We start from the raw sequence: 288,358 nt of genomic DNA, 5'->3' as shown, positions 1-288,358 counted from the left end.
CATTAGAGGTCCAACTTCAGCTATTAGTCACAATTCAGTGGCAGCAGAGCTCCAGAAGAGCCAAATGCAACACATCTCTGTGCCATACTGCACTGAAAAACTGATGAAATATTAATCTCTCAGGCTCCACATGCAAAACGCAACAGAAAAGAAAGTCAGAGTAAGAAAGGAGAGCACAGCAGGGGTTCTGTATATTAGCATCAACAAGCCACATTTAAAGGCTAAAGCAAAATGCAGCAACCCTAGTCCCACATGTTTGTAATTTTAAAACTCTTGTCATAGCTAAGTAATAGCACGGCCACAGCAGGATGCACCAAAATTAAAGGTAAAAGCTCTCCTAAGGGGTGAAGAGAAGAGGTAATGGTGCCAGAACTCTCATGGAAAAAGCCATTTATCTTGAGACTGAGAGAGAGATCAAGGCAGAAGGACTAGATTAATTACAAAGATTCATTTAGTACTATTATCTTTTTCCTTGGGATATCTGAAAGCCTTTGACTATTATCTGCTGTTGCAGAAATTTGCTCTGGCGTAGACATTTGGTCATTCATACATGCGCTAATTCTTACTGACACAAAAATAAGCAGTGTTCTGCAAGTGATACCAGCCTCCCCAGCTCAAAGGCTATTTTGAATGAAATACTTCATGAATTTATGAGGTCTTACCCAGTAAAAATAAGAAAAACAAATAACAATCACCAATTATGCAGTCTAGCAATTGCACCACCTTGAACATTCTAGAGCCTGGAATGTCAGCAAAAGCCTAGAAAACAGCTGCAGAAAATGTTCTTAGTTTCATTAGTTGCATTAGCAGTTTTGATAACTACTGCAAATCTATTACATAAAATTAATGGCTTTATATCATGTTATAACTTTTTCCACACACCAGCCCTGCTGACTTCTCGGCAGTAAGCACAGTGTTATCTTTGTCTACCCTGTTCAGGCCATCATCTTCCTCCTTTTCACTGCTGCAGTGCAATCCATAGGCCTGTTTCTCACATTAAGTAACATATTCAGACTATATCTATGTCATTGTTCTCAAACTGTACCCATCCTGCTGAAACTTTGTCCTTATGGCCCAGGTTACTGCAAGAGTGACCATAGCACCAGATAAGAAAGGGGCAGAATTTACCAGGGTTTTGTCTAAAAATTGGAACAGTATCACCAATGAGGTTTTCTTTCATGGATGATTTAGCTGCAGGCATTGGTATTATTGAAGCTGGACCAAAAAATATATATATTTTTTTTATCAAGCTGTAAAAATTTTAATTAAACTTATAATAAATTCATATCTCTCTATATAAAGTATGTTCCTTTTCGTTATAGCAAGTCTGTGAATTTAACATCCTTTCCAAATTTTCAATTTTACATGGTAGGATTATGTATCATCATTTATTGTTTTACTATTCTGTCCTCCCTTTCATTTTGCAAATGTTTCTTGTCAACTCTTCTTAGAAGATTGAGGAAGCAAAGGAGGGTTCAACTAGATGATCTCTGGATGTTCATTCCATCCTCAACCATTCTGTGATTCTCCCCCTAAGAAAAAGCTGTGGTGGGTTTTCTAGATGTGATAGTCAACTATGGAATCAGATGAATCAGTGTTTTAATTCCAGCTACAGTTACATGTAAGAATAGTTGGGTATTATACCCTTGCTTAAATATTCATCTCGGTTATACAAAAGTTGGTTAGTGAGTCTCATAAACAAACGTTGTGATAATATACTCATCAACTCTTACATTTATATACCAACATAACAATGCAGCAACTAGAAACAGTTCTAGCGTAGGTTTGTTGCTACTGCTCTTTCCTTCTCAAAAGATCTTTGCTTACTAGGAAATTCCTTTAGTCAGGCAGCCAGAATAGTGAAGCTTACTCAGACACAACTTTGCACAAATTACAGATTTTTAACTCACTTTGTAGTATCTAAAACTATTTACCTGGTTACATATCAAACCTGCTCACTACTAATGAAATTTAAATGTACAGAGATAATTATTAATGTGAGAGTGGAAAAAGGAAACATGAATTGCACTTGTGTCGTTGCTAAATTATGCAGTGATTTAACCAAAATCTGGAAAATAAAAATAAGTCAGTCTGGTTGAATTTTCAGTTTCACATAAGGTTTGTTCAAACAGATGAATGTTGTTTTCTTAGAAATAGATCACACCTTCACAGCTACAATAAAATTCATTGAGGAAGAGAAAAGGAGAGAGCTTTGGCTTTATTGGTGTTTGTTGTTTAGTTTTTTATTATTGATTTTATTATCTATATTTTTTTTCCTTCTTATAGCTTTGTTGTTCATTTTGTTTTTTGACAGACTAGAATTTTTAAATGTGCAAAAAATCTGTAGGGAACTGTAAGAGACAGTTAAATAACTGAGTTTCATGTCTTTTCCATTATGTGCCATCATATGTGATTCCAGGGTGTAATACGTGGAAGGTCAGTGTAGAAGCACACCACAGCTGGACAAGTAATATTTGAGGAGCATCCTGGAGTGCTCAGTTAAATTGAGGACTACAGTGAAATCCCTCTTTTTCTGTGATACCAGGCTCAGTCTTCCTGGTTTGTAATCACTTATTATGAAGCCTTGCTGCACCTCATACTGAATTGATTTTTGTGCCAAATACATAAATGAAATGGGAGCTTTCAAAAGAGTGAAAAGAGTATCAACCAGAGATCAGCAAAAATATATATATATATATAAAAACCAAACCATTACATTCCTGTTTTTCTCTAAATTGAAATTCTTTTACAAAAGGATCACCAAAGACCCTTGCCATTTGACCTCTACCCTCTCTGTCAACATTAAAACATTTCGATATTAAGCCAAAGCCTGGAGATTTTGTAGGCTTCTCATAGCCCACTAAATACAATTTTTTTACACTTAGAAATATAAGGCTCTAGACTTCTTACTGAGCTGGCAGCACAGGGATTAATGGTTTGCACAGGCTCACCCCAGGGTGCCCAGCAACTGGGACAAAGCCACCATGGCTTTTGCTTCCAGCAGAGACACGGCCATGGCTCTAGGAGACAAGGAGGTGTAAGATAGGGCAGATCCAGGAAGACGCCAACATTCTCAGCTGCAAATACAAATGACAACCCATAATGAAAGGTAAAACCAATTTTAGGAATAACGGAATAACTAAAACCAAAAATTGAGCATAATGCAGAACTTGGAACCAACAGCAACAATGCAGGATGTTCTAGGAAAACCTGTAAATGATGCCATCAAGAAGAAACAAACAACTGTTTGCCACACCATTGAGAAGAGTAGGTAAACCTACATCATTCACCATGCTACACCCAGCAAAAGGGGCATAAATTACCAGGGTTTTGTCTAAAAATTGGAACAGTATCATCAATGAAGTTTTCATTCATGGATGATTTAGCTGCAGGCATTGGTATTATTGAAGCTGGACCAAAAAATATATATTATTTTTTATCAAGCTGTAAAAATGTTAATTAAACTTATAATAAATTCATATCTCTCTATATAAAGCATGTTCCTTTTTGTTATAGCAAGACTGTGAATTTAACATCCTTTCCAAATTTTCAATTTTACATGGTAGGATTATGTATCATCATTTACTGTTTTACTATTCTGTCCTCCCTTTCATTTTGCAAATGTTTCTTGTCGATTCTTCTTTAAAGACTGAGAAAGCAAATTTCCTCTATCAGCTTGTACAAGACAGTGTCTTTCAGTGCCTGTGAAAATAAACAACGTAGTAGTGGTTGAAGGTAACTTTCAAAGATGAAAAATCATTTAAAAAAGAAGAAAGAAAAAGAGTAGCATAATTACATGCTTTTACTATTATCTGATTTTTTTCCCAAGTCCTTTGGTCTATATTTTCCTTTTTTTTTTTTTGTTGTTTCTCTCTTAAATAAGAAGTAGTCCTATAATGTGAATCTCCTATTTAAGAGAAGATTTTACTTAAGGCGAATATTTAGTGTTTTCTTCTGAAAGAAAAAAAATGAAAAAGAAATGCATAACACATTTATAGGTCTGTAAATACATACTCATTTAACTTTACTCTTTTAGTAACAATATCAACATGAGAAATTAAATAAGATATGTGCAAAATGTTTGGCTGGATGCTTTCACTTAGAGTTGAAGTGAACATCTCAGTGTTCAGCTAGAAGCCACTGATGGTTGCTGGTCCTCAGGGGTCAGTTTTGAGAGAATTGAGACTAGCACTATTTAACATATTTGTCGACAAAATTGGAGTGGGACTGAGAGCACCCTCAGCAAACTTGCTTTAGGCACCAAGCTGAATGGTGCATTTGACACACTAGAAAGAAAAGGTACCATCCAGAGACACCTTGGCAGGCTTGAGAGGTGGAAGATGCAAACCTGAAGCGCAAGTGCAACAAGGCCAAGTGCAAGGTCCTAAACTTTGGTCAGAGCAATCCCAAACATGAAGGCACAAATGGGCAGAAAATGTCTTGTATGCAGCCCTGAGGAAAAGGACTTGGGACATTGGCTGAACATGAGCCAGTAATGTACTCATATCTTAGGCTGCTTCAGAAGAATCATGGACAGAAGGTCAAGGGTGGTGATTCTATTCCCCTTCTGCAGTACTGCAGCAGCTCAGGGGCCCCCAGCACAAGGTCATGGACCTTTTGGAATGAGTCCAGAAGTGTGCCACAAGAATGATCAAAGGGACTGAGGACCTTTCATATGAAGACAGGCTGAGAGTATTGGAGTTGTTCAGCCTGTAGAAGAGAAGGATGCGAGGGGACCTCAAGTGTACCTAGAGAAGGCCTAAAAGAAATTAGAAAATGAGCATTTATCAGGGATTATAGTGACATAACAACAGGTAATTGCTTTACCCTAAAAGAGGGTATGTCTAGATTAGATATTAGGAAAATAATATTTATTATGAGAGTGGTGAGGCAAAAGCACAGGGTGCCCAGAGAAGCTGTGCATGCCCCCATCCCTAGAAGTATTCAAGGCCAGGTTGGATGATGCCCTGGGCAGCCTGCGCTGGTGGCTAGCAACCCTGCTCACAGCAGAGTTATTGGAACTGTACTTAAGTACAGTAACTTGAATAACCAGGACGCCATCTTTCAGTGGTGGGTTATCACAAGTCATCTTTTTTAGGTCAGTCAAAGCTTGTTTTCATTTGTTTTGTCTCCAGACCAAAAATGAAATATGCCCCCAGGTACCACTTGGAAATGGACATTTCTGTAAGTTGAGCACATTTTATTATATTATCAAATGTGCTTGTCTTGAAAACTTTGCATCATCAAAAGAAGCTTTCAGTCCAGAAGACATATGCAGTAACATCACCTTTAAACAAAGATACTAATGTTGCAGCTCAGGTTCTGCAGACTTAAGTAGGAGCCATAGGAAATTTCCACCATGGAAGATAGGATGATATCTCAATGGAAATCATGACCACCACATCTCCTGTCCACACATCCCAACTCCACAGACACAGAATACTAGCACTAGTCAGTACCATCTGTTTGCACAAGGACCAGCGTGTTAGGAAACAGGTATCTATAGGAAGTGGTACTCCAGTCTTCTCCAGTTATTTATTGCACAAAAATCAATATAAAATTAACAATTTTTTCACTGATACAGCTTGTACAGCTTGCTTACTTGAAACCAGGACCCTGTATGCATTTTCCAACATCTTTCCTTGTCATTATGGAATTTCAGGTATTAATAGGATAGCACTTGATTCTGCCTCATGTTGCTTTTATGTGCACATTTGTTAAAATGTGTAAATGAAGTTTAACCACTAATAATATGGACTTTATATGAAAGTGCACAGGAATGTCTGCTTTGCAGATGCTAAAACAGCAACTTGAAAAAGGTTCCAGAATGGGAGATCACATTTTATGTTAAACCATGGCTCATCTCAAGTTGTATTCAGGTAAAATCAAACTGCAAATACAATCACAAGATTTTATTACATAGAAAATGCTGCTTTTGGAACGGGAGCTCCTTGTTCATTTCAGCTCAGCTATTCTTTTTTCAATAAAGTATTGCACATAAACAGGAGATTGATTAGGTTGAACAGTTTTCTTTTCTTTTTTTTTTAACTAAGCCAGTAAATTTTTGCTTCAATTTATTATACATGAGCAAGTCTCAGGCATCCACTGAACACAAAGACTCTGTGATGGAAGGAGTAATGGTGAAATATGTGAAATATCCTGTGGGTTACATCAAGGATGCATGACCAGAAAACAGATAAATTTGTCTCTTTGATTTCCTATCTACAGAACGCAATCCTAGTTCTAATTTGTTTAGGTAATTTGCTTTTCATCCACATTCAAATCAACTTTCTCCTTTCATGTCACATAACAAAAAGGCTGATTATCTTGAAAAAAATATATATATGTGAAACAGAATGGATAGTTCATGAAGTGTTAGTACTTGTTCTTGGATGCTCAGAGGGAAGCCATGCTTTACAGCTGTCAGTAGAAAACAGGTTCCTTTAAAAGGGTGGAAAAGCAACTGTTGGTTATGTTCTCCTGAGCACTGACATTAGCCTTTTTGCTTGTTTACATCACATTTATTTAGACTGCAGCAAGCCAGGCCCAGCTGAACAGAAGTACATTTGCAAACAGACCTAAGTGGCTTGTGTTTGACCAGTGCCAAATCACACTGAGCTGCCTGGTGGGGTCTGCACCAGATGCGGAACAGCTCTGCTACCTCTTTCTCATTGCAGAGACAGTGACCTGGGCAGCTTGTGGGCACCTCGGGACTTCTTGGGCCTCCCTGGCACATGTGGAGAAAGGGCAGACGGCAGCCCAAAAGGCTGTTGGGGCAGCTGGCACAGCCAGCTCTGGAGCCCGGAGCAGTCTCAGGGAGCACGTGGGCAGAAGTGCTAATGGGAGATTGTGACCTACAGCAATTCTCGTAGCCACCGCTGTAAAGCCTGCTCCCTGTGGGGCAGCTACGGGTGGGGTGTGGGGGAATACAATGAAACAAAAGAGACTTCTGATGCTCATTTTCTAGGTAGGCAAACCGTTGTTGGCCATAGTTGGAAATAACTTTGCAGGAGGCAAAGGAGGAAAAAAAAAAAAAAAAAGGAGAAACAGCTGTAGCTTTTATTGCAGCAGTTCACAGTCCTGCTGAATGAGGTAATATTTAATGAAAGGTTAATAAGCAGCAAGGCTGGTGATATAAAAAAGAGCAGTTTATCAGCACAGCTTCCTCTTCTGTGCCTTGGCTCTACCCTGTCAATGCTTTTTTTTGTTTGTTTGTTTTCTTGCCAATCTATAACAGCTGAGATCATATTCAAAAACATTTCCAGATAAATGTTTAAAGTTTAAGCAGGTATAAATTAGGTGAGGTTTTTTTGTTTTGTTTTGTTTGTTTGGGTTTTTTTTTTGTTCTTTTTTTAATGGCAACAAAGAAAATTAAGAGATGGGGTATAAAACAACCATTGCAGGGAATGGTTCTCTCTAGAAACTGTATGCAGTGGTGTCTAAAAAGTAGATTTCCATAACACTACTTATAGGTCATCAGAGATCTTTATTATTATCAGCTGTAAGAATGAAAAACCAACACTAATTTTTTATGTCAAGATGCATTCACATAAACCTACTAGTCAAATTTTTATTCCCTATGAAAGTCATGCCTTTCCTATGAACACTTTAGATTGCTGGGAATGTTTAACTTGGAATGGGAAGCAGAAATGCTAGGGTCACAGAGAAATTAATCTACATGGCAACATATGAGAAAAATAAAACACTGCAAAACAAAATAAAATAAAATCAATATGCACAGAATGTAAAAAAAATGTTACCCAGTCAACATCAGAGAAAAGTAGTTTGTAAAAAGAATTCCTTTGAATTCAGTAATCACTCAGACTCCTAATAATGAGTGTAATGGAAATCTTATTCTGGATATATTATCAGAACTACTGCACTAGCATTACTCAAAAAGCAAAATATATTCTGTTTGCCATTCAAAATGGTACAGAAAGGTATTTAGTAACAAATAGACTAATTAACTTGCCTGATCTCTTATAGAAAAGAAATTGTTTCCAAGTTTTGCATGTTCTGTCAATTCCACAGATTTTTGTCAGTACTGAAAGGGAGAATTCCAACTTGGACCAAATAAAGTAATCTACTCTTACTGTTTTATGTGCTTGTTTGTGATTCACTACAATACCTATGTTCACTGTTTTAAATTTTTTTCCTTCCAATTTCTGCCATTGTAAGCTATAAAAATATAGCTTCAGAGGACATACAGGTTTCATCTGACTGATGTTTCAGATTTAATTTACATTAGTCAGACAAAAAAGCCAACTAGAAAAAATTATAAGACACTGAAGCTTGATGGATTTTCCTGCTAAATTATAGAGCTAAATCAAGCATGTGAAATCATCAAGGGGCAAAACCTCAGCCCAAGACCAAGGATTCAAGATCTGGTGCTCCTCACGCAATGTCTTTTTGTTCTGCTCTATTCCAGGAACTGAAACAGAAAAGCTGTCAAAAGTCTTATCTAGTTGTAACAAAATTAAAAAGCATGGAAAGATGAAAGTGTGCTGTTGGCTTTTGCTGTTTTGAAATTTGTTTCCAAACCTAAACCATTCCTATTTAGATCTACAATTCAATTTTGGTTTTAAAGGCTTTACATCAACCACACCAATCATACTGGGGCATACATTCTTGAAAAGTCACTGTGTTGCATCCAGGTTTCCAAGGATGGGATGTTAGAAAACTTCAACTCCAAGGTAGATATAATACTTTCAGAGATCACCAAGTGAGATCAGGTTTATGGCCTGTACTTAGGGGCTCCTGCTTTGGGTAAAATGCAAATGGTCTTCCAAGTTTTTTAATGGCTTTGAGAGAGAACTGATGTGCAGAAAGCAAAAAAAAAAAAAAAAAAAAAAAAAAGAGCTGTTCTCCTAAGTACCATGTACCTTTTTATCTGTAATGAAGTTTATCTTCCTTTATAACAACAAGAAGCTACAGAAAAACAGGCAAGGAAATTAGACCAAAAAATTATGTTGAACATAATTAACATTGTGACATAATCTGACAAAAGCCAGGAAATTGAAAGCTAAGGCTGACACTCTCTCTCTAGTGCTGTTTTTCCATGACATGACTTTAAGCGTGAGTTAGAGCTTTAACTTTAAATTTCCTGTCTGTTGTCAGTTTGTGTCATTTTTCTGTTGTTACCCTTTTTACTGTTGATTCACATTTCAATAAACCAGAATGTTCTAAAAATAGTTTTGAGAGAAGTCTGTATGAGTCTGAAGTTGTCCGAGTCTGGCATTTGACCTTCACTATATACATTTTTCTCAAATGAAAGTTAGCAGAAAACATTTTCTGGCATCAAACAAAGCTATTTCATTTATAAACCACATGTGATAAAAATAAATCTCTAGAAGAAAATAGCAAAACCTATATTCAGTGGATAAACCATTTTTCATACCACAGATGTTATTTATTGCATCTGTAGATCCATCTCATATTAATAATTTTACTTTGTGGTATATAGTAAAAAGAGAATAGTAACTGTCTCCATGGAATTCAGCATATGACTGTAAATGCTCTGAATGGGCCTCAGACTTACTGTGTAACAAAAATACTGCTTTTTAAGGAAGAAATATTACTGTTGCAACACTTAAGGGTGGAAAAGGAGAGGAAATGTGCTTGTAAACATCGGCAGTTTCAAAGCACTACAAATACATTTGCAATGTATTTTACTCTGTTTACAGGAGAAAAAGCAAGGCCAAATTAATTACCAACATATATCTTGCTGCTAGTAATGTACTATTCTATTCCAAAAGCTTATGTTCTTCCATCTCACTGTGGGTATTAGGTTAACAGACAGATGCTAATTTAAAAGATAAAGAATGCAGCTTTGTAATTCTACACTATAGAACCTGAACAGTCTGCATTTTTAAATTGCCTGGAATAGCCATATCTATTTTCTAACAAAAACTCATTATGACTGTAAGTTTGAGACAACTAAATTTTTATTTACTTTTTTTAAAAACAGTGTGAAGTAAAAAGGTAATAACATTAGTTGTGTAACTATAGGCATCTTGTTAGTTCTAATTTGGCCAGTGAGTAGTTAAGAAATAGTATAAAATCTATCTGTAAACTGGAAATATATATATGATGTTAACTAGACTTTATATCTGAGCTTATACTTTATTCACAGTATTCATTGGAATTACGCCAGGAATTTTCCTTTGGGGAAATAATTTTACCTGGTGGCGCAGATTCTTCTCCAGTATAAATCCCCTGATCTACTTTAACTTGATTATGACAGGTAGGAATGAGGCCCATTGTGCCTAAAGGTCAAATTTTTAGTTCCTTAGGAAAAACTGCTAAGATGAAAAGTAAAGCAATCTTAATTATAGCACTCAATAAATATGTACTTTTCCTGAATATATCAATGTAGTCTTTTAATAGTTGTTTTTAATAAACACATTCTAAATTCCTAAAAAAGTTCATATATTTTAAAAGAGTTTTTGATATAATACAGATATTAATAAATATTAAAATTGATATTTTTACAGAAGTGTATTTTTTCCTCAAAGCTACTTCATTCACACCAAACATAAATATAACTCAAAGGACACATCCACATGAGGAGTCATATAAGTTTGTCAAGGTACACATACACAGTGCATATCGATATGCATCTCTATGTATCTTCCCATTGCCCACATGAACATACATGCCATTTGAGTCCTGGCAGCTGAATTCCTGGACATTCTTGAATATTTGTGCATGTCTTCAGTAAACAAAGAAATAAACATGAAAAACTATTAAGTTGCATAGATTAGTGTTAACGGTGTAAAAGTAGAGAAGAACCGGAGAGAAGGTGCTCAGACATAGATGACAAGTTCTACCTTAGCACAATGAAGCTATACAGCTTTTCATATGAAAGTAATTTAAAATCAAATACAGTATTTTTGCCAGTTTTTTTTGCATTCCTATTTTATCTTTTGAAGTCCTACTTGTTGATTGATGCCATAGAAAGACTGACTCCATATCTTTTTTATCCCATGGCATTTACATACTACCACTCTGTGGGTGTATGGGAGTGATTAAACAAATGCTTCATTTGAAAAAAGAAGCTGCAGCATACATGAAGAATACTTCCTGCAGTCTGAAGAAGAAGTACCTTTGAATTTACATTATGGACATAACTGATTTATAAGGAAAATCTATGCCTTTTCTCCCTATAGGCTAATTTTGGATAACCTGTTCCTTTACTGTTTTTGCAAGCATTGCATATGAAGGAAAGGATTTTTGGCAATAGTTTAGAGAATTCCTCCCCCACTTATTCTTATGAACTCCATCTGGCCAGTGAAATAATGTAAGTTGAACAGTACATCAAATCCCCAAGTGATACACTTCTGAATACATTGTTTCTCACAGTGTTCTAAAGAATTATGTTTAAGTAAGGAAATTGAGGACTTAGTAGTATATTGATAATTAGCATAGCAGATGTTGTGCAACTCTTGGCTGCAATAGCATTTCTTTTAGAAAATAAAATAAGTAAATTAGGCAACAAGAAGGCATGATAGGAAGATTGATTTAGTTTGATTTTTAAAATAGTTTAGCTATATAAGTGTTCTATTTCATGCCTGAAATGAAAATATTCTGCAGTCTTTAAAACTTGCTTTTTTGTGTCTTTTTACATTTAGGCTAGAAACAAATCCGTATTTTCTTTGATTTATTGGGTAACATTGTAAGAGAGGCAAGACAGTAACCTCAGGCAAACCATATGTAGTGAGCAGGTTCCAGAGACACTTTATTGCTTTCTACCAGCGGTAGGTTAGCACTGGCAGTCTTCCTCTTGAATAGGTTACAACTGCTATCAGATACATCTGTTCAGCATTTTACTGCAAAGAGAATGTAACTCCAAAGCAATGCTAAACTTAGATTGCCCATTTCCTGAGATTACTGCTCTCAAAAAGTTCACATAAAGTTTTCTGCTCTGTAATTTTCATGTCTGACAAACAAAATTTGAAGCAATATTTTAATTTCATACATTATCCATAAACTTCTGCAGAAAATATAATTAGTATAATCACTGTCATCTGCAAGCATAGAAAATAGATTCCAGAAATAATTTATGCTGTTTTATTCTGTTGCTATTTTATTTGAATGAGGAAAGACTGCATTGCTAAGCTCTCACCTTGCATGGTGGACAATTCTATACTATTGGTTATCCTTTCTGCTTAAAAAAATACCTTGGATTTTAAATCATACATTTAAATCATACATTCTCAATGTTTTCAAGGGAGATTTTATTTCAAAACTTTCTGTTCTGTTTCTGTAGCATGAGCTTGTACAACTTTATAACACTGAATGATGAAAGTGTAATCATCATTAAGGTTGGAAAAGATCTAAGATAATCTATTCCAACCATCACCACCATGATCACTAAACCAGACAGTCCTCATGTGCTGAGATGGCAAAACAAAAACATACACATAATTAAAGCTAATCTCACTATATTTCGACTCTTAGAAGCCAATGACTTCCCATCTATGTAGATGACTACAAGAAGGGACTACTCCTGTAGTGTGATGAGCGTTGAAGTCCATGGCTTAGCATAAGGATAAAGATCAGTTTTGGAACATCTCCTTCCATGGACTTTTGCTTGTTGTCCTTCTGCAGAATCAGTGGTGTTAACGAGAAGTACTGGTTCCTGTAGTCACTGCTCAAAAAACATACGCTGAAGCCCAGCACCTAGATTTACTTTCCTAAATTGTCTTTTTGAAGCACAGGTAAATAGTTCTCTAAATTAAGTGGGTACTTACTATTATAGTACAGCTCCTAAAATCCAGATGGTCCTTCTTATAATAAATGAGTGCATAGCAAGGCAAGGCTTTCACAACCTGTGAAGTAACTTCTTTTTCAGTTATCCTGGACTCATGGGAGAGCTCAGATCTTCAAGAGGTTTCTCAAGACAAGATCAGTACTTCTGCTCATGCATTCCAATGCTCCTGTATCTTGTGTGAGCGTTGTAAGGCAGCATAAGGAAACAATGCATTGCACTATGAAAGAGTACATGGGGAGGCTACCTCCATCATTTGGGCACTCACACATGCAAGCCAGCTACAGCAAGTGATGAGCAGTGATGATGAGAAGTGAGATTTTGCCTGTACTGTTTTTGACCTTTCTGTAGCCACTGTTCCATCGTTACATCAAAAATGAGAGATAATGAACAACAACAAAAAATGAAGAAAGATCAAAGCAACAATTTTACATGTCCAAACCAACTGATCTGAATGAAGTAGGTAGAAATTTATTTCAAGCAAGGTAAGGGTGAGACATTTTTCAAGACAACACACCAGTATTAGCAGTGTTTTGAATTTCAAATATAACACTGGAAGACAAGCATCACCATTCAAAAAAGAGAAGACTTTTTCATTCCTATTTCCATCAGAGATTTAACATGGTACTTTGATTTTTTTCTATCGTGTAATTTCTCTGTACTAGTTTTCCTGGAAGGTAGGAGATACATGGCTTGGCATGAAATAAAAAAGGTACATATTATTATTGTTACTACTCTTGTATTTATTAGTCATAACATTTCATGGTGCAGTTTTTCTGATCTTCTCAGATACAAGAAGAATTATTAAAACATTATCACTATTGTGTTTGTTGTTGTTGTTCTTTTGATGCCTGTGATAACTTTCTTCTTCCTCTCTTTCCTAGGAAATATTTGTATCCAGAATTCAGCAGTCCTATTGCATCTGTTCTATGTGAAGCAAAGGTATAGCACACATTTCCTAGAGTGAATTTCTAATGAATTATTATCATTGACTGACACCTGAATAATTTTTGAGAGTTATGTGTATTTGTTTATCACTGTGACTGCATCTCATCTCTTATTCTAATACCAACCCAGTGAAAGGTGTGGCTATATTTTTTATCAGATACATTTCTTTATAAATACTAGACATTGAATTATGAAATTCAGGAGAAATTTTACCACTGTCAATGAAATGCTTAAATTTAGACAATTAGTATTGTAGCTGAACTAACATCCAGGAAGAATTTTTTGTTTTATGGTGAGCAAATATGCACAAACTCTCCAACATTATAATTACTGATGCAGTTACAAAGTCATACATGGCAACTGACACCCTCTGCTTCTTTTCATCTCAGTACAACTCAAAGCTTTTATTGAGGAAAGCACATTAAAGATGTATTTAAGTCATAAATTATTTTTATTTAAGCATATGTTTTCAAGGTATTTCTGGAGGCTTGGCTTCTTCATGCCATGGCCTCAGAATTCAATTGAGTGAGGACTTGCAAGAATTTCAAAGACATTTTTGAAGTATACAACACAGTTGTGTGTAAATCAGTGTCTATGTTCTAGTCCACAGCGACTTAAAATTATAAAGCTGGGATGAAAAACAGGCCATACAGCACCCTGACTTAATACAGTTAACATAAGTGAATGGACAGTGACACTGTCCTGCAAGTGCACATAAAATAGCAGCAGCAGGACAGAGCAACTAAGCTGAATCCTGAACCACAGGAGCCCAAAATAGTATTTATGGCTCAATTTGCCTAGGCAGAATAGTTTTATTCATTTTTATTTTTAAAGCAATTTAGTGACAATTTCAAAATAAACTAATCCGAACATCTTCTGGATGCAATACAAAAATGTACAAGTGTGGAAGAAAATATGTTAGTAGCTCCTGAGTTACTGTACATTGATTGGCACTGAGAAATAAGTAGTTAATGTACACTGGTTGGATTTATTTATTTATTTATTTGTGTGAGAAATTGGAAGAGTTTAAATCTTCTATGGAATGAGTTGCAATACTTTCCACAGCATCAGAGGATGATTTTGTAGCTGTTTTGCTAGGAAAAATGCAGACATATTACAAATTTATATTGGAAAAAAAAAAAAAAGCAAGCATTAATTTTTAGGTTTAAATGCCAGAACTGTTGTGAGTTCATCATGTTTTGATACTAGAGGAAGGAAACAATAAATTCTATCTACCATCACACACAGACGTAGTGTATGGTAGGTCAGTCTGATTTATTACAGATTCTTATTATTTTCTTCATAAACAACGATTAACTTAATATTAAGCAGAACACTTCATGAGTGGAACACATCAAGCTTTGTGAGACAAGTCTAATCTCAGCCACTGGACAAGCTGTTAATAGACATTCAAGTCTCAGTACAGTTACATTTACTTTCCCCTGCTAGGTAGAAAGGTGTTTGGTATTCTCTGCAGCTGGTGTCACTATAGTGATGCTAATGATAGTTGATCTCCTCCTCGCTCTTGCGTAACTCAAGCCCTCTATTAAAATCAGTGTTGTCAAAAAGAAAATGATACAATAAACCCAAATCTAATGTTATTCTCCTCTTCTGGCATCATCCACCTGAATGCGCAAAAATGTTCTTTATCAGATGCAATTGCTTTCATAAACACTTACATACACGCCTCCTAAATCATTGACATTTACTCAATTAAAAAAAAAAAGCTTATTGTTTGTGCAAATAAGTGTGTTTTTGTTTTTTCCTCCCTCTTTGTTAATGCCCTAGCTTATGGTCTTACAGAACATACTAGTTGATCTGACTTTGATTGGTAATTTAAACAAATCTGAAACTTCTCTTGAATTCAGGGATCATTGAGTGTCTGTTGAATATTGTCCTTCTGTTGATTCCAGCCCAGTTTCCTTACTGTTAGCCCTCACTTACATTCCTCATCCATCTTATTGCCACACTGGCATGAATCTTACTGCATCACAATCCGTATCTGACATGTCAACAATCTCGATACCGTCAAAAGGCAAATTCATCAATTTTATTATTTTTTTTGCAACAAAACAGATTTCTTCTGTTCAATTTGGTGATATACAGAAAGCTTTCAATAATGTAGTTGAAACTGATTTCCTTGATTCAGCCAAAAATATGCCAAAGTAGCAGTTTGTTAACATGGAAATCCATTACATCTAGCTGAAAAAAGTGGACTTTTGAAAAAAAAAAATTGTGATTTTTAATTTTTTATATATATATGGTTACAGTCTTTCTCAAATGAGCAAATTTTAACTTTGGACAATTTATCTATTCAATTAATCTATGATGTGTTTGGCTTCATAAGGGATAATACCATCACTGCAGAATAAGGCAAAGATGGTATTAATAGAGATCCAATTTTCTATGTGGTGGACTCCTTGCAGTGTAAAAAAGTCTTGAAATTTTCCCTGCTGTGTGCTACCCCAGGTCCAGGAGACCAGAGTATAATCATTCAAGTGCACATAAGTGCATGATGGATCACTGAGATTCACAATCAGAAACTTTCTCTGCTCCAAATTGTACTGTCACCACAAAGTGATACCTATACACCTACCTCAAATCATTGTGTTGCTATCCAAATAAATAAAATAGGCCAAATTTCTCAATCCAAATCAAGTTTAGAGATTTACAGTAACATGGTAAATTTCAAAATATGGGCTTCTTACAAGAATTCCAGCAGGATTTGGGATCACTTATTTTAAATAGCTACATATCTACTTATTATCAAACATATGACGCAAGACTTCAACAGAAACATAATTCCAGTAAGAGGCTAGTGAGCCAATTTATCCAGAAACTCAGTCTGTTTCTAGGACCCAAGGTAAGGTGCTGAACTTCGTAATTGTTTCAGCCTTCTCAAAGCCAACTCACTTTATTACAATATAAAATCTCTATTATATTGCTCCATACCATGCACTACAGATAATACTGTTAGACCACTTAACTAATCAGCATTCCGCTTATCTGCAAAATCCATCAGGACATATCTCCTAGTTGTAGAACTTGCACTCAAACATGCATACAGAGAGATCTGACAGATCCTTAGTACAGCAACATTAACATAATATAACCTTCAATATAAAAATTATGATTTGTGCAAAAATACTAAAAATTGTTATTAAAGCTCTACAGTTAATTAAGATACTTTTCTAGATACATTTCTCTCCTTCATCTAAAACATACTTCTTAGACCCTTTGTGCAGCTAACATTGCTATTACTCACAACTGTAACACTCCCAACATTGAAAAAAAAGGAAGTCATTTTATGTAATCCTCATGCACAGTATTTCAGCTCTATTTTACTGTTAATGCTCATTACATATTCAACACATGGGCAAACTATAGAGCTACAAAATAAAATTTATTTGCAAAGTTAAGAGTGCAGAAGTATGTATTTATATTATAGCAGCTGGATTTCTTTTTGTTGCTTGTTTAACTTGCTGAAATGAATAACATTTTGTAATGCAGAGAATAAAAGTTATTAATGCATCATGATGATTGATTACAGTGAAAAAAGGCAAACAAGTAGACATTTGCATGTAGGCCCGTAAATTTTCGTGACAATTTTACAAGGCTTTATTATGCAGTAGTATTAAAACAATTTGCAGTAAATCAATTTCCTGCTTTTCTCATTGGATTAAAGTTGGATGAAGCTAAATATTTCCATGATTTGCACTTACTGAAACGCTAGATCACAAGGATTTTTTTAATTTTTAAATGTATATTCTAATGCATATACCTAATATTTATCCACACTATTTATTCTACTATTGCCAAACAAATTGGCCCTCACCCTTAAACTATGATTTATCAAAACAAAAATAAAACCAAGAATCAGAAGCTTGACAATAAGCCACAAAGAGAAATGAAAATTTTCATGTTGGTTAGACAGTCCTACTCGTGTAAACTTGGTCTAGGAAGTTCCCTTAGAAACATTTCTAATAGTGGATCTCTCAAATATCCATCTCTCTTATCTCTCATAATACAGTACCACTTTGTTTAATTTTTTTATTATTATTTTTAGTTTTCGTTTTAGTTTCTTTTGCCAATGGAAGAAAATACTTTTGTTCCAATTCACATTTCTGCTTCTGAGAGAGTTAGGGCTCTTCAGCCCAGAGAAAAGAAGGCTCCAGGGAGACTTTATAGCAGCCTTACAGTACCTAAAGGGGGTCTACAGGAAAGCTGGGGAGGGACACTTTATAATGGCAGGTAGCAACAGGACATGGGGAAATGAAAGAGAGAAGATTTAGACTAATTATTACATTAAAATTCTTTATTGTGAGGGTGGTGTGGCACATGAACAAGTTTCCCAGAGAGGCTGTGAATGCCCCCTCCCTGGAAGCATTCAAGGCCAGGCTGGATGGGGCTTTGTGCAGCCTAGTCTAGTGGGAGGTATCCCTCCAATAGCAGGGGCACTGGAACTAGATCTTAGAGGTCTTTCCGTAACCAAGGCATTCTTCCACAATAATTCTATGATGAAAAACTTCTTCAAAGTGATATTTTAAATGTCCATTATCTCTATAATGAAACGGTCAAAGTTTAAGATAAGAAAGCTCTTAAGATGCACTGATAGACAACTGTAAAGGCAAAGGGACCAGCACAAACAAGGAGATGTTACAGAAGGAAAGAGCTGATCGACTCTTTCCTTCAGGTGCTCCATCAGTGGTTCAGGCCTTGACTCAGCAGTTCCCACACGATAACAAAGAGAATACTACTACTAATTATAATAAAAGGATGTAAAGTATCTATGTAACACAAAAATGTATTGTTTGAATGACATTTGGAGTCTGGGATTCCAGACAAAAATAAAAAGTTTTTAGGTTATGTTGCTTCAAGTTCAAAAGATCTTAAGTAATTTTTTGGGTTTTTTTACTTTATGTGAATTTTTTTGTTGCTTTTTCTAATCTGTGAACTAAGAGTCAAAAGACTTATAGTACGTTTTCTCTTTTCTTATCAGCCTTCATAAAGGCATTATCAGGAAGATAACGAGGACTGTCTGAAAAAAAAAAAGGTAATACAATAAGTATGTGAGAGATATCCAGCCATTTTGTAATACTGATTTTGTTAAATGATTTTGTAGCTTATATAGATAAATAGACAGATTAAACACTTAGTATTCCTGTGATAAATTATTATATTCCTATCCAGACAGACATAATTAGGAGTGCTATTCCAGCTCAGTATAAGGGAGAGAATTAATTTTTTTGTACAACTTTGTTCCATCTAGACTGTGTAGACATAACAGCAAGGTCAAGAGAAACCTTGAACTCAAAACACTAAAAATTGTACACTATTAGTGCAGTAGCAACTTTTTTATAATTATAGCATGCTTCTCAAAACAATATCAGTGTTAGAAAGAGAAAAGCAAATAACTTAAATACCAGTATACATGCTACTGCAGTATTAAGCCTTATCTTTTAATGGTTGCTGCCATTTTATTGTCAAACAGATGCAGGTGAATTTTTCTGGCAAAGAATATGTTGGTTACTTATGTGCTCAATGACAAGACTGATGTGTGAAGCTAAAAATTAGTAATGGGAAAAGACCGTAGGGCTGGACTTTGAAGTAAGGAGAATCAGATTTGTCCAGTTTTCCATTGCTTCTGATCCTAAGTAATCATTTCTATTGTGCAGAACTGGTATATACACTTCCTGTAACAGGTCTGAGACATTTTATATGAACTGCTAAGAAACAAATGGCATAAGATGATCCTTATGGTCTCAGCAGTTTGTGCAAATTTTACACATATGATAAATTACCATGAAGCACAACTTTTCTTATTTGAAAAGTTTTAAGCTCTCAAGTTTCATAGCACAGAGTAGTTGACTAGGAGATGCTGACTTTTTCACATATTGCTTTATTTCTACATTACATCTCTCTCTTTCTCAACTGAAGTCCCCCAGGAGCAGAATGATAGTATATTCTAAACTTGGAATGTGCATCAAGCACTAATGAGCCATAATAATACATATCTTGCATACTTTCTTCGGATTTATTTCTTATGCAAGCCTGTATATTTTAAAATAAGATGCTAATATGAAAAATGAATCCACATTGAAGGTAATTATGAGAGGTTTTTAAACTTTAATCCTATACAGACAGATTCAAAAGAGATTTCTCTCTGCAGTATTGTCTTTACCTAGACTGCAGGCTCTAATTTCTCATGTGCTCTTGTCATTTATGTTAATGAAATCTCTTCCTGCTCTTTTCTGCCCTGAATATATATGCAGAAGAAACTACCAAAATATCAGTAATTTTAAACTAACGGTATGGATTAGCTCATTTTAGCCAGATGATGGCTTTATTTATCCCACTTCTGAAAAGGTGAAAAACAAATCTCAGACTTCAGGGTACATTCCTTGAAGTCCTAGTTCCTTCAGTCAAATAATTACAAATCACAACAAAGAAGAAGAAAAAAAGATTTCTAAACTAATGGTAAGCTCATGATTATAATTTCAGAATGCTTGGAGCAGACAAAGGTTTGGAAATATCTCCTCAAGTTAAAATATCTGCAGGTGGCAGACGTTCAGTCACCAATCTTGACATTCTGCTGTAGCAAAAGCTGTACATTTGCAGTTTAGGTATCTCAGAGTGAAAGGAAAATAACTTCAGAGTTTTGGAGGGCAACTTGGATTCTCTTTAAAGCCCCTCTGCACATTCTTCACACTCCTTAAACTCTTCTCACACATAGAAGAGCTAGAACACAGTGAATAAATGTCTGTGAAGAATATTTATCACCACGTTAATAGAATACATTTATATCAACTGATGTATTTAGGCAAGGAAGGGAAATGAATGTGGACACATTAACTTTGTTATCACATAGTTCTATTCTCCACTGGAAAGAAAAGAACATAATTATTAAAGCCCTTTCAAATCTTGTTAGGAATTTAAAATGTCACTGTAAAGGGTAACAGGCTGACAATATTTTTGACTGGTGGATGCAGTACTGTGCATCTTTCTTGTACTTTGTAGTTTTAAGTTTCCTCTGTGTCTATGTTCAGTATAAATTCATAACTTGGAGGATATATTTACTCTGACTTGAGTAAAAAATACCTACCATTTTAATCAGATGACTACTTTGTCCATCCTTGTTGTATACAAGTGAATGCTTACAAGGCTAGCAGTAAAATAGAACAGTAGCAGATACTCTCTTTGTTTTTTGTCTGTTCTACCTGTAAAGCAGAAAATGCCTACTAAAACAGTAATATAGTTGCAGTTTTAAAGAGTAATTCAGATGTATAATGCTAAAAAAAAAGTCATAGTTCTTCCACAGGAAAACGTTTATTGTTCTCTAGATTTTTTTTTATTATTGTACTACCTATTTTTAGTACTGTAGACTAAAATATACAAAAAAAAAAAAAAAAATAGGACCAATAGGAATTTTCTGAAATTTAGTATGCATTTAAGAAACATTAACAAATACACATGCAACATTTCACTGTTGATCTGGAAATACTATTTAAGTAGTGACTAATCTAGAAGGTCTTCTTACCCTCTGTCTCATGATTGTAATTTTCTATTTTTTACTGCTTTGTTCTGTTCCTTATTTTTCCACTAAGCTTCAAGACATCTATATTATTCACAGCACCTCTGTGCAGCTAAAATTTTCAGAAAATATCAGAAATAAGAGGTGTCTTCTTGGACATATCTGTGATATGCTAATGTCTAGATCTAAAGCACCATCAAATAAATTGTATTGGTCAGGTGTCTAAAATTCCAGCATAACAGTATATATGTGAAGCAGCTGTGCAATGTTTGATGTTAGCTGTACACCAAATTTAATTAGAGATTTCTATTTCTAGAACAAAATTGATATAGACTGAGCAACTGGGAAAGATTCTTTGTCAGTCAGTCTGGCTCTGCTTATCAGCAGACGCAAAGCAAGAAAACCATCTGTGAAGGGGCTCAGAAATATGGGATCTAGCCAAAGAACAGCAGCTGGAGATCAGGAAATTACTTGCCATGGAATACAGAGGCAACACTTGAAGACATAACTTTAAGTCTCAAAACATAAGACTAATTTAAGAAAATGAGGATCTGGTCTGAATAAATAAATAAATAAATAAATGAATAAACAAACCACAAAAATGTGAAAGCTGATTTTCCTTGTGCAGATGTGAAATCTCAGTTTTGCAGAAGTGGCAGATTAAGGTTTGTCATCCTCCTACTTAACCACAAGTTCTTTGACTTCTTCCTTCCTGACTGCCAAGATAAGTTTTATGTAACAACAAAAACATATGAAGACTGGTATGGTTTATCTTTCGACAGTTCAGCTGGGATTTTCTTTATTAGGTGGATGAAGTTGGTCCCTAACATTCTAGTCTAAGTTTTAAACCTACTGCATAACCTACAAGAAAAACAAATGATTAATTTAATATGCTTTAATACCTGGGAAAGAGTATTTCTGTCTACCTAGAAATATTCCTTTTTGGTGTTGTTGTCGTTTGATTTACATATTTGCAAAGTTCTTCTCCTTTGTCAGTTATCAAAGGCAACAGAGAGTGAAAGAAGAAATGTTAAATATACATAAATAAGAGAAGATATGTATCTTGGAAAAGAAATAAATCATAACTATTTACATTTGTTTTTGTTTTTGTTTTTGTTTTTTGTTTTTTTAATCTGCCCTATGTAATGAAATTAAATCATTTGGGGATTTTTGGCACAATACCCAGAAGTAAAAGTAATACTATATGTTGAAAAGCTATGAAAGGGGAACGGTTGAGGGGGAGCAAAATTTCTTCAGAGGGAATAGCAGAGCTTAAAAACCAAAGCCAAAAAAAAAAAAATTTCAGAGCAGCAACTTCCTCTGGCTGTTTGATAAAAAGCCTGAACAGCTACACAAGGTCAAAATAGTGTGGTAGGAAGGGATTTACTTTTTCTGCACATAAAATTGGATTTTTAAGTTCAATGTCTAGATTTTTTTCATTTGCATTTGCAGTACCTCTGGCAAAGAAAGCAACCTGTTCTCTTGTGCATTTTATATTTATATGACCATGAACATACTATTAAATTACAATAAACTCGTGTTTACAAGCAGATAGTAAAATATTGAAAAAATCATGTTAATAACTGTCCAGATATCAGATTCTGTTTTAAATCCTTATATATTACAGCTTGCTGCGAAAACACAGCAGTTTAAGCACTGAGTATTAAATAGTTTGTGGAGTGCTATAAATTTCAGATGCATTTATGTTATATGGTACTGTGCAAATCATAATCTGAAAGTCAGTTTCATTTGTGTGATGTGTGCTTTAACAGAAGAAAAACAGTTCAAGCATGTGTGCTTTCCATTTTTACAAGGATTTTAAAGGATTATTTAAGTTGAAGGAAAAGCACCTTCTAATGAAATCTGAGCTACGGCTTGAAAAAAAGATCACAAGCCACAGTTGAAATGACAGAGCACTTAGTAAAATTCAAACTTTCTGTTTTATGACCAATTAAAATTTTTTCTCTAGCCTTACATTAGGGAGCAGTGAGGATGACATCAAATCTACCTTACAAGCTTCTCTGAGCAATTCTATCATGCAAATCACTTAACCTGATTCTGTATTAGTGGTTTGATTCCAATCAGCTCTCAACTACTGATTATTTTGATAGATAACTACATTAACAAGCAGGATAGCCTTGTCCCTTGGGCCACATGGAAGTGGAGCATCTTCCTAGGTTTACCCACAAATAAGGAAAAAGAAAAAAAAAAAAAGAAAAGGAGCAAATGGGAAAAGGGAAAACAAAAGAAAAGCAAACACGGTGTAACAGTGCAGATCTGTAACAGTCCTGGAGGAAACTCTCCTGAGAAAATGAACAAGTGGGCAGTGCAGATGAGGGAGTGCAAAGCACCTTGTCACAGAAATCTTAGAGGACACATTCCATTCCATTCCATTCCTCTGTGTTCTGTTCCATTCTGTTCTTGTGGTGGTACAAGCTGGAGCTGAACAGTGTTGAGAACTGCTTTTCAAGATGTTTATTCTTCACCTCCAGGCTACCAAGTCACATCAGCTGGGACAGCCTGCAAGCCCCCATAGTGAGGTGCCAACAGAAAGTCCTGAAGGCCTTAGGAGGCTGCAAAGAATTAGCAGTTCGAGAGTGCCTGCCATAATTTACATTACTGTGTTGCTACAGTTTACCAGAGCTTTATGCTGACAAACATATCCACTGTAACCCTATGCAACATTACTGTGTTTGAGCAATTGCAGTTGTATCTTGTAGTGTGCGTGCCATTAAAGGATCACTGCCATATACACATATTTACCCAATCACAGTCACTTTCATCCCAGGATAATGCCATTCTTGCACACATTTTTGCAAATAGCAATCAGAAGTTTTTCAACTGGCAATTTCAAAGAAAACGAAACCTGTTTATATTCCTCACCTTCAGTAATTTGTAAAGGGACCTATTTTCACCTAGGCTCTGAATGTTGCCTTAGTTACAGAATATGGCCAAAGAGAAGAGAACTTTAAATAAAATAACAGTTTGGAAAGCTTTAGAGAGAAGCTGGTTTATTTATTTTTTAAATTGTGTCTATGTCTCTTAAATTAGAAAGAATAACACAGCACTCACAATAAAGACCAGTCTGACTTTTAGATCTGGAATTGGACAAAGAAATACTTACTTTGTCCTGTACAAGACTTCTTCTGATTGGGAATTAACAGATAAATTCTAGTCAAATATGCTGGAGAAGTTAATACCCTCCCCATGTTATTTGCCATAGACTACCATTATCACAAAAGAGTCAGGAGAAACTACCAGTAATAATCTGAGCTAAGACAATATACATGTTTCCTCCTGCTAATTTTGCTGGGAGGCAGCAACGTCTTGAGAAAGAATACAGATCTGGGTCTTAAAACCTAAGCTACAAGAGCAAGAGTTGCCAGTGGTTGTAAATAACAGCAAATAAACGTAGTGGTTCGAGTCATTCTGCAATAGTGGATGAGTATTAAATACATTAAATACACTGTATGTTAGTCCAAACATATAGCATTAATTTAACAAAGGGCTAGTCCCCATGAGTAGGAAAGAATGCAACACCTTCAGATAACTACCTATCTAGCAGCACTTGAGAGGTAATACAAGGGTTGACCTTTTGTTGAACTCACCAGACCTTGTCAGAGGAAAGTCACAGAGAAAATGAGAAGGACAAAGGATTTCAAACTGTTTTAAAATTCTAAATGCACTTACTCTTCAGAAATTCCACTCAGATAAGTAAGATACCTTAATTTTTTATAAAGAAATCCAATTCTTAGGTACCAAGAAAAGTGAGAAAGACACAAGTAAAATAATAAAGTAAAAAAAAATAAAAGTGAATGTAGTTATTTCACCTGTTACAAACTACACTTAGTGGACTGAGGCTTCACCATTAAGTAGTACTTTGAAAAGCCCTTCTGATCACCATTTTTGTCATTGGTCACGAAGCAGCAGGAGTTTGAACTGATCCAGGGATTTCACAAAACAAATTGCCATGGGAATTACAAGTGGAATTGCATTTCACTTTGGATTCAGAGATAGCTCAGGCCTGATCCCTACTGAGGTGTGATCAAAAAAGCAACAGAAGAAAAAAATATCCCTGTAGTCAAAATGACAAGCCAGTAAATACTATTTTGATAGTACATTTTTGTTAATACTACAGCAGTTTTGATTCTTAAATTAGCTGTTTATTTAAGGCTTCCTTTTTTATCTTGTATACTTCCAGCCAGAAAAAATTACTAGTCAGAACAGCCTGCACTATTCATGGTAACATTCCTCGTCATTCCTCGTTATGCTAATAAGATTTGTTCTCAAGCAATTTTCTTTAGCCTAAGGACTAGGGCTGGTGATGGTCTTCATACTAGACTTATCACTACTCTGTATATTCTGGGGGATACACAGAGATCACCTTTTTCCCTAATGTACTTGGTACAGTCCTCTCTGAAAATCATCTAGAAAGCATAAAGCATTACTGTGTTCTCAAGCAAATGTATCACTCCAGTAATAGTATATAACACAAGTGGCTCAGGGAATCCAATTTCAATTGCTATCAGTCTCCTAATTATTTTGCATTAATTTCTTGGTGTGAAACTTCAGTACAAGTGGTCAGGAACCATAAAATTTCTGTAGTAAATAAAAGGGTTATAAGTCTCATAAGTCTCTAAAAAAAAAAGAAAAAGAAAAAGAAAAATCACGACAGATGCTAAAGCATTTGATATAGCATTATATCTGACCAAAATCCAAGCACATTTCTTGCTACTGACCAAGAAGAAATTCTATTCTTATCTGCTTCACAGTCTCAATTTAATAGTCATAATTTATTTTAGATTATTTTTATAAGGGTAATAGACATTAGAATGCAGCCACTACTTCAAACTAAGTCATAAGAAAGTCATAGTATCTCTGTATATATACTACACATATATGTACATATACATATATGGCTAAATATAGTTTATTTAGCCATAGATGGACCAGTAGGAAAATTAAACAGCACTCTTTTAAGAGCTGTACAAACTTCCCTGATAAACATATGGAAGCTAGGCAGCAATCATGCCTATGCCTAGCATCATTTCTGCTTATGCAATGAGAGCTTGTTGCAAGAGTCATCAGAATGCAAAGGAAACAGATTACCTATTTTCTGTAAGAATTTTCCTCTCTTAGGACTGCATGTGAAGCCATGCCCTTGGCCTAGAGTTTGGGTGATCTGTTGTGCTGCAGCCCCCCCAGGCCACTCTGTAACCTCAGTATAAGTCACTGTTGTGCTTTTGCTTTAGTTCAAATTGTGAATTTGAACGATCAGGTACTCCTAACAATACCTGAAACTTCTTCTGATTGAATTGTAACCTGATCTGAGAGGTATCAGAACAGTCTGGGAGTTCTGGAAGTGTATGGTTGGGAGAAAATTCCACAATTGCCTCACCTGAAGTGTGGACAGAATGGAAAGTTTTCTGACTAAAGTAGGACCCCAAGGTCCTATAAATAAGGGTCCTAAATGAAGATCCCTTTTAGATATAACAGCCCACAGTAGGCTGTGATGCTCAATCTCCCCCTGAGCTGGAACACCTCTGAGGGTAGCCTTTTTTTGAGATGCTCTTTGGAGAGTCCCGTATAGGATACCTCTCATCATCCACCAAGGGCCAGTGACTAGGAGGAGAGTAATTCACCAAGAGGGTGAAGTTCCTGACTAAGTTTAGAAATCTCCCCTCAAATATCTTGTGTGTTAAGTTTCAGGTGATCCTTGCTGTTCTCAAACCTTTAAGTCACTGTATTTGATTGCAGTAAACGCCATTGAATCATTGTGTTAAAATGGCTATTGATTGAGTGCTGATTAAGTGCTACTAAGAATCATACACTGGTAAGAATCACATTACTAAGAATCATACTGCGATCTATTGTAAAAGTATTAATAAATCCAAACTCACTGCTAAAACTAGAATTGTGTGCAATCAACCCACTGCACCTGGAAAGCCAAAATATACGTATATATTAAATTAAATCCTTTGAGAATTAAGAAAGAATTGAACCTGGCTTTCAGTATCTAAAATAACAATGAGCACAGTAGAATTATTCTATGACATTGGTTTGTGAAGAACCCAGATGGAGAGGCATATACTTATTATGCTCTGAGAATACCAGTTGATAGACATAGTCTGTAGACATGAAAAAGCTTTTTTCCTGGACCCCAGGTGCCAATATTTCCTACCAGAAAAGAACCAATGCTATTGAGGAAACTTTTCAGCGAAACTGAGATTGTGTGATGAAGAAATTGAAAGGTTTGGTCCAGGTTGTCAATTCGTCACAAATCTCTATTTCTCTTTTACCATTCATTATAAGAGGGTGTTGATCCAGCCTTGAACAAGATCTTTATCCACACTTGAATAAGAGTGATAAAATTTTAATAAACAGCAGTTCATTAAATATAAATAGGTATTATCAAATGAAATAGTAGCAAGAAACATTATTTCTCATTAGAATCACTAGTCCACAAATTCTCTAGGCTTAGATCATAGAATCACAAGATGATTTGGGTTGAAGGGAACCTTAAAGACCATCTAGTTTCAACCTTCTGCCATGGGAAGGGGCACCTTCCAGTAGATCACGTTACCTAAAGCCCTGTCCAGCCTGTCCTTGAACACTCTCAGGGGTAAGGCATTCACAACCTCTGTAGGACTAACTTATCCAGTGCCTCACCAGCCTCATACTGCAAAATTTCTAACGTCTAATCTAAAACTATCCACCCTCGATTAAAAGCCATTCCCTTTTGTCTTATCATTAAATGGCCTTGTAATGAGTTCTTCTCTGGCTTTCTTGTAGCCCTCCTTTATTTACTTCAGTCACAGTACTTTATTTATTTCAGTCATAAATCTAGCCTCATACTTGGTAACAAAACTATAGGATAAGTGTTCAGATTCATAAAACTTAACATACTCTTAAGCAAACTCCCATCTTTAAAAACAGAATAAATTTGTAACTGAATTCTAAATAAATCTCATGTTCATATTTGTGTTTTTATTTGAGATTGAAAACACTGACGAAACCATATAGAGCTCTAACTGATATTAACTACTTACCTTGGCAACAGGACTGCATATGCAGACTGCTGAAACACTGATGTACATGTCCCCGATTCATCCCATTTAAAAATAATACTGAGGGTTCTGGCAGATCTCTTGTAGCAGCTTCCAGTGTTTATTACAGTATAAAGGTGAGCAACTGCCTAAACACAGAACCCAATTGCTGACAGCTGATAGAAATAATTGTTGGAGCAAATCTTTGAATAGTGGGTCTTAGAATACAAACTGACGTGCCCGATTTCATTGACTGACAGTTTTTAGTATTTGAGTAGGTAAAGAGCTGTGAAAATTCTTCACTTCACAAGCATTTTGAAAGTGATTTCTGACACAAACTTTTGGCAGCAATTTTCAAGGGGGTCATCTAAAATGACTGATACAGTAGTTAGTGTGATGCAGGCGTAGCACATTTAACAGTCACTGAGCTTCGAATATGACATAGTATGATCCTAATTGCAGCACTGCAAGCAAGGCATAAAGGAGTGCTCATAGTGCTTGACATGTATTTTATGACTATGAAAAAAGAAAATCTTCAACTGGTAAAATTAGGATGGGCACAAAGCTCAGCTACATTTTATAGATAAGAAAATGACATTTACTGGCATGACAAAGACCAGTGAAAAGAGAAAATAAGGTAAATCCCAACTTGTGTTATTTTTTAGATACTAAGTTGTATATATTCTAAATTATTTATAATCTATATGTCATGAATGTCACAAAATTTTTACAGCATATTGCAGTTTAGGTTTTCCTACATGCTAAGAAATATGGAAGCTGAAGCAGCAAGATTTGGATTCTGGGGCTAGCTCCCATGCCAAAATTCAGTGGTGTGAGGAATTGCTTCTGCTACATGTTATTTTATTATAGCAATGGACATTATTTATACCAGGAGAGACCTTGGCTCTATGGTTTTAATTCTGTTCCACTGATGGCTTTTCACTTGAACTGCTCAATGCACATGGACCTGATGGTCCATTTTTGTGAATAATTTCACAGCTACAAAGAAGCTAATTAAATAGCTGTGTAAAATTCTTCCTGGAAATATTCTTTCTGAAGGGAATCTGGTGAGCTTTTTTATCATGTTTTGCACAGGTATGAAAAGTCCAGAATAGTAACCTTTGGTATAAAACCAACAGAAAATATTTCAGATCTGACCTTCTCTTCCCTGAAAAACATCCCAGTAAGTTTGCTGTACCATTTCTGTATTTTTGAACATTGATAACATATTTTCTGTTGTGTTATTAAATTTTTAAATGATATTTGTCCAGAACGTATTTGCAGGGTTTTTTCTTCTCTCTGTCCCTCCACTTGAATTTACTGCTCAAGCCTCTGTCTTGTATTGTCAATTTTTCTTCATCTTTAAAAAAAAGAAGCACTTTACATTTCAGATTCATGAATCCTTTGGAGGCATGATGTTTAACAGCTGGACTGATAAAGCTGAAGTCATGATGATCAGAGAAGTACAGGGTTTGTATCATTCTGTTTTATCTTAATTCTTATGATTATGTCTGTAGTTAGTTGTTTGAGGCTCAGTGAAATCATAATTGTCTTGTTTTCTTTTTCTATCAATATATTTAAAAAATGCTTTGCTTTCCATGCTGAACTTCCTCCCTGTTACTGGTTGGCCCAATTATTTCTTATATATATGGGATGTGAGTATTTCAAAACAGACTGATGTGGAAAAATAGCTACAGTCTTAATTTTTTTTTTTGCATGAACATCTCTGTTTGCTCTGCCAGTAATCTCGAGGGTGCTGCCTCAGGCTTGCTATTCTGCATGAACCACATGCAGGCGTATGTGTACATCCATGTAGTACATCTCCACAGGCTGTTCTAAGGGTCAGGAAGCAAGGCTCTGATCACATTGATAAAGTAGCAAAAGATCACAGCACCATTTGAGCGCTGATATGACTTCACTTTGCTATTAGAGGATTAAAGTCTTGCCCAGTGAGCAAGAAAATGCAACAGAGAAAGGATGAGTACGAATCGCTTCAACTGGCAAATGGCAGTAGAACAGGCAATAGAAGAGGTTTCCAGACTACTGAAAACCAGTAGCTCAACTGAGAAATGTCTGGTACTGGTGTTGATTTCTGAATAATATTCTGCCATACTTCACAGGCAGGAGCAGCCTGTCCTGCAGCAGGCAGCACAGGCAGAGGGTAAGCAGCAGCCCCTCTCTTTCCAGAAGGTGTTAGGAAATTTTGCATTGCCTCTGTGATGGAAAAGTATATCTCAATGAAGAGCTTCCCATAAAGCATGCAAACTGCCAGGGACTCTGGACCTCATGTTTCTGAAGTACCTCCTGCCTGGAGGTATGCTTCAACCAGCAAAATCTAGACCTACATGACTCACAGAATCACAGAATCACAGAATCACAGAACTGTAGGGTTTGGAAGAGACCTCTAGAGATCATCGAGTCCAATCCCCCTGCCAAAACAAGCTCCCTAGACCAAGTTGCACGGGTAGACTCATGAGATGATTTCACCTTCAGACAATATCAATTGGCATTTACTTTTAAATTTGTTTCATTTTTTTATACTTTTAGGTCCACAATCATGGTATTAATATATGCAAAACAGATTAGAGTGGGAAACTTTTTAATAAATATTTGTAATGAAGTTCTTGATTGCAAATCAAGCCTACTTGTTCAGCAATAGCAACAAGGAGTCCCAGCCATGCACCAGGCCATTGTGCAATCAAAACACAAAAAGATGTTCCTTCCCACAAATTAAATCCTAAATGAAAATACAGAGGGAGGCATCAAAACTGAATTTTAGGAAGTGGTAAGTCAAACAGCATTTACCATAATACAAACATACATCATGTGGAAGTTAAAGAAAACTCTTCTAACCATTTTAAAATTTCCGATGGAGACTTTTTTTTTTCCAGTCCAGGGTAATCCATGAGGTTAAGCTGTATTTTAATGATCTGACTTACCCAGAATATCTGAAATATCATGAGAACATGCTATGCATCCTATTAAGTCCAGGGTCCAATGTGAGTGTGGATAAGCAAATCAAATGAAAGCGGTGCCAGCTACACAGAAGCTGCATGAATGAGACTGTGTATCTGAAAAGCTCATGGGGAAGATAAATTATTTCAGGATTGATTTAATGCAAAGATACAGGTTGAATGATTATTCTCATTTTCAGTTCTGTAAAATGGGGACAACACTGACCCATGAATTTTCATGAAGTGACTGACATACAGTGAAAAGTTAAAAAAATCAACTTAAATTAATAAAAATACGCACGATTCCATCCATTCTGAAGAACTGCAGTATTTCATTTTTCAGCATTTGCTCTTAACTTTGGTTAACAGAGAAAAAATTAAATACAGAAATCAAAGCAGTTCCGGTGCCAAAAAAATTGTAAAAATTGATATCATGGGTCACAACCCGCAAATATTTGTATCAACATATTTATTGCACATATCCAAGTGAGATTTGCAATGTGGAGGGCTGCAGGATCCTTCAGAAGGCAGACTGACAGGTTGTCACTGATGTAGGAGAAAGATAAGAATTATGCTTTGAACAGAATCACAGCTGTAGCACTCAAAAACAAAGCCTGTGCCTACATGGATATACCTGTTTCCACTTTCACATCTCTCAGAAAATCCTGAAACTTCAATTTGTAACACAAATCAATAATAAAACTGTTAACATTTTCAATTATATTTTAATGTACTACAAGGGCTGCTCTGAAAGTAACACCTCCTATGTTATTATCCTATATGTATTAGTTACCTCTCCCCCCCAGCAAGGGACTTAGTGGGGCAAGGGTTCCACACTGCGACTTACATCCTACAGTCTGATGCATGATGCTATGACATGAAATACTGATAAAACCAGGACACTTATGCTGGCCCATGACATCAGATGTGGATGCTGGTGGCACGGCAGTAGAGGCTGAACCTTCCCATCCATATTCTGTTACATGTAGTTGCTATGTGACAGATGGCAGCAGAGCGGCAGTCTGACAGAATGGCATCAGACATGGGAGTGCATGTGAAGCAAAGCTGTATCGCTGAATTCTTCCATGTAGAAAAATGGCATCCAATGACATTCACTGATGCTTGTTGAACATTTGTAGAGACCAAACAGTGAATGTGAGCACAGTGAGGCAGAGGGTGGTGCATTTCAGCAGTGGTGTCAGCAGTGTGTTAAGCTATATTCCAGATGGCCATGCAGATGTTTATGAGCATAGCATGAGGCTCTTGTTCATCACTGGTGAAAATGTATAGTTAATGGTGACTATGTTGAAAAACAGTGTTGTGTAACTGAGAATTTCCTCTCTCAAGTAGTGCTATTGCACTCTTTGTATTTGCTATAATTTTTGTGAAAATAAATAGGAGGCATTGCTTTCAGAGTGACCTATGTATTTGGTTCATGCCATGCAGCTGAAAAAGAGGAGAAATCTCTTGTAGATTCTGGGAGCAGCATTGAATGGAAAGGACTACATAATGTAATGCAGATAGAAATAAAAATGTTACCAATGCAATTTGACCTAATCAAGGTCAGTCCTAGTTTCAGATACTCATTACTACAAGGAAATGCCATCTCATTTTTTCATTTATTTTCTTAACATTTGAGATAAAATGAGTTTGAGCATCAGCATCTACTGCAAAAGGAAACTATCCATAAATCTCAATATATGCACTTGAAGCATATTGTTATCAGTGCTCTTATAATATAATTGGTGGCTACTTCTTCTTAAGATGAGATTTTGGTGAGGGGTTGTTTGTTTTTTTCAGACACAAAGGAATTTCTCTTGTGAAAACACCACCTCCTTTCTGGGTTTCCAAGGTTTACATCCCCATTTCCTTCTGTGTGCACAGAGCTGAGCCCCATGCTGCCGTGCAGGGGCAGTGGCTGCCTGTGGCTAGACAGGGGCAGCAGCACAGATACTCCACGCCGTGATGGGAGTGAGCAGTGCCTGGCATGATCCCACTCATGGTGGGTGAGAACAGGTGGCAAGTGACATCTTTGGCGCTCACCTGGAATGGGTAGCTGATAAGCTGTCATTCGGATTCATGGGCAAAACCATTCAGGAAATGAATGGGAGTGAGAGCTATGTGCAAAAGTTCCCTGGTACCAGAGTTTTCTGCAGCTGCTTGCACTGACCAAATCATTTATTTCAAGTCTAGAATGTAAAATGAAGAGCTTGTCTTTCAGTAGGCAATGTATCCGTAAAACAATGGCTTTCTTTTTTTTTTTTTAATGCCTTCATGCTTTCCAATTAAAATATGGCTTTAGGCTCGCCTTAATTGATACATAATGAGAATGAGAAGTTTGTCACATTATCATCCTCTCTGGGGCCAGTCAGGCAGTGACTTATTTGATTCCTTTCCTCATTTAACTGGCAAAAGATCAGTTTGAGGGCTGTGAGACTGACTTACTCCATTAACAGCATAACCTGCCAAAAAGGAAGCAATGTCATATCACATCACTAGGTCATCAACAATTTCTTTATGGAAAACCAGATTTCCAGTCCTACCTCAGGAGAGTTTACGTACCAGATGTCTCTTTTCTTCAATAGTTGCCACAAATGTCACAGCACTTTTCTTTTTCCTCTGAAGTATTTCAGTGACTTCAAAATCATTATTTGATTATTGAATTCCTATTTTCCTCATAATTAAATTTGTCATTAAAACAGATTTATAATGGCCAGACAGCTAATTTACACCCTGTATTAGGATCGCTAGGGTAACTCAAACATTTTGTCTTCTTGGGGTTTGGGGCTTTTTTTTGCTGTTTTACTTATTGAGAAATTCCTTTCCTGCTTTGTGGAGGCAAGTAAATAGATACAAGCACAAGCATGTAATAATTATGTAGCATTTCATTCTACTATTGATCTGTGCTCAAAACTCCCACTGATATGCAGGATCAAGCACATATTTGCCAAATAGGATTTTTCCAGACTAACGCCTTAAAATTTCACAATGCTGTGTACCACCTTAATTGTGAAAGGAATGGTGAAATTTCACTCAGATTTTAAGTGCAGATTTGTTGATTAAATCCTCAACAGGACAGCCCAGGAAAGAATGATGAAAGATTTCATTGCATGGGTATACACAATACTTTCTCCCTCTCCTAACACATCTAGAAGCATTATCGAGCCATATCTACTGACATGACAACTAGTGACATTGGCCTGACTCGCTAAAACAAAGGAATATTTTACTTTCATGCCTGTTTACTTTGTCTGCCTGTCAGCCTGTCAAACAGCAGCCATCTGTGACTATAAGGAAAACTCGTCCCCTGATCAAAGCAATGAAATACAGTGAGCAGAGAGGTAGTAACAACAAAGTGATGATTATGAAGGTCCCTATAATCTAACACAACCACCTGTGAATTTTCTGGATTGAAGTGAGAGTGGGAGTAGTTCAGCAGGTGCCAGTACACTGAAAGACCAACACAGCTGAAAAAATAATTGGTCCCCTTGAGTTCATATGACTCCAATCTTCTTTTTAAGCAGTACTATCTTTTTCAGCAAGTTCCACAACAGGTACTAAGACTATGCTTCTTTTAGGTTTTTATTATATTGGTCTGTTGTGATGAGTGTGATCCCTTGTCTCTTTTCGTTAAATCCCAAAGTTGTCAGAAAAGAAAGGGCTTCTTCACCTTCCCATACATTTTTGCTGTGCACAGAACACAATTTTTGCTGAAAGAAAAGATATTTATTCCCATGTCAATGTACTGAATTACCTTTCCTGATGCACTGATATTTTTCAGTTGTGTCACTGGTTGAGATATTCAGTTAACTGAGGTTATCCCAGCCCTGTTTACATTTCCTTCTATATCATTCCTTCTTTCCTTTTCATCCTTTCCAGATGCCTTCATTGTGTCCTTTGCTTCCTTACGACCCAGGATGGCAATGAAAAACCCAATAATTACTTCAGTTAATCAAAGTTACTTTATATATGTATAAATGACAACAGCCAACAGCAAAAGAGCACATGCATCTCACTGATGTTCTCAAATCCTGTAGAAAGAGAAAGAGGCACTCACTCCAGGGTGCAGTTCTCTACTGTATAATCACTTTTAACTGCAATGCAGTTGTTTACATCACCTGAGGAGTACCTGACAAGGACACTGCAGTCCAAATTCTTCCTGCACACTGCTCTACCCCAAAAGAACAGACAAACAACCAAACAGAAAACCAAACAAGTAATGCAGACCCAAGACCAGTATTACTTTCTGCTTAGGATGAATGACTTATGCTTCTGGGACTCTATCTATGGTGACTTGAGAGATTTGATTCCTCACTTCCATCAATGGCAAATGCCACAACATGACAGCTACTTTTGATTTATGTGTTGCCTACATGACACCAGTACAGAGCATGGTATCTGTGGCCCTTGTGCCATTTTCCAAGGAGGGAGATTCTACAACTCTTCTTGGGAAACCTGTTTAATAGTTAATTCTTCCGTAGGAGACCTGAGAGTTTCTCTGCTGAGCTATAGCCATGCCACGTCCAGCATACCTAGGGATACATAGAATCTGTGCAAAGGGGGAGCACAAAAATAGCAGGAATCCAGACTGAGGAAGACCTATGCATATTAAAAATACATAGTTCAGTGAAGATTCAGCTTCATTAAATGGCACATTATACATCATTGCAGAATTAGCTATATAACTCCAAGACAGCCTACTTCACAGAGACGGTCCAACACATCTAGTTCTGAGGATAGCTGACCTTTCTCTCCATCTCTGCTTAAACACAAACTCTACAACTCCGAAGTACAACAAATAGTCAGTACTAGTGCCTTGACAATCTGTAGGATTGTGTTTCAAATCCTTAGTCTTTCTCTCAGTCTTAACCAACTCCTCATGAGTCCACAGGGCTAAGATCATCATCACCAACATTAATGAAATGAGATCTACTCAATGCCAATAATATCTGAATCAACAAATAAACTGGACTTGGCTGACAGATTCCATTATGTCCTTTATGCCTTACTTACTCCATGTTGTAATGTTTGATACTGAAGCAATAAGCAATTCTTAAGTGATATTTGAATCATATGTGCAAGCCTAACAATAACATTTTGTGTAAAGTACTGACTAATACCTCACCACAGAAAAAAGAAAAAAAAAAAAAGAAAGTAAACCCATCTGCAACATCTGTGGCCAACAATAGTCATTCTGAAAGCCATAATAGATGGAGAATAAACAAATACTAAATGATATTTTTTTCTGAGCCAAATACCCTGGAAAGGCAATATTGGCCTCTTTTCTACCAATTCTCTAAATAACAACTGTACTGCATTCCTATATCACTTCACATAGTTTCCAGTTTTCAGTTGCACAAAATGAGAAGTGTTTTCTTTGTTTTTCCTTTTCCTTTCAGAACTCAGAGTCTGTGCTGAAGAAAGCCATAGGATCAGAATTTTCAGAGACTGAATTGTCTTTGTATTTAAAAAAGTGTCCATCTTAAAGCCAAGATTAAGGTCTCAGGCAGGGCAGGATTCAAAGGATTCAGTGGCTACATATCATTCTTGGCTGGTTGTATGCTACAGATAAAATTTTATTTGCCATGAAGACAGCAGATTTGCCTGGGCAGAACACACAGCCAGAAAAAGACAAGAGCAGAAACTGAACATCCTTATTGGTTTTGTTAGTTAAAAAAGAAAATTGGATTGTTTACATCCATATGTTATTGTGCACAGTTCACATTTACAGGTTTAAAAAATCTCCATTCAAAAAAAAATCTCTTTGTATAATCTCTAAGTCAAAAATGTGATCATGGAAACTAGTGAGATAATATTTCACCCTTGTATTTCTGCTCATCCATATATATATATGCCTTTGTAACCAATATGTATCATGTCTGCACTCAGCAGTGACATGCAAAACAGAGGCTAAAAGCTCTGGAATAAGAAACAGCCTGGGTTAGCAAATGGCCCTGAAACTAGTACAAGGGGAGAGTGCTCCCAAATGCAAACTTATGCATCAGAATTGTATGCTGCACCATTAATGGCCTCGATCAGTGTTAACTGAGGCTCTGCTCTAAGGTGTGAACCTCAAATGGCAAGGCAAACAATGCCCTGAAGACTTCATAACACTGAGAGGTCAACTGGTCAGCACAGCAATAAAGGATACATAGTAAGTAACAAATACAGAGCAGTATTTGTGAAATGATTGTATTTCTTTTCCTGGATCCTTTTCTTCACCAGAAGCATCTCAAGGTAACACAAAAGCAATTGAAAGCTTTAATAATCAAAATATCACTCTGATAATCTTGAGGTAAGATCACTGTTTCCAATTATCTTCCTCAAGGTAAATATGGGGGCAAGGGGAGAGGGTTTATTTACCAGACCTGCTGTTTAATACAGTCCTGATGGAGGGAATTACCACTAGCAGAGCACCCAGCTAAGAAAACCTATGCTGTAAGTTCAGTACATCCAAAATCAAAGACTGAAGAAGAGCCAAGCTACCTGTTCAGATGAGCTGTATTGTACATTCTTCTGTGGCAATCTACTGGCTTCATAGTCCAAATTCCACTATGTACCAACATTATATTTGCTTTATACCAACAATTATGTTTGTTCCTTTTTGCATGTGTTTTCACACCAGTTTCAAGTTGCATTTGACATATTTCCCTTGTCTGAGTTTCTGAGTGATTGAGAATCATAGGTTTGTGCAGTGCCAAGTGCTGGAGAAGTTTACAGCAGCTGAAGGAGAGCTCGGTCAGTGAGCAGCACCAGATATTAGTTACACAAGGCCCAAGGATGATGCTCCCTCATTGCTGAGCATCAAAAATCCCAGTTCCTGGCATCCAGACAGAGTTTTTTATTTCTTTTCATAGAAGAAAGTCGACAGTAATTTAACCTGCAGCTAAGCTGCTTCAGGAAGTACCAAAAGCAGACAAATGGCACAGAAAAAGACTTTGAGCTGGAAGCTGAGGTGAGCTATAGAACAGAAAGAAGATACTGAAGGTCATGCTCTATGGTTATCAGTACACTTTCTGAATAGCAACACAGAAACAGAAAAATCATTCAAAATCAAGATTTCTTTAAAAGAGGAAAGAAGAATAGTAAGGCATTTTTATATCTTGGTATCACTCTAATAAATTCTAATGCAACATAAAAAATACACATTAAGATGCAATGTTACTTGGAATGTATGCATATAATTGGCTGAAATATTAGTCAAACTGAAACTAGGAAAAAACACTGTGGTTAGTATGACCAGTATTTCATACAGCATGTGCTTAATAGGTAAAATACCCAGTGATCAAATATACATGTGAATTGTGTGAATATTGTAACATTTGTGGTGAATTCTTGCATATTAGCCTTATACTGTTATTCTTTGGGGTTTTTTTTTAGTGTTTTCTCTGTGTGTGTGTGTGTGTGTGGTATTTTGTTTTGTTTTGTTTGCTAAAGATCATGCCATTTTTCATTACCAGAAATTTGAATGCTCTTATGGTTTTGATTAAAATCAGCTTAAATGAAATAAATAGGTTGCAGAATTTGGAATGTGAGGGAGGTTGAAGGACTATAGAAACTAGGCTATGAGTAAACTGGTCATCATTATTTTTTCTGCTTTGTATTCTGATAAGGTGATTGTCTGACCCCAGTGCTGAAATGTTATAATTGGTTGACAAAAAGAGGCAATAATTAAGGAGTATCTACCTCCCATTTACCCAGGAAGGGGACAAAGAATATATTCTTTTGTCATAAGAAACATGTTAATGTCATATCTTTCCAGTATCAGTAGTACCTTTTTCATTAGTATTTATACCTTTTTACAGCACTGAATTCACTAGAAACCTAGATCTTATTATTCCTGTACTGCAGCTTTTAAAGACTTACTCTCATATACATCTCAGCTCAGGTTCTTCTGCTTTATGTTTCTGTTGTCGTATTCCTTCCATCCAGTAGACACAGATGCAGTGTTTTTTAATCAGTGTGCATTGCAGCATCTGTAAAAAAAAAAAAAAGACATTAATGATGCATTTGAAAATATCTGATTAAGAATTACAGAAAACTTGCTTTTTACCAAACATACTTTCGTGAGTGAGTTATTAAAGTGAAGATATTATTAGTTGTGTGAGAAAACATTAATCTTCCTATTTCATGTGTATTCTCATCCTATTATAATTTCTAAATGATAAGGCGTAGGACTTCTGTTGCTGCCAGTAATGATTTACCTGTTTTAAACTGAAATACTATGACTGATTCATTTGTAAGATTACATAGGTGCAACATCTGTGGCCAGTTTGTCTGCACAAATGAACTGTATTTTTTTTATATTATTGTCATATTTTGCCTTCATAACCACAGTTGAATGAAAGGCAGAAAACGGCCCCAGTGTCTCCCAGCTTTGGAGCATACAAACAGATTAAGAAGGGTATCATCTGCACGTGTTACTGCAGCAGACTTCTCTTTGTTTTCAAACTCGACTCGGATTCATTCCAAAATACCCAAGTCCAAACCTAATTTCTGGCAGAACCTACAGGATCAAATATGTCTCCTTTGGCATTCACTTGCTATGAGAAAGCCTCAAAAGGACAATGAATGACAGCCAAACTGATTATCAGTTTCAGTGAGTGAAGGTCAGCAAGTGTAACATCTGCCTTGCTGGTGCTTGCCTACATATTCATGTGCAACTTTCTGCTCATCCAGAGGTCACAAAAACTCACAGAATGAACAAGATCCCAAAGGAACCCTCTGCTTCCTTAGACACGGAGACAGACTTTTCTCTTACATTTGGGCAAGAGATTTTTTGGTAAATATGACTGGCAGAAGTTGCCGGTCAAAATCACTCCTTGGATATTTTGTAAATTTGATTATACAGAGATCAGGAGAAGGATGGCCAACAAGGAATAGAAATGCTTATTCTATCTTTATGCTGATTCACTAAGCTAAGGAAAAAGCACTGATCTTTTCACAGTGCCTTTCTTATGGAACAAAAATAAAAAAATTAAAAAAAGCTGTCTCATCATGTAATCTAAATTAATATAGTTCTGATTAGCTTTGAGTATTTGTCCAACAATCCATATAGAATCACACCTTCAGAACATCAGCCATGCTGCTGAGTAATTTCCAAAATAAATCTGAAATGTTATTGAAAGTGCACTGTTCCTTCTCCCATGATCTAGAGAATGATTTTGTCACACCAGGAACAACATAAAAAAATACTTATGGAGTTCAAATTAAAATGTTTTTATCTGATATTACACTATGTGGGTGAGTCTGCAGCTAAATTTTAAAACCTGAAAAGATAACTAAGGGTTTGGAGATACCCCCCTCTACAGAGGTCAGATTCTTTGCTCAGAAAATCTGGAACTTTGGGAGCCAGTAGGCATGAAATGATTAAAAAAAGATAAAAAGAAACAACAGAATTAGACATTTTTGTACCTGTCACCTATTAGATTCATGTTTTGATCATAGTTTCAAAAACTAGTTTGTTTAATTTGGGACAATATTCCTGAAGTTATCTAAAGAGTACTTCCTTTCCTAAACTGAATTGAAAAAATTCAGTGCATCTGCCTCCAAGTAACCTCAAGTAAGTTAGTCTTCATGATACAGGAAACCAGATGTGAATTCCAACAATGCAGCAGTGGAGCTGAAGTAGCTGTGGTGGAACTGCTCACTAATGGGTGCATTTTCAATCACAGTTGCAAAACCACTGGGTACTTGCACAGCTTCCTCAGTATCATAACAGTGACAAGTATCACCATGAAAGGTGATTATTACTAAGAACAAAGACTACAGATGTCTTACTATGTATATTCTAACAGTCTTCTGTTTGTTTGTTTGTTTGTTTTTGTGTTTCCACGCTTTTTCAGTATTAATACTAACCAGTAAAACTAAGGAAAAATGCTGATCTCCAACTCAGGATATAAATGCTTAAGACTCTTGCTGTTTATTCTACAAGCCTTGAGACTAAGCCACATTTGTTAAATAAAACTGACTGTTTAACAGCTTGAAAAATTTCATATTTCAATTTGACATTTTAATTGAAAGGCATGAGTACATCTAAGTGAAATTAGAGTGTTGTAAAAAAACACCTGTGAAAGGCAAAAACAAAAGAAGGCATTAGTGTGTAAAGTAATTCTAGTAGGTAGGCTGAAAACATCAGTTTCATAGAGATGAGTGTAACTTAATTCAAGATGAGCCTGAGGCAACAACAAAAAAGGTTAAATTCTCCTCTTCAATCACATTTTACATTCTTGCACGAAGATGTTATTTCACATTCTTGTATTATATTAATTAAACACAATAGAACCAAGAGATATCAAGACCCACTATCAGTACGAGCTATGGAATGTATGGACGGAGAACAGCCCCTCTGGAAAAGACTTGGGGGTAACTAGTGGATGGGAAACAGGACATGAGCCAGCAAAGTGACCTTGCAGCCCAAATAGCCAAGTGTATTCTGGGCTGCCTAAAAAAAAAAGTGTAGCCAGCAGGGCAAGGGAGGTGATCCTGCCCCTCTACTCCACACTGATAAGGTTGGTGAGGCACTGGCGCAGGTTGTCCAGAGAGGCAGTGGATGCTCTATCCCTGGAGAAATCCAAGGTCAAGCTAGATGGGACTCTGAGCACCCTGATCTAGCTGTAGATGTCCGTGTTCATTTCAGAGGAGTTGGACTGGGTGGCCTTTAAGTGTCCCTTCAAGCTCAAATGGTTCTGTGATTTTATGACTCTAAGAGACACTGCGATAAGATCACATCTCCATCTGCTGTAGGCAGACCACAAAATTCATAGCAAGAGATATTCATTCCATGAAGTCAGCGTATGCAAAACAGAATTTGTTTTCTTTCTTACCTCATATAATTTCACTCATATACTGTACAGCTTCCAAGTGCTCTGAGTTACACTATGAACTTCATTTATTAAACACAGGTGTAGCTCTCCATTCACAATGTACTTGCCACACTTTGTATTTAAAAAAAAATTTATTTCCAAGGGAAAATATTTTTGTTCTTCATTTACAGTAAATTACTGTATGAATGGCATGACTAGCATATTCCTTTAGTCTTTATCCTTCTAATAAATTTTTATTAATTATTAAATACTATTTGTAATTAATGAACATTCTCTTTTCATTGTCCTGGATTATATATAGTGTTTATTAGAGCAAAAAAATAATGAAAACCATGATTGATAGTTATGTTTATTAGGATAAATTCTAATTAGACCTTAGATAGCACGTTCCACTGTTGTAATTGTGTATATAAACGTAGCATCAAAGAAAGACATGTAACATAAATAAACAGAAGAAAGCAATTGCAGGAGCTGCTCCAAAATATTACAAGAATATTCATTTTAGCAAGGATTAACCAGCAGGAAAAGCAACAATAGAGAGTGACCACTTCAGAGGAATCATAGAATCACCAAGGTTGGAAAAGACCTTTAAGACTGTCCAGTCCAACTGTCCACGTCATCAGTATTTCCCACTAAACCACATCCCTCAATACAACATCTAAATGTTCCTTGAACACCTCCAGGGACAGTGACTCCATTACCTCCCTGGGCACCCCATCCCAGCACCTGACCACTCTCAGAGAAAAAGTATTTCCTAAAGTCCAACCTGAATCTCCCCTGGCGCAACTTGAAGCCATTCCCTCTAATCCAATTATTAGTTACATGAAAGAAGAGGCTGAATCCCACTTTACCACAATCTCCCCTTAGGCAGCTGTAGAGAGTTATAAGGTCTCCCCTGAGCCTCCTCTTCTCCAGACTGAACAATCCCAGCTCCCTCAGCCACTCCTCATCAGGCCTGTGCTCCAGACCCCTCACCAGTTTCGTTGCCCTTTTCTGAACATGTTCCAAGGCCTCAATGTCTTTCTTGTAGTGAGGGGTCCAAAACTGAACACCATACTCAAATTGTGGTTTCACCAGGGCTGAGTGCAGAGGGATGACCACTTCCCTGCTCCTTTGGCAACACTATTTCTGATACAAGTCAGGATGCCAGTGTCCTTCTTGGTCACCAGGGCATATTGCTAGCTCTTGTTCATCCAAGTGTCAATCAATACCTCCAGCTCCATTTCCTGTACACAGTCTTCCAGCCACTCTGCAGCAAGCCTGTAGCATTGTCTTGGATTGTTGTGGCCAAAGAGCAGAACCCGGCACTTGATTTTGTTGAACTTCATCCCATTGACCTCAGCCCAGCAATCCAACCTGTCCAGATCTCTCTGTAGGACCTTTCTACCCCCAGGCAGATTAACATTTCCTGCCATCTTGGTGTCATCTTCAGACTTACTGAGGGTGCACTCAATGCCCTCATCCAGGTCACCAATAAAGGTACTGAACAGAAGAGGCCCCAGTAGTACTGGTCCCTGGGGAACACCATGCATGAGTGTTTGCTGACTGGATGTGACTCCATTCACCACCACTCTCTGGGCCTGGCCCTCCAGACAGTTCTTTACCCAGCAAAGACTGTATCTGTATCTGTCCAAGCCACAGCCTGACTGCTTCTCCAGGAGAAAACTGCACATGACCATACTGAAGGCTTTGCTGAAGTCTAGGTAAATTGTCAACAGTCTTCCCATCATCCACCAGGCAGGTCACTAGATCATAGAAGGAGATCAGGTTGGTCAAGCAGCATCTGCCTTTCATAAACCCCGGAAGGAGGAGAGAGAGAAAGGAGATGAACAAATTCTTTTAAAGTGGAGCTGAAGAAATGTCAAAAAACATGATGTAGGGACAGATGAAAGAAGCAGAAAATATACGTACTTCAGAAAAAAGCATCCAAAATCTTTGAGTACTGTTGTATTTCAATTGACACCCACACGCCTATAGCTGGTCAACTACACTTCTAATGGTTTTCATTGTTCCTACCCAAAATATTGAGGAGCTGTGGTTCTAAAGCTCTATGAGATTTATGAAAGCCAGATGGAAGATCTAACATGTGACCCATTTCATTAGCCACTAATGAGATACAAAAAGTGTAGCTTTGGCTTACTGTACTGCTTTCTGGTGTGCAAAAGCACGTGCTAGATTAGCTTGATAACTGACCTGCTATAGAGCAGAGATGATCTTAATTCCATTAACTGTGAAAATAAATTGTACGTGTGAAGTATTTCAACAGAGCTTAATCACAAGTACACGTAACACAGCTTGTAAGAGAGAGGGTCAGCTTTGTGCTAAAAGTTAATAATACATAAAATGGCTTCTACACCAAGTCTTACAGAGAAAAAAACTTTCAACAAGAGTCTTAAGAAGTAAGGATTTTAATGTTAGTGCTAGTTCATTGGAAAAAAAAAAAGACATTTTTTCTATTTTAACATAAATCATACTTTTTCAATAATGATGATAACATGTAACTTGAGTATTTTGAGCATGCAAAATGTGCTCTTGAGCAGTGGTCCAATAATAAATGAAAAACTATATGAGTTTACTTCTCTGTTAAATAAGGAAGCACTCTTTCTCACTGCCTGAGAGAAACTGAACAGCAATAGGCATTTGGCAATATTCAAATAACAGTTCATTTCCATTATGTGCAATTAAATTATTAAGTGTTTCTTTACAGAATCTGGGTCCAATCTCTTTCTATATCAGATTTAAGGCTTTATGTAACAGGTAATTTCCTTCTAAAAAAATCAAACAAAAAATATTTATTTAATTATACATTTCTAGGACTGGATATTTTATCTCAAAGTCCTTATTTTAGAATTTTATTGTATCCTTCTTTTTATAGTGTCACCATTATTTTTTGTCTTGTAAATTAATGCAAAGTATAGTTTTTTACCTGGCAGTAATGGGGAAGCTCCTGTGTTCTCAGCCTTTGAGCCAGGTATGCCTACCCATGTGATTTGCGAAGAAAAATACCAAGTCTCATTTGAGCATGTTTTTTGTTCTAATCTATTCAGAGCCTTGTTCACATGCTTAACCTTAAACATTTCAGAGGAGCTAGAAAGATATCTGGAAACTCATGACAGGTGTAGCAGATGACAAGAGACTGTGTCCTTGTATCAGTGAATGTATGTTGTGTCCTCTTCAGATCTGACTGAAAACTGTTTGGTTTCCAGGTTCATTTCACTGAATAACATTTTCAGAAATATCGTCTAATTCTGATCTTAATTTAACATGTGGGAAGAAAGACTTCTACTTTGAGCTAAATAATGTATAAGAAAAAGTGACTCTAAGCTAAATTTCCTATTAAATCTAGAAGTCTCTAGTTGAGTCATTTATGTGCAGTTCATGAGGTCAAACAATTTACTTTTTATGGTTAATTATAACTTTTGAAGGAAACTAAAAGGCCTTCATATTGTGTTTCTGCAAATAATTACTATTAACGTGATTAAATTCATGTTTAATACTTATCTAAATTAGCTCATTAGCTTGTATGGATGTTTGAAAACCTCCAAAGACTTTAAAATATTCAGCTTTCATTATATTATTGATACTGATCTCTCAGACTGTGGATACCATATTCATTACTCTCTGCATACATAGTACTATATGGAATATCACTTGTTTCAAACCAATTATTATGCAAATCCTAAGATCTGCTTTCTTGACACTCCCCAGTGACAATGAAATCTTGTTTGGCTTAAATAATCATTTGGGAGCCATTTACACTTCAACTGACTACTACAGATTGTGTATAGTGGGAACTATATTTTCTTACATCAGAAAGTAATAAGAAAAAGAAAACATCGACAAATAATTTCAGTTTTCGTGCAACTAAAATTCAGGTGTCCAGGTACTTTTTTTCCTGAAGTTTAAATTACTAGATTAAAAGGAAAAAAAGAAAAGAAAAAAGCAACACCAGATTGGTCTAGACTGCTCTTGTTAATGCTACATATTTTTCTTGTACTGGGGAGCTTATCGTGGACTCTTTTCAACAGTGCTACTCAAAAAGGTAAGCACTTCTAAAAGAAGTACATAGCTTTCTTGTTGTCATCATTCTCCTCTAAAGAAAGTTGAAGAAAACAGTAAATGAGAAATCTTTCAAAGCAATTTAATTGATAAAACAACTTATATCTTAAAGTAAACAGTAAATGCATAATTATGCATCAATATATCATATAACTTTTTCCAAAGATGTGCAATTATATACCTATATAGCATTAAAATGGTTGAAGAGATAGAAAACATTAATTTTCTCTCAGTGCGACAACATAGTTTTTTATTCAGAACTCTGAATAAAATCTGATTTTTATAATCAGTAGGACCGAAACCTCAACTGTTTATGAGATTTAGCCTGCAGACTTATAGTTGCATATTGTATTTGCTCACCCTCCTCACTATCTTTTTCTAAGAAACATTTACTTCATATAGAAATATAGTAACTAACAGACAAATTCTTAAAGTGAAAAGAACAGATAAATTGCTTCCTCCCTGCTGCCATTTGTTCTCAAAATCCAAAATATTTTCTGCAGCATAGATGTTGTAAACTGTATTTATTTAGTAGCCTGAATCATTTTGAAGATAAAATAATAAAAAGCAAACAAAAGCACGCAAAACAAGCAAACAAACCCAAACCACAACCATAGTTAAGCAAAACAGATTCTGCCATCTAGCACTCATTATCCTTCCAACCATTGTAATTCAAACACGGTCCATATAGTCATGAACAAAATCAATCAGTATATTAATCATCTATTTGATGCAAGCAATTTGTCTTCCATATCTGTAAATCTGAAAGCCAGGATCTCCCCCCTTTTCTGACATACCTCTTTCCCAAGTGGTCATCAAGCTTTCTATCCTTGCTGTGTCAGTCACGAGCACTTGACTTAATGGAGTGCCTTGCTTCTGGCAACCAGGAACAGTCTCTTCTGCTGCTCTGAAATGCTTCAATTTAGATGCAGAGGTTACTTCAAGAATTAGTGGAGTTCACACCAATAATTTCTTCTTCCCTCCCTTCAATATAGAATTTTATGAAATGTAAAGACTAGAATCTTATGGTACTTCCCTGAAAAGTATAATTTCTGTTCTCAGAAAAATATCCCCAACTATTACACCATTCATGGGACCCAAGACTTTCCCTGAGGATGGAGTCCATCTGTATTTTATTTCCAGGTTCAGTTTTCATTGTAGTCAGCTAGTCTATGATTTTTGCTTCCCTCTTTTTGCTGTCTGTACAATCGTGTATAAATTAGAAATACTGCCTATATGTTACCCTTCAAATAAATTATTCCAAGCCATTCCATTTGTATGGTTATGTAGCCAGGAAAATGCATAAATAAAAGTAATGTATTCTATAAAGGCTGTAAAGTATATTGCTCTGACTCAGGCCTGCAGTTATATTTGGATGCAAACAGAAAGACCTGTGTTTCACCCACACAATGGTCATGTTTCATAATGTCAAGCAAAAGCATTAGAACACCACATCCCAGGCTTCACATGGGAACCTTCATCTACCCTTGCCTCCAACCATCAGAGATGTTTCCCCTGAGATTCTCATGCTGCAGGGGTTCTGCAGCTCCCTGGTGTTGCCACCTTCTGTAGCTCAGCAGGGTACTGACCAGAGTTTCCCACTGTCTCACTCCTTCAGCATCTTTGCAAGAAGCAGCCTGACCCTGATCGTGTCTTGCCCAGAACCTACTCATGCCCTCACATCTAAATGCACCACACTGGTAAGGGTCTCTAGGGAACCAGATTATCACTTCATTAGTGCAACAGAACTGAGGTCTCTGCCTCCTAGTCCTGCTTTTAATCCAGCCTCTGATCTCACATCTCAACCTAGATCTCCCCATCATCTTCTATGGACAAGGATCAGGCACAAAAATAAGCATCTCACCCAGCTTTTCTACTAGAAAAGACTAACAAAGTTAGTTTAGTCTAAGCGAGTCTTAGCTAAAGTCATATCAGCTATTTTTCATTGATCTACCACAGCACTTTTTAGAGAATACTGTTTGGCTTCTTGGCTGAAGTATGTAGGTCACTCCACAAGTAATGCCTCCAATATGTTTCCCATGGAAACTATAGAAGATATAAAGAGTGCAATAATACTATTTGATAAAGCAAATTCTCAGCTACAAAACACTATTTTTCACCATAGTCATCACCATTAGCAGCACATTTTTGCCAGCAACAAAGAGAGTTGGAATGCTATGCTCCTAAAAATCTGTACCAGTGGAGGTGACCCAGGGTCACCACCTCACTGTGCTCATATCCACTATTTGATCTCCAGAAACATTTAGCAACATTCAGCAAGCATCAATGAATATCAGTGGGTGACATTTTTTCCTGCATTCCTGAGGAATTCAGTGACACACCTTTGCTCCATACACACTTCCATGTGAGATGCCATTGTGTCAGACTGTCTCTCTTCTGCCATCTGACACATGGCAACAAAATGTAATGGAATATTGGTGGGAAGGTTCAATTCCTACTCCTATGTCATCAACCTCAGCCTCTTGTGTTATGGGTCAATGTAATAAAACAGGAGATACTACTTTCAGAGCAGCCCTTGTATATCATGGTGGCTGGGAGACTTATTCTATGAGAGAGGAGAATGTTGAAAATAATATATATATAGAAATGTCATATATGACGTGAATTGAGCGTGACATAGAGACAATGACATGTATGAGTGATGCTCAGTGGCTGTTGTGAAATGCCATGTAACTACATGGAGACATAGCTTAAAATTGCACTAGAGAAACACAAAATCTTTTAATTCATTTTAGAAAATAACATACACAAAAAGTTGTGCTTATTTGAAATGAGTTTTTTTCTATATTTTATAAATATTTTAAAAATAGTTTTATGATTTTTTCAGATTTTGTGAAAAATGTGAATCTTAATTTCTTGTTCTCACTTAAAAGAAAATATTATTTGAAAAATAAAATTTCTAGACAGATTATAATTTCACTATTCAAAAACCTCCACAATTTGTACATCTTAATATTTAATAAAAATTAATCCTTTTACATAATGGCAACATAAAATTGTCTGTTTTATCTTATAGCTACTTTATAAAACATTGTATCTCAGTGGCCGAAGCAGGGCTTTAGGGAGGCATGGATTTAAGGCTGACTCCTCTAGTTAGTTTTCAATTCTATCAACGTTCACGTAAGGACCATTTGTACTGAACTGCCAGAGAACACATCAAAGAACATTTCCTGCTGTTACCAGCAAGAATATCTATCTTACCACAGTACTGGAGCCTGGAGTTCACCTACTGAATGGAAGATTTTGTTTTCACTTTTAAACCTTAATCTCTTGCTCTGCACTTCCACTGCAAAGCTGGACCTGAGCTTATCCTGCAGCAATTGATGGAAATCATTTTTTCTAACCATGTGCAATAAGCATATACTTGTTAATAGCACAAAAATACTTAAATTATTGTTCAATGTGACTATTTGTAACATTTTAATCTAGGAATATATATTTTTTAATCCATCAGAAGACAAATACCTTAAACATTAAGGGGTTGTTTATTTCATTCCAGGATTATCTTTTTTTTTTTCTTCTCCAAACCACTGTCAAGTAAGTGCTAAGAAATTAGTTGAATCGTATAATCAGGATTCATAAGAACAGCTTAACTTTGGATCAGTACAGCAGGTGTAATGTATTATTTTTAAAATGCTAACTACTTCCACCTCTACAATTAAGATTCTAGAAGGAAAGAACAAAACTCTGAAGTGTCATAGTTTATCTGTGTAGCTAGTGGCTATTTGGCTCTGATCTGGCATCCAGTAGCAGAGCCAAAATATGTGCATCTATTCATTTGCAATGCAAAATATCTTTGTAACACTATCTCACTTTAAGAAATACAATATATTATAATTGACTATCATTCAATAATGCCTTTGATAGTTTAGGTGTGCTGATTAATGAAACCTTCTATCTGAAGTAAAAATATCAAATTGTGATAATTAATCATTGACAGAAACTGTGGGAGACTGCATACACACTGCTGTGAGTACATCTTCTGGTTCTACTTTCACAGTAACAGGAATCCATGTTTTCATTTCCTCATTGTCAGGGGTAGGACATCTTCCAGCAATTCCATTTCCTTAGTATCATTCATTCATATGTGCATGTGAATAACACAAAACAAATATCATGATCTTTTCAGTAATAGATGTGCTAAACAAAACAGAAGCCCGTTCATAATGATAACTTCAGAAACAATCATTCAGTCTGCTTTTTCCTGTTCAGATCATACTACCTTGCTGTTATGTGTGTTCTTTCTGATTTTCAGATGAAATAATGGGATCTTCATCTGAGAAACAGCACCTGTTTCATTGTGGCTATACAGTCGAGAATATAAAAAATAAATATATATATATATAAAAGACTACAAGCAAACTCTGTCTAGCTGTTTATATGAAATACACACACAAGTATTTTCTTGTCCATTTGTAAGAAGGAAGTGCCACAGCCTTAGAGTGCACTTTATACGTTATCTTGCCACAAAGAGACAACCTGCTGAGATTAATTGGAAATGCATAGGAAAGCTGCCTCAGCCTCCTAGCACTACTGAGCCTGTTCTAACATTTGCCAATCAGGAGCTGCTATCATCAATCCTCCACACTTGATGGAAAGAAAAAGGAGTACACTTCAGGTGCTCACATACTGAGATATGAAAACAGAATTTGCAGAATTGTTATGTGTGTTACTAAGCTTGTAGAGTCGTTACTTGTGAATGTGTACTATTTTATGCAAGTAGAACATGCTAAACGGATATTTAGTGGGGATTTTATTATACTATCTGCATCTCCAAAGCATTTGAGAGATCAATATCTTAATATAAGATAGATTAGTAGTCTCATTGCCAGAAGTTCTATTTAGTTAAACTTTTAGGAAAATGTACTGTATTTTTGGGGTGAGAAAGGAAAAATTGTTGTCCATATTCTGGAGTAAACCAAAACAGAAATAAGAACATGAAAAAGAACTACTGGAAGGAAAGCAAAAATAGGAGCTGGTGTGAAGATATTTGGGCTAATTAAAGACAAAAAAAGATGATGATTATGATAATAATAATAATAATAATAATAATAATAATAATAATAATAATAATAATAATAATAATAATAATAATAATAATAATAATAATAATAATAATAATAATATCTGGTCAATACAAGAAACCGAAGGAAAAAAGTAGCACCGAGGTAGGTGTAAGATTGGATTCATGTGTGAAGGACAGCTGAGCAGTACTTGAACAAAGAACAAGGATGGAAAAAGTTTCTCTTTCAAGAAAAGGAGGCTAAACATTTTGAGTAAAGGACTGTGATAAAGAAACAGCACAAGCCAAAGAGAACAAAATAAGGGCTTTCTGATTTTCTCTTCCTGAACATGGGATCACAGAAGAGTTAGTAGTGGAAAAAGACTTCACTGGCACATGAAGCCAGCAGGAAAGTGGTGGAAATAGAGGGTGGCCAGAACAGGCAGATACGTAATGACTCTTTTAGTAAGAAGAAAAGGAACAGGTGATCACAACAGCACACTCCATTCAAGTACTTGGAATGAAATCCTGAAGTTATGAAATACATCCACTCTGCCCCATCTAGGATAATTTCCTGCTTTGTAGGTTCATGTGTGTTCTGGATGCATGCCAAAATCTCATGTGCAAGAGACCAATGAACATGGATATGGAGGAAGCGCTAGCATGAATAACATGCTAATACTCAGTCCTACACAACAGACCACAACCATTGCATGCACCACGGAGAGCAGCAATCTCACCTCACCTAGTTAGCAACGAGAGCTTTGGTGACACATGATCCTTTGTAAAACCATTGAAGCGCATTCATTCATTTAATAAAGTTTTATAAACAAACAAAATAAACCAAAATAAAATAAAATAAAAATAAAATAAAATACATAGAGAAGAGGAATGGAGAAGTGTAAAAAGTTGAAAACGTTTAATAAATTCTGCAATTTTCTGTGCAATATATTTTATCTTTATTACAAGTCCGGAACATGCTCTCAAAATGCATGAAGGTGCTGTAACATTTGGCTAAAGCTATCAGCAAATATTTATTAAATGCACCAGCTGACTATGCTCAAGTAAACAAATAAAGGTTTGTACAGAAAACTGTTGAATTTTTTTAGTTTATATTTTCCCCCATCTATTTTTGCAAAATGCATTTTGAAAATATAACTTACTTTAAACTCTTTTGATTAGTTCCTTTTCTACTCTGTTTCTATACCAACTATTAACAGGCACTTCTAAAGCTGCATGAATCTGAAATCATAAATGTATTATCCATTTTCAGAAAAATATGAAACATCAAGTATGCACCTGTAAGAAAGTTGCTTGATGAGAATGATGAAAAACTAATTCTGAACATATTTTTTAATATATCTGAAAAAAGCAATCAAAAATAGCCTTATTTCATACCAGTGTAATTGTTTTCACTCTAACTTTCCTGAAGAATAGATTTATAATTTCATTTTGTCATGAATGCAAAATATTCAGTGTGGTTTAGAGAGTGTTATTTTCTGAATAATCCTGCTTATGTTCTTTCTTTCTTACACAAGTTCTATCGGGCATGTTAACTGCAAGATTAACTTTAATCCACAATGTTCCGAGGAATTCAAGTTAATGATTCAAATGTTTGACTGATTACCATTCACCTGGAAAGATGAAAATCAGTGTACGTATAGTATTGGCACAAAAAAAAATAAGAAAATGATGGAAGAGATATGTTTTTGATGATCACACCTGATAAAGATCACTTCATCAGTGCTCTGGAAAGAAGAACAGGCATATGACATTTTCAAAGATTTTGATAATAACTTACATGGAAAAGCAGGAATACTCTCATCAAATAAGAGAACATTGAAGATTCTCACTTATTTTGTTTATTTGTTTGTTTTTAATCATTTTTATGACAAATACAGGTGCATTGGAAGGAAGCTGCATTCCTAAGAAGTTGTCCTGTAATCATCATACTTATCATAGTGGTCTTAAATTTTAGTCAGTATGCTTACAAACAGAAAACCCATGTTTCCCTTTAATTTACAACGGTATCTTAGCTTTACTGCAAGTAAACTGTGCATACATAAAGATGGAGATACCCACCATAAGAAAATCCAATTCAGGTGTCATCACAGTACCAATCATGCTCATACTGTGACTGAAATACATTATTAATTTTAAAATAATGTTCCTATGAATATGTAGTCATTTAAAAGCAGTTAGCCAAACATTTCATTTTCCAAATGCCTCTCAGCAGCGAAGGTTTCATTCTCTATTATAATTCTCAGTCTACTTTATTATCCCAAGACAGAGAGAACATATAATTAAATTAACTGTGACTTTGCAACTAATTTTCAGATTTAAAAAAAAGCATATGGTACCTTTCATGGGACATTTATTCTGTTCGTTTATTAAAAACTTTGACCCTGCAAGAGTTTTCTCAGTTCAATTAAAATTCTATTATAATATTAGTCCACGCATCAGTGTCCTGGATTTGTCACGTCTCAACAAAAACCAAACATAATGACTGGGTATGCCTTAGCTTTAATTTAAATAACATAGTATATAGTCTTCTTAGCGGACACATTTTCTGCTCTCATTATTTTTTAAGCAGATTTTATATGCTTATTGTTATTTTCTAAGCATGATCCTACTTTCTCCATGTCCTCTTGGGTATATACCAAAGTTTCACAAGGTCTTAAGAAAACACAGATCAAGTGTTTGGAGCTAGACACAGTGCTGGAAAACAGAAGAAAAATGGACAAATGCTCTATTATGTGTTTACATTCTCATGTGATTTGTTCCTTATTTTGCTGTTGTAACAAGCTTGAGACTCTCAAATTCTGGGTCTATCATCTGTCTCATCACTCCATGCCCCTGTGCATGAATGTCACTTATTCAGTGTCATTTTATAAGGTAGATTTGTGAAGCAGACCTCTCTTTTTTCAAGATATTGTCAGTATCGCCAAAAGAATTACTGAAAGTCACTGACCTGAGGAACTAAGAGATCCCTATCATCAGCCATAGCTGAAACAAAATTTCTCTTTTATGTTTTCAAGGAGATCTTATACATAAATATTTGGATAGTATAATATTGCATAGATTAAATGAAAAAGCGTAACATGAGGTGTCAATTTTTTATCTCAGAAGCTCCAATCTCATTGAAGAATACTTGCTTGGCCTAAACAATATGACTTAAAGAAAAATGATGTGTCCTTACAGCTGCTTTGCAAAGGGCCAGTCAGTGAAGAAAGTCTTTGAAAGAGTAAATTAAGTGCAGATGCAAAATAAATTTTCTCATACAAAATGTCTTACTAGTGAATGGATCAATGGTAGATGCTGAAAAGGAAGACACATAAAAGACAATGGAAAAAAATCTGAGGCTATACAGTAAACAATTATGATATATTAGAAATTACAGAAAATATGAAATCAGAGATCATTTGGAAGACAGGGAGAACAAAACCACATCTAGTTCTGGCAAGTGTCTCCAGCCAACTAGGAGAAATTGCCAACAGGATTTAGGCTGCAGTTGGAAATATGTTTGACAACTGTTCTGTGTGGTCTCAAAGTTAAACAGTTTCCTCTCTCTTCTAAGAAGATGCCTATCTTAGGAAGAACCATATGTATAAATCCACAAAAGTATCAATTTTAGGGTGACTTACAATTTAGGAAGATTAGGTTAAACGAAGAAAGCATCATGAATCCCATGTGCTTACAGCAAAATAATCAGCTCTCTCTTAGAGGGTTTCCAGGGAGTTTCCAGTTTCCAACAAATTATAAAAGGATGAGTTAATTTGTAAATCTAAGTAAAGAGAAATGATTTCATGTATGATATGAACAAGGACAACCATACTGTTTCTGGCTTGGTTTCCAGTTCAGAGTGTGTTGAAGGAAAGAGTTCATAGACCATTTTCAAATATGGTACATTCCTAGAGAAACATGGGAATATGAATGTAAATACTGAATAATAATCAGTAAAAATATATTCTTAAATATTCAAGAAACAAACAAGCAAACAAAACAAACCAAAAAAATATTATGTATGAATATATTATATATATGAATATATTATGAATGTAGGAAAGACTTAAAAATTCTTTATGGACTTCACCTTAAAATTGGATGTGGTATGCTGCATATAATCAATATATTTAGGTATTTTACACATTCTTAAATGATATCATTCACATCTGCATTTAGGTACAGATTTTCAAAACTATAAAAGTATCTATAAACATCCGATTTTCTGGAGTCCATTGGTGATATGATTTTTAAATCTTTTAGTGATCTTGAATATTTGTCCACCACTGCAGGATTCAGATATCATCAAAAGTGTCTGGTAGATTGATAAAGTATCTTTGAACAATCACTACTCAAACTGTTTACCAATGCATATTCATTTTTATAATTATGATCAAAATGGGTAACCTGCTAAATTATATGGAACCAAAAATGAAGATATTCAGGACAATTGTATAATTATTTCTAATTCTTAAATATCTTCACTTCTGTTTATGATTGAACGAAGGACTTCAGTACCTTCCTAACTACTAACACTTCCAGAAATGTTTTGACTATTGTTTACTACTTTCCTCAAGACATATACAAGAAATCTCCAGGCTGAAGACAACTACATTCCACATGTTTGTAGTATATGAAATCATTGTGTTGCTACCATATATAAGCTGAAATTCTGCCTTTATCTTCTGGAAGTATTTGGGCTTGTCTTTCAAAAGGGTTCACCTCTTGCTTTTGGATTCAGGAAAAGCATCAACTTGTAAATGCAATTGGCAGATTTAATACTGAGCATTTACAAAATTCTAGCTAGTTTGCAAACGCTGAATACATGTGAATCTGTACATGTAAATTAAAAAGAAAACATGATTCCCCAGTGTTAAAGAATCAGTCCACAGTTACAGTAAAGAAAAATGGCTCTCATGTGATCATGAAATGATAACACATTCCCTGTGTCACCCCTTTCAAATAGTAGCATCTGAAGAACTATTCCTGTCTCCTGCTCAAATCTCCCTGCTTGTCATGTAGTTTCAGAAGCACCCTTGATATAAGGCAAGAGACAGCCTCAAGTAATTGTTTCTTTTCCATCACACCCGCTCAAGACTGCCCCTGCAGGGAAAGCATGCAGAAAAAAGAAGTATTATTTCAACATTTGCTTCCTTGTCTAGTTATAGGATTCCAGAAGGGCAGAGTAAGAGTACAGTGAACTTTCCTTATGCATACAGAACAGATTAAGGTCTCTATAGACTGAGATTCTTTAATCAGATGGAAAGTAGAAAAAAATATTAAAAGTTGCAAATGAATGATCCACTTAAAACTTTCTGACCATTTGTCCCAGCCCTTGATTGGTAAAGGGACTGAAGTAATATGTTCTATTATATGTTCTATATATTCAGTCACCTCTAGAAAGGAGAAAGAAGGGGAAAAATGGTATGTTATCTTATCCTTCTGTATTTCAACACAAGCCCATTGCACAGTTTACACAAAACAGAGATAAAAGTCTTGAATTAAGCAGCTGTGTCATTTTTGGCTCTTCCCAGTTGCGAGAGGCTATAAGTGTTTGTTATTCATTTAGACTGTAACATCCAGTATTCAGAAACACAGTGGAACCATATTCACTGAAGACAAAATAAAGTTTGATCCACTGCAAAATGGTATAAAAGGCTTTTGATACTTGCAAAATAGCACGCTCTTTTCACAGTGACAGACTGAAGCAGTTTGGAGATTGAGTTTCCATCACAGACAGATTTCTAAGTTTCGGAAAATAATAGATGGTTAAAGAAGGTTGCAGAAATGGCTTTCTTCTGATAAATTCTTCTGAATTTCTACTTTTAATAAAGGTTTACATGCTTGCAAAGTCTACAAGACACATTGTGTTGCTAGAAATACCTCCAGAGGACTAATGCTTTCTGCATGACCTGCAGTTCTGTGACACCCCTGCACTGGAATATTATTTATCAGTTACAGTTTTTTCACTCAACTGCTGACTCAGGAAGACACATTACTGTGCCTTCCCCATCTTCATTTTTGTTTCTTAAATAACTCGCTTATGACTGGGAAAAGAAATATCAGTTCTGATAATGTGATATCACCCAAGCCATACAATGTATTTTTATACTACATTAATCCAACTCACTTCTGCTTCTCAGATTGTCTGGTAAGTTATCAGCATCCTTCATAAGACTCCTGTGTTAAGACAAAACATAATGTCTTTTTTTTTTTTTTCCCCCAGTTTGTCTGTTTTTTCTTTCTTGGACGATTTCCCAGGCTCATGTATTCTTTCTATATTGCTTCAGTTAATTACTTTTATTTGATGGCCACCCCTGCAAGCTTATTACTTATTGCCACTTGTGAACTGCTATAATGTAAGGTGTTTGTCACTTACACCAAGGTCATAGCTAGTCCTGTTATCATTTGGTTGCATTCCCCATCTAGTAATATTGATGATGGTACAGTATGAAGCATTTGCAGTTCACACTGACCCCATATGAACAACGATATGTGTTCACCTTATGATACTTCTGCTGAGTAAGCCTTTAGCTCTTAGCAGCACAATGTTGTAAATGTTAACTGTAAGTCATCATGGTAAGCAACATAAAAATTCAGCCGCTGTAGCTTTTGTGGCTTGAAAGGTGACATTGGTCATTTTTTCCTGAAGCCTTTGCTACTTACTACTAATCCTTTCTATCCTCTGCCCCTCGCGAGTGGGAGTAAAAGTAGTGTGTCTCATTCTTTAATGAAAAGTATGACACAAAATTCCTGTCCTCTAATTTAGAAGGACATTGCTCACTTTTAACCTCCGTTGATTGGTCTTTTTATTTTTCAGGAACTTGATTACAAATATTCTACTTTTTTTTTTTTTTTTTTTAAGTAATAATATTTACAGCTATATTAACAGTTTAGAGTTGGCAGTTTTGGAGATCTGTGTCCAGATGAACCTATGTGCTCCCACAAAATTTTATCCTGCTGCTGTGCTTTAGAGCAAGCCCTTACTAACTCTTTGCAGGTCCTTTTGCTACAATATTCAGAATTGCATACTGTCCCCCGTTTCCAAGGCTGGCACTCTCCAGTTGTCTGCATGCCTTGTTACTTTTATCACACATAGCCTCTTTTTCTCAGGAAGGGTTACAAGTAGACAAGATTACATATTTTTATTGTTCTTTGGTATCAGCAAGACGCTAGACTGGATAAGACAAGACTTCATCTGCGTGGCTGAACAACAACAACAAAATATGTAAAATAATAATAATAATAATAATAATAATAACCTTCAAATGTCATTGAGATAAATTATATTCTGGCCAAGCAGATACATTTTCTGGCTCTCAAGTATAACAGCTCTTTCTGTGCTTCTGTACTAGGGACTGACATGGTCAGTGGCAGTGGGCCAGACACTGGATTTTCTTATACCTCAGTTTTCCCATCAGTGAATTGGAAAGATAATGACCTTGAAATCCTGCTTTGTGTTCTTTCAGTTACTGCTTAAAAAAAAAAATAAAAAAAACAACTTCCAGATAAAGTTTTATCCTATGAGCCGTGTCCTGACTTCTCTCTTTTTCTTTCAACTGTGTAATCTTGTAACCAAGTATCCATTTTGATTTGTTTAGAGAACTGTTAGCCATATCAGTGCAGCAGTTCAAATAAATATATATACAAACCCACAGTCTTAGAACAAAAATACCAGGATACACAAGTAGAGAAATCATCCTGCGGCTTTAACTGACATGATAAGAAAAATATTGAAAACAAAAATAGATAAGTATTCAGGATTTTTAAAACTGCAATCCTATGCAAAGGCAAGTACGTTATGACTTTTACCTAAAAAATCATAGTCAAGCAGAGATTATGGTACAAAAAATACAAAGTAAATTTAAACAGGGGTCGCACAATTTATTGAAGAAGTGAAACTGAAAAGTGTTCTGGTCTAAACCATCACAGGCACATGAGAAGGAATAAATGACATTTAAGGTTATTCGGAAAATCCCAGCATACCTGAAGAATTGTAGTGAGACTTGAAGAAGTGCCAGCAGTAGTACACTTTTAAAAGTCAGTTAAAAATTCAGCTGGCAAAATGCTTTCCCCTAAATTCAATCATTATTTGATTTGATTCTTCACTTAATTTGATTGAAACCTCAAGAACAAAGTTATCTTTATTAAAAATAACATTTGCTTAATGTTTTGATCACTGCACCCAGATATTTGTGGATAATTTCCTGTGTAATGTTACAAAGACTCCATTTAATTAAGAAAGAAGGATGGATAAACAGGCTAGAAAAGAAAAATAGTAGTGAGCAAAACGGATCTGGGAAGGAATAATAACCTTGACATTCAGATTAGGGCGATATATGTAGAGAGGTTTGGGGCTCTGACTGAGGGGGACAGACCTTGATTAGTATTTACCCAAATTATTCACACCAACTGAAATATGTCTAGTTTTGATTTTATTAGCAAACAGTCTTTTGTGACAGACAGTGAAAATAGGCATATCTGTGCTATGAAAAAAATGTCATATTAGGTCAGTATTCACATTTAAAATGGCTTAGGAAAGTATATACAGTTTTCTCTTTCATTTCTTGCATTTATCTAAAAGAGGACAAAAGTCAAATTTCAGAATAATGCAGGCCATCTCAATCTGGACATTGCTCCAACTGTGGCAACACAGTAAGCAGAATACAGAAATAAAGTAATGTACGTAACAATGTAGGTGAGTTGGTGTTAATGTGGTTACTTGAGGGACCATGTATTAGTTTGACATTGGCTTAGTTATCATAATGCATTTCTTAACTTTCTCAAATTTTATTTATTTCCAATGTAAAAACGAAGACATTCACACAAAACTCCCAATGGCATGTTTGAATGAATTTTAATACATTCTTAAGGTTTTGCTGAAGCTGCACTTTTTGTAATTTGTTTTTCTATCTTGTCAATTATGCATGCATTCTATCTTACTTGACAACCAACCTTGCTTAGTTATATAGAATTATGATTTAATTTACATCTTTATTTCTTTTTTTTCCTTTTTTTTTACATATTTGATGGTGTATTTAATGAGACAAAAGTTTACAAATTTACTCCTTGTAATTTTCCTCTTACAGGATAACAAAACCGGAATATAACTGACCAGATCCTTAACCAATATAAATCAGCTCTATTGAATCAAAACCAGTTTACATCTACTACAACATCATGAGTGCATTGTGAATCCAATGCTCCTGAATGCAAGGTGATATTTAAATAGTCAAATGGCAATGTTGTGTGTATCACCTGAGTAAAATAAAAAATTCTATTAATTGTTTTTTAACTGATTGTTTTGATCTAATTTTGAAGACGAAGAAACCCCCATCAGCTAATGTGATATACAGAGTATTTCCTGTAGACATATTTGAGGCATTGTCTGGAACATGTCTCTGAAGAAAATCATCAACACTTGCAAAGAAAACTATCTCTATCAGTGTTTCCTTCCTGAAATTAAAGATAGGCAGCTTGGCAAATGCTGAGAGGTGGCTGTCAAAAAGTTTGAGAAACGGAGTTATGAACAGAGTGCCAAAACAAAAAGATCTTGGAAGACTACAGCATTCCACTGATAGGAGTGAAATCAGACCAGTCATATATCCTAGAGATATATTATATAAAGAAAATTTCATTTTAAACAGGCAATTAGCATGTACAACTATAAGCAATATAAATCTGTAATTACAGAGAAAAATGAACACATCTTACAGTTTTGAACTTGATCATCAAATTGTCACCCAAGGAGATACTGCAGAAATTATTTTTAATTCCCTTGTCCCAGTCACTTGATAAAGATTGAAAACCAAATAATGATCTGCCTGTAATACTGATTTCACCAGTTACTGTAATATGTATGCTTGTTCTTAGTGTGATAAAAAGGATCAAGGCAAATAAAATATCACATGAGCAAAAAAAGATCATTGTAAGTGGTCTAAATTTCCAGAAAAATAGAATTAAACTGTCTCTTGAAGAGCATCTGAGCACAGCTACTGGCTCTGCACTGTAATAGATTTCTGACCACAGAAATTCTTGCTGTTGTTAAACACTTCCATTCTCACCAGTTTGACAACTATGATAAATCTATTTCCTTTAATTTCTTTTCAGTTTCAAATGTAGCAGATTTTACCTGGAATCTATTATAAACACATTTTGATGTCACGTTTAGGATAAATAGATTCCCATCCAAGCAAAGAGAAGATTTTTGGAAGAAGATAACACCCATTAGTGGGGTAGACGGGGATGGGGGGACAGCGGAGGGGTAGAAAAAAGCAAAGATACTCTAGTCCATCTTCTGATTTGAAAGAAATTATAAAGTTGCATACAAGTTGAAAACAAGTTTAACTTTATATATTAGATCATCTGTAAGAAAGATGTCTTCTGACTACGGAGCAGAAAGTGTTGTAGAGAACAAAAAGGTGGTTATCCTTCAGTGAGAAAATCCATACTGTCCGTAACCATCAAATAGTAATTAAACTAGCAGACAAAAGAAAGAACATAGCAATCCTGAAACAGAAGGATTACATCAAAGAGGCCAACAAGAAGCTCTGGGATTGTCCACTGCAACAAACTTTAAAAAAAAAAGAATTATATACGTTTTCCTTTATTTAGAGGTAGTAGTCTATACCTAAGCTGTCATTCTAAAGACAGAAAAAAAAAAAATCAGGTTAGGCTGAAGAACTCTGAGCCTCCTGTAGGACAAAGTGTCTTTCCAATTGCAAACTTCAGTAGAAAATAATCAAGACATTGTCCAGGATAAATTCACCTCCAAGTCATTAGAAAATAGATAAATAAATAAATAAAATCTGATGAACCAAGAGTCATTACTTCCTGATATTATTATAAGAATAGCAGTAGTAGTTGTACTAATTAACCATATAACTTCATTTTTCTGCATAGAAAAAACTATGATACATTCTTTAAATACCACTGTATGATTCAATGTTTTATTATATATATAACCCTAGGTGAAATGCTCTAAAGACACTGAGCTATCCATGAGGATTTTTACCCCTCTCATTTTTATTAATATTAATAATAAATAAATAAATAAATATTAATATTTTTATTAAAAAAAAAACTTAAAGATTTGAAATACGTGGTAGAAGATTGTATCCATATACAATCAAGTTTAATTCACCATGCAACTTTTTAAAGTTTAGTATTGCTGACAGAAAATGTAATGGAAAGCTACATACCCCAATTCCTTGACATTACATATAAGATTTGTTTTAGGTATTATTTATTTAGGTATATTTAGATATTTAAAAATCTGTTTATTTATTTATTTATTTATTTATAGAAAAGAATTCTAGTTGTTTCCTGAAAATATACAATACCCTTTGAAACATTCATCAATAATGCTTGTTTCTGCTTAGCAAGATTGTTTTCTCTGTTGTTGTCTTTGTCTTCTCCAAACTACTGCATATATTGGTAATGTTATCAGTGCAGCTCTGTAGTGATAAAATATATATATATATATATATATATATATATATATATATATGTATACGAATCTCCACACAGAAAATTTATAAGCAGAATAGTTTCAGACTAAATGAAGATAGTTATACTCCCCTCACTCAGACCACTACTCCTATTAAGATCTCATTAGTCAGTCAATTTTCTCATCCTTCTTAGGATATTAAAGAAATGAGTGGGTCATAAAACTCTCATAACCATTCATTTGTATCAGTGTATCTTTGCAATAGTATACTTTGTGCCCTCTGATGAATTCTGATGAAGTTCAGACTTCTCTGAGCACATTGTTGAGAACTCCTTTAAAACAAGGTCATTTTGTTTGAAACTGTAACTTCGGTGACCATCAGATCAGATTACAAAATATTTCAGGTTCCTTTTGGGTAGCTATCAGTATCAAAGGAAACAGAGGTGTTTAAAAGAAGGAGAGAAGCAAAACACCTCGTCAAACCTCATCAACTTATTGCAATCCTTTATTTAAGCACAAAGCAGGCTCATAATTGCTAACCCTATGTAGTCTTAAAGATCAGATACAAGACCCTTAAATATCATAACTCGATAAGAAATCTAGCAATTCTTTTTAATATCTCCTATCCCTCTTCCCTTCTTTCTTCTCCATTTCAGGAAAATCCTATGTTTTACAGATGCAAAGTTCCACATCATGCAAGGTTAAACTGTATCCGTGTTTTTTCTTTTTCTTTTTCTTTTTTTTTTCAAATAAATCTGTGTGTATCTAATTACATGCATTGTAGTACAACACTGACACATCTAAAAGGGATGAATTCTATCAATTCTGGACAGAATCACTGACTAACACAAGTTTTTGCCTTTAATTTAGTCAGAGCCCATCTCACCCATACTAAAATCTTGATCTCAACACTAAACTTCATCAGAAGCTTCAGAGGAAAGAACAAAGAAATCATGATATGCATGCACATGGTGTATTAAGTGCACAGTGGAAAAGGAAAAACAGAGGTTCGCTGAAAGAATAAATAGTAAGATGAGTCACAGTGAGGAAAACTGTTTTGTGTTGTTTTAGAAAAGAAGTAAAATGAAGGTACATGAGCTCAAATCTTCGCCTTTTTTAGAATGGAAAGGGAAGGTCCCTTCTTGAAATATTTTCACACCTACTTGAAATTTTTCAGGGAGACAACTTACCACAAACATATGCTACAACCAAAACAGTATTTTAAGATTGCTTTTCATACATGCTAGAAATAAAACAGCACTATTATGATATTTTGAAATTGTTGGAAGGTATTCACATTGTGCTTGAATAAGTCAGGTACATTAAAATAGAAAGCAAAATGCATAATTGCCACAGGGAAAACACTAGATATCAAAAATCAGGGACTGTTTTTTTCTAACAGAAAAGAAAGCTAAGCAAACACTGGGCCTTAAGGGTCACTTTTAATAGAATGGACTTTTTGCTTATTTGTTACTCTGATTTTTTTGCATACAGCAAGGTCATCATTACCATAAGCCTCCAGGATGAAATATATTTTAAGTACTGCTCTTTATGAGAGTGTCACTATCATGTCATGGCTTAGCAAAGGGTGTTAACACCTTTCAGAGATGCTAGCACCTGTCCAGCAGAGCAAGAGTCTCCAAAACAGAAATAAGATAAGTCTCCAAAATAGAATAATTTCTTAAGTCTCCAATTAATAAGTCTCCAAATTAATAATTAATAAGTCTCCAAAACAGAATAATTTCTTTTCTGAAAGAGTGGTCAGGCACTGGAATGGCCTGCCTAGGGAGGTGGTTGAGGCACCATCCCTAGCGCTGTTCAAGAAGCGTTTAGATGAGGTGCTAAAGGACTTAATTTAGTAGTTGGGTAGAGATAGTGATAGGAGGATGGTTGGACTAGATGATCTTATAGGTCCTTTCCAACCTTATGAACTTATGAACTTATGAACTTATAAGCCCACAGAATGGGAGGAAGCATTCACCTTCCAGGATGATCCTGCATATCACAAACATCTCTTGATCTTAACCCTTGTTTCATGTCAGTGACAAAAACTAATTGCATACTCTTAATTTTAGAATTATTCATTCCAAAATTGAAGGCCTCAGCTCATTCCTCTATTACCTTAAATTTTAATTAAGTGGGTTTGAATATCATTCTTTAATAATAAGTATGCCAGAATTTGAGAGCTTTACAGAGTTAACAAAATCTGACAGCTTTCAGCAGACATAGATTATTCTGGTAGTATTGTTATATATCTAAATTGTTTGCACAGCCTCAGCAAATAAGTTAGAATTTATCCTTATTTTTTTTGCTTGAACTGAACATTTTTCTGATCAATAGCAATTTAAATGTCATCCTTCCAAGAAGAAAAATGTCAGGCTCAGTTGTCTACTTATTTCATGAGATAACTGATTCTCAGTTTTAATCTGGAAAGCAATCACATTTGTTCTTTTAGATTTAAAAATCACTCACATAGGTGAGTGAAAGTGTATGGCAGAAAGCAAGAAACAGAAAAGCCCTGAATTTAAACTGTGTTATCAGCTCAAACAGAGCAAGTCAAACCTTTAAGTCTGATATTAATCAATTTTGACACTATTTAAAACCATTATTAAATTAAGTCTTAAGAAAAGACACTGCCAACAGGTCGATAAAGTTCACTATGTTAATCATTCCCTAAGACAAATGTTTTAACTGGTGGTAAAGTTATTAAGAGGGGCAAAGCTCTCGTAGGACAAACAAGCTAGAATGGCATAAGCTCCTTAATAATATCTTCTACATAATGTACCTGTAAAAGGGAGAGTTCATAGTACTCTTCAAATTAACACTGTAATGGGAAATAGAACTGTATCTCAGAATTTTATCATATTTCTGACAGTGCAGTGAGCTAGTGAATAGAGGTCAGGGTCTCATAAATGAAAGCATTCTCCCTGGATCTGCCTCTGATGGACTCAGAAAAATCGTTTAATCACCCCTCAATAGCTTCCCAGTGGAAGAAAGTAATACCTTTTCTGTAAATATCTTTTAAGATTGCTGATAAAAGCTAGTTGTTATTAATTAGTATTACACACACACACAAGAAAAAAAAGAAAAAAAAGAAAGAGAAAGAAAATAGTTGCATTAAATTTAGAATTTCAGCACTTTTTTTACTTGCAGTAACTTACTGTTCGCAGCCCTATATATGAGGAATCTCAGAAATGCTCCAAAACAGTGATGATCACAGAGCAAAGGGGCAACACAAAAGATTCTTCAGAAGCATGAGCTTACCATCATGTCCTTGATTTCTAGCCCTGCCAGTCAGCCCCCTTAACACCAGCACCTGCCTCAATTTTCCCCGAATTTGTGGTATCAAATTTGCTTTTTCACAGTATGTGACCAGAAGTCACCCATCACAGCTACTAAAGCACCATGGAGACCTGAGAGTACAAAGATAACTAAACTGCTGATTTGGGAATTTTTTCTTTTCCCACCTCCCCTCCCCTCCCCTCTTTCCCCTTCTTCTTCCCCTTCCCCTTATCCTTACCCTTTCCCTTTCTTAAAACCACATGAACACACACTTGAGCCTGCTCATAACATGGCTGTGCACTTCTGTACCCCTCTACCTTGGAGCACCAAGAAGAGGTCTGGACCTCACTTTTCTCTTCTTCCTACCCTCACCTTCACTTCTCACCTCTTTGAAATGTCTGATTCAAAAAGACAGAGAAACCAAACACCAGCCTCAACACCCTTGAATGGGTGCGTGCAGCCTGACATGTACCACAAAAACAATACTTGGCAGTTTGGCTCAACATTCACACTGATGTGTTTGAGTGGAAAATGCAAAGTGACGTGCAAAGGTGAGAGAACAGTTAACACAGGGATGAGGGTACTACAGGAATAATGCAGATTCAGATTGACAGTGAAATTGACATAACAGGCAGGCAGACTGCTTTCTTAAAGGCATGATTCTTTCTGTTTTACAGACAGGGGAACAGAGCCACCAGAAAGCAATTATCCTTACCCAAACCTCATGGGGCAAATAAAAAAAAAAAGAAATCTCATGTTTTTGCAGTTCTTTTATTGACTGTTTGTCAAGCAGTGCTGCCTCGTGTTTGGCTTCAGTCTTATGGACTATATTACTTTATACATATATGCAGTTAGAAAATCCTAAGTCATTGACATAAAATATATAGGCACTTCTAGTGGTTCAGTAGATACACTACTGAAATTTTAGAAGTTCAACATTTTAAAGCACTTGAGTGTTTATACTGGTAAACCAGTAGAAGTGACCCGCTGTCACTGTCACCACTACTAAAACACACCACCTTCTGCATCACTATATATATATATATATCATATATCTACAGTTTGGTCTCCAGAAATGTTCAGTAAGTGTCAGTGAATGCCAATGGGTGCCATTTTTCCACATGGAAGAATTCAATGACACACCTTTTCTTCATACACACTTCCATGTCCAATGCCATTCTGTTAAGACTGTCCCTCTGCTGCTATCTGTCACACAGCAATAAAATGTAACGGGATACTGGTAAGAGGATTCAGCCTCTACTGCCATATCACCAACATTCACCTCTACTGTTATGGGCCAGCAGAATAAAGTAGGAGGCATTACTTTCAGAGTAGTCTTTATATATTAAAAAACACATTTATTTCCAGAAAAAAAGTAATGAATTTCTCAAAGAAAGATATGCTTTGCATACTGCATGTCAAGGAATCAAGAATCCATGTTCTCAATTTAACTATTTCCAAATCTATATGCAACAAAGAAAAAAATCTTCAATAAGGGCTGATGAAACATTTTTCTCCACGAAAAATAAAGTACAAAACAACACGATGTTAACACTTAAGTATCACCTTTAAGGAAAAGTTTGTATCGAACTGCCAAGTGCTGCAGTGATTTACTGGTCATTTTTCAATTTAAATTTTATTTTAAAATGTAGAAGCTAATCAATATTGCAAACATATAAATCACACAGCAAAAACTCCTAATTTTTTTTAAACAATCTATTGTTTCAGTGTCTTTTTATAACTACAGTCTGATACGCCATTCACATTCAAAACCCTTCCTCTTGAAATATCTGGTAGGAATGATTTCTTAAGGGAGGCAACAAAACTAACATCATTCAAACATTATCCAGAACACAGGCTGGCAATGTGTCCTCAATAGATTACCTGATACTTCAGAGCCACACTGGCCAGAAGCTCTGTTCTCAAGGGCTACTTTGTCTGCCCCAAAGCAGTTTATCTCAAGGAAAAGTGCTTAGCTGAGGTATTTTATATCATGCTTGCATTTTATTCGATTGCAAATCCATGACGCTTTATTTTTCTGTTCATTGTTCATTTTTCCTAAGTCCCCTGTGCTGGCAGCAACAGTGGTGATTCAGATAAAGGAACGTGCATGGCTGAAAAAAGTGTGGCTGTAAAAGCAGAAAGAGAAATAGCCTTTCTGCTTAGATTAAGTTTGGATACAGCTGGAGATGTGGAGCTAAAAAATAAGCTCTACTGAAAAAGAAGGTTATCACAACTCTCCTGAGTTTGAACACAAGGAAAACATTGAATCATAGACTGACTTGTGTTGGAAGGGAACTTAAAGGCTATAGTTTCACACCCTGCTGTGCTGCCACCCACCAGATCAGGCTGCTCAGGTCTCCATCCACACTGGCCTTGAACACCTGCAGGAATGGGGTACCCACAGCTTCTCTGGGCAGCCTGTATCTGTGCTATCCTATTTTCAGGCCACACATCCCTGCTTCCAATGCCTTCTTTTCCCTCAGTTTGATAAGCAAGTGCTTGTTCTGCCATACTGTTTTCCTGCCTCCCCTGCTTGATCTCTTACGCTGGGGGATGAAGAGCTCTTCTGCTATCAGAAAGTTGCTCTTAAAGAGCTGCCAGCTCTGCTCAGTTTTTGTGTCCCTACGGACAGTTTCCCTGGGGATCCCCTTCAGTAATTCCCTAAATTACTGGAACCCTAAAGCTGGAATTTCACCACCCTGAAGTTCAGGGTTCTGACTGCTCTTTGCCAGGCCCACATTCTTTGAGATGACGAACTCAACCAGGGAATGGTCACCACAGCCCACAATGTCTGCAGTATTTAATGAGCACATTTGCATTGGTTATCCTCAACCCCAGTTACATTTTTCCACTATTTGGTTTGTCTAATGTCTGGATCAAAAAGTCTCCTGAGTTGCTTACAGTTTGCTGTTTTATTATAATTTCTTCACAGATATATGAGATAAAACATATGCAAAATTAATTACAAGTAGGGTTCTGAAATTCAGATTTAAACTTGCGTTTTTCAGAATCTAAAGATTTAAAATTGAGCAGAAGATTAGCAGAAATTTAAGGCATACAACCTATTTTGGACATCCACAATTCTATAACTGCTTGTGAGATTTTAATTATTTATTAAAGAGAAGTTATATCCAGGACAATACCAGTACAACTTCACATGCTTTTCTCACAGTTTCATTTTAAGATCAAAATTTAACTTGGTTGAGGTGAGAGGGATAATTGCAATGGATATGTTACTACATCCAATTACCTAACATTTGGAAACTCTACCGTTGCTAAAACTGATTCTGCTTTCTTCAGGCTTAACAGCACATATTTATGAAGTGAGTCTGTAGCAAATAATGTTATTCCAGAATAAATGGAAACAAAACACATTTTCTTAAAAAGATAGAAAACCTACTAATAACCACCACCACATTCTGCATACACCTGCTTTTATTTACTTCTTTGGTAGTAAAACTCCTGGATGACCTGTCACATTTTTTTCCTCTCTCCAGTGAATGCAACTGATATTCATAGTGCAAACACTATGAAGCTGCAGCTATGTAGATACCTCCTGGAAAAATTAGGGGTCCCTGTTGAGTATGATATGTACTTCTCTAAAAATTTGGAGATATTGGAATTGGCATACTAAAAAGTAAACATGATATGAAAATGTATGATTTATTTCAGTTCACTAAACAAGCAATTACACTGACTGATTCACTAAAAGGATAGTTTCTATGAACTCATTGAAAATAACACACTTGATGCCACAATGCTTGTAATTTTTTTACTTTACAGAGAACTGATATAATGGTCAATAATACGGCAACTTTTCAAAGAATTAATTGTATAATAAAAGGAATGCTCTGTGCATTTGTCTGAAATTATAGGCTCTTTTGAATCATGTGATTAGCAGATAATTAATGTATATCACGGTACTCTGAGGTGCAGCATTCATTGCATTGTGACAAGCCATTGCAGATTATGTTCTTGCTTTGATTAAATTTGCTAAAGACTTCACCTGCTATTCCTGGTGAACAGCTTGTTTCAGTCCTCGTACTCTCCATATCCATATTATAATCAGAGAAAAAATATTTCTTAATGGAAGGATGGCTATAGCATTATATTGTTCTTATGTTTGTTATTCCTTTGAAACAGACTGAAATAACCCTCCTCAATTAATCTGGTAGGGTTCTGAATACTATTTTAATATCTCTTGTCTCAAAGTAGACAGCATGCTATTCATTGCTTTAAATAAGCTTATGCTGGCAATAAAAATCAAGAAAGAGAAACCTAAATGGTGGTGTAATGCCTGAGGGAATATTGAGTTCAGTCATGAAACAATAAAATTTCTTCCCTTTGCAAGTCTGAGATTAAAGGTTTGTGGGTTTTTGTGCAATAGTCATGAGTGATGCATACAAGTGACATTTTTTATTGTGTGAGATTCTGCTCATGCACACCTCTCTTTCTTTAAGATAATTCACACAATCAGCAAGCCAAAGGCAACAGATCACATTGTTCTTAGTGTTAAACATATAATCAATAGTCCAAAGCAATAAAATTAAATGCTTTGAGCTTTATTAAACTTGGGAGACTGCTGGTGAGTAACCAGAAAATAAAGCTACATTAAAAGTCAATTAGCATAATCATTACAGCAAAATATTTGCTTTTCATTCCATTATAATAGTGAATGATAAAACAAGGTAAGTAAGCCTGGAAGCTCACTGTTACAGTCATGTGAGTATTATATACCCATTTAACACCAATAGGAATAAAAAATTAGAATGGAAATGCAGACTGAGGCAATCTACAGGAAATCCAATAGACATCTGTTCTTATCTCTGATCTGAAGAGAACAGTGACCATCTCATTATGTCTCTTTGTTTCAGTTCTTTTGATATTACAGAGGTTCCTAGGTGATTAGAGGTTAGTATGTGCTATGCACTCATGACCCACACAAGTCACAGTCCTGAGCTTGTTGGTGTTTAAGATCTGGACAATGCTCTCAGACATACAGTCTCTGTTTTGGGATGGTGCTGTGTGGAACCAGCAGTTGGACTCAGTTGTCCTTACGGGTCCCTACCAACTCAAGATATTCTATGGTCCTAACTTATTAAGGTATGCAAGCAGTCCACTAACATATATTAATTGAAGCTACTCAGTGTTCTCAAGTAAATGAAGCACCTAAGTATTTTAATAGATTTATATGATCATAAAAATGTTGAGGTTGGAAAAGAATTCTAAGATCATCTAGCTCAACAGCAGACTGAGTCCCAAAGCATTCAGATCCTTGACAAATCTCAGGTACATCAGTTACAGTTCCGATAACTTTCTCATTATAGTCGTTTATTAAAAGATGTTAAAATCACTAAAGTGATTGAAATTAGGCTTGAACTGAATCAGCAGGTGCCAATTTTACAAACAAGAGCTGCAGCCAGAAGAAGCACATTAATGATTTTGCAAAGTCCCTACTGTGGCTGAAGCTTCGGAAAGACAGGGATTAATCTGTTTAAGTCAAGATTAAACATAAAGTCATTGTGCAAAGTATGCTTTTGTGTCTTCTTTGTGATTCTAGATTTTCAAACTGCATGGCTCTTGAAAAGATTATTTTATCCATATCCAGATACTGTGCAATGATACATAAATAACATAAATAATATTCCCCATTAGAAACTGCTGTAGAGCTCTATGGGGGGAGCCTTGAGAAAGGGTGGGTGTAGAGGATTATATAGTTTAGCCATGACTCAGATCACTTCACAGCAGCTCTGTTATAGCCAGTGCAGCATGAAGCTGTGCTTTCTCACTCTGGAGCACATCATCACTGAAAAGCAGTGAACAGTATTAGTCTCCTCACTCAAGACTAAAGCTGATTCCTTTACTTTGATCCATTAAACATCTCTCTTTAAAGAAGAAAAAGAAGTCTCAGATTGCAATTAACATGAAGAAAATTCATCTTCCAATGATCTGATAACTGTAAGGTAACCGTTCAACTACAGTGCAGTGCAGCCACTCACTATCAGTATCAGCATAGGTACCAGCTGTTGTGCTGCCACACCTTCTTCTAAATTCACTTAAACTCTGAACACTTGCCTTTTCACAAGTGCTTTTCCAACAAATTTATATTAGAATGAAGGCTTCAACCCTTTGAGATATTTTCAACACATATCAAGATTCAAGGTTTTATTGTGGTCTTTTGCTTAAAATTTAATTCAGGTACTTCCCAATTGCTTTATTCATCGGACCTTTCATCACCTCTAGTAACATTGGCAAATTATGTGAAATCAATCTGATGCTTTTAAATAGGAAGAAGGTTTAGTTTTCTGTTTGTTTTTATATTGGTATACCACAAATAAACGTTTTGAATTTCTTTTTGCTATATGCTCCAGAAAGTTCTTACCTACCACCAGAAAGAAAAAGAGAGAAAAGATGCACGTGAAATCTTCTTAAAGACTTCAGCCTAAACATGGAACATTCATTGAAAATAGTTTATAGCTACCACATATGCATGTACTTGCCATGTAAGCCAAGTGTTGCCTCAGCTATCTTTCCAAAATTCATAATTACCCAATACACCCAATAACAATATTTAATACTTCATTAGCACTCATGCACAAAGCATAGTCTATTTCCATTATTCTATTATTACTGCTATTTGTAATTAGCAGTATCACAGGAGGAGAGAAATAAATGTATGTGGAAAGGAAACTAAAATTTCTAATGTAATAAGATGAAATAGGTAAGACCTTGTTTACTGATTTCATAGTCTAGTAATTTAACTGAAAAAAACCCACCAAACCATATATGATCTCTAACTCTTAGTCTTAACTGATTATAATGATTACTTCCTACCTGTAAAATGTAGTGGAGTATTTAATTCTAAAAAAAAACAAACAAAAACCTGAACAAACAAACAAGCAAAAAAAAACCCACATTAATTTCCTCTGTTATGTGATGATCCTGGAAGTAATCAATAATTATTTTCCATTTAAAAAAATAATTCAATACCTATGAAATATCCAAGCAACAATGAAGTGCAGCTGAGACCAAGATCAAGCCCAAAATAAAGATAATTCAGAAGTATGACTGCTATACTAGCAATATACAAAGGCAATATTTACAAATACAGATATTGAATTAAAATGTTTTAATTTTCTAGATGTCAACTCTTCAGTAGGAAGTTAGAATTTCCCTCAAAAAGATCTAAAACTTTCTGGGCCCTGTATTGAATTCCTGAAATACTTCCTTCAACAAAGTTCTGAAGCTTTTTACTGACTTCCTGATAAAATCTCTCCTGCCAAACACATAGGGGCTTCCGATTATGATCAAGTGTAGCTGGGATGAGTCATTCTTAGATGTCATAAATTACCAAAATGTATAAGTGCCAACAACATAGCCCACTTACTCTTCGTTATGCTTATCTCTTGTCTACACAACTGTCTCTTAGCAAGAATTAAAAATATAATAATAATACAAGAGAGAGGAATTAGAACTACTACCCTCCTTGTATCTACTACTTCTCCAATAAGAACACAGACTGAGCTCAAAGGCCACACTCAGTTATGTTAATCTCCAGCACCCAAGGATCTATACACTTCCATAGAAGGTCCAGCACATAGAACCTGCACGTCAGCTCCTCTGCTTCTAACCATGGTCTGCACTTCATGTCCCTGTGGGAAACTTGTTCCTGAGATTCAGACTCTGTACCCCGTTTTTTAACTCTTTCACAGGAGTTGGGCAACTCAACCCAATAGCACCAGCATCTGAAATTCTAGAAAAATGACCACAGCTGAGAGCCAGTGGAATTGTGAACTGTAACCATTTTTTCATCTGCTAACCACAGCTGTCAATCAGACTGGAAGTGTCTTAGGCTTTGGAATAAAATAATTACTTGGAGGGCTAAATATAAACTGCACACAGAAATGGCATACGAGATGGTTGCAACCAGCTTGAACTGCACAAAATCATTACTTAACTGCATCTTTGTCTTATACTTCTTTTGTAAGAAAGACTGTTACTCTTAATTACTGTCTAATCCTACTTATAGATCATTCTGATCAAACTTTTGTAGTGTAAATTCTGTGTATGTGTAATTTTTTCTTTTCCTATTCAGCTCCTTTTTGAAGTCTCACTTCAGTGTTTCTTACCTTTCATTTCTCCATTCCCACTATTTCCCCCCTACCTTTTCTGGCAACTCATTACTAGATTTGCTGGCAGTTGTGTAGTACTAGATACTTGAGAAAGGCCCAGTTCTTTATTCTGTTTCTACTTTAAAATCCAGTCACACACTCGGATGTTGTTCTTCAGAGACCATCTTTCTCCATTCTTCCTTGCAGAACTGCCTGACATTCAACTTCTGTCCTCATCAGGAGGGTATTTTTTTTAACCGATATTCAGGAGGCACTTTCTGCTTTTATAAATGGGAAAGGCAGAAAGGGATGAATCCACATTTTTAAAATCTAGTTTGATCCAGGAGAGATGAAATAGCAGTAATCCCTCAGATTTTTCTTCAAATACATTACCGACCACAGATAAGCAAGGATAAAATTTATCTCCAAGTACATAAGTGAATCTAGAAGAATAACAGTACACAAAAGCCTTGTTAGGCTTTATATTACTTTTGTGAGAGCACAAATTGTTCCCACAATAGAATGAGAAATCTGTGTTTCATTAGTACACTGCACCAATACTTACATATTTACAACACATGCATTGCTCATTTTAAATATGAGCAAACTTGTGTATTTTCTAATTACTCTTGCCCTGTACAATGTAAAGCAGGTTTGTCAAACGTGTGACTACTCTTCAGAAGACAAAGCATTCAGATCTTATAAAGAAATTCTCAACACACCTCTGTGCAGTGGGATGTAGGCACTATTTGTCATTTATTTACGTATCTGTACTTGAGAAACTCCCTGAAGTTCACCATGAGACTATTCTTTTTCTCAAGCCTTACCAAACTTTCAATAGAATCTGTGTCGCTATTTAGTAACATAAATGCATGCAATTTTTTTCACAGTGAATAATAATTACAAAGAATTTGCCCCCTTCATGTTCAAGCTATACTATGTGAATATTTCCGTCGATGAAATAAGTGTTAGTTTTGACCAGGAGCTTGGATCAAGGGGACAAGTCAGCTCACTACCAATGACTTGTGATCAGGTTATCACAGGGTACTCATACTATAGATAAGCAAGTTATTTGCCTTTATTCACTATATTTTATTCCTTACAAACACAAATGCTAACACTTGCCTTCCTACATAGGAATGCATGCTTTGCTGATTACTAGAGCTAGAAAAACGTAATGCTGATATACGACAGTCACTGTCGGCTTTACTACCTCCCTAGAATGCCCCATGTCCACACAAACATCATTTTCCAAGGACAAGTTGGAAACAGACATGTGTCATCACATATGCTGACTTTGGAAACTACTACAAGAGGAAACGATTCCAAAACAGCATTGGTTGGTAAATATGTAAAACAAGGAGACTCTTAGACATCTAGAAAACACAGAAATGTGTTATACTGGTAATCTAAACCTGATAGATATTTAACCACTGCATGCTTTATCATGGTTATGTATCATTGATAGTTTTCTAGTAGAGCACAAATAAATAGCTCAACACTTCACATACAGCCTTGATAACGTTATGCAAGATATTAGGTATACATGTAAATGAGGAACATATAGGTATATATAGAGACTGTTATACTTCAAAGAACTTTGGTTAGTGTAATGTTTTATTTATTTGCTTGTCCTCCAACAAGCTATTAGCTAGTGTGATAATTGATCAAGTAATTGCATTTTAATTGTGGTAATAGAGCAGCTTTGTGATTTATTCCTCTCTGTTTTGTTTCCCTACAGAATAATCATCTTAGCTCAGATGTTAAACCACCCACCCCATTTATCTATTAAAACCATTTCACAGCCATATTTCATTAATCTCTGAAGGCACTACAATGGGCAAGGCAAATTCTGTCCTTCCTACAGTAATTTCTTAATTTTCATGGTGTTGATTATTGCTTCCACAACTTGAACTCATAGTAACCTACTATTTTTTCTAAATTTGCAGATGATGGAAATTAACAAAAATTTTATGTTATTTTGTTACATACAATTGATGTTAATCTTCCATGTCTTTAAGGTTTATCATGGAAAGAATAAGTAACAGGTGAGAGGTGTATGCTGAACTCTCAGTTCAGTAGAATTTGTCATAAGTATACTGAAAGAAAAGTAAAAACCAAAACAAAACGATGAAACAAAACTTGTTTTGAATGGTAAACATCTACAATATCTTCCTTAACAGCTTTTACTTACTAGTATATTAGCCACCTGTTTTCAAAGTAGCATAACTGAAATTTAAACTTGTTTTCAAAAAGAAGGACATGATATGTGTAAGTAGAATGATAACTGAAGAGTTAATTCATAGGAGAAGGTTATTAATTGCACTGGTACATCTCTTCTAGCAACAGAAACATTGTAGTGCTTTGGGCTATATTTGTCACCTAAGGAGCAAAATACCCAAACCAAAGTAGGAACAGCTTTTGGAGAACAAAGAGTTGGAATCCTCTTCCTACAAGGCACCAGATCTTACATTTGAGCTGTGAGGTGGTCTGAAACACAGCGCTGGAGACCTGACTTTGAACTGATGCTGTAATGTCTCCCTTGTCAGAGGCACTGAAGCACAAAAATGCTGATTCCCTGCTTCTCTCTCTGCTGCTCTCTCCAAGGCACACAGACTGCTCCATTCAGAGAATGTTTCAACTACTACTGTTGATTCTCAGAGTGCAAGGCGCATTTAAATATCATATTTCCCTACATGCTGTTTAAATTTGTCTCTTCCTGCCTACATACCTGGAAAATCGTGGGCTTGTGGCTAACGGCATTTTGCCCTGAGTTTGATATTTCAATATTTGTAAAAATGCATTTGTAGTAAGATCTTGGTAGCTCCCAACTGGAGTGTAACAACACTGCCACATTAACAGTCCCCTACATATAGAACCTTTGGGGCAATGTCCCACTGTCACCAATTGCTATTCTTTTGTGTAGGGCAGTGGGTAGTGACTGGATCTTTAACTACCTCGTGCATCACGAAGTATCACAGGATGTATTTCCAGATAGTTTTCATACATAACTTCAAAGATTTCAATAAGAACTTGAAATTTACAACTTACTACTGTGCATTGCCTAGATACGTGGTACATATATGTTGGATATTACTTACAAGGCAGTGGTAGGAGTTGAGCTCTGTGTGCCAATCTCGCATATGCCAGTGCCTACATTGTTTTCAGTTATCAGTTTTGCTGACCTTTGCCGTTACTGTCTCACGCTTGCTCTCAGTTTAGCAGTCAATACATAAACACTGTATCTGGTTTTGGTCTTTTTACTGCCTGAATTTTCAAATGGGATATCTTCCTTCAGTCTGCTGATTTCTTATATCCAACAAGGGCCATCATTAAAATATCGCAAACTGGCAGTCTCTCTATTGTTTAATGGAAAAAAACGATCCTGATCATCCATTGTACTTAACGTCTTCTAATTAAGGACAAATTGTTTAATTTTTAAGAACGCTGTTCCCTCTTTGCACCTGGAAAAGAACAAAACACAGGTAAGCAAAACGCAATGAGTATATTACCACTAAAGTAACTACAGAATAATTAAGGATTGCGATGGATAATTTCGACTGCACAGAAAGAAAAAGGAGGATGGGGGGCTGCGGGGAGGGGGGGAAGGGAAACAACCAACAAGCTGCGGGCAAATAAAGCCCCGGATTTATTTTTGAAGAAATCGGACACGCGTTTCTCACACCAGGCTGCACAAAGGCACTGCGAGAGCGGCTCGGAAAGGGGAGCTTGCATGACATCCGTTCAGCAGTCGGGCTCGCTGCCGGCTGAACGCGGCTACACGTCCCACAGTCCGGAGGTAACGAATCAATTAAGCGGGCCGGGCCCGGCCCCCGCCCCCACTCCCACTCCTCAGCCCGTGCCCGCGCGGCCGCCGCGCTTTGTAGTTCCCGGCGCCGGAGCAGTAGGACCCAGGGGCCCTCCGCAGCCACCAATAGACGCTGCTACCGGGATCTATTTGTATGCGATGCCTCCCGCTCTGCGCATTAATAGTAATACAGATAACGGGTCCGAAACAATTCTCTCCTGAAGAAGGATTTGGTTTTCCAGGCTCCTGATACCGGGAAGAAATCCGGTTTCGCCCCCCTTTTGATGTAAGCCTCTCCAGCAGCTCGAAGCGCTCCCTCTCTCCCTCCGTTCGCGATACCCACTCGCAGCCTCGCTCTGTGCAGGGAAAGTTGCCCGCCCGATGGAGCCGCGACTTCTGTGAGCGCTGCTGCCCCGAGGTGAGTCCCAGCGGCTCGGGGGCGGCATGCCGGGGCTGAGGCGACCCAACAAGTTTCCCCTCAGCTACCGAGGGCGGGTTTATCGCGAGGAAAGTTGCCGGGCTTCGCTCCGCGTCCCGTTTTATCGCCTCTCCGCGCCTGCGCTCGCTGGTTAACAAAGAAGTTTGGCCGCTGCGCGGCACTCCGCGGAAGCTCCGCTCCGCAACTTGTAGCGGAACGGGCGGCTTTGTTTGGGTCCCCGCGCCTGGGAGACGCTCCCCTCTGCCCCGACCTCGGGCATCACAGAGGTGTAAGAAAGCGTGTGTGTGTGTGTGTGTGTGGGGGGGGGGGGGGTGTGCCTCTCCGCACAATGGAGAGCTCCGGTGTCCGGCTCCGCTGCAGCCGCTGCTGCAGTGCCGCAGCCCTCGGCCCCGCGGGACAGCGCCCCCCGGGCAGCGGGGAACCGCCGCTCCTGCGCGTAGCTGCGGCCGCGGGACACCGCCCCCCCCCGGGCACCGCGGCGGAGCTCCGGCGGGTGCTTCCCGGTGCCTCGGAGCGCCGCCGCACCTGGCTGCGGAGCGGCTGGAAAAACGGCATGGGGGAGGTTAAGCTGACGCGTAACGCGATCGGCGTCCGCAGATTTTTGTTTTTGGGTTGCTCTTCGTCGTGATTTGTTAAGTATAATTAACGACGGATGACTCGGAAATGAATTTGAGCGAGCTTGGCTTGTTCTTAACTCCGGTTTCGCGTGCTCTTGTGTCACGTTTTTTGATTTAAAGCTGCTGCTGATTGTGAGCACACTGAAGAACTTTCTGTCAGGAGGCTTTTTTAATTTTTATTTTTTGGGCAGGGGATAATTAGTGACACACCTGTCTGTCACAGAGCTGTACGTAGAAGGGGCATTTCTCGCATCTGTGACCATTGTGCCATACGCTGTGGCTCACATGACAGGCTGAGAACGCTTCCCATTAAACCTAAGTTTATGCGCCTCAATAATGTAAAAAGAAGCTTTTGTTGAACGCAGTTTGTAGAAAAAAATAGGAACGTCCTGTTATAGTATGAAGAAATAAGGGTAATTGCTAAGTGTTGTCTGACTCTTTCTCAGTGGGCAGCTTTTCTACGTTCATCTGGCGTTTCTCTTTTTGCATATTTTATGCATACACCTTAGGCTGATGTAAATTCCAATAGCATTACTCTGGTGTAAATGGGCTGTAAACGTGTGGCAGCATACAAGAAAAGAAGGCGGAGAGCTAATAAAATTATTCTGTTTGTCAGACTGGATAGCTCGTTCCTCTTCAGTCCTTATGTAGTGCTACTGGACTTTTACCAATTGTATGGCATCTGTGTCCAAGCCCCTACAGTAATGGATTCTTACAAGCTTTTTAGTACCATTACTAGCAGTTGACCAGAAACTTCACTGATTTCCATGAGAATTGTCACTTAAAAAGACAAAGGATGCCATTGTGGCGGTGTGAAGCGGATTGCCTGTTGCTTATTGACTTTTTAGTCAGTGAGAGAAAAACTCAGTCCTCACCTCTTGCTTTCCTCAGTCATAGTGAGTGCAGGACCACCTGTATACTGCAGAAATGAGGAAGACTTGACCAGTTCTGCAGTGAGGTACTTGCAGATGTCTTCACTAAGGCACAAACAAGTGGCTCATTAGATGTACTCTCCCAATAGGACTTTAGAAATAATTAAATTCTGAAAATGAAAGGCTGTTTGAGTTCTGTAGCATTCTCTTGTTAATATTTCTTTATACATATATTACATAAATACAAATTACATATATACATTTAATTCCATGGTCCTCATGCTGTTATTTTCATTTTAACTGCACAAAGTAAGCAACATGATACTTTCAATATCCAGTTTCAGAGTTCCCAAAAGTAACTTCTCATGGTCTGTGTGCATGTCTGAACCTCAACCTAGGCAATAGAGGCAAGTGTGTTAGTCACAGGAGATTCAGATTATTTTTTTTTGAGAAAACAAAAAAATTCAATTTATGCAGATGAGCAACTGCCATATACTTTCTTCATGCGCTGAAATCTTAAATGGAACAGAGAGCAGAGAGCTCTGTTCCTATGTCTGAGTTGTGACATGATTGTTGTGGCATATGGTGAGGTATAAATTTAGCTGACTTGTATATTTCAACAAGCAAATGTGGAAAAACAAGGGGCAAGGGGAACAGAGGGTAGGAGAAGCAAGGGTTTTATATTCTCTTGGCCTTTTATATTAGAGGAATTCCATGGGATTTCATGCTTCTGGAGCGAAATCGGCTGTCAAGCAAAAAGTGGAAGCAATTGGGTGACTGTGGTTTTGTTTGTCCAAGTTGTGAACTTGCTCTTATGTATCTTCTCTGTCCTAAAAGATGTTCAACAATCTCCTGTTGCTTGGAGTCAGGCATGGCCTCCCAGATAGCAGGTGACAGAAGTTATTACATGTAGTCTGTTAATCACGCCGATTTTTTTTTTTTTTTTTTTTTTAAGGAAAGAGAAGAGTTTAATTGTGTAAACTTAATTTCTTTTTTCTCCGCATCAATGTCTTTCTCCAGATAGCCTCTTAAGTGGCTTCAAATGCAGAGTGAAAAACAAGTAATCCCACTTTTTCACCATAGCACATGTCCTTTTTATGTGTATATATTTCTGCATTTCCTTGTTACTTTTCCTGCTACATGTTAAGTTGCAAAACCAGGAACATGAAATATTCTGATATCTTGAGGAAAATACAGAGTCATTGCAGATCAAGACTGAAGTTTATTTGTGATATTATTTGTGAACGCTTTATTTTTACAGACAATAGTTTTGTCCTATGAAGTTACAGGTTCAACATTTTCCTCTAGGATTGGGAGGAGTTTGTAATCTAATGATTTTTGCATTTTCCCTGTGTTCCCTAATCTGTGACTCAACCAATTGGAATGGATTTGCACGCAGATTTACTTGAATCATAGGGAAAATGACCCCCTCAAGAAAAACGCAGACAATTTCAAGGGTCATTGAGGTGATAAATTACACAGTAGGAATATGAAGAGAAACACTGTGTGTTCTCCTGTGCAATTATAATTTGATAGCATTTATTAAAAAAAAAATTGTTGAAGGGAGGGAAAAAATGGAATAGGCCTTTAAATAACTGTAAGACAAGCATAAATACTTTGAGTACATAAGTTAAATGGGCAGCATCACCATAATGTGTAAGAACACTTAGATAATCCTAACCCAGCATGCTGAAGGACATAATGAAATATTTCCTCCAATCTTCAAAAGATTTTACAGATATCCTGTGTTTCACCTGTAACATTCTACCTGTCTAAGCTTCTCAGTCTATAAATCTTTCATTCCTTATCCATCTTGTAATCATCAGTCCCATCAGTTCTCTCTCAACATCAGTTTATGGTTTTCCAAACACATCAATTCTTTGTCTTAATTAACTCCTCCTCTTTTCCAAAATTCTCCAGTCATTATTCTGTCCTTGTCCATCCTGAGATCCATGTGTCAGCCTTCTTGCCTTCCCTGCTCAGCTCAGTGTAACTTCCATGGGGGAAACTTTGTTTCCAGTCCTATATTACATGTTGTTCCTTAATGTTTTCTTGATCTGTACTCTAGGATTGCCAGTTCATGAGAATTTGTCATATTTTCATGGCAAGATTATTTCCCTGTGTGTCCTTCAGCTTTCTCACCTGTCAGTAGTGAGCACATTGAGTAGATGTGTCCCTTTTTCCACTTAGACTTACCTCTTGCTCCTCAGAGTCTGTGTAAACAGATCCTTTCACCAACAAAATGAGGATGACAGAGTTAGCAGGAAACAGCGATGTGATTTAGTAGCTTCCTGGTGACTCCCAACTTACAGAAGACATTGATTTTGTTCCAATTTTTCTGTATTAAATCTGGCTTCAGACAAATACTATGTGATTGTAATGTTCAAAATCAGCTGAAGGACTAGCATTCAGAACCCAGAAAGTATTCAGTTGAGTGCTTGAGTTCCTGGCCCACAGACTTTCCTTAACATGCTCTTTTGGCTCTGTTCCTTCTTTCAGCCTGGTGCAGTAGGGATAGAAGGTGCCTTTTGCCCGTCTTCCTTAAAACTTCCTTGAGCCTTCACATAGGATAGTTTCAGTTAGTGCTGATGAAATATGGCTCCTGGGAAAACAAGAACCATGAGGCATAACCTCTGGCAAAAATATAGATTGAAACTGAGCTTCCTTACTTCTGCATGAAGCCATTCCTTCTCATTCATTCTTCTTCTCCTTCTGTAAATGTAGTAGCTGTCATGATTTATATTGCAGCTCACACTGCCTGGATCTTCACCTTGCTCACTACACAGAGTTTCCTTCACTCAAGAGAATGGCACTGAGTTCTAAAATACTTTCATCATGTTGCTGAATTGCAGTGGAGTTGATCTAAATCTTTCTTGAGGAAGTTCTACATTGTCCCTATCTTTCTGGAGAAATGTTCAGGCTGAACAGAGAAACACCTGAAGCTGTAATTTCAATGTGGCTTTTTCTATCTCTGTTTAATTTAGGATAAATTAATCTGGATAGATTTTCTAATAGACTATGGATTTCTCTCTTAGAGCCCTTGGTTGGGTAAATAAACTGTTAGGGGAAAAGGTGCACCCAAAGAATGAATTTGAAGAGTTTATCTTTGTCACTCCCCATAAAAATATGTCCATTCCACTCCTAAATTTAGTCCAAGGAAGAATTTGACTGATCTGATAAAGTAGGATGTGGTTGCCAACAATAATGACTCTTCACAGTACCAAGTTTGCTATAATGATAAATACTTTTTCAATCATAATATGCCACTTCAGATACATCTAGTATTTTTATGGGGCTGTTTGAACTTAGACATGATAGTTAAATCATTGAATTAAATGCTGTGGTTGTTAGTTTGCTTGTTTGTGGTGTTAGTGGTGATGTTATCTTTGCTATTTTCTTTACGAGGAAACTGCATAAAGGTAATAGAAAAAAACCTTAGTAAATAAAAGACACCAGCTTTAACCGTGCTGGCACTGAGTTGCCATAATCGTGCTATTTAGTCTCTTGTGAGTACTTCCTAAAAAACTAAGACTTATGTAAATTCATTAAGATTTCTATACTTACAAGATCCCAGTGTTACAAAGCACCAGAAAAACTAAATGTGAAAATTGGTGATCTTCCAAGCTATATAACCAGGAACAGATCACATAACTCCAGGAGGGCATCACTTGTGATGCTGCCTATTAAAACTATGTAAGTCTTAGCAAGTTGCAGTTATTTTTGTAACTCACCCTTATTTGAAGAACACAAAGACTTTAAAATGGGATATTATTATGAACACCTGGACGATACAATTGTAGACTCGTTTTGCTTCCTTATGAAACTCTCAAAACTTACTAAACAACAAACGTTTCCAAACTGGCAGTCTTGCATATCCAACTTAACATCTGAAAGTCAAATGCTTTTCATTCTCTCTCATTTATCATCAGTGTTAGTTGTAACTTGGATAAATTCTACAAGTTTATGCCTCAAAGCCACATGTTATGTCAAGAATTTTATTAGTGGTAAATGCACTATGGACATGACTTAATTCTTAGAACCCATGTGTGAGTTTTAATAGCTGACAAGTGGGAAAAGGATCATTTTTGCATTAAAAATGAAAGAGGAAAATTAATCAAATTATCTGCAGAAAGAACTACAGGCAGTTCTAACTGAAATATTTCAATAAAATAAAGCCAAGTTCAGTCCCCAGGTAAGCCTCTCGTGCAACTGAGCATCTTTGGCACTTCTGAATTTTTCTAAAGAAAATAATGGAAAAAATGCTATTAAAAACATTGCACACACAAACTCTAAAGAGAATTGAAATGTATCTCTCTTTCTTGTATCATGGTGTTGAAATCAAGCCTGACCACTTACACCATTGGCATGAAGCCCTGAAATATGTTTCCCATAATTTCTTTTAGTTAGAGTGTACTGTTTAGCAAGACATGCTTTTGTGCTATCTGCACCGCAGTATGAAGTGATAGGAGCACTTCCTCTGTAGGTAATAGGAGATGAATGAGAGAATGGAAAGTATGGCAGAAGGAATTACAGGACTCAAATATGTTGGATCTTGCATGGAGACCTGAAACTGCAAGCTAATTTTATCTTCATTTTCTTAAGTGCATTTTGGAGTAGTATCCCCCTGCTTATCCTCTATGTACACAAGCAAATGGTGTTACAGAAAACAGTCTATAAAACAATGTTAAGGAGAGAATCAATATATTGAACGTACAAATTTGAATAATTATAATGAGCAGGAGTAGAAAGCTTTGTTGGGGATGTTCTCTATAGAGGAGAAAACAGGATTTTCAGTTACTAGATCCTGAACGATATGTAGAGTAAGAAGAATTTCTGTACAATAAACTATTATCTCAGTTGAAAAAGTAAAAAAAAAAAATACTTTAGACAAATTATCATAGTCATCCCTTAACATTTTAGATTAAAGGAAATGCAAAACTTTTACTTGCATATTTCAGAATACATAGTTACAAGGTACAAAGTGTATTCGCACCACATGTTTTGAGATTATGGCATTTATTAATCTTAAAAGTTCTGATAACAAATACCAAGATACTAAATGAAAATGATTAAGAATGGGCACTTTCTTCCTTGCTGTAGTTAAACATCATTTACATTTATTTCAATTGCCTGGAGAGTGAGGAGAGGTGTTTTTTTTTCTTTTTATCATTGGCTTATTTAATTAAAATATTTTCAATGCTGTTTGCATTTGACTGTGTAATTTCATGTGTATTTTAATTTCTTACATTTTGCTCACAATTATGAGCAATTGTCCTGACTGTAAAGTCTTTCTAATGAATAACAATCCTCCCAAAGCCTTCAGTAGAGGATGGCTGAAGCAGATGCTCTACGTATTTTCTCTGGGGGGTTGTAACTACTCAATCTATTACTACTCCTTAATTTAATGTATGAGAGATATGTCATAATGGGTATGGATTTGTTTCAGTTAATAAAACGTTAAGTACGAAGACAATGATTCTTTTGTACATATTCCTATTGATGCCATGGCAATGAAATTATAGCACTTTATGCAACTGGTGGGAATAAACAGTACTTCAGAAGTTGAAACCAGACAAAGCTGATCTTAGTTTTACTTCATCATGGTATGCTGAATTTTGTAAAGAAAAATCTTTCACTGACCAGAAGGAGCCCAGCCACAGGTGAGATGATCTTTTTTACAACAACAGAGACCAATTTGAATCCTGCAGCTTTTATGCTCATTGCTTATCATCTCAGATGAACACAAAAGAAGATTCAGAAGGGGAGTTGTTGTACTTTACCAATAACAAAATAATCCAGACTTCTTATTGCTGACTACTATGCCACTCTACAGCACATTTCTAATCCTAGATTACGTGCAGTTTCTTATGTCAGGTGTAACCTATGGTAAAGCCAATTACTAAATATTTCTTCTAGTTTGGTAGAAGAAAGTACTGCTCTGTTATGCTGTTTATGTACGACTGACATCTTTTCTGATCTTATTCCCACTGAGCTCAGTATTTGTGTCTTAATATCCAAGGAGTTGTTACTCAGCTGTCTTTGGCCCAGGATAACCAGAAGCTTTTTATGCTTACTGGAAGATTCTGCTATGAAGTAAAGTAGAGCTTCTGTAAAAGAGAGAACTCTAAAGGTATATATGCTGAAGCACTGTGAAACTGCTTGCCTAAGGAATTAGAAACCGACATTTAATCTGTCGTTCTCTTATAATGTACTCCTCTATTGTGGTCTTGTCTAGATTTATTATGTAGCATATTGTACTTGTGAAGTTTGTTTAACTACTATGTGTCACTTACCACAGAGAAGATTCCTGTGTTTAACAACTGTCAGAAAAACCCAACCAGTAGGCAATAATGTGCTACTATGCTTAGCAGAGTATACAAGTCACTTACGTGAATGCTATCTGAATACCCTAAGAGGGGGATTGTACACTGGTATCCACATCAGTCTGCTGTTCCAGAGGTGAGGAGGGCAGGAATGCATGTGGAGTTTCATCTCTGCCATATACATCCTCATTTTCTGGTACAGCTATTCTCTGGCAGGGGAGATGTATGGCTTGGACTGAAGCCATGTCTTCTTGCAGACTTGTTTGTCTGCATGAGATACAGCTGTCCTAATGAGTTTGTTTCCTCTGTGCTGTGCTAGCTGTTCACAGGACTTGTCCTAACCAAAGTATCTGAAATACTTTCAAGAGTGAATCATCTGAATCTTTCATTACAGTGTTTGCCACATAGGAACTCTGATGTGGAGACTTCATGAATTTTCTTGGAAAAAACAGAACCCTTGCATGAGTCTCAAATATACTTTGGGAAAAAATATTGTGAATAAAAATGTTGATATCTGTTTTTTTATCAGTTATTTGTAATCTGTAAGCTCTTAATTATATGTCTTTTTCAAAAGGAGACAGTAACTTGTCAGCAAACCTTAGCAATAAGAAAATATAGATGAAATATAATATCTGTGTGAAGCTCTTCAGGAGAGAGGAAATAAACTACAAATTGCTGCTCTGTTCCAGATGGATTTCTCAATTATGCTGTCCTTTGGCATTGGGATAAAAATAAATATTACATGAAACATGATTTTTAATTAAAAATATATCTCACATTTAGCTAAGTAAAAGAAAATCATGAAATTCCCCTTTCCTATTAATGTGTGCAGAAATAAAATGGCCCTCAGGTGAGATTCTTCTTTTTTTCTGTGCCTGTCTCTGATACAGGAAAGAAAAGATTTTGTTGTTGCTATAAAATACATTGGATACATTGACTTCCATGTTTCAGTTTTGCTCTCGCATTGTGATATCAAGCCATACTTCACATAAAAGTTTAGCTATTATTGTTTGTGTCACTGAAATGTTAGTTGTAAGTTTATTTACTGAGCCTGATCTTCTCTCTAGTCGAACAGATACTGTTCTTGTGAATAATTCTGGAGAAAAGTTATGGAAATTCACCAAATTGGAAATTTCTTTTTCTTCTTGCAATGACCTAGAGAACACAATAGGTAAGGATTGTTGCTATAGGCAACTAAATCAACTTAAACGCTGCTCCACCTTGATCAATAAGTACAGCCATTGCTGGAGTGCAGGACTGAGGTTTTGTCCCTCTGCATTCAAGAGTCCTCAGCAGTAGGGAGTATTCTAGGCTTGTGACAGCAAGTTCTTTATCTGTAGCAGAGATGTGGTTTTCTTCTACAAAGCTCAGCTTCAAATAATAGTATTTTTAATTGGTATGTAGTAATCATTAAGACAAAATGACTGCAGGTCAGAAGTGAACAACATACAAATTCATTTTCAGTATCCAGTTTCAGATATATTTTTCCCAAAGACAAGTAAATAAGAACTTCATACTTTTGAAATGGAGCTAGTGATGACTCTTAAGGAGAAAATTCTTTGTAATAATAAATAAAACAATTAAAAAAACCCAAAACAACACAATAATCACTAAAAAAATCTCAAGAAATGCAAATTCAGAAATGACATTAATGGAAAGATTATTGATATAGTTTTGGTTCAAATGTACCATTTCTGTTCCCTTAGCACTAGGTTATTGATGTAGAATAGAGGTTTGCTGTGAGAATGGTGGGTGTATGTCTGTCATGGGTTTGACTAGAGAATATGATATGTATGTTTAAATTAAAAAAAAAAAAAGAGGAAAAATACCCGTACATATGTTGACTTTCTTACCCATCAGCAGTTTTCAGTGGTTTCCACGAAAATTGCTTGAATAATACATTAAAAAATTGAAAAGGTAATATGAAGGCCTATTACTTGCCTGTTTCAGTAATGGCTGGAAACACTTATTTGTGACTCTGATGTCTGCTGTTCTCCCCCTTCATTACAGCTATCAGTCCTCTGCTCTCCTTAGAATACCAAAAGCTATTACCGTATTAGAAGATCAAAAGTGTCTGTGTGCTAATACAATTCATTAATAAAGTGCATTTTAGTAATTGTTCATGTCTTCAAAAGCTGTTAATAGCTAGTTATGCATCAAATTAAACTGTACCATAGCAGTAACAGAGTAAACAGTCACCAACATCATGACTTAAACCTGTAACTAAATAAGCTAATTTTGTCTTCCGTAGGTCAATTGGAATATAATCACTAGAAAGAAATCACACAGAACACACAGGATCAAGATTCCTTAGAGAATAGGAATAGTACAAATAGAAACAAAAGATTGGAATTTTCCAGAATTTTGCTCAGGTCTCTAAAGTCTGGTGTCAGGTTTTAAATTGCAAAATGTAAAAAAATAACTGCAATAAGAAAGTAAGGGTAATAAATAGGAAAAATACTGTGCAGTACTTTGTAAATGTTTTCATATTTTTCTTTAAGTGGTATATGATTTATAGAGTGTGCCTGTGTGAATTGTACCTCCCACCAGTAGCTTCTCCACATGGAGAAAGAACAGCTTATTGCAGCTGTCAGCTAATGAAATGACTCCTGCAGTTCAAGTAGTTGCAGCTTTGGGCTGAAAACTGTGGTTCTGACCATTTTTTGGCAACATCTACCAACGTCCTGTGGCAAAGAGTTGTAGTTCTTTGTCATGATCACAACTACTGCAGTGAGCAAGGATCAGGAAGACTGGAATATCAGAAATAATTTTATACTTTAATCTGTTTTTGTTGGTTTGTTTATTTTCTGAGAAGCAGAAAGTCTACCAAATTTTTTAATTTTGCGCAAAACATGATCTTAGAGGTCAATAAAGTGTCAGTGTGTATCATTACTTTCTTAAAATGTAAAAAAAAAAAAGGAAAAAAGAGAGAGAAGCACTTACAGAAGTTAATGTAGGAGACACAGTATGGCTGCCTGGGCATAAGAATAAATATCTTCCATGTCATATTAATGCTTTTATTTGTGAAGCCTTCAGGTCAAGGATTATGTCATCTTGTATGTGTTCTGCTCCTAGGTTTCTTAAAAAACTCAGTAAGTCCAGATATCATGCAAATGTACGGATAAAGTAGCTGAAAATCGCCTATTTCATCACTGCAGTATTTATGGCTCTAACTCAGAAAAAGATGATTGCAATGCTAGCATTCATACCCGATTCCTTGGAGTGTAAATGCACCTACAGACCTTTTATTACAGTCTAACTGGAGGGCTGGTGACTAATCTCAGCATGGTTGAGCAGCAAATGTTGGAGGATAATTGGATCTGTAGGCTAAGATAGTATGAATGTGGAATGTAGGGAAGTCTGATAGGTGGTTATTTTACATTGTGTTTGAAATCAGCCATTTGTTTTTAGTTTTATGTGGACGACAATTTACCTCAGAAGTTAAAAATACAAACTTTCATTCAAATGAAAGATTGAGATAAATACTCCTGAAATAATGTTTTTGTCATCATGATCTGGTAAGCATATGCTGAAGAGTTCATTCCATAAAGCTTTTAAACCTTCAGTAAATTGTGAACATATTTACAGTATGGTTTAAAAGTGAATCTTTGAATGCTAAATTTGAAGTTGAATATCTCCTACAGAAACAGTATACTTGCTTATAGTTTTCGTTTTTCTTCTGAGTGAGAATTCAGTAGATTACTGTATAAAAAACTAGTAACAAAAAATAGCACAAGTTTCTCTGGGCCCATTCTGGCTTTCTTCATGTCATTTACAGTGCTACAAGTGGAATTTTTTGTAGCAGGGATGGCTTGAACAACTGCTGTTGCTGCAGTGAGTCTTTAAGTGTATTGTCTTGAAGTGTATTGTACCCTGGCTGTCCATTCAGTCTCCTCTTTCTAAGAAATCTTTTCTTTCACTCTTCTTTAAGTTAGAACATTTAACTGCTCAGGGTGGAATACATTTTGTTGCCTTCTTTCCAAATTCATCTTGATGAATATATATTCAATACAACCATAGTAAGATAAAACTTGTTTGAGAGGAGGGCAACACAATCCTTATGGTTGTCAGTCACACAGTTTTGATTCATCAGTCGTGCTGTTACTCATGCTAATTTTCAGAGCGGTGCAGGTCATCACACACAGAATCTAATAACTTCAAGTTGTAAAAAGCTGACATTGTCCTCTTCTTATAGGGTTCAAAAAAGTAAATTAAAAAAGCACGATGATAAGTACTCTCCTTGTAGCTGATTTTGGAATCAGCTAAGAGATTCAGGTCTTAACGATCTAAATTCCAGTAAGTAGCAGTGTAGAAAGGCACACATTAACATCCATATAAACACATTAGTTATTTATTCTGTTTATCTTGCTGAATGATTGATCAGTATGTACTTGCTGGCTAATGAGTAGCTCATTGCTTCAGATGAATCCCAACTCCTTGCTTAGTATGTCCCTCTGAATGATGCTGGTATGTGCTGGAAGAGGATTTGGAGTTGTAGAGTTCACCATATGATTTGAACATTTTTCTACTGTGACTGGAAGGAAGGAGAATGATTGGAGACTGGAATTGCTGCAGAAGAACTGGAGAAGAGATTTGGGATATGAATCTGTAGGAAGAGAGGCTTTACAGAACATGTGGTTCACTACAGTCTTGCATAGGTTCCCCCTATTACATTTTGCATAAGAAGCTTACAAATTTCAAAAGAGGAATAAAATAGAAAAGAAAGGGAAATAAAAAGTGGAGTGGGTTGGGAGGAGTATGTAGTCTCTATCAGTAGTAGTTTCTGAAAATGCCAGTAGATATCCTCGATTTACTATGAAACCAATCCATACGTCAGCCCTTGCTCTGTATTTGAGAAATGCAGCTATTAAATCCCTTCATTCCAATCAAAGAAGGTATAGGAAACAATTTTACTTCAGAAGTTGATTAAATATGTGGGACTGAATAAAATGTGAAGTGTTTAGTCTTTATCCCTGAAAGAAAGGAGAACTGGAATGTCTTTAGCTGTTATTGTTCATTATTGATATCTTAAGTGAGTAGTGAAAAATGCTTAAAGGTGATTTTTTACTTTAATAGGCATATTTAATAGCTGGCTCTGAATCCTGCTATTATAACTGCAAATAGATGGTGGAAACTTTAAGCAGTCTGATGCAGTTTAAGCATTTTTTTAAAAAGTATTTTTGCCAGCCACCAAGCCTTTTACGAGTGTTCTGACAAGTATAATAATGGATTATTAAAATTTGGGATAGAAGTACAGACTTGCACTTTTGTAATTATGGTCCATATATTTAAATTCCATGTTGTGACTGAAAATATCAGTATTTTTCCTTCTTGGCTTCAAACTGAAGTACTTCAGCTACTTTGAAGTAATAAAGTTTCTAATTGTGAACAAAAGTTAAGAGAATGAAAGAAGTAAAATGAGCTTTAGCTGGTTCTGGCCCAATTGCTGTAGCAGATATTTGGCATTTAGTCCTTCCTTTCACTCCCACTTATTACATAGTATCTGGCACCCAAGAATTTCTCATTTCTGGGAACTGAATTAACCTTTGGCTGGAGAACTCCTGTTGAAAAATGTATAATCTATAATTCAATACTGATACACAACATGGTCTTGGGAAAGGACCTAAGCAAATTTGATTGCATTGCTTAGTGTTTCACAAATCCTCTCTCACATGTGAATCAAGAGACAATTCAAAATTAATGTTAAGCTTACTTGCTTACAAAGAAAGTTGTCTTTCTAGTAAGACATAAAAAACCCCTTCCCTTTTAGGGTTATCAAGCTATCAGCAGCACTATTAGTACACTGTGTGTACTTCCAGTAGCCACCTGTACTTTGGTAAAAGTAGCATCAGCATACTTATGGCATGGTTCAGTCTAACTGATGGAAAGCAGTTTTAAGTTTCTTTTCCTATGAAATATAGGTAATGAAAATTATATTAGAAAACTATTGACTTTAGCTGCTATTTTAGATCCTAATAAAGCAAGCATATGGAGACAAATACATATTCAGAGAAATTGTAAAGTAGATGGTTTCATTCACTTACAAGCAAAATATGTCAGTGTGGGAAAAATCTGCCCAGGTGTGAACAATCTAATTTATTGCTGCCTAGTAACTTCTTCTGTATAGCTTCTTTAGTGTCCCACCCATGCTTTCCAAAAAACTTGAAAAACAGTTAAAAGCTTAGCTAGCCACAATCACACATGACAGAAATATGGAGAACTAGATGCCAAAAGACAACAGCTACAGATCCTGTTCTTCATATGGAGTTAAGATACCAGTGTGAGCAACTATGTCTTTGAGCACAATCAGAAGCAAAGTGTGATGCTACAAATGTAAGAACTAAACTAGTACCTGTTAACATGACATACAAATTGAAAATGTTGAGTAATTTTAATTCCCCCTCCCCCCCCCAAAAAAAAAAATAGGAAAAATGTTAGCTCTTTGTTTGTTACTTAGACAAAAATTTCTAATTTGTTGACTTTGGGAATATCTTTAATGCTAAATGTAAAAAAAAAAACACCAGCAAATAAAATCTTTAATTATTAAAATATATCACTGATTTCAGTATGGTAAAATGCCTGGCTTTTTTTTGTTGGTGGTTTTTTTTTTTGTACCTTTTCAGGTATTTTTTAATAACTTGTAAGTTGAAAGAGCTCACTTCCATTATATGCAAGTTAGCAGGTGCTGATCAGAGTACTGGAGTTTACATGGATGCTGTTGGAAGACATGATATTTATTATAATTAGTTCTGAAAGAAGCATAAATAAATAATTCCATTATATGTATTGGCAGAAATGAAAAAAAGACTAAATTATTCTTGTTTTAGAAGTTTAAAATGAGTTAGTGTGATAGTCGATTGCTTCTTTTGCATTCCCTCTCTTGTACCACCAGTTTTATTGATTGGTTTCAATTAATGTATGCCAACAAGTAAATTAACGTAGCACCTGAGGCAGAATTCTCTGGTGGTTCACGTACACTGACTTCTTACCATTCTGGCTGTTTTAACTCCTACTGAGCATATTGCTGGGAGCTACAATATTTTTCAGTCTGGACACGGACATTACCCATGGCTCTAATGACAGGTCATTTACAGCAAACCCATGTTTCACTGCAGAGATGTCTCTTTAAGTGACATCTTATCAATGGCAATTCAATTAGTCAACCTTAAGACTTTGAGATATATCTCACGCTGTGTCACACAACACTAGCAGATTTGCATTTTAAATGTTACCTTTTGTCATTGCTATGCTCGTTTGGTATACATAAAAAATGCATTTTCATTACAATTCTTCATTCAAAACTATGGAAAAAATTTTTTACATTAAAATCAACTGCCTTCATTTTCAACAGTGTTGTCATCTGAAAAGACTTATGGACTCGTTCTGTGAAGTTTTTTCAGTGCTGGTGCACACCATAAAACTATATCTGACATGCTATAACTGATAAGCATCAGATAATTCTTAGTGCAAGTATCTAAAATATTCAGCTACTGAGATATAAATATATTACTGTAGTGGACACAATCTGTACATACAGGCAGAAATAGGAGATTATTTTTAAGTGGAGAAGTGGCAAAGAATTTAAATCCTGGATCTGAATTTTCTGGGTAAATAACAGTGAAAATATCCTAGCAGGACACGGCCTCTTCACTCTGCATTGGCCGACTGAACACCTTATATGCTGCTTTTTATATAAAGTGGTTATTTTCTGTACTGTTGTGATATAATGCATTTCATAGAGTGTCTTTGTAATCACCGGGCAATTACATCACTCACTGATATATTGGGAATATGTCTGCCTAACTTACACCATTCAGTATGCATCAATATGAAGTAGAGGAGTTGGTGAACAAATATATGTGGTGCTATGCAAAATCCTGAGCAAGAATTTGCACTAATTAATGTAATACCTTTTAGTAAATTCTACAGATGCGCCTAAAAATCTTTTCTTTGGGAAACGTGCTGTGTTTAAAAAACATAAATACTCCTCCAAATGTCTGTGTGTTGGAGATGAGCATAAGGTTTTCGAAGCTCATGTAAATAACTTGAATACTGAGAATTTCATCTCCCTGTGTCGTCTTATATTTCCTCTGTAGCAAGTGTGAATGAGTAAATACACTGTCTCTGGGTTTTAATTTGATTCTTATCCAAATTCTTATCGTTATCAGTCTGCTGTCATACTAAAATATTTTGTGGGTACTCTGTATTTCAAAAACATTATTTTGAAATGTTCTTTTTTGAGGTTGTTCTTGTGGATGTAAGAATCATAAGATAAAGCAACTTATGCCACTACTGGTGAGAAATAAAACATGCTTGTTATTTACATGGTAAGAGTAGTGCTGTGTGAATTTTGCTAAGGCAAATCAACCTGTATATCTGAAAGTTTATGAGATGAATGTACACAGACAATTTTTGTGATAAGCAGTGGTGGTATTACAGAATAGGAACTTGATTAATATACATTTTCTTTTACTAGAATGTACAACAGCCGATTCAGAATTCCACACTAATGGACAATTTTAGTTTCAAATAATCAAGCCATCATTCTGAGATCAAATTTTAATGGAAGAAAAAGATTGCATAGTAAACCTCATTAAGAGATACTAAAATTTAAGTAGATTGAAGTTAAATAAAAATAGTAGGTGGATTAATCCTGATACACCCATACTGGCAAGAGAGAAGGAGTGAAGGAAGGAAGGAAAGAAGGAAAGATAGAAAACAAGCCAATGAATATACAAAAGATATCCAGCAGTTTGTGTAGAAACACTTTATTATTTGTATTAGCAATACATATGTGCATATCCATGTGGGCTGTGGTATTAGTAAGTATTTTCAGGGTGCATATTTGTTAGTTTCTTTGCTTGAATCAAGAGAATGCTTTTGAAGTGTATCCTTTCTTATTGTGCCTTGGTTTACATCATGTGGAGCTTTTGCAGTGCCTCAACTTGATTCCTTTCATGTGAAACTAGGATTCAGATTTGGAAGATTTAGCACACTCCAGAAGTGGAACTAATGCACTCCAGCTGCAAATGGGCATTCAGTGCAGAGAAACAGACTAGAGCTGATATGAAATAAAAACCCTTGAAAGGTGTATGATATGGATATGTTGTCAGCATCAGATACAAGGTTGCCCCTCTCCATCTGTAATGTGTCTGTTAACCTAGATATAGTTATAGATATATTTCTTACATTTTAATAATAATTTTTGTTTAATGATTTTGTGTAAAGGTAAAGACACTATTCCTACACAACTATAGCAGGCACTTCTGTAATACAGCACTGAGATGCATGTATACATATATTCAGTGAGATAGCCCAATATAACATCGTCATTAATGTATAATATTAATAAGTTGCAGAACCTTTAGGGGTTGGAGCCATAAGCAGAAGCTTATATTTGTGACCTAAGCCATCTCATGTCACTGTTGTTGACTGTTAAAAGCTTATCCTGAAGACTGAATCTTTTTACTCAAGTTACTATGCAATTCTGCTAAGCTAGTGGAAGGCTGTTGGAGCTAACAGCCCTGAAATTAATCTTAACTGAACTCAGTTCATTGTTCCAAACTATAAATTCCAATGTGAAGAATATCCCCTATTTTTAACAAGAAATTATAAAAAATTAGTGCTCGTTATGAACATGAATTACAGTTTGCAGTAGCTGTTTTGCAGGAAAAAAATAATCAGAAGAGATTTGGCAGGATTTTAAGTTTGTTATGCAGAATGATGCACAAGTTTTTAAACCCAAATACGCTTAATCTGTATTTCTTGAAAGCGTTTATTTTTGTTACTGCACTGCTCAACAGTGCTTCTCTTTTATGCATTTGATTAAAACCGAATCTCATAGGAATATTAACCCACATGACAAAATCATCATGTAATTTGGCAGAAGCATAGCACAGTTGACAGAATCTGCTTAGGGAAAGCCCCAGGAAAGAGCTAGCACTGGGAATAAATTCACCTTTGACCACGAGCAAAAGTGATGCCTTTTGGACTCAGAATGAAAGCTTTGCTGTAAAACAATCCATCTGCTCTTAGAACAACCATTCAAATAATTGCCACAAGAGCACTGAAATCTGAGCTTTTCAGAAACGTACAATAAATTATACTATTGGTTATATCCTTAAAATGAAATTACTCAGCTACTCCCATATTCTGACAAAGATGTTTGCACTCTTTGCTTGACCTGTGTAAAGGATAACATGGGAGTCCTCAGCAGTAGGAAAAATTATTTCTTACAACTTCATCTTGTTCTCCCATTTAAGTTGTAGGAGCTTCTCAATTATTGGATGTTCAATTCAGGGTAAGGCAACCATTTAAAATTGAAATATTACTGTATTTTCAAAGAAAGATGCTGCTTGCTACACAGCTCTACTTACCTACGGATGATGTACACATTTATCTTCAGTGGCAAGCAAACTTTTCTTTGCCATCTTGTTGCATTTTCTAATCAGTATTCTGGGATTTTAATGTAATGACTTCCTACGTGGTTTTTATTTTGCCTTTTTGCTGAGCCAATTATAGATATGCTTGTTCTTGGAGATGTATTTGCTGTTTTTCTCCCTCCTGTTCCCATTACTAGAAAAGTAAGGACCAGATGAAGGGGAACAAAACTGCTCTTAAAAGCAATATGAGATAAACTAGCAATAAATTAACAGGAAGAATAATATCTTTGTTCAATAAATACCCTCTTCTCTGCTGTGTAAATCTCCACATTTTCTTTGTCTAAATCATTGATCCTTGAATGCTAGGAAATCGCGTTCATCCTTTGCAGCTTTCTAGTATATATATATCACTTACAAATTTCGTCTTGTGACTTTGAATTGTTTTAATGGAGCCATGATAATTTCTCTCGTCATTTGTAATATCATGTAAAAAAGAAAACTTTTTTGGCATGAAAGCATGCCATAATCATAAAGCTGAATACCTTGGAAGGTTCTACTGAATCAACGAATCTCAAAATAATCCCTGGTTAATCTCTATCTATTCACTACCTACATGTATACATCCCAGGAGAAAGCTGGTTTTGTAACAGAGCCTCAGAACTGTCCCTGGAGTATCTATATTAAGGACACATGTGTTGTATTTCATGTTTAATTTAATCAGGGTGTTGAATAGCGCAGTTTAGGATAAAAATACTCAATATTGTTTTTCTGTTTTGCTTTGCTTTGTTTTTGAGAGACGTTTTTAGGATGTCATAATATCTCCCAATAATTCATTAATAACATACTTTTTTAGAATGTGGATTCCAAAGAAAATATATATATATATGTTTTTCTAAACAAAACAGCGCATTAACTCTGATCATGATTTGTGATTTTTTTTTACATCCATTGATCAAATTGACCACATATTTGATAATCAGTTTGCTGAAACTATGGAACTGTCAAAAGATTTTAAACAAAATAAACCAAGGAATACCCAAAACAAGCAAAGAAATGAAAGCGAAGCAGCAGGATTAGTTTGGCCAAATGGATATTTTCTGAAGTCCAATTGATGGCCATATATTTTACAGTAACTATTCCCTAATATGTTGTTTTTTCTAACACTTCAGCATTTCTATCTTCAGTCCATAACATAAATGTATTTGTTTTTCTTTGTGACCTTTACAGAAGATTTCAAAAAACTGTATTTTTTCTGAAGTTAATCTAAACAAATAAATAGCTGTGTGGATAAAATAAGTCTTCACTGTAGTAAGTGCAGCTTTTTGAATGTTTTTTTTTTTTTTGACTATACTGTTTTGTCCTATTTTTTTATTTATTTTTATTTTCTAACTAAATAGAGAATAGCTGCCTTAATGATAAGAGTAACCTTCTTGTTGTTTGAAAAATAGTATTTCTTGTTTTCCCCCCAATTTTGGCAAAGAGGATGAATTGTGATAATATTCTATAGCACCACATTGTAGCTTGGATATTATGGACAGCCAAAACCTTTATGACATCGAATAGTGCAGATGCTACTTCTAGCTGGGATAAACAAAAACTGTTTGTGTAAATTAATTTTCTCTTAATTTTGGTTGAAATTGGCTGAAAACTCAAAAACATTCTCACGGGAAGTTTGATAGGGAAACATCAGCAATTTCATAGAACTGCTCAAGAGTAAGAATGGAAATAGAGATATCAATATAGTAATTAAGAAAAATGCATTTTGTTTATTAAGATCCGCTATGATCTTTTGTACATGTATAACTTGTAGATGTTTTGGTAGGGTAGATTTATGTTGGATGTTAGGAGGAAGTTTTTCACTCAGAGGGTGGTGACGCACTGGAACAGGTTGCCCAGAGAGTTTGTGAATGCCCCATCCCTGGAGGGCAAGGCTGGATGTGGCTCTGGGCAGCCTGGTCTAGTGGTTGGTGACCATACCCATGGCAGGGGTTTGAAACTCAATATGACCTTTGAGGTCCTCTTCAACCCAGACCATTCAGCATAATTGCTGTGTCTGGAGAAAAGTAGTGAGGTTGGTGGTGCGGTTTAACTCAGCAGTTAGCTAAGCTCTCCACAGTCATTTGCTTACAGTCTCTCCCTCAGTGGCATAAGGGGAGAGAATTGAAATAAATAAAAAACAACATAGAAATTGTAGATTGGAGTAAAAGCTATTTACTAAGACAGAAGAAGAAGAGAAAAAAATAATGTTAAATATGTCACATACACAAAATTATGTATGTGAATGCAAAAATATAACAGAAGTGATGCATAAGTAGTTGCTCACCACCCCCTGATTGATACCCAGCCTGTCCTCAAGCAGTAGCTGCTCCCCCAGCCAACTGTTTATTTTTGTTTTTGATATCACATGGCATAGAATACTCTTGGGCCAATTGATAAACTGTCCTGGTTCTGTCCCCTCCCAGCAACTTCTGCCTTTTTCTCCAAAAGCCCAAAGATAGCACAGTATCAGACAATAATAATAAGAAGTGAACTCTCTCCCAGCTGCAGCCAGGATAAGTGGTGATACTGCTCTTCATGGTCATAATAGAAGTGATCATTTTGTAACTATGTTTGATGTTACATCCTGCTTGAAAACAAAAGGCAGCATCACTCACTGACTTCTGATCTTGACCTAAATTTTTACTAAATTTTCTTTACACATGTTAATATAATTGGAAATTATTACAGGTTAAATGATGAGAGAAGAGGTTCCTACAAACACTGATGTTGATTTGTGCTTCCTGATAACATTGAATTTTTAGTTTTTTCCATCATCTGTACAATATCTGCATTCTTACAGAAAAAGTTAAAAAAGACTAAAAAAAACTAAGTCTGTTTTGCATTTGTAACATGAAGTTTCATCTGCTTTGTTTCATGAAGTTTGTAAGTTGTGCCCATCGATGTAGTCTCTTGTTCTTCATATTAGATCATATTTCTTATTCAGCAACTGAAATTATTTGACTCTTGTGACAGAGTATAACTTTTACATATCTCATGGAAATAAACTCTGTAGTCTCAAACCATAAGGAAAAGAGTTCAGTGCCAGAAGTTCCCTTGGGATCTCTAATCATAGGAACTATGTCCCAGCAGAATCATAGAATAGTTTGAGTTGGAAAGGACCTTTAAGATCATCTAGTTCAAACTCCCCTGCTATAGGCAAGGACACCACCTGCTAGACCACGTTGCTCAATGCTCCATGCAGCCTGGCCTTGAATGCTTCCAGGGAGGGGGCATTCACAGCCTTTCTGGGTAACTTGCTACTGTGTCACACCATCCTCACAGTAAAGAATTTCTTCCTAATATTTAGTCTAAATCTTTCCACTTCCAGTTTAAAGCCATTTCCCCATGTCGTGTTGCTACCTGCCCTTATAAAATGTCTCTCCCCAGCTTACCTGTAGGCCCACTTTAGGTATTGGAAGGCTGTTATAAGGTCTCCCTGGAGCCTTCTCTTCTTTGGGCTGAAGAGCCCTAACTCTCAGCCTGATCACTCAGGGGAGATGCTCTAGCCCTGTGATCATCTTTGTGGCCCTTCTCTGGACCTGCTCCAACAGCTCAGTGTCCTTGTGTTGGGGGTCCCAGGGCTGGACGCCATACTCCAGGTGTGGTCTTACAAGAGAAGAGAGGAATCACCTCCCTCGACCTGCTAGTCACGTATCTCTTGATGTAATGTAGGTGAAGATCTAATTTACTACTGTCTTTGAAACTCTGTCAAAAGCTGTGATCATAAAAGGCACATTAAATTTTAAGTATACCGTGTATAAACTGGGTTAGTCTAGTCGTTGTTGAGGTGCTGCCATATAAGATTGAAGTGTTTTTGAAACCTGGAATTTCTTAAGGCTGCAAAGGTTTTTCAAAGACATCAGTACCAAGATCCAAACCTAAAACAACTCCCCCCTCCCTGCAACTAAAATCTTATATATGTAGTGGCGTTTCTTACATCTGTAGGCCCTATCTACAAATTCCTACTGAAGTCAGCTGAGAGGCTTTGTCATCTCAATGAAGCCTTCATAGTTCAGTGATCCCCTCCATAATAAAAGTTAATCATCATTATGTGGCTTTGATTAAGGAATTAATCTGCCGCGTCTTAGTTCAGCCATCCATTACAGCATATTTGTGCAAAGATATTAATTTGTCCTCACCTTCATTCACTGAAAAAATGTATTTAATGTAGAATCAGTGTGGAATAAAAGGAGGATGCTGGTCAGCAACTGGCTGAACATGAGCCAGCAGCATGCCCAGGTAGCCGAGAAGGCCAATGGCATTATGGTCTGCATCAGGAACAGTGTGGCCAGCAGGACTTGGATGTCATTGTCCATATTTACTTGCACCTGTGAGACCATACCTTGACTACTGTGCTTAGTTTGGGCCTCTCACTTCAAAAAAGGTATTGAGTTACTCACGTGTGTGCAAGGAAGAACAATGAAGTTTGTGAAGGGTTTAGGAAACATGACTTACGAGGAATGGCTGAGGAAACTGAAGCTCTTTAGTCTGGAGAAAAGGGTGCAGAGGGGAGACTTCATCACTCTATAGCTGCCTGAAAGGAGGTTGCAGTGAGGAGGAGGATGGTCTCTTCTCAGGTGACAATTGTTAATGTGCAAAGAGACAGTCTCAACTTGCAGTAGGAGAGGTTTAAACTGAATGTTAGGAAAGAAAGCTTCATGAAGACGGTGTTTAAACATAAACGTTGAACATCCACCAACCAGGGAAGGGGTGAAGTCTCCATCCCTTGAGGTACTTAGGCATTTGGACATGGCACTGAAGGACAGAGTTTAGTGATGGGACTCAGTATATCATGTTGATGGTTGGATTTAGTGATTCTGAAGGTGTTTTCCAACCTAGTTGATTCTATGATTCTATAGTTAATAGTAGAGAGATTCTTCTTAATTATGAAACTATGAGCAGTTTTCTGGGAATAGTCCTTGACATTTTCCTTCCAGTACAGAATATTTACATCACTAATAGAAATATCTGAAGCACAGTTAGAGTCAGGAGCTGTTCCTCCTGGGAACATAGGCCCTAAAGCAGCAGACTTTTTTGGAGATATGCCAAATATTTGAACACCCTAGAGCTGTAATTTTTCTTTGTCAGTTATATAGCGCTTAGATTTAGAGAATATAAGATGAAGATACAGCGAAAACAGTTCTAGTGACAGTTTAACAGCTTGAGTCATCCAAACAAACCAGTGCTGAAATTTCTTTCTCTGCAAGGTTACTTATGTTAAGTGCAGTGTGTTACTGTAATTTTAAAACAAATCTTTTCACACACACACACGTGTGCACACACAATATTAAAAGAAGCTTGTGAACTTGTGCTTCTCAGAGATTGCCAACAAGTTGATCTCTTAGCTTCCCATACTGGTGAGTCTAATGGAATGTCCTTCATACATTTGCTTTATTATAAATTAAGGGATGAAATTATAAAACTGTAGGTCTACTTTTATTTTTACTTAGCTGCTGGAAGAATTCAACATGCATATTCAAAGATGATGTATTGGCTGAATTCTGGAGGGGAAGGGTTTTGTATTTTAATAACTGGATCAAAATCCTAAATTTTTTTTTCATTGTATTGTTATGGCTGTATTTGGCAGAAAAGTACTAGCATAATCACTCTCAAAATAAATTTGTAAAACAATCTTTTGCCTCCTGATGATACTAATGAAATGTTCCCTCTGTAAGGCTGACCTGATCTTTTAGATTTGTTCTGCCATTTATTTTAGGAAGGAGTATTCAAAGTTTGTAAGGTCATGTGTTCTGCATTTGACACATCATCAGTATGGCTTTCTAGATATCTTCTTTCTCTTTTAAAGAAGTTTAGTAGTAGTAAATATTATGCCTTTCTTTCCATCCAAACATTTGAACTGAGGAAAGCAGTAAACTCCTACAGCTGCACAGACAGAAGTTTCAGGTGAAGCATGGGTATGAGGCTTGGAGACAGTATGATGAAGTTATATTGCAAAGAGACTGTCCATAATTCCAGCTTTCTTAGCTTTACCTGGCACTTCCTGTGAAAAAAAAAATGCTGTTTTCAAGTTGCTTTGAGGTGCTTTACAAAATCCACTGCCGCAACAGGTAGGATATGTCAACACAAGATAACTGTTTGAAATTGTGGATGCTAACGGTACTTCAGATTAATGTCCTTTCTGTTTCCTTTTTCTCTTCCATTAATCTGAATGTTTGAGAGTTTTCATTCCAAATAATCATTTTCTCCTTAATAAATTAAGATTCCTGGCCTATGATATTAAAAATAAAACAAACAAACAAACAAGCAAAAAAAAAAAAACAACTCTTGGCATTTATAAGTCCCTGACTTTTTAGGGTCATTGTGTTTGTAGATTTAGGCCTTGACCCATAACTAGTTAACAAGTTGAAAATTCAAAGCATGCACTGATTTCAGAGAAGTCATCAAAAATACATATGTGTTGAATCCTGGTCTTTTTGTGAAAGTGGATGCAGTCACCACTGTAGGCTTTCTGCTGTTTACTTTAAGAATTATCTCACAAGATGACTCATTAATTTCAGTGATGTCAAATAATAATTTTTTGAATAAAGGGCTCACAGTTTTGCCAGTGGTTTAGAAATGCATGTCTACTGATCTCTGTACTTCAGACATCATGAGTCTGGAGTATGATATCTCTTTTCCTTAAACTCACCCAGGATTTAGATTAACAAAATCCAGATGGTTTAGACTGTTCTTTGACCATAACTTCAAGAAATTATTTCTCCCTTGAAGGAAAAACTCCATGCCTTTTCAGTTCTTCTTGCACTTTACTAAGTTTAACTTCTTCTGTTTGTTTGTTTAGTTCCTTAAAATATACTCTTTTCCTTAAGACAGCATACATTCGTGGAAGTAGTGAGAATGCGCTTAATGAATATCTGATGCAATATTAAGGTGCTGTTTTCAGACAGGTAATGCAATGCAAGTATTCTAGAAATAGCTTAACCTTCTGACCATCAGTTTCAGAATTTGAAAGTTACCTGAAGGATACGTCGGTTTGAAAAACAGGGTTTAATGTTTGAACTGTTGATAATGTGACTTTTTAATGTTCTGACTTCTTTTACACAGATGGCAAATATTCTGGTTTTGCCTCAAAGTTCGGCAGTTACTTTCCATATCTTTCTCCTGAAAATCTTCAGTGAGAACTTAAAAGCTCCTGTTGATTTCTGCAAGAATGTATATACATACTATCAGTTTTTTTGTGAGTTACTTCTCTCACCAGAGGATGGGTGTCACATAACTGTGGAAGTCAATAGATGCACTTTTATAACAAGCTCTGTTAAAAAGGGATTGTCTTTCCCACAGACTATAGTGTTAGTCTTCATAATAAAAATTGCAGCTGTGCCTTGAGTAAATACAATGTTTTGGTCATTAGTGAAGACTTGTGAAGCTGATTGTAAGGTCTAGGCTTTAAATCAAAGCTGAAACCATTTTTCCTTTGGGCGTAGTTCATTATTTATACTTTTTTTTGCTAGATTCTTCTAGTTGGCTAACTAAATGTTTCTGTGATACAATTTCAAAAATTACATATGGAGCTATTTAAGTGGTATTTCAATAAATAGCAGAAGCATTTGGTAGAAAATAAGTCAGGAATATAGGTGTGGATGTCTCTGAACTGCTAAATACTGTATTTTCTCTCTGTGGCTTACTCATTTAGGACTCAGATTAGACAGGAGTCAGAGTGAAGCAACACTGTTAGCCATAGTGACTGATAAATGATTGCACAGCTCTAATGGGACAAATACAAAGAAGAAATGAAAGGGTGGAAAGACATCCCATCATGCCTAGTTAGAACAGTACCCTGTACACTAATGTTATATTTTATGGTTATTTGTCCCCTGGCACTATTTAACACCACCAATTTTGAAGATAAATGTAGTAAAAGCATTTTTATCCTGCTGCTATGAAAATGTGCTTTTAATAGATTTAGGTTTTCTCGGGTCATAAGGAAGAAATAGAAAGATTTTGCAGCTTTCTGAAGGGCTGTATTATAGACAGAGTTTAAAATGTCATAAAGCAGCTTGAAACACTATGGGGAGTCTGTGCAGTAATTGGAAAAATGTTTCATACTAATGTTTGGATTGCATTAGTGTGAGCCGTTGGCATACATTCCATGACAATAAACATGTCTTTGCTTAATTGTAATTATAGCTTACGAAAGGCTTGAAGAAAAAGGAAGTGAGAAAGGTACTTTGGTGAATATTGGTAATGACATTTTAATACACTTAGGACACAAGACAACAATTCTAAAGACTAGTTCTAGCTAATAGACAAGCTTTACAGTTTTATTTAATAAAATCTATCAAGACTAGAGAGTTTGTTAGGATCCCTCTGTTCCACTCACTCTCCCTGCAGATTAATAACTGGCACAGTTATCTTCCTGTGTTTTAAGATTAAATTCCTGTTCATAACACAAGCAGATTCTAATTTGTATCATAGACTTACTCATGTTGTCTCCGTGTGACCACTCCCATAATAAGTTTTAACTAGTGTAGCAAAAGACAGGAGAATCAGAATCTCCAACCTATCTGAAATTTCACTTGGCAAGAAAAATACAAGTTTATTGGTAGGAGATGTATCTCAAACTTCCACTGTAACTCTTTATGAATGCAAACATGGGTTTCTCTGTGCAGCTTTGGACCTTGTGAAAATAACTGGACATCATTATGTATTCAGAATTTCAGTTTTAGGCAGCTTTAGATCACCTGAAATTACTATGTTTGAGTTCTAAATCATAAGCAATCAGTGAATCTTCTAAAATCATCTCAAATATTAAGAACATATCATCATATTATCACTTGCTTCCTGAAGGATTAAGACAAAAATTTAGAACAGACTTTGTTTTTGTTTATTTATTTATTCATTCATTCATTCGTTTGTTTGTTTGTTCATTTATATTATGATCAGAATAGTTTGTGGTTGATTTTATTCAACCAAATATATTCCCCTCAGAAGTGAAGCCTTTTGGGATTTCAGGAGCTCTTTAATTAGTGTAGAGTAATAATAAAATATCTAACATTTGATGTCACAATGAGATAGTTTTAAGATGTAGGTGATTCTCTAGAGTCCTGAGTGTCCTGTTGTGCAGCTCTGGGTACTAGTGGGTCCAAGCTTCAGCCTGGAGATCAGTGTATACCTGTTTTTTGGCAGATCCCTGAAGGTGATAATAGAGTGGCATCTATGCCAGGACTTAAGGACATTTTAGGGAAGACCAGCCAGACTACATAAAGGAATTGTTCATCTCTCCATCAACAGTCTTTTGAATATTTCTTTAGTATTTATAATGCTGCATTTTCTTTTTCTGTATTAAGACTTTTATTGAAAGGTCATAAAATCATAAAATAACCCAAATTGGAAGGGATCCATAAGGATCATTGAGTCCAACTCAATAATAATAATAATAATATGAATTATAAGCTTCTTATTATTAGCTTCCTAGACACAGTTTTCAGTGATATACTACATATCAATTTAACCATTTGAGCAGCTGCATTTTTCTAAGTGTGTCCTCTGGGGGACTGGGAATATGCAGGAAGTGGCTGAATATAACACAAATCCTCTTTTCCAACAGAGAGATGCTAGAAGAGTAGAACAATAAAGAATGAACAACAAAGAACAAAAAAGATGTAGCTCTGAATGTGTTTAGCAGAGGACAGCTATGGATGCCAGAAGGCAGTACCCCATATCAGGATAGATTGTGGGACAGGTATTATGGTAAAAAGCTGATAAAACATGGCATAGTTGCTTTTATTCCAGCATGTTGTACCAGGAAGTTTTTTGATGCTGCACCTGCAGTTGAAGCCATCTCTAGCTATCCTTCAGAGACTCTTCAATGCCTTGATGTCTTTACCCTCTGAAAAAGCCCTGCAAAGAATACCATGTACCATATATCAATAGAAATAACACCTTACTGGCCTGATGCACCTGTGTGTGCCTAAAGCTCATGCTTAGTTCCAAATACACCAGGAACTATGTTACATAATGTATGTAATTTTATGCCTATTGCTTGAAATGGATTTTGAACAAAAAGAATATCAGAGAAGCTAGTTTAAGAGTAAGCACGTAACTCTAGAGGATTTTTGCTCCACACGTGCATCTTGTAAGTTACCAGTTGCATTTTCAGAGCTCATGTGCAGCACAGTTATTTATGATTTGAGAGAAGCATTTATTTCCCAGTTAATCTTCAGTTTAATCTCACTGAATGTGTTAGTACTGTTCAAGATTAGTATGTTTTACTTCTTCTGTTTTAACACATTTGTAGATAAAATTAATGGGTAGATAATTAAGGTTCTGGAAATAAGTCAGATAATTCTGCTTTGTATCTGTTCTTCCTGAAATTCCTTTCTTGAATATACTGTCAAAACCATGGAAAAAAGCTGAATTTCATTTATTTATCCTTTATAGGCCAAAGCATGTGAACTCTACAGCAAATAACCACTGTCTGCTTGACTAGAGAGCATCCATGTCAATTTGCACAATCCTTTTCATGAAAATAATTTTAAGGCATCTGAGACCTAAGTATGGGTATACTAACGCAAGTTTGTGAGACAAACCATTAGGAAATCATCCTCCTGACATGAGAAAACAAACTACTTGATGTCTCTTATATAAATACATACTGAATCATTGAAAAGTAAGTTCCCAAAAGGGAGGAGAGAATCAAAAAGTAAGATCCTACAGTAAATCTAGGAAATAATTCCTCCCACATAATATTCTTGGAGATATTCTTTTTTTTCTTTAATTTTAATTTTAATTTTAATTTTCTTAAGGGTGGAGCGAAGGGGGGAGTAATTCACCAAAATAACAAAATTCAATAAACTCACCCCCTATATTTCAAGTATGTGGAAATGTTTTACATCCTAAGTGTACGCTTTGGTTATTATGCAACAAAAGTGCATACTTTTAAACTAAAAGGAAGTTTCTAGAAAGATTGTCCTTCTAAATTAATCATACACAAGACTCTAAGCTTGGATCTTTTTCTTAATATTCACTGGAACTCACTTAATGTTGGAGTAGACAGATAATATTTGAATGCAAGGAGCAGTTGCTATCTTTCCATAATTCAAGACATCAATTTGGTGCCATCTCTTCATCTTATTTCAGTTGCAGGGCAAATTGTTCAAATTTCTCTGTTTTTTGTATGAAGGGATAAATGCAACTCACAGAAATGTGCAGTAAGTACTCTGTGGTAGCTCTTATCCATCGTCTCCAGAACACTCCTTCTGCTGGTTTCAGCTCCTTACTCCTGTTACCTGTGTTTATGTGAAGCTGAATAGACTGCACCTGCATATTTAGGCCTCATTTTTTCTGAGAGCTTCATTCACAATGATTATATGTTCTGCTTGACTGACAGTTTGTGGTATGGCAATTCATTAAAGTTAATTGAATTCTGAAACGAGGAAAAAAATCTTTGGATGTGAATGTTAACTACTGAGAATTAATGTAATGTACAGGCTTAGAATCTTCAGAGTATATAATAACATACTTTTAAAACAACAAAGGTAATTTCAGGTTTGAAATAACAGAGTTAAAAATGAATGTGTAAGGAAAAGCAGCACCTTTTGCTTCCTTATTAGTAATTATGATTATTTAATCAATAGTGGGCATGAGAAGTGACACAAAAACCTGCACTACTGCTGAAACAGACAGGATATTGACATTTAAACAAATGCTTAAAATACATTGTGCTTACTCTTCTGGTTTTAATAATAAAACTTGGTGAGGAAGCTTGTCTTACTTTATCATTCATAATAATCTTGCACATACAACAAATTTAGGATCTTTTTAAATTTTCTATATGAAAGAGGCTCGAACAAACCTACCAGATACTCATTTTTTTATTTTCTTTCAAGTGATCAATTGAAATCTGTGTAACATTTGGGACTTTGGGAGATGTTTCTATTGATTTCAGTTGCTGTGAGCATGCCTAGTGTTCAGGGTGACCCGAAACATTTCTTCATCTTAATGATTCCAATCTGAAACTTTCCAGCAGTATACCTGGCTTCTAGTGGATATCTGCTTCAGAAGAAAACCTCTCTGCAGCATCACCCATAGCAGCTGCTCCATTTTGATGAGGATTCTTTTGTAGGTGCAGAGTCACAGGAATGACAGGCAATCAGGCTTCCCTATAGTTGTCCAGGTACTTAATAACAGACATCTGTGCAACACAACTCTTCCTCATAGAGGTATTTCATGGTCCTCTCCTTATTTTTGATTAGTATGGAATAGGAGCTTGAATTGCTTTGTTCTCCTTCCTTTTTTGCTTTTCCTTCTGATGGTCCTTTGAGAATTCTTTGGGAAGAGATTGAGTGTTTTTAAAGCAACTTGGACTCATGAAAGTTGGGATAATGACTTCAGAAAGAAAAATAAGAACTTTTTATCAATGTCTCATGTCTATGACGGAGGCATTGTTGGATGAAAAATCAAGAACACCATTGTCCCCTTACATCTGCTAGAACCTCAAAAGAAGATAGAAACTCTTGTTTGTGTGTCAACTTCCAACCTGCAAACTTGTTTTCAAGGTAGCTTCTTGAGGTGAGTACTTCGTGCAGCATGCATACTAGAAGGTTTTCTCTGTGACTCCTGAATTACTGCAGGTGAGTAAGTTGATAAGTTTTAATGCTCCAGAACATTCTCAAATACCAGTGTTTAACTATTTAGAGAAATTTAATATTTCTCTAGATGTGATATGTCAGTAATTAGTTGTGTTGGTGTTTCAGGAACCTGCTTTTTTTGATGACAAATTGAATGTCCCTTCATATATTAACCATAATCTCATTTCCTCTGCGCTTTATTGTTGTTAGTAGTGTTTGTTTTATGTTTGGCCCTGTTTTTCTACTTATGGGGTTTTGTTTGTGCAGGGCTCTGACTTGGAAACATAGGAGTAATCCTCCTGCTCTCATTAGAGCTATTAAGATTTGAAAACTGTATAATGAGTAGCTAATAAGATGAAATATTTGCAGTTTAACCAACTTTCAATGGGAATTGGCTATTACTAGTGTTGTATTTTGTGATTCTCTGTAACTTTCTGAAATACTAAAGATGCATAAATGTGTTTGTAATGGAATTAACATTATAGGCTGTTCTTTTTTTTATTTCTTTATTTCTAAGAATTAACAAATCTTTAGTCATTTTTATGCTATGTTAAGGTCCTTTATAGTTTAAATGGACAGAGCAAAGGACATACTGAAGAAAAATTATATTCTGGCTGTATTGTGTGAGTTAAAGATGTTTATTAAATAGGGTTACTAAGGGGAGGTTTGGGTTTTGGTGCTTTGGAACACTGTGAGTTCATGGACCATTTTAATTATTTTGTGAAGGTGTTCAAGGTGATTTTTTTTTCTACTTCTAACATGGATTACAGTGAATGTGACTCTATCCAACATGACAGAGACACTTATATTTGCAAGAATGCTTGTTAATTTACATGAAAAAAAAAAACCCAGAACAAAAATACTTTGTACTAGTAAAATTGAATGTTCAGCACAAAAGATTTTAACTGAGCAGAGTAGGAAAACAGAATTGAATATTTCTAGAATACCTTTTGTATTTTTTTAGCTGCTTTCCTTTTATTTATTTATTACGTGTAATTCTTATTGTGCTAAACTCTTGCTGCTGTGAGGATAGGTGTCATACTAAGCTCCCTAGGAGTTAAACTGAGGGAAGGGTCTGTCTGCTGTTCTATATGAATCTATGTGGCTTCTCTTTTTAGGTTTTGTGTATTTTTAGTGTAAAACTTGTGGGAATGTATTTGTCTTCAGATTTATAACTTACTCATCTTCTTAGACTCTTGGGTATGAAAAGGGCCAACGACAACAAGTGGAAGTTTTAAACTGAGGAATCTTTTGTGACGTTAATCTCTCTTCCATTGCTTAATTTCTTATGAATCTACTTAATATGTTAGTGGGAGCAAAACAGTCTCAGCTCAGGGATATTCTGCTTAATTTATTGCCAGTTAACTCCAACTTTTAATAACTAATTTAGATGTCAAGGAGAAAAGAGAGTGCAAGTGCACTGGCACTGGGGAAAATGCCTCTCCTACCCCTCACCCCAGCTCACCTGGGTCCAGACCCTGTAGCCCAGCACACATAGAATTGCAGACTGACTTGGCTTGGAAGGGACCTCAGATTTAGTTCCAACCTCCCTCCATGGGCAGGGTTGCCTGCCACTAGATCAGATTGCCCATAAACCCATCAAGCCTGGCCTTGAATGCCTTCAGGAATGGTGCATCCACAACTTCTCTGGGCAACATACAGGAACAGGCTACTGAGATTTCTGTCTTGCTCTTCAGTTGGCTGGCAAGTCATCTTTCCTTCTCTTCCTTCCCAGAGATGAGCTTAATTGTTAAGGAGAAGTGTTTACGGCAGTTACTTTTGGTGTGGGGAGTGTGGCAAACCAATAAAGACATCTGAATAAAACAAGTGAGGAGCAAGAGCAACTACCCTCAAGATGTTTGTTAGAGGCCAAAGTCGATAAGCCCTTCATGTCTGCAGGGTTTTATCATGGCATATAGGTTAGTAGTCACAGCACATTTAGCTGTGGAAATCTCTGTGGTTACCAGCTAATGAATATTTATTAGCTGATTTCTGACATTATTACCTTTATTTTAAAACAAAGATTTCTGTGTGAAAATGAAACTTAATGTTTCATATGACTTGCTTGCAGTGCAGGGAAAAATGAGATTCTGACCTATTTAGATGATGAATTGCATCTATTTAAAGGATGATTATAATTAGTTGAATAAATATCTAGAAAGTAATGAGCTGTAAAGATACTACTATCCAACTTTCACACACGGTAATGAAAGTAATGGAAATTATTAGTGTTCTGGTTTACCAACAAAAATAATTCCTGTACAGGGTATCTTTGATTCAGAATGTGATAAGATGCTCATGCTTTGAAGATTTGTTTGCAAACTTATGACAAAATTGTTCAACCAGTTTTAGAAACTGGAAGTTGCTTCTTTTTAAGTTCTTTGTACATATTTTCTGTCTTTCTGTCTGTCACTGTGAATTGTTTGACACAGTTGGAAATGCGTATTCAAATAGCAAAGTAATCAAGTTGAAATTTTCTTGTCTTAGTCTTACTGAAAAACAACGCTTATCTTCAGTAAAAATAACACCAGTCTGTTTGTAAAAATGCTGCTCTTGGATTTGAGGGTGAATGAGAGAAAGATTGCTTTGTTTTATGTAGGACTGTGAGGTTTAGTCTTTAATTTGTATGTATGGCACCTCTCTACAAATGCTGCCTTGTGCGTTATACCAACATTATACCAAGATGATGATTATACTGTTTACTCATTAAGAAATACACCTATACACTTATAATATAAGACATCATCATTTGGGAAATAAAGCAAGGTTTATCCTGCATTTCTTCTAATTCTTATCTCATGGAAGAATTTTTCTTATGCCTTTGATAGATGGCGCCTCCAGTAGATTTATTTAGACATCAGAAATGATACTATTCAGAATTTACTGTGTTTATATCTCAGAAGAGTTTACAGGTTCACACAGGGCACATATGACCATATTTGTTATGGAAGAATACATAAAACATAATAAATGAAAAGATAGAAAGTAAATCAAGGACAGACAAAAGGGTTTCAAGAGCAGATTTTATTCTGGTATTAATTTACAGTTTTGGTTTAAGTTAGGAATCAGGCTTATATAAAAACACAATTTTCACCAATTGACATAAAAACTATTTAAATAACAATTTGGATTGAATGGCTAAAATGCGAAGTTTTGAATGGTTATAACTTGTGATTGTCAATTTGCCCATAAAAGGGAAATCAGTGTGACCTTCATCTGAGTGAAATTAAGGGTATTGCTTAAAGCACAAGCACAAGTTAGTGCTTAAAGCACTAACTTAAAGCATAATACTTAAAGCACTAACACAAGTTAGTTTATTTATGTGCTAGTAGTTAAGCTGATGTAACTTGTATAGACCAGACCATTCCTGTTTTGAGTCTGAGTGTGTCAAGGAGCATGTAGTAAAGAAAAAAGTACTGCCATTCATTTTGGGTTTATGATACTTATACTTGATACCCTGTATACACTATTATAATCAAGAGGGACTACCCATGAGGTTGTGAGTTGAGACAGAAACTTTGGTGACAGTATAAGCCAAGGGGTTTCCAACTGTTTGTCCTGTCTGTGCCCTGACAGGGATGTAATCACAATTGTATCCCAGGTTGCTGTGCTCCGTGCTAAGAAGATGATAATTAAAAGCTTTAGAAGAAGTGCCTCCTTAAAGTTGCTTTAAAAAAAAAAAGTTCTTCATGTTCATAGCTGTGTCTAGTTTTAAAGGTAATCAGTCTCGGTGAGTAATCTCAGTTCTGCTCGTTCTTACAATCTGATGTTTTTTTAATACTCAGCTTGTCTGTTTCTCTGTCCTGTAGCCCAGTTCTTATTTCCTGTGGGCCAAGAGGCCATCCTGCTTTGGGATCAATTACATCTTCCCTGAGTTGCTTTTTATCTTTTCCAAAATAGCACAGGAAGGTCCACCTGCTATATTCCGAAGGGGTAATTTTCTAGCCCTTGGTTAACCTACTTCTCCTTTGGCATGAGTGGACCCTGCCATTACAACAGGGCTTCCTTTTGTACTATCTGTTTAAATTTTAACTGCTTTCTAGAGTGTTCCCCTGAGTGTTGTAGAGAAAACCTTAATCTCATGGCTGTGCGGAGAGGCATGAAGGAGGCCCCGTGGTAGTTCCTTTTGACAGGGAAATAGATGCTGCCTCACAAAGGAAGTTTGAATTTTACTCCCAAAGTCTCCAAGCAGTTCCTTCTTAGCCTGCCTAACAAACACGAACACCACATTAAAAAAAATGACTTAAAATAAAAATAAAAACCTAGCAGGAATTGAATTTCAACTGGTAGTATACAGCTTTTCAAAGTCTAAATTTTAAATCTGACTGATGGCTTCAGACACTAACTTTTGAATTCCATCTTGAAATACATTCAGAAAGTTATTTAAAGACTTCTTACTGAAAATTTACAAGGATGTCTGGACTGTCCTTGCTTTCAATCAATAACCGTTCCTTTAATGGCATAGAAGCCTGTTGACAAGAAATGCATAGTGGAAATGTATTTCTCTAAATCAGTCAAAGGGGATGATAAGCCCAGAGAAAGAATGGAAGCTAAATTCCCCAGATCAATAGTTACTGTAGTGCTTCTGTCACCTCGGCTGGGAAGCAAGAAATGTGGTTAAAATGGAAGGAATTAGGGATACATTTCCAAATTTAAAATGTTCAGTTACTTGAAACAGGAGTTTTAAGGGCACCTGATTAGTGTTTCTGACTTTACTGATGTGCTTCAAAAATTACAGTAGATCTTGTATTTTTTTACTCTTTGTACTTGGGCTGCCTCCTCTAAAGAACCTGAATTGAGTTGCATAGACAGCACAGGATCGTCACTGCTACTACAGTTTTTAGAGCTGCAAGTAGAAGTCCTGAGCACCAGGATGCCTTCATCTCCTGTAAAGGAGGATGTGCAGCTGACCACAGGTGGTGTGGTGCTGGGTCTGAAAGGTAGCAAGAAGAGGACAAAGGAGCCTTTCATTGCTTGTCTTAGTGTAATTTGCCTAATTAGGCTGGATTACTACTGTTGTTATTGCTTATTTAAATAATAAATAATTTTAAATGCGCCTGTTATTTTTCTGCGCTTAGAGGCTACTGTTCTCTTCATTTACGAGTAGTACAATATGTAAACCATTAGAAATAATTATGAAGGGAGGAAGACAGTAAAATTGGAAGCTCTAGGAAGCAGGAGCTGTTACGCAGAGGAGGAAAACATTTTACACTAATTCTTGTCTAAGATGAGCAGGTAGCATTCACTGTCACTTGTGGAATTATGTGGCTTAATGTGAACTGAGGATGTGCTTCTGATGTTCTGAACCTCTCCTCACTAAGTGGTAATGAGTGGCTTTGAGAGGAAGTTCACTAGGGAAAGTAGAACAGTGATACAGCGTATTGGTTACCTAGAGGTACCGCAAACTGATTTGATGTTACTTGACAGTACATGCTTAGCATCCCCTGAATAGCTGTGTTTTCAGCATGCTATTACCCAGCTCTGCCTGGATCACCACTTCTGTTCACACACTGACGTTGCGTCTGTTTTGCTGGGCCATGAAGCAAACTAATAGGAAAGCATTTTTCATTGAACTGCAGAACGGCAAATCATTTACTTTTCCCTAAGTGAAATACTTCTACTAAGCTTTTTGAATAGAAACTGACATTTGTTTTTTTTTCTCCTATTTTTGTAAAAACTAAATGCATTCCTTCTAATGTTAATAGCATGTCTAACAAAGAAAAAATGTGTAAGAACTTTAATAAAGTTGTACAGCTGACAGACAGAAGATAAGCCATCATCTTTGGGATATGCGTGCTATTGGAATGAAAGGAGGGAGAGCTCTGTGGGAAGAAGATAATGTTTTTCAGTACTAAGATCACATTAAACTTTTCAGAATGAACCTGAGAACCTGCTTGGCCAGATGCATATACATTTCCAAGGAAGAAGAATTATGTAGGGAAAAGAAAATACAGTATTCAGAAAAAGGACTTTTCAAGTGAAGAATGAGTTAACTAGGCTGTTTACTCCAGAGATCAGATAACACAGACATGCCAGCAGTCTTTGAACATACAGATGTGAATAAACCCTTCTCCAAGATGATGTGTGAGTCTTTTTTTAAACATCTGGGAAGCCTTTTCAGTGATAGAGATGATAAAGCAGGAATCCACATAGCCTTATTATTAATATCTTATATCCGCTTATCTACTACTATAGAAATTGAACTGTATTGGAATGTACTGTGCCTCGAGCAAGGACTGAATCCACCTTCTTTGAAGGTGAATTGTTACTCTTTAAACATTCATAATAGAAAATCATGCTGCTGAATTATTTGCAAATACACTGTCAAAAATTAATGATAGTTCCACAAATATACATTTTTAAAATCCTAGTACTGGTAAGAACTATAATCTTAGACTTGTATTGGAGGTTTTACAACTGCACACATAAGCTCACGCTCCTTGAAGAAATTGTAGTTAGTCTTTTTTTTTTTTAAGAGCAGTAGTCAAATAAACACTGATGAGATTGGTGTAGGCCATAGGAACAGCCCTTGATATAGAAGGAATACATTATTCAGTAGAGAATAATATTAATATTAATTTGAGTTTTTCAATTTAGCAGTGAAGTTATATTCAAACCCTGTTTATGGGTATTGAGGTCAAGAAGTGCTCATTATATGCCCTTAAATAGCAATTTGTTATACTTACATGTACATGGAATGATGTGTTTGGTTTGTTTTTTTTTTTTTTAATATTTAGTTCCATACATAAAATATAAAGCTATTAGGAAAATATAGTGGCCAGCTTTACAGAGTGGAATTGCCTTATAATTCCAAAATACAACAAAATGACCCAGGGCATGCTATAAAAACATTAATTTAGGAAAATGCATATGTGGAAGTGATTTGATAGAAAATGGTAATTATTTTCTTCCATATTGCTGTAGCAAAATTGGTAGGAGATGGATTTTGTTTTTATTCTCTATATAAAGTGTTTAAAAAAAAAAAGTTGTCAGCTGAAACCTTGCCTGCAGAGCCCCAGCTAAAGCAAGATTTTTACAGTCAAGTTTTAAATCCCTTGATGTATTTGTGTTTGTAATGGAAATGCTAACATAACCTTAGCTGTTACAGGGGAAACAATATTGCAATAATAAATAATGACTAAAGTGGTTTAATAATTTGAAGCAAATCATGTCATAGGCTTGGCAAGATTTTATGACTAAATTATATGGGCAGGAACCTATCAACAGACATGCTGCATAAATACTATAAATAGATGGACTAAGGATTTGTGTTCATGAAGCTGAAACTACAGTTTTCATGAACTAGGAGATGAGGTGCTGTATGAGGCTGTAAAGTATTGGATAGAAGCCTTAGGCGAATCTCAAAAGCCTGAACAAATGGTCAATGTGGCAGTTTTTAATCAATGGCTATTATCTCTAGTGCTAATGATCTGTACAGTGGCTCACAAAATCTGCTTGGCTTCTGAATATGGACGTTTTGGTTAATGATCCATTACGTGGCATGTTGGTAAAACTTCTTGCCTTTTAACAGCAAAAAGTAACATATTGTGTATGTGTGTATATAATATTTCTTTTCAACTCTATATCGAACCGGGCTGAATATTTTCCTCTGAATAGGTTAAGATAGGGATTTCCCTGGCATAGTGTGGGTTTAGTTCAGTTAGGCTAGTATATTTTCTGACCATGCTTACTATGTGCTTCTAATAGGACGTAACAAATCGCAAAGTAGGAAATGACCAAGTAGTTTATTCTATCCTGATTTTCTACACCAAAAACTGCTCTTTGGACTTCGTGAATTTGAAGAGCATCTGTTTCTCATCAAGAAGTGTATCCTCAGTAACTCTATTCTCTGAAATAGATTATGAACAACACAGGATGAGGGTGACGACCACAGGCATAGGTTTTTGTTTTTAAAGATATTAAAGAGTAGGTTTATGATCAGCTTGAAGCTAAAGAACAGGCAGAGGATGCAGGAAATAACTGCAGGTGTAGTGGCTGCTGCCCAAAGTGGTGGATAGGAGAAAAAGATATCTGAAACCCTGGTACCAGTCCTATTTTAGACAGGAAAGGTCTCTACTTGGGTAATTTGCTGAAAGGGATAGTTAAATGGACAGGGAAAAAATACTTATGTGGCAGTTTATTATGAGGTAGACTTTAGTGCTACAGTAGCCGTGTGATGGGATTCATACCAGTAGCGACACAGCTAGGGTTTTGGAGAAGGTTTCTTTTTCTTTAAGTTACTATGGACAAATACAGTGTTTAAGGAAGAAACTGAAAGGTGGAAAACTTTTCTTCCCGTGGGATTTGGTTTTAAAGGTCTGTGTCCCACCTGGCATTTAAAAATGCCCTGGTGGTGCTAAGTAGCTCTTCCCAAACTTTTAGGATGATTTTCTTCTACTTGTGATATACATACACAGGCAATTTATTGTCCTAGCGTTAACACATTGATCTTGCAGCTATCTGATACTTCTGCTGACTATTGGTGGTGATGGAATTGTCAGGCTGCTGTACACTCAGAATGGAAGCCAACAAGAGAATCATCAAGCATATCACTCTGTAAAGATAGGATAGGACTTCCTGAGGTCGTATTTGAACGGTCTTTATCTAAGTGTCTTAAATCCAGGCCAAATTAGTTCTTGTTTTAGAGATGGTAATTTACTCATATGTGAGGAAAAAAAAAAAAGATTACATTCCCTAAATATGCAAAGGGATCCAAATTTTATAGAATAGCTTGATTTTTTTTCTCTACCAGTCTCCATGATTTAGTTTTCCTAGAGATGCTGCCCTTTCCTTGTTCTCAAGGCAGCCAAGATAGGGCACTCTGATTTGGTACCTTTTAGTATTCCCCTCTTAACTCATCTGCTTACAGAAAGGCATAGCAGATGTTCTGTAAACTCTAGGGAAGGCTCTGTGAGCCTTTACCAGGAAATCTGTACTCGCAGTCTGTCACATGAGAGGGAAGGATTTCTTTTATTAGAGCCCTCCTAAAGACAGCACGCATAATACTAAGGTTCATGATACAAGAAGGTGAACTTTGCTGCAGTTTCATGTCTCAAGTTTCGTGGAGGAAAAGAAAAAAGGTTATAAACATCGCTTTGCATGCTGAGAAAGCTGAAATTTATGTATGCTTCAGACTTCTGTTTAGGCGAGGTGAAGGTGGAAACATCCCCTAGTAATATTCTCTACCACTCACTGTAAATTAACACTGTGGATTCAACTAAAATTGTCATTGTAATTTAACTGGCTTTAATGATTTAGTATCCTATTAAATCAGAAAGCACTTTGTCTCCCATCTCAGATCATAACAGTTTAAATCTATTAAGTCACGTCTGTTATATATTACAAGGAATACAAGGATAGCCCCACTATCAAGATAATGAGCCATTAGTTTTACAGTTTAGTGCCAAATTTGGAAACAAACATTGTTTAGACCACAGTGAAGGACTGCATTTTGTCTTCTTCCAGCTCTGTTACGAAGTGATTGTTCTTATTTGTACTCATCATCAGTTTTATAATCAGTATTTAACAATTTCTGTGTTTTAGAATTTATTGGAATGTTACCTTGGCTTCTGTATGTTTTTTAGAGATTATTTTGTTCTGGGTTTTTCAGTGATTAATTCAACCGAAGTCACATTACCAAGGTCTTTTGCAGGAGTTGGCAGTCAGACTGCAACTCCTCTACCCCTCAACCTTCCAGAATCTTCTCTCTTGAAGCTCTCTTTTCAGCAAGTGAGATTGTATTATATAGAAAGCGTATTGAAGCTAACATTTTTCAAAATGAGGAGGTTTATAAGGTTGTTCTAAGGAAGAAAGAAAATGGAAAACAAATGCAGGGTTATTAAATTATCCAATTTTTCTTCCATGTATGTAATTCATGCTTCAAGGCTTCTCCAAGAGAATCTTTGAACAGAAAAAGCACCCCATTCTGGGCTTGCTTCTACAAATACTATCTATTACAAGTATCAGATGCGAAGCATCTTCTTTTGTCTTTCTAAGGCGAGGCAGATGCTTACACTCCCTTGCAGGATTCAGCTCCTTATTCCACAGACACCAATTATGTCTCCAATATATATATATTGACATTTTATCAAATATGCTAAGAAGGTACTGTATAAACTACCTTAGTTTTGATTGTTATAATTCAGAAACCAAAAATAAACAATTCTACTCCCAGCTGCTTATTTAAAAAATAAAAAATAAGAGAGGAAAAAATTCCTTTTGTGGCAGAAATCTGCATGGTAGCTGATTTTTGTCATCTTGAAACGCTAATTTTGACATAAAAACAAAAGCATTAGAAACAAGGTGTTATTTTTCTGTTCAGAGGAAGGGAATGTTGTTTGTATGACATACATCACAGAAGCAAGCAGTAAGAAATATATTAATACTAAGTTGTTCAACTCCCGTATTGTAACAGACATGTCTGTGTAACACATTTTCAATTAAAGTGTCAGGATATGCTACATAAAACACAATAATCTCCCTTACAAACTTTGAGAACAGTTTATCTACGCGGTCGGCAGCGCTGGTAAATATTTAAGGCTGACAGGCATGGATCAGTAGCACAGTGTTTGGTGTAGGGAGAAAAACCTGGCAGTGAGAAAGAGATGGTTGTGTTTGGAAAGGTTGTTCTGTCTTTGTCTATCTGTATCCAACAGCTTCACATCCCTGGGAAGGAGAGACTGTGCTAAGTGCTTTGTCTATTTTGCTTCCAACTCCTCAGTACTGAGGACCTGTGCTGCATCATCTGAAATCTGACAGCCCAGTAGATGCCAGGCACTGCAAAGCATGGCAGTCCATGCATGGCACTGAGGCTCAGCCCGGCCTCAGGCCTGGAATCCATCAGCTGCCTGCTGGATGGCCCCCTCTCTCCTCACGTGTCTGTTATCTGTCAGTAATGAAGCTGCAAACATCCCACATGAAGTTGATCATACTCTTAGCACCCTGTGTGGGGATGCTGGGTCAGCCTGCAGGAGGTGTGAGCGTATGCCATTGGTCCCAGTAAGAGAGCCCAGGGTAATTAGGGTGAAAGCTGTTATACCTGGAAAGTCTGCAATGTTAGTATTAGCTTCTTTTTGCTTCATGTTCCCTTGCGGTGACAGGTGCTGGGATAATACAGTGGGAGAAGTCCATACAAATGGACAGGGTGTAGTTGCTGTTCCTCTCTAGTTCTGGATTGGACCTGTCACCTCTGTGGTCATTTCTGTTTTCCTCTTTGCTGTGCTCAGCAGCTTTCAGTAGGATTTAACTTGAAGTTCCCACCTGTGAGGCCTGACCTCTTTAATATCAGCTGCTTTGTTGCTTCTGCCCATCTTTCTCCTGCTGTTGTGGCTCTTCTTTTCTCACCTTATGCTGTTAACAGAAATCATCAGTTTTTATGGTGTGCTTTTTCCGTCTTATTTTTGTCCTGGGAAGTGTGTTCCATAGGAGGGAAAGAATGGAAAACAGTGCTGTAAGGCAGATAGAGGAGGGGAACAAAGGAGTTGGGAGATGAGAAAAATTTGAAAAGTATTCTTCAGCAGTAAACAACAATGCCTTAAGCAGTATTCTTTTTCTTTTTTTTTTCCCCTGTTATCTCAGAAATACATTTATTTCAGAAATAATTCAGTAGGGAGCTGAAATTAATATTATGTAATTGAAGCCTGTCCCTCATCGAGGCGAAGAAAACAGTTATGTCTAGCCAAATTCTTTTTTCAAGGGTAGGCACTGCAGTCTTTCTTTTTACCTTGTCAATCACACATAATTATTACTTTCTGTGCATAGAGAGTTTTCACTGTCATGTAGATTGATTGGAAAAAAGCATGTTTTCCAAGCCCACTGTTCTTCTGATGAATTAAATAGTCTTGCCATTCAAGTTAGTATGAGTAGGATTTGGCACACATCATGTATGTATACTTTCAGCAGTATTTGAAAGACTACTTTGATTTTCATAGGATTTTAGCTTTGGCTTACAATGCCTGCTATCATAAATGTAAGCAATCTCTCACAGTAGAAGTTTTGGCTGTATTTGCCATCACAAATGCCTTTTCATGGAATATATGCTATTTTTTTGCATTCTGCAGGCTATCACTGTAAATTTGTATTTAATTGGCACCTATGCCCTATTGAAATTGATGTTCCACCCAGTGTGCGGGCTAAGTGCCCCACTGCCAGATGGACATCAGTGCTGGTATGCTGGAGAGCCAATATCTGCCTCCTTTACAAGTACGAGTGGCTAGATTTTCCTTTACAAATAGTGAAGCTGAAAATCTTACAGGGCTTTTGTCTTTGAGGTGTGAAGGATGTACTGGTGCTTTCCAACTCCACGGTTGGAGCGTAGAAAAAAAACAAACCTGTGGTGTTACGAAGCAGCTGTTCAGCTTTTGTAAACCAGGACTGCTGTTCAGAGGGAGGATTATTATAGTCTCCATCCTCGATTAGCTCTCAACAGGGCAGGCTCTGACTTTTTAGTAATGTTATTTCCGTGACTAAGCCAAGTTTCTCATGGAATACCTCTGCTGAATACCGAAATCTGATCTGTCTTGCATCCCATGCAGAAGTCTGCCTATTACTTCTACTCAATAGAGGCTTTATAAAGACAGCTTTGGCTAAAGAGCATTGCTCAAATGGCTATTTAACTCCCCGGTGAAGAAGCTAAAATGTTAAGAAAAAGAATAGAAATCAGTAAATGTGCTGCCTTATTATTCTGCAGCATTTAATATACATTTCAATGCTTCCTGTTCGGTATTTCTTTTCCTTTCTTCAGGCAATTAGCTGCTAAGATAGAAACATAATAAAAGCTAAACTACACAAGAGAGGGGTTTTCATCCCCTTGCTAATGCAAGTGCAGACTCCAAATCTCGACCTGAATACTCTTTGCAGATTGACAAGCGGTGCATTAGTCACTCTGTATTATGTGTGAAGAGTGCCCCAGCTGTGTCATTGCTGAGGTTAAAAGGTGTTAGTGCTTGCATCTTTTAAATGAGCATAGTAAATGAAAGTGAACAATTAAGTAAGAAATTTGGCTTGCTATCTCTGCGTGCTGTGTTTTATTGTGGAGTTGCCAGCTTCTCTGAATGAAAATACAAGAGCAAATTAAACAGCTTTATGAACTCGCAGGAGGAGCAGTTGTTCTAGTGGCTTTCATACAGATGTCTAATTAATTCTTGAAGTAACCCAAATTGTTCTTTTGTGATCTGTGAATGGGAATTTGTGAGGAACCTGTGCAGATGAAACTCGGTGAAAGGAGAACTGGGATTTAATGATTAGCTGGCAGTTTGCAGTTGCTGGGTCCAGAACATTTTAGTTATTTTTCTCATTAATATTACATTACTAAGTTAATGAAACATTTGGATGAATATGTTATAAGTAATAAGGCATTAATGTTATTCTTTCGAGCAGTCAGTTATGCTAATGGGCATCTGTCATATTTTTTTTTCCACCAGTGTTTGAGTTATTTGTGGGAATCCTAAAATAAAGGCACGTAGCAATTAAAAAACCAATATATTGTCTATGTTTGCCTAGAATCTGTGTGCTTAAATCGAAGGAAAGTGTTACTGCAGGAGAAAAATTCACTATTATGTAACTTTCACTTCCATCTGGTTTATTTTTAAAAAGTCTCAGGTTAAGTTGTTGAAGGTGTTCATTTTATTTGCTCCCGAGCCTATACAAAATGAATTCATTAAAAAATCATTATAAGACATTCATAGTAAAGTACATACTAACTTTAAAAAAAATAATCCTGAAATTACTGAATTTATCCCAAATCATTTTTTATGGAAATGATATTCCTATTTGCTTTACCAGTACTACAACGTTACTTCCCCTGTAGAAAACCCATTTAGTATCCTGTTGTCAAACCAACAGTGCTTTCACAGTTAGTATTAATCTCAACTCCTCCTTTTGGAAGTACATCTTATGTATGGAGCACTTGTATCCCAGAAGTGCTGTCAGAGAAGCCTAAGTTCATTTTAGTAACGGCTGACTAGGTTTTGCTCTAGGTTGTTTGGAATAAGGTGCTCCATAAGCTATAGGAGTACAACTTTGTTAATGGCTTGTTTTATGGAGGATGGAGTTAACAATGAGCAAAAAAATGTAAATAACACTGGAAGTTTTGGAGAGAGTGTATTACAGTGTCTTCTTGGTTGGCACCTTTAATTGTTAAATGATGCTTACACTTCCCACGTAGGGATGCTGAAAGGAATTTCACATTTCCTTGGGGAATGGAAGAGCTTTCTTGCAGTTAAAAATGAACACCTTATGACTTATTCTCTAGTGTATTTTTGTTTAACTTTGAGAACAGTGAAGAATTCCTCTACTGTCTTCTCTTGGATCAGGCTTTACTGATTTTCAGGAAGAGCATAAGATATTTGAGTTTGCTTCTTGCTTAAAAGCACCTTTCCCTTTAAAATTTCCACATATGCTTGCTCTTACAATAATTTGAATTGAATGTCAAATTAAGCTCACCAGAGCTTTAAATCAGTCTGATTTAACCTATTGTTTTCATAGTGGAGATGTAATTTAGCTTCACATAGTGTGATTGAGTGGACTGGGGTACGTTTCCATAGATCTACAAAGCTTTATCCAGCTAGCCTATAAAATGGAATATCTTGTAAAAGTGATTCTCTCTACTTGACTAAGATTTAAAATAAGTCCCTCAAATAAAAATCTGTTTAAAAAGAATAAAATAAAATTGGTTTATGTTTATAATTTTTCACTTTGGAATGATGTTATAAAGACAACAACAAAGAAAAGCATATCCAGCCATAGAGACATAATAATAGAGACATAATTTCCTTTTTGTTGTTGTTACTATTTTTTGTTTGTTTCTTTTCGGTTTTTTTGTTTGTTTGTTTGTTTGTTTGAAGACAAGTTCTGGGAGATAGACAACCCTGTTTTTATTGTGTGTGTAGGGTAGAAAATGTTCTGATCCTGGAGAACTATGAGCTTATCTCCCAAATACAGTAAAAAATTAGTTTATCCATTAATGATTTAATTGTAATGTGACCTATATTAATAATTATTGAAGAATTGACATGGGCATGCCAATTCCACATCAGAAGTGACAGGAAACTGGCAGTATTTTGGTTTGATCAAAGGCACTATACCAGGAAGCATGTATTTTCCACTGTAATAAATGATTATTCGTCAGTTGAAATCATACCCAATACAACTCTGGATCTAATCAGTGAAGGTAATCTGTACTACAGCTGTAATTGTAGCTGAAAACATAGCTTTTTTTTTTTTTTTTACCCTAAGCTATTCAGACTCCGTTAATTCACAGAATATCTTACAAATATAAGGATTTTGTTTATGTATATGCTCAGTGTGTATTAACTTGCATCCCAGTGGAGCATTTTCTTTATTAAGAGTTTGGAAACTCGTGTTGAAGGAATAAGAAAGCTTAGCTGGAAGGAGTTACATTAAGCCTGTAAACTACACTTTAATAAAGGAACAGTCTTTGCCTTTGTGACAAGCAGCACTCAATCAATATTGAACAGCTGCCTGCCTATTGACATGGTACATCCTCCTGCAGGATTTTCAAGACTGTCTCTTTCCTGGCTCATGTAAATCTGCTTTTAAAAATATGTATGAATAAGTGCATTTTAAGAGTAACTCAGAGAATCTGAGATGTTGCCAGCATCATGAATGCTTCAGAGATTGTAATGGTACTTCATTTATCTGACTGTACAGAAATCTAAGTTATTGAAGCGTGTGTCACAGATATAAAATAAAGAATAGCACTGCTTAGCCTACTTATATATGCTTACAAGGCACAAGCTGCACTATTGCAGTGTGTATTCATAATTCTTAGGGCAGCAAATAAGATTGTCAGTTGCAAGTCTGAGTTTGTCTCAACTCCCACAGAGGTAAATAAAGCCAAAATTTAATAGCCAGTATGCGCATGCACACACACGTGCGTACACACTTTTATAGGTAACTGTTCCTTGTCAGATTGTCGCTCCAGCAATGCCTGAAAGTTTTTGGAAGTCCAGAGCAGTTATATGCTACAATACAGCCAACGTTAGTCATTCTTTGCCAAGCACAACCATATGTGGTATAGCTAATTTTCTGTAACCCCTTCGGTTTACTGTCACAGTTAGTGCTAATGCACTATATTATTTTCCTGGACTCGTGACTTGCGTCTGATGTCCCACCGGGCTGTAAGTGACAGCTCGGTCAGGACGCATAATGCCTTCTATGGCCGTGTGTCAGCTGTAGTGCACTGTTTTGCACCTTTGTTCAGTGGCAGTGGTAGTGCTCCATAGCAACGTCAGCCTGCAAGCTGTGCATAGGCTCCTGCGTGAAGCCTATAGGGAGCCATTAGGGGCTGTGGAAAATCTCCAGGAAAGATGCAAGGTGCCAAGCACACAAAGCAAGGGTGGTGGAAGTGCTTGCTGTTGCCGTCTGTGCTTAGCACCATAATCGTTGCTAAGCCCTCATGAATATGCTCAAGTGTTGCCAACAGGCGCACCTTCTGACAAATACTCTTTGTATTGATTGGAAACCCAGGATAAATATTAATTTATAAAGTAATCAAAGATATGGCCCAGAGTAGCTATTGTGCATGCCAACTGTAAGATTGGAAAGATTTATTTATGCAAACTAAAGAATGACATTATGCATAAAAGAGTTCTTGGGATGGATTTGGGCTAATTGATCCTAAAAATTCCTGTGATAGGAGTGGAGTCCTGCCATCATCCTTGATCTGTCAAATTTGCCATGTGTCCTATTCAAAGATATTATTTATCAAATTAATGAAATATAAACCAACAATATATAAAATTCATTGTAAAGCTTAAACTGAAGCTCTAATTATCTTGAACTTGCAGCATGTATAGGTATTCTAATGAAGGCTCCTATTGTGAATCAAGCCTTCTTCCAGCATTGTCTAACTTGAAGCAGAGGCTTCAAATTCTCATTCACAAATTCATGCTAAGCATTTCTGAAATAAAGTTTTGAAGTCTGGACTTATAGAAGTAGTATGTAAAGCATGGGTTTAATAGTAGTTTTGTATGTTTCAGTGTAAGTTATTAAATCTGAATATTACCACTCTGGATATCTTTTAGGTTATTTTTTCTTTCCAGCTTTGAGTTTGTCCTGATTACTGAACTGTGAACAAATGTTATTTGCTGGTTTAACATTACAGAGCTCTCTGGTCTGTTGGTTTTGTGCTATCCATGTGATATTTTTGTGAGTTATTGCTCTGAATTACACAGCCTTGGCTTTGGAAACAGCAACAACAACAAACCATTTTAAAAACATATATTACACGCATGAAACGTGCTATAGAATCATAGAATAGTTTGGATTGGAAGGGGCTTTAAGACCATCTTGTTCTGGCCCCCCTCCTACCCGCTAGATCAGGCTGTCCAAGACCCCACCCAACCTGGCCTTGAATGCCTCCAGTGATGGGACATCCGCAACTTCCCTGGGCAGCCTGTGCCAGCACCTCACCCCCCTCTAAGTAAAAAAATCTCTTATGATCATCTAATCTAAATCTCCTCTATTTGCTTAAAACCATCCTTCCCTTGTCCTACCCTTATCAGACTGTATAAAAAGTTCATCTCCTTCCTTTTCATAAGCTCCCTTCAAGTACTGGGAGATAGCAATAAGAGGTTTCCCTGGATCCTTCTCTTCTCCTGACCGAACAACTCATCTCCCTCAACTTTTCTTCATAAGAGAGGTGCTCCAGCCCCTTGATCATCTTTGTGGTCCTCCTCTGTATCTACCCCATCTGCTCCATATCCTTCTTGTGCCGGGGGCCTTAGGACTGGACATGGTACTCCAGATGAGACCTCACAAGGGCAGAGCAGAGGGGGACAGTCCCCTCCCTCTCCCTGCTGGCACTCTTTTGTTGCAACCAAGAGTACTGTTGCCCTTCGGGACTACAGATGAACACTGATGGTTCTTTTCCACCAGAACCCTAAAGTCCTTGTTGTCAGGACTGCTCTCTGTGAGTTTTTCACCTGGTCTGTACACGTATCTGGGATTGCTCTGAACAAAGTGGCATATTTGGTTCACATGGCCTGTCCAGATTTCTTTATATGATGCCACTACCTTCTATTGCAAAGGTTCATAGGTACATTAGTTTGGAAAGGACCTACAAGATCATCTAGTCCAAAAAAGACGGTTTTTTTGCATGTGTATTTGCCATGTGAATGCCATATGCCTTGTACAAGTCAAGTGAAACAGGCCAAGGGCCAGCATTAACTTGCCAGTATAAACATCACCCATATTAAATAAAGGTTTATTAGGAGGTGGCTTAAAGTATGTGCAGTGGACAGTTGGTACAGCGAAGCCTTAACTTTCAGTGCTGTAGAAATGCCAGAGAATGCATCCATTGTACAGCAGGCTATAGTCAGCTTTTTGCTGATTACTAGACTCTGTGGCTGGAAATCTGAAAAAGGCTTCTTAATTTTGGATTTTCATTTGTTTTAATGTATTTCCCTTTTTCGTGATCATCTTCATTAGTTGATAGAAGGCTTATTTAACAGCACAGTTCTATTCTTTTTTCCAATTTCATGGTCGTTTTGATGTATCCATTTTATTGTGGCTAAACTGTAACTTGTAGAGTACTAGAGTGAAATAGAGACTGTGAGACAATTACTTAAAAAAAATCTGGGATATTTCATCTGTCTAAAGACTATTGTGTTAACAAAAGCAAAACATCTTTTTTGGGAAGAAGTTGTTTTCAGCAGAGGAAAAAAATATCAACAAAATGAAAGCATCAATACTGATCATCTTTTCTTAAATTTCAGGGGGGGAGACAGAGTGATGCAGGGATACCTACTTTAGTACAGATCTATGGCAATGTCAGTGTAAGGTGTTTCAACTTCCCTTTCCATTGAAAGCAGGAGGGTTTTTAACAAAAGATGTCCATACCATCCTTAAGATCCTCTAGGGGAATAGACTTATGAATTTATTAGAATTGGATGAACAAGGTGAAAGCATAGGCATTTCTTGCTACCTGTACGAAGATTTCTATGATTTGCAGAACAGTCATCCCAAGCCCAACTGCCTATGCTGGTTTAGTAACTCTTCACTGCACCATCCATATCAGCATCTGGGCATCCACAGTCCATCACTAAAGATTTTCCTGATTGAGAGGAGCACCAAAATAAACAAATATCAGTGTATGCATATATATATATATTTATATATATATTTATATATATATATATAAACCAACACAGTTTTTTTTTCTTACATGCTATGTTAATTAATTGTAAAGGAATTGCTTATTATAGCACGCAAACCACATTGATAAAGGATGCTGTTACAGCTGAAATGGATTAAGAAATGATTAAATATATTGAAGAAAGGAAAAATCTATCCTGAAAATGAAGAATAAAGTTGTAAATTTGTCCTCAGACTGAGGAATCTGCCCCAGATTCTAGCAACTCCTTGTTGGGGAGTCATCCTTGAGAAGTAGCTTTGTGTACTTAACTCTGATCTTGTCCTTCACTGACTGGTATGTTCAGTGAGAGTATAAGCTAGAAAAACCACTGGTTTGAGACATTACAGTTGCACGTATCAGATTATCATTACCTGTTTCTCCCCTCCTACTTTGCAATTGTAAGGCTGTTGACTATCTGGTGCAATACCATTTACAGTATTAACCTTTGCTTGTGTAGACCTTCAAACTATCCCACTGAAATATTTTTAGTATCTGGTAGCGTTCTCCTTTATTTATTACAATAATGAAGCAAGTCTGAATATGGAGGATTTAGAGTTTTAATCTGAGGCAAAGAAGTTTGCTGAGTAGAAATGGTTGTAAAAGGTTAAATGCTTTGCTGAACTGGTATTCCACTGTCTGTGTACACACATACAATTCTTCCTAGGTTATTAGAGGAATAAATAACAATTTTTAATACAGAATCCAATTTCAAAGATCCAGAGCAAGGGTAAATGGAGTATAATACTCCTTTTTCATGCAAGAGGCATTGAACAGTGGTTTGTTTGTACTTATATTTGCATAATCTGAATTTTTTCCATTGGCTTCATGTTGACAAGGAAGAGTTTGCAGGATCATATCCTTAAATCAGGATTTGGCCTCAAGTGGTTGTGACCTTCTGTGCCAGGAGTGTTTTGCAGGGGCTGAAATGAATTTTAGTTACTTTGTCACGTGCACATTAAAGTGTTCTTTGCTTCATCACCCATGAGAAGTAACATTGTGAGCAAACGATGCTGACTCAGCAATTTTAAGAGCTTTAGAGATCTTAGTATCAATATAAATTTTGGTATGGTTTTGTTGGGTAATTTAGGGTGCCAGGGTCAGTCAGGAAGTTTGTGACAGTGAGAGAACCATACTATTGTAGTTTACTTTATTCATCCTACATCTGTCGTAGTCTTTCTAGAGTTATCTACTATAAAGATTATTTTATAGCCTATTATTCTTTTGTAGAAGAATGTATAATATTTCAAAATTAAAAATTACAAAAAAAAATTCCCCAAAGTATCTTAAAATGGTATGATGTCTTGATATCTGAGAACTGAGATCTTGGAAAGAAGGAGGAATTGTACTCAGCACTCGTTTTCTACTTACACTTGTAGAGTAATTTGGTTTAATTGCTGTTTCTTTTTTTTTTTTTTCTGCTGGAGTTTGTTTTATACTGTTATTAATTCATCTTTTGCCTAAGCTTCTGCATAACATCTATTATATTTTTAAACAGGTATTTTGGTATGACCTTGTTAGTCAGCATATGGGCAGTACAGATGAAGAATGAAATCACAAATGAGAGGAAGGAAAAAGGCTGAGAATAAGCAGGGTTTTAGATAGGTAGAGAAGGGAGGAGAAAACCATCTAGTTGATTAGTTCGGTGATGGACTTCCTTGCATACAGCATAGCAGAAATAGCATTCTAGAACTGTTGAAAGTGATGGTTTCATTTTTTTCCTTTTTTTTTTTTTTTTTTTTTTGCTGATTATAAAACATTTAAAACATATAAAATGGGTGTTCACATTGGGAAGTTTAGGATTCTATCATCCTGAACTAGTTGCCTTCAGATTTGTCCTCTACTGTAAACTCTAGCAGCTTGACCAAATAGTTGGGAACAATGAACATGTCCAGAGAGTCCTCCTAAAATAGGTGTTTGAGGTGAGTCATGTACCTAAAGGGATCTGAGTTTCTTTTTTTGTTCCAAGTACTTAACTTAAGGTTAGTTCAAAGGCATTCTTACTTAAAGAAGATGGAGCTTCCAGCTGTATAACCTTACTTTAAAATTTAGTGGAATTCTTTTTTTTGTTTGTTTTATTTTTTATTTATTCAGAGGCACTGATAAATGCTTAGGTTTTGGGGTTTTTTTTTGGGTGGGTAGAAGTTATTTGTTGTTGCTGTTTACTTTTTTGTAGAGAGAGAACAGTCTGCTATATACTGTGTAACTATATACAGCATCGAAATTATGCTTTTAGGAAGAGGAATGTACCTCAACAAATACTTCTATAATAAGCACCACCTCCCTTTTTTTTTTTTTTCTGTTGAAGTGTTTACTGAGAATATGTATAGCTTGAATTTCAATGACAAATTGTTAATACTTCAGTAAAAGCTGTGTTGGCTAGAGTTCAAAGATTGGGGCTGTGATATGGAGGATGCAGGAACTTGTGTGTTGTAATTTCCTGAGCTATAGCGAAATTAATCTGTTCAGTTCTCCTTGTTAGCCAAGTGTCCTCTTTCTGTGAGGATGCATTTTCAACTACCAGTCAGCTACTTTGAATGGTTATTTTACTGTCTCCAAAGTGCCAAATTCAAATCACTTCCTTCCCAGCTCCTAAAATTTCCTGCTTCATCTCCACATTGTGATATTTTCAGAATACAGTAGTCTGTAGCTTTTTATGCGTCTGAAATGTGGATGTGTTGTAAAATTAACTTAATTTAGTAATATCCTCTGTGAGAACTACTTACAGATGCTTTTTATTTAGTATGAATATTTTTAATTTGAAGCATGCCTCTGAGACATCAGCTTGAGAAATCCAACTGTGCAAAACCTATGCTGTACCAAATTACGGTAGGTTGAAACTTTTTGTAGAAATAACTGCTACTGCTTACACCCTCTGCTGCTGAAGATGGCTGTTTCTCTTGTTTGTTAGTTCTGGTCTTCACCAACAGTTCCAAATAATTTTCTCACATACTGTTTGTTTCCTTTCTTCCTTCCATGCAGTATTTCAAATATAAAGTGTCTCTGCATATGAAATACATATTTCATAATTTACTCCAAATGAAATACAGTCTCTGCAGTACTCTTGGGAAGTAAAAGTAAAAACTAACTGAAGTTCATTTCTTGCTTGCATTTTCCAAGGAGTTCAGCCTGGCAGGATAAGGAGGAATGCTGCAGTAAGGATCTGGGTCTCCCACAGCTCTCCAGCTACACAAACGATAATGGACCTAAGATAACAAGTGGCCTTGCAGCAGGTTCTCCTACCTCCTCTTAGATGTATGAACCAGCTGAGGCTTGTGTCACGTGGTACGAATTATGGGAGCAACCTATTACAAGTGGTTTTGCTTCAATAAACAAACAAAAAAGTCTTTTAACCATTTTCTGTCTTTTTCAGTTGACCTTTAATCTCTTATTTTCCTTCTGGACTGCCTACTATAATTTTTGGATTATTGTGGATTTCTTTTGTCTGTTTTCCTGCCAGTAAATAAAACAAAGTAGCCTGAATGGTGCCAGGAAAAAGAACTTGCAGGTTCTGAAGGACTTGTGAATAGTAAAGAAAGAAAGAAAAAAAAATAGAAGAAAGAGCAGAACTTTATCCTTTTTATTTTTTTAATGTCATCCTGCTACCTCTTCAATACAACAGCTAATAGATCTAGTTCCCATTGGTTTCTACAATATATAGAAAACTGGCAATGAATGTGAAATAAATAAAAGATTGATGGGAAATGTCATTTTAAATTCAATAGGTCAGATTCTCAGCTGGTATAAAATAAAGCACTGTACATCTCCATTTGTTTAAGGTCAGGCCTAATATATTCTCAGTGAGCAATTCTGTATTGCCATTTTATACAGTCATATAACTTTCCATTCTGTTTTTTATTCCATTCCAAATTCTTCCTTAGTTGGTGCACATCTGAATACCTATTAAAGGTCAGGTGTGAAACAATATAAAAGCTTAGATGTAACATTACAGCTTTAAATGAATTGTTCACATCATGATTTAAAAAAGCAAGTCTGAAAAGTAACCAATTCAGAGCTTTGATTCTGCTTTTAGTTCAGTCATTCAAAGAAAGTTTGTGTTGTAGTTCTATCTGGAAGGGCACTGGCATGCTTTTTTGGGATGTTTCCTTCTGTGTTTGCTTCATCCATGAGCCGAGTTTTTAATATTGTAGAAATCAAGAGTCTTTTTTTTCCCTGTATGACATTATGATAATTGAAAACTTGTTATACAAACAACAATCAGCCACATTTCAATAAATAGAAGAGGGGAAAAAAATCATATGTGGTGTGGAACTGAATGTGTCTGCAAGTGATAGAAATAAGACAGCTGGATATTTTCCTTAAGGTCTATTGCTTAAACAATTTTCAGTGCCTTTCTACATCTTTACTTTAGTAGCCTTCTGCTATGAATAATGACTCTGACCTTCTTGACTTTTCTCATGGTATTAGGTGCTGGCCAATATGCACAGAACCAGCAGGAGTTAGTCCTTTAAGGAGCCTCAGTGAGATGCTTTATTTCCTCACACCCCTTCTTTTCCTGTCAGTTACCACTCTAAAATGCAATATAATTCCTCATGCCAACACAGAATGTTCCCCAGCAAGAATGGTGGGAATTCTATTGTGGCAGAATATACCAAGTCACTTGAAATTTTAAACCAAATTTGTCCACATAATGTAGTGCACATAACACAATTGTTTAAAGTCATTTTGGTCATCTTACCAAACACAGGTTGCTGTTAAGTTTTCTGAAATTAGTTCTGTGAGTTGGCTAGTAATGTAGCACTCAACACTGAGCTCAATTTTAGGATATGTTTTGTTTTAAGTTTCATATTTGCTGAAGCTAAAAGTCATCATCATATTTCATTGCTTTTAAAATTCAAAGATTAATTTTTTGTCTAAATTTCACATCAGAAATCTGAACTATTGCTCAGGGACTTGAGTGCCCAGGAGGAGACTTCACAAAGGCTCTATTCAGTATTCTCAAGAAAGTTTTTCTAAGGTTGTTCAATTGTCCAAATTCTTTTGTTGTTGTTTTTTCTTCCTATTATTTTTTTTTTTTAATTTAAAATGGTGATGCATTTCGCATTCCCATTAGTGAATTCTTTGTGTTGCACTGATCAGTCTCTGAGTTTCAAAAGGCAACAGTGGATCTTCCTTTGTGTAGTCTGTCTGCGGAAAGGCATCTAAAGGCATATCCTAGGCTAAGAGGTTGTTCAATAATGTCAAATGAATCCCTGGAGCTCTGCTCTCTGTCATATTATTTTCTGCGAATGCTGACACAAATGAAGTGAAGCATTTATTTATATTCACATACCTATTATTATGGTAATAGGGCTGCTATTGTAGTATCAATATGAGAATTTAAATATATGGGGTGTAACTTTTGATTCTTTTTTTTTTCTTTTTTTTTTTTCTTTTTTTTTTGGTAAATGATTTCTGTACTGTATTTTCCTAAAATTGGAATGGGTGCTCAGATGCAGTTAAGAAGTATTGTGACTTGGTTTCTGCATAAATAAGGAAAATGACGATTTGAGAGATTAAATAGTTCTACTGTAGGTGGTGGGGTATACTTAACTGCTTTCCGTGTGTATATGAATGAGATACACAGTTGTCATATTTTACCAGGTATGACTTGAAAGGATACTTTAGACTCTGTCAATGTGTTGCGAGGCAGAAGGAGAATACAAGTTTTCTTCATTCCCCAGAGAAGAGTACCCATTGTGAACTCCATTTATTGAAGTGCATTAATGCGCTCATAGAATGCTTTTTGGTTATGGTTCAAACAGAGGAGAAACTAATTTAACCCTTAGCTTGCAGAAACATCCAAGCACTTATAATTCCCATTTAAATTAGAACACTGAAGCATAAGGTAGCACCTTTACTTGTAAAGGAAAACAGATTTAATTTCAGTTGCCTTGCTGACAAAAACATGACTGATTTATACCTCTCATTTGTAATAATTTGCTGATCTGTGAGTGTACATATATAATTTATGCTCTTACGTACTTCTGAACTTTTTACAGTCTTCAAAAAAATCTGATTAAAAAAAGTGAAGGAGGCTGCTAACTAAGCCTTCCTTTCAGTTGTTGCATTTGGAAAAGGTCTTAAGGGAAAGTATTGAATGTTTTGGAAGTTTTAATCATTGTATTCTAGTTCTAACTTTAGTTTTCCATATCTAAGTAATTAGGTATACAGAGACAAAGCTTTCTAAATTAAGCAAACCACTGTTAATTCATTTCCCTTTCCACTTCCCTACCTGTTCATTATATTAAGTAAAATGCCATGGAAGAGTAATGGATAAAAGAATTGGAGAAATTTGGGGCTTCTAAATGTTTGATATCTTTTTCTCTGTTTTCTTAATGGTAGTTTATTTATCTTTAGTTTCTCACTCATAGATGTTGGCTGTCATCCCTTCTTCATTGATTTGAGGATTAAGTGGTTGCTACCTATGCATTTTCTGTTATTTATACACAAGAGTTGTAGAAAACCAGAAATATATAGTTACTTCAAAATTTTTCTGTCTTTTGATGTTTCTTTTTATTTCATTCTCTAGTTATATCACTCTGTGATTTTTATCATTCTACAACATGCTTTGCCTCAGGCTAAGTTCAGTAAAATCCTGCAGGAGTTTGCTTAGTCTTTAAGATACATCAGTTTCTTAGTAATGTTATAGGAGTTGGAAGGTGGAAAAAAATACCCTGTTTTAAGTAGGAGTTAGCTGGTATTTTGACAGATTTATTAATACATCATTTCCTTGAACTTTCTATCAGGGCAGTATCTACAGTTTTCATTGTTCAACCTCAACTCTGTTGAAATTTATGTGCAAGTACAAGTCTGAGTAGGTCATTCTGGAAGTAATGCCTCCCTGTTATTTTCATGGAAACCACAACATGTACAAAGAGCACGATAACAATATTTAATAAAGCAAATTTTCAGCAAAAAAAAAAAGCTATTTTTTTAAAACAGTCACCACCACTGGCTTTACATTTTCACCAGTGATGAACCAAGAACCCCCATGCTGTACTTGTAGGAATCTATACAACAGAGGTGGTCCACTGTAGTCACCATTGCTGAAAAGCACCACCCACTGCCTCACTGTGCTCACATCCACTCTTTGGTCTCCATAAACATTCAGCAAGTGTTGATGAATGTCATTGGGTATTATTTTTTTTCCATATGGAGGAATTCGATTACACATCTTTGCTTCATATAAACTTCCACGTCAGACATCATTTTTCAGGCTTTCCCTCTGCTGCCATCTGTCACACATCAGCAAATTGTAATGGAATATCATTTAGGAAGGTTCAACCTCTTCTGCCATGCCACCAACAATCACCTCTGACATGATGGACCTACATAATACAATAAGGAGGCATTACTTTCAGAGCAACCCTCATACATATGCATCTGTATAAAAATGCAACATTCTGATTGACATTATTGTCCTTGCTTTGAATTTTAATCTTTCCACGCTTAATCCTACAATTCTGCATCTCAGTTACGTGGTAGAATGTGTGTATTCTTTATTGCATTTTCCATGCTGTAATCAAGTGTCTAGATAGCCAGCAATTGTTCTGTCCCTGGTCATGGGTGTCTAAAACAGATCCACCAATCAGAGCTGTCTTTCTATATAATCAAGGAAATACATTCTTTTGACTTATACTTTTTTTATGTCTTCAGTGGGATGTGAAAAGCTTAGGAGACTTAGTAGACTTAGCTAATAAGAGAATGAAAGATCATGAGAGAGAATATTCCACTCTTAGGTCACTAGTTTAAATGCCAACTAGCTTAATAGTTTTGTGTAAGTTGTTTCTATCTGACAGCTACTCCATATTCCATGAGAGATGGAAAAACTGTCACAATCTAGTTTCTCTGGCATATAGATCTCTAAATATCAACATCCTACAGATAATTATTTGTACCCAAATATTATTTATTTCACCCTAGCAGAAAGTGGAGTGTTACGGAATTGAATGGTTTATGTGGAACAAAGTTGAAGGATATTTGAAAGCCACCGTGAAAAAGGTGCTCCTGCCTCTTACTGTGTTGAATTTTTTTGCCAAATTGTTTGAGGACCACAAAGATGCTCTGCATCAGACAACACAGATGTAGATTTATTGGAAGTTCACTGAGTAAACACAGAACAATATTTTCAAACTGATTTTGAAAAATAAAATTATTGTTACTAGCATTAGTATTTTTCCTTCTAATTAAAAACCAGAAGTGCATTCCAGATAGTAGCATATTAAATTCTTAGATTATAATGCCTTGTGTACTAATGACAGTTAAGATAAAAAGTAGCTGTGTTATTTACGTAATTGCAGTGGCCACTGTGATAAATGACTTGATTTTTACTTTATAATGCTTGCAATAATAAAGTAAACATCTTTATATGTTGTATGCGAATCAGATGAATGTAAGATCACAGAATTGCAGGGGTTGAAAGGGCAGTTATTTTTCTAGAGGCTTTAATAATTATTTGCAGAAATTTTCAGTATGTAACGCATCAAAGATCTCAGGAATTGATTCTGGAAAATTTAAGAAAAATATGAAGAAAACTCCAGACTTAGTATATCCATATGTTTGTAAGTATTAAATAGTGAATAAATTTCCCCTTACCCCCATGCAAGAAAGTACTGCATAAATGTTAAAGTCAAATATTACCACAAATGAGAGAAAAGCAAGCTATGCGACTACTTACACATAGGTCAGAAATGTGTAACCATTCCTTTTTCTGATTTAGAAATAAAATATCTGTGGAAAAGATTCATTGTAAAATACAAAATGAAAACTACTGACATCTGTTCTTGTTGTATTTGTCTGTCTGCTTGAAGGATATGGGAATGTTGTCGTCCCTTATCCATTCTTCAAACCTCAGGAATCATAGATACTACATGAGTTAGGATTTATTATAGGACTTATCTTTTATTTCAAGTTACCATACTTTATCAGTTTCTTAATGACCCAAGGCCTCAAGCCTTAATATCAACACTAAACAGCGTCTGTACACCCTTTTGGCTTCAACAGCTATTACAAGTGTTCAATGATTGTCCAAATCAGATTTGCAATACAGAAGAAGTTTCGTTTTCATCAGCATAAATTCATTTTGCACTTTGGTGCATCTTGTAAAAGCTCATCAGGTTAATGCAAGCTCAGTCCAGCTGCTAGAAGCAGAGAAACCTGATTTTGAATAGTTTTGGCTTTTACAAAACATAAATGATGCATAGTGCTGATACATTTGTAAGGGGAAAGAATATAATCTCTGTCAAATGGTAGAGCACATGTGAACAGCTGCTTTTTAAGTGTAATTAGAAGCCAGATGTAGTAGAAAGCTGGTCATTTAACAGTAGTTAACAGCTAACATTAAAAACTTAGTTAAAATAAAGCTTAGAGACAATACATTAACAGATGATGGAAATTGGTAAGCATAAGCCAGTTTTGATTTAGCTACAGTGCTTTTCATTAATGGCATGTCTAAATAAGCAATTACGTTTATGTACACGTAAATAGCTATAGCCTGTTTTGTCATTTTCTTAATTACAGTCATAAAGTATTCATTTCTTTTTTTCTGACTACAATGAGTGTTTTTAATCATCTACTCCTAAAAGGCCCTTTTTTTTCTGTTTTTAACACTTCAAACACTTCTGTTGTTAACTTATTTCAGGTACCCATACTCAGAAGGTTCTTCCTGTTACTTTTTTCAAATCAAAGGAACAGTTAATTACTTTTCTTAAAAACATTTGCAGCTTTCAAACTGAATAAACCTGCATATATCTATACTAAATATCTGACAAATTGGCTTCTTAGGATTTAGTACCTTGAGGCTTCAGTTGAAAGCAGGACTCTAAGTAAAATTAGGTCATGATCAGCAAGCAGAATAGTCTTCATTATACAGGCATTTCTATGTGAAGATGAGACACTATAATAAAAAATAAAGGCAGTATTGCAACTGCTTATGCACATGGTTGTTTCTTATACTTTCAGAATACACATGTATCTTTCCAATGTTTGGATTATAGTTTGTGGTATATAGCTCATTGATGGAATCATTTTTACTGTAACTTTAAAACTTCCAAAGATGATACATGGTCCAAAACTCTATAATTGGTAATTTATTTGTTTTTCCCATTTTTATTGCCAGTTAAACTATTTTTTAAACTCAAAACTGTTGAAGAAAGAAAATAGCAAAAGAATTTCAGTCCCGTATTTGCAAAGTGAAATGTTTCACATGTATGTTGGTTCATTTTTCAGTAGCTACCAGTCTGAAGAGCATTGTTTCAGTTGTGCTGCTTACTGATTGGCTTTGCAGAAGCTCACCTTTGAAAAAATTTGTTGACTTATGTCTAATGGCTCCTGGTTTCAGAACTCTGAGACAATGTACTTCAGATAATAACATTCCCTTAAATTCTCTCTTCTCTTCATTGCTATTTAGTAACAGTCTGATGCAATTTAATATTTCATTCTTACATCTTGATTAAAAGAGCTCTGTAACATTATAAGTAGTTTATTTATTAAAACCTTTTTGTTTTGCATATCAAGATAAAAGAAATCAGATTGAAGAAGAATGTGTACCTAGTACTTCACAATCAAATTGGAATGAACAGAGTAGGCCCAACAGAGTGGAATGGAGATTCTGTATTGTTCTGTGCTCTCTGCATAAATCTGTAAGTGAGGTTGACACTTTTTAACACGCCTTTAAAAAGGTTGCTTGGGACAAAGAACATGGTGGTTGAACATGTGTACGTAATGTACCGCACTGTAACAGGTGCTCACTGATTCAATCTTGTCCAGTCTAGAATGGAAGCCTGCAAAGTTAATGTTCTGCAGAATAGCAATGCAAATTATGGTTTATGAATGCTTAGACAGCAGTAGCAATGTGAACAGAGGCAAAAAAAACATCTTCCTTGCAAAGAGGAAATGAAAGTGGTACTTCTGTTTGTCAGAGCCTTCTGGATTGCCAAGGTAGTTTTAACAGTACAGAAAAGCCTACATTCAGTGGAGGTCATTGAGATAGCACAGCAGACATAGTATTAAAAAGAAGTGATTTTTTTTGAATAATGAGGGCATATTCAGGAAGAATGTGCTTCTATTATGTTCCATCCAAAATGGAGTGGGCAAATTCAGAGACTGCAGTGTGCAGTTAAAAATACCATCTATCATATATGGTAAACTGAAAATAATTTTCTACTTTGAATAGTGGAAAGAAAGGTTGATCTGTAAAGGAGCAGAAACTGCAGACTGAGAAGAAAAGCTGAAAACAAGAAAGGAAAACAAAAACATTTTCACCTACCTGAATTAGAGCTTACAATGAATATTGCATTTTCTGATTAAAATTCAAGCTATTCTTTTTAATAGCTTGAGACTTAATGTAATGGAAGCATTGGATTGCCTAGATTGCATAGTGCTTCTCTCAATCACTTTCTCTGCATTGAACTTTTCTTTTGTAATTTATGTACATACAGATAAAACAAAGATGGGAGTTTATAGCTTGCTATTGATTTTACTCTTATTCCAGTTGATTTAATTAGGTCCTTTGCTCCTTGAAAATCAGATCTGAAGCTTAGATATGGATACATTGCTTAAGGCATTCAGGCTAAGGTGATGGAAGGAAGCAATGAGTCCATTGTGTATGGTTTGGGATTGAGAGAGGTGGCAGGAGCCAGTGAACAATCACTTGAGATTGCTTGCCTTTAATGGAAGAGTCTAGCATTGAAGCTGGAAACAAAGATGCGCAAATGAAAGCATAGATAACAGTATAAATACAGACTGATAAAGAGGGAGATTCAGTGAACTGTACGTATTTGTGTATTCTGGATGTGATTGAAAAGAAACGTAGCAGTCTGGAAGACAGTGTTTGGGGTTTATGCAGCAGCGTACTGAATTACTTTTATGTATAGTTATCCCAAATGATGCAAGGATGTTAGTTACCTACATACAGGTACTATTAAAAACAAGTACTTTGAAGTGAGCTCTATTGATAGTTCTAATTGCTAACTAATTCTATTTGGCAGTAGTTATTTTTAGAAAAATGGCAACTGATAAGACACTTAGTTTGACAATAACTCTTTTCTAGTGTGGCATACCTTTTGTGGAAACTCTTTCCTTTAAGACATCAGTTTTCAACTCACTTGTATTCTACCCAGTGCAAATATAAAACAATTTTTATATTCCCTAGATATTTTCCTGTGAGCTGAGTAGCAACTCTACGTACCTACGGAGATATAATCCTAGCTCTAAAATAGCAAGTTATTACTGCATTTTTAAGTGAGCCAAAATAAGAAAGTCCAAAATAATACTAGTGTAATTCCTAAAGTAATTCCAAAAGGTTTTATTTCAATAGTAATGTACATTCAACTTCAAATTCCAACTATTCCTATTAAAATGCTGAAGGTAACATCATAAAGGATAAGTCTCAGTTCACTTAAGAATAGCACTGATAGTACCTAATCTTTAGGCTGGCTCTGATAAAGCAAAATGGTGTGATACTAATGGCTTCAACAGCATTACATTTTCTAATGCTGTACTGTAGAATGCCTTTTGAGAAAAATGATCTTCCTTTCTTCAAGCATGAGTAGTATATAGGTATTGTCTTTTTTGTGAAAGCTACCAACTGCGTTTTTGATCAGATAACAAAGCAGAGAATCAGGATTAATGAACTGAAATGGTGGAGGAAAAAGAGATTGTTTTCTCATATATTTGTAGTTGGAATATGAACATATAAGATGAAATATGTGCTAACATCAGTCTTTGGCAGTGAATCCAAGCTCCTACTGAAAGGTGCACTAGCTTCAAAGTTCACATTCTTGGTATTTTTCTTGATATTTTCTTCTATTTCATAGATAGCGTAGCTTAATCTCAAGGCAAGTTTTCAGAATTCAGTAGGCGGGAGAGAAAGTTTTCGGTTTTTTTTTCTGCTACCCAGTTCCATTTGAGCAAGGCTGCTGTTGTATAAACTTAGGGGGAGAATAGGGAGGTACATACCATCTGTCTCAAACTTCTCCAAGAAAAGCAACAAGGATGTCTCCAAAACTTGTGTATGAGGCATTACTTTCTGTGGGGACAATGAATCCAGATGTTTATGACTCAGTTCCTTACATCCAAGTGGGAGAGCAGCTAGGAAGGAGTGATTTCTTCCTCATAGAAGAAGGTGGCTGTCTTCAAATAATTCAGTATTGACAACTTCAACCCTAATGTTATTTTTTTCCAGGGAGCTTTTAAAACTCTTTTTCCTAGGGTCAAATGCAGTAACCTCTTAACATTTGAAATAATCATCAACATCGTCTCTTGTAAGAGCTGGATTCTGTTGTCCCATTTTTTCACTTCTGCTCTCAGCATGTCAGGGACTATGCCAGATCCTGCTGGGCTGGCAAGCCCACTGATGTTTCAAAATAACAAACTGATTTCTACTGATTTCTACACACTATGGGGAAGTGTGTCTTTGTGACTTGAGTATTGCCTCAAATCACGTGGAAAGCATTTAAAATCTCAGAAGAAAACTGTTTCATGTAGCCCTTTACTTTGTTGCCAGAATACCCTTATTGAAAGAGTATGTGCCACCTTTTTTCCTCTTCGATTCAGGATATCTAGAACAAGAATAATCTATTTTAGAGGTGGATTTCAGTATTTGGAATATCTTTCAGAAAACAGATAATCTAATTTGGGACAACACATGTAGAGGTCTGACAAGGATTCTGTACAGTCTGACTACACTGTATCTCCTTTGTGGTTTGTATAGCTTCACTCCACTCCCTCTTGTTGCTCTGGGCACCAGTGCCCCTGACCATTGTTACCCCATGGCCTCCATGGGATGTGAAACAAGTGTGTCTACACAAAATCCAGTGGTGGAAATAGAGATGACCATGGATGAGTATTTGGTATTGGTACCAAGCCACAGATTCCTCTGAATGCCATGTAGTGTGAATGTGACGGGGCAGCTCTGAGCAGAGCTCACATAAAACAGTTTTGGATATACTGCTTTTTATTTATATAGTTGGAGCCAACTAGCATGGAAAGTAGGAATTGATCTGAAGTGGTCCAGAAAGACTGTATGGATACACATAATTCATGACAAACTTGGAAAGACTGTTATAAATCTTCCTGTAGTGCCAAACAAATATCTCCCACGCAAGCTCAGTATTGCCGTGGCTTTCCCATAAGATGCTTTTTCGAAAGACTGTGCTATAGTACAACTTTCGACTGCTTCTCTCCACTTCCAACGAGACTGGCTCTTTCCCAACCCCTATTCCCAGGCAAACATGTTATTTTAAATTTAAGAGTTCTTTCTTTGTCTCCAAGGGTTGAAGTTTGCTTGTTTCCTCCATCCTTTTCCAGACTTTTAAATATGCAAGCAACTAATAAGCCATTTTGCTCTACTCGGGAGTTCTTTTAATTATCATAAATTTGTTAGCACAGTATCTCTTTGCTTGAAAGAGCATAAATGCATTTAATTACCTTGTTTTGACTTGTCTAGATATACGGCCTAACACATTCTGGTTTTAACTCTTTCTATCTCTTCAGTAACATATGTTTTGAGTATGGCGACATACTTGGGTGTCTCCATTTTAGTTCTGACAGTTAGAAGGTAATTAAATTTAGCAGAAATATATGTTCAAGGAATGCACAGAAAAGCCTGAGTAATTACTCCCACAGACATCCAGCCAAAGTTTAGGACCCAGTGGAAATAAGCTAGCATTGTTGCTGGCATTGCTTTATAGTGATCATCATTATGACATGATATAAAGTAAATGAGTGATATCCAGAGCTGGGAGTCCAACAGCAGTTGTGAGCACTATGTTCACTGAAGCATAAGGAGGGAAAGTAAAGGAAGCCCTCTCTAAACTTCTAGAGCAATATAAGTAAGTCTGAAGTCCAGAATGAGGAACTTTTATCAACAGGTTGTCAGAAGTGGTAACATGCCCTCTGTAATGTGAAAGAGCACATCCTGCTTACGGTTTATGCTTCTGCTGTGACATAAGGAAAAAAGAGTTTGTTGGTCCAAAGCACTCCTTCATAAGAAGCAAGGAAATATCTCTTGCAGCAAGTCATTTCCATGTCCTTTACTGTCTGTTTCTCTTGATTCTATCTTTTAGTACAAGTGGAGTCTTGAGAGTGGTGGCCAAGTCCCTGATATACTCAGACCTGGCAAAGCAGTTCTGGTTGTATATTGTTACAAGATTAATCCTCGTGTCTCTACTGGGCTCAAATGACATTTCAGCTAGCAACAATTAAATGGAGAGGAGTACACACTGTTATGTAGAAGATAATATCAAATGATTAATATGTGTGCTGGCCATTTTATTCCCTCATTGAAAATGTGCTGAATTATCACTTCTGCCAGAAATTTTGTAGTGCTTCATCCCTATGCATATCTCATGTGAATCATTTTTGGCTCCAGTACTAGAAGCGTTTTACACAGGATACTTAATAATACATATTGAAAAGGGCAGTTCATATTTCTTTGATAACTAGAGCTTTGGACTCAGAGGTTTGTTTTCTTTAACTGCAGGCTGTAGGTAACGCGTGATTTAATAAAATTACTTGAGCATTCCCTTCTGAACACTGATCATGATAGAATAGTACAAATGATTGATACTCAGCTCCTTTATGGTGAGCCAAAAAAACCTGATCATGGTGTCGTAAAAAAGAAATAGCATTTTATAGCAGCAATCAAAGTTGAATGAAAGCTAATGAATTAAAGGCAGAAGTTTTAGTACCTCTTTTAAAGAAAATTCCAAGAGTTTTATGGAATGCATTTATGTAGGTTCTAACGTAGGGTTCTTTTTATAGAACAGATAAGGATACATTTTGCTGTCACATTTAGTATTTAACAGAAGCATTCTAACAGCAAATAAGGTGTAACAGGGTTTACCAAATAAGATTCCAATGCTGATTAGAATAATTAAATATTTCTTTAGTTTGTAGCTCTGTATGAAATATGAAAATGAAATAACATGTATTTTTAACCATTTTGTTCATCTCTTTCACATATGATAGTTCACCCACCCATCCAGAAGGTAGAGATTTATTACTGCAAGTCTTTGATAAGTTTGTTATCCGCTAATGGATTCATTCTGTGTTTGTATAGCCCCCTTACATTTGGAACAAGCGTGAGCTGCTGCCAGCAGAGGCATTTCCTTGCTTCCTCTTCTGTAGTCATGGCTGCCTACTCTTATTAGTGTTTCTGAGCCTAAACTACAGAATGGATGAAAAAAGAAAACACAGTAGAAGGAAAATGGCTTACTTGTGAGGTGCCTACATGACTTACAATGTTACCAGAACTGTGTCTGTTTCTTTTGTTTGTTTGTTTATAATGTGACAGAACTTTTATAAGGACAGAAACTTATAACACCTGCAACATTACAAGGTTTCATTTTGATAGCTGGAGGAATAGGGAATAGGGAAGTGGAGACAGGCAGCCCAGTCCACTGAACAGAGTAGGAATTGCTACTGTCATTTTGGTGTCAGAGGTGTTTTAGGGTTAATTTGGAGTCCAGGGATAGAACTTGCTATTTAGCACAACCTCTAAGACACACTGTTCCTAGGGAAACATTCCTCAAAAGCCCTATGGGTTGGAAGTGGAAATGCTGTGGCTGGGGGTTATGAACTGCTGACTGCTCTTCCCCTACCACTTTCCATTCTGGGACAACATAGGGCCAGGTGCTTCTCCCATAACTTAAAATTTCAGTACTCCTCGTGACATTAAGTATTGGCTTAGTGCATAGCCAACTGATTGTAGATCAAGTGGTAGTTCATTTTGCTGAATGTCTGGTCCTATGTGAAGTATCACCTGGGCCATGCCAGTCCACAGGAGGGAAGACAGATTGAAGGGCAGTGGCTTCAGCACTGTCATCTCCAGCTGCTGCACTAGGAAAAACATCCCAAGGAGGATGTTGCTTCTTTTTGAAGCAGACTGTGGTACAGGGCCTTCCCTCTCCATTCTGTCTTCTGCATTCTGTATTCTTCCCTCTGGAAGCAAGTTATCATCTACCACCAGCTGTGAGACCAATTAACACAGCTTTGTGTGTGACTCTTTCATCGTCAGTGGATGCTTTTTCCAAGGTCAGCCTCCTTGTGAGCTGATCTTACAGCTCCTCTAACCTGAGCAGTACCTGGGTGTGGGTGGCTTTTGAACCAGATGCTGGAAGAGGTTGATTGGGCCAACTGTTTGGAAGACTGACAAGAAGTCCGTGTCCTCAGGCACCTTGTTGTAACCTAAGAGGAAGTAGTTGAGGTATTTATATCTCCAGACAGCAACAGAAGTGCCACAGGAGTTCATCCAGCCAAAGTGGCAGTAACTCTTGTACCAGGTTTAACAGTTGTCATGTGGTAAATCACAACCATTTTCCAGGCCTGAGGGAAAAGGTTTGTGCCCACCAGCAGATGGGTGCCAGTCTGCAGACAGTTGAGGAAGAAGCTGTGGTGCCAGACGTGCCTATCTGTCTGCCTTACAAACTGCATCTCTGCCACAGCATGTTTTTCTAACTGTGCTGTGCTGCTGGTGAAATGGGCATCAGTCTACGCAACTCCCAGAAAAGTCTCTGAGCCTCAAGCACCTCCTCAATGGGAGAATATGTGCATGGAGGGTGTGATCAGCTTGATGTTTCAAGATCCCTGAGAGGTCAGCATCTTCAGGCAGCAGGCATGCAACTGAAGCAGATGTTTCCAAGCTGCATTCATCTGGTTCTAGAACCAGCAGGTGATTTTCTCCACGCACAGGCAGGACTTCCTTGCCGATATCTCTTCCACATTTCCCAGCTCCATGTGGAAGGTGTGCCTGGGAGGAGGCCTTAGGGGCACAAGCAGGTAGAGAAAGTTGTCTTAATTAGCATTCCACCCTTTGTAGATGTAGGCCACCCTGATGGCCAGCTGCAGCCAGGGCTTGAAGCTGTGGAAGCAGTATCCTCAACATGTGCAAAGGTCTCCCTCCTTACTTTGGGATATTCCCTGCTTGCTACTGCTGTCACACTTATGCTTCTTTTTCCTGAGGATCTGTCAGAGCCAAAATAGCAGGACAATGATCCCAGACAAGGTCCAAAACTTGCTGATTCTCTCTGGTTTATGTCTCCCTTCCCTAATATGCCAACAGAACCCAAACAGCATGAGAAGGACTTCAGCAAAGGCCCAGAGCTGCCAGTGCTGCAAGGCAGCAAAGAGCAGGGCTCCCTTGGATGTCCCATTGTGCTCCTCTCTCCCCTGCTCTGTGCTGCTCAGTGGCAGAGCCACGTCCAGACTCAGCTGTTCTGCAGGCAGATGCATGTGTTCTTGCATGTCCACACCCAGATGGTTAAACCCCAGCTCAGACTTCTGCGTGATTCCCAGCAAAGCAAGGGCGTGTGATGTTTTCTTTTCTTCTTTTTCTCTTTCTTTTTATTACGTGGGTTCAAACACTGCAGTATAACCCATGTATATGAAGTACAGAAAGGAAAACAGGTGTACAGGGGAGAAGTGCACAACAGAGGAGAGCAAACTGAACCTTAATTGAATCAATTCAGTCTAAACCTGAGGAAAAAATGGGAGACTGCTTCAAAGCAGTAAAGGCAAGCATAAAATACGGTAGCCACATTTCTGTAAGAAGCTTCAGTTGGTTCTATGTGTTGTTTATATATACATACAAGTATTTGCTGTACGTAAACATTAACTTTCTTTGTGACTATTGTAGCACTGACCATCTTAAGACCTAAATGGCATTAGTGAACTGCTTGTTAGAATTAGGTGTACTGTTAAAGACAAGCTCTCTGAGCATATTTTATTGCAAATGTGTGAAGTAAAATGAACTTCTGGACACTTACGGGATAAAGTGATAAAGCTGTATGTGGGATGGTATTAACAGAGGAACAATCTGAATTTAAAATGCCAAGAGCAAAGAGTAGACAAAAAAGGACAGAGTTGAAAAATGATCTGAAGACATTGGTGCATGAAACAAAAAAGGGTTGCAGGAGGATAACAAGAGTGGATGAATGTGTAAAATTGTCTAATTTCCAAGATACTTAGGCTCAGAAGTGCTGTTGTCAGAAAAGCTTTTGTAGATGTTCACGTGTCTAATAATAATCTGCATTTTTAGCTGCATGAGTGCTTACAAAAATGACTCATACCCATTTAGAATCTTAAATGGATTCAAGGATCTCTGATTTTTAGTCTGTTTTATGCTTTTGGAATTTTTACCCATTCTGCTCAAACCTAAATGATGATAAAACTAAAAAATGCATTTAGAATGGGTTGAAAGGGAATTGGTGATACGATGTAATGGAGCTTGAGAATATATGAATCAAAATGAGAACCAAAAGCTTAAGTGAGCATTTAGCTGTGCTGGCAAAAAGGAAGAGAATTAATGTGTAGAAGAAGCAGCAGAAAGATATATGTGGTCTGGATTAGGAATGCTAGGGGAAGGGAGAGGAAAAATGGTGTTTTTCACTAAAGGCTTGAATGACAGGGACGATGCTCGTGATGCAGTGCTTGAGTGAGAATACAGAGATCAGTTTGGGTCCTGTTAAGCCAATGGCAAGGCAGCAAGGTGAGGTATCCCTGAGACAGCTGAGGGAGGAGATGCAATAGCAGAAAGGTCAGGAGTGGAGAGGTTGATATGCAACTTGTCAGTAAAGCAGCTTATTTACTGTTTAGTAAGTATCTTTGTTAGGTGTATGTTAGAACAAAAAAAAAAAAGAAAAGAAAAAAGAAAATACACTGATGGTGACTAAATAATTTTTAATAAAGGATGCATTTACTGCAGGTTTCATGACTTGAAGTATAGATATGGCACCAGATATTCTTATACCTTCTACTGTCATAACACTATGTTTGAATTATGCTTGAATGGAGACAGCGATCCATTAAAAGAAATTCCCTGATTGTTTGCCTAGCAGTTCAGAGTAACTTTCATGTGTGAATTTAGTGTTTTAGACTTAAGACTAGACTGATAGGTTGCACTATATGGAAGAATAGCAAAACTATATTGCTTCATCCCTCCACTGTTTCGTAACTTCCTTTTTTCTAAGACTGTGTTCTGTGTCTGCTGTGTTGAACATGCTGTACAACTCAGGTTATTCCAGACATTCAGAGAAGACATATTTTCTATATGATATATCCTGTAAGAGGGAAAACTGAAACATGGCTTGCCAAGTAAAGAGTAAATAAACTGCTTAAGGAATGTGATTATGTAGTTGACTTAATTTATATGTAAATGTGAGCAAGGCTATTTAAAATTAGCGCAGCAAATTGCTAAAAATGGAGTTTCATAAATATCGGCTTTTGAAGACTCGAGTCTGAATATTTAAAAAGGGAAAGGTTTTTGGTAGAGAAATTTTTATTTTCTAAATATTAAATTTACCCATTTGAAACACAGAGTTTTTTCCTGCTGTAATTTCTGTTCATGCACTATATTTTTATTTTTGCTTTCATCTTTCTTGCCTGTGGTGATAGAGCAGTACCTAGTGCTTTGAAGAGCATTAGCATCTTGTCAGTTCTGTGTTATTTTATATTTGAATTTAATCTGTGATAATATTTTAAAACTGATTTTACTGGTGTTATAGCAGGCGTGGCTGGAACACCGGGATGTGACGCGATAGGCCCTCCCTTGCTCTGTGAGTGATGTATGATGCATGCTTAGGGGCATAGACAATGGTAGATGTATGTATATAAGGAGTTGCCGTGCCTTATAAAACCCCATTTTGCCATTTTCTACATAACCATATTGGTGTCTGTGATGGCAGTGGCCCTAGTGTCGGGAGATTGCTAGCCCTCAGCAGTCCAATCTCCCAAGAACAGAGTCAACGCTGGAAAAAAGATGCAGTGCTTTTCTAGACATTCTTAAAGGTAAACCTCTTCCGTGTGTTCTGCTGAAGTTGCTGTCTTCTGGAATACACAATACAGTGAATCCTAATGTGTATCTTCATAAGGCCACAGTAGAGCAAAGCAGCATATGTTGGCATGTTCTTTCTTCCTGATTTAAATTTAACTTTCTTTTCTCATTAGTAGCACTTTCAGAGGTGAACTTTAAATGCTGGGAGAGGTAGTGTTCAGTTTATGAAAATGAGATGTTGGTTTATCAGCTGCCGGCACTTCAGTTCATGGTCTGAGCTATTTGAAAGCTCTGCATGAGCAGCGTCTTCTGGAAGTAGAAGACACCTTGGGGAACTGTGAAACAGTTCCTCATAGCATCATCACTTCAGCCCAAAGAGAAAAGCAGTGTTATTTCAACTGTTACACATTTAATTCAGTTGCTGTGTGTTTATGCCAAAGCAGCTTTATTTTTGAACATCATATTATTGAACATCAATTTATTAATTATGATCATGTATAGTTTGAGGTTTCAAATTTAGTGCTTGCTATGCAAGGTAGTCTTATACTGTGAGCACAGATACTAGTGTGTACTCCTTTTTATAGAAAAAGATGTTTAGCGGTTACTTTTCTCCAGTTTCAAAGTTTAAGGATATTCTGTACTCCATAGAGCACACTCTTTGTGCTACTTACCACATTTAACTTTTGTCTGCCAGTACATACTGTAGATCTAGCAGATCAGAGCAAATTAAATAAGCATTTTTTTTTCAGGAAATGATTGGAAAGTGGCTTGTGTTATGAGTTGGCAAAGATACGAGTGAGGACTTAAATTTATTCCTGTCGTACTAAAAGGAAAAGGACTAGAGGAGAGTAGATCTGAATCAATTTAACGTGTGTAAGAAGTGTGCCTTTGAGGCATGTGGTGAACTTTGTTAATACTGATTAGTTCGTCTGACTATATGGTGAATCATATGCTCAAAATGTAAGCAGATATTTATTCTAGCTGTATGAACCTGCTGCTGTCTTCAAATTGGTTGTAGCATTAGTGCTGCAAAGAACCTATCTGTGTGGATCTAGGTTTCCAGACCATTTGAGAGGAGGAGCTTGGGAGAGGGTGGGGTTAGGGCAAGGAAAAGAAGGAAAGGCAAGTTAATAGAAAGAGTAAAACAAACTCTGTTTAAAAATGAGCTACAGTAAATGAAGAAAAATTACCTTGAGTCCCTTTCTTAAAATATCTTTCACCAAATTTAGTTCGCCTTTTCTGTAGTCCTAGAAAAGCAGCATTGACTTCTAAAAGAGGCAGTAAAACACGGTAGCACAAGACAGCATATGTACAGCTTTATCTGACATCTCATTAACAGCCTTCATTTCTGTTTCCATTTGAGAAAGAAAGTATATGATATTGTTGCCTGCTCTCTTGTTTCTGTATAAGCATAGGACTTATTAGAGAAGGAACACCAGTTTATTTCAGTTATTTCCATCATGCATCATTCATGAATCACTCAGCCTTTTAAAAATTACACTGGCACAAGGCTGTATGGTAGTGACACCTCTAGTAGTGTAAGACTGAGATAAGTGCTTAAATGAAATGAAATATGCTAAGATACAGGTCACTGTAAGTCACTGTTCTGTGAATTCAGCCTTTTTTTCTCTTTTTCCTAAGAATTAATCAGTGATGAGTTAGCTTGACTCTCATGGCTTGCTACTAGGAAATTGGTTGTTCCCATCTGTAAAATTCCAATTGATAGCTTCAGTCCAGTTCAGGAATATTTAAGCTGTGATCTCTTAAGATTTAGGAGCTGGCAATTTAGTTATTTTGCCCACATCTTCAAATTCCTGCTGATGTGACTGAATTTGGTGATTCATGATGTTTTATTTTCTTGCCCACCTGAGAGTGATTATGCAGCAGTTCCTCTATTAGGAAAGGTCACACTAGTTGTGGCAGGCACATCCATAACTTCTAAAATATGTTTATAGCTGGTGTCGGTTACAGTTACAGGGAGTGTGATACATGTGTGAGCATCTGATTATGCATCTGACAGAAATAAAATGTGTGAGAATCTGTGCTAGAAACTGGGGACCTGTCAAAATTTTAGCCAGCTAATCAGAATTTTTGGTATGTTAAATATACTGACAGAAAGAAATCTCTTTTGCTTGAGCTGAATTTTTCTGCCAGGAGTGTTCCTGGCATGAATGAGAACTGTTGCAAGGAAGGCTTTGGCTTACTCTGCAGTCTGGGTAGCTGAAACTCCAGAATTTCCTAGTGCGAAATATGTGTTTGTCATTGTACACCCGTGCATGTAATTATTACTTTGTCTTCCATCAGAATTTTTCTGTTTGAGTCATAAAACATTAATTTTCTTGACCGTATCTGTTGTACATTTCTGGTCAGAACAGTTTTAGGAGCTTTGTCCTTTCTTTCTTTTTCCACAGTAATACTTAGAAACAAAGATTAAAACACACACTCTTATTTTACTTTACTTCATGTGTTAATGTATACTAACAGTTTCTTAGTAAAAGATAGGAATCACTGTCTGGAAGCCTTATCACCTGGGAGATTTTCCAGGCTGAAAGCATTCAGTCTGCCCGATTGAGTTGTTTGCTAGTACTGGCTCTTTAACAGACACCTTCAGAGTTTGTGTTCCAGAACTGATGAGATTATCAGAAATATTTTTTAATAAATTCATGTAAAAGCTAAGAATCAAGGTCAAGATTGGGGGGAGCATTTTCAAACTAATGTTTGGATGACAAAATAAACTTTATATATCTTGCTAAACTTTTAAAATGCATTTTATTTGACATTTCATTTACATAAAAATATTAAAAGTGAGATTTCAAGTATTGCCTCAGATTTCTGTTCCCTCCTACTTGTAGGAACGTGGAGCCTATCAGACTCTGGAAGCATCTTGCTACTAGTATATTTATTTTTCATATGTTATTGGTACCACAGTAACATATGAAATCGATTGAATAAATCTCTTTCATAAAGAGTAATCAAGAGAGATCATCATTTACAGAAGAGGACTCTTCTGAATGTAGTGTGTGATCCTCTTGCCTCTGTTGGCGGTTCTTCTCATAGTAATGACCAAGCTCAAAGGACTTGAATTCTGAAAGTTTCAAGGCCTGTATCTATTTACCTTTCTTTCTGAAGTAATTCCAGATCAAAGAGGAGATCTGGAATTCATTCTTTGCCATGCAGTAAAAGGCCCACCTATGCCCTGCCAGGTATCTCCTTCCCATTTATCTGGTATGCAGCAGTGCATGGACCATTAGACAGAGAGCTAGTAACAGTCCTATCCTCCCGGAATTTGTCTTGGGGGTGGGCATGGCAACACTGAGCTTTTCCTTTGGTCCAAAGACTTGCAATCTCAGGAGCTGTAGAAATCGGCTGACTTAAGTTCATTTTGTTTCTCTTCACGTGAGACTCTGCCTGTGAGATCAAGGCAATGATAAGATAGCAAAGCCTACTTTAGGCTTGAAACAGCAAAAAGCCACTAGCTGTGTTCCTAGAAAGGCTTAGAAGGCAATAGTACTCCTCTCACATAGAGGGAGAAGCTCTTAGGCTCTCTGAGATGGGGACAGGACGTGGCCTTCCAGAGGTGCAGGCAGCCCCCATAGTGCTGGCTATACTGCTTGCTTCCCCATGCTTCATCTGACTGCTGTGGCCTTCCAGGGAAGAGGAGGAAAGGTTGCTATTGACAACCATAACGACTTTATCAGATCAGTCTCAGTTTCAAAGGGATTCTGCCACTCTTGCAGTATCTTCGTGAAAGCTGGAATCTTCTTCCTTTTCCCCGAGGAGTTAGCATTTCACACCAGTCTGTTTAACCAAGAAGCAGACAATGTTGAAAGTCCCTGTATTGTTTAAGCTTCACCTTTGCTGGTGACCCCAGAAGGATGAATGCATTTCCATGGAAAGCTGAATATCCTTTGAATTCTGATGTAAATTTCTGTGCCTAAGAATGCTTGTTAGTTGGGCAGGATCTGCAAATCCTTTCTAATTGCTCCCGTTTCTATTAAGGCCAAAAGCCAAGCTGTTTTTCTCAAAGTTGAACCCCCAGAGGAAAAGAATTCTGGCAAGCCTTTTGCCACCAGAGACTGCAGACTCTGGTCCTAAAATGCTTATTTTTACAAGAGCTTTGCAGTGGAGAGGCATTTCTCTCTTTTGTTTTGCGCACTAAGACTTTGTCTAGTATTCCTTTTTTTTTTTTATGTCACAGTGTTAAATTCATAAGGGGGCATTTACTGTGATGACAGATAGAAGCATAAGAAATATGGTGTTTGGATGAGCAGTTTGGGCTTTTCCTTGCATTATGTGACTGCTGCTCAGGAATTTGAGAATGTAAATTCCATGTTGAAACAAAATTTCATAGCACAGATTGTGCCAGAGCTGTGATCTGAGTTTAAATCTTAACCTCAGAACTCTTGACTTCTCCAATGGTTACACTACCCTGCCTGCCAGAACCTAAATGCTAGCAGTGTGTGAGCTCTTTTAGGCAAGCTTCAGTTTCTTTCTGTATGTGTGATGAATAATGATGGATGCAGAAATGCTGTCACTTAATTGGTGAGAACCTGAGACGAACTGGTTTTAAAATGGTCCTTCTGCTTGTTCTTGACTGTAGGACTGCTGCTGTTCTGCTCAACAGTAAAATCAGTCAGCTGAGTTTAAATCTTTGTCCCCACATTGTGTACTCAACAGCATTGACTCACTTCTCTGCTATCTATATGTAGCACTTTTTTTGTCCTTATTTTTAAATTATATGACTGAGATTTAGAGAATTGAGTAGATCCATCCTGTTTCATTATATATGCAAAATTCTAATCAATTTGTCTGGGTGCAGCATTCAGTCAAATGTATACTTTTGAGATTACCACCCCAGATCTGCTGTGTTTCCCACAAAACAAAAATGTATTTCATAAATCCTGAGGAGTGCATAACTTGGTCCATTTAATATTGTTGAAGTATTATTAGTAATCTTCTGTTTCCCATCTGTGATTCTGAATTGTGAATCATTATGTTGATATTTTATGCTCTACACTCCATTAACAATTTGTAAGTTTTGTAGGGGGTCAACACTTCTCCAGGCACTAGGAGTTCAGAAAGATTAGAGTTGGCGTTTATAGAGTGAACTTTCAAAAGCTTCACCAAAATTTCAGATGCTCTTTACACCTGTATGTTTTCTTTTGTTTTAAAAGATAAAAATAATTAAAAAATGAAAATACTCATTTAATATGCATTTTCTTAACTATTTTTTTTTTCTTCAAGAAACAGGAGGTAGTTTATGAACATTTACTTCACTTGATAAGCTCTTTTTAGTTTGACTTCTGTCATGGAGGTTTTCTTCATTTTTAGCAACAAGATTGCAACACAAATTATTGTTATCATTTCTGGTATTTAATGTTGTATAATAATAATAATAATAATAGAGTAGTTTTAAGTACTTGAGTCATCAATGTCATGGATTTTAGAATATAAGCGTTTTGTAGTATGCAGTCCTCTTTTATTTTAAAGAGAATACTTAATGGGTAAAATATTAATTTTGTTTATCATTTCAACATTTTATGAATATTTTCACTGGGGACTTTGATGCATTTTACCAGCCTAATAAATGAAGCAATTCACAAGCCAAATGCTTCATGTTCTTGATGGCTTTAGGGGACTTTGTCATTCCCTGTAGCCTTCTTTCTGACCCAGTTGTGTGGCTCTGAAATCACTCGTCTGGTAATTAGGTATTTATCAGATTGTTTCTGAAAAGGGATGAGACAGTTATCTGACACAATTATCTTTGAAAATTGAATCCCTCTTTTTTGGTCCTGCTGAGGACGTTCAGAGGTTCTGTGAATGTTTAAAGCTAAATGCCTTTGAAAAGCCCTTGCTTTTTTATATCAGGTATAACAGAGGAGTCCAAATGCAGTCAAAGGAATTTATTTTTTATCCTTTCAGGCACTGACTTTTCTTTCTATCAAACATTGTTTCTTTACCACTTGGCTCCATTTGAAAGTACATTTTACAAACAACCAGCTTACTCATTCATATATCCCTTACTTAAGTACTGTTGATGTTTAAATATTATCGCACATAATTTTTTAAATGCAAGTTCACAACCTTTCTTTTGTAGATATTAGGCTTTCAATTAATTGATTGATTGGAAAATGTAAATGCTTTAATCTTAGTTTTAGTTTTACTTATAAAGAAAATATGCAACAACTGGTGTGTTGAAGCTACATCAAGGCATTACTAATTCTATTTTTCACCTGAGTTTGTTTTTTTTTTTTAACCTGTGACCTCAGAAGCTTTAAAGGGGGCATGATGGTCAGAAAGGGATGAGTATTTAGTTCTAGAAAAGCAATTTCAAAACATAGTATCTCACCTTGGGAACCCCACAACAGATGCAATACCCAATCTTTCCAAACAGTCCTTTGAAAGTCTTGAAAGTCAATATAAGGATTGCTGGTTTAATATTCCAGTGAGGGGAAGAAGAGGTAATGCATATGTAGCATAAGTTATGAGTTCTTGTTTTGTTTAGATCATTCCTTGATTGTATTTTCAAAAAGCACTAACATGTTAATGTTTAGAAAGTTCTTATGGTGTGTCTGTTGGAAAACACAGGAATTAGTCCATTGTTACTGAATTTGACATAAATTTATATTAAAATATAAAGATATTCTTACTATTTTGAAGAGATACCATCAACTTTTAACAAGTTCAAACCTCTTGGAGGGATATACTGATTTAACCCAACAGGTGGCTACAAATCATACAGCTGTTTGCTCAACTCCTGCCTTCCCAGTGGGATGGGGGAAAAATGACAGGAAAAAAAAACTAAAATGAAGTAGAATTCATGGCTTAAGATAAAACTATTTACTAAGGCAGAAAAGGAAGAGGGAAAGCAGAAAGATTATAGTAATGGTAACAATAATTTATCTATAAAACAAGTGATGCATGAGCAATTGCTCACTAACTGTCAGCCAAAGCCCATCTACCGTTCTTGAAGTTTTTTTGCATGATGTCATATGGTATGGAATATCTCTTTGTCTAGTTCAGGTCAGCTGACTTCGTTGTGTGATTTGAGTTCAGAATCAAGTCAAATAAATTCGTTTTTCTCTCATGCTTATTGAACTTCAAGCAGAATAGGGAATTTTCATTAAAATATAGCAAAATACTTAAAAGATAGAAACCTTTTACACATTCTAAGAATTATGTTTCAAAATAATTGTGTTTTAGAGTTGGATGGGTTGAGTTAGTTGAAACTCCAGGAGACTGCTGTTCTGCTTCATCAGGAATCTTTAATTATAGAAAAACTAGTGATCTGCACCTAAGAACAGGAAAAAGTGTCACTTTCTTCTAGGTTCGAGAAAGCAAGTAAATTTTAATAGATTAGAGATGTTTCTAGAACTACATTGCCTCTGCTTATTCAGTAAGTACCTGTGCGTGCATGCTGGCAGTTTCCTGAAATATAAAATATTTAGCTAAGACCTTTCTGTCTTTTTTTTAGTGTAGTTTCTTGACAGTGATGATACAAATGTCTTCACATCTGCCCTCTCTTTCTACAGCTTTTCACTGTATCAGCAGTTTTGATTAAAAAAAAAAAAGGCTTATCAACATAATGAAATCAACTTTAGGATTTGAGGAAAGTTTTGTCCAATGAATTCACTGTTGACTTTTTCCATTTATCTCCCCTGTGAGTGGCTGAATATAAAATAAAGGACAATACATAAAGTACTGCAGGTCTGTGCAAGAGAATAGTTTGCAAGTTAAAATTGATTGTTGCATTTCAGGGGAATAATCAACCTGAATATATGAACTACTGAGATGTCAGGACATTGCATTGTGTATTTTCATTTTATCTGTATTTTCTGGTCACCTATGGAATCAAGAGGTTATTCCAAACAGAAGTCTCACCACAAACCTCTTCAGCTTTCTATTTTTGACCATGCGTTGACGACTGTTCACAGAACAAATTATTTTTCCTGTTATTCTTATACCTTTTTCTCTATATCAAGTCCTGAAACACATGCCAAGCGTAGTAGCTCCATTCTATCAGTCTTTGCTTCCAAACCGCTCAATGCTGGTAGCTTTCTTAGTCAGTCTGCTCTGAGGATGTTATGATTAATTTTCTGTGACATTCTTCTCTCATTTTATGTTTAATTTTACTACAGCATTTCTTGAGACAGTGTGTGGTCTCTTGATTTTTGTGCTGTGGTTTCTGAACAGTGCAGCAGGAGGCTGAAAACCACCTCTGGACATTGCCTGTTCCTGCTCTGTTTAGGTCAAGATCAGCGAGAAGTTTTCCATGGTGTGTAACCTGTCAGGTTTTGTATACTCTCAAAGATGGAGACTCTGTATGTTTCTGTGCAGCTTGTTCCACTGTCCAGTCACCCTCATGGTAGAAATGTGTTTTCTTATTTTAAAATGAAGTTTTCCAAGTCTTTGTACACATGGATCAGATCCCCCTGTGCATTCTCTCCCCAGGCTGAGCAGTCCCATCTCCCTCAGCCTCCTCCTTTGCGACAAATGCTCCAGTCTCTTGGTCATTTTTGTTGGATTTCCTGCATCAAATCTGTGTCAGTCTTGCAATTAGGAGCCAGTGCTGGACCCAGTCCTTCAGATCTAGGCTCACCAGTGCAGAGCAGGTGGGAATGATCACATCCCTTGAGCTGCTGGTTACACTCTTTGCAGAGCAGCCCAGGATATTTTTGACCTTCTATGAAGCAAAGACACCTTGTTGACTCAATTTGTTGTCCACCAGGACTTCCAAGTCTCCAGAGTAGCTTGATGCATCACCTTCTCAAAGACCAGAGGTGAGTCTGACTGGCCCTGAGTTTTCCATCTTGAAGTTACAAGAGATTTTTGCTGTCTTCCAGTTCTCAGGAACCTTCTTTTAATTTTCATGGCCTTACAAAGCTGATCAATGACCTTAACACATGTTAATCCTATCAGGTCCCAGGGACTGATGCGTGTCCATGTTAAAAGATCCCTAATTTGACCCTCTTCTACAAAGGGCAAATCTTCTTCAGTCCTAACTTCCCTCCTAGTCTCAGAGGCCTGGAATTTGTGAAGGCTAGTCTTTCCAACAAAAATTGAAGTGAAAGATGATGTGGAATATGCGTATTTTTTCATCCTTTGTCATCCCATTTAGCACCAGACCCTCTTTTTCCTGCTTCTCCTTTTGATGCTTAAGTACCTGTGGAATCCCTTCTTGTTGGTCTTTACAAACCTTACCAGATTGACTTCCAGATCTGTACTGGTTTTCCTAATCCCATTCTTGCACACTTGGACACCGTCTTTATACTCTTCTAGCCACAGCAGGCAAAAAAAAGGGAGAGAATAGGAAATCCCATAGCTTAATTTGACTGCTTGGGAGAGACCAATATTCTGGGGCTAAGGTAGAAAGTTCTGAGCCAGGAACATGCAGAGCACTGTCACTTTTCTTGAATGGCTCTAATTCACGTTAGAATAGATAATTGAAAATCATTGTTTTGTTTGTATGGCATTTTTGTCTTTGTTTGTTTTTTTCTTTCTCTTTATACTCTTTGACGCATTCCAGGTTGTGCATCATAGCTTGTATTGCACATCTACTGAATGATGATTATATTGATTCCTTTTGTAGAAGTAATGTACTAATGCTTGCTGTCTCATTTCTGGACTCCCTTCTGGACTCCAGACTTTGTTAAAGCTGTCTATAGTTCAAAATGAATCTCAACTTATTTAGGCAGAGAAGTGAAGGAAACATTACAGATTAGCAGAGCTTCAGGTAGGAAGATTACTTATGAGACTGAGACTGGTGGGGGAAAAAGATTTTTCTTTAGTCATTACTTTGGCTCTTCACACTGAGCTTTCATGTACAGGCAGTTCAGTAGTAGGTATTTAGGATTTAGACTGCATTGTATGTCACATACCACAATATGTCAGCAGGCTGATACTGAAGTCTGGGTTTCTGTTCCAGCCTCTGAGTATGACTTAGTGGATGAACATGGATGTAGATTTTTCTTAGTAATTTTTTTTTTCTTAGAATTATTCTAAGTGAACTACTGCTGTGGCTCTATTTAGGCAGTAAATATATCATGCATAGAATCAAGTTACTTAAAAATCTCAGCAAAATTGTTTACATGAATTTGTTGCTTGCCTCGCTAGAAATGCAAATTGAGAACATAGAATTTTTGCTTTTCACCTTGCTTTTCTCACTGATTTAAACGAAACAAAAAGCAAAAGCAAAGCAAAACTCCAGAGCATAAAATGAACGCAAATACTGTATCATAAATTGTAAAAACTTTCCTAGCAAGTTTCTTAAAAAAGCAAATGTTTTGCTTTAGTAAAACATTAAGCAAGGTAAACTTTGTGAATAGATGCACATACCTGTTCCCTGGAGCTGTCTACTGAAACTGTCAGTGAAAAAGATCAGTCCACATCCATGGGTGTTCTATACTACTAGCTGCTCTGGCTTAAATAGGTTTATATTTCTGTAGCTGCTTTTATCTTAGTGGAGTTTGATTTACTTTATAATCGAAAAAGGAGCTGGCCATTTTTTTCCCTCTAGTTCATCAACTCTTTTTTTCATTCTTGATCCTAAATGGAAACAGTTGAGACAATGTGTATGGCATTTCTTCCTTCTCATCATCCAAGAACTCCAAATAAATACATTTTAACAAAGAAAGGATATTTAAAATAGTAGAGTGAAATTCTTCATTTCAATGACAGATTACTTTCCTGGTGATAATGTGCAGAAGCAGTGAGCTCAAAAGTAGCATCAGTCTAAACAGAGATGATAACTGGAGTCTGTCTAATAGACATTAAGAATTCTCAGGAAAAGGAGTAAATGACTGGGAAGCTTCATCCAATATCAGCAGGTCTAACAACGAATGAAGAGTTTTAAAAATAGCTTGCATTCAAAATTAGTTTATTTTGCATCAGAAGGATTTTCTGTTTTTTTTGTATCTTCAGTAAATTTTTGTTAATACATTTCGGAATGGTCTTTGGGTACATAGCAAATCAAAATTCAGATTCAACTTGTATTCAAAATATCTTCTTCAGCATAATCCAGTCTTAACAAGTTGCTTACCATTTCTGAGAAAAACATAAGTAATCAAATTATGGTTTATATTAAGTGGTTTTGAGGGAAAAGGATTAAAAAAATAAAGGAGGGAGGAGGAAAGAAAAAACAGCTTTTTTTTTTTTTGTAACTTGATGTCTTTACTTCTGCTGCTGCATGCTGCACTGACTGTAGTGATAAATAGCACTATGCTTGGAAGGTGGTAGAAAATAATTGATTAGACTCTTTCTCTTAATTTACAATAGCGCTTCTTTCTCCTCTGGGTTTGTGCAGTTTAATTTGCCATCGATTCTTTAATGATTATAATGTCATAGAAAAAACAGTGTTTATCTTCATTGTGTAGCATGGACAACACATTGCACTTGAACCTTTTCTTGCACATTCTGGTACAGATCTTGCAGTCATTTAATATGGTGTTAAAAAAGGTCTCAGGCCAGCTGAAGTTTATATGGCTAACACATCCTTTTATCAGTGGCAACACCTAATTAGTGCCGGTCCTCATTTTACCATATAGATTTACAGTTGAGACACTGAGAAACTAAGAGTAGAAAAGGAATGTTTAACACAATTATTATAGTCAAAATGTGCTATGAGAATGCACGAATATGAATAGAAGTTATAAATACAAGGGTTGTTGTGAAAGTAATGCTTCCTCTGTTATTACTAGCCCTTGACTTCAGAGGCAGATGGTGGTGATATGGTAGCAGAGGTTGAACTTTATGCTCGGGGCAGATTTGGATGTAGCAACCATATGATAGTGTAGTTATGGATCTAACATGGAAGAAAGAAGGCAATATGTAGGATTGCAACCCTGGACTTTAAGAGAGCCAACTCTGACCTCTTCAGGGGCCTTTGGAGACATCTTATGGGTTTAATCAAAAAGTAATCAGAAAGTAACAGGGCTCAAGAGTGTTGATTGACATTCAAGCACTGCTTATTCCCAGCTCAAGATTGGTGCATCCCTAAGAGTAAGACAGCAGGCAAAGGTGCCTGGAGACATTAATGGTTGTGCCAAGGAGCTTATGGAAAAACTGAAAGGGAAGAAGAGAGTCTATGGAATGTGAAAAAGGGATCTGTCCACTTGAAATGAATATAGGAACACTATCGGGGCACATAGGAGTGCAACAAAGAAGGCTAAGGTCCCTTAAATCTGGTGAAGGAAATCAACAAGAACAGGAAAGACTTGTTTACATATGTCAATAGCAAAAAGAAAACTAGGGAAAATGTGGGTCCACTGCTGAATAAGATAGGTGTCCTGAGGACACAGAGGGAAGAGTTACAAAGCACCTTCTTTGCTTCAATCTTTAATGCTAATATGGTCCCTGGGGACCCTTGAAATAAGAGAATCTGGGAAAGGAAGAGTTCCCCTTGGTTGAGGAAGATCTAATCAGATATCATCAAAGCAAACTCAATACATACAAATCAAAAGGCTCTGACGGATTGCACCCATAAGTGCTGAGGGAGCTGGCAGAATTGGTGGTCAAGTTTCTCTCTATCATCTTTGAAAGGTTATAGAGAACAGGAGAGATTTTCAAGGACTGGATGAAAGCTGTTGTCACCCCAGACATCAAAAGAAGCAAGAAGGAAGAACTGGCAACTGCAGGCCAGTCAGTCTCACTTCTGTCCCTGGGAAGGTGATGGAAAGACTTATTCTGGATGTCATCACCAAGCAAATGGAAGAGAAGAAGATTATCAGAAATGGTCAACATGGAGAAATTATACTTGACCAATCTGATAGCCTTTTATGATATCATGACCATTTGGGTACATGAGCAGAGAGTAGTGGATGTTGTCTACCTTGACTTCAGCCAAGCTTTTGACATCCTTGTAACAAAGCTCAGTAAGTGTGGGATAGATAAGTGAACACTGAGGTGGACAGAGAACTGGTTGGCTGCCAGAGCTCAAAGGCTTGTAATTAGTGGGACAGAGTCTAGTTGGAGGCCTGCAACTAGTGGTGTTTTTCATAGTTCAGCACTGGGTATGATCTTGTTAAATATCTCCATCAATGACCTGGATGAAGGGATAGAGTGCACTCTCTGCAACGTTGCTGATGATACAAAGCTAAAAGGAATGGTTTACAAAGTAGAAGGCTGTGCTGCCATTCAGTGAGACCTGACCTGGCTGGCAAGTTGGCCAGAGATTAACCTGATGAGGTTCAATAAGGGCAAGTGCAGAATCCCACACCTAAGGAGGAATAACAACATGCATCAGCATAGATTTTGGGCTGACATGATGGGAAGAAACTCTGCAGAGAACAACCTGGGTGTCTTGGTGGACAGCAGGTTGTCCACAAGCCAGCAGTGTGCATTTGTGGACAAGAAGGCCAGTGATATCCTGGGGTGCATTAAAAAGAGTGTGGCGAGTGGATCAACAGAAATGATCCTCTCCTTCTACTCTGCCCTGGGGTGGCTGCATCTGGAGTCCTATGTCCAGTGAGAGAATCTAGTGAAGTGCCACGAAGATGATAAAGGGTCTGGACCATCTCCTGTATGAGGAAAAGCCTGGGACTCTTCAATCTGAGAAGACTGAGGGGGAATCTTATCAATACTTATAATGGATGGTTGTCAACTGGAAGGGGCCAGGCTCTTTTCAGTGATGCCTAGCACAGGACAAAGGGCAGTAAACACAAACTAGGACTTAGGAAATTCCATACAAATATGAGGGGAAAAAAAAAAAAGTGCTTTGATGGTTATAGAGCACTGGAGCAAGCTGCCCAGAGAGGCTGTTGAGTCTCCTTCTCTGGCAGTATTCAAAAGCTGCCTGAACACTTTTCTGTGTCACCTACTGTAGGGAACCTGCTTTAGGAGGGGGTTAAACTACATGATCTCCAAAGGTTCCTGCCAACCCGTGCAATTCTGTGGTTGTCAGCAGGTGACTTTTGAAGATCTCTAAAGATGGAGATTCCACAACGTCTCTGAGCAGCTTATACCAGTGCTCCATCACTCATACAGGAAAGAAGTGCTTCCTGCGGTTTAGACAGAGCTTCTTGTGTTTAAGTTTTTGCCCACCACCTCCTGTCCTGGCACTGGATACCACTGAAAAGAGCCTGGGTACACCTTCTTTACACTTTCATAGCACTATTACGATTTTGTCAGCTGGCATTTAGGAATCATAATTCAAATTTCTCATCATCACATGTGTTCTCAGCTGCAGGGAGAACAAATACAAAGAGAGATAAATAAGTACTGGTGTGATGTTATCAAGGTCCCACATAATTAATTATTGTTGGACTAGAACTTCATGTACTACATCTCAGTTACGATTGTGTTCAGTGCTCTCTAATTGTTAGTTTAGGTAAAGTGGTAATGGTTGTCTAGTAACTTGACAAATACATGAAATATTGTCTCTTTTGTCACCAGGAACTTGATGTGAAGCCCCAGATATTATAGAATGGATTAATAATTGTGGTCACACGTTTTATTTTGGATTGAGATAAAGACTCTTATCAAAGCAACAAAACAAAGCAATAAAACTATTGCATTTATTTTAAGATTGTATATATTTAGTTAAAGATATTTATCTAAAAACCGCCAGATGTTTTTTTAAGCTTATGATTACTTAAAGAACGTTATATGTTTTTCAGAAATCTGTAAAGGAAAGGTGTCGCGAATGGGCAGGGATAATTTAAATGGGGTTTAGAGAGTTCTGGCCAAGAAGTAGTAAATATCAATATAGTTGATGTTCAAGAAAACAAATAGGATGAGCAGAAATTATTTTTCAATTGTGATGGAGTTGTGAATACTTCTCAACCTACAGTTGTGGTCAGAAAAATGAGTCTAAAAGTCACATCTGGTCAAAAGGTTCTCTTCTGAAAAATTCAGTTTTCCTACTGGTCGCTTGAAAAGCTTCATCCCTTAATAACACAAACTCACTAGAAAGGTACCTTCCTTAACAGCTGGAGTTATTACTGGGAGAAATTATTCCTAGTGCTTGTGGATCAAAAACACCACATCGTAACAGGAGGAATGTTTTAGTTTTAACCCAGCTTTTATAGAAAGCCCAATGCCATTGAAGCAGATTTTTTAAAACATAACCAACTATTTTGCTAAATTTCTTTAATAGGTTAAGTTAAATAGTAACCAAATAACATGCTTCAAAAGATATATTGAGACTGCTCATGTCTACTTTTAAAACGTCTTTTTAGGGGTTGTTTGTTCTGTAAGGACATTTAATATATTTTTTATTGTAGTTTATAGCTTTCCAATTTTTAGAAAAAAATTATATATTTATTTACTTTTGTGGTCGACTGTACTGAAAACAGCATTCTTGACACTGTTATGCTATGTAAAAATATTTGGAAGTAACTTAGGTTTATCATTAATTCATCTGTTCTTATTTCCATTGCTCACTGCAGGTAACATTTACGTTAGTGCCGCTGAGCTGGTGTAATGCAAGGAAGGGCACATCATGAAATGGAAACATTATCCTTTTTTGGTCATAGTAGCTGCATGCAGCCTTTCCAGATGTCATCACTTACTGGGTCAGCTTATTCCAGGTAGGTACCTTTTATTTAAACATAAGTGTTCATATTTTTAAGAATCATTTTTATGGTGTCAGCATGAATATGTGCATGTACGTACATATAACTCTTCATATGTTAAAGTGAGCATGGGGGAGGTGAGTTTAGTAATTTATGAGCATACCTGTCTATCAAAATGCTATAGTGTCTGTGCTGCAATTAATTGTTTGTCGTGATTATAAAGGGCAATATAAAATAAAAAAAAGTGGCCAGAAAATCAAAGTAAGAAAAGATTAAGGTGTCTATTAAAACATTCCTTTGATTAGTACTGTTAGAAGGGGGAAGAATACAAAGTGCACAAACTGACTTGAAGATCAAAGAGAATAGGAAATCTATAGAGAGCCTTCCTGAAGAAGGAAAACAGCAGGCCACTGCAAATGTGAAGTAGCTGAAATGCTGTGTCTTCAGTGTAATTCTACATGTCTGTAATCATGCCAGTGTCTGTATGTGGAAGATCTTAATAATGCAGAGACAGAATTAATAAATGTGTTTAAGAAACAGCAAAATGCTGTCCAGCGTGAAAGGGAAGGTGATAAAATAGGTAACTTGTATCATTCAACTGCAGCATGCAGTGGTTTTGTGGCTGAAGGAGAGTACAGGAAACAAAATCTGTGTGGATTTTTTTCTTTTTCTCCTTTGAATAAATCAGTAAAAACATCTTCTGAGTCTTTCTGTAACGTTTTCAATATTTGTAATGAAAAAACAAAACAAACTTTGATCATTACTGCTAGTAATGTACTCTTTTTCAGCAAAATGTAGGAAGTAGTAGACATAGGAGGAAAATATGAAAGTAACGTTCTGATTTTTTGGTGTGGTATATTTCTTTTCTGTTTTGCATTTGAATAATAATGTAAAGATTGTACTGCCTGGATTTCTAACTTGAATATACTGTGCAAATGGATTTTATAGCCTATACAATTCTTTATATGCATTAAAGGAACTAGTTCAAACATAAAATTCAATGAAAAGAGAAAGGAAAAGATTTTTCCTTCAAAGGTTCGTTGACCTATAACGATGGTGACTTACAGAACGTAAATAAGGAAGTGAAGTAATAGTTTTTGTTTTATTTTTTTTAATCTGATTTTGTTGGATTCAAATGCATTATGTAGGAGATGCAAAAAGACTCCAGAATAAAGTAAGATGCAAGTTAAAATTATCATTTTGAAAGTTTGACCTCAGACTTCAAAAACCATTTCAAAGCAATTTACCTGTCAGAAAGACGTCCCACTCTTTCAAAGGAACGCCTGCAGATCCAAATGTGTTTGCATGATAGCTACCTCCATCCTCTTGCATTGGTTTCAATTTAGTCATAGTTTTGTAGACACTACTAAAAAGGCTGTTGGCATTGTATTACTTTTTCCATCAAATTAGTTTCAAAATAAAATCACAGGTGTCATTTTGATTTTGTCCCTGCTTTGTAATTTTCATCACAAATCCTAGACTTGAACCAGGAGATTACTCTCCTTAGTCAGACATCAGTGTGCTCAGCCCAGCTGGCAGGGTGCCATAAGTATGAATATCACAAAGGATCAAATACAGCATGGAATTGCTAATGTTTTTTGTTTTGTTTTTTATTGAAATGGTTCAACTCATTCATTTTTGCTCTTTTCATGACTTTTTCTTGCAAGGCTTGTCTCTCTTGATCTTTTAATTGCACAGAAAGAGATCTGTGCAAAATCTGAAACTTTTTCATTCATCTAATTGCAGGGGAGAAATAATGGTTCTTTGGAATTCTGCTGTATACTTAAATACGTATAGATGGATATATCTAAATATAGGAGGAAATAACAGCTTTTTCTGGGGATTCCTAACAGCAATAAACACCTAAAACATGTCAGATCGTAGCACTATTAATTAGTAATATACCAAGTGTGTTTTGTTTTGCATTGTTTGGTTTCAGAGAAATCTTCCTTTCAAAAATAATTCAATTAATTACTTTTAAATATTTATTCCCTTGTTATAAAAACCTTTACAAATGAAATGGTATTGTTTCAAGCCCTCAAATTCTAAACATCAACAATTGTTCTGGCTTACAGCTGATACAGCTCTAATTTCATAAGATAAATCATCAGAAAGTAGAATTCTTGACTTCAGTAAAATGTGATGAATTTTAATGGGGTCTTTATAACTTTGAAACATTTACTGCCATTTTTTCTCACTCTTTTCATATATTCTTGTTGAGTCTTGCTCTTTTGCATATGGGGTCCACAGGGAAGTACCATCTCCCCCCTTTATTAAAATCATGGCTGGGCCTTTCATCTCATGTCATTACATCTTATGTCTAATTCACATATAAAATACACTCGCCGTTCCACTATGTCTGTCTCCTGAGGCATAAAGTACCTCTGCCTTGGCACATCTTTATTTAATCAGGAGTTGAGCATTATCTGGAAGGATGTGATTTGTTGTTTTTTTTTCTTACCAGTTGCTCTGCATATTTAAAAGCTGAATAACTTGATCATTAATTTTAAAGTGCTCTGATCTAAGAAAACATGGCATTAACTAATGCTATATTATGTTTAGATGCATACATTTTGCTCCATATTTCCAGTTAAGTCATTGAAATGTTTTAAAGTATGCAGTTACTAAATTGTCAGAAGTACTTAAGTACAACAGAAGAACTTCAAATCCCACATGCAGAAAAAGTCATGAATAATTAAAATTGAAATACACTGGGGTTTTTTTGCTTTTTTTTTTTTTTCCAGTTTAAATTAATAGAGGTGGGGCACAGCCTTTACAGATTTGTGATTTGATAGCAAAAGCAGTAGAAGCATTCCTCATGGACCTTGTTGGGCCTGTGATCAGGTCCTTAGAAGGGAGGAGTGCTGTGTAAGTGAAAGTATCCTCCACCTGAAGTGGAATAGGTGCCACATATGTGGGATCTAATAAATCTCTTTATAGAGATACCTAGAAAAAGAAAGCCTTGTAAAACCCGATAATGACAATTTTTTTAATGTTCCCCATACATTTGATAATAAAACTGCTCTAAGATAATTCTTGGAGAGAGGAGGAAAAGGAGAAAACTTTTGAATTTCATTTTTTGAGATTTTGGTAGAAGTTGTAGACCTCCATCCTCTACATATTCTGTCTCCCAGTGTCTGAGTAAATGCTAATGTTATCCTGCTATCTCTGATTTTCTAGTAAAGTGGATTATTTTTCTGATATCTGTTTCGATTTTTAAATGTTAATTTTACAGTTTCTCCAAGAAATAGATTTCCCTCAGGAGATAGAGTTGAATAACAGAGCATAATATGTAAAATATATGCAATGGAATGTAAATTTGAGAATAATGTTTCACCAGTTTAAGCTTTAAACAGAAAACCTGCAACCTTCTCTGGTAATCATAGGAACTTGCTGAGATCCTGAGGAGAATCAGCCCAAGACTTCAATTCCTGCAGGGTAGACAGTAATATTTTAAATTTCTTTTTCACTAATACTTGTTGGATTTCTAATAGAACACTGAAGAAAATGCATTCACTATGCTATTTTGTCTCTTTTAACATGAGACAGTTATTAATCTTTAATGAAGCTTTCATAAATGTAATTTTTTTTTACTGTCTCTAATGATTGAGTATGTATCTTTTGCCAATCTTTACAGTCATGCTAAGGAGTAAGTTGTCATTTTTGGAATCTAAAGATTTGTAGTTGAGAGCTTTCATCAAGTTCATCATAACTTACTGACATAAGGAACAGTTTAGTTCAGCTTCTTCAAAGGCATATTTTGGTGTAGTTTTTTAAATATCAATTAATTTTTCAGTCCTTTAAGATCTGTGTTCTGAATAGGTAATACAATTTACCAGTTTGCAGGTGTCCCTTATTATCTGCTTTTCAAACTGTCGAAAATACCTGATTGTGATACTCTGGGTTTGTAAGTGATACATTTTAACAAGAAATTCTGTTATTGTGGTTTCCTTAAAACCTGTGAAGTTATCATGAAAAAAATGTTTCCTAGCACTGAAAGATCATCATTTGCTACTTCATACAGATTATGATTCTTTTATAATGTAATGTACGTGCATTCATTCTTCTACACTTTTTAAGTGCCTGAATGAAATTTCAATTAGATACCCAAAATAAATCTCTCAATGATCTGAGTAAGGTACTGAATAGTTCAGCTGAACAATGTACCTAGTTTGATGGTTTTGCAGGTTTTTCTGAAATCAATATTAAAAAATGGAATCTTCAGCCCCACTTAATCCATGGTTTAACTACTGCCTGTCTTTTGACACCACCTCTGAGGCAAAGAAAATTTGATTCAAATTCTGTACAAACCTCTGTTTGTGAAACTGTAAAGGACTCATTGAGCTAAGGAAATTAAGAGTTACCGGTATTCCCTTGATACTTTTTAAAGAGTAGAGAATGTAGATTTGCATTCTTTCATCTGGAAAGTTCTTGAATGTAGATTTCACCCATTTTGAGTGAGTCATCTGACAGCTGAGGTGATAGTTAAAAGATAGCACTTCTGTGGATTATATTTTTCTGTTGGTTTAAAGTTGTGATGCTCATAGTTATTTTGTGGTGGTCTAGTAAGCATTTCAGAGTACCTGGACAGGAAAGCTTAGTTTGTAGGTCAATGGAGAAGTAAGGCGAAGAACAGATGCCAGGAACCTCACAACTTATGTAAATCTGATCCTTCTAAGGAAAAGATCTTTTAATCCCAGAGAAATATTACCTCTAATGTCAGAGGGACATGATTTCACATGGTTGAATTTTTACATTTGTGTCTCCAATTTCCATATACATTCCTCTTATTCTTTAGTTGAATGTGAGCCAAAATGAAGATAACTTTTAGCTACTTCTGTTTAAAGACATATGTATAAGATTGAAAATGTGTAAGTAGGCACAGTCATGGAAAAAAATGAGGTTTCAATGCGTATCTGGAGGTCATCTTGTCTGAATTTTTTTGCTCAGAACAGTGCTATTATCTCAGTTGAATCAGGTTGTACCAAGTCTTGTCTAGCTGAGTTCTGAAGTGGAAATTTCATAACCTCTTTGGGGCACTTTGATGGTGTATTTTTCTTCCCTCCATTGAGCCAGTGGAAACCTCTAGTATTGCAGTTTGTGACTTTCACCTATTGTCCTTACACTCTGCAAGTCTGGCTGGCTCTCACTTCCACAAGACTTTCTGTAAGATAGCTGAAGTCTGTAATTAGACTCCTGTCTTAGAGTTCAGTATGCTAAACCAACCTATCTTCCTTATCCTCTCCCTGTTTTTCCATATGCCTCAGCCTCTGATGATCTTAGAGACTCTCGTGGGTATTCCCTCACATTTTTCAATTACTCTCCTGAAGCAAATAGTTCAAGAATGGATGCATTCTTCCATGTTCGGATTCACTAATGACAACTGGATGAAGCAAATCACCCCTTGCCCTGTTGATTATTGCTCTCACTAAAGCCTCCCAGACTGTTGTTAGCCTCCTCTTGGTCAGCTCAAATTCACCTTATTCACTGGGACCACAGATTTGTGTCATGTTCTTAACTTCCTGTCATACGCCTTCTACTACCAAAAGGATCTGTTGAGAAACTAGTGGCAAGAAATACTTTTTGGAGCACATTCTCTGACTGCTTTACTTTCACAAGCTCTAATATATATCAGTATTGACCATAAATTACATCTTTGCAATTCTACTTTAATGTAACTTTGATGAATACATCTGTAAGTGATGCATAGCAAGGGATGATAATGTTTTGTTTTTATTTTATATGTGCCTCCAAGTGATCAAATTGAAAGTCATCAGGCAGGTTAGGCCTCATAGAAGTGGTGGAAAGATGTGTTTCTATCATTTGCATCCTATTAACTTGAAGTGGACAGAACTCAGATTTAAAAAACAGAACAAATCACAAAACAAAAGATGAAATGCATACTTTTTGTTTCACACATACGAAGATGAATCTTACTGCAAAAATATTTTAGAAGATAGTAAAAAAACAGTTTTCCTCTCCTTTTTTCTTCTTCTTTTCATCTATGTTCTCAGAAAGACCATATATGTTTGTGTAGGAGCATAGGCCATGCTGTAACCTTTTGTGCAGGGGAAGCAGTGAAGCTGAGATCATCTAATCTGACCACCATATGCATATGTATATGCATTCATAAATATAAACAACAGGATGCTTTTATCAGTTGATAACTGACTGAAAAAAACATTTTGCATCATGTAGTGTCCTTTGAAGTGCAGGTTGATATGTCATCTTTGCAAAATATTTGAAAAATACATTTTTCAATCATAGCACTCATGAACTGATGCTTGATGACATTATGGCTAGATTACATTATGTTATGATGCAGTTTATTGGTTGTAAAGGAAACATGACAGAATACAATGTTTCCTTCAAATGATATTATCATTTATAATTTTCATTGTTGCTATATAAATGAGATTTTTTAATACAGGAGATAATTATTTCTTTTTATTAGAAAATGGTAACCATGTATATTGTTATATGGCAATCATTTATACTGTTTTCAGTTAATTTACCTTCATAATGATGTGTAATTTATCTACTCATCTATCCTTGCTGATAAAAGTAAAAATACATAGCAGTTTTTTTTGTAATTTTAAATATTATGACTAAATGTATTTTCACTCTGACATATGCCAGCTGACTTTTACGGTTTCGTCAGTTCCCAATTTTTTTGACTTTGATTGACATGAACAGACTGAATTTCAAAGTACTCAGATTATTTCACATTCCTATGCTTTGTGGTGGTAGAATGTTTTTCATACTTTTTTTCTTTTTTCAGGTGGTGGGGTGGGAAAGGTTTGGAATTCTTACCAGAATAAACGTCATGCCTTGAGAGAGGACAAATATTGAAGTATGAAAAAAAAATGGCACATGCCTTGCCTTCTAGAGATTGTCAGTGTAACACTGAGGTCTTCATAAATAAAAAGATTGGCAGCTGTAATTTAATTAATGGTTCTTTTATTAGCCATTAAAAAGAAATAAATAAAGCAATACACTTTATTTAGTTGCTTGACTATATGGAGACAAACCAAGAGACATAGTAAGCTGCAAGACACTTAAGGAAAAAATCCTTATTTTTTATCTAGCTGTACATCATGCAACTATTCCAATTTGATGATGTGACCTCTGTGATGAACCTGGCTAGTAAAGCACATGTGTTGCACCATCTTCCTAATTAAGTCATCAAAATGCACTGGAGCAAACTGAGTGACTTGCATAGACCAGTATAAGTAATTTGAGTTCCTCTATTGCTTGGTTAATAGAAAGTGGCACTGTTCTAGATTATGACTGATAGAGGTTACATGCTACAGCTGCTCTTATTGTGCCTGCAGGTAGACCGTTTTAAAAGCATTTTATGTGCATATGTAACAAGGGGGCACTATTATTTGTTTCCCTTTCTTACTTTTTGAGGAGATGTAATCACAGGGACGTTTCCTTTTTTTTCTTTTCTTTTTTTCTTTCTCCACTAGAAGCTCCTATTTGCAATTATTCTTGAATCATAGAGAGGGTCTACTAATTTTGAACGCACTAAAGGAACAATTTCCAAAACTGATCTCAAAAGGAAGGGATACCCACTAAAACAAATAAAAAGATAAATAAGAGAAAAGAAATGAAAAGAAAAAATGTCAACAGTGACAATTAGTCTCTTAAGAAAAAAATAATTCAGGTATACCATGAGGAGGAAATATTTTTGATACAGATTTCATTGGTCTCAGCTTGAGACTCTGTAAATATGTACTATGCATTCTGAACCTTTTATTGGTATACTTCACAAATAGTCTTACTTGAAGTTTTAGAGGAGAAATGTGGATTTTATTTTTCATCTCCCATCTTAGAGACAAAGCTACAAAAATTATATGACTGGCATAGTCCAGCCTTGAAAATCTCTCATAGTTGTTATAAACTTACCATGAAAACATTTTCTAGCCTTCATAGTTTTGTGATACTCCTAAGCACATAGCAGGGCTACTGCAGAGGAGTTTGTACATCATAATCTAAAAATGCATTTGCTTGAATTCTTCTGTAATTTCATGAATGTTATTAAGAATGTATATATTTATAAATAATAGAGTTTTGACCTGAAATTGTTCTTCATGAATTAAAATAAAAATAAGTGATATTATTTTTAAATAATTGATAAATTGTCCTGAGAACAATCCTCAGTTACAAAAGTGCATAACAAAATGACATAGTCTCAGTTGAATCTAATCTTTATTTAGGTGATCAATCTGTTAGACCTTCAAAGCAACTTAATGATTTTAACGTCAATTATAAAACTAATTTCAGTTGTATCAGTGGAAGAATCTAAGAGTTTACAAGGATATGACTACTCAAGGGGTTTCTGTAGGCTTATCTGTACTTGATAATTTATTTTTAGTGCGGTGTAATATGGTGTCTAGGGATGCTTTATTAAGTATTTTAATAAGTATCGAATGTATTTGTACAATTTCTGCTTTAATACAAAGTAGTTTACATAAATCTGTTTGTATGTATAGGAAAAGAAATTCCTTTTTCAGGGACTGTCACCTTATTTTTTTTTACACAAGATTTACAGGAAATTACTACCCTTTGTCTAGTCTGAATTTTAAATTGTAGTGGAATTGTTGAAAACAAAGAAGTCATATTTTAAACTTTCTCAACCTTAGCTATTGCCTTAGTTTGATACTAACATCTGTAGTATTTATACTGTATATCAGTATAGCAGTAAGTAAATGACTGCTTGCTGTGTCTTATTCCATTTTTTTTAGTTTATATTTTTGTTATTAACAGCTTAAATATTTTTTCTATACTGATGATTGTATTTTAGTAGTCAAAATAGCATGTCAAATATGGTGTGTATACTACTTCCAAATCAGTCAACCAAATTTCTTCTGGTGAATGAAAACAAAGAAACACGTATCATTTACAAATGATTTTTGCTTAAGGCATTCTTACAGGCTACCATGAAGATGAAAGACCCTTTAACAGTGCTGTGTAGCACATCTGGTTAGCTGTTTATTGTTAAGCTTCTATATTCAGACCTTTTTTTAATTACACTTCTGGAGGCTTTTTTCTTCTTTTTTTTTTTCTTCCTAACATTTCCCTATGGGTAAAATTTAATGATATTATTTATAACTTGCTTTATAAGTTACATTGTAAATGACTGAAGTTTATGCCTACTTTATTTTGACATGCAGCTGATGTGACCTTCAAGGTCATACATTTAATATATGAAAATAAAAAGGCAGCTAGGCAACTGATGATACCTGACAATGGGATGCACTTGCTGGTGGTTTGTTTTTTTAATTCCTTCCCTCTCTTTTTCTCTTTTATTTGCAGTTATGCCCTTCAGGGTTTCTTTTACTTTTTGCATTCCCTATTAGGTATGATTAAACGGTTCCCAGTTCTCTCTACATCCAATCAATCTGGATCTTCAGAATTAAATGTGAAGGTCTAAAATTTAAGATTTTCATTGAGTTGTAGAATGCTTGACCTAAAGGGGACCTTAAAAATCATCCAGTTCCAATCACTTGCCCTGGGCAGGACTGCCACCCACCAGCTCAGGGTGCCCAGGGCTCCATCCAGCCTGACCTGAAGGGACACCCACAGCTTTACTGGGCATTCTGTGCCTCACCACCCTCTCAGTAAAAAAAATCCTTCTAAAATCTAACCTAAGTCTCCCCTAATTTACTCTAAAGCTGTTCCCCCTTGTCCTATCGCTATCAAACTGTGTAAAATGTCAGTCCCCCCCTATTTATAAGCTCTCTTTTCAAATATTAGAAGGCCACAATGACGTCGTCCCAGACCCTTCTCTTATCTAAGCTAAACAACCCCAACTCCCTCAAGCTTCCTTCACAGGAGAGGTGCTCCAGCCCTGTGATCTTTACCTTCCACTGGATCTGTTTCAATAGTTCTGCATCTTGTGCTGTGGGCCCCAGGCTTTGTTGCAGTACTCCAGATGAGGCCTCACAAGGAGTAGAGTAGAGGGGGACAATCCTCTTTCTGCTGGCTACCTGTTTTTTAATGCAACCCAGGATACCGTTGGCCTTCTGGGCTGCAAGAGCACACCACAGGCTTGTGTCCAGCTTTTCTTCCACCATGACCCCTAGCTCCTTCACTTCAGGGCTGTTCTCAATGAGTTCTCCCAGTCATGTACCGTAAAAAATATTTAATCACATTCCATAACCCTTCTCTAAAAATATGGCACCGCACTTGTACAAAACCGGTCACTTGCATGTTTTGAAATTATTTAATGTTTAATTAATTACTTAATTCCTTTAATCATATTTGTTATTAAAGTGTAGCATTTAATTCTTGAAATTTGCTGCAGATTTAAGCTTCTTTGCCGTTCTGGTGTGTAACATGCAAACACTGTAATTTTGAAAAGTTTGATGCTCTAGTGATGCTGTTTCCATCATCTTCTCTTATAACATCTCTAAGTGCAGATTTGTGTACAGTTGGTAGTTGACAGCTGGATTTCATCTGGCTATCAATTCAGGACTAAGCATTTTTCTAATTCAGAATTGGACCAAATGGAGAGGCTAGAGCCTGTGGGTGTTCATGACTGTATTTTCTGCTGAGGAATTGAGACATTTGGAATTGGAGTGTGTAAGATATAAGTAATATCTAAATTGTTGCTTGGTTGCATATGTTCAGTTGCCTCTTTAGTCTATGCTCTGATAACTTGTACACAGATTCATCATTTTCTAGTTCCTGTTCGTTTCTTTGCTGTCTTTTATTATTTGATTTTATTGCTAGACGTTACAAACTGTTATCCTCTGTTTATGGTCACTGATGCTTATGACTGGCTTTTTACTGTAAGCTTTAGGTTAGCTACAACCAGCACTGCACAAAGAAAATGTCTAAATGTCTAAATGTTCTAAAATGTCACCTATTTGGTGATGTGCGCACTCCTACTGGTTTCTCTATTTCTACTTTTAAGATGGACCTGTTGCAGGGGTGAAAGATGCTTTATATTACTGTTGTTTTAGCATTTGCCTTGAATAAGGTAGTTTGGGTATGTCTTAGATACACAGATCAAAATTGGTGCTTGAATTCTGTAGTAATCCATCCTAAATTTTCAAAAAATGCTGACTATTCTAAGTAAAAAACTAAAAATGCAGAAAAGCTAGGAGTGATGATTACTGTTTACCTTCCTTCCTAGTTTATTTTTCATTCCTTTAAAATATATTCTTTTCAAAATTTCTCTCTCCTTGAAAGGGCTTGGTGTATAGGGAGGTCAAAATGTTAACTTTAAGTTCATTTCTTTCCATCATTCACACAGCTTAAACAAATTGAGCTCTCTGCTGTCATGGGTGGATTACTTATGGGACCTGAGCTAGCTTATTTAAAGTTAGCCTGGAAACTTGACTGTACACTGCAATCTGCTGTTCTTTCACTGTCTGCTGTCTTTATTTCATGCTGCTATTTTTCTTGCAAGACTTTATGGTGTTTAATCATATTGTAGACATTTTTAAAAACTATAATATATCTTGCAATTGAAATAAATATTTAATTTCTGTGGATTTTTTTTTCCAGAAAGATTCCATTTTTACAGGTATATATATATATTTTTTTCTCCTGTGGCTTTTTAAAGACTATACAGACAGTGCTAGTATTTCTTGGTTTTTTTTTTTTTTGAGTATGTTTATTTATTTTTTTCCTTGAAACATTGTAAGAAAAATTTGTGCTGCTTTAGCAGGAAATTCTGAATCATCCAGTATTTCAAAGGAATTAAGCAGGTGAGAAAACGGATGGTTCAAGGTCAGTCACAGCTTATGGTGGTATTCTGTCAGGTGTCAAGTCTGCCTATGAGCTCTCATTCAAAATATTTAACCTTTCTATTAGTGGAGAAATTTCAATCAATCTATGTTACAGTCATCTTGCAAGAAATAAAGGAAATCCCTTGGTCAGCATTTGCAGAACAGTTTTGCTAATTCAGAAAGACTGACAGAATCTTATCATTAGGATTGACTAGTCTGTCCTCTTGTCAAAAAAGACTGGAAGCAATGATATTATACATAACTATAGCAATAACATGTTTTTTGAAACTGAAGGAAAATCTAGAGTAAAATTTTATTTCTAGTCTGATTAAATGAAATCATTATTATAATGAATGATAATATAAGCATTCATGTACATAGCAAAGCATAAGCAATATTTGAATACTGCAGAACCAATTTAACAAATTGTATTGAAGGTCCACAGGGCACTTGTAGTCAACATTAAATCTTGCTTATGAATTGACATGTCAAATTAAAAAGTTAACTGATTTTGATGAAGACTTCATCTTACTTACCATTCTGATCTTTAATATATTTCCTTATCCAGTCTCATAAAGGTATATTAAATACTATTCTCTTGTACTTGGATTGTCATTATTCCTTCTATGGCTGTGAAAGAATACTTAGCAGTCTTTTCTCTACAGATCCTCATTCCTGTATTTCTGGATATTTCTGTATGTGTGTTCTATTTTACATAGAAAGATTTTAGTCTGTTTATATAAACAAGTTTAATATGCTGGAGTAGCATGAATCTTCTACATTTTTGCATTTTTTTAGTTCCTTTTCCAGTTCAGTTCCAGCTATACAGCAAAGTTCTTGATTGCTTTATAAGTTTTTTTTCAATGATAAAGCAATGAACACAACTGTATGATTGATACTTGCCATTATCAGGTCCTTTCTTCATTATTTTGGAATGAAATTTTCTGTATTTACAGATGATCAAAATTTTACTTTTTTATTTATTTAAATGAAATAGTTCAGAACTTTTTTTTTATTGTTATTTAAGAAAAGAGCATGTATAAAGGACTTCTTTTTCCCCTCTGATTTATACATGCTTAATATTTTGGTGTAGGAATTTTAAATTTGGTAATGGCACTTGCCTGACCTGTTATTTGACATTTATAAACTTATCTCAAGCGTACTTCAGATGTACAGGATCCTGAATTCTCAAATTCAGTAGCTGATATTGTGTTACACAGTGATCAAATTTTCAAAAAAATAAAAATAAAAAATTAAGGTTCTTAACATTGTAAATGACAGGCAAGAATTTCCCTATGATTATTGCTGATAAAAAGTAGGAGCTGGGCTTTGCTAACGAGATCAGAATGATTACCCAATCCTTCATTCTCTTAAGGTGTTGCCAAATCTATTTTCAGGATGGAGCTCCTAAACATAAGAGCAAATTTGATGAGTAAGATGGGGGAAAAAGGGTCGGAAGGTGTTTTAGTCGGGGAGTTAAGGAAATAGAAATTATGCTGTGAAATTTGACCGCATAGGGAAAAAACAGAGTGTTACAAGAGCAGGGAAGAGAAGAACAGGAGGATTGGTGCAGAATGGTTGATAACGTATGAGTAGAAATAACAAGACACTAAAAATAAATGTGGGAAGTCTGGGTTTCATCCTTCGCTGCTGTCAGAGAATGATGTTCTACTTGTGCTTTACTGTATTGGATAGTTTGAAAAGATCTGTATTTCTGCCTCCTTCAGACTACAAGGTTAAGTATACAGAAGGGGTTGCTATACTGACTTTTGTATTGAGATGCTTTCTGAGAATTATCACTCAGTTCCAGGAGTTAGGAAGTGCCCCTGGTGTGCATACTTTTTTCCTGAGACTGTCAAGTTCCTTATGAAGAAGTGTGGTAGGACGGTTGGCCAAGGAAATGCCAGCGAATGGATTAGATAGTGAAAGAAAATCAGAGTCACAAAATTATAAATGATTAGGTTGTGAAAAGCTCATCACCATTATTTAAGTTAACTGAATGAATATCTTTTGTGTCAGCTGAGAACATTCACACTCAGTATATTTATGTCATGTTAGCATGTAAAATATACTATTTCATGCTGTACATATTGTCAAAACTCCTTGTTAAGATAATGTGTACAGTATTACTCTTTACTAGAAATCTCTTTGCACATAGAGTATTGTCTGTGTTCTTTATAATTTGGTTTAGATAGATCTAACTATGTGGCAGGGAGGATGGAGAAGGAGGAAGAAAGGAAAAGGTGCGTAGAAGGCTATAAAGGGTCTGGAATGGAAGGCAAAGGAAGTAATAGTTGAAAGAATTTCAGAGGGCATTTCTCACAAATGCCTACAAGAGTCAAAGTAGAATAGAGGATTGTGTTTTTATAGATTTACTTCTTATAGGATAATTTCTTTTTCTGTCATATTTCTGTAATACGCTACTGAGTGCTTAGTGCTTTCAGACGGCAGCCAGGGTACTATCATTATGAACTGCTGATGTTATATGGTTTGTTGTATATATTATGCACCTACAGAGATCTGGAGTCCATCCATTCATCTGCCAGTGGTTTCTTAAGTGGTGCTGCACAAGAGGCTTCATCAGAGGTCCACACCTCATTTCATGAATTGTCTAATTTGACACTCAGTGCTTCATTTTCCAGGAGCTCTGAACATTCACAATTAGAATTAGACATAGTTAATTTTTCCCATCACGGCAAAATATTACCAGTGTATGAAAAATTCTTTAAAAATGATATCTGCTTTGTATCATTTTATCTGTACCATAATCATGGAAAATTTGAGTATTTTGGATGTTAGGCTTCAATTCCTTTCCATTTTTATAATGGTAGAAGTAATACTGTACTGGGGAAAGAAACTATATTTAATACTTTTTAAGTTCATATACTTGAAGAGCAGAGTGTGCTAAGACAGTGTTAAAAAAAATACAGTATAAATTTCACTTGCACTGCTTTATGGTCTAGCATATCTACTGATTCATAGGGCTGATTTTGTTTACAGGAGTTGGGGGGGAAAGTAGTAATAGTTGTATACCCACAAGTTTCAGAACTACTGGATGCAAATCTTTGAATGTAACTGTTCAGAAATGGCAACCTAACAGCACTGTGGGTTTTATTAAGGGAAAAAAAAAAAAAAAAAAAAACAACCTACACCAAACTTTAAAAAACAAACCAAACCAAAAAAAGAGAACTTGAACTACACAAATATTTGCAAACAGAAGATTATTCACAAATTGCTTCTCAAAACAGGAAATCCTGATTATGTGCACTTTCTGTTGCTGTATTCTCTGTCTTAGTTTAAGGCTCCAGCCCATTGTCCAGCCCCATCAAACCTCTGTGAAACAGGCAACGTTTTTCATGTCTGTGCTGACACATGGTATTCTTCATTGAAGTAGCCTCATCCAGCTATATTATGTTCTAGAAACTTGCATTTGAGTGGATTGCTTATGTTCAGAGTATGATATACTCAGTAAGGAGAGGCAGTTCAGAGTGTAGTTGCTGTATCCTAGATGTATTTTTGGGGGGATTGCCCTCTGTAATTGCCTGTTGTCTCCCTTTACTAAAGAGAGAGTTTGGATTTAACTTGGTTCAAATAAATCCCATCCTTGGTGTCTGCTAATTCTCTTGTCAACTGGGCTGCCTCTAGACTAAACAATGGATAAGCCGTTATTTATCTTGCACGTGTTCATCTTGCAATTATCCAAATCAAGGATCAAGGCAAAGAGTAATGTGGCTGTATAGTAGAGGAGCTCACATGTTCCTGGTTTCCTTTCAGGAAAACTGAAGCCCTGGGATAAAGACTCAGTGTATGCCTTAAGCAATGATCAGACTGAGGAAGCAGTGCAAGATCCAATAATTCAGATGTAGCAGGGATGCCTTCATTAGATTTTAAATGTGAAGTCTTTCCCATTGTAAAGTTGATGAGAAGTCCAATGATGATGATATATTACAGGAAAATCATTTTTCCCAGTGTTTTGTATCAACAAGACAAATTATGGAGAAGGCTTGTACTGTAGTGCAGAATGGAAAGCTATTTGTGAATCATTAGTAAAAGAGGTGATATTTCATTACATTGTTTGGACAATGTGCTGTCAGAAATGAGGAATCTTTGAACCCTTTGGGAAGTCTTCAGCATGCTCTTGGAGGGACTGTGGAAGAAGCCTGCTGAAAATCTTGAAGCAGGAGTCACAAGCTTCAGCAGCTGAGCCAGAGTGTGTCTGGTCTCAGAAGGGAAACAAGAGTTATGCCTAGAGTTTAAACTCCAGACACAGTGCCTGAAAGCTAATCAGTCTCAGAAAACATAAAAGCTCAACTAAGTAAAGCACAAGGAAATAAATCAGAGGATAGTTGCAAGGGTCTGAATTTATTTCAGCTGACATGTTAAATGGAGGTATCTGAGGTGGGGCCCCTCTGCAGACAAGGTTAAATTGGGTTGAATTATTCCTTGATTACTTATGTCTCTGCCTTGACTCAAGAAGGAACCAGTAACGATACCTGGTGAGTGTCTGATGTTAGATCAAGTTTATCAAGTCCATTTTCTCATCTACAGATCTTCCATCTGAAGAGCTTTCTTGGCAAATACTTCATCTTCCCTCTCTAAACTAATAATTCCATTCTCTCATTTTCTGTTGAGACAGAAACGTGTATGATATGTACAAAACAGTACCAAAGTTATGCAGCATCCTTTATATTACTCGCTCTGGTATGAATAATTCTTTTTTTACATTCCTCAGATCCTTTAGTTTTTTCAGCTGTCAGATCTGGAGGATAATTCTGAATAGACTTAGAGAGAGGTGATTGAATTGCAAACTATTTCTCTTTGTGCCTGCTTTTCTTCCTTTCCTTGTTTTTCTTCTTTTTTTTTTTTTTTCTTCTCCAAAGAATAAAAATATTTAAGGATTTAGTTTAAAAGAGAAACATATTAACTACCAAAGGAAATAACTTATTTTCAAGAGTTGTTGTGAATAATAAAGCATTAGTTCACAGTTACAAGGACGTCAGCAAAATGAATTGTTGCAGGTAGATATTGTGATTAATGTTCAGCTTATGATATGCAAGAGGTGTTCTCCCTTGTGAATAAACTGTACTATAGTACAGGCACAAAGAATGGGAAGAAGTTGAGGTTTTGCATAAAACGACTATCCTATCATTTTCTTTATGGTACTTAGGAAAGAAGTGAGAATTTTTTCTAATTCATCAATAAGTGGCATTGTAAATTCCGCTTTGTGTTGCATTTTGTAAATGACACTGGTGTTTGAAGTAAAAATTGTGCAATTTTTGCTTATTGTAATCTGCTTATTGTAAAAAATAAACAAGAATTGTAAAAATGAATAAAAATTAAAGCAAACCTATATAGATGCATACATAAATATATATATAGAATATGCCTGATAATATCTAGACTTGCACCAGGGAAAGTCCTTAAAAGAAGCAGAAATAAAGTTATGGAAAAAGTGTTTTTAATAATAGTTAGAAGCAATATAACTAAATTAAAACTATTTAATTAATCTTAAATTTAACTTGAAGTCCTTCCTTTGTACTCACTCACATCTTGCAGGCTGCTTGAAATTCAAATGTTGATTATCCATTTCAAAGGCATGAAAGTAAACCTTCGTATTCCAACTTTACAAGCATATCCCAATTCTCTAATGTGTGAGATGTATAGATAGCATTCACATGATCTTACATACAGGTATTTTACTCTCACGACATTGCTTCGTTTCTTGATAGCTTGCTTTTTTACTCTTCCTCCTATACTCTCAATCAGAATTGAGAAAATTACTCATACTTTCTCATTCAGATTATCAAAAGCCTGTGATATTTTATAAAACGCAAGGTGGCTCAAAAAAGTGAACTGGAATTCAGAAATACTATTTCTGTACTTGTTTTCATAAATATTTTATGTCTTTTGGAGTATAAAAATAGGGAAGTATTCTTGGAATTACAGTGGGTCCAGTGGAGGTTACAATCCTTGATGATTAATTGTTCATAAATTCACCTTATTTTCTGATTAATGACTCAAGATGTTGAAGTTAGTGTTTTACTACTCCTGCATTTTTATGTATTTTGTGAATTACAGACAATGTTATCACCCAGCATTGCAAGCATAATAAAAACACACATATTATTATTGCTTTTTCTTTGATACTGTTTATTATACAGGCTTCTTCATGAATGATTTTATTTCTTTATTAATAAAAGCACTTTAACTTGCACGTAGCTGAGTCAGTGCCCAAACGTGGTTCTGATATAATCTCGATGTTAAAGATGTAATTCACTCTAGTTGATTGCTGTAATAGTGTGTATCAATGCCCATAACTGAAGATATGAAATGCTATATTATTTACTGATTTCTGAAAATTATACTGCAGAATATATTTATCAAATTTCAAACTCTTGGTAAGGGAACGGTTTTCCCAGTTATTATGCTGATAATGAAAAGAAAGAGATGGCTGATTTTCAGTACTGATAACCTGCCAATTTCATAATCTCTCAATCACTGTTTTCCTATAAAATACTTTCTTTTTCTTTCTATTTTTCTTTTGGGGTATGGAGTAATGCTTGTACTGATGTGTTATTATTGGAACTGCTAAGACTAAAAGCCGTGCAGCCACAGAAAGCCTGTCCAGTAATGTCTGGTTTTTTTATGATGAGCTGAATGATTTTTGAAGAGCAGAGCTTGTTTAAGTGTTATGTTTTGCAAAATAGCGGTGTCCAGGTCTTGTGTGTAGCCGCCATTGAAAGGAACACCAAGTTCTTCATACTGTGAAGCCTTTCCCTCTGAACTTAGCAGGGATAATGAGAGCACAGCATAAAAGTATTTTGGGATTGGCAAGTAAGGAGAAAGGAGAAACAGCTAGATAAATAGCTGAGAAGTGTTTACTAAATTTATTTGTGAAATTAATTAAAGAAGTGTAACAATGATGACTGTCCTAGAGTTTATTTCCTTATAGCAGTATTTTTGTTACATGCTATCAAAGAGAAAATTTGAAGGCTGGTGAACAGCTCCAGTATGAGAATTGGAGCTGTAGCCCAAGGGCTAGAGAAAAGGAGAAAGAGAGATGGTGCCCTAGGAATAGTACATTTACTTTCTAAGAGAAAAAGGAAGTAAAAAGAACATTAACTAATGGATTCAACTCTGAGTGGTGGCATGTCTGGTGACATGAATTAACCTCCATCGTGCCACTAAGGGAGACTTTTTTGCTCACAAAATGCAATTTAGACATGTTAGACAGCCACTGAAGTTTTCTCACAAGCCTCTGAAGTCTCTGTGTCTTTTTAATACTTCTCAAATAAAACACCTCAGTAACTCAGCCAACAACTGTACATTCAGACAACTGTGCCAGGAAACTTACACGATCACATATGAACTATTTCTAAATGGATTCCTTGGGATGTAATTGTATTAGTGAGTGAATTCAGAGTAAGTTGTATACTATGTAAATTAGTGTAGGGACTGTTATAAAACCATAAGGTAAGATCAAGGGGAAGCAAGACAATGAATGGTTATTATCGTGGATTGCCTTTTAGAAGAATTTTACATGAATTTTACACCAGAGTTTGGCTCATCCCAAAACAAAAAGATTGTTACTTGGGACAAAGAGAGAAATTGATTGGTAGCAAGAAATTCCAAATCATTCACAGTACTTGTTCGTTGTTTGTTTGTTTTAATCTTATTTTATTTTATTTTATTTTATTTTATTTTATTTTATTTTATTTTATTTTATTTTATTTTATTTTATTTTATTTTATTTTATTTTATTTTATTTTTCAAATGACTGATCTTAATGGTTTAAAAGTACAACTTCAAATAAATTCTGGAGACAATTCAAGATGGGCAATGATCTGATAGCTTACTGCCTTGCACATTTAATTTTACCTGTTGAGAATATAGAATGCTTCCAATGTAGAATGCTACAAGCTAAGGATTAAGTTTTCTTTTCTTGAGAATTTTGATTTTTAGGGGATTAATTCTAATTTGAAATCAGTATTTAGAATATTGAAAATCACTACTAGTCTTCTAGGATTTTCCATATTCTGTGGATGAGAAATATTAGAATGAAAATAATTCCATGTTATGATAATCTTCTGAAAGTCAGCAATAGTAAGGAAGTGTTGCAAGTTCATAAAAGAGCAACACTTTTTCTCTTTTGTAAATAATAAATGTAGCCTATCATGAATATTTCTGAGGGAACAGAGACAAGAAGGTCCACATGAAGTCCACTGTTGAAACTAAAGAGCCTTACTGAGTGAGATTCCATTTCCACTGGCCAAATTTCTGTCAGATTATATAAAGGATAACTTCCAAGATGGCTCAGGATTTCACAGCATGACTTCAGCAGAACAATATTGTAAGACCATTTGAGAACTATTCTTAGCTTTATGTAAATCACAATTTACCTATATTAAAATTTCCTAATAGACTTTGATAACTTCTGAAAAAACAGTCAGTCTAGGTATGCCAAATTATGGATTCATGTGTATAGAATGAGTAAAATGAGATGGATTCAAATCGGGGAATTGCTAGATATAATAATGAATATCAGTGGAGAAAGTACTCTCTCTACACTTGCATCCTTGTGAATGCAACGAGGGATAAAGGGGAGTCAGAAAAGAATGAAGACAAGTCCTTTTGTATGGACACTTCACAACCCTGGATGAAGCAGAATACCATGGAAAGATTTGGAAATTGATTTACAGAAGGTAACAATAAAATACTAGGTAATAACAGTACTAATAATCACTCAAGCTAAAAGCAGGAAAGACTTTGGTATGAAAAGGAAATCTGTAAAAATGTGTGAATGTACCATCAATTACTTTGATATATATCTATTTATAAAATGTTCACTGATATATAATCTACGTAGTTGTTTTAAAAATGTGCTTTATTGACAGCCTGAAGATTCAGAATGAATCTACGAATTCCATTATGTTATATACTGTTCTGGCACATTTTTCATATTTTCTCAGTCAGATAATTGCACAGTTATCAGACTAATCTGATGTGACCAATACAGTACATAGATTAATCTAACTAATTTCTTTGGTTAAAGGGGTGTATTTGTAAGTGTTGACTTTTTGTGAAGTTGCCATATGAAAGGAAATCTCCATCCAGAAGATATTCATACATTATTCATGTTACCTTAACATTCACATTTTTCCCCAGGAGATAACAAAACACAGTAAAATGACAGTACATTTATATGCAGTCTTCTTGTGCAAGTTAAATCTTATGTACTTGAGAATGTGCACAACATAAATCATAGCACAGTAGCGATATAAGCTTCTGAGCAAATTTTATTTGGATTGCGTGTTACGTGTGTATGTGTTCCTAGAGTTCTGGACACCCAGAGCAGAGGTGTGTTGTTTATTTCCTTGAGCCTATTATGCTCCAGGTGAGAACCTGTTTAAGAAGTTTGTAGTCAGTGTGGGCTTTCCTGGAATTTTAGAACAACTCAGATTGGAACAACCTTGGGAGGTTCCTTCTGCTGAAAGCAGGATCAGCTACAAGGTCATGTAAGTTCTTGAAGATCTCCAGGGACATAGTTTGCTCAGCTCTGTGCAACTTTTTCTGATGATCAGCTATCCTCATGGGAGCGAATTGCTTGTATCCAATTAGAACTTCTCTTATTTCAATCTGATTATCTTATTTTGTCACTGCGCCATAGTAAAGGATCTGAATCTTCACAGATGGATCTTGACTTTTTGTACCAGCATATAGGTCCATCTGTAGTGTCAGAAAAATGTTCCATAGCATTTGCAATAGTGAAACAAATCAGTTGAGTGTCTTTCCTGACAATCCTTTTAAATGTGTAAACAGAAACAATTTAGCTGGTTTATTGAAATATGATCATTGATCACATGCAGTCTTTCCAGTGTGAGACTGTAATTTATCAGAAAGATAATGATACCTTTGTGATTAATCCTTCTATATATATATATATTTATTTTTTTTTTAATTGGAAGAAGATCTGTGATGTTTGCATGCTGATCATATTGTGTAATAATGGATTATCTAAATCTAAATTGTTTTTTCATTAAAATAAATCTGGAGAATGCAGATTTACTACTACATCATATTTCTTACATTCATGCTGTGAAATTAACTGAAAGAAATACTGCCTATTTTAGTTTTTCTACTGTGGCCACTCTAACATAGGATGGGATGGGATAAGCTCTTCATCTTTTCTTTCCATTTCAAAAGCTATAAGGAGATTTCAAGGAAAAATGAATTCGCTCACTCACAAGATTCAGGCTGTGTCTATGAACGAAAAAAAATTTATTTCATGGCTTTTCTATCATGTTGTCAGATGCTTGTTTATTTTGTTGCTAATCATATTATAATCATTTTAAAGTGTTTTAAAATGTTAATTTTCAAATTCCTACTTTTAGTAAGTACTACTGTTGCTACTGATTTTATTCCTTGTGGTACTTTATGAACAGAGAAGAAAGTTTCATCTTCATATGAGTATTTGCACTACATATGTACAGTGTGTGTTCTCTTACTTGTTTTTTCTCTCTTTTTTTGTCATAGTAAAAATGTGTTAACTTACAAGTTCTTCTCATTCTCTACCTCATCATACTGGGAGCATTAATTAGCCTCAAGTACCTCCCTTCTGTTTGTGGAAGAAGGGGGAATAGGAAAATTGTCCTTAGTTTCTCCCGCATCACTCACTGCAAATAGATATCAAGCTATTAACAATATCAAAATATTATGATGAATGGATCAATCATTTTATTTATATGTATTTACATACAGTTCAGTTCTGCTGTGAGATTATTTTAAACCATTTTGGTAAACATACATTGAAGCTGGAATTAGTCACTTCCTAAAGGCATGCAGATGGAATGTGATTGGTGTCGGTTGTAAATCTTTTTAAGGAGTTTTCAAGGCAGTAAGGGAGGGAGAAGAAGGATAATCAGAGTTGACACAACCCATGGTTCTTCCAAGAATAAGCAGCCTAAATCTTTAACGTAGTGATGGATTGCAGCTTGAGCCAGTTGTTTTGGGGATCATTACTTCTGATATGGAGATTTCCTTTGTGACTGAGTGTAAAATATGTGTATTTTTCTTCTTTCTTTTCTACATTAGTTTTGAGAAAACATACAATGAAATCAGCTTATTTGTATTTGAAGATGAGGTTAGTTTTTTGTCCGTGTGAGTATCAACATTCCTTCATCTATTCAGATGTTACGTATTTCAGCTGTCATCTGGAAGATGCTATGGTATATGGAAGAATATGGTATTATGATGTTGAAAAATCTTGCAAGAGAATGAAAGAAAGAGAAAAAACTTTCATTAATACTGAAAAAGAAGGCTGTGTATGGGTAAACAGAATTTACTGATGGCACAAGTTTTTCAAGGTAGTAAAAAGTAAAGACTGATGATAAGTCCTAACATTCTGTGATTCTGTGAACCCAACGAAAATGTTACCGTATTAAGCAACTGCAGAAAAATAGCACATGGAATGCAATCTAGACAAATGTGAATTGTTGCACATGGGTAATTCTAACTTTACATATGTAATGTTAAATTTCTAGATGACAATTATCACATATGAGATTATTGAGTTATATTTGATAGTGCTATGAAAACTTCAGTTCATTGCTCAGTTATAGTCAGAACAAAAAGGTGAATCAAATATTAGGAATGGTTAGGAAATGCATATACAATAAGGAAAATAACATTAACATGCATATGTAAAAATGTCTTGTGCAGTATTATTTTGAATACTGTCTGAATTTTATTCCCACTCTTTTAAAAGCATGTAGTGAAACTGGAAAAATTCTGGAGAAAAACAGTAGGTATGTTTGTACAGAAAGGCTAACCCTTCAGCCCTTAAGATAGATAGATAGATAGGATGGAGATTATAAAGTATGATTGTAATGGAAAATCTGAATTTGGAGTGATTGTTCACTAGCTATCCATATTCAAGAACTGAAAACACACAGTAATGTTAAGATGAAACAGGCGTGGAGTGGAAAAAAAACAAACAACATAAGGTAGTCATCTTTTTCTTCTTTTATGTAACAGAATGAGAAATTTTTGCTGTAAAATGGCATTTCAATAACTGACTGGACAAATTAATGGAAGAAAAAGTGCTATTACATACCAAACAGTAATTTTACTTCTGGCAGTCCGTTACTTCATAATTGCTGGATATAGGAAACACACATTAAGGAAGTAGCATTATGTCCTTGCGCCAGTAATGTGCTTTTTGACTGACATTGACTGTTGCCTGCTACTGGAGGCAGGCGACAGACAGACCTTGGCAGAACCATCATCTGTAAGATATGATTTTAAGCAAGACCTGTATCAAACCACCTTGCGTATTTACAGTGCAGCTTTTTTATTCTTTTAACAGCTTCTCTGCTAAATGGAAAGTTCTGGGCTTAAACTTAAAAAAGAAAAAAAGAGAAAAAGTCAGTGTTATGAATATATATATATTTTTTTTCAGATGCTATGAAGTTATATATATAAAATTTGTCAGAGACTATGTATTAAAACTAAAATTTCTAAAATACAAACTTCCTAACTCTACCTTTACTGATGATTATTGATTCTTTTTCTTTTTTTCTCTGTCAAAGTGAATGTTTTGTAAAAAAAAAAAAAAATTAGAAGCTATATGCTTAAATATTTATAATTAAGACACTAAAATTCCCTAATTTTCAGAAGTACAGCCTCCCTCAGTAGTTCAGAGAGCTCAGTCTTCCTCCCGATATTTTAAAAGTTTAATCTTTCCAGGGATCACTCTACAGATTGCTTAGAGTTCTCCCTCCATTGTGTTCATGTCACATTCCCATACTAATTCTCTTCAAAATTTACGTTAACACATGCACTTTGTATTTGATTCTGTTCTACTGAAGTCAGTAGATATTTCACTTGTGACTTCCATCAAAGCAAAAATGAGTCACAGGCAAAGCACATAGAATCAAAGAATATCTCGTGTAAGAGGGGATCCACTAGGATTGTTGAGTCCCAACCCCTGGCTCCATGCAGCACCAAGCCAAACTCTCTCTGAGGGGAGTGTCCCACTGCTTCACGAGCTCCAGCAGCTTGGATCTATGCCCACCACCCTGTCCCACAGCCCCTGAAGTAAACAAAAACATTTTTATAATAGTTTCTGAAACTTTTTGCTGAAGCGATGTTGCTGAAGGAGAGTGGGAAAAGGAACAGAGAATAATTGGGGAAATCTTCTACACACTGTAGCTAGAAGTGCCTTTCTGCAAAGCATTTGTGCACCCTGAAGTCAGGAGAAATAAATTGCCTTGGAAGAGGTACAACAAGGCTAAGGATTAAATAAAGGATCAAATCTTTATTTTTCAGTGAACTGGAACCATAAAAGATGGAGAAATTGTATCTAAACTTTAGTATCATTAAGCCCCTTTTTTTAATTTTTTTATTTTTTTATTTTTTTATTTTTTATTATTTTCTGAGACATGTGAGCGGGTGAAAATGATTAGTTTTGTACAGCAATAAAAACATATATTTAGAAACAGATTTTAAAATTGTGTTGTACTAATGAAAAGTTTCCACTATTACTGGCAAGTATTACTGAATGCTTCTTCGATGCATAGATAATATTTCCCAAAGGAAGTACCAGTAAGTGATCATGGGTGAAACATTCAGTAATTAAGATTATTTTCATGATTTTCATGCAAACTGCTTGTGCAACTTAACTTAGTTCATTTAATATTGTTAGGCTATTTTCAATTTTTATTAAATACTGTTAGGCTATTTTCAGTTATCCTGTACATTATATAACAATACTTATTGAGTCATAGTAATGTATGTAACAATATATGTGAATAATGATAAATCGCAGTCAGATTTTACAGTGATAATATATAATATTTATACATACCTAGAAAAGTTCTTGATGTGATACCATTTAAAAACAATACAACACTATATTAAGTTCAGCAAATTCCTGAAAAATCAATTTATATAAATTCAGTAACCAAATGACTACTGATATTCATTCTTACACTTCTTTATAGTGATATTTAAAGTTAATTTTCTTAGGGAAAGGAAATTGATCTGTAAATTGGTCAAATTCTGATTGATAACTTCAGCATATAATGTTGTACAGAGAGTACAAGGATCAAAATTGTTAGCCATGTACTGTGACTTCTAAGTCTACTACAAGTATTTATCTTTGGTCTGCAAAGAGTATGAAGAAATTGATTTCACGAACATCAATTCACTGCTTATTTTTCAGCTCAACAGAAAGCTTTTTAATGAGTGAAAGGAAATCAATTGATAGTGGTAGCCTCTCTAGCCTCTTTAGAGATTATCTACCCCTGGAAACTAATCCATGAAGATATATTTGGACTTCAAGAATTAGTGTGACTTGACTTCATGAATTAGTCTAGTATCATAACTGACTTAATCCATCATTTCGTAATAGATATATGGAATACTTGTTCCAACTTCATGGTTGAAGTCTGAAAAATACACAATTTAAGAAATAAAGCTGTATACTTTAGAAGTGATGAGTCAGTAAGATTTTCAGTATACTTCGGTATTCAAGTAATTTTTATTCTTATTGCAGTGTTTACTGTAAGCATTGCTCAAATTTCTGTCATCACACAGTCTCTTTTCTATCTGGATATAAAATTCTCCTTTGTAGTATCAGCATCTCTATATTTGTTCATTTTATGAATATGTTTTATGTGTGTATGTTGATCACTCCAGAAGTAATGTCTCCAATTTATTTCAGTAGAAACTACAAGTAGAAAGAGCACAATAACACTATTTGAATGAGGAAATTCTCAGCTATAAAACACTATTTTTCAATATAATCACTATCATTATTTGATTTATTTATTTTAGCTAATTAAGTTGGTCTTCATCCTGTGATGCGACATGGCTGTCCAGAGCATGATTTGTTTTTCATGTTTTTGTCACCATTGCAGAAACGCACCAACTGCTACCTCAGTGTGCTCACATTTACTCGTTGGTCTCTGTAAATGTTTAGTAGGCATTGATGAATGTCGGTGCTATTTCTTCCACATTAAAGAATTCAGTGCTACACCTTTGCTTCCATGTCAGACTGCCCTCTGCTCCCATCTATCACATATCAACAAGATGTAAGAGAACATTGGTGCGAGGGTTCAACTTCTGCCATACCACCAGCATCTGCCTCTGATGGAATGGGCCAACATCATTAAAATAGGAGGCATTAGTGTCAGAGCTTCTCAGCTACAATGCATATATATGTAAATACAAGAATTTAAATGGGATACATTTTTAAACTGGAAGATAGTTTTATTTAAAACATCTTTGCTATTTAAGTTGTTGAGGCACATCATTGAATGTCATGCTCAGGGGTATGGGAAGGGAAAGGATGCTGGTATAATCTGATGAAAAGTAATAATATGAATTGATGAAGCAACGTAGAGGCAACTTGTGTAATACCAATGTCAGAATTATTGAGCTTGAAATCTGATCAAAGACAGGAATTATTGAAAGAAAGTGTTTTAGAACTGGAAATTCTTCTTTGACAAGTCAAGACAAGACTGCAATAACCTTGACTTAGACGTGGAATCAGAATGATTAGAGTCAATGCAAGTATCAGACCCATTCCCTGACAACAAATAAATGAAGGTGTCGAGTCTCATTTTGATCACCTTCAATAATGACCTTGAATGCATGCAAATGTGAAATTTGCTCAATGGGGACTCTGTAGCAACTCTGCGATTCAACTGTGAAATTAGAGAAGCTTGTATTTAAACTGGAATTTCACACCTGCTGAACTAGCAGTCTGTTTCTGAGTTACAATAGGAAGGAAAGAAGCGCTTTAGAAAGCAGATTTTCCATTTGTTTATTTGAAATAATTTCTTCTTTCCTCAGTAACAGCTAAGTCAGCTAGAAGTAAATCTGAACCCTTAGTTAGGGGAATCTGAGGCAAAATGACGAAGGTGTATTTTATTTAAGAGATACGTTAAATATATTTTTAATTTTTCCCTGTTGAATTATATACCAGAGTCTTTGCACATGCTGAATAAGAACTTAGAGAAACATCATACATATGCTTATTGTTCTTGAAAAGAAAACAACTTCTACTGAAAAGTAAAAGGCTTGTTACAATTACTGAATTAAAGAATAACAGAGATCTACTTGATTTTGTAGGTGAATCCACATAGATATTTCTTGGTCTCTTTGTAGACAGGATATTTTTTACAGTAGAATGGAGTATACATTAACTGAAGACTAGTATAGTGGCAGTCTATCACAAGCACTTTCCAAGGTAATCAGTATTGGCTCTGTAGGCAAACAGTGCATTCGCAGCAGTGAATATCAGATAGAATTGCATGTTATGAAGCATTTTTTGTGAAGCAGGAATTGGCATTTTCTGATTACATGGAATTCATGGAATTGCAGCATTTCCTATTGTGGCCACCAACTGCATCCAGGTACCACATTTAGATAGCTAACAATGTAAGTGACTGGGAAAAAATAAAATTTCAACAGTTCTCACTGACAGCATTACTAGGAGGAGTGATGTAACTTTTTTTCACAGACAGGCTTCCAAAAATTTAATCTGAAAGTGTAATTTCTCAGTGTTTTGTGACACCATCATCTTTGTCAAGCATCTAATCAACTTGCTAAAAATTTTTCCAGATCCCATTGCATGTAACAGTGATAGAAATGTAAGCTTCTGCATTTCACTGGTCTGTAGAGTACACTTTATTTTGTCTGATAATATTTCAGTTATTAATTGTGTAATTATTGCAAGCTAATGTGTTTCAGTGTAGTAGTGCAGAATCCAGAGACTCAGTCTGGAAAATGCCTTAGGCAGATGCTTATCTTAAGACTGATGAGGTCTGTTAGCTTTGATAAAACGAAACTTCTCTAAGTCAGTTGCTGGTCTGGGGCCATGGACTCTGTAATTGAGGAGGAATTTTATATTTAATTCTTTATCCATTTGTAAAAGTTTTTGATTAATTTTGATGAATTTTGTTCTTTTACACAAAATTATCTTTGTTTAATGCTACTGATTTCCTAATGTAATTATCTTCATTGCAGGGTTCATTAATCATGTTCAAAATACTTTCAGATATTCATGCATAATTTCTGTGTATTAATATTACGTGGTTATTTAAATTTCTTTGATGTCTTTAAATATCACAGGATACTTACCTGTATATGTGTCTTGAGTAAAAGACTAATTTCATTCTCAAACTTAAGTATACTTACATTTTTATAAGTCTTAGTATAGTGAATTGTCTTGGCAAAGTGTTTCATATTGTAACTACAGTGAATGCACTTCCCTCAGAAGTCAGTGAGCCTACTGAAACCTTTGCTTCTAAAAGCGTACCAAGGAACAGTAGACAGAGACCATTCACTTGTTACTGTTAACATTAGTTGGCATCAACATTTATTTCAAAAATTGTATTTGTGAGAAACCAGTAACAAGTAGATAAAATAACAGTGGCATTTGCAAATGAAATAGATTATTTGAGGGTAAAGAAAATATGATCCCCCTGTAGTGAACACAAAGTTTAGCATCGGTTAGAATGTCAAAGCTTTTGGGCATAAAGCATGTATGATGAAACATGTACGATTTATGTATACTTGTATAGTACCTATCATAATAATTCTAATTAACACCTATAACTCCTGCATTAAACAAATAATTATATTCATGTCAGGAAATGGTTACACTTTACTAATCTTAGGAGACAAGAACATCCTGAGTACTTCTACTACTTCCAATACATCATAGTAAGTTCTGATCGTTCTCCATTACGCTAATTAATTACTGCATATATAAATAATTAATTGTTAAACAGGATGAGGGGAAATGGCTTTAAACTGGAAGAGGGTAGATTTAGACTAGATGTTAGGAAGAAATTCTTTTTTGTGAGGGTGGTGAGAGCAACACCAGGAGGTGTTCAAGATCAGGCTGGATGAGGTTTTGAACAACCTGGTCTGGTGGGAGGTGTCCCTGCCTATAGCGGGGGGTTAGAACTACATGATCTTAAAGGTCCCTTCCAACCCAAACCTTGGAATGATTCTATGATAAATTATTAGGCAATTCTAGTACCTATAGAACTGGTAATAACTTAGAAATTTCTGAGAAGTTGTAAGATAATATGCCTTGAAAGGCATTCTCATAATCTCAACTTCTGTTGATTTTTATAATATACAAATATAAAATAACATGTGGTTTTATAGTTTAATACCTAACATGTTCCATTTTGACTTTAGTTGCTCTTTATTCTCTACTAACATACTTAGTCGCAATCCATATCCCCCATTAGTTCAGTTAGAGATTAATGCATTTAGTGTAGTTAACGATAAATGATTAAGAAATCTTCCTAGGAACTGTAAATATATTTCTAAATTGTCATTTAAATGCTCTTTAAATATTCATTCATTAGCTCCTGCATATTTCACGTGCTTGAATTAGAGGCGGGGAAGTAGGCAGGTACATTCTCTCCTTAAGGTTTCATTCCTTCATACCCAAAAATATGTCAGGAAGGAAACTGCACATCAGTAAAGAAACGCAGGGGCATTTTGAAATAAAACAAGGAGTTCTGTACTAGTGCAGTATTCAATTTTTTTTTCAAATTTTCCCCATTTCAGTAGTAATCTTCACAGAGATTTCTTATTTCAATTATTTGTTTTCCTAAAATGAGTTAATTAGGAAACTGTGCAGGATTATGGCAGAGGGCTGCTTCTAATCTCGTGAGAATAGGTATATTCATTTGATAATTTTGTTGGTGTTCAATTTTAAAGTGCTTTAATTCTAAATATAAAGTGTACTATCTGACCCATACTGTTTGTTCACTTGTATATAAAATACCAAAGTAGAAGAGGCAATTTTTGTTGCTTATGGTTCTTTTGACTTATGACTGTGTCTGGGTGAATGGTTCATCCCATCAAATCTGAACCTAGCTAATAAAAACAAGATTGTTTTTGTTCAGCAAATTCTAATGCCTTGCTATGTATTAGACTTACTCTGCTGAACTATTCACCTCCTCTTAATCATTAATCAATTTAGCGACAGCTTAAACATTGGAGCAACTTTTTTATGACATTCTTATCATGCCTTTAATAGCAGAGATCAGATGTTTTAGAGCGATGCTTTCAGGAAAAGATGCTGTTCTGCAGCTTCTGTCTTCCTTTCCTTTTATGTGTTTCAGGGTATATGGTCAACACTGAGTAATAGGCTTCTTAACTGTCAGCCTTTATAAGTCAGTTTTCAAGACACTATATTTCCAATTTACTGCCATATAATTTGCTGATGGGAGAAAGCTGCTATTGTTTGCTACATTGCCCAATAAAATACATAAACAGAGTTTTATGTCAATTTCTACTTCTTTATGGCAGTGATTTAATTCTGTGATCAGTGTTAGTTGAAGATCAGCACTGCTGTATTAATTTGTAGAAGACTATACTAAATATATGTATTTAGGCTTGGGAGCACTTGCTTGAATATATATAATTGCAGAGTTAAAATGTGTTGTCCTATTTATTTATTTATTTACTTATTTATTTATTTATCAAATAGTTCTTTTTTTTTGCAATTAGAAGCTTTCCAGTTGGGAAACATGCATAACAAGATAGCTGCAGTTATCACTTTGCGAAGTTTGTATATGTAATATTGAATATTGTATTATTATATATAAATATATATTATTGTATATTAGTAATATAATATATTAAATATTAATATTTAAATATAAATTAAATATTAAATATTTATTACTTATTATTATTTATTATTACTTAAATATTTTAGTTCCACCTAGGCTTAGTCAGGGAGTAAGTATATTGTCTGTATACTGCAGCACTGACTTATATTGCTTATAGAAAGATGAGTTTAGTAATTAGAATTAAGGATGAAGAAAACCACTTCAGGTACTTCTCCAATAGATGTATTAGTCTGTGTTTGTCATATGTAAAACACATAACAATGTAGTAGAAACACTTTCATATCATTTCTTCAGACTCATTTGTATAATTCATTTTTGACTTAGTTACCCATGAGTAAGAGAGAAATCCCACATGTACACTCATGAAATCTGTGTGCCAAACTGTGTCATGTGCTACTTTTTCTGAAATAGGGAGTTGAAACCAGCATCTATTATAAAGAAGATGAAAAATTGAAGGTTGATTGAAATAATCACTAGTGCTTCTTGAATATTCTTGGTTACATGGATGTAGGCCAAATTTACTGCTTAGCTTTGAAAACAGCTATTAATTTTCTAATGGTCTTTTCCTGTTTGCTCTTTTGAAAAGTATATGAGTGATTCAGAAATATTATTGAGCTTACATTCACACAATTGCAGCAAGATAAAAGGATGCTATTATCCTAATTTATAGATGACAATCCAAAATGTGGAGAAGCAGCTACTTTGTATGTTCCACACGAGACACGTTGAGTATGATTTTTGTAGCTTTTGAAGCTCTCAGAGCACAGATCGGATCTCAGTGTCTCAGTTGCAGCTGTGAGCACTTGGCAATTTTGGGAATCAGGTGTTTTGTAATGGTGTGCACACCTAAGTCTGACTGATGGACAGAGGTCACAATTGAGATCATTGCTTCAAATATCTCAGCTGTCACCACACAAGAAGGGGTTCTAAGCCATTTTTTTTCAAATGCTTAACCATGGAACTGCTTTTTCTGCTCTTATCTTGGTGCCGTGCTTTTTAATTCCTATGACAAGGGAAACATACCTGATAGAAAGAAAACTGTTTCTTTTATTTTGTAATGATTAACATTTACCTGCAAAGGGAACTCTCTCTTGGCAGAAACTGATTCAAGATTCTGTGAATAGCCTTTTTGCCTTGAAACTAATGGCTGTTGTAGTAAAGCTGTGGACAGTTAATGTATTTGAATACAAGCAGAGACAAACTATAAATTCTGGTATTTTCCCCTGGTTCTTAGCTATGCACTGTGGAGTATTTCTTTGTGTTTTTTAGACTTAACAACAAAACATCCAGCTTATACAGATTTTTCCTTAACTGTCTTGGTCAGACAACAGAATAGTACACCCTACTTGTACGCGTGTATTTGCAATGTGATGCTCCTTTCCTCTGGGTTATCAGACACTGGCCTCAGTAGGACTTGTTCTGTGTTGCATAGTAACTCTTAGGGAATATATTACTTCTGCTTAACTTGCAAAAAGAAAATAGGAACTGGAAAATTTAGTATGTGCAATGTATTTATGCCCAGCAAGGATGCAGCTCCTCAAAACTGGAACTTCTTCAGTACCTTTACCTGATGCATTGTTGTTCTATGGAAGCTCTCTGTTCTCTCTCCCTGTGTACAGTTGTCCAGATTAGGATCTTTTGGTGGCACATTCTATGTATACATCAAGGATTTCTATAAAACCTGATGAATTTGTCAGATCCATGAGCCTCATCTCCATGTGGGGCTTGAATAATGCTGAACATTGATTTGGGCACATCAGTTTACTATCTTAAGAGTGGTGTTGCTGTGCATGTCAGCTCTGCAGCTTGATGCTGTGTGATGATTTGATGCTGCTTTCCGTTCAGCTGTTTTCCATGGCCTCTTGAGAATCAAGTGGAAGTCCTTGTCAGAGAGGACTGCAATGGGGCAGATGTATTGCTAGAAGAGTCAGCATCACTCTTGGCTTATTCCTTGAGAGTACAGAAATGCTTTGGGGAGAGAAGTAATTCTGGGATTAGTGCCTACATCCCCCCCCACCCCTGGAATCTGAAGAGACAAAAGGAGTAACTATCCTACCTTAATTAGGCTCCTTGTTGCCTCTTTGTTCCTAGGTAGCAGAGAGGGCATATGGATGTTTTTACCTACATCAGAGCTGATTGCAATAGCCTAGTACTGCTCTTCTCTTGAGATGAAGTGATTTAAATAAATGTTTTTTCTCTAACAATTCCTTCATCCTACAACTTAAAACTCACTACTATACTCATTGGGTAGTATTAAAAAGCAGAACACATTTTCACCTTCCTAAATATTCATCTCTAATTGAACTCCAGTGAAAAAGGAGGAAAACTGTCCTTTTCTTGACTAGATAATAATATTTCTGGCTGTAAATGTATATTTACACATAAACCTCAGAAATAATACTTTCTAATGTCTTTTACTAGGAAGTAAAAAAACCAAAACAAGACAGAAACAGTCCCTGACAAACAAATAAATAAATAAAGTAAAACAAGCACAGGTGGCAGGAAAGCTTATTCCCACAGTGGAGTAATTGATAATTTGTGGATTTTTTTTCCTCTGTGAAGCCTTCAAGACAAGCAATTCCTTAGCGTATTGCAGTAGCATGCAGTACAGATGTAAGGGAAAGCTAGGTGTCACTCATTAAGGAATCCTGTTGGTATGACTGACACATAAAGCAAATTTTTTTGCCATTCTGATGCGTGCTTTCTTGCGGATGGATATCTCAGAGACAAAGTATTGGAGTAAACCCATTCTATTGTCATTCGGTGAGGAGTTATTTATTTTAATGAAAGCGATCTGTCTTGTGTGCAAACACTAGCCTTAGCTATTTGATATGCACAGAAATTCAATCAGATGCTTAATTACATCTTAACATGAGTTCCAAACAGCTGGCTAATTCCCTTGTTTCTGATTAAAGAGATTACAAAAATAAAATTTAACATTGCATTTACATACAGCTCTAAAAGGAAACACTTGCCCATAAGTTTTAGTCATTTAGGAAATTCATGTCTGTTCAACGCTAGGGATCAAAGCTTTTATCATGATGAATTACAGAGTGACAAGAGATTAAAAAAAAAAAGAAGAAGAAATAGCAAATGGAATATGTCAAATGTTCTGCTTGTTGATTATGGTAGTAGCTTGGAATGGGAGTCCATAGAAATATGCACAAAGTATTTTGTTTCTTACTTCTTGTTTTCCTTTTTTGGGTAGTAAAAGTATAGAAGCTAAGATCGTTCACTAAACTTTCCCATCCTGTGAATTCAAAATACTATTTTTCAAACAGGATTGGTCTGAGTATATACAGTAGTTACAGTTTATTTATTAACTGTCATATACTAAGGTAAAATTTCAATTGCGTTCTGCCTAGTTTAATGTTCAAGTGGTCTATCTTTTATTCATTTTAAATTCAGTTTTTAATCAAAAGTATAGTTATTCTAATGTCAGGGTGTTTGACATTTACATGTATCTTCAGTAGTGATGGTACAAAAATTCTCTGAAACAAAACCAGATACCCTCTGTGTAGCTGTAATTTTTGTATCTATGTGTGCAGCAGAAGTGAAACCAGTCTCAGTAACTGCAAAAAAGGGAGTAGGATATAGATTCCTAATGTTGTCATGTAGGCTTAATGGAGATTCAAAAAGCTATTGTTCTATGTAGAGAATTCATAGGAAAACTTTAATATATAAGAATTGTCAATTATATAAAAATAGAAAATATAAGGAGCTGCAGACAGTGACAAGCAGCTAAATGAACTGTATGCATGGCTGAAGGTTAGGAAGAAATATACCTCCTTCTTTCAGCAATAAAGCCTGTGTTTGGAGCGATTCTGACACTACTCTCACTTCTAAAAAATCAAGTGGGACATATTCAAGTCTGTTGAGAGAAATAGAACATAAAATGAATGAGAGGCTGTAAAGAATGTGCAGGTTTCCCTTATACTGGGAACTGGAGAGTGACAGATATCACATCCATATTTTACAGATATCTGTGAGCAGGGGAAACTACTGACCTCCAGATCATACACTTCAACCTAAAATAACAGTGAAAGGGAAGACCTGAGAGACTATGACCAGACTAACCTTGGCAGGAAAATCTGTTTGAAAAAGTAAAACTCTTCCTTCCTGGTGTTTCTACAAACATTACAAACAAGTAAATAAATGAGCATATTAAGAAGTTCATATCTGGCATTTCATTTAGACTCTGCTAAGATTAAAAAAAAAAAAATCTCCTACAGCACATAGCAAGTATACCAAATAGTCATGGGAAGTGAGCTGTAAGATTTGCATTGTATCAAAAATGAATTTAGATACAGGTTATAAGAACTGAGAATAAGTGACCAGATTTCACTGTCTACACCGCCTCTTGCCCGCAAAGATCAAAAAACAAAACAACCAGAATGTGATGTCTACCTAGCCTCTTTTCTGAATTATCCCAATGCCAGAACAATGGGACTGTGTCAGGCCAAAGGCTCAGCTAGTCTTTTACTGGCTGATTGCTTGAAAAAGAATGGAAATAAAATGTCATTTCCCCTCACATGCAGGTTAGGCAATTTCAGATGAAAGGTTGTACTGAATAATGGTGTTTAATAGTCCTTAAAGGATTTTTTCTTCCATTAATTGACATAACCTCTTTGGACTGCATTAGGGTCAAGAGTCCACTTCTCCCTGACCAGGTTCTTTGTGATGTTCCGCATATGAAAGTTTTGACATCTAATAATACCAGATTTTCTTAGTTGATGTTATCTGACCTTACATGGGATTTTGATTTAGCAGTTTTGCAGCATTGCATGTAAATCAAAATACAAGTACACTTAGCAGAATATAACGGTGGCAATGGATAGCTGAATCACAATACAATGGCAGAATGTCCCTGGCTGCTGAGAGGGAGTACATGGGTTCAGACCAGCTCCAGGCCTCTGCTCTCTTCGAAGTACTTCTTGTAATTTGTTCCTTTTTCTCTAGTTTGTGTTGAACTGAACCCTGTACCTCACCAGTTTTGCTAGCTCAGGAGGATATTTGCTCTCTTTTGATTAAGTGTGGGATGGACAGGTACAAAGCTGATTGATACACTCAGCTGATATAGGTGGGCGTTTGTCTAGACTAAAGACCACTCTCTGACCCTTCCACGTTGCAGTGAGTTCAGCTGTCTTCGCATCAGCAGCAGTCTGTTCATGAGTATGAACCATACCTCCTCTGGAGCCTCTTTTGTTACTGTAGATATAGAGTGATAAGTCACAGAGTTTGTTTTTGATGTTCACAGGATATGGTGGCAATGAGGGAATAATTTAAGCATACATTATATGAAAAATAATTGATTTTGTTGGTCATCAGGAGAAAAAGTGCAGTTTTTATACTAAATCAAGAATGTCATGGGGAAGGTTTTTCAAAAGTTTTAGACAGTACCAAATAAAATGATGTACTTCCAGATTAGAACCGCCTGAAGGGTCTTAGGCTAACATATCTTTCCTCATGCAAATGTTGCTACCTCTCTCCCATTGATTTTGTTGCTCTTTCTTGTATAATTTCTATTTCTGCAGTGTACTGCCTTTGGTTATGTATGGTATCCAAGATGTGATATCTCAGTCTGCATTCCAGTGCTTACACACCTTCCCTCTTAGCCTAGCTAAGATTATTGGCAGTTATTTCCATATCACTGTAACATAGTCTTTTCTCTTGCAGCTCAGACCACTTAGTACCCTATCACAGAATCATGTGATTCTTAGGTTGGAGGGGACTTTAAAGATCATCTATAAATTCATTCAGTAGAAATACTGAAGATAAAGGGAAAGTAGAAAGCTTTATTGATACCACTGAATGAAACTAAACAAAAGTAGTACAAAAGCTAGCTTAAAAATCTATGTCCGTAGTAATGAGAAAAACCTGCTCCAGATAATGATGAAATTATATGTTTATTTTCTCATCAATTAATTGCCTCTTTTGTAAGCTAAACAGATCATGGCTAGTTAATCTTTTTCTGGTCAAAACTTGTTAAATATCTTTTCAGTGATTGAGAGAATTACTCTATAAACTATTTAAGGGCTTATGCATCAGAACAGAGGCTTAAAATAACTGTTAAGAAGCAAGGGTGGCTGTGCATACACTGAGCCATGAAGAATTCCTTGAATTCTTATGGAGACAAAGATGTGCTCAGGGAGAAATACAGTGGTGTGAACTCTCCAAGTGAGGGAAAGAAATAGGAAATGATCTCTAGAGACTGATACAGAAAGTGTGGGCCATCTGGTGTCTGAAAAGACTGAGAAGGTTAGCAGAATTGTTGGACTCTGTTAATCACTTCCATTAGTTTCTTTACAGATTTCATTAGGGCTTATATCTTTTTTCTGTCATATTAGCTATCCACCTACACGCATGTGTCAGACACCCAGTGACACCTGACTGAGCTCCAGATTTGCACTGACTCATTCCACATGCAATTTTCCTAGATCTTTTCTTATCATTGTAAGCAGATTAACCCTCTCCCTTTTCTCTCCACACACCTGTTATCTTAACTTATTGTTTGAAGCAGCAGCTAGTCCAAGACTGGAAAAAAAGCCTTCTCTAGAATGTAGTTCTCCTCTGGAGAAGAGGAGGCTCAGAGGAGACCTTATTGCACTCTGCCACTTCCTGAAGGGGGGTTGTGGTGAGGAGGGGGTGGGCCTCTTCTCCCTGATAACTAACGACAGGACGAGAGGGAATGGCCACAAGTTGCGCCGGGGAAGATTTAGATTAGACCTGAGGAAACATTTTTTCTCTGAAAGAGTGGTCAGGCACTGGGATGGCCTGCCTAGGGAGGTGGTTGTGGCACCGTCCCTAACACTGTTCAAGAAGCGTTTAGATGAGGTGCTAAGGGATTTGATTTAGTAGTTGGGTAGGGATAGTGACAGGAGGATGGTTGGACTAGATGATCTTGTAGGTCCTTTCCAACCTTATGAACCTATGAACCTATGAACCTAGTTGACAGACTTGGTACCACTCTAAGCTTTGGTTGTCTTTGGAATTTCTGTTGAAATAGAGGAGGAAACATTATAAAATAAATGCAACGTTTTAGGTTAACTGAGAAGTCAGCGAAAGCACATTAACTTAATGAAAGTGTAGTGTATTAATATGGTCAAAGTGCTTTAATCTTGAATTGTTTTACTGTATCATAAAATGATCATAATTAGACTGTTAAAGTTGGTATCAGAGTAAAAGTCTGTACTTAGTGGGAGTCAAGAAATAGTAGGACACCTCAGTAGACCCAGGAACATTAGTCATTCAAATTTGTAAAGAATGGTTAATTCTGTTTTTATGTGACTTCTGGCTAATGCAATGGATGCTAGGATGGAAGACTGTTTTGATTATATATTTCTGGTACATTTAATTGCTGTCTTCATTAAATATATCCGTATATACTCAGCTGGTGTTGATTTGTAGTAAGAGTTGTAACTGTGGTAGGATTCCAGAGTCGTCATAGAAAATGTATTTCCTGGTTGTTTGTTTGTATTTTTTGCCTATTTTTCTCTAGAGTGAAATTTTAATTATTAAAAACACAGCGTGCCATTAATTACGTCCAGTATAGAAGAAGGATTTCCAAATTTTTTAAATGCTGCATTTCTTATTTCTGTAGATAGTATGTAAACTACTCTCATTGCTGATTGAGAAAGTAGGGCATTCTTGATCCTTTATATGGTTATATTCAGTTACTAGGAACATCATTACTACAAGTGTTATAGTATATAGCAGTGAACACTAAAAATGTAGTTGTCATTTCTGTTGAATACTATTTTGGACAAAATAAAGCCACTAGTCATAGAGTGTCCTGAAGCCTGCAATTACGTCTGTTATGATGAAGTATTTCCCTGGATATTGCTTGTTTTGAAACTGGACCTCAATATGCTATCCAGAGTACCAGATAAAAATCACTAGAGCTGCTTGTGTGAGGAAAAACATAAGATCAAGTTAGGCCACAGCTAATACTATAACGGAGTTATGGGAACTTAAAAATTGACTAATGAACAATATATATCTATCCACAGTGCTGCTCTAATTCCCATAAAATATATAAGTTAATGTTGGCTTTGATTATAAAAATTTTGTGAGAATGAAAAAGGATTCAAAAAAGATCATTTAGTTATTAAGTTCCAACAAAATGTATCTACATGTGTATATTTTTAATGCAAAATGCTTGAAGTATTAATGCCCTTGTAGCCAGTTCTGGAGTTTCTGGCAGTTCAACTAAATGCGATTCTGGATGTGAAGTAGTTCAGGGAAAAGTGAAGATAAAACTGAGCTTGGAGTACATCTTGTGTTCACGGCAGTGTGACCATTCAAGCCATAATCCTGAATATGGAAATGTAAGTGTGGAATCATTCTCAATCAAATAAGAAATGTTTATGTGATTTAGAAATGTTAAGATTATTAGTAATGGTGTTGCAATGATAATGTTCTGTGGTGGAAAGGGGCATTTTGCTGTACTCATAGTCTTCACTTAAAAAATTCAACAAAATTTGTGTTTCAAATTTTACTTTTTAAAATAAAATTCATTCAGAAGCAAACTTGCATAGACATGCAGTCATAGATTTGGCAAAAAAAAAAAAAAAAGGAAAGAAAAAGAAAGAAAAGAAGAATGGAGACCGCGAATTTTAAAATTATCATTGTAAGTAGTAGTTTTTTCTTCTGCTGTGGGAAAGAAGCATACTGATTTTAGGGAGCACTGTTGGTTCTTTTATGACCTTTAATTCTAAGATATTTGAATTGCAATCTGGATGTATAAAAAAATACAAGTAGATGAGCATTCCAAAGTTTTCACATACGTGTGGTAAATATCGTGGAATTCATACAAGTTTAAAGTAATCACATGGACGGTATTTTCACTTCAGAATTTGAGAAGTATATTGCAGGTGCTGCAAGACAGTGATACAGTCCATTAATTTAGAAGCCTGCATTTTTACTTAGTTTTCAAGACTACATAAAGTTCAGAGGATGAAAGCGTTTGGCAGACAACTGTACTTAATTGTGGAATTTAGCTTTAAATACAGATTTCTTCATTCATCATCTGTCTTATCCAATAGGTATTGTTTATGCCCCACTTAAATAAGAATTATGTGTAGAAGATACTGAGACAAGTTTAATACAGCATATCATTGTATCTGAGAGTTGACAAGTGGCCAACAAGACTGGAATAATGCCACCCATGCTGTATTCTGTTTGTGTATCATTTAAACTGCTTGTCATGATACTATCTATCTTCTACATTCATTTCCTATATAAAGAGTGCTTCTTGGGGGTAAGGAGGGGAATGTGAGAATCACAGTATTGCTGCTTCAAGAGGATGTCTTTTATTGTTACTGTAGAAAATAAATTTTAAAATACATTATTTTACAAAACATTCATGATCCTCTTCCTCTTCCCAAAATACAGCAAGCTCACCAAAAGACTTGGTGAGATGCTGTAAAGCCTGGGATACACTCCCAAATTGTCTTTGTTCTATTTCTTCCTTGTCAGGTTTATCACTGTTTCTAGCTTTATTCTCAATTAATAGGTTGTCATATAGAACTGTAGGCATTGACCTTGCCAGTATTTGTTCTTATGCTTGAATAGGAATGTGAATGTGTATTTTTCTGCAATAATTTCCATAATTAAAAAATATGTATGCGCTACTAATTTGGCAGTACATGTCTTGTGATAGTAGAGACAGACGTGAAATGACTGTGTATGGGTGTGTTTACCCAACCTAACCTAAACTACCTTCTAGTGATGACCAGGAGGTCCTGTAAACTCACTTAGGCAACGTATATACAAATCTTTTATGAATATGTGAATTTCAGTGACATCTTGCCAAAGTCTTCTGCAAAATGCTTAGTCCGCAGTCTTCACAACTACTGGAAGTTAAATTAAGAAGAACAGGTATAAATGTAATCTTCTGCAAGAAAGAAAAAAAAAGATTATGAGCTCAAAAGTAGTCATAGTAACAGTTGGACTTCAAATCTTCTGTGAGTATAAATCAGGACTGAGAAGAAGGATGATATTCTACAAAACTATAAATTTTTAAAATGTGTTCCCATGAAGAGATGTACAGAAAACATGCATATGTATTTATGTAAGAGAAATACATTGTATATATGACTATAGTGCAAGTGGTGCAAATTATTAAATATATTTCAAAGAAATAATTTCATTTAGAAATATCTCAATATTATTCAAAACTTTGAAGTCTTTTTTAATGGGGATTAGAATACGAAATAATTATATTTACTACTTTGGAAAGTAACAAATATCATGTATTCACTATTACTGCCTCCTGAGACAATTTATATATGATGTGATTGTTTCTGGTGGAAGAAAAACACTAGGGAAAGTAGCATTTCCAATTTGACATGGATTGTGTTTGTCACTTCTCTGGATTGAGTTTCTAGTCTGGAAGGAAGGCAAAAGAGAAAGAATCACATATCAATCTGCCTTATTGGTTGATGTTTGGAAAGTAATTGATGAATGTGAGTATAAATGGTAAGTGTTAACGCTGCAAGTAATCTTGTTGTGATACTTGAAGTACGAGGGAATCTAAGCCTTCTGACTTCTTAATGAAAACTCAGTAGTGAGTATTACACTTTTATTTCTGAAATAATTAGGACAAGTTTAGTGCTTAAGGGTCAGGAAGAGTAGGAAGAGTATGGATTCATTGACTCTACAGGTGAAGATATTTGCCACCTACTCTTCTTGTTCATGACACAGTCATGAAATTCACTGTCACAATACACCATGTATGTTCTAAGACTTACCATCAATGTTCATGTTTTAAGCACTTATTTAGCCCCAAATCCAATCTGGCAAATGTTTTTCTGTGTTAATTTACGATTATTTCGTTACTTTTTCATTATTATTATGAATACACGCACACACAGCTCATATATTTTTAAAAGCATTTTACAAAGACTTCAGAAAACTTCAAAAACTGTAGTTAAACACTTTGCATGTGCAAAGCAGAAAAGTGGCAAGTTCTCTGTGCTTTTTGTCTTGTATTTTGCTTGGTAATTGTGAACAAGGAAACATACAAATGTTTATATGCTTTAATCACATGTAAAGCATCTTACATGAAGCTTTTTCTTCAAGTTCAAAATTCTCTTTGATTTTACTTTCCTGCAGGGACATTCAGTGTCACAAGTAGTTTATATAGTTATCAGACAGAAATGTCCTGTTTGGTTTTTTTTTCCCCTCCCTTGGAGTCCACTCTAAATAGTCCAGAATTCTGACTTGAATAGTTATTTCTAAATTATTGAAACATGGTTATACTGCATCCTAGTGGTGGATGAAAGAGTATCTTTTTTGTCTTGTTTTCGAATGTAGTGATCCTGCATGTATAGATTCTATTTCTTCAGAGTATTTACAGCTTTTCTTCTCTCTGCTGCACAGCTTTATATCAGTGTAGATTTATTTCAGTGATTTTTGCTAATTGATGACAAAATGTGTAAGAGAATGTGAACCAAAGAAGAGAATACCTTGCTGTTTTACTAGGGGTCTTAACTCTCTCAAGGTTACAGCATGCTGCTACAATTCAAGAAAATGATTAGTCTAGGCTAGCAGCTGTAATTTCTCCTGGAGATAGGCAAGCAAAATATAATTTTCCTTTACCTCAGTTCAAACTTATCTGTGTTGGGTGGCAGCGTGCACTTGTAAAAAGAAGATATTTTCCAGGGAGAGCTAATGTAAGTAACCCAGACAATGTGGAGGTCCATTACCATCAGCTCAGTGGAGAGAAATGTCTGTAAATGAGAGAGGTGATTGCTTTTTGAAGCATTTATTGGGAAAGAAGTGACACTGTGCATTGACCTCTAGGAGAACAAAGGCGTGAGTACCTTCACTGTGGTAGTGATACACCTAGTTAGGGCATTAGACTGAAACTCAATCTGCTCACAGCATTTTGTTCTTTCTTCAATTTCTTGCAAAAACTGGAGGATGTACTACTCATTACAAATGTTCTGTGCTTACAAATCGGCAGTATTAGTTTTTTGTCTCCCTCTTTTGTCTATTTAGGGACAGCATTGCTACAGTTATTATTGTTCAACTAGTGTTTGAATATTCATAACAATTGTAGTGAGATGGTTGAAGTGATATGATGCTACTGAATGATATATTGGTGGGTACATGCTGTGGAGCAGAACATCTATAGCTGGGGGTCCCACTGCTGAACAATATGTCCAGCACTCTGATCCCAACTCTGACATTAGCAGAGGTGATTCATCCTTATTGTCGTGTGATATGTATATTGTCTTTCTCTCTTCTAACAGTTACATTCTGTTAGACTCCCAGAACCACTCAGAATAGCATAAGGTAGAAGTTTTAGCTGAATCCACTCTTTGATGTATTGTTCTTTTCTAATACTCACCTACCAATACTAAGGGTGGTTACATATATGATTTCTTTGTATATTTATAAACGTAGAGTTTTGTTTCTAGATTGAGATGTACACAGCAATAATGTTATATGGTATTTGTAATTTCATTGTTGAAAATCTCAGTTTTCAGACATTTGGTTGGGTTCAAAATAGTGGAATGTTTATACATTGATGAGAATTTTTCATATTTTCTATAGCGTACAGAAGTTCTGAAATTGAGTATGAAGTGATTTTGGGCAGTCATCCATACAAAAATGCTGTATGATTTACTGTTGTGATAAAGCCATTCACAGAAATGTCTAATACACAAAACAAATGCAGAGCAAAAAAAAATGTCGAATGTGCATATGATTTCAGCAGACACTAACAAACTGTGCTGCAGTGGCAAGGACGTGACTTAAAAAAAAAGATAGTAAGGTTTGGTTTGGAAGAGACCTTTAAGGTCACCAAGTTCAAATCTCCCTGCTTTAAGCAGGGGGACGCCTCCCACTAGACTGGGTTGCTCAAAGTCCCATCCAGGCTGGCCTTGAGTACTTCCAGGGAGGGGGCATCCGTAACCTCTCTGGGCAGTCTGTTCCAGTGTTTCACCACCTTCACAGTAAAGAATTTCTTCCTAATATCTGTCTAAATCTTTCCTCTTCCTGTTTAAAGCCATTTCGCCTTGTCCTGTCGCTACCTACCTGTATAAAAAGTCCCTCCCCAGCTTACCTGTCGGCCCCTTCAGATACTGGAAGCTGCTGTATGACCTCTCTTGACCTGCTGGTCACCATTCTCTTGATGCAACCCAGGATACAGTTGGCCTTCTGGGCTGCAAGCACACGTTGACAGCTCATGTTGAGTCTTTCACCAACTCACATTCCCAAATCTTTCTCAAACCATTCTTCTCCCAACCCGTATCTGTGCTTGGGATTGCCCCAACTTGGTGCTTGGCCTTATTGAGCTTCATTCTTGACTGTGTTCTTTAAAACTCTGCAATTTATGTCCCCAGAGTAAGGAGCAATGAGAGAAGCACATCCTTGACTCTAGGTATCAGGCTAACTGTCAGTGTAAACTGACAGTGCTCGTGTGCCCACTTGCTGACTGGAGAGCTTTTGCCACTTTTTGTATCTGGCTGCTCTGTGGCCAAGCTTACCCCAGCATCACTCACGAGCTTAAGCCGTTGTTTATCAATAGCAGTGCTGGAGGATCTAACCGTCTGAATTCCCCTGTCAGAGAGTAATATACAGGGTTTTCCAGGGGTTTTAGATTTTTATTGCTTTTATTTATAGAGACTACTATAGGAGTTTAATTGGGCCTGAAATTTTTTACAAAGCCAGTGGCTGTAGGCAGTTTCTGTAACTACCAGTGACAAGATGTTTCTTTTCAAATAAACCAGAGAAGCTCCTGTATGTAACCAGAAGGTAATTTCTTTAAGACAGAAACTGCTGACAGCTTCCAGTCATAAATTACAGCTGAAGTTATTCTTTCAGACAAAACAAAAATAATATGAGATAACTCATATTCTTACCAATTCTTGTTTGCATAATCAGTTACAATAATATTTTACTGCTAAAGAAATATTACTTATTTTAATATGATTTAAATGGTTTCAGTCTATGCTCATTATTAGTGAGGATAACATGTTCTTGCCTGAGTATTGAGTTCATCAGGAATTTTATTCCATTAGGAGCTAGCCCTAAATTGAATACAGAAAGAAATGCAGGAAAGCTGGGTAGAACTTGTAATTTTGCTGAACTTTCTAATTAACTAGGGATCCCACTGTACTCAGAACTTATTAAGTCTTCTCTTTATAATAAACAAAAGTGAAGTTGTGTTTCTTTGCCTAGATAATATTGTTCTGAGTCAACATGTCAGTCATCAAAATACCCTGAAACTTAACAAGAGAGAGACAAGGTTATCACTGAACAATCACAATCAGATCAATGATATATCTGTCTTGACACCTCAAATCCTAAAAGGACCAATAGAGAATACATATATGATATAAAAACAAGGATAGCCCTCTTCTCTATGACTCTACAAGGGAGGTGGGGTTAAGGAGGGTTATCCATTAGTTTGTCTAAATATTTTTTAAAAGCATGTGAAATTTTAGCTGCTTCTCAATCTTGTCACAGTACGCACAATGGTTTCGCTGGCTTTTGAGAAAAAGACTGTATTTCATAATCTATAAATATGCCACCTGCTGCCAACTACTTTTGCTTCTCTATGGCTTCTGAATTAAAGCTGACTGAGAGCAGTTTTTGCCATTCTTGAGTAATCTCTTCTTAGCTATTATTATTATTAATCCAGTCAACATTCATAGAGAGTTGATATTTCCAAATTTAAGAGGGTATTATACTCAGTCAGATGTGAAGTTTTAGGAACTTAGCAGATGTATATGTACATAAATACTATGAGTATCAATGTGTTTCTGATGTTTTTTGATAATGATCTGTAGCCACTGACGTATTTTGGTCCATCTGTATAGCACTCAGACCCAAATAGAAAGCCCATCTCAAACCTTATGCCAACTGACTATACTAGCAACTACTTTGATTATATTGTCCTTTATAAAACCAGTACTTCATTGTGAAATTTATTTTTACTAGAATAATCTTTATAATTTAAAGTGCTTATAAGTTTCATTGTGTTTAATTTCTATTATTTATAGTATATATTACTTGTGTGATAGTATCTCTGTACTATGTAGTGCAGAAATATTATAAAAGGTTGCCACATCCTGTATCTGCTTGGAAAAGACTGGAATCTGAGGTTGGAAAGAGTGTAAGCTTTCTGAAACAGCTAGGAGCAATATGAGAAGCTGTGAAATTACCTTCACAGCAGTGTTTGTGCAGTAAAGCAAAGGTTGAAAGAAAGCAGTGAGATTATTTTCTGGGTGTACACATGAACATTTTTGCATATAAGATGAGGCATAGGAAAAGATAAATAAAATTGGACTGTCCATAACCTACTCAAATTTTGAAGATTTTGGGTATTGCTTCCCCCCTTCTACTACTTTTGTAGTAGTTTGGTTTCTGTTGTCATACAGCAAAGTAATCCCAGAGAAAGCAAGCAGGTACTGTCATTATATTTGTAGTTATGAGTTTTTGATACTTCTGATATCCCCTTGTTCTACTTTTGAAGCATGAGAAGTCAACTTGTATTGTATGGTTTGCCTGATTTCTAGCTTAACTGAGCAGGTGGCTGAGCACCACATTGTCATTTGCTCACTTCCCCTCTTTTCAGTGGGATGGGGGAAAGAATGTAGTAGAACTCGTGATAATATATTTACTAAGATAGAGAAAAGGAAAAGGATAGTAGTTACGACTATATAAATGTATTTATATACATATGAATGTATATAACAAGTCATTGTTCACCATTCCCCGACCAGCTACCCTCCTGAGCAGAGGAAGAGAGAAATAAATTTCCACTCTCTTCAAAACTCCTTTCATATGATGATATGATGATATGGTGATATGATGATATCACACGATATGGAATATCCCTTTGGCCGGTTTAAATCAGCTGTCTTAATTCTGCTTCCTCCCAGCTCCTTGGGCCTTTTGCTGCAAAATGACTTTGGCTCTGTACAATACTGCTTAGCAGCAACTATAAGCATCCATGTGTTATCAACATTGTTTTTCTCCTAGAACCAAAATGTAACATCATACCAAGCACACTGAAGAAAACAATTCCACCCCAACTGAAACTAAGACACCTGAGCTAACACACCTGAGCAGAATCAAAACAGAATAAAGGTTTACATTGCTCAGGAATGTAGTCAGGAAATGTGTCATAACTTACTGTGCCTTCTTTTTTTCTTTTGAATTTAGTCTTGTACCATGAGTGCAGGCATCTGTGAGGAAACAAAAAAACAGGCAACCATGAATCTTTTGGGGGTACAGTAATCTGATTATGACTCTTTACTAGCTTTCCCAGTCACCCTTGGAAGGTTTTGGAGGTTTTCCCACTTCTATCTGTTTAGTCTGCCCAGGGAGAATTGTAGAAAGAACTGCAAAGCTAACAAATCCTTTGCAGTTTCGATCATACCTCAGCTGCAGAATGGCAGGTTTAGCAGCCTTGGAGAAGCTGGAGCTGTAAGTCCAGACATATTCTTACTGTTTCTACCATTCTGGCCTGAAATTACTCCTTCATTGCAGTTAAGTTATCATCTAAAGAATGAGTGAAATGGTAAGGTCATGAATGAAGAGAGATTGGGACAACAGACAATGAGAGGTGTATATGGAATGGTGTTCCGCCCTTGCCTTGCCTTGCCTTGCCATTTTCCCTCCCCTACTCATTCCCATTCACCTCCTTTCTCTTTGTGCTTTCTCCTTCCTTTTTCTGTTGGTAGTTTGCATGCTTGTATGTTGATACTTACAATAATACAATTTCATCCTCCTATAGTTCCGATCTCCAGCCTGTGAATCAGCGTGAAGCCTGAAATGTTATATATACTGCATAACAAGCCTGATATAATGTAACATGAGTTCAGCTCAAAAGTCATCATGGCTCATTATAAATGGTCCCCATTTCTATTGGTTTCATGAGGCATTTGAATGAGCATGATGGCTTCCCTGCACAAATTGAGGCAGCTGGAACAGCTGCTGTCCTTCTCCTAGCTCAGTAGCCCTTTACTGACCAGTTGTTGCCTTAGTTCACAACTTACCTGCTGTTTGCTTTATTTAGTGTATTTCCAGAGAGTTACTAATAAGAAAATATCTCTACATATTGCTTTTTATATGGTACATATCTAGACTCTTAACATATGTAGTATTGTACTCATGCAAATTGTTTGTCTACCACACATGCAAGAATTTGAGGCAGATTTGCAGTGTAGCCACAGTGAAATTTGCCATGACCTGGTATTGTTGGTACCATTGTCACGTTAGCTGTGCTGCTCAACTTTTTAGATAAACAGTGCATCTTAATACATTTAAGCAAAATATGAGCTGTTCCTGTGAGGTGGTGCAGTGGGATTTGTCAAAGACATGAAGAGGTACTGGAGTCTGTGAGCCTGGTTGAGAACTAGGTGGTATATTGATTGCTTTCAGTGGCAATACAGTGTTTATTAATTTGTTTAGGTGCATTTATGAGCTGTATTGTCTTATGTATGAAGCTGATCAGGTGAGACAGGTTAACTACTAGTCTCTTAACTGATGACAAAGAGCAGTTTCAAATTTCAAAAGAGAAAAGTTTTTTTAACCCCTCTATTCATTTCGGTACTCGAGTGTTTAGCATGCAAGTATTGTTTCAGTTTATTCTACCATTATATTCCTTAACAAGTTCAAGGAGTATTTTATCCATCAGACTGAACCCTACATTCCTCATTCAGTTCTTAGTCTCTTTCCTCTTAGACCCTTGTAGTTGATGTAATTTGCCTTCAGGAGCAGTTCTGCTACATCCTCACACTGCTGCGGAGGAATGAGTGAAGAGCCTACCCTAGTGTTGCCCCAAATTTTCTTTCCAGCAAAGTATTAAAAACAACAACAAAAATATATAACTACCGACAACTTTGATTTGAAAAAAGCAAACAAACAAACAAACAAAAAAAAGAAATATATTTGAAAGGCTCCATCTGGGCTAGTTTAGCTGTATGCCAGCTTTCCAGTAGCTTTACTCCGGCCTTATCCTGCCATCTAGTGTTTCAAGTGTAGAATTTCAACTTCATCAAAGCAATGAAGAAACTGTTGTTTTAGGATTAAAAAATTTCAAAGCTATGAATGAGATGAAGAAACAGCATGTAACAAAACAGAAGACTCAATACGAGTGTTGGCTTTGGTATTCTTGAATACAGATGCTCTTGTGGAATCTGGATTCAGTTGTGGAGATGTAAAAGTTTTTATTCCATTCCCATGATTTTAGACCTTCCTTTGTTTACTTAAGAGAAAATGTTCTTTCAAGAGTGAATCCAGATGTTCTTTGGACTATATCTGTTGCCATAAATAGACACTGAGCATTTTGGTCTACTAGGTCTCAGATTTATATCTGTTTCTCAGACTGTTTACTTTAGAGTGTTTTACATTGTGTCTGTGCATTGTTTGACTTCTGAGTAATTAGTTGGGTTGTAGAGGCTTTTAAAACTAACTTAAAAATAAATGGTGGTTGCTTAAATCCAACAAGGTTGGATCTTCTTTAACACACCAAATACTTTTGTCTCAGTAAGACGTGGAAAATAATTAACCAGAAGTTATGATGCAGCATAGTGTTCTGTGTCCTCTGAGAAACTCTGGAACAAAAATCATATCATTTTAATACAATTTTAATGTATTTTATATTGGTTTACAATGCATATGGATGTGGCAAACTGAAGGAAAAGCATTGGCTATCTTAGAGACAGCAGAGCATTTTATCTGGACATCTAGGCTGTGCCATGCTATTCTAGTTCCTGGATGGAAACTGCTTGCAGCTTTCTAGTAAATTAGTAATGGTAGAACTGAATACAAGAGTGAAAGCAGTGGAAGTATTTCTGTTATCCTTACAACTCTAGGAGAGAGAGAAAATGTTGGGAGAAAAAGACAATTAAAAGAAAGGTAGGAGGAAATTTGAGGGGAAAGAACATAAATACTGAATAAGAAATGCTGAAAAAGCATCACTAGACATCACTGAAAAGATAGAGTGGTCATGAAGTTTTTCCCTAACATTCCTCTGCATCAGTTTTTTCTTTCCTATTTTGAAGAGAGTGAAGCAGATCCTCTTTCTGTACACTTCACAGAATCACAGAGGTTGGGAAGAGATCAAGAAATCACTGAGTCCGACCCCCTGCTAAAGCAGATTCCCCTACAATAGGTCACATGGGTAGTCATCCAGATGAGTAATGAATGTCTCTGTAAAAGGAGACTCCACAACATCTATGGGCAACCTGTTCTAGTGTTTCATTACTCTTACTATAAAGAATTTCTTCCATGTGTTAGTATGGAACTTCCTATGTTCAAGTTTTAGGTCATTGCTCCTTGTCCTATTGCTACACATCACTGAGAAGAACCTGGCCTCATCCATTTGCCTCCCACCTCCCTTTAGATGTTAATAAACATTTATCAAATTCCCTCTCAGTCTTCTCCAGGCTGAACAGACTGAAGTTACTCACCCTTTCCTCATATGGGAGATGCTCCTTTATCATCTTTGTGGCCCTCTCTAGACTTCTTCTCAGAGATCCCTGTCTTTTTTGAACTGGAGCCCAGAATGAGACACAATAGTCTAAATATGGCCTCATTCGGGCAGTGTAGAGGGGGAGGACCATCTTCCTCGACCTGCTGGCCATGCTCTTTTTTATGCATCCCAGGATATCACTGGTCATCTTGACCATGAAGACATAGTGCTGACTCATGGCTGTTGTTATTCGTCGGTACCCCAAAGTCCTTCTCCATAGAGCTCCACTCTGGCAGGTCATCCCCTCACCTGTGCTGATCCATGCGGTTATTCCTTTCAGGTGCAGGAATTCTATACTTTCTCTTGTTAAACCTCATCAGGTTCTTCCTTGCCCAACTCTCCAGTCTGTCCAGATCTTGTTGAGTAATAGCAGAGCCTTTGGATATGTCTGCCAATCCTCCTAGCTTTCTATCATCAGCAAATTTGCTGATGATCTTCTTTTTTAGTTTTAACATTTTAGTATTTAAAGTATGCTGAATGGCAGTTCCTTATTTCAGACATTTATTTTATCCAAGCATAACACAAGTCGTCATCTCTCCTCCAGTGCAGGAATGCCCCATCCTCAAACTGCTACTGCCTCAACTTCAAACAGCTGCAGCCCTGAAAGCATTTCTGCAGCTCTGCAGTAGCTCATCTTTAAACTGTCTTTCATTGTTTTCCATGCTTTCTGGAAAATACAATCCTATCTACTGCTATTTATAGATTTTGTATACTTAAGAAGTAAAAAACTCTGCTTTGTTTTGATTTCTGTCTGATGGTCCTCATAAGTTTAAAATGTGACCTTGTTTATAGAGAAGGATATTTGCTCCTTCTTGATCTCTCAAACATGAACTTTATTTATGTTTTAAACTATTCTATCTTTAACCTCTTTCATCTTTTATTTTCTGGTGTAAAGCAACTTATGGCCAAGAAAAAATATGTAGTACATAGACATCAAGGCCCAAGTGCTCAGTTTTGCTGCATTTATGAGCTGTGTAACAAAACTGCCTACTGCTTGTGCAGAAGGCCCTTGTCCAATAAGGCATATCTGTGCAAATGTATTCTTGCAGCCGTTAAATTCAGTTGATTTGATCAGAGTTCAGTCACCCAAAAATGCCTCTTACTGTATGTTTAATAACACTCATCATCTGGCTTTCTCTTTTTTCCTTTCATAACAACTTCTCAACATCCAGTTCTATCCAAATTCTACACAGATAAACAGGATTAACTGTTTATAAGTCGAAGTCAACATACTTAATCTGAATTGTCAAACATGTATACATTATTTATGCAGTAGTAAAAGCTGATGGATAAATAAGTTCAACTGTATATTGAAATAGAACAAAATAGCTCTGTTATTTTTTCATTTGACTGCAGGAAAATTTTGTTTCATGCGTGAATTTGCATCTCAAAAAGAAGAATTGCTGTATTTGCTATGCACTAATTTCAAATTCTTTTGTGCTTTCCTTTTTGCATACCCAATTGCTTTGTCATTTTTACTCAAAATTTTAAGCAGGTATCTGGATAATTCTCCACATGCTTAAAAATTGAAATAAAAACGATTATTTAATTGCTAGCAATAGAGAGGAGGAAAAAGACAAAAAAGACTTCAGTTCACATCTTGAAATATCTTTAAAGATGCTTTGATATCCGTTTTATTTATGCTTCAATTAATAGGCTTTCATGGTCTTCCCCAGAGAATGGAAACATTTCGACTGAGAGAGGAACCAAAATGCCCATCTGTAAGAGCACAGTTCTGACCTTCCTTCAGCATTCTGCTCTAGAGCAAAATGCTCAGTGTGTTCAAACAACCATAGAGTGTATGTTTTACAGGGCACTTCGAACAAACATTATGTAACTCTGAAAGAGAACAAGATGAAGGGAGGGGATATTTTGCCCTTTGTTCATGACAACTGACTGATGTATTACAGAGAAGCAGACAGAGATGGAGCCATGCTGACAAGTAAAGCTGTCTGGCTGTGATTCCTTTCTCCTTCCTCACCCAACACACATTTATTCCAGTGACTGCAGCTGGAGAAACATGTAAAGATTGGGATAGATTTCTTTTTTTTTCCCCTATTACACAGCACATTTGAAGAACAGAATGAAAAGGGCCATCTCATCATCTTGTAAGAGCTGATTCACTTGGAATTAATTACTTGTTTACTGCTATAAAATACTGGAGTCAACTCTTAGCTCTAATAATACACATGTATTTTTTTTCCACTGTTAGCACCTCAAATTCTGATAATCCTGTCAGGAGGGAAGATCAGCTCTATAAGCAGAAGGTTTTCTCTGAGCAAACCAGAAATGGGACATAATGCTCAAGGGGATGGTGGAAAAGGGAAATAGGAAAGAAGAAAAGAAAATGAATGTAATTTCATATATATATATATATATATATATATATATATATATATATATAATACTTGGATAGAGATATCTCTATAAGAAGGCGAAAGGTAGGATGCCAGAGAAGATACATAAGAAATTTAAATCATCACCTTGTCTTCTTCCAGTCAGTAGTAATTAAAGAGCTTTAGTTTCTCCCTGGCATGCTAGTAGCAGAAGACTGTAAATTCAAAGTGTAAATCGTTGTTTTTTTCAATGCTTTCAATCATTTCATCATCATATCTCAAATAAAGGTCCTCTCCAGAAGGATCTGTATGAACTTGAAAAGGGGGTCCTTGTGAACCTGATAAAGTTCAATAATGTGCAAGGTTTTGGACTTGGATCAAGATAATCCCAGGTATTTATACAAACTGGGAGAAAAAATCTTTGAGTACAGCCCTGTTGAGAAGGACTTAGGGGTCCTGTTTGATGAAAAACTTAACAGGAGCCATGAGTGTGTGCTTGCAGCCCAGAAAACCAAAGGTATCCTGGGTTCTATCAGAAGAGGAGTGGCCAGCAGGGTGAAGCCACGTAAGTATTTTCTTTATTCCATGTTACAGTTACAAAAATGTTTACATATGTAAGTAAACATAACTCCTACTGCTATGTTTGGCTATTGGTAAGAATACAATTTTTAAGATAGGTTTACCTTTATTGAATTTTATTTTTCATTTTCCAAATGGACAGTGAAAATCAATGAGATATTTTTAATTTTCAGAATGAAAATAGTACTTTAATGTAACTGGCTCTCCAAGGTGTCAGCAATGCATCTACGTTAAATCCCTGTATCTCCAAAATGAGCTAAGTTTTAGATTTTTTCATGTCAGCGTTACTGGTATCCTATTCTATTGTCAGAAATGTTTGCAATGTTATTCAAGAAAAAAACTGTTTTGACAAAATATGTAGCTTATAGACAAAACACACGTTTTAAGAGGTGCTATTTATTTTTCAAGCATAACAGTACTTTAATACAAAGCATTTTGTACCTTCCTTCCCTGTAAATACTGTTGTCTTCTTTAATAAGTGCATGAAGACATAAAGTGCTACTCTTTGTTTATAAACGACAGGTCTTCTCCCATTGTTAATAGCATTTTCTGCAGATGCATGAATCTGACAGAAAAGGTAGAAGACATATCTTATGCTTCATTAAGTATCCTAGTTCTTTTGCTGATAATTCTTCTGATGTTATCCATTATCTTCTCCAAAACTCTCCTGCTGTCTATGAGAATTTCATAGATCAGTAATCGGAAATTAGATTTTTGATGTTCAACCCTAACTCTGCTGCTAGACGTTACATAATGTGTGAAGGTCAGGTTACCATTGTCTCAGAGTATGTGTGTGGATGTACAGTGTACAGACTGTTTCTATTTCTTTGTCTTAGAGAATGGCCCCCTGGTACAATTTTAGGAAGAAAAGCAGAAATGTAGAGGACTGTCCCAACGTCCTACAGCTTCTGTGTCACCCCAGAGTGCAAGGTGCTGTCTGCGGGCCGCAACAAGGCAGGCCAAGCAGCTGTCAGACAGCAGCTGAGCACAGACATGGATTTCTTTCATTCCAAAGACCAGGAGAGGTGGGGGACCTCCTGTGGTCTTGGTGCTGCTCATATTCAAGCAAAATGCTTAGAAATTTGTGAGCATCTTGGCCAGTTTTTTTTCTCTTTTGCTTGCTGCAGTGGCAAAAGCACTTACCATAATCATGGACAAGTAATTTATAAAGCTTACAGAAGTGATTTTATGAGGATCAAAATCAAATCTGGAGAAATTGAAGAAAATCATTGAATCACAGAACTGTAGGGATGGAAAGGACCTCTGGAGATCAAGTCCAACCTTCTACTAAAGCAGGTCCCTACAGTAGGCAAACAACTTGTTTTATGTGTTTCCTTAAGGTCAGACTTTCTTCCAGGATAGAGAACATACTTTTAGATTAAGCGCACAAAATTACTGTGTAGACTAGGTGGCAGTTTTTTCTTCTGATTCAGGGTTGGTTATATATGTACCAGGAAGTGGCTTGGTTGTCTGAGTCTTCCCTTCCCTTCCCTTTCTTATGTAAAGCTCTTATGTCTTGTCCATGTTGCTCATTGTCATCAACCACAATGTGCTGGATCCCAGTAGTTAACAGGGATAATGGTGATTTGCAGGCAACTGGAAAAAGGGCTATGGCTTGATTTCCTTTCTTATTTCAGAGTCCACTTTTCTGCTTTGCTGAGTGTTTTAAGCTGACTGCACATTCCAACATCTCTAGATGGTCACAGCACTTCTCAGCTGATGGCTGTATTTCGTGTAACTCATTCCTTCCACGAATTGTGGCTTTGCTCCTAGAAATTGTGGTGTCTCATGAAAGTGATTAAAGCAACTCTAAAGGAACACTTGATTTAAACCACTTAGGAAGTTGGCTCATATGTTAAAATCCAGCAGTCTAAAAATAAAAGATAGAGGTCTAGAAGTGGAAGCACGATGCTAGATATTTATTTTGAAAACAATGACAGAGAATGTGGAACAAGAATTGGGGATTTTGCCAAATCCAATTAGGAAGAACACTATTGGGAAAAGGGAAAAACATTAAAAGGAATGGAGGGAAGCGGAGCATGAGGTGTAAATTTTTCATCATGAGGGATTATTCAAGCAGAGCTGACTCAGGGCTTCTCAACATCATAGACAAACATAAATTTTGTGGTCACAGCTGCTGTCAAGTAGAACTTTGACAGAGTGCTAGCTGAATAGCAAGAAAAAATGTTTAGCATTAGACTGTGCCTGTAGCCACAAGGCAGTTTCGCTCTTGGGCAGAGGATAGTGAAAATGAGGGATGCATCCTGCCAGGAGTGCCTACTGCCACCACTGCCCCTAACCCTTTCTTTGACTTACACTAAGTCCCACTTTCCAGGACTGTGGCACAGGCTGACAAGTTAATGAAGCTGTGTCTGGTCTTGCTAGGCACGTGGACCATTGGGCAGGGCAACCTTTACCTTTTTCAATGCTTCCTTAATGTGAAAGAATAAAATAAATCACACTTCATATAAATAATCATGTTAGTTTAGAACATACATTCTGAAGCCTATGTAAATATTGAATGAGGTTGGATACCTTTGCTTTTCATCCAGAATCTTCCTAACTTCCTGAGTGTGGTCTTGAGCAGGATACCCTAAGCTGAGATCATGGCTTCTTTCATCCATCATGTCTGGTAGATATGTGTTAGTGGGATAACAGTGAAGAGCAGTAGATGTGGAAGCTGCAGATAGCCATAAGTGGCAGAGAAGTTATAAACCCTTTGATTAAAGATATGTGATCTCCTTTTGTTACTGTGTTTGACAAAGAAAACAAGTGAACATGAAGTATTACATTAATTTCAGTTGTAAACTTGCTGTGCACATGCATTCACTATGAAGAAAAGTCAGTAGAAGACTGAAGTATGACATAAATCATTTACTAAGCTGGAAAGCACAAAGAATGCCTATGAGGCTAATGTTTTGGTTTCTTGCCCCTTCACACCCTTCATGAAGTGTGTTAAATAAAAATATTTTGAGTTCTGGATACCAAAAATAAAAACGAATCGATGAGAAAAGACTGTATGTTTTGAATATTAATGAGACCCCACACAAAGTTGTGTTCTTTTATCTTTAATGTTTATCTAAAAACATTGGATTTCGTGGGGATGGATTAGGAAGTATTTTGAGGAGCGGTCCTTAATTTCATTGTTTTTTAAGTAAAATAACACTTGAAGGTAAATTGCATATTGATTTCCATGAGGAAAAAAACAAGCACACACACACACAAGGAAAAAAAAGAAAAACTATTTTGAGACATCCAGCCTCTGGAAGGTCTTTTGAACAAGGACCTTTTTCCATCCATCTTTGTAAAGAAGTATATTTGTTAGTCTTAATTCATTGGGATATGAAACATTGATCATGACCCATGAAATGTTGTAGCTAGCTGAAAGTACTTTGTGTACAGAGAATGGCTTTTATTTGTTCTCAAAGGGACTTTTGTCAGACTTTCCTAATAGTCCTCGGGCTGATCATTGTGTCAGTAAAAGGGACTTGCAAGTAGCAGCTTGTATAAGTGTCAATCAGTGATGAACAGGGTGATGGTATAAGAGCAAATGAGAAGGTGTTTTTATAGTTTCATGTAATCATCATTTTGCTTAATCAGTAACTACTTTAGTTATCATTTAAAATCAAAGGATGATTTCACATACCCCACTAGTTTCTTCTGTGCTGACCTTCAGCAATGAAATTCTCATCTAGTATGACTTTTATTTAAATTCCTGGTTGCAATAGACTTGATCCCACCCGACTATTCGCTTTCTAAGCATGGACTTGGAATTCCATCTTACGTCCCTTCTTTTGCTTTCATTTGCAGGCAGATTTCCTGATATTTATCCATTTTGTCTTGTGTAACTATCACAAAGTTATGAAGCTTCTGTGGTGGCAGTTTTTAGTATTTTTTCACCAAAAGCTACAAGGAAGTGAAGGAGATTGGCAGGCATAGTGGAGGTTAGGAACCTCTTCCCATTCTGACTGCAGTGTTGAATACTGCCTACAGTTTTCTTGAAACATTTCACACCAGACCTCTTCACCCCTCATTTTCTGCAGATCTAACACTTCTTCTTCTGCAGAAATAACTCAAAGATAGGGCTACCATTCCAGGGAACTCTAATACCACTCTTGTCATAGAAGTTTTGACTGAGCAAACTATCATTCTAGTGGACACACAAGCTAATTCTGATTCACTTGTATCTGACTTGCAAAGAATCCAGTTATTTTAAATGACTGCAGAGATTTTATTTAGGTTTATTTTCTGAATGCAAGAAATCTGTGTATATACTATATATGGAAGACTTGTTTTCACAGTTCTTCATGTTTCTCTAGTTCTTTTTCAAGAATGAAGTGGTTTTGGTATGCTGTTGGTTTTCTGTTTTTCATTCCAAAAATTATTTGTTGTAATCTCCAGGGACACTGAATGCCTTGGCTGTTCTTCCATGCCTCTGGATAATAAATAGTTCTTACCAAGGTTATTGACCAGGTAGATAAGATAAAGGTGTAAATGGCTATGTGATAAATCAAAACTATATTTTGTCATTTGAAATGACAGCAGTTGCCACCAGAATATTACTAGTTACTGTAGCTATATATAATGTCTGCTTTTGAGCAGCCATATAAAAGCAGTCACCTTAATATACCTTTCAATTTATCCGTGGTTTAGATGTTACAATAATTGCTCCTAAAGTTTCATGATCCATACCTTTCTTTTGTGAAGATCAGCTCTGCTGCATGATGCTGTTTTGTAATAAACTTACAGAAGCATGTCAAAAGGGCAAGGGCTATTTCAGTACAGTTGTTCTTTGTGAGCACGTGAGCCAAATGCTTTGTGATAAATGTAGGTGGGTTTGTATTTTAAGTCTGGGCATTATTGACCTCAAACCACTAAAGCCTCAACTCACCCAGGTCACCTAACTGTGGCATTGCTTCATGCCTCAATGAATTCAGGGTAAATCGACACCTTTGACAAAAGAGAGTTCTTTTGTCCCCAGTGGTCTCTGCCAGGCATCACTTCCACTTCACTTGAGCCAGCACTAATAGCTGTAAAGCTACATGGTCAGTAAGCTCTAAGAATTGATCAGAATAGCTCTGATACACAATTCTTACACACACACACACAAACACACACAAGGGTTTTGGTATTACCATCTTGCCAGCTTACCACATCTTGCCAAAAACCTAACAATTTTTTTTCTCGTTTTAGTAACATTTAACTTGTCACACATTTTCTGATGTGAAATCAAAACACCTTAAAAACTGCTGATGCTGTTTGCATTAATGCACTTCTGTGAAGGAGGGATAACTGAAGTAATTTAAATCCACTAAGAATGGGTGAGCATATGTTAGAAGACATATATATGCATATATGAACATACAAAAAGGAAAGCATATATATAATACTATAAAAGTGCAGAACCAGCTTTAAGGGATTTTTTAGTTAAAGTTATAAACTAGAGAAGAGGTCAAGAAGTACAAAACTCTTCTTAGAAAACTGCTGGAAGAAATTCATCTCAGGCCTCTAAGTTGTTTAGGTCCTTATCATACAACATAACTTCAGTTTGTAGGATGATCATTAATCATTGTTTTCCTAGTGCAGGCAGAAGCTATAGCCAAAAACTGCAGATGGGAGAAACAAGGGTGCTTCCAGAAACAAAACAAGCTTTGAGGACTTAGATTCATCCAAATATTTATCATTGACATTGTGGCCCAAATTGTTCACATTCTCCATAAACAAAGTCATTTGAAAGAATTCAAATGTCATGTAAATTTATATATTTTTTCTGAGACAATTCAGCCAGTTAAACATTGAAGCCCCCACCCCTTGAATTGATTCCATCCAGGCACATCAAGGTAAAATGTTTATTTTGTGCCAGCACATGGAAAAGGGTCATGGGACAGGGTGAACTGAAGTGTGTTAGCTAATCATAACCTCATTTCAGCCTCTTTTTCTAAACTAAATAAAACCTTGTGTGAAGAATAAAGCAGTCACACCAAATCCATCAGATCCTGCAGAGCTATCAGTGACACGTAGCTGTCAGCAGTATCAGAGGTCCTTGATAACATTAACATGGATATCTGACCTTTGTCCACAACTGATGGAAATCTTTGATCAAGTGTTGTACTGAACTGACTCATATTTGAAATCAAATTGAAATGGTAAAAACAAATAAAACAAAATAAAATAACACACAGCATTCTTTGGAGGTAGTTGATGTTTCCCTGAAAATTCCCTGCGTAAATCTGTTAAACAGACCTTTTGTTAAAGTAAATCCTAAAGGAGTTAAAATATTCATATCCTTATATAAGCAGATTTTTCTCCTTTGAAAATAATAGTACAGTTAGTATTTCAATTTTCCCTTCATTAAAATATATTTTCTAGCTCTCTAATGTGTGATGAAATGTTTAATTTAGGCTTCCCAACATGGTTCTTGAGGAAAATATTTATCTTAAATATACACCAGTTTCTCTGAAAATAATGCCTCCTATTTATATCCTTGGTAACTACAACAGATACAAAGAACACAATAACACTGTTGATTGAACAAATTCTCAACTACAGCAAAGCGTTCTTCATCACAGTCATTCACCTCCGTTAGTTAGGCATTTCCACCAGTGATGAAGAAGAGGCTGCATGCCACGCTTTTGAAGACCCGCACCAGTGGGGGTGACACACTGTCACTGTCAACACTGCTGAAGTGCATCACCCACTGCCTCACTGTGCTCACATCCGCTGTTTGGTCTCCAGAAACATTCAGCAAGCACTAGTGAATGTCAGTGGGTGCAGTGTTTTCTGTGTGGACACTGACAAACCTTTGCTCCATATGTACTTCCATGTCAGATGACATTGTGTCAGACTGCCCTTCTGCTGCCATCCATCACTCAGCAGCAAAATGTAACAGAATATTGGTGGGAAGGTTCAGCCTGTACTGTCATAGCACAAACTCTGATGTTGTGGGCTGACATCATAAAATAGGAGGCATTACTTTCGGAGCATACATTGTTTATCTGAAATTATATACAACACTTAATTTCTCTCTCTTTTTTTCCCCTTCATATGAACATTGACTAATGGACTCTGCAACTTGCATTGCTTAGTCCTGATTTATTATAGTTAATTACATAGACTTCTTTGTCAAATGTAAACACTTACAGAATATAGTCAGTGCTTTTTGTGATAAACTGTTCACCTGCAGAATTTAATAAATCATTTCATTCCAGACATTAAAGTATCACTGTAAAATCATAGTAAATAAAATGTGACCTGTAGTTTATGCCAGGTTCCACAAGAGGGCAACGTGTACCAGGCATTGAGCTGCAACAGGATTGCTAAAATCCTTTCATTGTTCAGCAGACTTGGATGAAGTTCATTGATTTTTCTATTTAGCATTCTTCTGTATTAATTTGTACTGCTATCTAAACTTTGCACATTGGTAGGTGTTAATAGAAACCAATCCTGTTTTGTATGGTACTGAGCATGGGCGTTGTCACATGAGCTTACAATAAATTACAATTAAGGCTTAATAGGCATTTCATTTATCACTTGGACTGTCTCAACATCAGCAGCCTTTTATTGGAAATGCCATCGTGGCTAACAGAAACTTGCAGTGCTTCCTAGAAGGTCACACATTGGCAGAATATATGTTAATATCATAGAATGTTGTAGATAAGTTAACAACAGTGTTAGAAAGTTTCTGGAAGAAAGAAAGAAATAAACAAACAACAACAACAAAAAAAAACCCACAACACTTTGTTTCACAACAGAATACATAGAAAAGCAACTAAACTTATAAAGGAAGTGTGATTTTTGTCTGAAAGGTATGGAATATATATACATACATATATATGAAAAATACTCTGGCAGTATCTTGCTAGGGCAGTAGTCTGCACACTGTACAGCACTTTTCTCTGCAAATAATCACAGTGAAATCAATTACACTCTTAATAGAATAAGGGTGGTCCAACCTGGTCCAAAACAATTAAATTAGTCCTGCAAGTCTGACAGCTGATCAATACCATTGGCATAAAACTCACCATCTCATCAGTTTCCTGAGACTCACTGTCTTCAAACCAAAGAGTCGAGTGTTTTTATCTCTTTCATTCTGAAGAATAAGGATGTTAAAGTGCTCGGGTTTTTTTGCATGTGTATGCTACACAGAACATAATAAAAACTTTACATGTCCAAACTTCAAAGTAGTTTTATTTTAGAAAAATCTATGCATCAATGTTTGAGCATCAGAATTAGCAGTATTATTATGTGGTATGGTCACTAAACACACTAGGATGCTCACTAATATGCTCATACTCTAGGAAATTTATTTAATATATGTAATATAATTCATTTCCATATTTATCTCTTCAGCCTGACTTGTAGGATGAGCAATTTGCTTTCAGTCAATACTTAGAAAGAGATATAGAGAGTCATTTCTCTCACAGAGTGCTCAAGCTGCCTTTTTTCTTGCTTGCAGTACTCCCATTGAAAGTGGCATTAATTTGATAGAAAAAATGTAAGCTCCCTATGCAAAACTCCAGAAAGTAAACAAATAATACTTATTAGTTTTTCTTTGAGCAGTGCTCATTGGAACAAAAATTATAAACCATATGCTACTATTCAATAAGCTAGGAACTCACTGCCTTAATTTAAATGCCATAAAGAAGAAAATATATGTGGAGAGTGATTACTCTCAGTTATGAAATAAGAGGCAGTGCATACCCAAGTAAGCCTGGATGTATTTAAACTTCTGTCACAGAAGTTACATATATGAATTATTCCATAGTGAGCTCTATGCTGTTATAACTGATTGACTACTAAAGCCCAAGCCAGATAAATATTGTGTGGGTTATCTCTCCGCTACATAGCACTGAGTATAATATAGACACAATTTAACTCTACCATATCTGTTATATTGTATTTATCTTTGTCATCTGAGAGTCTCATTATACAACCTTTTTTTCTTTTTCTATTTGTCTCATTTTTCCTTTGCTTTCTCCTTTGGTTTTGTGTATCAGTGGTATTAGGAGTTGTTTAAATTAACTAGTTCTTAGTCTTGCGATCCGCTGGCCCAATCTGAAAACTGTTCCAACAGAAATGGGAATTCTTTTGTCCTTATGTCATCCAGGTGCACCTGAATGAAATACTCCACTGCCTTCATGTCCTTTCCACTGCTAGCAAGTTCTTGATGCCATTGCTTATCACTGCATAGCCATATCTCCTTGAACAGAAAAATGACAAATGTAAAGCTTGTCTTCCTAATATTGCTATGAACCAGAATATGGAAGCGATAGGTCTAAACAGTCCTCTGAATCTAAATCCTTTTCTTTGTTGTCATAAGCATTTTTGGCTGTGTTAATTATCCTTTGTGAATTGATAAATTAAGTAAAAATTATGTTCATTTGTTTTTTCTTACCAAGATGTTCTTTTAGTTTCAAGAGTTGTGTTCTGCTTTTAAGGAAATCAAGATAGCTTTGTTAACAGACTGTTACCACTAACTGCCTTAATCAGCTCTATAAAATTTCTAACAATACATTCGAAGCTGAATAACACAGAAAAGCTTTATTAGCTTTGTCTTATTTTTAGGAAATTTTCAAATTCCACACAAATAAAATATGAACCGTTGCTGGAAAAAGTGTTTCTTGTAGTCCACACAAGAAAAAAAAAAAGTATCGTTACTTTTTTTCACATACTGAAACACACATTGCAATTGCCACGTTAAGGAAGCATGCACTTAAATGAAAGTCGTTCTCCCTTTCCTTAATCTTTTAAAAGCCACGTGTCTCTGAAGCTACTGTTGTTCCCAGGAAGGGGATGCGAGGCAAAATGTCTGCTGAAATTACTTATGCCATTGATCCCCTTATTGACAGGCAGTCACAATGTGAAGTTTACATGAAAATATCATGTACTAAGTGCCTGTATGTGTTCCATATCATGGTGTAAATTCTTGATTTCATAGTGGGAGCAGAGGGGAAGACATTGCTCCTGTGTCTTGCTATATGCATCCAGCTTGCAGTGCGTTACCCTAACCCTTTGAAGATTATGGATAGCCTGCAATATATACCGCTGCACAAGGGAAGGATACGATCCTTTTATTTTTCTTATCTGGGAAACCTTCCCTGATGGTAGGTCAAGGGTGTCCCAGGAGTAATACAATCTCTTCTGGAAATTTCAAAGAACTCGATTATCTGCAATTGACTGAGGACATCTGTGCTGGCATACCGTCTCCCTACCTAATTGATTATCCTTGATTCAAACAGCTACATACAAAACCAGGGCCCCAGCTGTACAGATGTCATGGCTAACATCCCCTCGCATTTCATCAAAAAGTTCTACAAGTGGTTTGTTTTCCATCATAGTGGCAAACGTTTGCGTATACTGATTGTATTTCATTAGATTTTCTTTCTGTAGTTGTGAAAACCCGTATACAACATCACCCAGTCACTCACAGGCATAACTGACTGGTTACTAATATACCTGTGGCAAAGCTAGAGCCATCTTTGTTATTGTTTCTGAGATAGCAATACTAATATAATAGTTTAGAACGAGTGGAGAGTTCTAAGGGCTTTGTCTGGAAAGCTCACTTGGCTACTCTCCCAGGAAGCTTGTTTCTTCATTTCTCTAAAAAAACTGAAACATACAGTAAAACCCAATGCTGTATGATTGTATCTGTGTTTTTCAGTGGGATGGATAGTCACTTTCACTTTGTCTGCCAGAAAGGCAATTCTCCTTTCTGGTCTCTGCAGTTTCTTAATTGCTTTGATTTTATATAAAGATAAATCATTTAAGAAAATTCTAATAGCCAGTAGCCAGTCTAGTTGCTAGGTGTTTATCATCACTCCTTCCTTCAGAAGAAATGTCATCAGTCTTTAATATAACAGATGAGGTACTTCTCAGCATTTTTTCTGCAGCAATCCACCAAGGGGATAAAAAATAAAGTGAGCAGGTATTACAGTATAGTTTGTAGGGTTTGCTAGTATGTAAGTATGAAGTCTGTCATTTTATATCTTATGTTTCAATAGCTTACACTTCTATGGAGGGCAGAAAGCATCAGTTTTAAGTTTATGATTCCTGCAGTTAGGGATTGTATAACACTGCAGAAAAAATGTGTTAAAAGCAAATGAAAAACACCAAATACAAAATGATACTATTTTTCCTCTCCTTACCTAACTTCTCTTTAATGTTGGTAGCTGATCTAAATAATTAATCTGCTTTTGGACTGCCTAAATACCAGTTCTTGGTGCAATTATTGGCTGTAATACCTGTCACTGTATTTTCCATGAAAATGATTGCGTGGATATCCACAGTGTAGTAGGAGTTCTTTTTTTTTACACCTCACTGCAGATTACATTGAGTTTTATTAGTGATCTTAGCTTAATGTGTTTTGAGTAACAGAACCAAGACACAAAGCCTGCCACATGGGTGAGGTCTCTCATTAAAGTGGAGGATTGCAGATTACTTCTGTATTTACACTCCATTGCAGATATATTCATTCAGCAGATCACAGCTGCTGACCTATCTGTACCTATTTCTACCTGTAGATTAACTGTATAATTACCTCATAAAATCCAGCCACACCAATCCATTTTGTTGTGGCTAAGAGCTAAAGTGACAAAAGAAACTTTGGTTTCTTATGTTCCCTCCATGTAGAATGTGCTGAGATAGCATGTTGTTAAGGCCCATGTTCAGGTGGCTTTTGAAAATCTCCAAGGAGAAGACTAAAACTCTCCTGGCAATCTGTGTCAGTGCTCTATAACCTGCTTAGTAAAGAAGTGCTGCCTGATCTTTGGATGGAATCTCTTGTGCTTCAGTTTGCACTCATTGGTTCCTGTTCTGTCCACTGGACACCTATGAAAATAAGATGGGTCCAACTTCTGCACTCTTCTTTCAAGTATTTATACACATTGATAAAAACATCCCCAGAGCTTCCTCCTCTCTAGGCTGAAGAAGAGGCCTGCCCAGTTTGGCTATTTGATAGGTAATAATGTTAGGCTGATCTGAGTGAAAATTATCACATAATCATTTCCATAACAGCAAGAAGAAATAGAAACCTCTAACAGCAAAAGCAAACAGAAACCTTTAGTAACTAATTCAACATTTAAATGTAATGGAAAACCTCTCCTACCTTATTTTATTTTCCCCTGGCTTTGGAGAAGATTAAATTGCAGATTGGCAGAAATGATCTTGGATTTCCTACTAATATCTGAAGTCACTCCGTCTTGCAGCAAATTTTCTAGATTGTTTCCTTAGCTGAGTTATAATCAGTTTAGTTTCACCTATTTTTGGTCTTCTCTTTGATTAAGAAATTGGATGTGTTCAGCGATTATATCTGACATTGGTATGTGCTGATATAATGGAGCTCTGAGGAACAAGAATGGAAGTTGCCTTCAAAAAGATGGCCACTTGGGAACTTGTGACCTTGTTCAGTTACACAAGAGAATGGGAAGGAAACTACCAGATGTAAAACAGAAAATAAGAATTACTAAAATGACTTTGTTCCAAGTTATTTCATGAGTTGCAGTAACTGCTGTCCTGACCATTTTTTCTTTTCATTGCTTCTGCTACAGAATGTCATCAAATCATTTGTTTGTGTCACTAAATTGTTACTATTTTTTGCTTAAAAAACAATTATATTAGAGAATTAGGTAGTAGAAGCATTTCAGATTGCAGTAACTTCTGTCCAGCTTTGACTTTTTGAAAATAATCCTCTTCCATTTGAAGCCTCTATCACAGCCTTTTCTGCTGTGCAAATAGCAGCTTAACAATTTAATAGCAGTTAATATTCTTATTCCAAAATCAGGCTGGCATTATCTCTCAGGTATCCTCATGATTTGTTTTTGAAAAAGCAAATGGATACAGTGGATAATTTTATCTCTTTTTGAGTTCTTATTGCACTGCAGGATTTACAGGATTGGATGAGAACTGAGTAATTCTCTGTTAGCAGTGAGTTTTTCTCCATTTAGACTCTCCATGCTTTGAGTTCAAGCCAGTGTAAGGAGAATAAAAATACTTCTTTTCTCACAGATGTGTTATAAATTCATTGGAAAAGCAATATGTTGCTTAGATACTGTGGCAAGGGGAGCTGTGAAGGAGAAAAGAGCTCTCATACTGCAAAGTAGCAGTAGACATAGCTTACCACTCAGTGCAGTCCAGGATGGAGTGGGCTACTACAGAGTTCTTTCTAAGTATAAATTATCTCCCAAAACGAGAGAAGTTGCACACATGCAAAATACACTGCATATTTGTGTAAAAAAAATGATAAATTCATTCTATCAAGAAATATACGTTACTGAAAACAGATAAAAGAATGTAGGCTATTTCATTAATTCAGTTGTCTTGTGCAGAGGTTATGAGACAGTTATAATTATTCAGCTTTTCAAAGCTTTTTCAGCTCAGTATGGTATATGTTTGGCTTCCCCATTTTCTAAAGTAACAGAAGATTCAGCAATAAAATCGCATAACTCACTGGCCTGTTTATTTTTTGTCTGCACCAACAGGGAACAAATGCAGTGGTCATATTATCTATCTACTGGAAGTATGAATTGTTATCTACCTATGCTACCCATTCTGAGAAGCTGAAACAAAAAATTAACCAAATATCTGTCAGTTTTGATCTATTGTTAAGTAGTCATGATTCCCTTGATAGAGTTGATCAGTAAAACCTGAAGCACGATGGAAGTGTTGGCCTTAAACTACAGTATGGAGGAAAGACATAATATGTGCTGTCAAATTTGTGAATCAACCTCTACTTTTTAGAGACAGATGCCTTCACTTATTAGGCACAAGAAGTGAAGACATATCAGAAGGAAGAGCTTTTCTGTAAGGATGAAGTGTGCTCATTTATGTTATTATATTCACTCATGTTATGAAGAAGTTTTTCATCAGGTGATGTTGGGGGATATTTCTATTGGTATCAAGTAGAGTCATCAAATATTGATATTTTCTTTGAAATTACTGAGTACAGTATATAATGCTCGACCAGATTTCCTTTACATAGGGTACTGATTTTTAACTAAGTTGATAATCTGGTTAAAAGGAAATATTACAAGAAACACGAGAAATTAATATTCATATAAAAGATTTAAAACCATTTGTTCAGTGATAAGTGTTGAAAATGAATTTCAAAGTAAACAATTTTAATTAATGATGGCAGACTGATGATGTCCTGAGATTTTTTCAAAACTGCTGGTCAGTGGAAAAGCCACTTCAGCAATATTGAACAAAGGATTATCCCAGGGTGTACTGTAAATTGCATTAAGTTATCAGATAGAGCTCACTCGAACAGTAAAGGTTGCTGCATACTTGACTATAATCAGTAGAAATGAAGCAGTAGCTAAGGTTATGTTTGAATTTAGCTGTTCTCTGGCAGGAAAAATCCTGTTAGTAATGCATTGCTTTAGAATATTCAAGTGCAGCCGGTGTTGGTTTGGTTGAGAAATAATCCTGGTTTAAATGTTAAGCTTCCGAGGGCCAGCTTAATTTGAAGTAGATAAACCTTGGGACTGTATTAAGTATTTACCATTAGGAATATGCTCTATAGTTGAGATAGTAGCTTAAAGAGCCAGAGCACTCTGAAGCACTGAATGCCATAGAAATGTTGAAGTTCATTAATGCTTTTAGATGTTCAATTTGTAAGTAAGTAAAAACTAAGATGCCCAGCAGCATGTGTAGATGGCTTCTGAAGGTCTCCAAAGAGAGATTGTACAACCTCTCCCAGACAACCTCTGTGAGAGCATAGTCACTGATGCAGAAAAACTCTTTCTGAATGTTTGTGTGGAACCTCCTGTGTTTCTGTTTGTTACCATTGCCTCTTGTCCTGTGATTGGGCACCACTGAGAAGAGCCTGGCCCCATCCTCTTTGAATCCTCTCTTCTCCAGGCTAACAAGTGCTAGCTTTCTCAGCATCACTTCATCATCTTTGTGACCTTTCACTGGAGTCTATCCAGTTTGTCCATTTCTCTCTTGTGCTGGAGAACCTAGAATTGGACCTAGCACATATTCAATTTATAAAGGGAGAAAGAAAGAATTGAGCTTTGCAGAAGTTCCTTATTCTAGTTAAAAGTAAGTTTAAAACTATTTCAAATAGTGTTTCATATTTTTGAAACCAAATTAGTTGCTTCACTTCTGTAAAAAGAGCTTCCAATTGAATTCAATTCTGTTTAATTAAAGCCATATAAACTTAAAAAAATCAAGAATATGTAATATAAAATGAACCTACTTAAACTTTTTCATGCAAGACAATGAAAATAACATTCCATCTGCTATTTTTCTTTTGTCACTACCAGTAGAGTATATAAAAAAAAAACCAAAAACAACATTCATGCTGTTCTACTTAAAAGGACATAATGCAAAGGACCATAAAATTAGAGAGAAAAATTTAAAAGACCTTCAGAAAGTTGTCTGTTTCCAAAGGATTGTTCCAAAGGATTGTTAAATTCTGTAGCCAGAACAGAATCTTTGTTTCTATCAAGAATTTTCTGTTACTGACTGTAGTATCCTTACATTCAATTTTTAATTAGAGAGTGAATGGTTGTGTATCATGATTCTGACCCTTGTATTCCTATAGAGTTATAAAATATTTAGTACACTTTCAAAGAAAAAAAGATTAGAATTGTTTATGATATATGATTTCAGAATGAAACATGCAAAATAGCATCACACTGTAGTTGGAGTGATTATTTAAATTCCATACCCCCCGATTTCCTTGCAAATTTTGGATGGACACAGCTAAATATTCTTGGAAATCATATTTTGTGACATAAAATCTGCCTTCATAATGCAGCTAGGTATACGTAATACATACTAAATGTAGACTTTACATAGAATGGTACTAGTGAAGTGTCAATATTGTACTCTGTCTTATTGAATGGAAATAAATTGACAAAAAAGAGTGAAACTAAGCATTTCTTTCATACATGACTTTATATTCCATAGTGTATTCAAGTCTAGTTAATGAAATTCAGAATCCCAACCAGCTAGAACAGAGAATGAATACTGGGACATTAAAAATGAACAATAGCAAACATAAACGCAATTTCTTTTCCAGATTGTACTTACAGCACACCCATCACTCTCTCCATTTTTCTATTCCAAAGGAACACATGGAAAATGCTATTAATTAATACAACATATGCATTTGTAGCAAGCTGTCTAATTCTATCACACGCTAAGAATACTATTCTACAATGTAGTTTGCCTTGTTTTATGTTGACACATACTAGATACAAGGGCTGATCTGAAAGTAATCCCTCCTATTTTAGGATGTCAGCCCGCAACATCAGAGGCAGATGGTGGTGGTATTGGCAGTAGAGGTTGAACCTTCCCACCAATATTCTGTTACATTTTGTTGCTGTGTGACAGATGGCAGCAGAGGGGCAGTCTGACAAAATGGTGTCTGACTTGGAAGTGTAGATGAAGGAAAGGTGTCATTGAATTCCTCTACGTAGAAAAATATGGCACCCATTGACATTTGTTGACTCTTGGTCAATGTTTCTGGAGACCAACCTGTGAATGTGAGCACAGTGAGGAGGTGGATGGTGGCATTTTAGCAGTGGCGATAGCAATAGTGGGTCACTTCTGTTGGTGCAGATTTTGTTGAGCATGGCATGCAGGCTCCTGCTCATTGCTGGCAAAAATATGTTGTTCATGGCAGTGATTATAGAACTAGTGTTTTGTAATTAAGAATTTGCTCTATCAAACATTGTTATTGTGCTCTTAGTATCTGTTGTAGTTTCCATGGAAATAAATAGGAGTAATTACTTTCAGAGTGACCTATATATTTTGTTCACGATTGGAATGAGTGGGAGAAAATATAGTATAATGTGAATTCAAATTTTCATTTTGTATGTAGGTAATTTTTGCAGAGGCCTAGTATTTTTTGGTAGTAGCAAGATGAGCAGGAAAACACAATATTACTAATAAAGGGAATAAACAGACAATTATAAACCAATCAACATGGCAATATAGGTTTATTCTGGGAGTAGTGGAAATCTCACCCATAGAGACTCCTCACTTTGTCTCCTTTGTTCCTGTCATCTAATTTCTTTTGCCATCATTTATTATTTTTTTTAATGACCTCAATCATCATTTTCTGTGGCCTTTCTCTTTCTTCTCATGCTATGGTTTTGTCTGTAGCTTGGTTCACATATTACATTCTGAATCTTGGAGATAATTTTCTATTAAATATATTATCTCCCAGGTGGAAATTCTGACAGTTGTTTTGTGTGAAAGCCTAAAGACCTTTACCTGAGATTTCCTCTCTGCTCACTGCTCTGAGTGCAGCTGTAGGGACTGGTGGTGTTCCATCAGGATTACCCTGGGGAACCTGGCTGATGGCAGGATTGCTCAGATTTCATACTAACTCAAAAGTTTAAAATTTTTCCTCAAGTAGCCTTAGATCTTTCCATACTGCTAAAAAGCACATTCTCTTGATTCAGTATTCAGAGAGGGCAAGGAAACCTGAGATACAGCTGTGCATGTGTCTATGTATACGAGATTTATTTTTTTCTTCCAAAATTCAGGGACTAGTAAAAGCTTTGCTTTGTGATGCTTCCTTCTCTTGTTTCTTTACTTCTGTGCAGGTAAACAGGTATTTGTTGAGTTAGTTCACTTGCTACTGTTGATAATTTTATTACAGTCTATATCTGAAACTCAGTTGTTACTTCATGGAGGAGAAAAAAGAACAAAACTTAGTTATATTTCAAGTATAAAATAGCCTAGTTTGAAAAACACACAAAAAAAACCTTCCATCCTGCAGGTGCTGGAGTGTTTAAGGAAAGGAGGACCAATATTTAACTGAAACAAATACTTGACATGTTAGTGGAGAAAACAAAGCATGAGTAAGATGGAAATGATATTCAAATATAAAGTTTTCAAGCTAAATCTTAGGTCATATAAATGACAACCGTGTATTGATTTTTGCATGGAGGGTTTTCAGAAAGATCTGACTACAGAAGGGAAAAAACCTGTAATTTCCTACTATCTTGCTAAGGTGCCTATTTTTGGGGGAGCAACTAAAATAGGCTCCCAGGTGGAAAACATAGTAAATACTGAGCTATACTGCCTTGTGCACATTGCAATAAATCTGTGGAATTTCAGCATACTCCCTGGTTGTGACATACTAACTGCTTAATTGTCCCTTGCTTTCTTTTCTCATTTTACTCAAAAAGGTGATGTATCTGCATAATCTGGCAGTACACATTCAATTTGCAAAGTAGCATGATGTTTCAAATACAATTCTGCCTTGCTTCTCTCCATACATGGAAAGAATGGAATTGGACTCACACCAGGGAAATACGTAACACAAAAAAAGGCAAAGGTTCATTCTGAAAGTCTAACGTGAAGAATCAATTCTAATCCATAACTACTTGTCACAAGTAGCACTTTCATGCATGAATGATAATATTGAACTTCATGAATACTCAGGTGGTTAGTTTCTGTGAGATAGCTGAGTGCTCTTTTTTTCTGCTTGTCAAGGTAGCACGCTGTATAATTAACAGGCCTGAAATATTCATAAAACAATAGATAATAGTGGACTATTCCTCTGATAATAAAATAGACAATTGCTTGTACATTTTCAAAGTACTGTGTGTTTTGAGCATCTTCCTGGATCCTGGTATCATACCACACTTCTGTCTCTATCTTAGCATAGAGAGAGTTAACTGCCCTGGCCAGTAAATGTGTTACTTTATATTTGTAAGCTTCTTTGACTATTCCAGTACTTATTAGGGAGGACTGATTTCTATCTATGGCTTGGATTGCTTGCTTTAAAAGCACATTTTCTTTCTAAGCCAAAAATAATATGATTGCATGGTGAAGCTACTGCTGTCCCAGCTTTCTCTAAGACCTAAATCAGAGAATGACACAAGTGTGACTGGCATAGCAACTGGTACAGTAGTTATGAACACATTTATCAGAAATGTACCCTGGCCTGCAATGTGTATTGTCACATTTATTTGCATTAACATTGATTTTAAGTTACAGTCATTTATTTTATTGCACTTCACAGGGAAATTGTTTACTAGCTGTTAATATGCTGTCTTCAAGATGCTTAGACAGTGGAACCTAATATTAGTATTTCACTGACCTTATAAATTTTTACCTTTTGGTTTATTTGTGTTTTGTGATTTTTTTTTTCTTTTAATATTTAAGCTGTAAATCTTCTTTGACGTGTTAGAGGACAAATAACCTATAATGAAACTGATGAGACTGTCCCTTTCAATTACACAGACAAAGGAATCAATGAGACTCATTTCACACATTAAACGAGGTCGGTATTATTTAACACTACAATGAGGGACAATAATTGATGATAAATTACAAATGAAATCTATTGGATTATGCATTACTTTACTCACATGAAGGATTAATTAAATTGTGTAGGAAGCTGCAATATGAGAGATTTTCTGAACTCAACCTCAGCTATTGAACCATAAGATGAAAATGTTAAGTGTGTTTTTATTTCTACTTCTGTTCAGGGAAAAAAATGAAGTACTGAATTTCTATTTTTTCTATACATTCATCTAAACACATTTTCATTATTCTTTAAGGGACCATATTAGCAGAACAAGGAAAAGCATAGAATTAGGAAAGAGATCATAAGGAATATCAGGTCTTGAATGTGTAAACTAACCTTTAAGGGAAGGAAAGTTTGGTTTAAATTTGGCTTTTAGTTTGTAGTTTACGCAGAAGAAATGAAAGAAATGTATTTACAGCAATACTTCCTATACTGCTTTCATCCACCAGATATGCATTCCAGCAGTGAATGGTTTTTATTCATTATTCATGTCTTTATTTTATATGTTGAATTGGGTGATTCTATGAGGCTTGATACTTATTTCTTAAGTATCCATTTAATACATAACTGCTTTTATTCCCACCTTCAGTCCCATTCTGTGGTTCTAGTTTCTCCTAGTACTCTTTGCCCTGTCATGTGAGCTCAATTCCTTTAACCAGCTGGCTAGAAATTAGTAGAGAGATGTCTGCAGCCCCTCCTGGTCTCTGGGAAGTGTCCATTTATTGGATATTTCATCAGCTTGTTCCAACACAAGACTGGAGTGAGGCTCACATCAGCATCGCTGGGTCTTTAACCAGGTGCTAAACTGTTTTGCTTGAATGTCCTGTTCATTTCTTGTTGAGTGTTTACCTCTTTCCTTCTCTGTAGTGGCTGCCTCATTTCACTGGATATTTTCTGTGAAATGTAAGAGCTTAAAAAGGAGTCACCCTTATTGCTGGGTACCTGAATCATAAGGACCTCCCATGCTTCCAGTGGTAGGCAGCTTCTGCAGCAATTTTGTTTGTTGTTGATTTTTTGTTTGTTGGTTTTTTTTAACTTCCTGGCTCTTTTATAGGTAGATAACACTGAGAATAGTATAGTGTGTCACAGATAATATCTCTCCTGCAATATACCATATTGTTTTCTATTGAATATGAGGCAGACTAACAAAAAACAGAGCAAGTACTATGACTAATGTAGGTCACTTTAAGAATTCACTCAGGGAAGTTACTAGATACCCTTTCATTCTGTGAAATGTAGTATCAAATGGGATTGCTCAGAGTTGAAAAACAAAAACCCTTATCTTTTCATGTGAATAAAGATTTGTAAGGAGGTCTTGTGTTTTCCTGGAAGGTACACTGTTGTTTCTTTCTTTTTTCTACCAGGACAAAAGATAGAAGATTAGATATGTAACTGGAAGATGCTTCCCAAGAACTACCTTTCACTGACCTGGAGAAGTGTTTAGAACTAATCTTTAAGATTTTATGCATCCTGTTTTGTAGACAATAGTCTCTTTTTTCTTTTAGTCCTTCTAATGTAGTGAAGACTACAGCAAATTGTCAGTCATTACTAGCTCACTGTTGTCTTACTGTCCATATGGCTGTGAAGCACCATGGAGATATGAACAAAAATCAGAAGGCAAAGTCATCCCTTTATGACTTTGAAACGTTACTTAACCTTTTTGAACAGTAGCTGTTGCAAATTGACTCAGCTATGCTTACTCTCCATTGTTCTGGATTGGCAAAGATCTGCGGTGTTTCAGCCTCTTGTATTTCTGTTCCTTGTTCTTGAAATTCTCATCAGCTCCAAGCTCATACTAACATTAGAATTTTAAAATTTTTTCTTTTTTATTTAAAAAAAGGTATTTCAACTCTCTTATAGAGACTAACTTTGCAGAGGAAATCTTATAATCTTTGAGAGAGTGCATTTTAAAATAATAATCAGGGAAGCAGTAAAAAAATGAGAACAAATTATCTGAACTGTAATTTAAAATCTTGGGTTTTGGGAGGTATTGTCATTTAGTAGGATACTTTACAGACTAATTATGAGATTAGAGATTCTTTTTAATGACAAACATTTAATACATCTTTTTTCCACAAGAAACGTAGAAAGTGTTAAGCTTCTGTATACTCTAAAATAATTTTGAAAAACCAAAACTTCCTGAAAAGAAAAATCAAATTCTGTTATTCCACTTAAATGAAAATAAGCTGAAGAAAGGTTAATTGCACTGTTCCTACTTCTGGTCATGTATCATTATCTTGACAGCGGTGAAACAATGATAGAGCAGAGCAATGATGGTATAAATTGAACAGTCATTTTTTTCCTGTAGATGTATGCACTTGCAAAAACAAATCATTGGGATTCCCAAGTTGTGACAATGTAGGATGCTGTGATTAGGAAAGGAGGAGAAAAAAAAAAAAAAGAAAGGTGAGAAAGGGCTTTCAATGTTTAAGTCTGTTTCACTGACATGAAATACAGAACAAATTGCATTTAATAACCTCCTTCAATTTTTTTTTTTTTTTTTGTAATTACTGAGGCACTTTGGCAGGTGTGCTTTCCTTTTCAGGTTTGAAATTTTACCTTTATTTTATCGTGACAAACTAGACTCATAATGGATACAAAAGAAAAGTCAAAGCATCTAGGTCATCTAATCTACAATTAACTCCATTGATTTCCTCAGTGAATAAAAAGATTGATGTAAAATGTTACGTGCTATCTGATTTATCAGAGTTACTTTTAAACCCAAGAGTAGAACTTTGAGGCATGTTTTTTATGTTAAAGGTACATCTCTGTAAGGCACAATGCTTCCCTCTTTAAAATAAAAGCCGTTTCTGATCATGTGTTAGCACATAAGGTGAGAAATTAAGGTGAAAAATTAAACTCAACTTAGTGATGCGCCCTCAGCCTCAGAGAATTTAGTGCAAGTCAGAGGTTTCTGCTGTAATTATATATAGAATGCTACTCCCCCCCCAAAATAATAATTTTCTTCAGCCAGGGATCATGTTATGACAACTAAAATCCAGACAGATTTCAATCTAGACAGAGGCATAAAGGGGAACAAGAAAAATTCTCCTGGTATATCAGTGGCTTTCATGTGGAAGACGGTAGATTTAGACTAGATATTAGGATGAAATTCTTTACTGTGAGGGTGGTGAAACACTTGTGGAGCAGGTTTCCCAGGGAGGCTGTGGATACTCAATCCTGGTAGATGTTCAGGGCCAGGCTGGATGGGGCTTTGAGCAGCGTGGTGTAGAGGGTTTCCCTCCATACCACAAGTGAAAAATAGTCAACAAGAAAAAGAAAAGAAAACAACATAATTACATTAATAGTAATACAAACTCTGTATTAATCTGTTTGACTGTCAGCTGCCTATTGCCTCCTCACCTTGGGAATTAATGATACAGGCGTGATCAAGGAGCTGTGCCATTCATGTTTAGTTTTTGATGTACAGCCATAGTCAATGAATAAAGATAACAGATCCTTTCCAATTATGAGGACACAGCTGCAGGTATATGTAATCTAGAGGAAGGCAGTTTGTCATTTAAGCATATGCTTACATCATGTAGATCTTTTTGTAGTTAAAACCAACACCTTGAATTCTTCCAGCTTGTTCTTTGGCATCACAGAGATCTGCCAAGTGCACTGATGTAGCATCTTCCAGGTGTGAAATCCCATCTAATCCCAGAACTGCAGGGATTCCATGTACCTTGATTAAGGTCTAAAATTGGGTTTCTAGCAATCATACACTTAGGTACCAAACACACTAATACATTTGTAGTATGTTTTATATTGCAGAAAAATTATGCAGTTTCAGCCAAAGACAGTGATTAGTAGAGCTATGTTAAAAGCAAACCATAATACAACTCTGTTTTCTATTATAGGCACCACCAAAAACTCCTGTTGTTTATCATTCTTTCCAGAATGCTGAATTCTTACGTTTCATGAGCTCCTCTGGATATTTTTTTCCTCCCAGAAATTGTTGCAAAAACTGTAAATGTAACATATGCTTGTAAAAACACGTGCAGCTTTGAAGACTTCTTCCAGCAAACGTGTTTGTTGGACACTCCTGATCTTTTTTCAGTTCTCTTTCTAATATTCATATATTCACCCAAAGTACAGAATCAATGCCTAGTAAGAATAGTAAATATATGAAGAGACACTGGGAATCTGGACACTGAACTAGCAAAAAAAAAAAAAAAAAAGGTTTGTGCTTGTGTGCAATTCTTAAAGCAAAGAAAAAGAACACTTGGAAAACAACTTATAACACTACCAGTTTACACAAAACTAGCTGAACTTGAAATGGGAAAGATTATGAGCCAAAATCTGATATGCCCATGCACACATATGCAGACACAGAGAAGAGAGGCAAGAGATATCAAGTGAAAGTTCATCTCTACCAATTTCTCAAACAATCTCACCAATAATAACAAAATTCTAACTGAATCTCATGTAATTATTTACTGTAGCTTGCTCTTTTTTCTTTCACTAGACATTGCTGAATAGGGATTATGGATTCTGACCACAAATTTCAACACACATTTCTATTTTTCCTCCAACCCCTGTGACACATTTTTTATCAGCACTGGAACATATTCCAGTGAACTTGAAGTAGCCTGACAGCTAACAGGCGAGTTGAATAAATAGATGCTGTGTGTCTGGGGGTCTACATTTCCCCGACTCCTTCTCTTTTCTCCCTATTTCTGTTTCTCTTGCTCTCACTCTCCTCATTTCCTGGCCCTGTCAGCTGCTGTAGAATTCCATTTTTAATGTGCTGTGCAAAGTATATGCAAGACTATGTGCCTGGGCAGGCTCTCTGTAATCAAACTTTATACTTTCTGTAGTGCATATCACAGTAAAAACAATAATATTTCAGTAATTATTACAAGGTGTTTTACATAGAAAAAAATTGTAGGCATTGTGCTCCCAAATACTGTATTCCTTTAATATCAAATTCACTACAGTATATGTGACGTTAGCAAACCAGACAGTTGTGCCATGGCTTTGTTCTGGATTGTCCCTTTGATCACATTATGCTTTAAGGAGTCTATTTGCCAGCAAATATGAGTTGCCCCTCTGACCTTAAAGAAAAATATCATCTCTTCCCACTGCAGTAATGACTTCTTTTTTCCCACATACCCAGAAGGATGGAGCTTAGGAACTGCATTCTTAGTAGATTATACTGACAGGCAGTAGCTCTCTGGTGCATTTGTTATAGTTTTGCTTGCTTGCAAGCTGCCTTTTTTTCCTCCTTGGGTGAATATAAAATTGAGTTTAGGTTACAAAGCTGTGGATGTGGACATAAGAATTTTCAGTTTTAATGTATTTCCCCACTCACATCAGGACCTTTCACAATTTTTATGGTGTGCCATGTAGCTGGAACAGAAAAACTCACTGACAAAGACCCGGATTCATAATTGCCAGTAATTTCTACTCTATCTGTCAGGATGAATGGAAGGAGAAGGACATACATGGCACAGAACTAGATTAAATGCCAAGGTCTTTTTGTGCAGCATGACTAGTTACAGACTTAGAAACCAAGCATAAACTTTCATTTTGTTCTATATCTTGTTTTCTTTGGCCTAAAACTTGCATGGCGATTTAAGAAGGATTAACTGTGGGTTATCTGGTGCTGATCCTTACCATGCTTGAGGTGTTCAACCCAGGAGAATGAAACTTCCTTCTAAGGTGTTAAACTGCTATTGCTTTTCCAGAGATTCCTGGTCCATGACCCAAGTGTGTGTGAGTGTGGGAACAGTAGAATGACCTGAGTTCAGAGTTGAATTTGGCCAGTGGCAGTGTCTGGCTGAAGTTGACTAACTGAGGTGATCTACAAAAAAAAAAAAAAAGCTTACTATGATGTGGCAGAATAGTTGCTGCTCTCATCTGTCTACCTTTGTGAAGCTGAAAAAGCCACGTGTTAAGCAGCTACTGAACTGCTCATTGAATTCTTCTGTATTGAAACACTGCTGTATAGGTTGTGACATCTATGATCTGATTCATTTTCATCTTAGGCATCAGGCAGAAGAGATGGATGAAGACCATGGCAAATAAACTGATAAGCTTCCTTATGGTAACCCATCTTCACTCATAAATACAATTCCTGGACTTTTTCTTGTCCATGTCTTACTAATAACTCCAAAAAATCACTTCTGCTTTCCATCAACAGATATTAACTAGTTCACTACATCCCTGAGCTATATGTTGTAATGTGATTTCTGTGGAGCACAAAGATTAATTTCAGCACATTTCATAATGAACTCTTAGAAAGTGCAATTTTGACATCTTTGACTTCTGTGATATATCAGTTCAAAGCCTCATTTGTCTTGACTGAATGGTATGGGATAATTTGAAGGAGATCATCTTATCAACTATGCTTCTATCACTTTACTGTCTTTTATCATTTTGTCTTGTGCACTCTGTAAGTTATACTGAAAAAAACATTTTCTCCTTTAAAACAATTATATCAATAGGACATTTCCAAGACTTTCATTTAATCATTTTGGGCATTGTCTGTTATTCATTAGATATCTTGTGAGGTCTGAGATTTATTCAGAACTCACTACATCAATCCACTTGAAGTTTTCGTTCATAACCCACGAAGGCCTATCTGTAGGCAGATATTTGTGTTTATATTCTATTTTGTTTCTAGAGAATCTTAAGTATGTGTTCTAGAGCATACACTGAAAAATTCTGGTAAGGGACATTTTTATTTATCTGCTAGCTTTTCTGTGAGAAACAGTCTAACCTCTTAATAGGTCTCACATCTGAATAGCATCACATACATGGGTTAAATTTTGTTTATAATACAGTACTTAGAAGTTTAAGTTCTCTTGCATAAAGATAATAGGTTCATAAGTTCATAAGGTTGGAAAGGACCTACAAGATCATCTAGTCCAACCATCCTCCTATCACCATCCCTACCCACTGAACTACTAAATCAAATCCCTTAGCACCTCATCTAAACGCTTCTTGAACAGCGCTAGGGATGGTGCCTCAACCACCTCCCTAGGCAGGCCATTCCAGTGCCTGACCACTCTTTCAGAGAAAAAATGTTTCCTTAGGTCTAATCTAAATCTTCCCCGGCACAACTTGTGGCCATTCCCTCTCGTCCTGTCGTTATTTATCAGGGTGAAGAGGCCCACCCCCTCCTCACCACAACCCCCCTTCAGGAAGTGGTAGAGTGCAATAAGGTCTCCTCTGAGCCTCCTCTTCTCCAGACTAAACAATCCCAGCTCCCTCAGCCGCTCCTCATAAGACTTGTGCTCCAGACCCCTCACCAGTTTTGTTGCCCTTCTCTGAACACGCTCCAGGGCCTCAATGTCCTTCTCGTAGTGAGGGGCCCAAAACTGAACACAGTACTCGAGGTGCGGCCGTACCAGAGCTGAGTACAGGGGGATGATCACCTCCCTGCTCCTGCTGGCTACACTATTTCTAATACAGGCCAGGATGCTGTTGGCCTTCTTGGCCACCTGGGCACACTGCCGGCTCATGTTAAGCCGAGCATGAACCAACACCCCCAGGTTCTTTTCCTCTCTCATTCTTCAAGCCATTATAATGTTTGGTATAGGAATAGAAATGTGTTTTGGTAATATATTATTCATTGTAAAACCCACTAAATTAGAATTAGCATTTTCTTTAAAAACAATGAGCACTATTATACATTCTCATACTGATTATCAGTAATAAGAGCCATGGATGACATTTCTGCTGGAAAAAAATAGTTTAGAAAAAATAGTAAAACAGATTGAAGTTACAAAGTAAGACTGCTATAAAAACTTGCTTGGTAAACAAAGCTAAAAATATTACATGCGTTATTGTAAATTACCTTTAATTGGAGATTAAATATATACATTTTTTTGAAAGAATTAACTACTGGAATATGTTTAAAAAGTACTTTTAAAATTCCATTTTATTTCTTTAGGATTTTCTCATAATAATGAGAAAGAAAGCATTTCAGGATTGTCTGATTTAAAGTAAGAAAATGATGCCAATAATCTGGAAAACCACTTCTAGTGAACTACTGTAATCTTTCCTATAATGTTGCATCTGTCTGATTAAAGAACAAAGAGAATGAATTAATCTAAACCCACAGGATTGTTCAGCGTTATATTACAAGTTACACAAGTTTTGAGTTCTTGAGATTCCTGATCTCATCTTTCTAAACTAGGTAGTGATTGCATTCTCACCATTACACATTGTTTATGAAGGCAAATTTTTCCCTTGAAGAAAGGAATTTTGTATTTTAGGATTTTAATAGCATTATATAATTTATATGCATATATATATATTAAAACTTCATCAGAAACTGTAATTTTTATTACTTGCTTATTTTCTAGAATTTAAAATTTCTGATCAGTGCTGTTCTTTGCTTTTTTCCTTAGTCATCAGATTAAAAGGTTGTTTTGAGGCAGACACCTCTTTCTCTCAAGGTCTTTTACTAAATATTGTGTAAGCCAGTAGAAAAATTTCCATCAACCTCTACATACTAAATCACCTCTAAGGCTGTAGTATTCTGTAAGGCTGTTTTTGTGTCTGTGAGCTACACTATTACTTGCTATTCTTCACAGCTTTGCATCAAAGTATGTCTAATGTCTTTTAAGCATGAGGAGGAGACTTGAAACTGAATAAGACTTCATTCAGCAGAAAAATAACTTGAATCTAGTTCTGTGGTGTTGTAAGTCTGACGCATCTTTGTTTGCATCATTCTTTTTGAAAATCTGGTTTTACTTGAGTTTATAACATCTATTTCAAAAATCTAGAGAGAAAGAGAGGAAAAAAATCTTTAAATAGTATTAATTTTTAGCTAGTTTGTTTTGACATTGTATGAGGTAGAAAAATCTTAAAATATGGCATGTGAACATTTTGTGAAACTGAAATCCTACTACCTCATCTAAAAATTTCATTAGTTTTATTATGTGCCTGACAGCCATAAGATACCTTCAAATCTCTTGCGCAGATCTCTGACATCTGGTTTTATTTTTGTGTTTACTGGGCTAAGAGCAGCTGCCAAGGCTAACTGAAGACTTGTTGCTCTGTTCCCATTCTTTGGAAAAAGGTGGATGACCCAAACTCCCCTGTGTTTCTGGAGCTAAACTGAATACAATTAATCCAATTAATCCAAAACAATATTATTCAGCATATATGATATTCTAATAAAATTAATGCTGAAGAGATTTCTTGTAAGGCATACACTGGAATTATTGTTAGCCACAATAGCATACCTTGTCTGATATATACTGAGTACCTAGTAAGTACCTAGAATTTTTATACTGCTTAAAAAAAAAAAAAAAGAAAAATCAAAACTTTGCAAATGTAAATGCTAAGTGATCATGACCTTAGTTAAACTGAGATTGCAAAAGCTGAAATAGAAACAAATTCACAGTTAACACATTCAGTTTTTTAAGGAACAAAGCAAGTATACGTTATGCATGTTTTTCTGAACAAAATGAGGATTGAGAACATTGCCTTAGTTATGAAACTTCATTAGACTTATGCTGAAAATTTTAAAGATTGTTAGTAAATTTATCATAGCCTTGCTGCTGTCTAGATAGTTAGATATATATGTTCACATATATATGCAAGTGTGTAACCAGGCTTATTTGTCTAGATCTATGACAAATCCACTGTTATAGTTTTTAAAATACTTCAGTTTTATATTATCTTTAATTATAGGCTATTACAATTATAGCTATGTAGATTATTTGAGAATCATGTTTTGATGTACAACATCTAATATAATTTCATGTAAAAGAATTCCTTTAAAAAGAGTGCTAAACCATCAATTTTACTTTATGGATTTCAGAGAAACTAAATGCATGAAAACAAAGCTCTTGAGCTGAGGAATCTTCAGTTATTTCACACATTAAAAAAAATGAATTCTCCAGTGATTTTAGATTTTATGTTTGTTTTTTTAATATTATTGTAAATTAAAAAGAAGTTTTCTGACATCAGTAGCAAGTGCAATACAACTGGAGTGAAAATTCCTTTTTTATGTGGGAAACTTGGCTAGAAAGTCGTTGTGATACTATCATAACATTTTAAGTTTCTTGGCTCTCTCAAACCTCAGGTTTCCATTTTTTTTTATTTTTACAAAGACTACTTAGAATAGTTTATCAGCTTCACAGCTCCCAGGAAAGTGCCTGATGAGAATTTGATTTAAAAAAAAAAAAGAACCAAACTTTTGTATTCTACTGATTTTTGTCTGTTTCGATTTTTATTTTTAGTTTTAATACTACACTTCTTCGTTTTTTATCATTCTTATTATTAATTTGACTTTTAAAATTCTGCCTTATTGTTGCCTGCTCTACCATTCTCTTCACTGTTTGAAGCACTACCATCTTCTTATGAGTTTTGTTTGCATGAGAAGTTGGATAAATTCTTAAAAAAGAACACAAGAAAATACTGTTCTGCTGCCAGCAGCAGAAATTTTGGATAGTGAACTATTAAGCAAGTGTAAATTGGGAGGGTGGTTTTGAATGAACTAGGACAGAAATATGGAATAAAGGATCAATCACTCAATGCTATTCATATGCACTCTAGGAATCTTAAAATAATAATAATAATAATAATAAACAACACAAAAAACCATTAACCTCAAAGAATAGTGAAAATTTTCTGTTTTTTGAAACTACTGCAAAAGATTGACTATTACTATGTGCTTATGTTCCTATTTGAGAAATTATATCTTTAGTTGTACTAATTTAGACTTTTGTTTTTGCAATAAAATGTGTTCTGGATTGCCAGTAGGAAAGAAATATGGGATACATTTGTAAAATTCTTCTGCAGAACTTCACAAGTTCATTCAAGACCCAGCAATTATTCATGAACTTATGGTGGTTCACATTCAAAGGCACGTATGCTTCTGTTCTGTAATACATTTTATTCAGAGAGACCTTAAAGCTCAACCAGCCCCAACCTGCTGCCATGGGCAGGGCTGCCCCCCACCAGCTCAGGCTGCTCAGAGCTCTATCCAACATGGCCTTGAATACTTCCAGGAATGAGGCAGACACAGCTTTTCTGGGCAAATCTGCAAAGGCTTTAGAGAATATACCCTAAACCTTTCACATCTCAACGTTTTGATGTGAAAAAATATTTCATTGTGAGTACAAATAATGATCTTCACAATATCTACAGTGACTTGTTGTAGCCTGCATTTCAGCATTTTGATTCCAAATAGTTTTACATTTGATTATTTATACCCAATACCAATTAAAATGAGTTTTATTGTTCATGTTAAAATTGTTTAAAATTAATCTGGCTGTATTGATTCCATTTATGATTACTATTATTTGTGTCAAGAATGGTTAATATAGTAACACATGTGGTCTTAATTTCTTTAAATATTAAAAAGTGTTAAAAAATAGAATAAAAGTTACAGATATATCAAATTTTAAACAAATTAAGCAGAAATGTGAGTTACAAATATAAGTTTACTCTAGGGACTTCTATGTATACACTGCACAATTTTGCTGTATGCCAACACTTCGGAGTCAGAAAATGGACCTCACAGAGTGAAACTGCTAACATATGTTGTAAGCAAAGAATTATGTCATGTAGTGCTAAGGCTAATAGCTTAAATTATGGATAAATGGTTATGGATCCACAGGTGGCCTAAAATGTACATTAAAAGTGTAGCAGCTAGTTAAAGGAGAAGCTGTCACCTTGCAAAACAAGATGTTAAGTGTTTTCTTAATTTTAGTCTTCATCTATTCCCTTACTATAAACAAATTTTAAATACATATTGCAATAAATATTTCACACACACATATGTATGTGTGTGAGGAGATATATATATAGCCATGAAAAAGACTTGAACTGCTCCAAAGAGAGAATTGTGTTGCATCAATCATATTAAAAGAAGAGAAAATTGTTAAGGAATCTCTGGAAAGTTGGATTGCTAAGGGAAGGTATGTATTAATTCAACTGATGACAAAATCTGAGAAAACGATGTGTAAATATTTAGCTAGATCAACATTATATTTAATGAATGATGTTTAAATAAATAAAAATTGGAATTGGAACAACAGAAGTTATGAAGGGGATGAAGAGGTGGAGGAGAAAATGAGGAAGATGAAAAAAGAGGAGGGAGCGTAAGCGTGGACTAGCAAAGGGAAGAGTTCAGTGCTCTTTTGGCAGGGTGCTCTCCCCTCCTTCCTTCTTTCCAGATGTCACAGGGGCTCATGTGGGATCAAAATCTGCCCTGAGGTTTGTGAACCAAATGCTTCTCTTGATTTCTGTAGTCTTCTTGTAGACTTGCCTGATTTCTTTCTGTCTTTTTTTAATTGAATTAATTCATAAAAGCTGACTGCATAGCAGAGCTAATGGTAAATCTTGGAAGGTGATGTGCACTGCATGGGTGCACACCAGTCCCCAGGGCTGACTGTCCCATTTTGCACTTACCTCCTCCATAGCACCACCAGGCTTTATTTTAGCTACTATAAAGTCTTCAGTTTGACAGAGTTGTGGCACTTCTTTTGCAAGGTGGAGGCAGTCTGTGCCACACTGTATGCGTGTAAAGGCTTCGTTTCTAGACTACTCTGCAGTCCTGCAAATAGACTGTTTGCAGAACCAGTGAGCTTAGAGGATAATTTTTACTCCTTCTTAAAACCTTCCTTTCTGAACTATATTGGATTTTAGTACTGTATTTTTAATACTTAAAAATTTATTATTTATTTTGGTGAGTCTGTGAATTCTGTTTTAAAGATCTGATATAAATAAAGAGCTTTTGAATTATTTCCTTTTCTTTTCTCGTAAATTTGAAACTATTGTCTTTACTGGCCTACTGAAAAAGTCATATTAAAGCTTTCATCTTTAAAATAGCTCGGAGTGCACCTAGAATAGCTGTCAACAGAGCAGAAATCTGTGAAATGTAGCAGAGAACAGGACCACATCTAAGTGAGAAGCAAATGTGTTAACTTAGCTAACATGAAAAACCAGACAATCCAAAAAAGATTTGACTAGACTTAATAATAAGAGGAAAAGCAGGTTTTCTATGGAATGCAGTGAGTTCAGGCACTGAAACCATTTTACATCTTTCAGGATACACTCATTTTCATCTAAAGGGATTCATACTGATAACTCTAAAAGATGATAGTCATCCTTCTCATCTTGTGATGGAAATCACTCTCTCATTTTCTCTTATTACTGTCACTTTCCATTTTATTTTTCTGTTAGGTACGCCGTATCTATCTTATCTGGAAAAAAAGAAAAAGCCTGCCAATAAGTTATGGTATTACAGAGCTTTGTCTCTTAAAGGTTTGTATTTTGGCATTATTAAGGCACGATTTTTTTACGTTTTATCTTTCAGAAGGTGAATTTGATTATTAGAACCATATTGTTTTTGTTAAAACCACATCTTTCACATCAATGTATCATTTTTATTGCCATAAAGACAGTTAAAAAGGATGACATAAACCCAAATCTAACGTAAGCCTTGTGCTGACATATAAGAATGCTCTTCAAGTGGATGACAAAAATCTTTGTGTATTACTTAAACCACAGCTTATATTGGAAGCAGTTACCTATTAATATTGATTTTATTACTGAAGTTATTAATTACAAGTTGCTCATGTACTTAGGAATGTTAATTATCCTATGAGTTTAGTTAATATGATATCATCATATGACATAACACTCACACTGGTGATTATCAAGGTTAAAGATTTTGGTACTCATTAAAAAAAAAAAAAAAACCACCAACATTTTTATCACTGATTTCCATTAACACATCTGTTAAACTGTTTGAAACATGAAATGCTACGTGCTGCCCTCAATTAACTGAGATGATTTCTCAGTATGGTATATATTGAGAGCCTATATGTTGTAAGTTGTAGAAAAAATATATATTTGTGTTATATTTCACTTGAATGTAGAGTTAACGGGAGATTTTAGTTGGTAGCATTAGCTCCATCCTCTTTAAGACATACCAGCTAGTGATAAGACATTTTTATTTCCATACAGCTATTAGGGATACAGCATTTTTAATTCCAACAGCTCAGGGCTTAAAGTCGAATTTAAGGTAAATGTTTTCATTTAGCTTATTGATTCTGTTCCAATTTACAGGATTACCCCATAGCTCTAATTCACCCAAAGAATCTCACTGGGGAGATTTTCAAAGGAGTCAGACCACTAACTTTCATTGACTGCTGAAAATTATATTATTTCTTTCTCTCTGGTTATATGGCAACCCAGCTTCCATTGTTCTCTTAATAGGAACGAGCATCCATCTTTCTCAAGTAGGCTTTCAATATGATGATCAAAGCAGAGAAGTCCAGGTGCTCACAGTTTATCATATCTCTTACATGGTCAGTGAATTACTTGTACCATTTGGGACACAAGCCATATCATTACTAAAGTGATTATGAGTTACTTTGTCTCCAAAACGACAAAATGCAGCATTAAAGAATTAAGTATTCCAGCTAAAATGGAAAATGTAAGGATGTCTTATTTATTTATTTATTTAGTTAATTAGTTAGTTAGTTATTAAATCCTTTCACCTGCTGAAGTCACCTGTCAACTGGGATTACTTTTTATGGGGCTGTGAGGCACTGACCTTCATTCATGTTATGATCAGTTGGAAAGCACTGCAAAGGAAATGCCCTCACACACTTAAGCAAAGGTAGTGTAACGCTGTCAGTGTAGGTCGGAATAATGTTGGCAGATGCAGAAAAAAAACATCCAGGCTTTTGTCCCTGGTTTTATACATTTTATCGTATTTCCTCTTTTCTGTCTTTCTGCCATAACAATTCCCTATGCTTCTGGTACCACTCCAACCAGGAAAAATTTTTCTGATTTTCTGTTCCACCATCATGCCCTACTCAGCATGCATGTGTAGAAAACAATTTATTTTCTTAAATAAGCAGAAAGAATACAAGGAATATCTTCATCTTCTGTGAAAAAGTCACATTTTTAATATGTTTGGTAGTCTTTCTCCAGTTGCTAGCATTTTGAGCTGAAATGTACAGCAAGGTCAGCAGACAAGGTGTGTTTTGTTTCTTATTTTTATCTCCTGAGATTTATTCAGAATGCTGCTGAGATAACACCACTCTCAGGCTGATTGCTCATTATCTGTTATTCACTGATGTTGGCAGAGTCCTCAGCCCAAATTTTCTTTTGCGCCTCATATGGGGTCTCAGCACTGAATAGGGACTGGCAAACAAGGTTAAAGAGGAGGCAAGAACAATAGGTGGAGGCTATAGTGGGGAAAAAACAGAGGTTGCTGAGACAGAGTGAGGAAGCTGAGCTAGGTGGAAAGGAAGATTTCAGTAAAGAGCAATTAGCAAAAAGGGAAGAAAAATTTTGTAATTATAAATATATAAATATATAAACATATATAAATTATAAATAAGAAAAAAGAGACAAGCTTTGTCTCACATCTTGCAGTCATATAATTTTCAGATCTTCTCTGAATACTTTCTTGAAACCCAGTAATGTTATATTTTAAGTATGTGAGAAAAAGTAAATATAGAAATGCAAATAAGGCCTGGCAGATTAGCCTAAGAATCATTTTTGGATAAACAGGACGAGCACAGTTTATTTTGAGAGCCAAGTAGGATGGCATATTTTAACATTAAACAGTATTCATTTTAGTCTTGCTGCATTTATTTTTGTCTAAATATATCCTCAGAATTCTCCACCACTCAGTAAACACCCTACATTTGGCTGAATTAATAGGATAAGGATTACCAGTTTGTTAGAACAGATAATGATAAATTGTTTGCATAAGTTAGATGTGTTTAGGACATTTTTAATCCATAAGTTTGATATTAAAAGCATAAACACTATATTACCAAATTTTGCTATCAACACAGACCAGGAAGCCTTCTTGCACAAGTCTAATGAAGCTTCTTATTTATACCAACATAAAAAGGTGGCTATGCTGAAACATCAATTCATGCATAACTGTGTAGATCTGTTAGTTGTACAGTCTCACATGAAAATCATAAATAGTCACTATGAGAGGATGTGCAATGACTTCTGGTTGGGGGCAAAACAAGAGACAGAATGCCTTTAAAAAACTGTGCTGCAATATTATAATACAGGGTCCTGAGGGCTCTTAAAATGTACTCAAGTGGTTGTTGGCTCTTCATTTATTTATTTGTTTGTTTGTTTGTTTGTTTATTGCTGGAATGAGGATTTAGTGCCAAAGCCAAAATAAGGTTTTGAGATGTGGTGCTTTTGTGAAGGTCTTGCTTTCTTTACCAAGGGTGTGTTAGGATTCAGTGTCTAATGATGCTTCACACTTTTAAGGAGTAAGTTATTTTTATTGTGTACTCCTCACATTTATTTTTTTTGTGGCTGTAGAAGGAGGAGGTAAGGAAGAAATTTGATTTGATAGCCTATGGCAGCATTTGTATCACTGATACCCTGGCCCTGCTTGGCTTTCATGGGAGTGTTCCATTCTTTTGGACCTTAGCAACTTGGCAGTATCAATTGTTTGTTTGATTCTTGCTATTTATATTCTTTTTAATAGTGTCTGTAAATGTATAAGCTGTCCAGGGATGCTGTGCTATGAAGCTGAAGTTAGCCACCTTCAACTTAGATAGCAGTCCTTAAGAAAGATCTCCTGCAATAGAATTCCTAAAGTTATAATGGCTCAGATATTTAGGTTGTTCAGGAAGGCTGATGTGTTATTTTCCTGAATGTAAGTTTAGATATCTCTCTAGTTTTGCATTTTAGCAACAACAAAACCATTTATCTGTTACGTGTTTACAAATCTGTTCTTTCATTTACTGACTGGTGGATTTAAAAGTGTCTGTTGCAAAGAAAGAATAAATTATTTATAATGAGATAGGAAAAAAATACAGTCATTTGTCTTGCTTTTCTCATACTAGTCAGGCCAACAATGTATAATTTCTTGTAAAACATATAGTAGTTGTTGCCCTAGGCTTCCAGATATTGTCTAATGTCCTTTCTTCTGTACTCAGATGGAGAAGTAAGTCAGGTGCTATTCTTTGATCTTTATATACGTTTTGAAGTCTCTTCTGTATTTGATGGCATCAGACCCATGCGCTTTAGAAAAAACTCTCTGCTACCTTGAGGGCACGAGAATAGATGGCAAACTGATAAGGCGCATAAATAAGAAAATTATATTTTATTCCCTCAAAAACCAAATCATATCCTTTAAAGTCTTCATTAAGAGGAACTTTAAAATGTTAATTTTATAAAATAATTGAGTATCTATGCAAGGCTTGTTGATTTAAACTAAGATTCATTTATACATATGGTATTTTAATCAAGATGAAGTAATATGTTGCAGAACTCTTTTTTAGTAATGTTATTCTTTCTCTACTTATGTTTGTGAATTTATTAGCAGGAGCATATGTACATGCATGCATGCATATGCAGTTCAAGATTTGTACATGGTGAATGCTTTTTGCTTTGAAACATACAACTTAAAAGGTAGCAAATATATAATGTCGTGTTCATACAATGCTCATTGCACTTTTGGGGTCCAATAAGTAAAAACAAAGGATATGTTAGTAAGATGGTGAATTTGCATATTTATTAAATTTTATGGATTTGGATCTTGATTTTAGTGTACCATTAAGGCAGTTTTTTTGCCTTGATCATTAAGAAAAGATTAAAGAAATGGGTAATTTGACAGTAAAAAGGAAAAAAAAAAGTGTATTTTGCACTTTTCATGCATCTGTCTCCATCCTCAAGGTATTTTGTTTGGGTTTTGTGTTTAACAGTTTAACAGTTGTACACTACAACCAAGCAAAAAATCTTACAGAGCTGATCTGGCAAATTTGCCATTTCCCCAAGCTTGCAGGAGTAACATGGTGTGTAGGTCTGTCTACCCCCCTGCACAGACAAGTTATATGAGTGTTCCATTCACTTCCCAGAATCACACAGTTTTCAGGGCAAACACTCATGCATTGGAGTTGATCTCTTCAAAGTTAAGAGAGTTGTGGGAGCTGCAAAATAAAGCCCAGGTAACTTTTGGCTTTACTGTGTTGTGTAACCGTTGTCCTGCCATGCCTTAAGTCTCTGCAATTGCCTCCTGGAGGCTCTCTAATAGTCACCTGTTTCTTTTTCTTTCTTTTAAAATGGGAGAGTTTCAGAGTGCATCAGAGGCAACATAAAAACTCTGTGTGGCAGTAGTTTAGATACTGCTCGCACTGCAGAAATAGAGACCTGCTTTGTATCACAAACCTAACAAAGACACCTTAAAAGCAAGGGCCCTAAAGGAGGCAGCTCATTGCCCTCTTCAACAAGAGCAAGAGAGCAACTACACAGCCTTACTTACCTGCTGACTCCATCTTTCAGGAGAACATGGCACCTGAGCCTGTGCTGTGCAGGCAGGGCTCTTCCTTGTCTCAAGCACTAGTATGCGGCATGTGACTTTTTGGGTTCCCAGCACCATCGGTGTCTTCAGGAGGGAAGTCTTTAGGTGACAGAGAGCTCTGTATGTGAGGAAGTGGCTTTGGCTGTGAGGAGAGTGGAGGGCTTCTGTGCATGTGAGAGCTGACCCTTGCAGATCATCAGAGTGACAGGTTGCAGTTTTCATCGTGTCTCAAGGAGAGAAGCATCCCCACACAGAACAGAGGGAAGTCGCTTTAAACCCTTCTGGAATGCTAGACCAAGATGCTGCAGAGATCTCTGCAACCATTTAGAAGGAAAATATGAGGTATCTAATGGAGGGAGAGAGCTTTAGAGAAAGTTTTGCTCTTCGTGGTTAAAAAAGAGCACAGATATCTAATCCAAGGACAGAGCTGTGCAATAAATTGATAGTGACTTTTATCTAGCACACAGTAAAACAAAAATAGACAGGCTAGGGCATAATGAAAGCTGAGGAGAAAAGAAATTGAGTGTCTGAAGATTTTGGAGAATGACATATTAAAGCTAGATAGAGCTACTGTAACACAGAGTGTAAATTCATTTTGTAATTTGAGATATGTAATCTGACCAAACTGTCATGTATGAATCAGAAAGGTGCCCCACCTTTGTGTAACCTCTTCAAGTGTTCTACTGCTTCTACAAAAAATGCCCACATGGCTGATTCCAGAAATAATTACATTGCTTTTGAGTAAACCTTCACATTGCTAAGGAGCTCTCATGAGCAGAAATTATACTTCAGAAACTGAAACTTGTTACGTGAACCATAAAACACTGTTTCACATAGAAGCAGGCCACCTTTTATTGGGCTTCACACCTCTGAATGCTTAATTAGCTTAGTTTTATGTGCTATTCCAGTGGGGAAGGCAGCAGATTGGCATTACTCCTGTGAGGTTAATTCCACACCAGATTTTGCTAACTGAAAGATGGTGCATAAGACACACGGTTACACATGATGATATAAAAGCCTTTTTGGTGATACATTTTCCCTTTCTGTGTGAATGAAGAAAAAAATGGTCACTTAGGTGATGCTGCTTTGCGCATCCCTTCACATCCATCAGGATAAATGGATGCAACCTCTGCAGAAATGTCCATACTGGTTTTGTAACCTGAAAAGCACCCTTCCATTATTCTTGTAAGATAAAAAGCCATCTGGCCTACAGTTCTGAAACTTTCCATTAACTCTGTGAAAGATTATGTACTAGACAAAACAAGTGTGTGGTTTGTGAGGGCTCAGCAGACATCTGCCAGAGCACCAGTTGGCTGCAGCATTTGGCTTTTGCTTAAAGCAAGGCTCAACGAGCTTTGGACCTGGGATATACAATGCAGGAGTTTCTTCTATGGGCTATCTCCAGATTTTGGCTTGTGTTTGTTTTGCCTGACTCATCCTGGAATTCCTTGCTTTGTCTTTTCTTTTTTCTTTTTCTTTTTTCATGGGAAGGTGGGAAGGGGGAGACTGAGGGGGTGGGGGAGTTTGAATATCTCTACCTTCTGTCCTACCAGCAGTGTACTGCAAACTGGAAAATCAGTATTGTGTTTTTGATGCTCAAAACTGCAGATAGCATTGAAAAGCCAATTTTTCTGCATCACAGTAAACTACAACTTTCAGCATTACTGCCAGTGCACTTCTGAAGGACCATCTTTTATTTGCTGAACATTTTTCCTGTGCTATGTTTTGATGCAATAAAAAAATTGGTACATTCAGCTATCTTACATAAGCAGCAGTATGATGAGTCATCTTCAGAAACGGAATATTCACATGCTTCCCTGACACGAGTTATGTGCTAAAAAAAGGCAATCTGAAATTTCCTAGCACTTTCTTTTAACGCTGTATGTTCCCCTAGGAGTTATTTTTGTTATGGGCAGAGGCCTGATGGCAGGCAAAGGGCTGACCCTCCGTTGTTCTTCAGCTCATAAATGTGATTCCTGTAGAATGAAATGAGTGCAAAGAAATCAAGCTTCTGCATCAGGAAATTCTTCTGGGACTGGGACTTGGTGACTCACTGACCAGACCCTGTGCTGACTCTAGCTGCCAAAACCACCATTTTCTGGTCATCTGGGAGATAGCTGTTTGGAGCTTTCTGGGGCCAGGGCAAAAACTGTAATATTTAATATTACACACTTGTAATGTGTAAGATGTGTGGGATTTGACAGAGACTGGTTCTTTATGTCCTGTGCTGTAAATGCTGCAGTTCTTGCACTGAATGTAGTTAGCCTAAACTGCAGTGAGAGCATCTCTCTTCTCCTGTTTTCCTCAATTAGTCAGGGTGAAGAAGGAGAGCCTTCCCTTTCCAGTTTCTTGGCCTACATTTGTATCTCTCTTTTTAAAGGGCTTCCTTAATAGTCATGGAAGAGAGTCCAATACAATACATTTGCTATCTGCTAGTTCTAGGTGACTAATTTGCTTCTGATCTCTTTTGGAAAGCTGTCATCACTAACATCAGAACATCTAGAGATGAATGGCTTCAGGTGGCCGTGTTTTAACTGGTCACTGTGAAATATCTCAATAGCACTAATCATTTTGAGTTTGAAATTCATAAAGAGCAGTGGCCATAAGCAACATACACGAATAGGTAGACATTATGACTGAAATAGCTTATTTTTTTTTCTCTTCTTTCTCTGTAATTGAAATCGCATCTAGAAATTTATTTTGGTTCTTTATTCAAAGTCCTCCTTCATTCTACAGCTCAGCTACAGCTGTAGCATCTACCTGTCAGCTAACATGCATAAGGTCAACTTGTAGAATGCAAACTCTTTGCTACTCTTTTAAGAATATGAGTTTTACCATTGAAACTATTTCTGAGGCTGACGATTCTGATGTTAAAGAACTAGATATTTTGTTCATCTAGACTAAACTACTGTGTCACAATGAGTGAAAAAGCATTCCAGTCTTCTTATAACAGTTTTTGGCTCACAAGATCTAGCTTTTCCAGGCCTCCATAGGCCATGTGGAATGATTTCATAACTGTGGTCAGTGGATCGTTACTGTTATGTTTCTGCTCTGAGACTGTTTAGGTCTTCTGGAGAAGCCTGTGATTCCACTGCCCAGCCCAGCTGGGTGCTGTGTGAGACAGCCCTGCATAGCTGGCTTGGTGGGCAATGGGATGCTGGCACGGCTGGGCTGCAGGCACAGCTCTGTTTGGCAGCAGATGCAGGCAGGCGAGGACAGCATCAATTCTTGGTGCTCTTTGCTGCAATCTTCTGTCAGCAAACTGCTCCATTCCTTCAGGGGCTGCTGGCAGAAACCTGGTTAGCACTGTTTGTATTGCTTTCCCTAGAAATAGAGGATGTTTATGCTAAATAAGAGGCAGAGTAATTGAACTTCGTAAGAAAATGTTTCATTTTTTTAAGCCTTTCTCCTTTCAATTCCCCGCCCCCTCCCCCATCACCCTTTTGCTGTGAGTAGGAGAGGCAGCTCCACAAACTGTCCTTTTGCACCGTTGACAAATGTAATGAATTTTGAGCTTCGACATTAAACACTCCGTGTCACCTGCTCTGTGAAACTGCAGTGAAGTATGCAAGTCAAGGAGAAAAAAAGCCAAACCACCACCTCTGCTTTCAGCTTGCCTGTGCCCAGTGTGACAGTGCTGTGGGGAACGTTGATAAGCACTGGGAAGAGCTGAGAGGTAGCAGAGGCAGGTTAGGAAACAGTGGCTTCTGTCAGACCACGGAGATCTGTCCCTACGTTTTCTGCAGCATCTGAGTGCCAGATTCGCCTGCTCAGAGGAAGCCTTTGCAACTGTTCTGTTTTCACTTGCCCTGGATAAAAAGAAGAAGCGATGCAATGGAAATATAATTTTTAGTAAGCATTTCTAATAGAAATAGTATTATACATCTTCCTCTGCCTCTGCTGAGTAAGTGCTGTTTAGCTCCAATTATTCGTTCCTAAGGAAAAGTCTCCTAATTCATCTTAATCAGCACAGCCAGGTAGAGGTTGTTCATTTTTCTTTACCTGGCATGGCTGTGCTGTCACTGCTGCTGCTGCTGTGGCTGGTAGGAGTCACTGCTGCTGTGGACATCTCGCCTAGAATGAGAGCGGGGTCAAGGTGGAGAGGTGAAAAGAACCGTGAGTAACCTGGGCTTTTCCTGCTCTTCTTCTCTGATCTGTACTCAAAGAAATTTGTTAGGCCTCATTTAAAGCCGTGTAAGTCCTTGTCTCTGGGGGTCTGTTCTTTAAAAATAACCCGAGGGCCATGTAATTATTGATAGTTAAATATGCATGCAGAAATCTGAGGCCACACCTTCTGTACTTTCCAACATCTGCAGTACAGTGCTGTGTCTCCTGTAAGCTTTCTCAGGCAGCCTGTGCTGGTTAACTCCTGTATTTCCAGGGAGCTGCAGGACTTCCAGGATGCCATCAGCTGCACTTTTTCTATTTACAGCCTTATCATGTTACGCACTATTTCAAATGTTGGCCTTGATAGAGGGAGCAAATTTTAAAGGGGTACTGATTATGTGGAGGGAGACTGTAACCACGGTGATTATACCTGGTAAATTTATTGGTATAAGAACCATAACTGCAACTTAAAATCAACTCATTCAGAAGAGGGGATTTAAAATATTACCGCTTGTGCAAGGTTTGTCAATGTTATGCTTACAGAGAAAGAAGAAAAGAACATTACTATTAGAAAAGGGAAGCAGATGAGTCATGACAATATTTAGCAGTGAGACATGCAGGATTTTGTGCTGCATACACAGTTCTTTGATTAAAATATCTGGTTCATTTTTTTCATTTAAAGGCAACTCATACTCACTGGGATTATTCTCTATTCCTGTCCAGCTCTATCAATAAGCATGCTTATTATAGGCAACATACTATTACCATTACATGTGTTTTTTGCTGTACTTTTTAAAGAAGTACCTAGAATATTAAAATGGGAAGAAGTATTGAAAATGAAGTGAAATCTTTCTATTTGATTCAGCTGAATGTAATGTGACTGACTGGAAAACATATGTGATGAAAGTCTTTAGATTAACAGAACTTGAGGGAATGCTGTTGGTATCCTTGGGCTGCATATCATCTTGACTGTCCTGTTACCTGAGAGCTGATCTGCAGCTTGAGTAAAACTTATATTTCCTAAAACATGGACATAAATATCAGTAAATCTGTTACTTCTCTTGGGCCTCTAAATCATCAGGTGCTGGATCTCTCACAAAAGGATTGTTGAATAAAAGTTAGTCACTTTGGGATGTGTTTGGCAATGATGAGTTGCCAAAGCAACTCATGAAAGCACCACACCTTTAGGCATTTGTTTCATATCCCTAGTAGGTCATTTAATGACATCGGTATTTTGCAATTAGACCTTATGGATTTAAACTGTTCCCTTTCTACTGTTAGAACAGGGGTTCTTTACCCAGCACATGCAAAAAGTGCTGATATGGTCTTAAAAGAAAAACAAGGATATAAATTAGTTTTTATATCTCACTGATAGCACAACACTTAATTGTGGAATGCATTAAGAGTTATAGATCTGTATCAAGTCGTCTTGAAATTTGGAGATGTTTGGATGGGACCCTATTAGTAGTTTTTTTTTAAATACTAATTAATTTAAACATAATATTAATAGTTAACAATTTAATATTTATTAAATAAAATATTCTAGTATTAATCAAGATCAGTAAATATTTAAAATATTAAATGGTATTCAAATGTAATCTTAATATTATAAGTATTCAAAGCAGCTATTATACAAAAGAGGTCTTACAGTAATCCTATTTTGATCGTATATCATTTGGCTTTTGCCATCCATGATGCCAAAATTTCTCTGGTTGCAGAATGCAGATATCTTGCAGGGATGGATGCTATGAGAATCAGACTTCTTTCAGGGAGAAGAGAAAGTTAAAATACAACATAATCATAGCTTATTGTTTCTTTGTCAGAAGCTATTGTTTGCCTGTCAATTGACAGAGTATTAAAAGTGTTCTCTTGCTAGTTTATTTTTGCACACCATAGTTAAAATATTACTAAAATATAAAAAAAAGAAAAAAGAAATTCCCCAAAGTTGTGTGGTTATGTAGAGTAGTTCATTTAGTTGAGCTGTGTGTAGATTACATGGCCCAAGCCAAAAACATGGCTTAATAAAAGGAGACATAGCTGGTTTCTGCCACTCTTCAACAAGAATTTTCACTAAAACGTTCAGTAGTAGCAGTTTTATAATGCTTTGAAAGACTTCTGTTTACAATATAGAAAGATTTAAATACACTTTCTTTCAAGGAGTCTTTTAAAGGATAGAATAACTTTCTATTTCTCAGGATTCTCTATGATGTTTTTCCCGTCAAGATCATGATATATTAAGAGGAAAAATGAATAATCCAGAAAATTCATAATAATACAAGTTCTGTCTATGCTTCTCAGGACCAGAGTGGTCCAGCAAGGTCCACAGTAAACTTTAATTTCTGTGAGTGTTGTTTTCTTTACTGGAGCTAACTTCTACTTGGAAGAAGTGTGTGTCTGTGTTCCTCACTTACATAAGAGTCTTGGAGCAGAGAGTTTTGCAGCCATGTTTCTATTCAACCATAGTTCAAATTAGTGAAATCAAATTCAGAGAGTGGAGAGAAATTATTTCTGACAAATGCAAAGACTAGAACAAAACATAGTATGGAAGCAAACTAAAGGATTAAACTGTACACATGTCTATACTTGTACATTGTAAAATGTACAATTGTACAATGGAATGTGAGATGGGGGGCACAGATTTTGGCGGTGGTAGCTTTTGGGTGTGTCCTTTGGGAGACAATCTTGAAGGACAAAGGGGTCCAGGAAGTCTGGACATTCCTCCAAAAGTAAACCTTAATGGTATAGGAGCAGGCCATTCCCTTCTGCTGTAAGATGAGTGAGCAGGGAAGAAAATGAATGTACTGAGGGAGCTGCCAGAAGTGTTTTCCAAGCCACTTTCCATCATTTATCAGTAGTCCTAGTCAATTGGTGAGGTCCCAGATGACTGAAGACTTACCAGTGTGACCCCCGTGAACAAAAAGGGTCAGAATAGTATCTAGGGAACTATAGGTCAGCTTAACCTCAGTACTGGGGAGGGTCATGTAACAGATCATCTTGAATGTGATCATGTAGCATGTGCAGGACAGCCAGGGGACCAGGCCTAGCCAGCATGGCTTCATGAAAGGCAGGTCCTGCTTGACCAACCTGATCTCCTTCTATGACTGCATGACTCACCCGGTGGATGAGGGCAAGGCTGTGGATGTAATCTACATAGATTTTGGTAAAGCTTTTGACACTGTCTCCCTCAGTATTATCCTGGAGAATCTGGCAGCCCATGGCTTGGACAGGCACATTCTTCACTGGGTAAAGAACTGGGCCCAGAAAGTGGTGGTAAATGGAGTTAAATCCAGCTGGTAATTGATCATGAGTAGTGTTCCCCAGGTTCAGTACTGGGGCTTGTCCTGTTCTATATCTGTATTAATGACCTGGACAAGGGGTTGAGTACATCCTCAAGAAGTTTGCAAATGACACCAAAGGAGAAAGTGTTGATCTGCCTGAGGGTAGGAAGACCATATAGGGGGATTGATGGGATGAGGCCAGTTGTATGATGTTCAGCAAGACCAAGTCCTGCACTTGGGTAACAACATCCCCAGGCATTACTACAGGCTTGGGGAGAGTAGCTTTTCAGCTACACAGAGGAAAAGGGTCTGGAGGAGTTAGTTGAGAGCCATCTGAACATGAGCCAGCAGCGTGCCCAGGTGGCCAAGAAGACCAATGACGTCCTGGCTCGTATCAGAAATAGTGTTGCCAGCAGGAGCAGGGAAGTGATCATCCCTCTGTACTCAGCATTGGTGAGACTGCATCTCAAGTACTGTGTTCAGTTTTGGGCCTCTTGCTACAAGAAAGACACTGGGGCACTGGAGAATGTCTAAAGAGGGGCAGTGAAGCTGGTGAAGGATCTGGAACACAAGTCTCAAATGAGGAACAGCTAAGGGAACGGCAGTTTGTTAGCCTAGAGAGAAGGAGGCTTAGGGAAACAATATCACTCTCTGTAATTACCTGAAAGTAGGTTGTGGTGAGGTGGGGGTCAGCCTCTTCTCCCAGATAACAGTGATAATAAGAGACGTAGTGGCCTCAGGTTTTACCAGTGGCTCAGAAAGAATGGGAAGGTACAGGAATAGACTGCCCAGGGAGGTGATGGAGTCACTATGCCTGGAAGTGCTGAAAAAAAAAGGATAGATGTGGCACCGAGGGAAATGGTTAGTGGGAGTAGTGGTGATATGTTGACTGTTGGACTAGATAATCTTGAGGTCTTTTCCAACTTTAATGATTCTATAATTCTATGAACATATAAAATCATGTTGTAGAATATGTAAATTAAATTGCTGGAACATTATGCTATGGTGTTGTCTTCTGGCACATTATTAACTTATTTCCATTCACGTTGTTTTTATGAATGTCAGTGGTTATTATTTGAATGCCTGTATTTTACAACTTTCATGGTTATGATCATGAGAAATAATACAAAGAATTTTCATTGTTACTTTGGAAACAAATTGGAAATATATTAAGACAGTCTTACTGTCCCTCAGAAAAAAAACAGTTTTATAGAGTAATACCATTGTTGTTGTTATTAATTCCTGTGCTGCATGTAATATCTCCATTGAAGACTGTGCAAGCATTTATTTAGACATTTATAGCTTTATAAATCTTTTGCTATACTCTGATTATTATTATTATTATTATTATTATTATTATTGTTAGAAAACTTTAAATGGTTTGCTTTCTCTGAATAAAGTGCATTATTCTCATTTTACAGAGAATAAAGTTGTAATTTTATGGGCAAATTTTGGACATTATATGAATTACTAAAGTGAAAATGTTATCCAGATTTTTGTTAGAAGTACTCTGTGGTGGAAGAACTTCATGAAGCTTTAAGTTTTTACAAGGCATTAGAGCCATTGTTTTATTGCCAAATTGATTCTCTATTAATTTCCTTCCTCTGGACAGTGAATGTGTTTCATTTTTCAAATTAATTTAGAAGTAGATAATAATTAAAACTTTCAATCTGTTGAGAGATACATTGGGACAGAAAGCTCTGAAGTTCCTGTAATGTGAGTGGTAAAATGTGATAGAAATAATCTCCTCTAATTACTTGGAGTATTCACAAAAATGGAGAGTAGGGAGTTCACTTAAATGATCCAGGTAATCATCATTTATTTCTGTACCAAAATATATTTTGCTTTCTTCAGCCTCAGAGAGAATCTCGTCAATGACTATACCTGAAGGGAGAGTGAAAACAGGACAGAGCCAGGCTCTTTTCAGTGGTGCCAGTGTTAGAACAAGAGGCAATGGGCATGAACAGAAATGTGATGTTATCTCTGAACATCATAGAGTCATAGAATGGCTTGGGTTTAAAGAGATCTTAAAGACTATGCAGTTTAAGTCCCCTGCTGTGGGCAGGACTGCCACCCACCAGATCAGGCTGCCCAGGGCCCCATCCAACCTGGCCTTGAACACCTCCAGGAATGGGGCATCTGTAGCTTTCTCTGGACAACCTATTCCAGTGCCTCACCACCCTCTGAGGAAAAAACTTCCATCTAACATCTAACCTAAATCTCCCTTCTTTAGGTATAAAGCTATTCCTCCTTGTCCTAGCACTATCCCCTCCTGCTTATAAGCTCCCTTCAAGTACTGGAAGGTCTCAATGAGGTCTCCCCAGAGCCTTCTCTTCTCCAAGCTAAACAAGTCCCAGTTCGCTCAACCTTTCTTCATAGGTGCTACAGCCCTATGATAAGTTCCTTATCTTGCAGAAAGGAAAATACCATATTTATCTCAAATTCTTACACATTAGTCTTTAATGTTAAAATTCTTCTTTTGTTATGGTATTTACCCTGGCATTAAATACTTTTAATTTGCAAGTTTGTTTGTTAATGTTATCATCGTGCACTGTGTGCTTCATTGAAAGCTTTAAAATGAATCCCAACCCATCTCGTGACCTTGGTGTGAAAACCTAAAAAGAAAGGTTTAATATTGTCTTTCCTAACCTTGAGGCCAAAGTACTTTTTTTTCTTCTTTCAGGTAGGTATATTTCTTACAAGAAATCATGTTTCACACAAAACTGCCTTGCAGGCCAGCATTCTATCACAAGTTTTTTCAAGTCAAGAAAACTATCAAAAAGAACCATGAAAAGAAAATATAATCACATTTAAATGCTGGAGACCTTTTCTTCTTGAATAGATGTGGCTGATAAGAAATTCCAGAGAACTATGAAATGAGAGATTAAGAAAAGGAAGAAGGAGGAAACAAAAGCGTGATAGATGAAGACTGAAGGAAAAGGAAAGAAAAAGTCATAATGTAGAGGGGTAGAAATCATGCTACTTCTCTGGTTATCACATAACTGATTTGCAGTTTCTCTTGAAAACTGCTTACTCCATGGTATTAATTTTAGATCTCCACTTACACCATGCTATCCACAGGATCTACAAAATGACCCCTTGTACTGACAAACAATTTTACTTTGAACTTTAATTTGTTCAATTTGTGATGATAAAATGATTCATTTTAATTTTCATTTTAAAATTGGCCCTGTAAGACTTCACAGTACAAACTAATCATGATCTTATAGCCTTGTACTTGCATTCAGTTCCTCCATTTTCATGCTGTTTACCAACACAAGGAAAATTCAAAAAGTCACCACTTATGTTCAGGGACTGGAGCTACACTGTCTTGTCTAGCTACACTGTCATGCAAGACATGACAAGCTACATGAAACACAGATGCATTACTGCCCTAGTAGGGACAAACCATCTCTGAATTACAATGACTTGTGGACTTTTCTTTAAGTAAATCTTTATTTTGGATGATATTTCCCCTCTTCTAATGAATCAGGAATCCCACTGTCAGTTTTCTTTCCCTCATCCACCAAAGAAGACAAGGACACCCAATTCCTTCCCACCTGTCCAGGGAATACAACTGTGAATACAACAGTATTGTGCTGTTTGGACAAGTACTTGGGAGTAACTTTATCCCTTTGTCTCATGTGCTGATTTCTTTTCTGTCTTATCCTTGTTTTTCTGTACTGCATAATTCTCTGGTAGCTCAGATGTGATTCTTCAGCTACATGTTCACCGCAGATCTTCTACTGCTATGTGTGAGCATTGACAGCCCTCAGGGCAGTGTGCCTGGGGCAACCATGGAGATGAGCCAGATATGATCAATACTCTGGGTTATGCGTGGGATTGTATTGTATATAAGGAGAAGTGAGGAACAGACTGGTATTTCCATCAGCAAAGAGACTTCATATGGTTTCGGAAGCACTTTCTGCATTTCACCAGTATGAAAATCTTGCTATCACTGCATAATATCAGGTTGGAACATAGCATTTGAGGGCTACTTGTATTGGCTGAGAGATGTTTTAGCCAAAACTGTTTACAAATATCCACCTTTCTCTATTGTAAGTTGCATATAAGTAGTTTGATGGAGATAGTTTGTTTACATAGATAATATAGGTGATGCTGCTAATGCACACTTGTCTCAAAGCTTCAGAAGAGAGTCAAACAGAGGAATCCATTGGTACCTTCAAGACTTCTGTAAGTCAGTCCTTTGACTGTAAATAAGGCTTTATCAATTTTTTTTCTATATAATTTAGTTTACCAGAAAACAGGTGTAAATCTAGTTGTCTTTTCATTTCATTTTTGCTTATTATAACATAGGTCATAAACATTTTTCTGTCATTAACATTTTTTGTTTGATATTTGTACATACTTCAAAATGAATGGTTGCCTGACTCATCACTTTCTTGCTTCACATCTCCAATAAAATTACTGGATTATACCGATTCATTACTGTACTACTGATAGGATAAATCTGATCCACTTGTGACAGATGAGAAAAAATCCTTAAGACAGTGAATATTCACGGAAATACTGATTTCTTTTTCAAGGATTAGTGAAGATAACCAATATCATATCAAGATATATACATGCACTTTTATAAATAGAACTTTGTGTCACCCAGGATGTACTTCTGTGTTGTATAAGAATGCAATTAAGAAAAACAGTGAAACAAAATTTAAAAAACAGCAACCAAGGAATGTCCTCTATATAGAGGTACTCTATATAGAGTAATTCATAAATGATAGTTCTTCAATTTTCTTGAATATATTGGACAGTTATTATATTGGCTATAAAAACACCAAATCAGAGGAGAATCTTCAATAAGTGGAAGTGGTTGGAAATGCTTCTTTTGCCTTTCTGAAACTACAAGAGAACAAAACAGGATAACAGTTGTTACAAATGCTCAAGAAGAGCTTGTAAGCATGAGTTTCCTTTCCAAATGGTTGGGGTTTTTTTTGTGTGGTCCCATCTGTTATGTGTTTTACTTGCTTTTCTCAAACACTCGTTTAAACTGGGCTTGTACACAAGTGATTAGTGAATGTCTGCTTTTTGTGTAATTACCCTATTTGCTTTCTTGGAAGTAATAAATGACAAATACTTCAACTGTTATTATCTTTAAAAGTATGCAATCCAATTAGACACCAAAAGTATAGTTGTTCAGGGTCTAGTCACATACTACCAAAGAAAACATTGTACAAATATCAGCAAATATAAATTTGTCAGAGATTTAGATTTAAAATTACACAAGAAGAGGTTTTTCTTTAGAAGTGTATTGCTTGCACTCATGAGGAAGACATTTGTACAAATCAAGGTTACCTGTGAGACAATGAAAAAATTCATGAAGAATTTATTTGCCATAACTAGTTTTAGTTGTTACTGTTATACAAGATATTTCTCTGTGACACAAAATGACAACATAAATCTAGCATGAAACATGATATCTTCCCCACAGAGTGCTTGGATTATCAGTGTCATTGTATTCTAGGTCGATTCTGATGTATAACAAAAATAAAAAGTAGAAAATTAACGAACAGCAGAAATAGTGAAGCCTATGGATGCATGTCTCACAGTGGATATTTTCAGTATCTTTGGAGGCATGTGCATATTTTTATCTCTTCCTCTCCCCTTCTTTCACTCTGGCACAAAGCTCTATCCTCAACACCAAATTTTCTTGCAAAAATAATGCTTATAGGGTCTCTCTCTCCTACTGAAGTTCCTGTTTTCATGCTACATGTGAAGTTTAAGTGTCTTTGGGAATCTTCATGCTGCAAGGCTTGATAGGAATTTTGTCAAGAAAGAAAGAAAAATATTTTTTAATTTATGAACTGTAGTGGAGTAAGGCAGTGACCACTCATAACATGCTAAAAAAATTGAGTAATTGATGTGAGAGCTGCATTCATCATAAAATAATCTACAAAAATTAAAATCTTTCTATACGGCATAGTAATTGCATGTGAAAAAACAGCCTCTGATGGCTTGAGCTGAAAGACATAACTACTACAGAAAAACACATTTGCTATTCTTTTACATATGTTCAAAATCAGTCTGTTCCCCATTCTCAATTACGCTGCCTTTCATCAAGGTTTTTATATGATTCAGCTTCCTCAGTGTGCTGAGTGGTCAGTCTAGGAAATTAGCCCTGTGGAATGTTTTCTCATATATTTTACATTCTAGAAAATTGACTTTTCTTTTGTTCCTTGCGTTTTTATTTGCATTTTTGCCTCAACTGGCTTTGTTGAAAGAAGATACCTTCTGGAGGTCTTATTCTGTTTGGTCTCTTTCTCCTTGCTCTCCCAAAACCATTTTCTCTATCACACAGTGTATGAAGAAAGCCCATTTGTGTTCTGGGGTGACCTTAAGCATCTCTTGCTAGAACATGATGAGATGTGGGCACTCTAAACAGAAATTGTCAGCGAAGAAGTGTCTCCCAGTTACTGGAGTTACTCATTAAATGTGCTGAGTCAGGGTTAGGAAACCTACAGAAATCCTCAGTTTTGGGACCTGTTTTTCTCAGAGAGATTTCCGTGACAGAAACACAATGCGCTACGGAAAAAGCAAGGTATTTAATGAGAAACAGATGAGGCCTGTGTATTGTTAGTGGAGAATGACTACTGTTTTGTGTAAAGAGAAGCCAACATAGAACATCAAGAATAAAAACAGAGAAGGGCATTGTAACAAGTAGTTAATTTTATTCTTGGTTCTTAAAATGTTGTTAAAAAAAATAAAAAAGAATATAAATAAAAAATGTATTCCTAAAAAGGTGCTTTCAGTATTATTTTACAGATGCTTACTTTCATTCTTAACACCAGTTGTCTCTTTACAGTGATATCCAAAGATAATATTTTCTCTCACAATCAAGTTCTGCTTGCTTTAACATCTGCTGATGTGATTTATTAATGTTCAGGTACCAATAAAGATACGTTTTGTGTGTGTGCGTGTGAGTGTTCAGGAACACAGAAATAATCTAAATGCATGTTTCCTTAAAAACAAAGTCTCCCTGACTTAGCTTTTCTGTCTTTCTTTATCCTTAAAGACTATTGGGAATATTGTAGTTTTACATTTCAGCTACTAATGGTTTTATACCCAGTATTTGATTTAAAAATCACATGACCCTGAATAGCAGTGTTTGTTTTTTTAGCAACGCCTGCTTAGTTTCTTATAACACTATAACATTAATGTCTTCTTTTTACTGACTATAAACATTTTAGTTAGCATTTTATAGGCAGCACCTTTAAGCTTTAATTGGACATCTGATAGTCTGTGTACATAAGCACCTACCAGATAATGTGGAAATTGTAGACTAAGAAGCAATGATGCCATTGTGCTGGTGGGTGCAGACTTCAGCCTGTTATGTTAGATTGTCTCCCAGGAGTGTCTGCTGTATTTCGGAATCCCTTTTGAAATGAACTGTTAGAGAAATATAGAAATGATGAGGCAGGTGCCAAAGCAAACCTCTGACAGGCGTTTTAACCCACCCAGATTATAAGGTTCACACCTGATTTTTTATCTTGAGTATTAAAACCTTGAACTATGAGTTTTGGCAAGGTTCTATCTCTGACTTACACGTTGCTTCTATTATCATATATTACAAGTACTATCCATTACTGTTGATGCTTCAGTCTATACAGTACATCTTATATTTTGGAGATTTGTGCTGTAGTTAGAGAAGGACAAACTATTCATTCAATTTCTAATGTGCTTTGAGACATCCTCTCACATTCCTTCTGCATCTGAAGCACCTTTGGTTTTGTGAAAATGTGTATGATCAGAATGAAACCATTTTCCTTTTCTGAGTTCTTGTCACTGCTTCATCTACTACAGGGATCATCAGTGGTCACCTAATAGTGCTGCAACAGTGATAATGCGGTCTGAAGAGTTATTGCATCCTGGGTTCAAGCTTCTGGGATGATATTTTACCAAAATCATTTTGTACTGGAAGTAGCCTTAGTCAAAGTAATATAATCTAGCAACCTGGTAGCAACTGTAGCACATAAAGAGGTGAACTGGTCCTTTTTCCTTAAATCACTACTTTGTGCTATCAATACAGTGTTTGCTATCTTCACCTCATGGATGAGATTAAAATAAATCACAGAGATTACGATGGACAAAAGAGGACAGAAAAAGTGTGCATGAGAAACTACAAAATTCACAGAGAAAATCGTTTTACAGATTCTTATCTTATATCTTATATCTTATATCTAAGTTTATGAGAGCATGATTTTATTAAAAATAATAATGTATTGCTATAACAGTATATAATGCAAAATCTATATGTAGGTGTTCTCTTGTACATTTTTTGGCTCTATATACATTTTATGTTAGTTGCTGACTGTGCTGCCATATGTTAAGAGGAGAAAGTGAAATGGAATAAATGCAGAAATATCTGGCATGTGTGAACTTCTGGGGACATTGCATCAGAGACAGAAAAAAAATTCAATTCTGTATTCATTTAAGCATGCCTGCCTTGATAGAAGCATTTCTCTATTGATAGAACTGTTCTGGGGCAGATTATGGTAAAAATTCTGCATAGTCTAATGCACATATTTAGCACCACTCTCTCTGGCAGCATGAGAAAAACAAGGGAATAAGAACTGAAGTTACAGTTTCAGGACTTATGCAGCCCAACAGAGTCTACAGCAGCTTTTCATGATAGGGAAACAGGGGGAGGAGAATGTGTTTTCTCCGAACTCTAGCAGAAGCAAATGTTTTACCATTTTTTTGTCCAAGAGACCAGATGTATAAGTCAATTAAGGTAGTAACTAAATAAGAGTGGTATTTCTATGGAGTCTGCATGTAGCCTCGCTTTTGCAATGTTTCTCAGCGGAGAGAGAGATTTGTTTGAAGGAGCCAGTAAGGGGAGCCTGGGGAAATTAACCTTGTTAGGCTGAAGTTTGCCTTTGGAGCACTCAGCATGCAACAACCTTTTTTGGACAAGTCTCAGCTATGGGCTTAGGGTCTTCAATAAAACAGAAAATGTCTTAGAAGCCAAGAATATGTCTAGGAATGAATAATTCCAAAGCAGACAGGAAAAGAAGTCTCAAGAACAAATATTCAATAAAGCATGTTTCTCAGTGAACTGAATGCCCACAATCAGATCAATCTCATTGATGTGTGAAGTTGAAGATTTCAATTACACAATTGTGTATTGAGACCACCTTAGAAAATATGAGTCCCGTGCTTTTAAAACCCTCTGTTTTGCATTTAAGTAATATATTACTCGCTAAGTGAGAATGTGTTACCAAGCAGTAAGTCAGGCTTGAAATTACACATGGCAGTCTCCATTACTTACACAGAGAAGGAAGTATTAAAGAAGGGACAACCTGATGGTGAGTACTCTGCCAAGTGTAACCCACTCAGAGGTTGAGTAATTACTGTCAGGTATGTATTCTGCTGTGACAGAGCTTGATAACAGACTTAAAGAACTTTTGAAGCATGCACAGAAACATATGTGCCTGTCACATGTATCAGAATGGTTTAGTTGGCACTTAGATAACTGTTATTTTATCTAAATATGAAGCCCTCGGTGATTAACATGATGTGCACTGTCTTTTGGAACCAGAAGGAGATGATTCTTCTGGATTTCCTGGAACACAGGCAAACCATCAGCTCTGGCCACTACATTGCAACACTGACTAAGCTGAAGGTTCAAACTTCCGAGTCAGGACAGGGGAGAAGAAAATGCAATAACACCAGGCCCCATACCAGTTTGAAGACCGTGGAACACTGCCAATCTTGGCTGGACTGTCCCACCACATCCAACTTATAGTCTGGATTTGGTGTGTTCTGATATTCATCTATTCAGGCTGATTAAAGATGGATTCTGAGCAACATTTTCCTAGCAATTATGCCATCATAGCAGCTGTGAAACTGTGAGATACCTCTGATGGTGCAGATTTTGATCAGTGTGGCATGCAGACTCTTGTTCATCCCTCATGAAAATGCATAGGTAATTGTGGTAACTATGCTGCAAAATAGTGTTTTGTAGCTATGAGTGAAACCTAGTTTCATGTTATTGAATCAGTTGACTTCTACTAACAGGAAACAGGCAGAACAGCTCAGTTTTCACCATTATATCAGTGTGATAGAAAATTGTTTGCTTAGGAGTCAGCAAGGTCAATTGTACTGCAGTGCAGGCCGGATTCCAGGTTCTTCTGTGACACTCAGATATACAGGTGGCCTCAGTGGAAGCCTAAAGCAGGCAGTACAGAAATATCTCATTCAGCAGGGAAGTACTAAAGCTGCTTTAATTAATACCTTGCCACAGTACTACTGGTTCTGTTTAGCAAAAAACTCCTTGTCCTTAACTTTCCCAGTTTAGCTGACCTTACCCCAGTTTTACCTTATTTGAGACTTAATCTATCTAAAGACTATCTTCTTGAAGATGGACTGTGAGCAGTAACTACCTGAGAATTTTTATCTTCCTTTGATGAAGTGAAATAGATTCCAAAGGCCCAAGTTTCTCATAGATTTACAGAGACGGGGAACATAAAAATTGCGAACTATGCTCGGTCTGAAAGTATGTTGCTGATTATTTGTAGAGTTCTTGGGCCATTTCAAATAAAATATCTGTGCCTTGAAGCTGAGTTATACCTATTTCATAAGGCTAGCATTTGGAATAAAATTAGAAATTACCAAATAATACACTAAAGCTGCCAAAGACTCAAAATATCAAAATGTACTCACTGACATGCGCCCTAAGGAAATGCCAGAATTCAAATTAAAAGTACAGTATTTAGTTTTTGTTTGCATTACCAAACCACTTTTGATCATACAGTACTTTTTCTGTTTTGTTCACATTCATAAGGGTGCACTTGTGCTCTTTGGTGGCCATGGTGTTATTGTAGAGTCAGGATGGTCCAAATGTGTGCAACCCTAAGGAGGTGTTGCTGAAGAGTCCTTTAGCATTCATAGGATAAACCTTCATTAGATTACTAAATGTTCTCCTTTTTCAATCTCTTTTGTCAGTATCAATGTTTGTGTGGCTCATTTTATATCACTTTGGAATTTTTAAACCTTTTTTTACTTCTTTAACTCCTTCACACCTTGTGCTCCAACATCTACAATGGGTCTGTGGCTAATCCACGTGTTTTAGCTGTTAAGAAAATGCAAATATCTGACCTGATATTTGACTGTGCTGTTTAGTCATTTCTGCCACACTCACACAGCACGTTCTTAGGATAAAGTTTCCAAGTTCAGGGAAAGAAACATATCTGTTGTCTTTAATGCATAATTTCAATGTTCAGTAGTAGAACTGGTACTTTCCAGACTCAGCTGGGCACAATTGCTTACCAAGAGATATGGATTATGTTTTGGTTTTATTTTCCAAATGCCACTTGCTCCAATTATGCACAGTATACATACCTGTGTGCTTACTAACAAGAAAAACGGTTCTTTCACTCAAAATGAATGGGGTCATTTTTGTGTAATTAAAAACAATTGCTTTCATGTGGGATGGCAGTATAGAAAACTACTAGAATCTCAGCGGTGAGACTGCAAAAATATGTTAGTAATGTGAAACAAAGGCACTAAAAGGAAACTGCTGTTCAATTTTGTCTCTGAAATTCTACTTGTATTCTTGTCAGCACTATTCATACACTTCCAATTAGAAAATACAAAAAGGGGACCGAGAGAAGCACTGTGAAGTACTTAAAAGCTATTTGTTAAGAACTTTTAAGATTCTTGGAATAATACAATGTAGAACTGCAGGGCACATTTATTTATTTCAATGAGATGCTTTCTTTACTGTGAGAAAGTTTGCTATTTTTCCCTTGCCCTCCACCTTACAGGCTTGACATTATAGTAAAATGCTTATGTAAGAATTGAAAAAAAGTCCTTAATCCTGAACCTGTAGTTGAAAAGGCATTTTGACCTGGACTTAAGCCCTTCAATCTACACAACTGTCACCTACAACTGTTATTCAGGTGAGCTGAAATCAACTCTCTGTGCTTCACAGGTAACAAGAAATTGTACTTAATTTGCAAGATGTGCATGCAGAGGATATGAGCTTGAATTTCAGAGGAGTAAACAAAATAATGTAGGAAAGCTACATTCGTGCATTAATTCTTTTAATGTAGTTATTCATGTGTAGTATAAAGTTACAATGTAAGTCTCATTTTATACTGAATATTTAGTGAGGTTGTTCAGTTTAAATATCTGAAACAAAAAGACTTCCAGAATACTGCCACAGCAAACAGTTTACTTAATTCCTGAGTCATGGGAAATGCAACTGTTACATTCAGCAAGATGAATGTTGGCAGGTTTTGGTCTTAAAACAGCACTTGCACTTTTAAGATTAGTGTTTTATACTGCAGGATTCATATGATCGTCCAGTCCTGAAGTGAGGTGTTGGGGAAAGGAGTGGCTTGGGAATTCTCAGACTCTGGGGTAGTCAGCTGTCTGCAAGCAACCCCAAACAAACAGACACACCTGTTCAAGAAAGAGAGTGAAAGACTGCTGTTAAACTGAGTCACCACTGTGAGCACTCTGAGTCCATCTACTGAGAAAAATCAGCAGAAGAATGCTCTTAGTCTGAAATAATAAACCTGTACTGCAATACTCAAAATTTGCATCTGATTTCAATAACTAATATACTGTCACAGATCTTCAGTTGTTTTTATTGTCAAGAGTTCAACAGCCAAGGGTGCAAAATCAGGTGCTGTTTAAAATAAAGAGGGTAGCTGTCTGTCAGAAGCTTAGCCATTTCTGGGCTAGTTCTGCTGCATATAATATGAGTTGTGTATGTATATGACAAACGTATATTTGGCCTGCTGATAGAGTGAGAGCAAAATCAAGAGCTCATGAGCAGTATATTCTTGCTAGAATCAAGACTTTGGAATTAAGTAGGTGCTAAAGGCATGTGTTATAGAATTGCTTTGGAAAATATGGGGATGTCTTATTTACAATATAGAAATACTCATGCATTACTTGTCTAGTGGTTGGTGACTCTGCCCATAGTAGGGGCATTGAAACTAGATGATCTTTGAAGTCCTTTTCAACACAGGCCATTCTATGATTCTTTATGGTTTGGTGGATTTTTCTCTCAGCTTTCCAGTCTGAGTTTAGTTTAGCTTCATGTAGGCCTTTGTTAGTCCTGTAGCCTCAGCAGTATTTGCACTCTGGTTTGGAAAGGTTACTGCTAGGCTGCCCTGGGAAACTGACAAAATAGTCTGAGAAGGAGCAAACCTTCTGTCAATGGTTTACGGGCTGGTTTGGCCAGGTTCTGTGATGGACCCGCAGACGCACACCCCAGGAAAGGGGAAGGGGGAAAGGGAAAAGGGCCTAGAAGCAAAATGGTGGCAACGATCTGAGGAGGAAAGCTGATTTAATAATAAGACATCAGAAAGCAAAATAACAAAATATAATAAAATATAATTGGAATTGAAGCTAATAAATCAAAGTAAATGAGCAAGAGTGAGTGTCTGATAGACCGAAGGCCTTACGCTAACGCTGAAGGCAAGATGGCAGCAAGCACCCACTGCTGAGTCGATCCCAAAGGAAATAAAGTTTCCCGTGACATGCAGTTTTTATCTTTCCCTCTGAGTGGAAATACGTAAAAATACAAAGCAGTGCAAAGTCCTCTGGGGAACGTAGTTCTTCTCTTCTGAGAAGCTATATCTGGAACTATCGATGATCCATGGAGCTGGAGCATTAACTCTTTAACTCTAAATGCACTACATGATGTTATGATGTGGAATACTAATACCAAAAATCATGAAACCATGTCACTTACAAATTCCTTTGTAGAGGCGGGGAGAAGAAAACAGTGAGGTGGGACCTGGACTATCCCAGTAGTTTTCTCAGAGGAATTAACAGAGTAATGGGCTTTGGCCCTGTAGCAGAAATGCTAAGTCACAGCCTGAACCAATGATTGAGCATCTGGTAGGAAGGCAGAGTCAACCCAGGGATACTCAAGTGTAAGCAGTGCACCTGAGTGACTGGAAGGTATGGAGCCAGGATCTACCTCTTCCCAGATCTCATTTAACGGTTAGCAGTTGAAGTAAGAGTATCTTGCTAGAGGTCCCTGTCTACTTGAAGGTTTCTAAAGGTAAGGATTTTTTTTTTTTTCTTTAATTCTGTATTTGCAGTTGTTGCATTTGGGTTCATCCTTACTTGCTCAAGCCAGAGACTTTGCTACCCTGCTATTATTACTGTACTTTCTATCACACTGTGGCCTTGCAGACCTTAAATTAGTACGTTACGTTGAAATGGGGAGGTGAGGCAACTCTTTCCTTCTTCTGCTGTTGAACTAGTTTTGTGTCATTATTCAGATTTGCACAGTTAATCTCTTGGTCTCTTTTTTATGTTTTGCATGTAGCTTTGTTTTTGTTTTTTTTTTTAATTTTTAATTTTTGTTCTTTCTACTCCCAACACCATTTCTTCACCCCCACCCCCTGTTACTGTAGTCTTGTGTTAATTGTAGAGTTCTAGGTATGATGTCTGGCAGTTTAACACAGAACATGGAGTATCTAAAGCTCTGGTCTTAGGAAGCAGCTGTTCTCATTAGTAAGACTAGAATACTGAAGCGAATACACCTGTCTCTCTCCCAGTGCTTTCCCTTCTGAGTTTTAGGAAAATGGTCTCTAAGAGTTTGAACCTTGTGTTGTGCTGGAGTAAGGCTGCTGAAAAAGCAGAGGAACCTTTTTGATTACATAAGTTTGAAGTGTATTAGAGGATTTTATTCTCTAAAAGATTAAAAACGTGGGCCTATCACTTCAGTAAGCGACATGCAGCTCATTGAGGAGCTGCTGAAATTTTATCTTGCTGTTAACTGTAAGGTGGGTGAATTGTTTCACTTATGAAAACTTCCTTATGTAATAGTTTCCTGATTTTTCTTATTTTTATTTTTTGTAACATGCTGTGTATACAGAACTAACAATTATTCTAAAAGTTCTTAAATGACAACGTATGGTGTATTGTCTAGCTAATACTTTGAAGCTATGTGAATGGTTTATTGCACTGGGAACTCCTGCTATATTCTCCATGTGAAAACAGCTTTAAAGGAAGTTCAGTTGTTCCATGAAAGTTACGTTTTTTCAAGTTCGTTGCTTTCCACCCAGAAGAGGCATGCTGACAAGCATCCAGCTTCTGCGTGAAGTTTCTGTGTAAAGAAGAATAGTGTCTCTTTGACATTACCTTTTCCAACAGCAGTTTGTGTTGACTTGTTGGTAGTGAATGTTTTATTGTTTTTTTCTTGGACACTGAAAGCTGCTGTCTCAAAAAACATCCTAGCAACTCTCTAAATTGTCATCGACCTCATGAAGTATGAAATTATACTTCTGAGGAGCTCTTCCTCAATTATTCAGTCTTATTTCTTAATAAGCACACTTTGCTTCTAATGATAGCAAGTTCACTCCAGTCTTAACATTGCTGCTGTTCTATTATGTGTGTAGCACTGTTCTTGTCTGTGTGGAGTTTTTTTGCACTGTAGTGAGATATGCTTCACTGTATGTGTTTAGCCAAGGGTCTGGGCATTGACATTCAAAGTTACTGCTCTGGAAATGTTTCTCACTAGTTTACAGAGCAAACCCAGTTCGCTTACAGACTATGGTATCTTTTAATTCTGGCATATCGTTGATGCCTGGACATGTTATTTCTGGCTATCACTATGCCTGTAATAGCTTCAATGAACCAACATTCTCTTATAAGTAATACACATATGGAATATCTCTTGTAGGATTATTTCACTTGCGAAAATGTGGTTTTCTTGGTTTAAGATGCTGTTCTTCTCCATCATGGTAGCTATTTATACACTTTCAAATGCGATTTGCCTTCAGATACTTAGAGCCCAAGAAGCTTCATATTGGGATATTAATCACTCTCCACTGATAAGTACTGCTAGCAGCATTTACCTTATTTTATATTTTAAAGGATAACAATTGAAAACAGTTGGTGAAAAGCTGATATTCATAGTATGTGTTTAAACCTGAGGCAGCTGTCTTTGCTCTGGCTAACAAACTCTAGGAAGCTGTAAATCAAATATCAAGGCCCAAATTTCTGCTGTAATATAAATGTTGCAGAGTTTGTCTTAGTTTTGTGGCAACTTAGAGCCATGCATTTCGGAAGCAGATAGGATTGCTGGGTTAATTCAATGGGAAATTGAAAGATGTAAAGTTATAGGTATTACGGAAGTAGATAAGGATATGAAGAGTTGAATGGTGCATTTGAGACTTGGCTTGATCAGAGGAAATCAGCAATGAAAGTTTCTAGATGATCATGGCTTTTAATGTGCAGAGAGAATAGGCAGGCTTGTTATGAGATGCTGCACGTGCTATGGTTAGCATGGAACAGCACTAGAGAACCTTGGAAATATTTTAAGTAAGCAAGTGCTATTCAACTGTATTGATGCTAGTTTTAATTGTCACTTAGAAACAAGGTTCATAGTTAAAATTTATCTTCAGTTGATGCTGGAACAATTAAGATAATACAGGCAGCACTTAAGATAATGAGATTATCTGTCACTGCAACCTTTCTTTGTCAGTTGTTGTGGCTTTTTTGCTTGCTTTGCTGAATGCTCAGTGAATTCTTCAAAGATTAAGGACCCTTTCTGATGAGCTACGATGGAGGGGGCCAGATCCCTTGTCATCTGTGCTTCTCTTGTGCTGTCTGGTTGATAGGAGGCGATTGGAAAAGAGGTTTTGGTAGGAATGTAGGCATGGGCAGTTGTGCTTTATTTAGTGATCTCAGTTGATCTGGCTAATATTAACACATACAAGATGTAGATCTGGGGCACACAGCTGAGGAGCTGCCACTTGCAGGGAACTCTGACTGGCCTAGGCAAGGAGCTGTAAGCTACTGCATCCTGTAAGCATGAGCAGTATGTTCTGCAGCCATGAAAGAAGCTGTTTTCAGTTAAATTGGAGTAAGTAATATATGCAGTAGCGTTTTGAGAATGAAGTTTAATCTAAAGACTAATTATTTGCTACTTTATGATGGAGTTCTAGCAGTGAGATTGTAAACAGTGAGTTCAAAATAGCTTCAGCTAGGCTATAGGTCTAATTCCTCAACATGTCTGTTTTCTACTGCTTAGTATCTAATTCCTCTGTGATTAAACTCAATTTTAAGTGAGATTACAGTGCTGGCAAGCATTGGAGAACTATGTTAAGTTGAGCTCCTGCTCTTTAGTGTTATTGCAGGAAGCAGTGGAACATGAGTTCACCACACAGCAAATACTTCAGCTTTGCTTTTGTCTTTTCCAGACAGCTCAGTAATTGTCCAGTATCTCAGGTATAGAGTCCTGTGAATGACAGTCTTGTTGCTTACCTGACACATACTAAACCTGCTACAAATTAAGTTGTCTACTTGTTCTATCAGCTGAATGGGACTGCATTAGTTGATAGTTCAGCTAATAGAAGAACAGGAGGAGTAATGTGGAATGTTTGCTAACACAAACCAAAGCCTTGGTCGTGGGAACCTTCAGGGGTGGGTTGGGTTTGCCACTGATGATTTTGTGTGGAAGTTTATGTATCTAAAGTGGTAAAGTCATCCGAAATTTCTCTCTATCCCTGCTTACTAAATTGGAAGCCAAATAATCAGCAAGAATGAATTGCCTTTTCACACGTTCCAGCACAAGCTTTTGTTGATGCAAAACAGATGACAGTGTGGAATTGCTGGCTGAGTTTGGGGAACTTAGTGAATATAATGCTCTTTGTATGTGTGGCTACCTCTGGTAGGTGTGCTCTTGAATGTGTGAGCCTGTGTACTTGGCTTTGATAAAACCATTAAGCAGCAACAGTAGTTACTAATCAAGTTACTAATCAATTATTTGCACTGATCTTAAGTTCTTTTTATAAGTCTTCAAGTTGCAGTACTGAAGCTGTATAAATACTAAGGAACCTTTTCCTGCATAGATTCTAGCAATTTGGGAACTTAATGCTTAATGATTCCTATAATGTTCTGATTGTCTACAGTACAGTTCCTCTCTGCAGAAGGCACTGATCAAACTTCATTGCAGCAGTATTTTGCATGTGCATGTGCTGCTTCCTCAGCTATGTTTTCTGCAGAGCATGTCATTATTCCTTCCACAGCAGAGCCTTCTGGAAAGGACCAAAACCTTTGGGGGGGGGGGGGGGGAAGGAGAAGGCAAGCTTTTGTCATTTCAAATTTCTCCCAGATTGCTCAGGGTAGCAAAACAATGAATGTTTCACTATAACCACAATAGATTAAAACATCTGCAATAAATAAAGCTGATGGCTATTTGTGATGGCATAAAGTATTGTTTTTGTTCTCTTTTTATAAAATTACTGCTCATTAACCGTCATAAAGCAAAGATACCATAAATAAAACAACTAGTAGTGTTTCATTTCCTAGAAATGTGAAAGCCTGCTGGTTGGGAACTTTGAAAAGCTTGTTTTCTCAGCTGGAGCAGTCAAGTATCTGAGTATGTAAGGGTCTGTCACTTCTGTGGCCAGAGAAATTATGAGGATTCAAACAATTGTTCATCTTCTTCAAAAAGTTAACATTGCTTTTATCACAAAGTGCTTTCTATTTTGCCCATGAAACACCTGCACTGATAGACGAAAATATTTAAGTGCTGCAGTAATTATAGAAGCGTGGCTGTTTCACAAAAGTAATTAGCTAAGTTGATATGGTTTTCAGTATAAGGTGAACCACACAGTCATTGCCTAGATCTATCCTCAAGTTGAACCAAATAATTCGTATTTATAGTGGTGTTCCAAGAAAAGTCTAATCTTAATAGCAAGTTGTTAATAATAATCCAATTGGTCCTTCGTCAGAGATCACCTCATTTCACCTGAGATCACTGCCGTTTTGTGTGCTCAGTTTTCAAGCCTGAGAACAGACTTGAAGTGGATTACTCACTTCACAGATGTGCAGTGGTATAACTTCAGTTTTGTTTCCACTTTATTTTCTGTAGACAGGCTTCTACATAAGAAGTCAACTCAAAAAGTAAAATAATTCAAACCATACCTCATGTCTCAAGTTCTGAACGGTGGTTCAAGTTTCCAGTCCCAGATTTTCTCTTGTGAGTCTTGGTATTTGTGACAGTTATAATCATGTGGTGGTTATGGGATCGCTAGGAATTCTTTCTCTGGCCGGGACGTGAGTAGGGTTCGTGCTGGAGCTGTGGACTGCACACACGCTGAGTCTTGTGGAACACTTGAGCCTGCAGCTGTAGACTGCACAATAGGAAATCCTCCTCTGAATTTAACGTTTCTCAACTTTAAGGCTAAATTTGTATTTTGGCTGTAGCTGTGTGTACTTTTAAACAACAGAGCAGTGTACAGCACTCTTTCATCCTTAGGCAATTTAGGATGACATTAAAAGAATCTTTGTGGCAGTCTTAAGTACTCAGATGCCTGCATGATATAATCCCCCCAGATGAAGGTTCAGCAGGCATCACGTGACAAGGGTTTGGGTTGGTTTTTTAGAGGGGAAGATTCATTCCATTTTTACTGAGGGTGGTGGTGCTTTTATTTTTTTGTTGTTGCTAATCTTTCTTTAAATACACATGAAATGTTTCTGATACATTGAGAAGTTGCATTAAAGATTTCTGCCACAAAACTGAATGTAGAGGCTGGAAATGTGCAGCAACCCAAAACATACTGTAGAAATATCTTTAAGAGTGCATGGGAGGAGTGTGGGGGGGAAAGCAAGAGTACTTAGTAAAAATTAAAAAAAAGGGGGGGAGAGATGGGGGTGTCTCTGTCTCAGGAAGTGCTTGTGTGTGGGACACAAGTATCCATGTCTGGGTTTCTGATACTTTAAGGATGATATCAGTTTTGTGTTTAACTGCAAACTATTTCTTGAGCATCTGCTACTGGACACTTTGTGAAAGAGGATACTTGGTCTGACTGACTCTCTACTGGTTGATCTCCTGGTGGTGGTTATTCTATACACGCAGATTCACAAAGAGGAAAGATTTGTTTTTATAAATTCAGGGGTTAAGCCAGTATTACTGCTGGGATGCTCACACAGTATTGATGAATTTATAGGTACATTTTTGACTAGGAATAAGCCCCAGCCTTTTTAAAGGGTGAGGATTCCTACATGACAGATACAGGCTGACTGTGCTTGCTTCAGTTAATGATAATGATAATCCTTCAGACAGTTTCATTTTGCTTGCAGAATGTGCAGCAGGAATATTTGACCCTGTTTTTCCCTTCTCTAAGGCACCATGCTATTATTATTCTTTTCTTTTAGCAGTGTGAGAAATTCCCTCCTGTGCTGCTTTAAAAATGAGGTGAAGCTCCCAGTTTTGCTGCCTTCTGAGGTTGAACTGAGCACTTAAGATTCTTTCACTGATGCTAACTTCAGAAGAGTTTTTGTTTGACTTCTGGAATTACTAGTATGGCATAGTGGTTTTTTGTTTGTTTGTTTATTTTTGCTTTTAAGCCATGTTTTTTAAGAATACATTTCCAGATGGGGAGTTCAATACAGCATTCAGACAGGAAATATAATGTGCAGTAAATGGTTTGACTAGCTATTTCACCTTTAAATTCTGGAGAAAAAGGACAGGATAACTGAGGTGGGTGTCCATATTCTGAGCGGCATACAGTTGTGTTTGAAAACAAACAGTGCACATTATTCCTTTCTGTATAATTAAGGATGTGTGCTTATATGAGGGCTGCTCCAAATGTAATGCCTCCAGTGTTATTATGTTGGCCCATGACATGTTGGCAGATGTTGGTGGCATGACAGAGGTTGAATCTTCCCACCAGTATGCCACTAAGTTTTGTTGCTGTGTGATAGGTGGCAACAGAGGGGCAGACTGACAAAACGGTGTCTGACATGGAAGTGCAGGTGAAGGAAAGGTGTAAAATTCTTCAACATAGAGAAATATGGCACTCACTGACATTTGTTGACTCTTAGTGAATGTTTCTGGAGACCAACCTTTGGATGTGAGCACAGTGATGCAGTGGGTGGTGCATTTCAGCGGTGGGGACAATGAGTGACAGTGAGTTATCTCCTCTGGTGCAGATTTTTACTAGCACAGCACATGCAGGCTCTTGTTCAGCACTAGTACGTAGCTAGTGATAGTGTCTATGCTGAGAAAGAGTTTTGTTGTTAAGAATTTGCTCTGTCAAAAAGTGTTATTGTTCTCTTTGTATCTGTTGTAGTTTCCATGGGAATAAATAGTGTTACTTTCAGAACAATTAATTTTTCTATGTAGAACTGGTAAATGAGAGTGTGATTTCCTTGGGGTGTTTGTGGTGGGTGGTTTGTTGGTTCTCTTTTCCCAGCTCTTTGTTACTTTACGACAGCGAACTTCATCATCCTTCCAACTTCAACCCAGACAAAACTTGTGCCTAGGAATTACGCTAGCTGTACTTTTACTGTCTTTGTGCATGTACGGTCTAATAATAAGCTGCATCTTGAAAACATCAACTGCTCCCCACACACATGCATACGTCATTGCAGAGCTTTGTGTGGGAATGGTGGCCAGAGCCCTGGAGCCAGTGCTGTCCCCCTGCAACTGGTCTAAACAGACACCTTGTAGCTGTTTCTAGATCTCCAGCCATTTGATCAGAGTTAATGGAGATGGTTCTGCACGCAGATCAGTAAGAAATGGTGCAATGCAGATGTTTCTTGCTGTATGGATTGTGGCACTGCTGGGTGGAATAATTTCATTAGTCTGAACCCCTGTCACCAAGAGCATCTGTGTCCTTCAGTAGTATCTGAGGCTGGCCTAGAGTCACTGATTGCAGTTATCAATCTATGTAGTTTCTATCCATATATACTTTAATGTAGAATTTGCGAGAACTACAGATGCTTAATATGGCTGCTGAACAACTCTATATTGCATCAACTTTATATTTCTACCTTTTAAACCATTGCCTTTTAGACTTTTTTTGCCTTTAGTTCTGGAAAAATGTTTAATGACCCTGAAATATGGAGAGGAAGTGTTTAAAAACAATTTGTTTGTAATAAAGGGTTTGTCACCACCATGCAGAAGACATGAATCTGTGGAGTGTCTCTGTCTGCATGTCTGTGCTGGTGAGATACAGAACAATCTCAACGGACCGTAACTTAATTTACACTCTGGCATGTGGTAGACAGCTTGCCAAACCTGGGAGATTCTGGCACTGAGCCTCCTATCTGTACCTTGTCTCAGCTATTCCTGAGTTATTTTATCTTCTGCTATCCTAATAGATAGGAAGGAAGCAATCTCTAAAGAAACACTTGTTCCTACTGAGCAGTCCAAGTGACATCTGTGAGCATGACATGCAGACGCAGCAGTTCCTATGTGCTGCAGAATCTGACTGCTCAGAGATAACTGCAGCCGAGGTTGGCTGAGGACATCCAAAGCAGAAAGCATTTTACATCTGACAGTAATCATGGTTGGTTTCCATCCCTGAAAACCATTGTCAGTGTGGCACTTGGAGGAAACCTGCAGAGAAATCTGTGTACATTTGAGTTTTTTTATTTTTTATTTTTATTTTTTGGTACAGATACACTCACTAGCTGTAATTGTAACACAGTGTAACAGGAAAGGCCTGAAAAACATAAAGCTGAGACTGCACCATCGCCCAGCTGTACATAGCCACTTTTGAGGCTCCACTATGCACCCTGATAATCCTGGGATGCTCTTAGAGGAAAGGATCATCTGCTATGTTCTGAGTGTTAGGAAGTTTCTTGGGAAACGGGGGGAGGAGGAGGAGTGCAATGCTTCTAGTGATGATTACATCTGGATTGATTTACAAAACATCTGTATATGATTGAGATACTGCTGATGTTAATACTTCTAATTATTGTCTACTTTAAAATGCACATTAATGAACAAAGCACTGAAATAGCATGAAGAATCTTCTCAGTGGCCTACAGGTGGCAGGCCAATATAACGAATGAGACATGCGCTTAAGTGTACTTGAATTTCAAAAACATAGTACACCCTATTAATGAAAGCTTATGTGAGAAAAGATGTTTGAAACAGGTCACAAGAAAAAAAGGAAAGCACTTTTGAGTTTCATGCTCAGCTTCAGAATGTGTTCAGGATTTGTGCTATAAACTGTTAGAAATTAAATCCACTGGTTCTGGAAGTGTTGTTGGGCTTTCCTGAAAGTGTTGGTAATCAAGGCTGAGTTTTCCAAGCTGAGCGTGTACAGTAGTAGCACATGAAGCATAGGCTACACTAAAGCTCATCTATAAGTAAATCCTTTCATTATGAAAGTAGCACTTGTTTATGCTGATACTGTATTTGTGTTTTGTGTACATATAGGCTTTTTTTTTTTGTTCACTATTCCCCTTGTCCCATGGAAGATGTTAATAAATGAAAGTTTTCTTTTTCATCATTTAATAAAAATGGAAAAAAAATCTTTAAAAAGCATTTGGTCTGGAAGGAAGAAACATAGAATAAAGCTTTTTCTCTTCTTCTTGGACACTGAATTTTTAATGGATGTCATGACACTCTTCTGCATCTTTAACTCATAATAGCTGTAATTCCAGAAGCCCCTAAAGAAGAAAGTGAACTTCTCACTTAATTTAGAGAAAAAATAAGTTACTCGTGGCAGGGTAGAGGGAATGTATTAAAATACAGTGTGAGATTTTCCAAATTTTATTGTTAAGAGAAAATAATAATGAAAAGAGGAAAGAAGTCTTAAGCTCCTTTTTTTATTATTATTTTTATTTTTTTAATTAGCTATGTAAGTACTCATTTTAAAGAGCTGGAAGAGAAAAGCTCTTGAATGTGGTGCACCTGCCGTAATGGTAATATGGCTAGGAAGACAAACTCATTTTACTGGAGCGTTTTAGCATTTTTTTTTTTAATGACTGCAATTAAAATGTGCATATTTAAAATAATCCCAAAGTTGGAAAATGATTAAAACCTGCCAGAAAAGGCACTACTCAGGAAATTGGAGAACAGGGGCTTAAAAGCAGACCCCAAGCAATGGACTTACCAGACTCTCGCAAAATGCTTCACTTTTTTTTTTTTTTTAACTAGAAAACAGTTTCAACTAACTGATTGGAAAATATTTCAGCATATTTTTGAACTGTTTTATGTTATGGAAATCAAACAGACTGTCACGAGAGATTAGCCTGTAGATGAAGAATGCTGGTTTGAGCATCATGCAGGTCTGTGCTCAACCATACTGGCTAAGGCTGTCCTAATTGCTAATCAAAAAGCATTATTCTGGCTGTTAAGAATCTAGTGAACCAAGAACTGAAACCTAATTCTTCTGGATGATTTATATTAACTATATAAAGTGTCAGGAGATTTATACGCAGTCTCTTTGAGTTTCTCATGCATGGAGAAACTGTGATAGGGATGGTCTGTTCTAGCTTGTTATGTGTAAGTTAAGAGAGGGAACAGACTGAATTTCCCAGTATGTTAACTTTGAAAATGAAATGTCTAACTATATCATATCTGCTACAAACATGAGACGTCTAAGAGCCTGCTTAGGTGGTTCCTTAAGTTCATTATGCATGAATGTGAGAGTCCTTCTATGTCTCTAAGAAGGTTCATGTTATTTGATGGAGGCAGACCTCCAAGACTACTTTCATCAGAAGCCCAAAAAAGAACGCTGAGGAGGGAAGGAAGGTGGTGACAAAGATCATTAATTATTAATTAATTAATCATTAATTGACACCAAAGGTGGAATACCTAGCAGGCAACTAGCTAAGTACAGGTTGCTTTTTCTTTTTTTTTTTTCTTTTTAAACATAAGGGGAGGAAGTAGTCTTGCTTTGAAAATGACTGCTGTCGTGACTGACACCAAGCTGCTGCTGCTTCTGAGGCTACTCGAATAGCAAGATATAACTAATTAAATGCAAAAATTGATCAGATCTGTGAGTCTTTGTTGATTCACATGAATGGGCTTTTGTATCAGTGTTAATATGATTCATACAGATAGGCATGATAAATGATAGTTTTCTACACTCTGTGAGTTACAGCCTTAGGATTAGAAGTTGTGATAATGAAAACTTTTTTTTTCACACTGTTCACTGCACTCTCTAAAAGACAGGTTCTGACTTGTTTTCCTTATTCAGACTTGAAAACTTGGGTTTCTCTCTAGTATCCTTGTAGCAACAATTTTATGGCCCAAGTTACTTTGAAAGGTAATAGTGTGCTTTCCCTATAATGTGACTTTGCAGTTAAAGACGAGGTTAGTGAAGATTATAGAAGCAGCTGTCTGCCTTATGCCACTGCCATG

The sequence above is a fragment of the Cyrtonyx montezumae genome, unplaced genomic scaffold (assembly GCF_038088225.1).
Source record: "Cyrtonyx montezumae isolate F1298 unplaced genomic scaffold, pur_monq_1.0 scaffold_3, whole genome shotgun sequence".
In the NCBI taxonomy this organism is placed as follows: Eukaryota; Metazoa; Chordata; class Aves; order Galliformes; family Odontophoridae; genus Cyrtonyx; species Cyrtonyx montezumae.
The sequence above is the reverse complement of the archived record's forward strand: the minus strand, read 5'-3'. Positions refer to the sequence as shown.